This window comes from Opisthocomus hoazin, chromosome 1 (genome assembly GCF_030867145.1).
Source record: "Opisthocomus hoazin isolate bOpiHoa1 chromosome 1, bOpiHoa1.hap1, whole genome shotgun sequence".
Classification (NCBI taxonomy): Eukaryota; Metazoa; Chordata; class Aves; order Opisthocomiformes; family Opisthocomidae; genus Opisthocomus; species Opisthocomus hoazin.
Genome location: NC_134414.1, coordinates 105,980,054 through 106,194,825, shown reverse-complemented (window position 1 = coordinate 106,194,825; position 214,772 = coordinate 105,980,054). Strand labels below are relative to the sequence as shown.

At 41.5% G+C, this 214,772-nt stretch overlaps 1 protein-coding gene across 2 annotated transcripts; it reads right to left on the bottom strand.

Moving 5' to 3' along the window:
- Positions 1 to 26,684: 26,684 nt before the first annotated feature.
- Positions 26,685 to 196,691, bottom strand: KCNJ6 (potassium inwardly rectifying channel subfamily J member 6). Of its 2 annotated transcripts, XM_075431990.1 has the most exons (4): positions 196,381 to 196,468; positions 146,241 to 146,289; positions 73,579 to 74,499; positions 26,685 to 32,550 (listed from the first exon to the last, which is right to left on the bottom strand). In XM_075431990.1, the coding sequence occupies exons 2-4, from the start codon at positions 146,263 to 146,265 to the stop codon at positions 32,225 to 32,227; spliced, it is 1,272 nt and encodes a 423-aa protein (XP_075288105.1). In that variant the 5' UTR covers positions 146,266 to 146,289; positions 196,381 to 196,468; the 3' UTR covers positions 26,685 to 32,224. The 2 variants fall into 2 exon arrangements, with proteins under 2 accessions (XP_075288105.1, XP_075288112.1); XM_075431997.1 differs by lacking the exon at positions 146,241 to 146,289 and having other exon boundaries at positions 196,381 to 196,691.
- Positions 196,692 to 214,772: the final 18,081 nt, after the last annotated feature.

The following is a 214,772-nucleotide window of genomic DNA, read 5'->3' as shown; positions in this document are numbered from 1 at the left end:
TCTTTGCTTCCTTTTCTCACTTCAGTGCTTTTCAGTATTCTTCCCCCTTCCCCACTTTGTTTCAAATGTTTTTCAGTTCTATTTCACCCCCGGTTTTCTGGTCATCGGTTTTCTCAGCCCCTCCCTGCTTTGACTTCCCCTCAAGCTTTCCAGATCTTTTTTCATCTTTCCCATTCTTTTGGTGCTTTCCCTCTCTTCTGTCTGTTGAACTTCTTTTGCCTGTTTTAACTTCTTTTCCGTTCCTTTCTCATCTTGTCTTCTACGTGCTTTTCAAGTAACTTCATTTCCACCCCACTTCTGCTCTGTTCCCTGTTTTTCACTGCTTGGAGCTCTTTTCTTTGCTTTTTTTCTGATCTGCTGTCTGGTGTCATCCGTGTCCTGTTTGTGTGTCCATCCCACGCTCCCCTGCCTTCTGTTTACATTTGTTTAATTGCTTTTCACTGTTTTGACTTCTTTTGACTGCTTTTTGTCTCGTCTCTTTTTCCGTCCACTTCTCTTGTTTTCCCTATTTATTCCTGCTTTTACATCCTTTCCCATTTTTTTCTCTTTTTTGACTTGTTTTCACTGTTTTGTGGTCTTCTCTGGCCTTTTGCCTGCTTTTCAGGTCTTGTCTTTTCCTTGCTTGTCACTGCTTTGACTTTTGCCTGCATCTCTTCTCATCTTTTCCTCAGTTCTCCCTTCTTGCCTTTTCCCTGCCTTCCTCTCCTTGTCTTGTCCCTGCTTTTCAGGGATTTTCTTTTTTTTTTTTTTTCTGCTCAGCCCCCCCTTTCTCTTCACTGTTTTGATTCATTTTTTTACTGCATTTCCCTGCTTTGACCTCCTTCGCCCTGCTTTTCAGTGGCTTTCCCTCGTTTTCCGTGCTTTTCATTAGCTTGACTTTTTTCCTCTGCTTTTCCTTTGTCTTCTTGAATTTCTGTCCGTATCTTTTCCTTCCTTTTCATGCTTTTATTCCCGCCCTCTCCCTGCTTTTCAGTACTTGCAGATGTTTCCTTGCTTTTTTATCGTCTTTTACATTCTTTCCCCTTCCATCCCCCCCGCCTGCTTTCCACTGCATTGACTGACTTTTCACTGATTTTCCGGTCTTTTCCCCCTCCTCTTCACCCTGGTTATTGCTTCTCGATCTTTTCCTGCTTTTTTTGCCTTTACTTCTTTTCCCTCTCTCTCCTTTCCAATGAGTGACACTGTTTTGACTTATTGTCACTGTCTGAGAGGTCTTTTCCTCCCCCCATCTTTGTTTCCCTACTTCTTTTCCCTTCCTCTTCCTGCTAGTCACTGCTTTGACTTCTATTCCCTGGTCTTCTGGTCTTTTATCCCCCCCTTGCTCCTTTTTCCTGCTTTTCATTGCTTTGACCCTTTTCCCAGCTAGTTACCTTTTTCCCCAGAATTTCACTGTTTTACTTTTTCGCTTTCTCCCTGCTTTACACTGATTTGACTACTCCTGCATTTCAAGTTTTTCCTGCTTTTCCTCTTCTCTTCTTTCCCTGCTTGTCAGTGCTTTGACAGTTTTTCACTGCTTTTCGTGCTTGGACGACTTATGGCTGCATTTCAGGTCTTTTCTTGCTTCCACCCTGCCACCCCCCAGCTTTTGCCTTCCTGTTCCCCACTGTTCGCTGCTGTGACTTATTTTCCCTGCTAGTAACGACTTTGGTTTCTTTTCACTGTTTTTCAAGTCTTCCCTGTCCCGTTCTTTTCCCTGTTTATCACTGCTTTGACTTCCTTTCACTGTTTTTCTGGTCTTCCCGCTGCTTTTTTCCTTCTTTTCCCTGCTTTCCACTGCTTTTTCATTTGTTTTTTAATTTTTTTTCTTCCTTTCCCCTATTTTCCCTTCTTTCCATTGCTTTTCAGCCTCTTCCCTGCTTTGACTTTTTTCAACGGCTTGACTGGTCTTTTCCATTCTTTTCATTACTTGTTCCTGCTTTGACTTCTTTCCACTGCTTTTCAGGCCGTTGCCTTCTTTTTTTTCTTTATTTTTTCCTTCCTGCTTCTCCATTTGTTTCACTTCTTTGACATTTTTGCTGCTTTTTAGATACCTTTCCCCCTGCTTTCCTTGCTTCACTTCCCTCCTTGCCCCTTCCCTGTTTTTCACTGCTCTTCCCTGCTTTTGGCTGCCTTTGGCTACTTTTTCCTGCTTTCACTTGATGCACTCCTTTTTGCTGCTTTTTAGGTGGGTTTTGTTTTGTTTCCTTTCCCCCCTCCTTTCTCTGCTTTTCCCGTTCCTGCTTTTCAATGCTTTGACTTCTTTAGGCTGCTTTTCTGGCCTCTGGTTTTCCCTGCTTGTCGCTGCTTTGACTGCTGATCCTTGTTTTTCATGTCTTGTGAGTCATGTCTTTTCATGTCTTTTTACATCTTTTATCTCCCGCCCTGCTTTTCCCTGTTTTTCTTCTTTTCTTCTTCCCCTGTTTCCCATCCCACTTCCTCCTTGTCTTTCCTCATTTCCCTCTTCCTCCTCTTTCTGCTTCCCCTTTCCCTCCCTGCTTTTCAGTTTTTTCCCTGCTTTGACTTCAAGTTGCTAATTCTCACATCTTGTCTTTCCCTGATGATTTGCTATTCCATGCTTCTTCCTGTTCTCGCCTGCTTTTCATTGCTTTGACCTCTTTCTGCTGCTCTTTGACTGCTTTCACCCCCTGTTTTCCTTTCCTGCTTTTCCCTTCTGCTTGCCGCTTCTCCCAGCCTTTTTGCTGCTTTCCTCACCTTTTCAATGCTTGTCCAAGATATGCACTGCTTGGATTTCTTTTCATTCCCTTTCAGGTCTCTTCCTTTTCCTCCCTTCCACTACTTTTCTGTCCTTTCATTTCTCTTTCTTTCTTTTTGCCTCCTTCCCCCTTTTCACATCTCTCCTCTGCTCATCAGCATTCCCATCAATCTCTCTAATTGGTTTCAGTACATGGAAAAGTATGTGGGCAAAAATCAACTGCTGATAATCATGAAAACATTTACTTATGTCACTTTGATACCTCAACCTTATTGCTATGTTTTTCTCTTCAGTTAAATCCATTCCAATCATTTGACTGTAGTAAGGAGCTGATCCTGCCAAGAGTCAGAACTACTACTACAGTACTAGTCTGCTGATACCATGTAGTAGTAATGTTTATATTTGCAGACTTGGAGACGGAGGCACAGGGTAGAAAAAGTCAGAGATAACAACTGAACCATCTCATCCTCTAATAAAGCAATTGGCTAAGATTTGGGAGATGTGGGGTTCTAATCTTGCCTGTCCACAGGGGTTCAGAGAAATACTCCCATACCACTATAGGAGTATCACTTCTTTCACGGGACTTCAGAATAGAAGATGATGTGAAAGAAAAGGAAAAAGAGGCACTGAGCACCTCGCCTCTTATAATTACCTTATTTAGCATTAGGATTTCAAGATTCATTTGGACAGGCGGAGAATCCAAAAGGAAGAGAAGTGTGTAGCGTTATGGCTGTGAAGCATTTCCTAGAAAAGGAGAGGGATTAGGATTAAGACCATTTGTACAGAAGAGTGATGTGGAATGGATGTCAGGTATGTTCTGTTAAGCTGAAAATGACAGAAAGGTAGCACAAGGGTAGGGACGGCAAAGAGATAAGAACTGAAGATGGGAGTTAATGCGGGGGTCTACATTATTGTGAAGGGAGGGAAGATGTCCAGGTGTTCTCCGTAGTAGCACTTCGTGCTTGTAAGTGTCTAGGTCACAGGCAAAATGGTGCAGATGGCTGGAGACAGCTCTGCAGAATTTGTGTGCATCCCGCAGGTTCATCTCTGGGGGGACTATGGACACATGCCATTTTACATTGGTGGGGGTTTGTTTCATGAAGGCATACTAGCAACTTTCATTTTCGCGGCTTTTTCTGTAAATGCAGTAAGTATGCAAGTTATTAGTTAAAGAATAAAGTAATACAATGATAATAAAATCACCTTTCAGAAGCACTAAAAAATTAATCTCATGCTATTTGGCTATCATCACAATACCCTCATGAACTATCTGATTACTAGCTTTCTGTAGGGACCATGTTATGACAGTATTTGAGCATCACCTGTTATTTACAATACACCTAATGTCTTGTTTGCAAATTTATGATTTCTTTGGTGGAAAGGAAGGAGAAAGACATTAACCTAAGGCTTCTAGGTATATTTACAAAAAATTGTGAAAACTAGTAGCAGTGAAACAGCCAGAATATACATTTGCTTCTACATTTTTAAAAATTTATTTTTATAAGAAATCAAAGGAACAGTTTAAACATGATACAGACCTGAAATGATACTGGTTACTGTTTGAAAGCGAACACTTGAATATAAACCATACAGTTAAAGGAAGAAGAATAAGAGAGATGGAATAAGGAAAACTGAAGGTAGTACAAGGAAGTAAAGAAGCAATCTGAAATGATAAAAATTATAGCATGTTTTTTAAAAATAGAGAACGCTATTGAGAGAGGAATAAGTCACGCACAGCACCACAAGAAAATGAAAATGTGAGACAGAATGCAGCAGAAAAGAAGGCAAAGGTGTTCAAAGGAGAGTAATTATACATGAAGGAACATTAATGGTAAAGTACAAGGGAGAATGACTTTGAGACTTGTTTCCACCTTAATTCCTGAGAGTCATTGATTATTTATTTATGTATTAATTTAGACTTTTAAAAATGGACAAAGAATAGAGGGAAAAGGGTAGAAAAATTTTGACTTTATTCAATCTGTCATTGCTCTCATTGTCTTTTTTGTCACCTGAAGACAGGCAAAAGGAGCGACAGAGGCTTGTCAATAAGGCTGATGTATTTAAGATAGAAGATTTTCAACCTGTGGATGCCTGGAAACTAAATTACTCACAAGTTGGTAAAGTTAACCGTGGGAAGCATGTCTGTTGTCAGCAGGTTGAAATTTGCTTAATCTAGGCTGCAGAAAGTACTGAGAACTGGAGAAAAGCGTGATAGGAGATACTAACAACAAAAACCTAAATTCCGGACCTGGTCACCATGATTTCTGGAATGTGAGATGGAAACATGAGATGAATTTGAGAACTTCAGCATTAAATCTTGAAATAAAATAATTTGTTGATTAATTAGAAGTGAGCACTGCTAAGTGATGGTTGAGTTATTACACTAGCTTTCTACCCTTAAAGTTCAGATTTATAACCTGCATTACCAGTAAATTATGCTGGATGGTCCTGTCATATTTCCGGTTAACATTTATCTTCGTCACAACACTATCCTGCATTTTTTTTTCTTATAGGGTATCTACCAACGAAGTATAAAGACCCTGAGAAAATCCATTATTTAGGTAGATTTTTAAGATTATTTTAAAGGTGGTTTTCATGTATGTATTATGAATTGAGAGTGCAACACAGTATTTGTTCAAACTGTGGTTTATGATATGTGTCTGACTAGTACTCTCTGCCTTCCAGCGTCCTCCCTTGGTACCAGTCTTTCAATGACAAGTGCACCTTCATGAAAAACATATAGCACATATAAAAGAGGTACAGAGATCCTGTAGAGTTTTATGGCACATAACCAGTGTAGAGAAGTCACCACAACTTACTTATCCTTGAAGGCCTGAGGCAGCCTATGAATTAGTGAGATTTAAAGCAGAGTCAGTCCTCCCCCTCCCCACGCCTTTCCTCTCTACCCGTGCGATGCAGCAGAGAATTCCGGTCTTTGTCTCTGCTTGAAGTGCTTGAAGACTTCAGTCCTGCCACTGCAACAATGTCTCATCCCTGAGGAGTAGGAGATATTTTCCATGAGAAGATGAGTATTCATACAAGTTGTGCAAATAGTTGAGCATATGTCCTTAAATCTTGCTTTCCAGGAGCACATTTGAAATGAAGTTGGATTGCTTGGATGTTGAAGAAGAGCAGACTGAAACAGTTCATCTGAAACAAATTTTCTGCTCTGATCTAACAAGTCATTGTTGAAAAGGTTCTTTGGCATTTACACAGTTCTAATTATTCTGATATTTTGTTACGTGCTGTATCTCTCATCAAGGGCTTTTGGCATCTATGGTGAATCCATTTTGTTTTATCTCTCTCCTCTTTCTGTGCCCCCAGGTGGACATATCTAGTCCTTGTCTTTCTGAAAAGGAATCTGCCTGTTCACTACTTCTTCCTGTTGATGTTTTTAATAAAAAGTTTTAGCAGTTTTTCTTTGTAATGGTGAAAGGCTTGTCGTGCCAAGGTTCTTAATCTAGCCGCTTTATATCACATGGAAAACAGCTGTAAAACCAAAGTATCCAGTAATGAAATCATCCAGTTTTGAAGATTAACCTCTGGAAACCATACTACTCTCATCCAAGTACCAGTTGCATGGGCCATGGCTGTAGCGAGTTTAATATTGACCTCCTCTTTCCAGGCAGATCTTGCTTGTGGTTTTGACCTGTAGAAGGTGAAGAAGCCTTCGGTTTGCTCAAATCTCTGCCAATTTGACGTCAATTTCTCTTGATAAAAGAACTGATGTAGTGATTTTTATGCCTTGCTCTTCATTGCCTCTTTCACAAAGTACAGCACAGACAGTTTAATTTCAGTAAGGGTTTCTCCTGGTTCAAACGTCAAAGTGTTTCCTGTTCAAATGTTCAAAAGTTTTTTTGGCTCTAGACTTTTTGGCTTTAGGGGTGTTTTAAAAACCTATGCTCAAAGAAAATGTTTTTCTCGTAGCAGAAAACATAGGGATTTTAGTCATTCTAAGTGGAAATTATTTGAGTGGTTTAGTTGGTAAATGTGGTATTTATTGATAATTTGAATAAATGACTGACAGTAGCAACTCAGGATACAGGTAATTTATGTAGCCTTATCTATAATTATCCATCTTGCCATAAAATGAAATAATCTTTACAACATCTTGTTTTCTGTTTTGTTTAGTCGCTTTTTCTCTGATCAAGTATTACAATTAAATTCAGAAAGATATTAAAATGTTTGTGAAAACAGAAGTCGCTGACTTAGAAGAACATGACTAAGAATGATGTGGTTTTTAGCACATATTGATAATACAACTGCAACCTGTAACTGTGTTCACAATATACCTCTCAACACTTGAAGAGGTTTTTATTTAAACAAGCTTGCTTTTTTTTTCTGATAGCTGTTCTAGTATTCTCATATATGCCATCTAGAGGTTGCTTTGGTGCAACAGTCTAGAATACTTTGAAGAGGTAATGGAATAATTTCCATTAGCAGAAGTAGTAATTTGATTCTTACCTTTGAGCTGCACAATGAAAAATATGGTTGTGAAGCAAGAAAATACATATATTTTTTGCTTTAACTATGATGCAAAACTTACGCCCTCATGTACCTGCTTGTAATCACAAGGATTAAGACTCATAGAATCATAGAATGGTTTGGGTTGGAAGGGACCTTATAGATCATCTAGTGCCAACCCCCCTGTCATGGGCAGGGACACCTTCCACCAGACAAGGCTGCTCAAAGCCCCATCCAGCCTGGCCTTGAACACTGCCAGCGAGGGGGCAGCCACAGCTTCTCTGGGCAACCTGTGCCAGGGCCTCACCGCCCTCATAGGAAGGAATTTCTTTCTTAGATCTAATCTAAATCTTCCCTTTTTTTGGTTTAAAGCGCCTCTCCAGCTTGCTTATAGGCCCTCTTCGTTTACTGGAAGGGTGCTATAAGGTCTTTCTGGAGCCTTCTCCTTTTTAGGCTGAGCAGACCCAGCTCTCATAGCCTGTCCTCATAGGAGAGGTGCTCCATCCCTCTGATAATTTTTGTGGTCCTCCTCTGAACCCGCTCCAACAGGTCCATGTCTTTCCTGTGCTGAGGGCTCCAGAGCTGGACACAGGACTCCAGGTGGAGTCTCACCAGAGAAGAGCAGAATCACTTCCCTTGACCTGCTGACCACACTGCGTTTGATGCAGTCCAGGATATAGTTGGCTTTCTGGGCTGCTCATGCACACTGCTGGGTCATGTTGAACTTCTTGTCAACCAGCACCCCCAAGTCCTTCTCCTCAGGGCTGCTCTCAATTCATTCTCTGCCCAGCCTGTATCTGTGCTTGGGATTGCCCCGACCCATGTGCAGGACCTTGCACTTGGCCTTGCTGAACTTCATGAGGTTCACATGGGCCCACCTCTCAATCAAGATCCCTCTGGGTGGCATCCCTTCACTCCAGTGTGTTGACTGCACCACTCAGCTCGGTGTCGTCAGCAAACTTGCTGAGGGTGCACTCAATCCCAATGTCTATGTTGCTGACAAAGATGTTAAACAGCACCGGTCCCAATACTGACCCCTGAGGAACACCACTCATCACTGGTCTACACTTGGACATCGAGCTATTGACTGCAACTCTTTGAGTGGAAACATCCAGCCAATTCCTTATCCACTGAGTGGTCCATCCATCAAATCCATGTCTCTCCAATTTAGAGACAAGGATGTCATGTGGGACAGTGTCAGATGCTTTGCTCAAGTCCAGGCAGATGACATCCAGTTGCTCTTCACTTATCCACCAACGCAGTAATCTTGTTGTAGAAGGCCATCAGATTTGCCAGGAATGATTTGGCCTTAGTGAAGCCATGCTGGCTGTCACACATCACCTCCTTATTTTCCATATGCCTTAGCATAGTTTCCAGGAGGATTTGCTCCGTGATCTTGCTGGGCACAGAGGTGAGACTGACTGGCCTGTAGTTCCCTGGGTCTTTGTTTTTACCCTTTTTAAAAATGGAAGTTGTTTCCCCTTTTCCAGTCACTGGGAACTTCACTGAACTGCTATGGTTTCTCAAATATTGTGGATAGTGGTTTAGTAACTTCATCCATCCCTTCCCTCAGGATCCACAGGTGCATGTGATCAGGTTCCATGGACGTGTGCACCTTCAGGGTCCTAAGATGCCCTTGAGCCCAATCTTCTCCTACAGTGGGTGGTTCTTCATTCTCCCAGTCCCTACCTTTGCCTTCTGTGGCTTGGGTGATGTAGCTGGAGCACTTGCCGGTGAAGACTGAGCAAAAAAGTCATTGAGTGCCTCAACGTTCTCCATATCCCAGGTAACCAGGTCTCCCATTTCCTTCCAGAAAGGATGGTAAGAAAGAGAAGAAACACAAATACGATTAACTGTATCGTGATCACCCTTAGAAGAACTATGCTCTACTTGGATCATATTTCTACATTGACATCTTCTTTCTCATTATTATAACCTTAGAAGGCTTTCTGCACTGTCTGCCCACTGCTTTGTTCGCTTTCCACAAAGGATTCCTCTTCTCAAGATTTTCTAGTTCTGGCAGAAGACAAGAAATGGGGGGCCAGAATGTATTTATTTACCAGAGTGCTCCACTTTCATTTTCAAGGAGGAGTCATCACAGAACCCAAGTTCTGAGGAGCTTAAAAGGAAAGGAGGAGCAGAGGAAAGAAGGAAAAAATCAAGCAGTTATTAAATAATTTATATTTATGTTTATTCATCTACCTGCCTACTGTGATACTGTATTTGTGCCACAAAATCTGTGTCCAAGATGATTAAGTCATTATGGTAAAAATTGGGAAGAACTGGCTGATGCACCTGCAGATGGTCATTGCAGAAGGGGAAGAGGTAGGTCAGGTAGATACTAGTAGTCCTTAGGTTAATTTAGGGAGCTCTCCAAACCAGCCAACACCTCTGAGAATCTCTGCAGTCCCCTGGACTGTAATTTTACCCGTTTTATTGCCAAGAGGTCCCTCCTCATACCATTCATCTTGTGAAAGGTTTGCAGAAAACTTTCACGTGGTTCCTGTATGGATGGTCTGCTGTTGGGAAACCCTTCTGCCCAGAAACAGAGCACTCGGCAACTTTAAATCTGGTGTGAAAGGGCCATCTCGAGGTGAGGCTGTTTTGAGACTCCCTGTTGGGTTTCTTACAGCACTAAGTATTCCTTTGGCAGATTAGTAAACAGGTTTCTTCAGCTTATGGAAATAGATTTTACAGTGTGAGGGTGAGCAGTATGTGAAAACCTAAGAGTTCCAGTGAAACTCTGCTAGTGAGTCCTGTAGCAGTTGTTATACCATGGTATAACATGGTACCTCCACAGGATATGCCAGATGTTGGTCACTCCTGGACCAGAACTGGGCAAAGGGGAGATTTCTTCCAGAGCAAACCTTGGACCTGTGCTCACACTGCTAATGCAATCATGTTTAAATGGAGATGCTGGGCAGTAAACTGCGACCAAGGTGTAGGCACACGTTCCCTTCTGCCACGCCTGCTTTGGAAGCCTTATAACAGACAGCTGCAAAAAAGGTGCCGCTGGTGTGAGATTCTCCAGGGATTATCCATCAAAGCTAATAGGTCTGGATGGGAGCAGCATTTGCAGAGGAGCTTTAGTTTGCATTTTTTTCCCCGCCAATTTTTTAGTAAGCTGTTTAGAAATATGTTAGGAATGACTGTAAATGGAGAAACAGCTTTTAAGCTAGTGTTTCTGGCTTTACAACTGTGAAGTCCAGAACAGCTCACTGTGTTGCTATCTGTGACCATATTTAGATGGCAGTCTCATGGAAGGAGTAATAAAACAGTTTCTCTCCTGCTGTAGGGTACATGTGACAGTTGGAGCCATTCAGTATCTTTGTAAAGCTATTTATCTTGAAGAGTAAAAAGTCCTCTATGAGTTTTAAAATCTTTGTTACAAGCAAGAAATGAATTTGCATTTCTTACAGTGGTCTTTCTTATGGATGACACCACCAACAACTTTGCTTTTTGACAAGATCATTGCCAGCAGCTACAATAAAATAAGAATCCTGGAATAAGTGTTGCATCTTACAAGTGATACAAAATACTTCCAACCAATCAGTCTTCAGAAAAATTGGATTATCATTGCTTTCTTTTTAAGTTTATTCATAATTTCCAAGCATCAGTACAACCACTGAGCTGTCTTTTAAGACTTTTAAAAAGAGGGGCAGAGGACAGGATGAGAAATATGAGAGCAAAAGCGACAAGTGTGTAATTCATCAGTGTTTCAAGTTAGAGAAATGGACAAGAATGTAATCCAAAATATCACTTACTACCATTTCTGTTGAGGTAACATTTTATTTTGCTAAGTAAAGAAAAATTCATGGTGGCGATTTTCCTGTAAAGTACATAATTTTTCTGTTTTTCTGTTACAATAGTCACAAGCAGATCTGGCTAGTACACAGGGGAGTCTGGCTGGGAAGTCTCCTTGCCTTGCTCAGCTTATGTTTTGCTGGTTGTTCCTTTTCTGAATGTTTCTGTAAAAGAAACTCAGGCCTCCAGGTTGGAGTTTGGGAGAAGGCGTGTATTAAAACTATACGCCTTGTGAGTTGGTAGCAGAAGCTGCCCAAGTAGCCTGTAAAGCGTCAGCGCGTCAGGTTACGACACGTGTCAGCAGCCTGCTGTGCACAGCAGATCTGCTGCACTTGTACAGCTCAATGTGCTTTCGTGTGCTGTGCTGTTATTTCTGCATGCACAGTAAAGCTGGGGGCATCCAGAATGCCTCACACCGGCAAAGAGTGACTTCAGCAGACGGACAGTGCTGCCCGCACGGTGTGTTACCGCAGCTGTGCGCTGGCTTCCCTGTCCATACACTACTCATTGCATGTGCCTGCCATTTCTGTAAGGCTTCTAGAAAGTCTGTAGATTACTTTAAGAAGTGGTTGTCTGTCACTCAAAGCTGTAGCCTTGAAACATAAGCAAAGGCACGAGTAATTTCTGAAAGGTAATATCTAGATTGATAACAATATCACCTCATTTCGTCACAGTCAGAAATAAAAATAACTATTAATAGTGTACATACTAATCTTTTGTCATGAAACTTTGAAGATTACTGTACTAAGAATCTTGTTTCTAAGGAAACTGCAATGAGAAAACAAGTTTTGACATCTATCCCAAACCCCTTTCCTTAGTTCCTCCTTGTTCTGAGGAAGGAGGGAACATCCTCTTCTGTGGGTGAGTGACTGCTTATGCTGCCCAGAGTTCATCCCTCTACTTGGCCCTGTCTGTCTATTTTCTGCTCTGAAAACAAAAATTTTCAAGAGTATGAACAAGTAGCTCATGACCTCTGTAGCTGGCTGTAATTTGTAAAAGGACAACTAATAGAGTAAGTATTGGAGGACCAAGAGGACCCAGTGTCGTTGCCCTGAGGGAGGAATGGTTACGCAGTCAGGCAGCATCCTAAGGTCTAAGGCATTGGGCCTACGTTACAGGAAATGTTCCAAGCCTCTGTTTCCCCTGTGAAGTGGAGGTAGTGGCACTTTCCTGTCTGACAGGGTGTTACATGAAAGCAGATCTGGTAAAGATGTCTTAGCTAGAGAAGAAACTAATTCTGCTGCTGGGTGATTGGGAGTGGAGAGATTCTGGTTCTCCATGTGTTGTCAATTTTACGAACGCAAGCACATTTCAGGTCCATTTCTGAGCACTGTAAATGCTCTGTTAATAATTTTTAGTTGTCTTTCAGATATTTCCCTGTTTTCTGTTGAGTTTTCTCTTTATAACCTTTTGTTTTACAGGTGTGAAAAAGACGGAGAGAACTTTGTTCCTGGATTACAGATATGGAACTTCCCTGAGCTAAAGGCCAGTGTTGCCCAAGGAAACGCTTGGGACACACAATCCACTGTGATCCAAAGTAGAGCTGTCTACAGTTGTCTAATCTAGGAAGTGCTGAAGTCCAGGCTTTTCTCATTTTTCTATGATTTTTCTCGGTTTAAGTATATTTATGTCCAAGGCAAAAAGAATTTGGTATGTCCTTAGCATGGATGACTGCTCTTGTGATTACTGACTTGAACCCAACAGATTTCCATTGCAGTGTAGGTAGGTTTTGAGCCTCTTGCTCAAAAACATTCTCTGTTCCTGCCTTCAGGTAAGAAGTTGTACCTTCTCTGTGACCTGGTGCAAATGCTTGTTGAAGATTAAGCTAAGCCTCCATAAACTCCTTTTGTATGTGGCCCAATCAGTGTGTACCATGGAAAAGGAAAGGACGATAATGCTATAAATTCTTTTACCAGATATTTGCTTAATTGCTGTGTAAATTCAGACCAGAAAACCCGAGCATTTTTTTGTTCGGGCCAGCTTGCTTCAAGAGCTATCAAAAGCTTGACATGTCCTCTTGACTTCCTTAGTAAAGGTGCAGTTGGTTGTGGAAAGAAACCTGAGTGTGGTACAAGTTAATAAACCCCAACACCCAAAGTGATTTTGAGGAGTTAAACAGCAAATCAAATTGTAATGTCTGATAATAAAACAAATAATAGAAGCATTCTGAACTTCAACTAATAGAAAATCGAGCCGTAATCACCTTATTCTTTATTAAACTGAAAAGCAAGCAAACATTACTCTTGGCAGAGAAGTGTGGCTCTTCCACTCTGCTCCACTGTCTGGAAAGCAAAGGGAACAGGATGATTCCTGCCCTGTTTGTCTAGCTCTGGCTGTGTACAGAGGACTTGAAGCCGGCTGCATAAATGGTTCCTGCTCTTGAGGAGGTGCTCCATGGGAGCCTGGGGGCAGTGAGGGACAGGAGGACTCTGTTTTAAAGGGTAGAAGTTACACATTGCAAATGAAAGAAGTAACAGTATTTGAAGTGACAAGCAAAAGGTCCTATATCCTTACTAGACATTAGGAAAGAGGGTGAGGAACACAATGGCAAATCCTGTAAATGACACGGGCTGGTAAACTTGGGCAAAGTTCATGAAAGCTGTGAGAAATTTGAGAGGTACCTCACCAAGCTGGGGAATTCATGGAGTGGCATGCTGCCTGTAGTTGGATATCTGCAGCTCAGTGAAAATGTCCAGGGGGAAGGACTTGGAGAGGAGCGAGAAGAAAGGATGAAGGGAATGGAAAAGCTGCCATGCAGGGAGACTGAAAAGACTCAGTTAGTTTTTTTCATGAGAAAGGACAAAAAGTATGTAGAGGAACTTAGAAATATACCCTGGTGTAGCATAGCAAAGCCTTCTCCTCACCTTTTAATTTGTGAGGTGAAATATTGTGAAATTGTTTTGCTTGAAAAAATGAAACTGGATTGAGGTTGAAAGTGACAAAGTCAAAGCTTTTCGATGCTTGGGTCTGTTAAGCTGATGTGACTCATTTCTGTTACTCTCACTAGAGCTAAGGACTGAAAAGAAAGCATTGGAGACTGTATGGATAACGCTTAAGCAAAAAGAAGAACAGACACTGAAGAGAACAAGCACCCTCAACCTGAGGGGGCATCAATCAGTTCTAATTATTGAAAGTTAGGAGAAAACTCCCTTGCTACTTCTTGGTACAAAAAGCTGCCCATGCTGCTTTCTACTGTAGCTACTCCCTTTGAAACTTGGGTGCTTGCTGTAGTTGGGGAGAAGATACTGAAGATTTTTTCTATGACCATGTAAGGGCTTTATCAAAGCCTGCCTGTCCTGCAACCTTCTCCTTCATCACCGAATCCCCATTCAGCTTCAGCTGTATTACATAAAAAGCTCCTTGTCCCTTTTCTTGAACGCAGGCCAAACTCACACAGCTGTGAGTTCAAGAAGGCATGTTTTAAAATCCGACAAGAGAGAGAAGGATTTAGGAGGGGTAATAGGAGAACCAGGAAAATATAGATCTAAGCATGCACATTTCTACCGACTTGTTTTTCCTCTAGTTTGGAAAGAAAACCCTACCTAACTCTTTGTTCTTGTCTGAAACAGATTTCAGTCCAACTCGGTAGAAGGGCGTACTTGAAAAACCTTAAGAAATATTTGAATTAAAGTGGGTTCTTAACACTTCTGACGTGGTTTGTTCATGTCTAATTATAGCTACTGCTCTGTGTGTGTGTTTGATTTTTGCAGCACGGCTGAAGTAGCTGTTTCGCTTGGCAGCGTGTGTGCTGGCCTGCCACCCCTTCTTCATTCACTGAATTCTGACACTATGTTTAGAAGCAGCAGCCATCCAAATTATAATGGGCCTCATACTTCGCATTTAGACTGCAGAAGTTAAAGCCAATTAAAACAAGTGCCTCAGCATTTGATTCTTTTTTTTTTTTTTCCTGACTTCATTTTAAGATGTTCTCTTACGGGAATTTTTTAATGAAATCCATTTTGGTATGGTACACTGAAGATGCATTTAATAAACAGGCCTATTTTTTTTAATCCAGTACACTTCTTGTCCATTTGATGTGATTTCCCCTCAAGTATTAATTTAGAAGGAGAGAATCTTTCTTAAACATGGGTTTGTAGAGGAGGGAACGAAATGTCTTTGGACACATGCCCTCTTCATTCTCCCAGTAACAGTGGCTGGAGCAGTACCTGCCTCTGGGCACGAGAGGGGAGAGCAAATTTGTGTGTGTGCAGCCCCCTTCCCATCTGCACTGAAGTGATGTTGACCCCTGGTTATTCTTTGTGCGTGTGTGGTGAGGGTTAAGGCACTAAGCTGATTCTTGAAAATTAAGCTTTGCACCCAGCTCTGTGTCAGATTTTCAGTGTTGCTTTAGACAAGCTACTTCACTTCTGTCTCTGACTTACGCACCCTGCAAAAACCTGTAATAGCGGAGCTTTTTACAAAAGGTTGTTTCAGTCTTGCATCTTTTGGGTTATGATTTCTTCATCAAGTTTGAGTACTTTATCTTGTGGGCTGAAAGTGACATATAGCAAAGAAGGCAAACTGTTAGACTTCTCCTGAATGGGTATCTCTGTTCATTCACTCTGGAAATGGAGGAAAAGCACTACGTAGTTTGTGAAAAATCTGAAGTAAAGAGACAAAGCAAAAGCTTACAATACTCTGTTGGCTGAAAACACAAGAAAACCAGAGAAAATATGCTTGAGTCCAGCAGTTCTGGGCTTTGTCTAGGTATGCTGTGAGCAAAAAAACCGCACAAGGCTGAATTCTTCAAATTGGGAAAACTAAAAAGATATTCTGAGATTTATTAAGGAGTTTAAAAAGCCATTTGCTACAAAGTAGTGAAGGTGGAATTTGTGCTGTATTTCTGGGAGCAGAAAGACAAAAGTGCCAACTCAGCCTATGATGCTTCAGGAGAACATAGTTCAAGAAAGGAAAGACATACGCGGTGCGATTAGATAAAGTGCAGAGGCTGCAACTGTCCACACAGAAATAACTGAAAGTGAATTTGAGGTAAGAGATATGAAGGATGAACAGCTATTAATAATAATGAGACACTGAAAAAATCCCACGGCCGTCCATAGAAGAAATCTGAGAATGTAATGCTGTTAGAAGGATTTGTAAAAATAGTAAGATATGTTTGCAGGGAATGCTTCTCAGTCATGTCAGTGGAGTAATGGAATATAAAATGCAAGTTTCTAGAGCTGGCACATCGGAGGTCCATGAGCAAGTCAGATTTCTGGAGCTAACCAAAATCCACGCCAGAGGAAAAACCTTACAGAAATAGCTGAACTGGTGTATCGGATGACCACAGCGAGACTACATCTGATACAGCATGGAAAGCAGAAACACTTGTACACATCAGTCAAGAGTGGAACGTGACAGGAAGAAAGTGGAGTGGATAAAGCTCAAAGAAAGTAAAGAACTCAAGCTAGTAAAAAAAAAAAAGAAGAAGAAGAAAGAAATAAAACTGCTTTGAAATTCGTCTACTCTTCTCATGTAATTATGATTTTCAATGGGCAGGAAACATTTTTTTCCAGTCATTGAGTCCGAACAAGAATATGCAGGAAAAAAAAATCGTACAAGCTCAGCAGAAAAGATACTGTGCCGTCTGGCTTGAGTGATAACGGTATTTCTTTCTTTCCATGAAGTACAACTGGAGGAAGAGCTGTCTGGCTGATAGCTCCCTCTTTTCTTTGCAGTGGAAGTTTAACAAATCTGCATGCATTTGAGCGTCTCTGAACTGATTTGCAGTTTATAGGAGAAACATTTACCAAAATTAAGATCTTTCCTTTCTTTTTCAGTATTAATATAAAAAAGCACAGGGTGTCATTATGGTAAATTGTTACCCAGCGATAGCCTGGCCATTTGGCATAGAGTACCAGGCCTCCCTGCACGTCCCTTGGACCTGCAGCTTCCAAGTAACCTAAGTCTTAAGAGATTTAAAGGAAAGCATCAATTTTCATGGATCACGACAAGACCAAGGCAAAATAAAAAAATCTCCCTATGAAATGGATTATTTCACGTGAATACTCCTTCTGTTTGCTTCTGTACAATGAGAACCAGGAGAGCCTTACCAAACCAGCAAGATTTTTTTTCCAGTTCCAAATGAAGCAAACTCTCCTAGAAAGACTTCAGCCAGCTCTGCAGATGGCTACAGGTCATTGCACAAGTCCATCGCTCCCTTGGAGGGAGATGTGTGTCCGCTCACTGATCTCTGGGATGGCAGGCAGCTACCCGCAGGCAGCAGGCTGAGCGCGTCTCTGGAGTCAGGCTGGTAACTTGCACGCCCTGGTTATTATCGTTCAGGGAGGAGTAAATATAACAGCTTTGCGGCCTACTGTGTTAAATGGAGTTCTGTGATGTGTCATTTACAAAACCAAATGGTTTTAAGATGATATCGCAGTGTGCTGAGTAGCTCTTATAACTTTCATAGACTCTAATTTGGGAAAGGTATTTGTGCACACCCGTGACCTGAAGCGCACAGCTCCGTTCCTGTGCTTAAAGACAAAATTTCCTACATTGGTGCCACAATACCTTCCATTCTCTTGGAAGAAATCACAGAATTAAAATGAAAATCGTGATGAAAATGTGACTGTCTTGCTCTTCTTGCAGCACATTTTAGCAAAACACAGGCAGTGTTATTGCTGCGTTAAGCTAATAAAATAAACTTGTTGTCTGGAGGGTGCAGACTTGTGGTTAGTTTGTATAACAGCAACTGTTTTCTTGGGTTTGTGCAACGCAACTATCTCTGAAGAGTTAGCTCATTTTTTTACTATCCTTGGTCCTTTTACAAAAGTTATCTAATGTGATGTAAAATTTGGCATGAAGGGAGTAATAATCTATTGACATCATATAAAACTGTATCTGAGTATACTCAGTTCTCTAATACCAACAGGGGACTGAATCACGGATAATGCTGTTTCTCCTCTTTGTTTCCATAACAAAATAAAACCATAGAAACTAATTTTCAGTTATTTACCGACTTAAGAAGAAAATGTGTATTAGAAGTCAGGTGTGGGAGTTGGTATGTATTTTAATGATTCACATTCTCAGGACTGGCTTTTTAACTTCTCCACTCATTTTGGTGCATTGAATTTGCTTAAATTCTCACCTACTATTCATGATTTTTATAAAAAATAGTTTGAATCCATTCATTCACTCTAAATATTCAGTTCTGGGGGGATATGATGATGTCAAGTAGTTTGAATTCCGCTCCCCTGTCATAGGAAAAACAAATGAACCAAGTATTTGCAAAAAGGTGCAAAACAGCTAGAACTTTGAGGAACAGAAGAAACAGCTTATGGAAAGATAGAAGGACCTTTGCTTTTTGTTCTCTTTTTCCCCTTTCCTCCCTCTGTCTCTGATCTTTCAGACATGTTTTTATTCTGTCTTCCCCTTTTTCTTTCTAGCTACAGGGTTTTTCTGACATTTTATCACAGCATGAGTGCTCTTGCCCATCCTCCTCCTTCTGTTCATCTCTCGATTTGCTGATTGTGCTGTTTGTTGTCACTGGAGTCTTTCCGCACTGTCCGTCGTCCCACCCTCACCCGTGGGGAGAAGCACCCTTGTGGGGTGGTGGGGAGGTTGCTCTGCAAGCAAATGGCGGATAGGTGCTCCATCCGCCTCCAGCCATCAAGTTGGAGGCACGTTGTGGCCTTTGAAACACACTGTCACCTTGAATTCTCCCTCCCACTGGCTTTCTTCTGTGGGATATCCTAGAGATCAGCTCTCTAGAGTTGCTTCTTCAGCATTTCTGCAAAGGTGTCCCTCAACCCCTCCAGAACTTGCTGTGGGAGTTCATCAGGTCTCTTGGACCCCTTCTCTCTATCCATCTCCATTTCTGTCCCGTTCCATCCTTTGATGAAGAATCAGCAGCCACTTGTGTGGAAAACTATGTAACCTACCTCTCTGCTCCAGTGCTGCCTTGTCTGTCCCTAGGTTTGACTGTGCTATAACTCAGGTTTATGGCCCAAAAATTTAAATCAAATTTATATTTAAATGTAAATTTCTGTATTATAAATTTAAGTGTAAATTATCAAAAGTCTTCTCATCCTCCTTGTGTTTCTTTTTTGCATTTGAGAATAACTCTCCTTAAATAGTAACACAAGTTTTGTGTATAGCTTTAATTTTCCTCTTTGTAGCTTCTGTTCTTTTTGTGACAGTTACAAAAACCGTAATACTGGTTAGTCTACAAGTTCATTGGTATTGAAGCCTTACCCAACTTAACGACAATGCTGCGTCACTTCCTTTTCTCTTCATATTTATCTGTTTGTTGTCGCTAGTTTTATAACTGGGACTTGTCTACCCAGGAAGTTAATCTGAATTATCTAATGGTGTAATTTGAAGTGGATGAATTAGATTGCACTGTATCAGTTTATGGCACTTATTCAAAATTTACATAGCTTTTATTTAATTCACTTTATTCCATTCTCCCAATAATGATCAAATAAGATTGAGTTAATTCTTATGGGCTTTTCAGAAAAAGCAAATTATAAAGAACCTGAGTGATGAGAAGCGGAGAGTTGCCTTGGGATGTGGTGCAATGGGTGGCCAGAATTTGGTGTAGCGAAATGACTGATGAGGCAAGGGACAGGGTGTGCAATAGAAAGCTGAGAAGTCACTGAGAATACTGAATTCTGGTATATTAAAATTTGCTTAATTATAAAGAAGTATCTGTTGATCAGAATTCAGATTATAGTATGGTATATGATAAGCTAGTGTTGGAACATTTAAACAAAGTATAAAGGAAAATATACTTTGATATAATGTGAGAAGGTGCCACATGAAACTGAAAGAGTTGAAAACTGTTGAAAAGCAGTTTTAAATTGCCTTAGAGACCCAGACCATTACCTACCAAACCCCATTATTTAAAATTCTGTATTTGCAGCGTGTTAGCGGTTTTTCCCATATAAATCGAAGCAGAACTCTGCAAAAATATGGGCTGTAGAAAATATCTTCATCCTATTGTCTTATAATCCAATGACACATTGTTAAATTTCGAGTATCCTGGTAGCAATGATGAAGCTCTTACTAGGACAGTGCGCAGAAGCTGATCTTTCACAACCAGTTTAGGAGCATAAGACCTATTGAAAAGTACCTTATCATCTTCAACTTTATGCCTTTTAAGATAACTGGTAATTTTTGTACCTTTTTAAACCCTGTAGTTTGTAATGCTAGATAATTGAAAAAGCACCTTTTAGAGGTTGTATTTAATCTCCTAGAAGGCTGTTTAAGTGTTAGAGGGAGAGTGACACTTTTTTTTTTCTCCATTTATCCTTCCCTTGCTTTTTTTCTTTCAGCAAATTATCAGTGTTTATGTAAAACGGTGCAACCCCCCGATGGCATTTATAGCAGAGATGTGGTCTGGAAACGCAACACACAAACCTCATCAGTTTTGACCACATGTAGATTCCTGACAGAGGATTTCTGTGACTGAGTATCCTCCATTTTCAGGCTAATGTTGGTGTATATTCCTCTAGTGCCATATAAGCAGGGACTGAGCTAAGCCTACCTGTGTTGCACCAGCTTTGAACTGGCTGGCTCAAGTCCCACCAAGGTACCCCCAGGAACAGCCCTGCGGAGACCTCTGCGGTCCTGCAGCCTGTGTTTAAGCCGCTAGCATTTGCGGGCCAGATGAAAGTGAGTTTGCATGCAAGCTGGACATGTTTACTCAGATAGCATTCTGCTAAGTTTCCCGTAAAATAGTTGGCAAATCAACCAAGAGCAAAATGCGACGTACGGACGAGGAAAGTAGCTTGGCTTTGGCTGAGGTGGGTAGAACGCAAGGCAATGACAGCGTCCAGACATGGCTCACCTCCAGACCTAGAGGCTGCAGCGAGGTCCTTCTTCACCAGCACCTGCTGCAGCATCCATCGTTTCTCAAAATATGGAGCCCTGTAGGTAACCACCTGCAGGTGAGCGCAGGAAAACCACAGATGCGAAAAAGGGAGCCTGAAGTCTGGGCGATGAACCAAGGAAAGCAGATCTTCATTCTCAGCTCTCAACTACAGCCAACCCTCTGTTAGCAGCAAAGTGGTATTTCAGTGAGTTAAACAAAAGCAAGTTAAATCAAGATAGCATCTGAAGCTGTTTATTGTTCCAGAGGAAAGATTTTATTTATTTATTAATATCCCTTTTTTTAAAGCGGGTAAACAATCTTCCTAGAGCAGTAGTTTAATCACAGAATCATAGAAAGTTTTGGGTCAGAAGGGGCCCCTAGAGGTCATCTAGTCCAACCCCCCTGCAGCGAGCAGGGACACCACTAACTAGATCAGGTTGCTCAGAGCCCTGTTCAACCTGGTCTTGAATGTTTCCAGGGATGGGGCCTCCACTACCTCTCTGGGCAACCCGTTCCAGTGTTTCACAACCCTCATTGTAAAGAATTTCTTCCTTATATCCAGCCTAAACCTACCCTGTTTTAGTTTAAAACCATTACCCCTTGTCCCGTCACTGTTGTCTCTACTAAAAAGATTGTCCCCATCTTTCCTATAGGCTCCCTTTAAGTACTGAAAGGCTGCAATCAGGTCTCCCCGGAGCCTTCTCTTCTCCAGGCTGAACAGCCCCATCTCTCTCAGCCTGTCCTCATAGGAGAGGTGCCTCAGCCCTCGGATCATTTTTGTAGCCCTGTTTCATATATGTTTTATTAAAAAAAATTATTTAGTTGTCTAAATACATTATTTTCTTGTGCTTTCTTAATAAATATGCTTTCATCATTACCCATTCATAGGTGTATTGAAATTGTTTTTAGGGAAAGTCAGAAGCATGCAAATGTAGGTTAATAGCCAAACTACTACTTTTGCATAGCTACATCATACCTTCTCTTATGTGATAGAACAATGATATAGACACTGCTATAACAGCAAGTAGGTAACTGCACTTTCCACAGATTTTTGCTGATTCTTCCTTATTTACTAAGATGATTTGTGCGTGTGCAGTTTTACTAATTTATTCATAAACTTCTATGTAAGTATTTTAGGGTAGGTGCAATTTCCTAATTTGCTAATTTAATGGTGTTAACATCCAACTTCTGAGATTTATGCAGAAATGCAGGCAAAATGTATTTGATATTTGAATAAAAATAAAGGAGACTGTGCCTTGAAGTGATTTAGAAAAAAAGGTCTGTACCTGCATACTTTGCTTATCGGTAAAAAGCTACCTAATGTTACAAACATGTCTCAAAATGAAGAGGTGTGGGAAAGGTTTCACTTTTAACTGAATAAAATTTCCACCAACACCATAAAACTGAAGTTCTGATGACAGTATTATTTCTTACTCTAAGAGGAGTGATATAGCAGACTTCAGGCTTTGAAAGAATTGGAATTTTTGACTATGGGTAAAGTGGTTTCTAAATTGAAATCAATGTCTTCACTCACATTTATCTAAAGTAGTAGCTTTAATTTCTGTTTGTCCATTTGCTGGATTAACTGGAAGAAATGATAGTAGTAATTGCCTTTCAGGCTCTAATTCTAGCCATAGGTGATATTAAAATGCAGTGTCACTTACAGGAAACTTCAAAATACTGTTGCAGACCTTTATAATGCTGTAATTTGGTGGTTTGATCAGCAGTTAAATTACTTTCCATTTTGATATTAAGAATTAACTTTCATAGTTCATTTTTGTAAAGTAACCATACTAAACAACAGAAAAGAGATTTTAGGTGGTTTTGTGTCTCAAGTGGACATTGTTCCATATCATGAAGATTTTTGAGCACATCATTTTGAAGATGTTTGTCCTTACTGAACCTACGTGAGATTCATTCTGTGCCACACAGAAAGCGTGGAGAGGAAGGCGACGTCGAGGGCTTGTTGCCAGCCGGCTGCCTGCGGCACAGATTACTGAAGAGCCCACGAGTCGAGAGGAAAATGAAGGCTCTACCCAGGACTTCCAAGAGAAGTGCGGATTATTTGCTACTGCCTACTTGAATTGTCAAGGAAAAGGCCCGATAACAACTTCTGATTCATGATTGCTGAAGGTACTCTAAAGTCACAGCGTTCGCCATCAGACAGGTGCTCGTTCCTTAGGAAAAACAGGCTCCTCTCCTTGCAGCGTTTATCAAAAGCAACATCAAGAATACAGTTGTCAGGCTGAGGTGGTAAAAAAATCCCCAAACCAAACACCACCACCCCCCCAACAAACAAAATCCGAAGTATACAAGTTAATGAGATATTTGGAGAAGTGGGAGCAAGCCCTTTATTCCCTCTTTTCCCCTTTTCCTCCTTTCGCCCCTTTTGTCCTTTTGCCCCTTTTTCTCTCTTTTTCTCATTTTCCTCCCTTTTTCACCTTTTTTCTCCTCTTGTTTCTGGGTTGTTTTTCTTTTTCCTTCCCCTTCCCCTTCTCTCCCAATTTTTTTTTCTCCTTTTTTTTTCCCTTTTTTTCCCCTTTTTTGTCCCACAGTGGAGTTTTTCCATCGTGGGACAGCCACAATACAGAAAAAAAAAGCAGTCAGTGCTTCTTCAGTGTTTCAGATGTGACTTGGAGGGGCCGTTGCTGGAACACACTGGCATTTCCATCCCTGTGCTTGTGTAACCCTTCCCTTTCTCCTGCTGCTCACAGGCTGTCAGCTATGATCATTTTCTAATCATTCATTTCTTAGGTGGCTATCCACTCAACCCAGGTAGACCGGGATAGAGTATTGCCTTTCAGCCTTTAGAGGCACAGCTCCAGTTTCAGGCAGTGACTAGAAAAAGTCTTTGTATCTCACTGTGAATTTTATGGTAGATCTGCTCAGAATTTTTCAACTTAACCCCATTGTTTTTTTCTTTTTCCCGGATAGCTGTTCAGAGATTGCAACCAATTGACCTATAATTTGTAACCTGATGGGCAGACACTGCCAGGGGAGGAAGGAAATCTGGCTTGAGCTTCTGCAACTTCATATTTAAGATGATCTAAGTTTAAAAATTTGTGTCTGAGTCAGTTACAGCAGGAAGTTGAGCCTACACTTCCCAGATCCCAGGTGGGTCTTTGACCTTTCAGTCCAAACCCTTCACAAGTCCATTTTTGTGAAAATGTACAGAATGTCATATTGGGAATAGTTTAATTTCAGCTGTAATCAGAGTCATGGCAATGACAGATTCACATTGTAAGGGTGAGCTTGATGGCAGATTTCTTCACTGCTAGATATCTCCAGCAGTGTATTTTATTTAAAAAAATACCAAAAACACCTCATCATTTTTACAGTAGGTAAACAGACATTAATTCAATGGTGTGAATTTGTTCATTATCTGCAAAGAAGAGCAAAAAAGGGGTTTTCAACCTTTTTCAAGAAAGTCTCTAGCTGAAATAAATATTTTGTTCTAATATCAGAATGTTTGATAACTTTATTTTGGAAATGTGAGGGGAAAACTGTGAATGAAATATTCCCTTCTGATTTGTAAAGTGATGTATTTTAATTTTTGTGTTTTTTTTCTCTGAAGCAGTTCACTGTATTGATCTTGTTCTAATTATCAGTACTAATGCACAGATTACTCAATAATTAATAATTAAAGCTCCCCCCCCCAATTTATTTCTTTACAAAACTAGCATTATGTTTTAAAGGTCATATTTTTACGGCCATGCATATTTTTAGCAAATCAATCAGAGAGTCGACACAAAGAGAGAACAAGCATTGTCATAAAAAAGCAAAAGGAAATTGGTATTTAAGTTTATGAAATGAAGACACATTTTTCTCTGCCATTTTTCAGGAAAATTTCTGTGTAGTTTTTCTTTTTCTGTTTCAGTTCTGCTGTTTCTTCTCTGGGAAATGAGGCTAAACAGCAGCTTAAGTCCTTTTACATGTATTTGTAGACATATTAGGTGATCTTGTTGTGATTTTTCTTCAAGTCCATTTTGAATTTGTGCCTCTCAAGGATAAAAGATTTTCTATAATCAGTACTGTAGGTACTAACTAGCACAGAGCTAATTTCTTCCTTGCCATGTAGATGGTGGCAAAAGACCCTAAAGATGGAGTCTTGAAGAGGCACAATGGTTTTGTGCATTGGGCATTTTCCCATTTTCTTTTGAATTCACTAAGTTCGAAAAGAGTGCTCTCTCTTGTTGGTATTACTTTAATGCATTTCACAGGGGGGAGAAAGGTGCTGAATGGGGTTGAAGTGATGATTTCTCTCCCTTGACTCTTCTTATTATACAGATTTCATTTTGATGATTCGGCTAGCCAACTTCTTTAAGGAAAAGTTTGGGTCATGCTTTATTTATTAATAGTCATTTTGTGGATGTAAAAGAAATTATACTTGCATATAAAAAGTGAGAAATGGCTTTGAACTCTTGATTCCAGTGGCCCTGCCCTTTGGCCAAGATTTTGGGTTTTATCTGTAGACTTTGCGCTTATTTGTATTCCTTCTTTTCCCTTTCCAGGGATCTTTTGTATTTGCTACGAACCATTTTACCTTTTGATTGGAAAGTCTGTCATCTCGTTTCCCATACATTAAGTATTGAGCTTATTAGAAATGAGGATTACTGGTTTGCCTGCTAAGTGATGGCTTCCGTGTTTTTCTGCAGAAGCTACAGCACAAGTGCAAGCTGTGCAGCTTCCTCTTCTCCCCCCCCGCTGCCGTGCCTTAACCCGATTTCAATAAAATGCCTTTAAGAGAGTTAAGTCATTCTTTGCTCATGTTTGGTAATGTCTTTAACACATTTGACAGTGCCTTTAGGGATCCCTAGGGTGCCTAAAAATGTGTGCCTAAAGCCTGCTGTGACGTGTGTGGGTTCTTTAGGACTTTGGCATGTATTTGATGCAGATGGCATTTCAGTGAGGTGAAGACCTCTCCTGACTCCGTCGTCTCCCAGGGAGCCTGAAAGCAGGAGCAAAAGGCAGCACCAAGTTCTTACGTGTCTATCCGAGCAGATGGTCTCTCTTCACAAAAATGCCTCCTAATTCCTACTGATCTTGGTACGAGCTGGTAAGTGTTCAGCATTTCTGAAAATCACAAGCAGAGATTTAGGAGGTTAGCTCTAGCATCCCATCCATCTAAACCAAAAATGTTGCCATGAAAATGAAAATGAGCTCGATTCTCTCATCTCAGCAGAAGGCTGCGTACGTGCTGTGCGCGTGAAGTGGATCGAACACAGTATGTTGCGTTGCCATCCTTTCTGAACTAGAATGGTGCCATCTCAAGCGCCACATCACACATCATTTAGCACGGGTATTTCAGTGAGGAATTTGGGTCCTCCTGGTCGCGATGATGGGGAAGAAACCAGGGAGGGTGTCTGCGAGGATTCGTGCTTGTGTGCCAGGTATCCTCCTTTCCTGAGCTGGAAGAAGTCCACAGGACTCCTGTCCAACAGACTGTGAAAAGCATGTGGAGGAAAGTGTGGTGGGGTAACGGTTCTCCACCAGTTCTTCCAGTTTAAACCTTTCAGAATAATTAATGTACGTGGCTGCCTGTAATCATTTTGGGGAAAACAGCTCTATGGCTTGGAAGAGTGGCTGGCAGACTTCAAAGCAAGATGGTAGCAGGATGGTGTCCGTAGCTTCCATAGGGCTGCCCATAAGCTGCAGCTGTGAATTTGGAGCTGCCGCCCTTGATTTAAAAAAAGTAGAAAGAAAGTGAGGAGGGCTCTCCCCAGTCCTGCCGTCTGAGAAAAAAACTCAAAGCAGCTGGTATTATTAGAAACTCAAGTTTTTATTCTGTGTGGTTGACACACAAGTTAGGCAGGATGAGGGAAGAACTGTCGTTTATACTTGTGAATTTGCTTAGAATAGAAAACAGATTTCACACTTGGGATGAAATAAGGAGATACTTGGGTCTTTTCAGAACACTGTCTTTGGATAGCATGGCTGTGTGCTATCTGTGTGAAACTATTAGAGCATCAGTATATAGACAATAAATGGGAGAACAGCAAGTGGTAAAATAAGTGCGCCATTACACTGAAGTTGCCACTAGATTATAATTTCTGGAAATCCACAGGATCTGCAAAACGGAAATCAGTAGAAGTAATCTTGAACAAAATGCACAAAATGAAGCATGCCCTGGAATGTCTAACACCAGCCCTCCCTCCAAAAATCCAAATCCTGGAAGATTAAAATTCATTCTGGAAACATAAAAGAGCATAACTTAATATGAATAATAAATAACAGCTTTCAGCTCTTGTCTTTAAGGGTTATTTATGGCACAAACCCCAGATTTATGCTTGCTTTCCAAGCACGTGTTTCCAAACAGCATGTTTATGAGTTGAAGGTACAACAGCGGAAGAGAAGCCAACCTTTGTTCTTGTTTTATCAGGTCTGATTTGTAGCCTAAAAAGTGTCAGAGTGAGGTAACATGGCTGTTAAGGAAGTTGATATTCTGAAATGAAAGATATTTTGATGGACAGAGACTATCATCATAGTAACAAGTCTGTGTTTCGCAGTCAGAAGCTCTGGTGGTAGCTGCTAAGAAATGTCCTACAGACCTCCCATTGCCTTATAGACAAATCCCTGTTTCAGCGTTGAGCCTCCAATTCACATCCACATTAAACAGCTGGAGGAAGTGGTATAAACTCACGACTTGCTTAAATTCAAATCTGCAACAGACAGGGGTCCCAGATACCCCTTCCTTGTTTCTGGACATAACGTGGTGCATCCTCTCAGGGCTGTGTGCCACTGTACCCCTCTGACAGCGAAGCTGGAGTGAGACAAAATGACTTCCCTCCACGTCCACCTCCACGTCCACCTCCTGGTGAGGCTGGACTGGTGTGTGGTGTTCAGAGCACACCAAACCGAGGCCCTGGGGGGATTTGCCCTGCTAGGAGATGCAGTAGCTGGTTGTGTTCAGAAACGCAGGCAAAGGCCGTGGTGCTGCACCTCTGCAGATAGCAGCTGGCTGCTGGCTGTGCTGGCTCAGGAGATGAGAAACCTGAGCACCGTGACTTCCCCAGTCTGAGGTCTACCATTTAGCTGGGGAGCACCCTGATCAATAGGAGAGGGGCTGTTATGGACCCAGGGAACGAGGATTTTTTCCATTCTTCTGTTAAAAACACAAGGATTTAAAGTTTCTTTGGGTTAGCAGGAGAATTCAAGAGCCATTCAGCCCCTGGCACAGGGGCTGGGGCTCTGCTGATGCTGTTATGGCAGGGTTAGCTCCTTGGGAGAAGTGTGATGTGGCTTTGAACCTCCTGGGCTGAAGAGAGCACTGAATCCAGGTCTCCCCTCTCCTAAGCAGGCCAGTAGCATGCAGCTGAGTGAAACGGGAAATTCTGCCCTGTGGCTGAGAAGAGAAAAGGCTTTGAGAGACCCGAGTTTCCTCTTTAGCTCCAGCAGAGGAACATGGGCAACCCCAGATCTGGGCACCTCTGTGCACCCAGGTTAAACCCAAAGCCTGTCTCGAAGTTAACTTCAAACCATCCGCCACACATTTCCCTCCCGCATTTGCCAGCACCTTGTCCCACCTGGTTTTTCAGCTGCCTGCTGGGGAGCCTTCCCGGGCACGCCACCTCTTTCCTCCGCCTTGCAAGGGGTGCGCGGAGCCCTGGCTCAGTGCAATCCCCGCTACGTGCACGCTTGCAGCGAGGGCCTTTGTAGAAGCAGATGTTCAACTTTGATCACAGAAGTTAAATTTGTTGGGATGGCACACATCAAAGCCGATGACCATGCTTTTGTGGGGTAAAGATCTAGATCATAACAGCTGCATACTGTTAAGAAAATGTTTGCTTTCTTTGATGCATATTTTGAAATAATTGCTGAAATTTATTTTAATGCTAGTAAGATGCTATATATTGCTAAATAATAAGCCAGAGCTTTGACTATTTGCTGAAGGTCAAATTCTCACCCAGTATAAATTTGTGTTGCTCTATTAAATGCAGTATGTCTGTGCCTGTTATCAACACCTGAAATACCTGGTTTGGAAACTTGGGCAGGGGAGAAACAATTAATGTTAAAGAAAAATAAAGAAACAAAAAAGAAGAGAGATGGAGCCAGAGAGGACAGTGCAACACTGTGCATGAAGTCTGTACAAAGCGCCTCTGTGGCATTTCTGTTCATTGGAAGAAGGAATTGAGAGCTGCAATATTACCAAGAGCTTACGTTTATCTCTGTAAATTGTTTTGCTCCTGCAAATCACCAGATACTCTGAGAAAAAGATAACAAAATGTATTCGTGGCATATATAAAGATGTAATGGGTGTTGATTAGTTAAGTAGCCAGTTATATGAAAATGTTGCATTATTCATGTTCCTTAAATGTGATTTGCCAGAAATATTCCCATGGGATACTGATATTTCATAGTATATTGTTTAGGATTAGGAGATGAAGTTCCCAGGTGAAGTTACTTGCTGTTAATGAAAACACCACTCAGTATATACGGCTTGAAAATCCATTGTTAATTAACAGCATTCAATTCTTAGTTGTCTTTTTACCAGTTCAGTTGAAATCATTGACACAAAATACATTGTTAAACTGCTTAATCAATCATTGTAGAAAAATAGAGGTGTTTGATAGGGACATTCTAGTACAAAGTTTACGTGAAGCTTCCCTGTTGAAAGCTTTGGAGGCTTCTATTTTTTTTTTAAGCTTATGTTACAAAAATGAGATTTCATAAACTTTACAGTCCGTACTACATTAATACCAAAGCCATAAAATACAAGGGGGGAGAGAGAAAGAGACGAACACACGCACCTTAAGCCTTAAGTGCCCTATTCACAAAAATATAGCTTACACATGCGCATGCCCCAGTGGCAGAGAGTCTATTTTTTTGTGCTAAAGGACACAAAAAAGGTTTAATTAGGGCCCTGAGCTGCTGTTCTAATCAACGCAAACTTTTGTTAAACTGCAGCAATGAATTAGAGAGTGGCCCAGTACATGACAAGAGCAAAAAGCAGGTTTATCCTCAGAGGAATGGTTTGCTTTCAGCTCGTGCACCTTTCGCTAGGACGGGCACACACGGGTGGCTCGTCGCTACGGACGCTGCGTTCCCCCGGCTCCCCTGCTGTAAAGCTTCTGTCTTCCAGCCGAGCTGTGGAGCCACCCTTGCTTAAAAACGCTCCGTGCCTTTGGCGGGTAGCCTTACGGGTGGGCTGTGGTGGGTGAGCTGGAGCACTCGGCAGCTGCGGATGCCGGGGCAGAAGAAAGAGCTTTGAAAGGTCTGTAGCAAAGCGAGTGTTATTTCGCGAAGGGTAAGCGTAAGTAACCTTTACCGAGTTGGCAGAATCAGCCACCCCGGGTGGAGGGAACAAAAATCCATATTCTGCACCTTTTGTTTACATCATGCTGCTTGGTGAAAGCCTTCCAGGGAAAATGTTCGGAGCTGAAACAAAGAACTCTTTCCGTCCAGCCTGATCTGCCAGTCCCCGATGTGCAACCCTCTCCCCGCACCCTGCTCTGCCCACCTCAGCGTGACGCACAGCTGGAGGACCTGCAGAAACCTCACCGATCAGCCACACGCTGTGAAAATCAGCGAGGGGCAGTTGTTTCAGAAAAAATGACTTGAAAATAGTTGTGAAATTAGTGTGAAAGCTATATCACAGTGCAAAACTTCCACCTGCCCACTAAATTTCTCCTGAGGTTATTTTTTTTGCCTTCTATTTGAACGTAAATGTTTCTGTACAAAAATGCTGCAGATTCTCTTCAGTGTATTCTTCCTTTCTGGAGTAGGCAGGTATAAAAAAAAAAACAAAATTAAGGCTGCAGCTTCTTCTCCTTCACTGGCAGAAATGCTGTTCATGATGCGCCTGACCAAAAGCCCACCGAAAGCAGTGCAGTCCCTTTCCAGCAGGGAGTATTTTGTGCACGCTGGGCCTGGCTGAGTGGTCCTTAGGACTGGGCAACGCCGCACCATATGAGCAGCCCCTGATGGAGCCGTGTCCGTGAAACTGCGACCATGCCCGTAGGCTCCCCTACCTGCGTGAATGTTGCAGCGTTGGCTATGCAAATCGTCACTGCCCAGCTAATTTTAAAGTTGTCACGTCAGAATGTACAGGATTTGCACTGATTTGCAACAGCCAAGGAACTAAGCTAAGGTGAAGAAAGTCATTCGGGTACCGCTTTCCTGAGCACGGGTGGCAGGAACCGTGTGTTGGGCTGAGAAACCCCGCTGAAGCGTACGGCCAGGGAAACCGCACCACCCGTGACCTTGCCGCATCGGCCAAGCGCTGGCACTGTCAACAAAATGAATTTAATTGATTACAGCTTCAGGTGAAACTCGGCTGTTTCTTTCCCATCTGAGTAGCTAAAATCTGCTCGCTAAGGTGCAACATTCGGTTCTCAATGGCTTGTGCTGTTTGTGTAGCAGACTACTCCACTGAAATCCCATGGTTTGGGTGGGGAGAAGGGAGAAGTTTCCCTAGATATTGCACATAAAGGATAATACCTCCACATGAAACATGCTCGTTATATGAAGAGTATACAGGAAATTCTGGTTTGCCATGAGTTTGCCACAGCCTAAATTTTAGGTTGAACTGCCGAAAAAATAACCAGGAACGGTTTGCCTTGTTTGTAAACATTGTCACAGTATATCAGTAATTATGTTACAATTTCTCTACCCTGCCCTCTCCCAGACTTATGGCTTTTTAGAGTCGGTGAAACAATCTGTTTGGCAAACAGTGAGGTACTCTAAATAGCTGCCAGTCTGGTACACTGAAGAAAATGTCATGCACTAGAAGAGCCATAGCTATAGGGGAAAAAAATCAGTATTACAATCCAAATATTAGAAGAGAAATGCCTACTCGATGGGTAGTTGGTTTTTGCATCCCAGTGTTTCTAGAACTCTGTTTCTAAACCTACATTAATTACACATCTATGTACATTATTTAGAAGTTCTTTACTACAGTACTTTCGTACATGCGGTGTTTATTACTAAATGTAAAGAGAAAGAATTACATAAGGCATATGTACAGTATCATATTGGGTTGCAGATTCCTCTGCTCACCTTTATCTTAAAGCTGCAAGGCCCATTTCAGTATGTGAAACCGTTCTGAAATACATAAAAAGCAAGGCCCAGTACTTTGATGAGCATTAATTAGTCCTTCCTTTCAAATCCCTTATATATATTCCCATTGCTATTGTTCTTTTTTGTTGTTGATGTGAATAAACCTGGAGGTCTGAACTCAGAGAGATGCTGAGGAAGCCAGCAGTCGTTACCAGGGTGGGGATTGAGATTCCACCATCAATAATGGGTATTGCAGCTTTAACCATGCCTTTACTTAGTCTGTGAATCTCTTGTGTTTAAATTGGGCAGGTAGATATTTTGCATGTGAAGTATTTATTTTTCCGGAATTAAGAACAACAAGGAAGGGAAATAAAAGCTTGTTGGAGAAAGAAAAGGGGAGCAAAGAGGGAAAAGGTAAAGGAGGTGATGTGGCCCTTATGCCTCCAGTGGTTCTACACTTTGGACTCATTCTCCAAGTTGGCCACATCACCGTTTCTTTCGTTTTGGTCTTCTTGATTCTTTTCTTCTTCTTCAGTTTCCAGCTCAGCATGCTGGTCCAGCTTGCTGGAAACAGACCATGTCAGGGGCAGTTCTGCTCGACTGGCCATCTCTGCCAGTTCTTTGGCACTGTAAACTGGTGTGTTGGTCTCATATGTTTCATGAAAACTGTTGTAGTCAACTTCATAAAATCCATCCTCCAGAGTGAGGACAGGGGTGAAACGGTAACCCCACAGGATCTCACTCGTAATGTATGAACTTCGAGCTTGGCAGGTCATTCCTGTAACAGAGAAGGAAGAAGTGCTGTAATAAGGACCCACTGCTTTCCTGAATCCTTAATTAGTTATTCATATAGGCAGAGAAGTGCTTGTAAAAAGACCTATGCCAGAAAAGAAAGAGGTTTGACATCGTATGAGGTTGAGCTTAGAAAGCAATTTTACCTGCAACCTATTTGATGCCCTTCCCTTCTGTGTGTGTATGTAACAACAAGTGGCGAGTCTGTGAACAAAAATCAACATTTTTTTTTTTAAATGCAGTTATTCCTGTATTTCATCATTAAGCAACTCACCCGCTGACACGTCTCAGATGCTTTATTGAGAGCGTACGTGACTTGCGTCGCGTCATCCTTTGGTTCCATGGCGTGTAACGAACCTGCGCTGCCACGTCCAGCAGTTGCCCAGGCTAACTGCGGCACTTATGCAAAAGCTTTTCTCTCCTGGAGCTAACCCCTGAGCCTGTGATCCAAGGGTTGACTTCGTTCCTCTAAAATCTTGAAGCTGCCTTTTAGTTATGCTGCTGTGAGGTTTGAGCTGGTGGCCAATGCTCAAACATCAGCACAGCTCCTGAAGGACATTTTGATAGTGTGTGGTGTTGAATTGGGATAACTGAGACTAACTTCTTTGTTACCTTCCCTTCATAGCTCTGCTGAACCTCACTCTGGGAGCTGCTATAGGGCAAAAAAAATCTGTCAGATACAGTGTTTTCTTAAGAGGCATGGAGAGAGGCGGCTGTTCCAAGCTCAAAGTGTAGTCCAGAGTGTCCTCTGGGTGAAGAAACACTTGGCCATTATAGGGACCTGTGACTTACAGAACCTGCCCCAAGTCAAACAGACAACACAAGGAAACACTACAATAAAATATTAATGCTCAGTAGTGGAAGGGAAAACCCAGCTGACCAGCAAAAGGGCCAGGAGAAGTGAATTTAAGAGGCAAACTATGCTGCCAACAAAATGGGATTACACGGAGAGAATGTGATGGTTTTCCTTTAATTATTTTCACTTTATTAACTATGTATTACTAAGCAAAGGCCAGCTAAACAGTATATGTCAAATACTTAGTAAATAATGATACATAATGCCTGGACAAGAATGCCAGGCATCAGTTGTTTAAAAGGTAATCAGAAGTGATTAAAATTGTTTAATTTTGGGGACGCATGTGGCAGTCTGCAGAAATGCACATCAGTTCTCTGCGATGCTGGCATCATATAAAGTCACATGAAGAGTCTCAGGAAGAACAAACATTGGTAGTTTAATGCCTCTGATCTTTTTCAGGGCTGCGCAAACTGCTCCAGATAATTCTGGCCTCATTCTCTCGAGCATCATCTCCAAGCTCAGATAACTCACTTCCGACGGGTGAAAATTGCTGTTTCTCGGTACTCCATCTTTTTCACTGATAACATTATGTTTAGAAAGACATTTACCAGCTGCTACCGCACTGTGGTACTTCAGCGCTTCTCTGTCGTTTCCCTCTGCTTTCTGCAGTGCCTCAGACCCTGCGGAGCGGTGACTGTCAGGGAAAGCTTTAGCGTGAGAGCTGCTGCACGGTTCCTACCTGCTTCAGCCATGCAGAAATGGGACCGTACTTCTACTGTGCTTACTGATCTTAATTTCTCTTTCCCTTCGACTGACAGAAATACTCAAGCCTTTGCTTTACTTAGTTTTGCAGGACAAGACATGTTTGCATTTCAGTTCTCAAGTAATGCACAAATGGAAATAGATCTCAGATTTTTTCTGTTAATTTCAGAGGTGGGAAGAGCTGAAGCACGTGAAACCATACAACAAAAACATCTTTTGTGAGATTTCCTGTGTGATTTTTAGTCGAAGGGAGACCTTCTTTCCCACAAAATGGCAGAGGGAGAGGAACTTGGCAGCTTGCAAGGCACAATACATACGAGAAACGCACAGCTTGTGCAGCACCTTCCCCAAAGGGTCATTTGTTTTTTTGCAGTGCTCTTCTGGGCTGAGCCAGAAGCGTGAGTGCAGTATTTGATGGGATCTCCCTGCCCCAGGAGGGAGTCATCGGCAGGCTGGGGACAAGGAGGGCCGTCAGCAACCAGTGCTGGTCGCGATGTCTCTCCTGCTGTCTCGGGCACCCCTCTGGGCTGGTCTCCTACCAGCTCCTTTGCTGCTCCTTGGTGGCACGCTGAGACCAGTGACCCCTGGATGGGCTTCCCCAGAGGAGTCAGCCATTCCTAAGACTCCTGTGTTTCTAGTCCCTTTCTCTGCTGCTGAAATTTAACTTCGAAGTGAGGGGGAAATTTAGAGTTTTCATTGCAAGGACAATGAGACTAAACAAAACCCCCCCCCCACTGAAGTCCCTTTGAAAGAGTATTACCTTCTTGCGCTTAGACCAAGTACTTAGTGATCCTGCTGCTTTGGTTGGAAAAACGCATCTGACTGGTGGGAAAGAGGGGGGAAATTTTCTGCAGAAGTCAAGAAGATTAATTGAATTACGTTAGAGTTACAGGTCATTAAAAACAAACTCTCATCTGAAATGTTGACCTGTTTCAGTTTTGAAGTTAGTGTCCCATTCAACTATGATTTAATACCTGTTTCTTTTCCACAGCTAGACAAAACATTTTCACAGCTAGAAGGAAAAGTTAGACTTTTTCAAGCAAGTCAGTTGAAATCAAGAGAAAGACTTTATCTAGTGAGGGATGTGTGTTTGAGAGAGACCTTATTATGCTCTCTAAATGTTTGAGAAAGCACATACAGAAAAATTTTGTAAGTGCATCACAAGGATTCCAGATTAAAATGTGCCACAGTTGTGGAGACCCTTGAAGTGATTGCCAGTGCGTCTGTGTGGCTTTGGAAGCAGGACAGAGAGATTTCTGCAGTTCTGCTCGGTGCCACTTCACCAGCCTCTGCCTGTGCTGGCTCAGAGGTCCTTCAGCTCCACAGTCAGCAGAGCTTCTGGACTGTCTTTTCTGCATTTAAGCCCTTATCATATATTACGGACTAATTTAGACAAATTTCATTACTCTCCATGGTTTTAATTGTCCTGTGAAAGGAAATGTGGCTTTTATTATTTGCTATAAGTTCTGAACATGCTCTTGGTTGACAGGGGAGGCTGCATCTTAAGTGAGGGTGTTCTAGGCTTTAGGTTTCCAAGTATTGTGTGATTTGTTCAGTAATTGTGAGGTTTATATGTAGTCATAGATCTGTTGCACAGTGGCTTTAGCAATGATTGTGGTTTGACATTTTGACTAGTGTCTCGTTTTAATTGGATCCCTTCAGGGTAGATGAGAGCTGCGGAGCCTTTGGAGCTACTTAGCTCAGCATTAATTGGACTTTTTCAGAATAAGCCGGGAAATTAAAAGACCCAAATAATTCATTCTAAATTAATTAAAGCTATAACTGGAAGAAATGGTCTATTTGAGAAGGAGCGCCAGAGCCCAATGAAAACCTTGAGGCTGGGCTCTCAGGCCCTGCTGTGCCGGGCATGGAGAGAAGCCGGGGCAGCGGGTGGTGATGGAGGAGTGCTCCTGCCAGGCTGGGCAGCTGCCTGCCCCTGCCCGTCTCGTCCCATCCCAGCGCGGCAGCTCCGCAGCTCCCACACCATCAGTCCCCGCTGCCTGGCACTGGGGACGGCCGTGGCAGGAGTAGGTTGCCCTGCAGTGGGCTTGTGCTTGTGCCTGTTCACTGTGCCACATAGTGTATTTTAAATACACCGTGAGCTGTGAGGCCTCTGATGGTTGCCCTTAACTGCTGTCTCTCTCCCTTAAACTCGAAGCATTTTTAATGAGCTATAATGAGCCTCTGTATATGTTACAGCTTTGTGTTAGGTCTTAATGACAGTGTTTTGGTCTGTTTGTTTTATGTTTGCACAGGCTAGGGAATCATGACTGAGTGTTGTGCAAATACTTGATTCCTGGGCAAGTTATCTAAGTAGCAAAATAATTGCCATCTTACTTCATTGTGGTTTCTTTTATTATGTTTAATGTGCAGTTAGAGCTTTGTGGAATGTAACCAGCATCACGAGAGTTGCCACTTCTCTGTGAAAGACACTCACCACGGTGGATACCATTCCTACTGCTCCCCTGTCCCTGTTCTGGGGCAGAGCTATGTAAGGCAAGTTGAAAGCTGATATTTGGTCCCTGTTATATCAGGGGAAGCAAACTAAATTATGAGGTTGGGTGAGGGAGACTTTTATTTAGGCAGTCAAGCTAATGCAGCAACATTTTTATTGTTTTGCTTTCAAATGGGAACAAAAAAAGTCCTGCTGACAGTGCTGGGATTAGGTCCATGTATCTGAAATCAGCAATTAGTTACTACTTTGGATAGTCTTGTTACCACACAACCAGTGCAATTAAAACTTTAATTTATCCTCTAAATGCTTATTATTCCTGTTCAGCCTGTGAGGAGCTGAGCCACACAGAGAGCCAGCCTGCTAAGCCACTTTCTGTCTGCACTGAATTTGGCACACAGCTGGGCTCCTGCCTCAAGGTGCCTGTGCTGGGGTGGGGATGCTGTAGAGGGCTTGATCACGTCCATGACATTGTGTCCTGTTTGCTTCAACCAGAAGTTGGGACCATGCTCTGGTTCCTGATAACTTGTGGGCTGTTCCTCTCCAGAGCACAGGCTGCAGTGGCTCCCTCTGCCTGCCTGGGAGCCTGGAAACTATTTCAGTGTGCCCCATCAGCAATATTCCTTGCAGCTAGAATGAAAGGTTTTATCAAGCTTAATGTCTGCACCATACAGTCTTAGAAAATGACAGAATAATTCCCCTAAGCTGTTGCTGGTATGCGAGTGAGGTTCCAACCCCACCTTTGACTGATTAGAATTAATAACAAAGTTGATGCCACCTCCAGATTCATTACTCTTGAAAAGTCACCCGGTGCAGTTATTTTGAGGTTGCTGTTTGTTCAGGCTGTCGACTGCTATTTAGGCTTATGCTTTGCACTGTCTTACAGTGCTGCAAGGGTTTGGTGTGGTGACCCAGAGTGACTTGATGCATTTCCTCACAGCACACTTAAAAGTTTTCATGGTAGCTTACACAATAATGTGTTATGTCATGCACTTTTACCGTATATTATTTCACTTTGTGATGGGATCCATCAAAAATAAAATGTTATGAATAAGTTGGGGGAAGAGGGTACTTCAGCATCATGGAATCAAATACAAGTTTGTGCCAAAATACAGTGATTTTCAGCTCTAGGTCAGCCTACTGCAGATTACACATAGCAACAGCCTCATTCAGCTTTTATTTTACATGAGGCCATCTTTATTACAATTTCGATTTTCAAATTCCCCTCCTGTGATAAAAGAAGGACATGAAATGAAGGGGGCAAGAATTATGGCCTGCTACTGACTGCATCTTTTTGGCTGACAGCCACAATGTCAAGCTGATTTCGAGGTTCAGCGATTTCCTGCTGGCACTTAGCAGAAGGAGGCAGACTTTCTGCTGCACAAAATTGAATGGGATATCCCATTGGAATGATCCATTTTCTATCATTGTGTGGGATGTTTGCTTCACATTTCAGCCCGGAGTAAGACCTCAGCAGCAGAGGACTCAAGTGTGCGCAGGAAACAGTGGTGTCCCGATTTCTGGGGTTAGTGGAGTTTCACTCATGTACAGGAGCGCAGAATTTGGTCTGGGGTCTCCAGCTGGGAGCCGAGACTTCCATGTGCATCTGTGATACTCCTATTATCTTGCTTTCACCCTGTCTTTAGTCATAACGTCCTCTGCTGAGATATCACTGTAAGGGTTTTGATCTACTTTGTCAAAATGTTTATTTGTACCATAAGAACCTTTTAAAAACAAAACCAAACATGTAAGAAATTCTGTGCCCCTTGAGATGAATTCCTACAGCCACTGTGCCAGTGCTCATGATGAAACTATGTCGCTGTGGGCATTATGAAGAAGGGGGAGATGCTGACCCGTAGCATTAGAGCTGACTTTTGCAACTTGCCTTGGGCAAGGGTGAGAAGATGGGAGAATTTTACTTAAACACTGTGATAATGGCACTAATATTGAGGTAATTAGATGAATGTGCACCTAGTGTCTGAAACTCCAGTATGGTGCTCAAAAAAGCTGCAGTGACTTTCTAGGTTTGTATCTGAGCATTGTTCCTGTGTTTGTTAACTATCAGCAAGCAGCGCGCTACAAGGCAGAGAGATGGTCTCTGCTGTGATGACTTTTTGGTCTCCAATCTATCTGATGCAAGACTTGCCAGTCTGCTATTTTTAGATGTAAAGGAGAATGGGAAAGCAATGTGTGCTACTAAAAACAAGCAAAAGACTAGGAGTCAAGAACTCCTGATTGATACCTTGGATATTGTGTGGGCTTTGGAAAATTACCTAGATTGCTGGGTCTGTTTTATTGGTGTGCCACAAGGGACATGCTGAGATTCAAAGGCAGTAGATATACTTGCAGTATATTCTCTTCCTCATCTAGACTTTCACTGTCAAATTTGTGCTAAACAATTCTCCCCGGTGTGAAAATTATTGCCTTGAAAAGGAACAGAGATTTAGAATAAAATTTCCATAGTGTCACCAAGTTATTGTCAGAAATATTCCATATTAGTTAATTTGTTCTCTTTCATCAAGCTCAAAACAAAGAAAAAAAGAGAAAAGTCATCTTGTACCCTGAATTTACCACTTTTTGTAAAGCTCAATGCATCAGTTGTCTTTGCTGGAAAATATTGCAAATACCATGCTGTGGTAAGACATTTTCCCCCTCCTTTTTGTATTCGTGTACATCTGACAAGAAATCAGCATATTTTTCAGTTTTGAGTAAAAAAATATTAAATATACATAACCTCTCATTCAGAGCTAGCAATGGGAAATGCCATGGGGTTCTGATAACTCGATTCAGAACGCACCTGGAAACTGGATGCTTATCTCATCCTGAGCAATGTCTAAAGCTCCTGAAAGGAGCAAAAACTGGGAGGGTGCTGGTAAACATTTTGATGTATCTGTGTTTCAGCACGCCTGGGAATCTGTGCACGACATCCACGTGTTGTGGATTGTGAACGGGGTGTGTGTCTTCTCCAAGTCCCAGCTACATCGTGGTGTGGCCACTCCTGGCTCTGGTGCAGCAACTGGAGAGAGGAGTGTGTGTGTGGGTTGGAGAGGAAAGGAAGCAATACAGATGTTTTTTTCTTATAAGAACATAAGGAATTAATTTTCATTGGTGTTTTTTTTTGTTTGTTTTCTTTTTCCTTTTTTAATGTTAAGACTGGTGCTTTTTTTTCTGTAAAAGATTCGAGTAATTTGGTATTTCTATTTTCATATTTCTTATTTGATCAGACCAAGAAGCTGATCACTATATTTGAAATTTTGTAGCTTGGATTTAATGCCATCTGCAAATTCTGATCAGACGTCTTTGTGGTAGCTGCTGTCTTCATCTCACAGTTGATGACGGGACCAGAGACAACCTCCACATCAGAAAATGCAAGTTGCCGTGGAGTGGGCTGGAGCGGCTGGCCTGACCACCACCAACGATAATAAAACCACATGTCCCGTGGGAGAAGGCATAGATTATTAGGTCACGTTTGCAAAAGAGGTGAATATACATAAGGAACTGAGCTGATGAGAAGCCATAATCTCAAGTCAGTGGGACTTTCTGACACTCCAAAATCTAATTCTTTCTAAACAAAATGAAAACTGACAAGTATAAAAAAATGGAATTGATACTAAGTGAAATTCTAAACAAAGTCTAACTCAGATCAGTCAAAATATTCTATTTTCATTCTGACTCCTTCAAATGTGAGATATTTTATCATGAAGCATCTAAATTACAATAAGATGGCCATGTTTTAGTCTTTTCCAAAATATCAAAAAATTGCACATTTTTTCCCACCAGTAGGAGATTTCAATGTCAGTGAAACTATATTTTCCAATGGAAAAATGCTAACTTAGAAATGTTTGGTTTACTTGGTTAATATTTCTCCTATCAGGAATTAAATATGCTTCGTTGAGTATATTGTGCCTAATTTCTTGCTTTCTAACTGCATGTAACTTAGTCTGAGAAGCGCTACATGATAAGGCAGAAAAGCTTGTCTGATTCAACCTCAAATGTGCTGCCACTTCAAGCTAGCAGTACCATATACGTTCTCAACAAACAGCTTCTCAAAGAGATGGTACAATTACTATTCAGCCAACATTTAACCTTCATTTAGCCTTCTTTTCAGGCCATGCCCAGCAGATCAAGCTGCCTGATGTGTATGAATTTTAATCATTTTTTCAGCTGTGCTTTTTTAAAAGGATAATGATTACATTTTTCTGTAGACTAAATCTGTGGATATTTAATATATCAAATAACACAGTGTATGGCCAAAGAGAGAAGTTTGTTCCAGAATTGGCACTCGGAGTCCTTGGAAACGGGAGACTCCATTTGGTGGAGCTGGAACATGAAGTACCGGGATTTTGTACCGTGCTCTGTGTTTGACTGTTGGGACGCATTTATAGATTCAGTGGTTTCTCAGACGTCGAATCAGCACCACGCAAGTGCTTTATTTCTCCTAGCAGATACGCTCGGAGGACGATATCAGGGCATTTTGTTTTAAAGAAGCTGCAGTACATGGTTGTGTCTTCGGTGGCTCTGCTTTCAAAATGCGGAGTGCTGAGTAAGAAGAAGACCTGTCCTGACATTTTAAAAACACATTGCTTTTAATCTGAAGGCTTCCTCCTGAATTCTGCCCCGCAGATGGGACACTCTCCTCCGGCGCGGTGCGCGGGCAGCCTGCTCCACAGTTCCCTGACAACCAGCCGGGAGCGGGCAGCAAAGGCACCGGGCTCCAGCTGAGCTGCCTGCTGCTGCCTCGCTGGGGAAGGGTCTTGGCAGTGTTTTTCACTGAGCAGCACAACATGACTGCCCAAGGTGGAGGTATGGCAAGGAGCAGAGAGATTCCTAGGTGACAGGGGGTGTGGAGGAGACCCCTAGCAGCACGTTGAAGCTAATAGTCCCATGTATGGTCTTGCCACGTGGCTTCCATAACAGAGACGATGACCAGCCGGCAAGAATCAGAGCCTTTGCATGAGTTCCTCTTGGCTTCCTATTTCTTTTCCACAGTCATAAGCAACATCTTCATTTCTTATTCCAGAGAACCTCAGGAAATACATAATTCACACAAGCATTCCAGTTTGGTTATCTTGGCATTTGAAAGCACTTTGGGCTCAGCCTTTTTTATGGTCTCTCTCCAGTCACTAGATGCACTGCTGCTGGGAAAATCCATCTCATAAAAGCAGCAGGAGAGGAGAGGATGAGGGACACCCAGCTGCACACCAGTGTGCATCGATGCTGTGCCATGGCTGGCTGCCTGCAGCATGACCTCAGGCTGAGAGAACCTAAAGGGAGTCCCATTTTCTCCACGGGTTCCGAGTCCCCTGCCCTTTCCCTCACCTTTTATGAAGGAGTGGAGGGCCACAGGAAAATCTGGTTTTGGATAAAATAAGTGTCAGGAAGGAGCTGCCTGAGCTGCTGCATTACTCATCCTGGGGAAGAAAGCAGTAGAACAGCTCCAGTTCTTCTCTGTTCTGCATAAACCTGAAGGCTAAATGAGATTAATACCTCAGAAGCAGGTTCCTCTCTCTCCACTCCTTGCTGGGGAGGTAGAAAGTAGGAATGGGGTAAATATAAATCCCAGATAGGAAATGAAGAAAAGAAAAATTCATCCTCTAACACTTCTAAAGGTCACAGTTTGATAAAACCCTGTGTCTTTTTGAAAACTCCGGCTTTGATGTGCAGTTTGGCTGGGAACTGCTTCTTCTCCAAAATTTTCAGGCTAAAATTGCAAGCTGCAATAGCTCAGACTCACTCACAGCCAGGCTCCCAGGGCAATGCCATGGATGGCACCAGTAGAGCTGGATGCTCTGCAGGTTGCCTGCTTAACTGCTGAGAATGTAGACCCTAAATGCATTTGGCCTTGGAAAGGGGTAGAAGCGTTGTTTAAGTGAGAGCTCTTCCAAGATGGCCGGTCTTTTGTGGAAAAATATAGCTGACTGCTACATTGGCTCTATGCTACATAACACATAGCACATGCAGCCCGCTTGAGGAGCGTGTATTTAGCACATAGTAGTAACTGGGACTGCGACTAGAACAAGGCAAGTCTGGGCATTGCTGAAATCCCACATTAGCATTAATGGCAAGGGATGGCTGGGAGAAAAACCCCTTTAGGCGGAACGATGCTTGCTGTGGAAGAAGCATTTTCTGCAGCAACTTATAGCTGCTGCACACTTGTGCTGTCGTGATTGTGAGATAAACATTTAATTAAAATGTATGTGTGATCTGTTTCACCTCTTGCTGTGCAGACTTCTTAAACACATAATTTGAGTCTGCATGTTTGGATGGCTTTTGTTTCTCTTCTTAAAATGCTACTTACAAAGAGAACGGAACATCCAAGGTTTGCTCTATCCTGAACTTTACCGACTTAGAGCTTTTTATAAAAATGTCACATTTTACTGTGGAAATGTTTGTGAACCCAGGATTAAAGACAAAACACTGTGAACACACAGCTTGGCATGCTGTAAAGTTCAGGAAATAAGGAAGATCACTAGCTTTTCGACAACAAAATCTGTGAATCACCCACAAAGTATTTTGGTGGTTGTTTCTAGGTTTGTGGCTAATGGCATTGCTGAAACCTCATTTAGCTGTTGTGAAATTGGAGGAGGAGATGAAAGACAGTTCAAGATAAAGCATTTTTTTCTGCCAGGCAGATGTTGGTAAGAAATGATGTTTGGAAATGCAGCACAAATAAAGAGAAATTATGTTATACCCAAAATCACTTGGATTTTTGGTAAGTAAGAAAACATTTCAGTGGGGTTGCCTGTGCAGTTTCATAACTGTGCGTCCTTTTAGGTGGGCTGGAAAAGAAGCTAAACGTGGGTAGGTGGTACTTGCTTTTAGAGGAGACAACGTGAAGAAATCAATTTTTCTAAAGATATCTTAGTTTCAGAGATGATATTTTTGATTTATATTTCACCCTAAAGAGTCCCAAGAGGACTGGTGTAGAGGTGCTCTGTGGTTTTCAGACAGAAGCTCTAAATCCTGACATCATCGCTGAAACCGTCATAGCTACAGTTTGAGAAGGCCACCTATTATCACAAGTCAGCCTGCAAAAAGCAGCTGGGCATGGGGATGTGTGTGAGCTGGATCGGTCCATCTCCATAGCACTGGCTACTAACAGCACAGTCGCTTTAACCAAGCAAACACGCAAGCAGCCCTTTCTCTGGGTGTTTTGGATGAAGCTCAGCTCCTTGAAAGTGTTGTCCTTTGGTGAGGGTGGTTGGACCTGTGCTTAATTCAGCCACCAGCTCCTCCTCTCTTCTCTCTGGTAACTTAAGCAAGGACCTGCCTCTAGCCCCCTGCTTATTCCTGTGGCCTGTTGGCAGTGTAGCCCTTGGGTGCTGCAGACCTTTTTCTCAGATGTTTTTAAGCTCGTCCCTGGTTTTACAAGTCTTCAAGTGTAAGAGCTGAAGGGGCTTAATGGTGTGGTCCTGTATGAAGGACCCCCACACTCTCAGTGGCCCAGAGATAGTGTACCTGCTCTAGGAGGAGGAGGAAGAACACCGGGACTAATTTTGCTAGTATTTCAAATTATGGGTTTGGATAGTAGACCTTATACCCCTTCATTTTCTTAATGGGAGAGAGTTTAGGCACCACATATTTGTTCACGCTAGTATTTAGTGTAACTGGTCAACCCCTTTGTAAAAATCTTTTTAAGGGAATCTCTTAAACACAGTAAGCTTAAAAATTCATCTGCCATAATAGTAATCTTTAGTTAAAATTTAAATTAGGTTTATTGATTAAGCTATTATTATCTTTATCATAAAAAAAGAATCAGCCAGTCGCAGACTTCACGCAGCTCTGATTTTTGATGAACTTTTCAGGCCTTCTAGCAGTTATGCAAATAAAATCATCTGCACTGTTAAAATCCTCCCACTGAATAGTCAGTGGGTTTTGATTTATTTTTCTTTTTTTTTTTCAGTTCACAGGATGGGACTTAATAAGTTGATGCTTTCAGGTTAATAATATTGGCTATCTGTCAACTTCAGCAGCATATTTTTAAAATGCAGGACTGAGCAAAAACCGTCTGCCTCAGGGAATAAGATGCAAAATCTTTCACTTCTGAAGCACTATTTAATATTCAAGTTATGTCAAAATTTGTATCCATACTTTAGCTGCTTGGCATCATATCTGATAATAGGTGCTATTAATATACCTGCTAGTAGATCAATGACCATTTTAGAAAAATTGGTATTTCACTTGGTTTTAATTGAGTTTGGTTTTATTTGAGGTGGTGAGGAAAAAGCTGATTCTGATCTTTAATTACTGCCTAGCATTTGGCAATGAGTCCGCTAAAGAACAGCAGCAGTAGAGTTGGGATTTTAGTAAAGCTTCAGTACTACTCTCCTGATATTTCTATTCTGGGAAAAAATAGGAACAACACATTTCAAGCTCGAGGCTTTTCAATCTAGCACTTTCCTCAATGCCTGAATTCATTTCGAAGGAAAAAAAAAAGGCAAAAAACCCAGAAAAAAAAGTTGTTTTGCTCTGTTCCTTCTTCATGTGTTGTAAATATTTAAACTAACTGTTTCTGTGAGAACCATAGGCAAATCAGTCCATGAGAATATGTGTCTGATTTTGCCTCAAATATTTCCAACTGGTGATGGAGCAGAGAAATTCTGAGTTTCTTTGACACGTGCATCTCATTTATGGAAGCAATGAAGAGTCCTTAGGACTTTTTAGCACCCCTAAATTCTCCTTAGTTAAACAACATTTATCTCAGCTGGTGAGAAAAATTAAGTGCTTTAGTAAGGAAAAAATAACGAGCTTGAGAAGAGGTGGTCGGGTATGTCGTAAACTGCCTGAGGAAGCAAGGAAAAGAGGGTTCTCACAGTCAAAATTGCACAGTTCCCAGAGGAGAGGTGCTAAGATAGTGCAGAGGAGCCCTCAAACAAAATGCTTGGGCTTTTGAAGCAAGAAACACCGTGTAGAAAAGCCTGAATAATGTCGTCTGTTCTTCCTGAGGAACTGCTGTTCGACACCGAGGGTGGGCTTGGTGTTCAGCAGGCAGGCGAAGCTTTTTCTCCTGGAGCAATGACCACCAAGCACCTGTTTGGCCAAGGAGTGTTTGTCTCGGGGTGCTGTGGTGCTGGGTGGGTACGCAGGGCATGAGCTGTTCCAGCTCTCCCTGGCCGTGGGCACTTGGGTGCTTTCAGCTTTGCCGCCGTGGGTTGTTTCATTCCTCTGTATCAGTCATGAGGTGGCACTCTTCTACCAGAGGAGATAGATAGCTTGCAAAGATTTTTGAAGTGTGCGTATACCTCAGCTAAGAAAAAATAAGCAATGCCGGAGAAACGTTGCTGAGAGATCATTGCAAAAGTTACTTTCAGAATGTGGACACCTCCAGCATGCTGTGTGTCTGTGGCAGGAAGGTAGTACTTGAAGGAGATACCTTGCTGAACTCTTTGAGCTAGAGGTTAGTAGCTTGATTTTCTTCTGATTCCCATCCAGATCTGAGACATTTCTGTACACCAGCTGCAGACTATATTCTTCTTCATAACAAGCACAATTACACAGTCTCTTTCTTGCAGCTTTTATTACTGCTGCCAGACCACTGCTAATTTGGAGCACTTTGTTGACACATGCTTTGTACAATGAGCACTTGGCTAAAACTGGACATCCTTCACTCTGATGATATCCTGCCTCTCAGAGAATAAACTCGACCAGGCTCCCAGTTTCAGAGGTAAATGGGGGGGAAATAAACCCAGGCATTGCTGGTGAAAGAGATTTGTCTCTAACATTGCATACAGGTTTTTTAACACAAGGTTTTAAAAAATGTATGCCATAGCAAATGGCAAGCACAGTGCCAGATTCTAGTCTCAGTCTGCAGCAGTTCAAACCAGGAGCATCTTCTGTCAGGATATAGCTATTCTACACTGCAGACTTGACTCAGATCTCCACAGTTTTAGACCTCCATGGGATCCTTGCTAAGTCCCAAGCAATCTAGCAGATGTCTGCTTGTGAGGCAGCATCCTCTGGCTCCTGCCGTGTTCCTAAGGCACGCTTAACCTCCAGGATGGGAAAGAGAGATAAAACTTGGCATGGTCTATTTGAAAGCTTGCTGACACCGCCTCTCCTTCATGCTTGCAGTTAACCTGGCTTGGGTGGTAAGAGAGCTCAGGGAAGGCTTCAAAGCTAGCCATGCTTCCTTCAAACAGTGTGAATCACAGCGCCTGGGAGGGAAAATGCAAGAGTTTGGAGACAAGGCAGGCTGACAAAGGGGATGTGAGTTTGGGAGGAATTCAAGAAGTCATCGGAAGAATGCTAAATCCAGAAAGATCTGTGCCATGCAGAGAGCCCTGCTCTCCTACCACGACAAAAGGTTTCTCTGGCTGCTAAATCAAATACACCGCCACTGCCCTTGCTTTGTAATTACTCCAGACAGAGATTTTTTTTAACCAGAGAGGTAAAAGAAGCAAAAACTGCACAAGGCAAATTATTATCTGACTAAATCTGGGAAGTGCTCCTGGGACACGTGACAGATCAATAGGGCCACCTTTGCTTCTTCCCCCTTCTTCTCCTCTCAGCCCAGTTGAGGATCTGGGCCCTGATGTGAGTAAATGTTCATCAGCCCCCGAGGCTGAACTCCTGCCTGGCTAATCTGAGATCAGTGCGGGCAGAGCTGTCTTGCAGAATGAAGCCTATTTCCTTTTTAATCACATGTTTATAAGAGAACAGGGAGAAAAAATTGCAATCGCTTATTCCAAGCATGGATGTGAGTACTGGAAATGAATTGAAAAATGTAGCTGCACCCGAAAAAGCCCAGACCCTGACATTACACATTGCTTTGAGAAGCAGCTATGGAACTGGCAAACACTGCGTCCTATATGCATAGAGCATTAGCTGCTACTTATTTGCTACAACCCAGATTATTTGCTTCTTGTGTTTCCTATCATTTTTTAAATTACATTTTATTCTGATGTTGCTGGAAATGGAGGCCAACACAAATACAACAGTACAAGCGCAGAATGTATTATGCCAATAAGTTTGCGTCAGAATCCAGAAGCCCAGTGAGGAAAGAGCCACTGGGGCTCAGAAAGGATAGTACTAGTAATGTTTGGCTCTTATTTCCTGTCACCTTTTATCTGAAAGTCACAAAGGAAGAGAAATATTATTATTTTTGTTTTACCAATGGGAAAATTGAGGCAGAGAACAGTGACTTGCCCTGAGACCTCACAGAAGGTGTGTAGCAAAGAAATGCTACTGTGTTGAGCATACACACATTTTGATAGTCATTTGGGGGCGTGCTGGCTGTCTGCTGCCCTTTGATGTGAGCCAGGAGGATTTTTTGGCCTACAGAGCTGATGCGGTTTTCATGGAGACATAATGTTTTGGAACAACATTTTTTTTTCAGATCTTGTTATTTGAACACAAGGAAAGCTTCTGCTCATTACCAGGGCCTCAGCAGAGCTCAAAACCTTTCCTCAGACCATTTCTTTCCTTTGCTTGAAGCAGAGCAGGTATGGATGACAAAGGGGAGAACTTGCTTTGGGAACAGAAGGCAGATGAGATGGATCACGTCATGGAGCATGAACATGTTTTCCTGGAGTCACAGTTGTGCTTCCTCAGCCTTTTCCTCTTCTTTTAATCGCAAATGGAACATTTCTGCTATCAGAATAATAGAGATTTTGCCTGTGGGTGCTGTGATAAGATGAGGCTGTGGCACGTGCACATGCACGCACACACAGAGATACATAGAGATGTACAGAGATACCGAGGCCAGTGATTTTGCAGTTCTCCTACATGCAAAGTAGCAAATCCTTGGTGTGTGAACCTTGGAAATGCTCAGTCCCTTCAAACGCTTAATGAGATAGGTTGATTATCAGCAAATGAATATTACTTCTGTTGTATGAGGGGACGAGAAAAGAATTTAACTGGCAGCAGTGAGAAGACAATTAACAGATTTCAGAGAGGCACTGGGACAGTTAAGATGTTGTTACAAGGAAATAAGTGGGAAATGATAGATAGATCAGGTTGTTATAAGCATGTGGTGAAACTGAACAATGAATCACCACAAAATGCTGTGGTATGATGGGATTAGATCAGCCAACACAATGAGCGAAGCTCTGTTGCACCATCATGGCACAGAAATGTTTGGATTTTACATTTTGGGGAAAATTTAATGGCATTTCCTCCCTCTCCCCACACAAAAAAACATTTATAGTGCAGAAAGCTTCACTTGATTTCTAATTTGAGAAAATGCTATACCAAAACTCATAATTCTTTTTCTGCACAGTTTACCGGGGTAGTATTACAGATTTTGGCTGCAAGAAAGCCCTGTAATAAATGATAGCTCTTTCAGCTGGTTGGCAGTATACAGTCCAGCCATCAGTCTTGTAAATGTTCCCATAACCATTGAAAAGTTGAAATAATTTTGAACTGTGGCTTAACACATTATTAATCACAGAGCAAAGGGTTTGCTCTGATTTCACCAGGCATACTAATGTAAAAAAACCTATGATCCTCTCAGATGCCAGCACAGGGATAAAAGCACAGCTAATCGTATGCTGTGCTCACGCTTGAGTACAGGCTTCAAGCCCAGTATTTCAGGGAGCATTCCTCAGAGTTTGGTGAAGTATGAAGGCTTTCATTTAACAAATCCCTTTGTGAACTTGGCCAGGTTGTTAGTGTGTGTGTGTGTGTGTCTGTGAGTGAAGGAGAAGCTGATTTATATCCCGTTCACTTTCTTGAGTGATAATGAGAAAAAGAAATATGATATGGTCCCCTCACGAACTGACTGCTCTAGCTGTGATGTGTGCCTTCTGGGACAACTAGTGAACTCATTTCTACAGGCTTTCAACCAGCCAGCCAGTGGGTCCAAAGCCAATGACAAGGTGGTGGCCCAATCCCAGATTCACTAAAGTCAGAAGTGACTTCTTGCTGCTTTTCTTGGCTTTTGGAAGGGAGCAGTTTAAGTCTGGAGGAGAGTGTGTTGCAGAGGTCGCTATAAGAATGGGGTTGCTCTTTAGGAGCCCTTACCTTTGGGGAATTTCTGTGTTTCTTCGTGTGACTGCTGAATCACATGAATGTTTCTGAATCCAAATGTGATAATGCATATGGAGTGACAAAAAAAGAACTCATTCAAAAGGAAATCAGCCTAAGGTAATAAGGGTGTCATGACTTGGGTTATTAATATCTGAAAGGTATAATTCAGCTTCATGAACTCTGCAATGCCTAGAAACAATACCACATCAGCTTTCCACTGCATACAGCGCCACGTTCAAACCAGATCAGGCTGGCCTGCTGCTGTTTGGGTTATTGTTGTACCTTGAAATAAATTGCTGTGAAGAAATATCTCAAAAGAAGGAGCACAATCAGAGCCCTGACACTGCAAAACTCCTGAATAATGCTGTAGCTCGCGGCTCTGTTGCTAACAGGAGAAAGATGGAGATTAAGATGGCAGCTGCAGAAGAAAATTCACTTTGCAGCCTTTTTATACTGTCATATTTAAGAGAGAAATCTACAAGGATAACTGATGAGGTATGATGCTTTAGAGGAGGACAGTTTGGATTTGCAAGAGTCTTTGAATGTCTTGTTTTCTCACAAGCGCTGCTGTACCCCTTGAGAAGCTAATTTTAAAAGTTAATGGACTAGATCCATCAGTGTGTTAGTGCTGCATTGTACTGCTTCGGTGGTGCAAAAGAGCACTAAAGCAGTTTCCTTCTGTTGCTGGAGGTATTCCCCTGCCCCAGGGAACAGCCGGGCAATACAGATCAGCCAAAAGGGAGCTTCCATGAGCCCTGGTATGTCTGGAGCAAAGACTTCTGGGGAAGAAGTGGGATGAGAGGTGTAGCCATACACCCCGATTTTGAGTGACTACTGCTTTAGGGCTGTAGGTTGACAACAAAAATGATTTTACAGGCTGCTGATAGAGCAAATATTCGCAAGACTGGAAGACCATTGAAAGACCCAAAGTGGTGTTTTGCACTGCCACCGCTCGTCCACCCAAGCAGGAGATGTGGGTCCCTGCTACTTTTGACCACATACTTGGAAGAAGGCATGAAAAACGGTGAGGGATAAATGACTCCTTGCAACTCGTTTCCTCAGCTGTGCAGCCTGAACAGCCAATTCCCTTTTTTTGTGTGCTTTACGCCTACTGGCCACGTGGCTGTGGTTGGTGCACGCTGCGCTGAGTTAAGCACCAGTTGTTCTGGGATCTGAGGGGTATGCTGACCCAGCGGGGGACCGACACATCGACTGTGCAGTCCAAGGGGAGTCTAAACCAAAGGCTAGTGCTGTGGGTTGCACCATCTACCCAAATCCTGCAGTGCACTCACTTACTAGCTCCATGCTTATGTGATCTGAACCAGGGGTTTTGGAATGTTTTTGGAGACACCCGGAAAAACCACAGGGTGAAGCAGCAGTGGTGTCTGTTAAAATAGCACCAACTGTGACATTTGTCAGAAAGAAGGGGAGGCTGGCAGGGAGCAGTAACAACATTAGCTGGCCAGTTTTAATCTGCTGTTTTAAGTCACTTTGACTCCAGGCGAGGGAGAGACACTGAGAGAGGGACTGACTGGACAGAGAGCATCCCGAGCCCCACCCACTCTTTGCCTCATCCTGCTGATGAGTATGCAAGTCCATGGTAAACCAACATGAACAGGGCATCTAAAAAAGGAAACAGCAGTGAATAGTCAATCAGACTGGTCACTGTTACATTTTGCACCATCATGTAGCAATACTTTAAACTTCCTGAAGCTTAGTTCTGTTATCATTCAAGAGTTGAGACAGGCTTCCTGCTCTTCCAATTCACAGAATCACAGAATTGCAGAATGGTAGGTGTTGGAAGGGACCTCTGTGGGTCATCTAGTCCAACCCTCCTGCCGAAGCAGGGTCGCCTACAGCAGGCTGCACAGGACCTTGTCCAGGCGGGTCTTGAATATCTCCAGAGAAGGAGAATCCACAGCCTCCCTGGGAAGCCTGTTCCAGTGCTCCGTCACCCTCAGAGGAAAGAAGTTCTTCCTCATGTTCAGACGGAACTTCCTGTGCCTCAGTTTGTGCCCATTGCCCCTTGTCCTGTCAGTGGGCACCACTGAAAAGAGTCTGGCCCCATCCTCCTGACACCCACCCTTCAGATATTTGTAAGCATTTATTAGGTCCCCTCTCAGCCTTCTCTTCTTCAGGCTGAACAAGCCCAGCTCCCTCAGCCTCTCCTTGTAGGGAAGATGTTCCTGTCCCCTCACCATCCTTGTAGCCCTCCGCTGGACTCTCTCCAGTAGCTCTTCACCTTTCTTGAACTGGGGAGCCCAGAACTGGACACAGTACTCCAGATGAGGCCTCACCAGGGCAGTGTAGAGGGGAAGGAGAACCTCCCTCGTCCTGCTGACCACACTCTTCTTGATGCACCCCAGGATCCCATTGGCCTTCTTGGCAGCCAGGGCACACTGCTGGCTCATGGTTAACCTGTCGTCCACCAGCACCCCCAGGTCCCTCTCCGCAGAGCTGCTCTCCAGCAGGTCCACCCCAAGCCTGTATTTATGCATGGGGTTGTTCCTCCCCAGGTGCAGGACCCTGCATTTGCCTTTGTTGAACCTCATCGGGTTCTTCTCTGCCCAACTTTCCAGCCTATCCAGGTCACGCTGAATGGCAGCACAGCCTTCTGGTGTGTCTACCACTCCTCCCAGTTTGGTGTCATCAGCAAACTTGCTGAGGGTACATTCTAACTCTTCATCCAGGTCGTTGATGAAGAAGTTAAACAAGGCTGGGCCCAGTACTGACCCCTGAGGGACACCACTACTTACCAGCCTCCAACTAGACTCAGTGCCGCTGATGACAACCCTCTGAGTTCTGCCATTCAGCCAGTTCTCTATCCACTTCACCGACCACTCATCCAGCCCACACTTCCTCAGCTTCCCTAGGAGGATATCATGGGAGACTGTGTCGAAAGCCTTGCTGAAGTCGAGGCAGACAACATCCATGGCTCTCCCTTCGTCTACCCAGCCAGTCATGTCATCATAGAAAGCTATTAGATTGGTCAGGCATGATTTCCCCTTGGTGAATCCATGCTGACTACTCCTGATAACCTTCTTTTCTTCCACTTGCTCGATGATGGCCTCCAGGATAAGCTGCTCCATCACCTTTCCCGGGATGGAGGTGAGGCTGACCGGCCTGTAGTTCCGTGGGTCCTCCTTCTTGCCCTTTTTGAAGATTGGAGTGACATTGGCCTTTCTCCAGTCCTCGGGCACCTCTCCTGTCCTCCAGGACCTCTCAAAGATGATGGAGAGTGGCTCAGCAATGACATCCGCCAGCTCTCTCAGCATTCGTGGGTGCATTCCATCGGGGCCCATGGATTTGTGGACGTCCAGATTGCTTAAGCTATCCCTCACGCAGTCCTCCTCGACCAAGGGAAAGTCATCCTCTCTGTAGGCTTCTTCTCTTACCTCCGGGGCCTGGGATTCCTGAGGGCCAGTCTTAGCACTGAAGACTGAAGCAAAGAAGGCATTCAGTAGCTCTGCCTTCTCCGCATCCTCCGTCACCAGGACACCCGCCTCATCCAGCAGCGGCCCCACATTGTCCCTAGCCTTCCTTTTGCTGCTAATGTAGTTGAAGAAGCCCTTCTTGTTGTTTTTGACATCCCTTGCCAGCTTCAATTCCAGACTGGATGTTTTCCACACAAGTGCTTAGGGTTATTGTTGCTATTTTTCAGTTGAAGGAATGATTTAATTTCAATTAGTCTAAAACTAAAGGTGTGGACAGGTCTCAAGCACAGATGATGGTTCTCCTCCATTTCAGGTAAATGGACTGACTTTGGGCCTGTATAATTCTTTTTCATCTCCTGCCTGGGCAATGCAATGCAGTTTAGCAGGGCATAAACCTGTGGGTCCAATGCATGCTGAATGCCGAAGCAGTTCCAAAAACATATCTTACCTGTCATTTCATCTCTACAGCAAGAATAAAAACCTGTGCTTATTTTCAAGGTGCTCGCTACCTGAGATCAGAATAACTGTGGACTGTTTCCATATTGGATGGTCAAAATGGAAGTTTTCTGTTTTTACAGAGGCAAGAGGCTGAGGAGTGAACTCCCATGACCACTAAAACTCAATAGTTTTCACCTGAAGTGCCAGACAGGCATTTTTAACCTTGTCTTTTTAAACTAAACACAGAACAGCATGGATCAAAGATAGAAAACAACCAGCCGTCACATCTGACACACACTTCTGATGCATGGAGGCTATGGACCACTGCTGATACTTTCAGTTGTGCTGCATAAAGTCTTTAGGAACTGCAGCAGCATGGGTCTGCCTGAGACAAAAGGGACAAAAAGGAGTTCTCTGGGTAGACAGTAATGAGAACAACAGGGAACATTTCTTTCTGGGAGAAGTGTTGCTTAGAAAAGGAGTCTTCTTTCTTGGGGTGGTCAGGAAGGGCCAGCGGAAAAGGATACAACACTGAGAAATCTGAATGACAGAAGAGCAACTTGAGTGGTCAAGAGCATCGTTTCTTTTTCCCCAGGGTACATCAGCTGCTGGGGACAAGACGAAAGGGCAGGCCTGAGTTTTCATTTTCTGTTCCTGTTGTGCCGAGTGTGAGGAAGCAGAGGGTCAATAAGCTGGGCCACCCACGATCAGAGTGGGTAGCTCAGTGGGACAAACCCTCAGGGATCCCGATCATCTAAGCAGGTGGTATTGAGGGACGGTTCTTTGTTTTGCACTAGGCTTTGATGCTCTAGAGGGGAAAAAATCTCTAGGTTAACCCAAAGACTGTTGCTAACCCACTCCCAAGCTGCACTTCCCTGAGGGACTGCCATGCAGGACAAATGGCATCCAGGCTGAGCAAAAATGCTGTGTGATGGAAAAGTGAAGCTGTAGAGAAGTGGCTGGCATAGGCGCAGACATGCCCCTTCTGCCTTGTAGGTTAGTTCAGCTTCATGATTTGTCATGAAGAACTTGAGAAGGAGGTTTTGATTCCAGAAAATATTAGTCCTAAATCTCAGTGTTTTATGGCAACAAGGAGAGACATAACTCTCAGGATGTATCTGTAGGTTGTCACCACCAGAACACAGCCTAGAATGTGAATAACAATAGCTGGAGAAGTTTTGAATTGTGTACATCAGTGAGCTACAAGAGCAAAGCAAGTTTCACATGTGCAGGACAGATATGACATTTTCTGTGTCCTGAGTCATTCCGGTCCTGCTACCGGTAACAATCCTGCTACCTGTTGTATAATTCATCATTTTGGGGTGATCAACTTAGGCAAATCTGAGTTGAATGTAAACCTGACCTCTGTGTGTCAGATCTGTCTTAAGGGAGGTCAGTGGGGAAGATAAGAAAACTTTCTTTAGTTTTTCCTTTTGTCTATACTTTTCTCTTTCTCTCCTTGTCAGAGAATGACAGATGTCTGTATGTCAAACTGACACACCATCAGGTATAATCTTGAGCTGAATGAAGGCTGTAATTTGATTAAGGGGCTCTGACAGGTTTCAGAACAGTGGCAGTGTTTTAAGAATGGAGGTTTTTATTCACTAATAGGGTAGATGCTGCATAATACAGTTTTAATAAACCCTTCCTACTCTACCAGTTGGAACACTGCTCCGTGTACTCATCCCGCTGAATTCAGAGGGACTGAACAGAGCTGAAAGATCTTGTGAAAGGGCAGCTAATGAAGTGAATCTTGAGAGAGGTCGGATTTAGCAAATGAAGACCTGCAGTGATTGTACAGCTGCTGAGAGGTCTGTGTGGAAAAGAAGCTGAAACTCTCACAAAACATTGAATTGGTTTGAGGTTAATTTCTCAGCTCTCAGTTCAGATCAGTGTTACAGAATTAATAAACCACTGTCATTTGACAAAGTCCGTACTTACACAGCAGGGCTGGTGTAAAACTAGTTGAAACTCAGTAAAGTTGATTACAGTCCACGATGCTGTCAGCATGGATACAAAGCTTGAGCTGAAAAGCTGTAGGTCAGAACCAAAGAGATTTTTTTCATTTGTGCTTCCTCAGAAAGTATTACAAAATTTTTCTTCTTTGCCCCATGTGAGGGGCTTAGCAGCTGGGCGGGAATCAAGCATGTGGATTAGACCTAAGTGCTCTTAGCTCTAACAGATCAAGTGCACTTGGATTCTGGTTTGCAGATAGGTAGACAGGATGGCCTTATGGAAGCTCCGGGGGCGGGGGGTGGACGGGGGGGAAGCTGGTTTCATACAATGCCCATCGTCTATAATGTTTTGGCTAGAAGACTTTGGATGTAAGTAAGCTAGTTAAAATAAGTATTTTTCTGTTCATCCAGCACCGTGAAGGACACACAAGAGAACAGGCCTCCAATTTCTTTCTGATGGAGCCAGGGTTAGATTACTGGGCTCACTGTGGGACACCGGCTTCACTTCTTTGGAGAAAGCCAAAACATTGTAATAAACAAAGGTGTCTGCTGGGCCCAGAGAGAAGGAAGACACAATCCTCTGGTAGAAGGGAGGGAATCTCTTTTTCATTTCTGAGAGCCTACTTCAGTATTACCCACGCACTGTTCTTTGTATTGGAAACTTAATGACTTCACTTGAAAATCATGCCTTTTTGATGGCAGTGGAAATAACATGACTTTTAAACAAGTAGAGGAGACTGTCATTGAAGCTGAGCCAGTTATGTGGGAGTCAGATGATTAAGGTAGATATGATGTAGGAGGGAAGAAATACTATCATTTGGAAAAAAACATTGTAGTTTGAACAGGTTTAATGTTCTCTTCCAGGAAAGTGGGGTGGTTATTATTAAGTGCGTTACCAACATTAGATGCAGGACTTGATTCTCTGTTGATGTGCCTGCTTTGCCTGCTCTGTAATTGTTCGCATCCATGCAAATTGCCTACAAAATGAGTTGTTACTGAGTTGTACACTTGAAGTCTAGGGGAACTGTGTGCTCACTTTTTCAAATCTAGAAACAACAAGGCAGAGGGTGAGGTGAGAGGGAATTGCTCTCTCAGCCACGTCATGCCAGTGTCTGCCTGTCTGTAACGCAGCAGCCCAGGGATCTATTTTCTGATCCGGTCATAAGGTCTGTTTCATTCTTGTTGGCCCAACCTGAGTTCCATCTCAAGGCTGCGTGATGCTGTTCTCTTTTTTTGGGAGGGACAGTGCTGCTCCAGCACAGAGAACTTGTCCCTTCCAGGGATCTTGGGCTTGGAGTCACGTGGGTGTCTCAAACTGGCCTCTGAGGCTGCAACCCAGCGGCCTTAGAGAGGCTGTTGCGTTGGTGTGTGCAAACAGCAGCTTCATTTATGCCTTGGCTGAAGGGATGTGCTCAGCACCTCTCTGGCCAGCAGTGCCCAATGCTGGCAGCACAGCAGGCAGCCAGAGGGCAGGGGTGTCATCGCTGGGCGAGCGTGCTGCTGCGTGTGAGCTGCAGCCACCGGGTACCGGCTGGTGCTGAGTGGCCTGCCCCTTTTCTGAAGCAGGTTTGGCCTCTGAAGCTTCGGGCCCTCTGCTCCTCGCTTAGCTGACCACTGGAGGCATCTTGCTTTTGGAGCATGGCTTCTTCACTGGGGCAGTTTCTGGTTTCTCTCTGTGGGACCAGCCCAAAGCCAAATGAGGCCAAAAGACTTGGATCTGAGCAGGTTTATTTTCCCCCCATAACTTATTCCAATGTGAAAGCAAAGAGCATTGTACACGGCTGGGGAGTTCGAATTTAGAGCATGAAGTATTCATATTGCTCACACAGTACCTTTTTTTATTCCCTAATCAAACCGTCTTAATTTTAATTACCCTAACCTGAAAAAGGGGGAGTAAGTAGAAAACCTGCACTGAAAACCTAATAAATTCATCATCTGAGATAGATTTAGTAATATCTTATGGTCTGGATGCAATAAAATCTCAGTGTAATTATCATGCAAATGTAATAAGTCCTGGTGACATGTGGCCAGACCGAACTCGATGCAACAGAAGTCTTTCTGTTGATTTCAGTGAACTCAGGATATTCTCACACACTCTGGCAACTGCTTCATTTTACCTCAGCATTTCGATATAAACAAGTGCCCTCTGGGTAGCAGCCCATAGCAATACCTTCCAAAATGCTGTATTTTACTATCAAAATGGTTTCATGCTGTAAACCAAACTTTTCCACAAGCAAAGTTCCTTTTCTCATGTTTTACAAACCTGTACAACTTTCAAAATGGTAAAAAAATAAGATAAAACATAATCTCTGATCTAAATGCTTTATGCCAAGCTGTAGAAAGCAGCTATTTTCTTTCTTAGTGCAATTACCGATCTCCGAGTTTGCAGTGGAGAAACTAATTGACCCTGAACTATTGCCAGTATGACAACCAGCTGCTGTATAACTCAGCCTCTGAGCCAGCAAGATGTTCTGCATTAGCAAGTATACTTTGATTTGTATCAATTCCTCTACTTCTCTCTAGCCTTTCTTCTAATGCATGTAAACGCCACATCCACAAAAGGAGTCAGAGGACCCTGTTAACCATTTGTCACTTTGTCTAGGATTTGAGTGACCAGGTATATTTGGGTGGCCTCTGCCTAAATGCTTTCACTGCTGTTTATTCTAGTCTTATAAATTCAGTGTTTTTAAAAAAATCTGTGGTTAAAAATTCGTTGAGAAAAATAAGTTTCTGCCTTGGCAGGTTACAACCGTTCTCAGGGTCCCTTTAGGACCAGGCCTTCAGACTCACAATAATGAAAGTTCAAGACTTTACAGTCTGGAGAACAGAAGGGTACTACTCCAGTACAAATATTACTTTTACAAGATTTTTTAGATGGAGCTTACTGGAATTAAATGAGGTATATGGAAAATAAAATTGCTGTATATTATCACCAGCTGCTTGGAATGTCCTCTTTATATCAGCACGGCTTCATCATTCAGTTGTAGTGTGATGCTACAAGTCTCATGACAAAGACATTGTAACGCATATTATAAATGCAAGTATGGATTTATGGGCCAACTGGCATGTTTTTCTTTCACAGCACCAGTTGTACACTAATCTTCTGCCAGTACACCTGTTCCTGTTCAGTGCTATTTTCTTCTCCTTTTAAGGAACCTACAGGTATGTTACATATTTTGTCCATTTAAGTAAGTTATGTCCATCCTCAAATTAAATATTAAATTGCTTTAAAATCAATTTTCCTTGTCTTCTCAAGTCCTGCATAGCTGGAATAGTGAAAACCAGGCATGCTGTACTGTATTGTGCTGTTTTTGCCTGGAACATATCTGATTGAAGTGTAGTGCTCTCCCAGTGGCCAGTGATAGCCCTGTGCTGGCTTTGTTTGGGAAATGAGACTGAAGGGTGCTACTCAAGGGCAGGCGCCAGCTGCCTCAGGACTGCCTGGACCTCCATGGCATCCCACAGGTGTGATACCTCCTGCATCCCTGCAGGACAGTGCACATGTTTTTGGTGTCCTCACATCCTCCCAGATGCCTGGGGTGAAACGCAGTGTGCTGCCAAGGGTCCAGGCTGCGAGGAGGGCGAGAAGTGCCTGGCTGCCTGACATAGAAGGTGCCCATAAATATTGAGTAGCATCACTCAGTATCTGTTGAATAGACTGCTGAGAGGGAAACCAGACCTAGAAAGATTGCCTTGGAGAGGATGACAATTTGAGCCTCAGTTCTTCTATTGAGGCCACTGCATTCTGCCTTGCTCAGCTCCCCAGGCTCCCTCCCCTCAGGTCCCTAGCCATCAACCTTTGTGTGACAACAGTGTGGCAAGGAAACAGTCGTCCTGTGAGCTGGGTGTTTTGGCACCAAAGTGCTGAACAATCTCTCTCACATTTCCATCACGCACTCAAAACAGTGGGTCATATTCATCACAAAGATCATTGGATATTTATACATGTGGGTTTTAGATGTTACTTTTTGCTCTGTCTTCATTTTTCCAAACTTCGGGAGCTCTGAGGTAATCTTGGCATAAATAATTTCAGAGGTGACAGAAGAAGTGTCTTGTACCAGGAGCCAGTTTAGCTGAGCAGCACTCTCACATCCTTGGGGACAGACACCATGACTTCACTTAAATAGTTTGTTTATATTTTCGTTCAGCTGTTCTATATATATACACACACACACAAATATATATTTACCCATACTAATATATAAGATGTGGTATTGCCATAGTAAGTTAAAGACATCATTCCTAACCTATGCCTAAATGCGTCTTCAGTGCCATGAGCTGTTGCTCCACTTTGTTGCAATTCCTCATACCAGTCTTCTTCATTCACACAAATTCCCTTTCAGCTCGGTGGAAATCAACCTAAAATTTTTCACCTCTAGCTTGGCTGTTGATATTGCATCACTGGAGATTTACGTTACTGTTTTGGCCCCCAAAAGATGAATGTGTTCATTTTGTGTTCTGTCCACATGGGTTTCTACGTCACAGTGGAGCACTGCATAAAGCTGGAAATCAAAACTGATTTAAGAACGTGGGAGTGGGAGACTCACAGCACTAACCTATCGTGCCCTGGCTGTTCTGCAGTCCTCAGGTGGAAGATGCTGTATGAGCTGCTGGATAGAAATTACTATGATTATTTATTATGTTCTTTTTGTTGCTTTGTAGATGTCAGTAAAACTTGGCTGCTTGCTTTTCAGCATCACAGGTTGGGCTGTTGGGCTCTTCAGAAGACTGCTTTGTAATATTGACATTGTCTGCCTGTTGGGTCCTCCTATAAACAAGTGAGACTATAAAATAATGAGGAGGGGAGCATGGCAATGCTGGAACAGCAATGTCCAGACCTCATATTATAAACAGGGTTTCACACTCAAGAAACCTCCTTGCTTCTGAAAGGAGAAGGGCTTAAATTGGAAAACAATTTCCAGGAGAACTCCTGCAGATGTTTTATTTTTTTTGCTCTAAGTGCTCTTCTGGTCAGCTTGACGGGATACTTACATAGCATAATGAAAAGGGTTTTGAGTAAAATTTGATCTCTGTCTTGGCTGCCATAATGAGGATCAGCCTTGCGATCTGTGTGTCTTTACAAGAGTGTCTAGCTCTCTGCTCAGTTCTGTTATCTTATAAATTAAATTATTAGCACAGATTCGTAATAGACCTGCTACACCTGGTGAAGTTTTGGCTCTCGATTCGTTTCTTTGTAACATACTATGCAGTAAACCACTTATGACAGATGGAAAGCGTAGTAGGAGGCAGTGAACTGAGTACCTAAGAAAGAGAGATAGCGTAAGGTGTATTTTCAAGGACCAAGCATTTTCATACATAGCAGCATTTGTATTTGCCGTGAACAGTTTGCATGATGAAATATTCAAGATTTGTTGGGGCTGTCTCTGTGGAACGGCTTGTTCCATCCATACACAGAAGGAACAGTGGCTGCAGGGAACAGAACGACTGCAGGATTGCTGCAATACGGCGTGCCCCAGGGACAGATACTCTACACTGTTCCTCGCATAGGTATGGAGTCTCCTCAAATGTCGTGAAGTCCTCTTTTAATAGACAAAACTTCCAGTATAGGTACTTTATCTAGATTATAAACTTCTATCTGCTTCTAATCTTCCATTTGCCTTTTAATTAGAGTCTTAATTGCTCCTTCTCTGGGGCAATTAGGGAGCTGACAGGCATTGCACAGCTCAATTTATTCCTTCAGGGTCCTAATTCAAAGGCCACCAGAGACTGAGACCTACTCCATTGTGAGAGCTTTGGGTCAGGCTCAAAGTTGCGTATTAAACATTTGATACACATTGGTAGGGGGTGTTTCTGGACTGGATTTCTATCACTGATGGCTTTTGAACACTTGTACAGTATTTTATATCCCTTTGGAGGGTAAAGGAAGGCAGGTGCAGCAAGGTTAAGATTCATGTTTTGTGTCTTAAACCCTGGATCTTGACTAATTTAATAGGATTTTAAAACCCTGTTGTAGTTGTGTTCAAGCCCTGAGGGGACAGTCTTAAAGAGGAGTTAGAGCACAGTTAGAGAATAAGCTCTTCTGGAGCACAGACAGGGAACTTTCATTCAACTGTTTCTAATTCATCTGTGAGTTGCAAAATGAGTACTGGATCTATTTTGAAAGGTTCGTCTTTTGAAAGGACTTTGATATTTGCCTCATTATTCTTTGCTACAAAGAGAAAAAAAAAGCAATGTAATTGTAAAATCAGAAAGGGCGACAGACCAGTTGCTGTTTTTCAGGGGAAGAGTTGGAGGACGCCAGTTGTGAAGGGCAAGCTTGTGTTCATTCTGCACTAGCTGCTGTGGTGCCTCCCTTGAGCTGATGTCAACCCCTCTCTTGGTGTCAGCTCCTGCCCTGCCCCACACTGCAGATCGTGGTAGAAGTGTTGTGAGTGATCGCTTTGCTGCACAGCCGTATTTCTAATATTAATACTCTGGAAAAATGCTCTGGAAAGGCTTGAGTTGCTGTAATAAGGGTGCACGACATGAGGCCAGGTCAATCACTCCTAAAGCACCAAACTTGATTATCCAGGTGCTGGCAAACTGTGGGACAGTTGTGTTGCGAAGGCAGCTGCTGACCTCTGGCTTCCCAAAAGAGCCTGCCCTTGCCTCGTGGTAGGAGAAGAACATATTCCTCAGACTGCAAAACTAAACCTCCTCCACTTCACAGCTGTGTAGACGTGGCTGCTGCCTTTGAAGCACATTTTTGGCCAGACAAGAATCCTTGACTGACTCAAAACCTTTGACTTTGGACTCTTCTACACTTTTTCATGGCATCTGTCATGGCCCTATTGGCAGTTAGAAACTCATTGCTGGAAGTATTATCCAAAAAATTGCTCACTTGCTGTCTTCTCGCTGTAAAAAGAGGCTAATGGGAAAAGAATGAGGAAATTATGAAAATGGAATAGGGATATTCCCATCCTGGAGATCTAAGTGTAATAGATCAATACTTCTTACGCAAGGGTGAAAAAAATTAAACCTAATGGCTGGTTAAAAAAAGTGCCAGCACAATTTCATTGGACTAGCTGAGTTACAAATCTTTTTTGTTATGGTGGTGCCTGGCAACTCTGCCATAGTTAGACTGATTTTTTTCCTTTAGTGGTCTCTTCAGTTCACATTATCCTGCATCAGTCAGAAATGTGGAATAAAAGTTGTCAGCCCTGATGTGCCTTATGGTTTCCCCCAAAGACAAATCTTAAACATCTTGACTCAGTTGCTAGATACAAGGCTACCAGTTGTGGTGATGATAATGATGACAATGATGGTGATAATAACAATAATGATAGTTGAACAATAGCTTGTAGTTGGATTTTGTGTTGGTAGCTTGAATCACACAAATCTTGTCCAATGGAGAGAGAACCAGGCAATCACAGCAATGCTGGACACCCATCTCAACCTTCCTCACTGTCTAGAGGGGCAGAAAGATCCAAAAGAGGGTGACTGTGGCCAGCGGAATAGGACAAAAGCCAGGACAAGTAGGGAATGCTGTGAGCTAGTGCAATCCTGGATCACTTTTCAAAGACTAGTTGTCTGACAGAGGACAGCCTTACAAGTTTCAGATTTCCTCTTCCATCAGACCTCCTGGAGCAAAGCTCGGCTGCACAGGCTGCCTGCCTGCCCATGGCAACAAACTCATGCTCTTCACCCAGATGTGCCTCCCCTCTCTGAGGCACTTCTGTCTCCAATAGTTCAATAGTGGCTGCAGAATGGCTTTCACATTTTTAAAAAAAATCCTTTAATGGTGACAGGGGAGAACAAGGCAAGCTGCTAGCTGGGCTATTAATTTTTCAAAGCCATTCAGTTCTTCACAGCTATAAAATACTAGGAGGAGCTGGCTTTGAGTTTTATAATCACAGACTAATTTAGGCTGGAAGGGATCTATGGGGTCATCTGGCCCTACCCACTGTACAAAGCACAGCCAAACAACTTGAGTTGCTCAGGGTTTATGCAGTCAAGTTATGGATATCTCCAGGGATGGTGATTCCTCTATCCCCCTGGGCCCTGTTTCAGTGTCTTACCAGCTTTATGGTAAAAAAAAAACTTTTCCGAGTCTCTAATCAGAAATACCTGTGTTGCAACTTGCACATATTGCCTCTTGTCCTGTCACCCTGCCTCCATCTTCTCTGTAGTCTCCCTGTAGGTAGGTTCACATAGCAATAAGATCCCCCTGCACTGTCTCTTCTCGAGGCTGAACTGCCCCAGCTCCATCCTCCTCTCCTAGTGCGCGTCCTGTGTGCCAGCCCTGACCATCTTTGAGGCCCTGTTGGACTTGCTCCAGTAAGTCCATGTCCATCTTGTGCTGGGGAGCCTTGAACTGGACGCATCACACAGGAGGTGGCTTCACAAGGGGTAAACAGAGAGGAACAGCCACTTGCCTCGAGCTCCTGAGTGCACTTTTACTAGCACAGCCCAGGACACAGCCGGCTTTATTCCCCATAAGGAGTTACTTTGGTGTGTATCATTCACTTTTTAATGGCTTGTGCTAAGAGTTGTAGTTTAATGAATTGGTTAGGACTGTGTTTACAGAGACTTTTACTCATTTTACTCCAATGAATTCAGTGTAGGCAGTAGTGTTCATTGTACGTGTGAATCTAAGCCCATTCATCTTCTCAGGACGCCTGGTACTGAAGGGCAGAGGTAGGCAGTGGTGCTTAGCAGCTTTCTTCCTCATCTTGTCTTTTTCTTCTTTTGTTCTCACTCTCACTTTGGTGACAGCAGTGACATGCTGGCCTCTTCCAGCTCCATTTAGTAACAGCTACGACTTCAATGACAAATCCCTGGGGCTTTGGCTCTGCTGTTAGCCTTGGCCAGTGCCGTGAACTGTCCTGAAGCAGATGTCTTGGCTGCCCTGTCCCCTTCCCTTGCTATGGTGGTGGCCTTACTCACACTGACCTAACTGTATGCCATTGCTCTCCTCTAGTGCTTGTGGTGTGAGATTAAGACCTGATCAGGTCTGTCTGGGGAAGCTATTTGTACACTTCATGGCTTTGTAAAATTAAACTACTGGGAGGAGTCTGGGAACCTACAACCTGGCATCATTTGCAGGGCAGAAAATACCCTTGTGTGTGTGTTACCCTTCCCACTATTTATTTCTCAGAAGTTAGTGGAGCTGATCCAAATATTCCCTCTGAACTGTTTTTTTAAATAAAATTATGTCATTCCTCAGCAAACTCAAAGGGGTTTCTCATAATCCCTGAGAATTTGTTTTTGCTGTTCTCTTCCATTTTTGCTTTGTTTTCATGCTTTGAATGTTTCTTTAAATCAAGTTTCTTTAAATCAAGTTTCTTTATTGGCTAAGCTGTAAGCATATAATATCTCAAATTCAACAATCTTGTATTTATTAAAATCCTCTTTTTTAAACAAAAGTTTTGTTCCATTCCACAGTAATCCCAACAAATGAAAATTGTCCAAACCAGGAAGAACAGAAATCTTGCAAAACTTCGTGACTGATTTTTTTCTCTAATTCTCTTGGGAGTGGCAGGAATGAAGGTGAGAGAGTGAGCGAGGAAGAGCACAAGGCTGACATACGAGCTCTTAGTGCCTTTCACATTTGTTGTCACAGAGACTGCCTCATCGTTCCCAGAAGATCCTTTCTCTTTCCACCTCTTCTACCAACACAGCAGGCTTGAAGAAGTGAGGAGTAGAGTACAACCGGAAAAATGACATGTGGGTGGCTTGGCAATTATAAAGGTTGTTACAGGAGGAAAGGTTTTTTGCATCAAAATCAACTGTGTAATACTAAACTATAGATGTTCAGCGTCAATTACTGGGACATTAGCACCTAACATTAAATGGCTATTAAATTAATCTGACTTGTAAGCTGAGAGTGTGCCACATTGGATATGGCTATTTGGTAGCGTATTCTTGTGTAAAAGCTCTGGACTGCCCTCCTCACTTCACGAAAAGTGAGTTGTGGGTGGGAGTCCTGAGAAATGTATGACTGTGCCCCATAAGCAGTCCATGTGCGTACGCTGTGATCGGTGCCTACGCTGCTGCTGGGGCTCGGGCTCAGGCTCGCCAGCGTGGCGTTGGCTCGCTCCTCTTCAGTGACACAAGCGAGCAGCTCTCTGAACCCCCTTTGGCTATGTGAATAAACTAGAGCTTAGCTGCTTTGTAACGTCAGGGTGGTGAAAAACAGGCAGAGCACATCAACGAGTCCAAACCTGTGTTTGATTTTCCTTGCAATGCCATGGCGGAGCCCACTGAGACCCTGCCATTCTTTGTGATTTGTTTTTGCTGGTACCCCTTGATGACTTTTTTGTAGCGGCCTCAGGGAACCCAGAAGCTATGCCATAATAGAAGTTTTCAGTGCTGGTAGCAGCTTTCTAGGATAACAAACATATACTTGTAAGGTTTCTCTGTCTTTTTTACGTCCTTTATGTAGCCAGTGTGGTTAGCTGCTGTCCATAGCCTTGTTCTTTTTAATATGTCAAATGTTGCTTTTGAATTTCTGGTTTACTTAACCACTTTGCTTGCTCATTCTTGAATCTTTTGGGTCACTTTTGACTTTACAGTTACTGCTCTGTTCAGTTCTGTGAAAACTTTCTGCTGAAGGTGAGTAATCTATCTTCTTACATTCATTAAAAACCAATGTAAATATTTGTAACTTTAAAGAGGCCTTACTGTTATCAAGGAGTGTAATGTAACATGCTTATCCTTCATTACAATTCAGTGGGACAGAACAGGAGGAAACAATATTATAGAGCTGGAAGTAAATAAGCACCAAGGGGAGAAGTGAAAGGACCTTTTAGAAATATAAGTGAGAGCAGAGTTTGCCAAAAATATTTCCCACAGTTTTGAACTGCAGCCTAGTTAAATATGCTTCATATTTGGAGATCAAACACAGGTGAACAAGGTAATCAGCATGAAAGAATCAGTTCATTTTAGCAAAAGTTCCAGGGGTGAGACGCTGCCCTGACTGAAATCAGTGTGCGTCTGGGATTTCATCGCAGGTGCTCAGCAGCCTTCGTCTCCAGGTTAGTAACAACCTTGGATGACCAAAATTAAAAGTCCAAAAATAGAATTTATAGTTATATTTTTCCTTTTACAAATCAACTGTTTTAGTGCTGGGTCTTCATTTACAACATTCCAAAATCAAGTGAACAAACTGAGTGTACTCAGGTTAATAACCATTGTCTTTAAAAGTGCTCAGAAATGTGAAAGGCACTTCATTGTCCTGAAGCATTTCTCAGGAGGGCTCAGAAATCATGTCTCCACTTTGTAAGCAGGTGAAAAATGTTCAGTGAGCTAATTCTGCCTGGGGAATCCTTTGACCTGGATAACGCTGCTTGCCCTTTGCAGAGAATCATCCCTTTGGTTTTGCAAAAGTGGAGGTCTTTGTGATGGAGACTGTGTGGGCGCAGGGTACCTCAGCACTGCGCATTGCAGCTCAGCCTCTACTTTCTTGGTCCCTCCAGTAACACACAGTCATTGGTGTCAGAGCTGCGTCTGCAGACTCAAGGACTCCACAGTATCATCTTTGCAGATACCTTGCTGCCATTCTAAAGCTGATGGAAAACATAGTTGCTTGAAGCTATGTTGGAGACAGAGGTGTTTGTTAAGTGTCTGGCATCGCGGAGTTTTAGGGGGAGTCTGCCAGTGGTGGCTGGTGAGGTCTGGGCTGGTCAAGGAGGAGGGTGCCAACACAGATTCCCGCTGTGCCCCTCTGCTTGGGAAACAGCAGCAGGACCAGTGTTAAAGCACAGCTTTGTGATCCTGTCATTCCTCTGGCCATGGAGAGCATGACCTCTGCAAGGGATAATGTGTGTAGGTGCAAGAGTGAGAAGGAGTGGTGAGCAAACACAAGATTTTGGGCTTCTCTCTCTGCTTGCTGCTGTGCTAGGAAAGGAGCCACTCTGACAGTGGACATCTGCGGGAGTGTGCAAAGAACTGGAAACTGCCCTTTCTTGTTGCCCAGAGAGACCTAATATGGTTCGCAAGGACATGGTGTGAAAAATGAAGCCCTTCTGCAAGTTTGTTTTGTGTTCGGAACAGAATTATTTAATAATATCTAATTAGCCATAAGGAAGTCTTTTTTAATACAGAGGTGTCTGAAACCTGTTTTTTAGGGATCTTACTTTTTAACACAGGAATTGCTATCTGAATCTGAATATTATATATGAACATTTATGGTTGAGGGAGAAGCAGTAGTTGTGAAAAGCTGAGCAACTAATTGGTGAGAAAGGTATGAAAGCTGGACAATAGGCTATTATCAAATGCTCGGTAATGTGTTTGTATAGTACAGAACTATTCAGAGAATGAAGCTGTTAAACAAAATTTGTAACATCTTTTCCCTGCCTTCCCTGAAAGTGAGATAGACTCTCTCACCAAAACTTTGGTTGAAATACTCATGATCAACCTTTCTCTTTTCTCATTAAATTTACTCCGTGACTTCTTGCCATTTTGCATATTGCTTGGACTATTGTGAAATTGTAATTGCCTCATTTAAGCCTCAGAGTGTCCTTCAGCAAATAGACTAATCTTTTCTAGCTGTAGAGAAATCTTCCTGAAAGAAACATCACAATGAAATCCGAGTGATTTTCTTTTCCGACATTCAGAACTCCAACTCAGGACTGTAATCACTCATGCTAACATCCCTAATTTTCTGTGTGTCAGAATTAATAACAATGAAACATTTTATTAGAATTTACAAAATGAAAATGTGAGCAAGGAACATAAGTGGGAGGGATTGCTGAGAAACACCAGGGAAATCGGGATAAGTGAGAAGGTGAGCCTAGATATCTAAGTCTAGCACCTAGCATCAAGAGAAGTTAAAACTCAGAACAGAAAGAAAGAAAAACTAAAGACTGGAGAACCACTGTATTCTCACCATTCCTAAAATGACCATGATCCAGCTTAGAGAAGAAGCCATTTACTTTTAACCCTGTTTAAACTGCATTTCAGTCAATGTACGTTGATCACATCCCAGAGCACAACAATCAAATCTACTTTCACCAGTTGCCTTGCAGAAACACTTGGGTGCGGGAAATTCTGGTTCCTTTCTTCCTTTCATCTACATCCCCTTAAGAAGCAATTTGAAAGCATAAACATCTCTTCTTTGAAGAGCAATAAAAGATTCTAGTGAAAAACTGTAACCTGAGCAAGGCTTATTTGGAGAGAGAGCAAAGTCTGCTGAGATGTTTTGGAAGGTTGGAACTGCTAACATACATATCAAAGGGAGATATTTGTTAGGATTGGGCAAGGATAAGGGATAAATAAGGCAATTCATTTGGGAGAAATAAAAAAGACAACAAATCAGTCTGTCAAAGGGGCTGTAGCGAAGAGTGGGAACAGCTTTATACAGTGTCTGTCTAGTTGGTAACGTCATTTATGATATACATAACGATCTATGTGAACTTTTTATTGCTTTCCAAGCACATTTTCCACAGCTGGCAAGTGTGTTTGCTTATGTATCCCTAAATCATTCTGCAAATACTGCTCTCAAGCTGCCTGTGTGTCAGAATTATAAATGCACACTATTATAAGTTTAATTGTAAAATTATCCATAAGAGCATGAAGTTATCTGTCTAGCTTTGTTACTTATTTTTTGACAGTGATATATGTGTGGATAATTTTCTTTCCTTGGTACTGCTTCAATTTTTATTTTTTTTATTTTTAGGCAGAGCGAATTGCCAGAGTGCCATCTACTGCATCCTACTGGCCAGATACAACTACACCAAGTTTGAGGGTCTTGCTGGCTTCAGTTGGTTGAAGTACCTCATGCTCCTTTCCTGTCTTAGAAAATTCTGTTTTCTGTAAATTAATGCAAGTTTAGAGGAGGGATTTGAACCAGGCTGCGTATGATTCAGGAACTGCATTACCAATAAGGGTAAAGGCTGGTCAGGGTGCTCCTCTCTCTTTCTCTCCTTTTTTGTAGATCCCTCCCTCTGGGTTTCTCAGTTTCCTTCTCTGTCTCTGAGTTTGTCTAGCTATCGTAACATACCTCACTTTCTCACTTCACTTCCCCAAATTTAAATGACTTTCCTTTTCTTGGACTTGGTTTATTTCCTATATCAGAATTATACATTTGGAAGTCTTTCTTAATTTTTTAAAAAGACTAATTTTTTATCGTGATAAGACCTCTCTTAAAAATATATTTCACCAGGTGAAAAAGGCTTCAAAATTTCAAGCCTATTATTAGGAAAAGGCTATTAAATTATGATAAAAAATTCTTAACTGTAGGGTTTTATTTTAGTTAAAACAAATAAATGGGTTCTTCAGATCCAAGATTTTGTGCCCCCTGTTTAGGGGAGACAGGGTTCAGTATCTTTGAGCCTAAGATTTTTTGCTGGTCCAAGGAAAAAGATAATATTCTCAAATTCGATTAATATAAATGTGCATAGTCTAACAAATCTCCTAATTTGTCTCTAACAGATCTCTTAAGTGGTCCTCAGAAAATAATATGAAAGCAGTGATGGCACTTTAATATAAAGCAACTGTTTTGAATGGCAAATATCAAATACTGCTGAACTGAGATCAGCGTGTTAGTCATGTTCTTTCCCATTAATTCATTTGCATTTAATGTTACAGCTCTCCCATAAGGAGTGGAAGGATGCCAGATTCCTGCTTTTTAGTGCTATGTAAGTGTGGGACCAGAGCCTTTGCTGGTATGGGGCTATTCTGTCAATGCCACAGCTGCAGTCTGACACTAAAAGAAGCAAAAGTGCCTCAGAAATGGCTTCCTTATTAAAGATGGATGTTAGTTTAGTTTTTGCGGAGTTAGTATTGATTTTTGCATCACACTGGCACTCCTACCTCCTGTTAGCATGGTGGGAAGTGGAACAGGAACAGCAAAATGTGGAAATAACAGACATATCCTTCAGATATGGCAATGCTTGGTTGGACTTTTGCCCCCCGTTCCTGAAGGCTCACCAGTTGCTTCATGGCAGCCTAACGTAATTCATACAATTGGATTTTCTGGACACTTGAGGGATATGCATCAGTATCAGGAAATCCACAGGAGTAATCTTTGCACGAATGTTATCCTTGGAACCCAAAGGGATTTTTTTGAATGTCATTGTAAATAAATACAGAAAATTGCATATTGGAAGGATCCATAACAAACATTTTATAAAGCAGTTTTTGAGGTTTTGCTGGTGCTATATGAAGTAGGCAGCTTCACTTCACATCTTCTCGAAATTACCTTATTGAAGATTCTTCTCTCAAAGTAATCTTCATAGTAGAATGAATGTGAATAGTCAAGGTGTAGTGATACTTCCTAGGCTAATATTTGGTATCTGCCTTGGTAAAGACATACCTATTTCTTTTTGTATCTCAGCAAGATATGGTGATGCTTCTAAGGGGAATTAAGGGGTCCTTGATTTAATATTTCTGCTGAAATTTAGTTTGGTAAATTATTTAAATTTAATTTAATAAAATACATTATTCTTCATTTCCTGTCCTAACATGCAATCCAGAGTTCACATGACACTGTGTAAACAGTGGTGTTTCACTCCATATGTAGATGAGTTTTTGAAGCCCTTAAGGTGGAAACTATTATATGTGTATAAAATTATATCACCTGCTCAGTAAAACTTTAAACATAATAATGTCAATAATTAATACAAATAATAGCTAATGTTTATACTTCGTATTTTCCACTGTGTTACTTCTCATTAAAGGTATAAATGTTGTCAGAGTGGGCAAACTCTGAAAGTAAAGACAGAATTTTTTTCACTCGTCAAGCTTGAGAGTATCTTTTCTGATGAATAATGTAAGCTAATGATGTCAATCTGTTTTTGACCCATGAGCAACTATACTAAATGATGATATTGCTATAGCTGAGGTCACAGTTTCTTAGCTTCAGCTTTATTGTTTTTGTATCCCGTGACTTTGACTGATGTTGGCAGCTGTGATGGGTAGTGTGCTGGTTGCTCTCCAGGGTTGGAGATTGCTGCTATAAGCAAGTTCTTTTGCTGCTCTCACTATACATTGGGTGTAAGAAGGAAATGTGAATATACGATGGCCGAAATTTGCTTACAGTGTTTTCTAGGGTGCAACTGGAAAATATTTGTAAATTAAAGGAGAGAAAATGTCTAGTTTTGGTAGAAAGTTGGCCTGATTGCACCTTCAACAAAAATAATCCAATGCATGTGACCAAAGCACAGAACAAGTAGCTACTTCCACACAAACATGTTTTAGAAATTGTGCTGGTAATTATGACATTAATCTTTCTGATGTTGTAGTTAAGCAGCATTATTTGATGCCCTCCCCTCATATCTCACACAGCTAGACAGCCAACCTGAACAGAACAAAATGGAGCAGCTTAAAATGGTAAATGTAGCTACTTATCCGGCGCCAGGGTAACACCTTAATCCTGGATGGTTTCAGTGGGTTTTCAAATCACTGCATCCAGTTAATACAGACTCTTCTAGCATTTTAACTTAAACTTTGCCAGCTGGAGCAGTCTGAGAGGTAGTCCGCTATGGTGAAGGCTGATAATGGCGGAGTGGAAGCTGTAGTCAGTATCAGAGATGCAAAGAGAGCCCAGAAAGCCGCGCGAGTGTGCAGGGATGAAGATGAGGAAAGGGAGGCAGGGAGGGTTAAACAACCAAGAGTGATGAGGCTTGAGACAACAAAGCTACATTTGATGCACTGCAGAAGTATACCGTCTTTTGATCTCACAGGTATTATCAGTGATATATTTTTTATACTTCTACTACTTGACAATCATTTTTCTGGAAAACATGGTGTTCAATAACCCTGAAAATATCCACTGGTCTTTGGGATGTCAAGTTCATTTAGTTGCAATTCAGAAATTTCAAAATGGTTTCAGCTAACAAACAGCAATATCCTAATCATCTCACCTGAAGGTGATGCAGACGTTTGAAACCTCTGTGACTGCTGCACATATCAGAAACACTGAACATTTCATCTTGATTTCAGTACCACCTACTTCCTGGAAAATTTGGAAGCCTTGCATTTACCACTTCAAGTTCTCTGCCAAGTTCCTTTCAATTTTTTTTTTCTCCATTTTTGTCTCACACGTTTATTATACTGTGACAAATGCAGTTTTCTTCTGACACCACATAATAGATGTGTGAAACACACACATGTTCTAGTAAGAGACTGCTCTTTATTTCCTGGCTCCAGTTGCAAAACATGAGTCAGGGTTAGAAAGGCTGTACCTCTGTCAGAGATGGGTAATCTGCATCCTCAAACTTTCCTAGCTTTTGCTACAGTAGTGGGGAAAACAGGAAAATCTGGGTCTTCTATACCCATACTCAGTGTTTCTTCCTTCCCAAGGACATATTTTCTTCATTTTAAAACCACCATTCCCTTGTTTTAATTATATTTACTCCCTTCAGAGACTGAGGCTGTCATTAATGGTGAAAAAAAGTCCCTCCAGCTCCTAAAACAAGTATAGCAGCACTCTGACTGCAGGAGGTACAGCAGTTTTAGAGAAAGCATCCTCCTACTATCCTGGCTTTAATTCAAAGAAGAAGTATTACTAGTCCATTTGCTGTGAATTCCAAGCACTATTTTCTCCATGCCAAGCGATATCTGATGAATTGCTGTATAATTGTAGGCAATGACCGAACAGCTTCTTGACAAGACTGGTGACATAACATGCCTTATTTATATATACCAGTTTGAAGTGCTCTGTACACTTCTGCAATGTGTAGTGTGCCTCAGTGAAATACAAAATCAGACAGATCTTTTGTGAACTAAAGTGGAACAAGCCTCATGTTACAAGTTAAAACAAAAACAAGCAAACAAGCAAGCAAAAAGAGAAAACTGAACACATTATCACTTCCTACTGGATCCAAACAGGCTAGGAATTTCACATGTAAGGCGGTTATTCTGCGGTTACCCATGTGTGACTGGAAGCAGCAGGAACTCTGGTGCTTCTATGTTAACGATAAACAGAGTTTTGTATTGATTTTTTTTTTAAATCATTTTATCCCACAAGGTCCTAGTGGTTCAGTTGCTCCTGCAATAGAATGACAAATAACTGGGTGACATGCTGTGAAAAATTTAGAAAATGAGAAATGCTATCTCATTTTCCAAACAGAGCAGAAACAACACTAATTCCATTAGGCAAGATGGAACAGACAATTAAACTGGGCATGCTTGTAATTTTGAAGCTAACCAGATAGCCTTTTTCAAATGTAATGACTATTCAAGTGATTTCTTTAACGTGAAGCAAAACCACTGATTTTCCTTTCTAAAATTAAAGCATTTACCTTATACAAAGTATAAGAAATGTTACCTGTTGCCTCCACCATTCCTTCTAGGATTACAACAATTTCTAGCTCCTCTTTGGGCAACTGGGCTTTGGAAATCTCCCAGAAAGGACTCTGCTGGTTAATTTCATGGCTGATGATCAGTGGTGAAACCAAAAAGAGACGATCATCCCCTGTGTAATAACCTACGTTGATATCTGTCTGGTTGAGTGGTATAAATTCCCCCTCCTTTGTCTGTTTGGATTTGATCAACTTGGCTCGTATTGATGCCTCTACAATGTGTGAATTCCTAAGGTCTCCTACTCGGAACATCAGACACAGCTTTCCATCCCGCATGGAAATTACTGCATTTGTAGAAAAAACCAAGGTTTCTGCCCTCTTCTTGGGTTGGGATATTTTCACAAACATGCAGCCAACCATGAAAGCGTTGACGATAGAACCTAAAACAGACTGCACTAAAAGCAGTATAATTCCCTCGGGACACTTGTCCGTGATGACCCGGTAACCATACCCAATGGTGGTTTCTGTCTCGATTGAGAATAAAAAGGCTGAGACAAACCCATTGAGGTTGCTGACGCATGGGGTCCACGTGCTGTCCCCTATATGATCCATATCTCCTCGCATGTAGGCAATTAGCCACCAGATCATTCCAAAGAAGAGCCAGGTCACAGTGTAAACCATGACAAAAATCAATAGGTTGAACCTCCACTTGAGATCGACTAAGGTAGTGAAGATGTCAGTCAAGTAACGGTAAGTCTCTCTGACATTCCCGTGGTGGACGTTGCATTTCCCATCTTTCCTAACATACCTCTGGATTTTTCTCTTGGCACATTCTTTGTTTATATTTTTTGGTAGATCCTCTCTAGCTTGTTTGGGCAACTTTGGCTGATGAATAGTGACAGGGCTCTCTATGTCCTGCTCCATTGAGTCTTCTTCCAGTACGTTAGCTGCCATTAAAAACAAACAAACAAGAAAAAGGCAGGAGTTATTTTTCTTATTATTTCTCTAAGTCAACACACAACTTCTTCTGTATTACTGGCACCAAATTGCTGTTAATCAACAAAATTATCATCCTTGTTCTTTGCTCACCTGTTAGACGCACAAGACAAAAGTCAGATGATGTCAAGCATCCTCAGTTTATTGCTAAATAGAAATACTTTGAAGGAAAACTGTCTCACTTCCTATCTATCAGGTCATCCTAGCCACACCCATATTTAAATTCTCTCAGATATGTTCAAGCAGATCTTTCTCCCCCCCCCCCTTTACAGTTTAATAAATGAGGTTTTGTATACACCAAGAAAGATCTTCTGGGAGACAGCATATATACATGAGGAAATGGATTTGCTTGGGGTTTTTGGTTAACAAGATGAGCAGAGAAAATAAGCAATTGTTGAGCCATTTTTAAAATCAATTGCACTGGTATGGGAAAGTATTAAATAAGTATAAGGAGTTAAAAAAACCCCAATATTTTTTAGAAAGAACCAATCATACTCTTGCTGAAGGAAAGGCAGGCTTTAGTGTAACATATACGACGAGCTATTCAAGCACATTTCCATAGAAAACCAATGTCTTGCTGATACTGAGACAGGGAACTGTGTGTCCTTCTCCCAGTAAGATAAAACATACAGTACTTCAGAACATGATTTCATTTTAATGCAGTATGCCTATGGCCTTTAATTCAAGTGTGCCTTTTTCTCTAACTGTAAGGGCCTACACGGTGTTCCCCCATAAGTGTCTTACAAGAATTTAAAAACCAGAAATGACAGTAACTGCCTTCTTTTTTTTCTTCTCAGCCTTTTCAGATAAATAGCTTCATTATGTTTATGTACAAGTGCAAGAAAGAAGAGTTTATTGAGAAGGAGAGCGGTTTAATCAAATGGATTTTGCATGAAGCTGAGGACCTGGTGACATCTGTGGTAACTGTTGTCTTTTTACTGGAAATCTTTCTGCATTCAGGGCTTATTCCTGCAGGAATTTCAGCTCTTGAACTCTTCTCCATTCTGGCTAACTGCTACTATTCTGCTGCCAGGCTGTGAAGGGAAAAGGCTTCTGCTGGCTCTGCCTAGATGCTTGGCTCTGAATAAAGTAGCACTGGTATGAGGCTGTACCATTGGTTTGCAGAGATGCTCTGCCTGAACAGTCATGGCGTTGACCTGCGTGCAGTCAGTGCGCCCTGCAACAGCCACAGTTTGCATTAGTGTGTTGTGGTAACTGCTGTGCAGGCTCAGGTGTGGGCTGCCCAGTCCTGCTGTAGGTGGTGGCCTTCAAGCAGAGAACTGGGAGCAAGCAGCTTGGGTTGGGAAGCACTTCATTTCCCTGAGCTCTGCTTGCCTCTGAGTACCTCTTGCCTGGCTGGGAAATGGGGGCGTAAACCCATCAAAGCTCCTGCTTGACACAGCTGTCCTGTTAGTGACAGGACAGAAGTCCTGTCTCCGGTACCCCACAGGCTTGTGTGTCTCTGCATGGCACTGCTCTGGGCAGTAGACCCAACCCTTTCCATGTGGAGGAGCTGCCAGTGAAGCCCGGGCTCCTGTCCAGAGAGAGCTTCACACAAGGGTCTGATGTTGGAGGATCAGTATGGCTATAAGAGTGTTTCAGTCTCTCACTCTTGGAAATATGTGCTATACAGCAGATCGCTGTGGAGTCTCACATCTTCAAGATGTGCAGACTCATCCCTGTGGAGAAAGATCGCAGACCCTTGTAAAGTTTGACAGGTGACTGAAATACCCAGGGAAAAAAACCAATGGGTTGGACACCGTTCGTCTCTCCTTCTGGCCAGCTCCAGTGCCAGCCAAGCCTCTGTTCAGGCCCATAGCCTTTTCTGTGTTAAAAGAAAGGCTCAAAGGTCGGCAGTAGCATGGAAACCTGATAGCAGTTCTGTGTTTAAAGACTGTGCGTTCCATCCTGTGTCACTTTTTCAGTTTGCTGCTGTGTCTGAAGACAGCATGATTCAGGCTGATGGCAGCGGCAGCACTGGAAGTCGTGTCACCAGGCAGTCAGTTCTGAACGACTTGCTCCAGTTGGTGACAGTGTGCCTACTTGCATTATCATTAATGCTATCTAATGTATGATGAAATAAACACAATAAAAAGGCATTGCAGGAACTTTGTGAGGCAGACTTAAGCAAAAGCCAGAAAATTTGAAGTTAAGGCTTCGCACTTAATGCTTAACTCTCTGCTGTGCCTAAGGAGATTTCAGTCCACAGGAGACAGCACATCACTGCAGTAATAGACCCCTCAAATACCTATGAACAGCCTATGAAGGCTCTGGCTTTTCAGACTTCAATGCAATGTATGTTAGACTAGTAATGATGGTTTAACGTAGTTCATTATCTTTAAGGCATTATGGATATTGTGCTTTCCCCTCCCAGTTACAACCTGGCATGAACACAGAGACAGGATGCAGGTGTCCTCCTTTGCCTTTGAGAATATAACTTACTTCTGACCTTACTGTTCAAGTCAATCTGGTCCTAGGCCTCCCTGCCTGAGCATCTCTTACCAGAAATGGCACTAAAAACCATAACAGGGCTGGCAGGGGACACAGGTGCTGATTTCATTAGTGGCATCAGGAGAAATCTGAAGGGTTGTCCCCATCCAGGGAGGCCTACCAGTCCTGAGCTGCACCCCTCTAGCCTGCTTTGCATATGGTGTTTATTTCCTATAGAAGTACTTGCTAGCAATGAAGCGCCTTTTATTTACACGACAAATTTAATGATGCTTTCAAAAGGCTTTGTGTTGATTAAGCTCTTGTGCATCATAACCAGCCTTTCCTGTCTTTTAGAGTACATGAGCTGACCTGCAAAGAGAGGTAAGGGCTACATTTTCTCAAGTGGCTATAGGTTTTGTAGCAGGAGCAAGGAGCCGCTGTGCTCCCCTGCACGTGGTGGTGGCTGTCACTGTCATAGTAAGTGGGCTTTGGAGACCTGCCCCTTCCAATGTGGGAGAATTTTTCTTAAGCTTGAGAGGTTGCACCAGAACTGACTCCCATATAGAAATGTAAAAGGGCAGCTTTGGACAACCAAGCCCCGTGACTGCATTTATCCTCTCTCTCTCAGCATAGCATCTTGCTAACACTCTTGTGCACATTTTAATCTCCCTGGGGGCAGCTGGCCATTTTGTAAACTCTTCAGGGTCTTTCCAGTGCTGTCATTTCTCAAACCTCAGGAAGTCTGTGAGAGGAAAAATTAAGGTCAAGTTTTTGATCTTTTTCTCTTTATGCAAGGTGCCCTTTTATGCTTTCCCTCACCTAAATTCTCTGACTGTGAGATCCAACGAATACCTGCATGGGGTGGGGGGGGTTTCTCAATCAGAATCACAGCCCATCACCCTCTCCTGGTCTGAGTTCTTACTCCAGAGTGAACCCTGGGAGCAGCAATTCCTGAAATAAGTGATCCAAGGATTGTGCATCTGTGTGTTTCCATGGAAATGCTTGATGAAGAAGTTTTAAACACATGGCAGGATCCCTGTTCACCACTAAGGCTGAGGAACAGCCACATATTGTCAGCGCCTTTGCCACAAAACATTTCGACTAATTATATTTTTGCTTGTTATCAACCCAATTATCTTATGCTGTTTATTTCATTTAATTTTCATTTTGGTTATATAATGGCTGTCATGGTTCCAGGAACAGAGGAGTGAATAGCAGCTATCTCACTTGAGAGCTATTTTTACTCTCTCTTCTTTTCTTCGTGACAAAAATATATCCATATTATTAATCTGCACTGCAAAAAAAAAAAAAAAGTACTCCTTCTGCATGCTTCCACCTCTCCCAGTAAACATGTTTGTTTGAACACAACCGCCAGGTAGCAATATCAGGCCAATTTAGGCCAATTTTGAGTGTTGTGATCAAAGCATTTGTTTCAGTGAGTCTTTTAGGCAAATGCATACAAACATATGAGATATCAGTGACTTGTTTCATTTTCCAGCAAATGACAAGGAGTTCTCCTAAATCAGTCCCTGAACAGTTCACTTGTTTTTCATCATAGCAGTATGTAGCAGCTATGGCTATATTCATAAATTAAATGTGCCCAGGCCTATTCTTTAGCATGGGGGCTAAATGGAGTGGTAGAGCCCACACTTGTATTATTGAACTCCCATTGTTTTCAAAGCAGGGCAGTCTCCTACAATCTGCTTATTAGGAATAGTCTGTGTCCCATGCTAACACCTGAAATGTAGCCGGGGATTGTGTGTACTCAGTACTGCACTGGTCAAAACCATGCCGAGGGCTTCTCAAGGAATTTTACCATAAAAGGAATTATGTGCCAGTGCTCGGGAACATTTTTTCCAGTAAAGATGCAACCAGTGCTGGTGTCCTGGTTTTGTCTATTTCAGAACAGCATTGGAAAGGCACAATCCAGTGTTTCCAAGCACATATTTTTATTTAGGGTCTGTAGAATAACATAAATCCAGTGTCAACAGCAAACTATGAGCTGTACAGGAGATATTCTCACAGCCTTCATGGCATCCCTAAGGAATCATTTTATCATTAGTAATGTAGTTTTTGTACTTTGGTAGTCCTTCAGAGATCTTGTCATAGTATTGTACAAATACAAAACAAAAGGAGGTATGTAAAGAGCATATTCGTCTAATTTAAATACTCGTAGCCTATTTTGATCGCATACTGTGAGTTATAGGATGACCTGCAAAATAATTAGGAGTTTCAACTGAGAATATTACAAATTATAACTGACCTTTTTGTAACAGAAGCTGATACAGAGAGTTCAGTGAATGTTTCACTGTAATTTAGTACACTAATTTTATCTCTTGTAACATAGTTGTGAACAGTTTGTATGCAATTTATCAAAAATCCACTATTTTCAAAAAATCATTTATAATCTACAGATTGTTCTCATGGGCTTTATTGCACGTATACAGATGTTGAGCAGACATCATTTTGACTGTGATTTCTGTCTGCATGCAGGTCATTCCCCACTTTCCTAGTAGGATGAGGGCATCTTTGAAGTTAAGGTGCTGTTTGCATTAGTAAGGTCCACGCTTGCCTTTTCTGAAGATTTTTCAGTATTCACCTCTCATTTGATGTGATCACAGGCATCCCTGACACTGAACTCATCTGTGGAATATTTGACAGTACCAGGTGGCTATTTCCGGTCCCCGCTGCCTCTGCGAGGTTGTTAGGCTTTGACATCAGGAGAAGGTGGCGTAGCACTACACAGCACAAGACGTTTTCTGCGAGGTTCAATACTCTGCTCTAAGTCAGAGTCTTTCTGTTTCTTTTCTTGCCTGTGATGCAAGGAGCAGTCACAGTGAGGAAGCAGACAGGGAGTTTTGAAATGCTTTGCCTGATCTCTGGATGGTTTTAGTCAGCGTTTCAGAGCTTTATAAAATCTCAGATCTGATGAGCACTGAGGGCACAGGAACAGGTATTCGCAGAACAGAAGGGCATTTGCCTGTTTGATGAACTCAGCCTGTATCACTCTCAGTGAGACCAGGTAATCCGTGCTGTGAGATACTGTGTATTATCACTAGAGATGAGGAGAAAGTCTTGTTTACAGAAAAAAATGGATTTTTTTAAATGATCAGCTAACTATTGCAAGCATTCATTATCACAAAATGCAGATTTTCTTCTGAAAAAGAAAGGAATTAGGATCTGGTCCTGCGCTGTGGAAATCAATGCAAGATTGTCTATCCTCTTGTCTGGGAACATTGTCTAGCCCTCATTTTGAAATGCTCAAATGTTCAATAAACATTGACTTGGCAAATTTCTTCAAGAGCCAAATTACTTACTTGCACCCATAGAATCATAAATACAATTTCAGAGAAAACATGTGTGTGATTTAAGTTTATTTCAGCAGTAATTTTCACTGGAAAAAAAATGCAAATTGAAGTATATTTATGATTATAAAAGAGGCTGTAAGGATGATACCTTGTTTTATCACACTACCTGCTTCATCATTGCCTTTTAATCCAAGTTGATAAAAATAATGTTATACTATTTTCATTTCTTTTAAGCCTGTACATGTGCAAAAAATCAGCCTGAGTAATGCTTTGCCTCTATGCAGTACAAACATTTCCATTAATTTCTGATTCTTGGCCCTTTTATTCTGGAGGACGGAAAATGAAGCTGATACGTGAATTCAAAAACCCGTGACTCCGGTTTTGGTAGTCGTTTGACCTTGTAATTTTTGTCTTGGATTCTAACCAGTTCTTTACAGAATTTACCGCTAAAGGCTCCAGTATGCTGTTTTTACATCTGCTTGGTTAAATGTAGCTTCATTTGAAGCACAGGAAACCCAAATATCCTCGACTTTGTTACGTATATGGGGCAGTGTAAAAAGGCTGCACATTCTGAACCTGCAAAGATGTGTGGAGGCAGTTGACTATCAATGTCTTCTGACTTTCATCAGGCTGGGGACCCCAAATTAGATTATGAAACTTGTTTACCACCTGAAGTCTGAGTGCTTGGAGTCAGTGTTAATTCAGAGCCACCTCTAATACAAGTGCCTGACATTGAAAATTGATTTCTGGAATAAGGAGAGTTTGCTGTTACATATCTCTGCTCCTGTCTGATTAGTCTAGGTATGCATAGTTTTTACTAGACTTTCGGCTTCCAGAAAAGCTTCAGCTAGAGGTTCAGAGCAGATAAGGGTTCTCCTGAAAGCCTGTGAATCTACACAAATTGACCTATTTTTTTGATGTCAGCAGGCACACTGGCCATTGACCCCCTTATACATGTAGCGACAGGGACCAATGTCCAGAGTGCTTTCTGGGGGCCCAGTTCAGTTCAGTCTAGGTGCTATTCTTTTGAGCAGACTTAGCATATGTACGGGCTATTGCTGATATCACACATGTGCTCTGGCTTGTGCCATGTTCTTATTCATGATATTCCCCTAGATGATACAAGTAATCTCTGTCACAAGCTATATGTTCAATTACAAACTCCCTCTTATCCTTTATGGTAGATGGTCTATCACCGTTTTCTAGCGCTCACTACCACTTCACACTCAACCTCCCCACTTTTGTTCCCGTACTGTGACTAGAAAGGCAAAAGCAAAGATGTTTTCACCTTAAGCAGGTAGTAAATCTGGAAGTCTGAGAATGACAAACCTGTAGAGCTACAAAAGGGAGACAAATAGGTGTCCCATGCAATTTCAGAGAATCTTGAACAATAGAAACTAAGCTCAACATGATAGAAGGAGCAGTCGTTACTCGGGAAATCATGGCCTACCAGTGGAAGACTAGATAATGGAGGACTACCAGAAAGGCAGAATGAAGATTCCTGGCCATGAGAAGTGAGCAAGGCTGGCATTAAAGTCAGAGACTCTTGCATGCAGTTGCTCATAGCAACATATAAAGAAGTCAGAGAGGTACTCTATCTCTCAAAAATCAGACATCAGTCTCCTTTGGTACAGTGTTCTTGTCCTGTCCACAACCAATGCAGAAAAGAGCCTCCTGAGAAGCAGCATGTCTTCTGAGAAGGTGAGAAAGATAGAAAGGCATGCATTTTTTGCACTTGGCAAATACATACTGTTGTCACTGCTGCTGCAGGCAGTGGTGTGAGGTCAGAGGCAGAGACAGCCCAGGTGTCCCACCCTCAGTGATGCCACCTGGCAACATCAGGCCTTGACTCATGTTCAGTATTTCCATGTGGCAAAACTACTGACAACTGCTGTAGTAGGGATAATAGGGATCATTAATGATTCACAGTGCTGACAGGCCTTAATAGCTGCAAATACTAGCCACATGCTTTCTTTCTGATGCCTCTGTGTCAGATGTATGTCTCCTTGAGTTGCTGTAACGTGCCATTGTCTGTCATGCCTCCTGAGAGATTTCTTTCTGCAGTTACTCAGCTCCAGCTATTTCTGCCAGTTACTATCACATGTACTAATGCCAAAATTTTTGCTTGTCAGTTGCATTGTTTCTTCAGAGATTGACTAAGAATTCAACTTTTCATCTCTGTCGGGTGTACCAGGAACTGGAGGAAGCGTGAAATAAATATACTGACCTGAGTGTTATCAGTTTTAAACTGTTTGTGTTTACACTCTCTAATTGCTAGAAGTAAAAAGTAAATAATTTTAAAACCAGCTTAAAATCATAGAATATTTTGGGTCAGAAGGGACCTCTAAAGGTCTCTTGCCCAACCCCCTGCTCAACAGAGGACCAACTTCAAAGTTAGATTGTGTTACTCAGGGCCAAGGATGGGAGTTTCTACAGCCTCTCTGGGTCCTGTCCCAGTGCTGCACCTCACGCATTAGGGACTTCTTTTTTTCTTTATCTCCTATTGGAATTTCCCTCACTGCAGCTTGTGTCCATTGCTCCTTGTTTTTCACTGTGCACCTCTGAGAAGAGTATGACTTCATCTTCTCTGCAGCTTCTCTTTTGCATCTGAGCTGTTGATTTACAGCTCAGCCTTCCAGGGAAGTTGTGTGAGGGCTGGTTAAATCCTGGTTTCTCTACATGTTTTCCTTACTGATTACGTGAAAAAAGATTTTCCTCAAGTTTTGTGAGATGAGATGGGGAGAATCAGTTCCTTCTTCACATGATTTTTTCCCGTTAAAATTTTCCCATCTGAAATTTCTAGAAATAAAAATTAGCTGATTACCTTAACATTTTGTATAGATAATCCTGACTCATTTAATTCTGCACCTGTAATGTCACTGATACCTAGGGAGTGCTCCTGGTTGTTTCTGGAAGCCAAAGTGTAATTAGGAGCTCGGCTGGCCTGTCCAATGCTGATTATCTGTACTGCTAAATGTTAGCAAGCTAACTGCCTTGGCTTTGACCCATGCCAACTAGTGCTCTGAGAACAATATGTGGGAATGGTTTGGGAGACAGTATGTGCCAGGGACTGCTCCCATTAGACAGCATGGATGAGATTGCATCAGGTTTGGCTTTTTTCATTCTCATCTGCCAACAGTGTCCCAACAGGCTGTTCTCCCTCATACATCTCCACTAGCCCTCATGACACCTCTGCGTCAAGCAACATAACCTAGGTCTGCAACACAGACCTCGCTATTTCAGATAATATGAAGTGGAAAAAACCCACTGTCAATATACCTATTATGCCTTAAACTCAAGAGACATGAGGTCCACACAAGACTCAGGGCCCTGTGCTCTGCAGCATAGCATGGACATCCTGTACCACTTGCTCTCAAGGTTGCAGGACAATTCCTGGCTTGGCTTTATTTAGCATAGTAGATGTAGTCAGTTTGGTGATGGGCCTGGTGCCTGTTCCAGTATGTGAAAAGTTTAGAAATCAAGGCAGGCATCTATTGCCCTTGACAAAGCCTATCTGTGCAGTTAAGTCACTAGAGAGGAGAGAAATAGACCCTCACAGAAGAAGTAGATACCACCAGTTTTCCCACTTTCATGTTGACAGGAGAAGCCAGCCCTTTTCTCTCTTTGCTGTTTTCTATCCCTACTCTATTACTGTCCCTTTTTCCTCTCCTTCCTGAAGTAAGGGTCGCTTTACTTGAATATTCATCCTTGGGATAGTCAAATACAATTTTTGCCTGCATTGCTGAACAACCTTGAGACAGCTTTGTGCCAGAATATTCATACAGCTCCTTGGGCAGGTGTTGGAACCATCTTGACTGCTGCACAGACATACTCTGACAGCTTGCTTTGCTTTGATCAATGAACTATCATAAGTATAAGGCACAGGAAGAATGGAGAAGAATATTTTTGTCAGACAGGAAGGACTTGATTCAATCAATATGCTGTACCAGTCGACTGACGCCAGTAACTTATTCAATGAAGTAAGCCTGCAGACCAAGCAAAAGAACTTCCAGTACTTTGCTATAGAGGTGGGATTAACAGAATGAAGAAATGTCATGAACTTCCTTCCTTAAATTATATCCCCCCCCTTAGTTTACATTCAGCTATATCCCAAACATGCGTCCCCCAAGTCACACACATTGCCTAAGCATACTGGTTTTGCTTCTGCTATTACTGTTGTATGAAGTTACAGAAGGGGCTGGAAAGAATCGGAAAATTAAAACAGCTGAGAACTTTTTTTTTTTTTAATCTGGTAAACCATATTTCTTACTTGATAACTTCTTTGCAATCAAAGGAGGATTTCAGTGCCTTTTGCTTCTAGGCAATGTATTTCAGAAGAGCAAGGTGCTCCTCCCTTACAAAAATCAGTCAGGATTTAGGTTAAAATTTTGGCACACTTGAGAAGAAAAATTACCAAAATTTTTCTCATAGATGCTGGGGAAACAATATTTCTGTGATTCTTGCTGTCTCTCATAGTGTTGACTTGGTGAATGTACACAGTTTTCTGTTGGTTGAGGTGAGTGACCTTGTTCATTTGGCCTAACATATAAAGTCAATCTATCTCTTGCATCCAAACGTTGCCTCACAAATAACACTGTCTCAGAGACAAGGTAGTTACCTCGCTTACAATTACTTAGTTTATCTGAACAGCTGCCATGTTCTTTCCATCCTCCTCCTCTTCCATTTCTTACTGCAGTTGATACCAGGATTCTGGTTGTTTTCTTTAAGCTAAGTAATTAGGCCATCACTAGCTTCATCCCCTTTCCCTGCCAAAAGAAGTCACAGAGAAATACAAAGACCTAGTTTCTTGCTACTGGCTTCTTGTTTCTACTTTGTACAGTTTACAGAGTGCAAAGGAAAAAAAGTAACTGAGAAATAAAGCTGGAAGTGACATTTAGAAAGACATTTAAAAAAATAATTTTTTAAAAAAACTCCATAATTTCAGATGGGTCAATGTTTTATTTCAGGTTGTGGTATTTTGATAACCTGGAAATGGTAAATGCAGAATAGTACTTTAGCCATGTTTCCTAAGGAAATTAGCCTTATCTGTCACTCTGCCTGGCCTCCTCCCAATCCTTTTGGAAACTTTGGCTGATATTTAGGGTTTTAGATTTCTTTCAGATCTTCAGTTAAATTCTGAAAGGTAGGCATTTGCCAGTGTGTGGAGGTCTCAGAAATACTAAATTCCTACCAGTGTCATGAAAATGGACTGAGTTAACTACACTGTCAGATGCCAAGGAATCTATATAAGAGGGAGCTACAATAAATATTTCTTCTTCCTGAGTGCTGCTGCTCCTAAAGCTACAGTCAAATATTATTTCAAATAGCTGTTGCAGTCAATGTCCCTGTGAAGTATCTTCAAAAAAAATGCTCCTGCTTTGTGTGGAGCCTGAAGGGTTGCGTGCTTTTATTTTCAGGCAGCAAGAGTGCAGCCACAGGCTGGATCTGCCTGATGCTCATATTTGATAGAAGGACTTCCACATTCAGTGAGTTTTTTTTAGATCAGAGTTTGTGGCTTTGTCTACAAAGAAAGTGGAGTTCAAGAAAATAAAACTGGCTCAAGTCATGCTTTTTTTTTGAATAAATTGTTTAGTAGAATCAGAACAAAAGACTGAATGAACACATGTTCGGTTTTAATCCAGATTTTTTGTTCTTTGCTTAATTTGGATGAAAAACCTTATACCCTTTCTGCAATGAGCATCAGCTATACAGGATTTTATACCCGTCTACATAATAATTTGTTAGAAGATGTATTCAGGCAAGTATAATATCAGACCCAACATGACTGAAAATATAAGTCAAAACCACAAAAAAATGTTTCCATGTCAACAAACAGCAATTTTTTGTCTTGAAATGTTATTTCACTTAAGCTACCTAACAAAGTAAAAAGTTCTATAAACTTGTTTGAAAAAATGCAGCAAGGGATTTGCTGTGAAATTGCTATAATTGCTATAATTTCTATTATCCTTTTCTATAGGGAAATAGGTAGCAAAAAAGAATTGTAAGAGTTGAAACATTTTGTAAATTGGATTCAATTTGACCAACAGGATTTTCCAAAATATTTTACACAGAAGAAGACAATTAATTTCAAACTTTCAAAAATGTGGTGTTTTGTCTGTGAAATACTGAGGTCTAGAAACTTTTAGTTTCAGAATTCAACTTTTTATTCCTTTTTCACAGTAAAATTTTACTTAGTTTTATGAAACAAAGTTGTTTAAAAGGATTGAGTAACCTCAAAATGGAGGGATTATATGAAAGACTTTGTAATACCCATTTTGGGTGAGATAGGGGGTTTCTGTTTTTTTTTCTTACTTTGTTAATAAGTATATAAATGTCTTTTTGATTTGCTCTTAGTTTTTCCTATATTTTTCCCCAGTCTGACTGAAAATAACCCATCATTTACCAGGAATATTCCATGCACAAGTCACCAGATCACCAGTTTCCTCTCTAAAAATAAGCTGCTATGAGAGGTAACCAGAACCTTTATGAAAGACTTGACAATGCCAAGCTCTCATCCCAGCTGGCTAGATTGCAACATCCAGTTTCTGCAAATCTGTTATGGATTCTTGATGGCATTTGATTCTGGATGGCTGAATGTACAGTTTAATACAAAAATAAAACACTAATGTGGTTTTAAATTTTCTTTCTACAATATGTATGTGTCTTGCCAGAACAGGCTGAACTGGCATTATGTTTTTTAAATAATTGACGTTTTAAATGGTACATTAGCCTTCAGCTCGCAAAGCCCATCTATCTTTATTGGAGCCAGCAAACCTCAGCGTGAGCACAAATAATTCAAAGCTTTCATAGCCTTTAGATGCCTTGAGAGAAAAGACTAGTTTTGTTTTTCACAAATCTCCTGATTTGTGTGGGGAAAAGATCTACCTCTGAAACATGTGAGCTATCTTTCAGGGATTTGCTCATAGACATCAGAAATACAGATTACTGTTGTTTGAGCTACTATATGAAACCACAAAGGTGCTGGAATAAAATGTGAATTCTATGTCTTTTTTAGTCAGGTACATGTAGTCGGACTCACTTAAAGAAATAGTTGATAAAGGAGCTGACCTTTTAGAGAGAAAACGGCTCCTGTGCAGTAAACAGAAGTATTGAGCCCACAGAGGAGAGCTTTTGATGACTGAATAGGCTGCTAACAAGAATGCACTTCTTGTGCTTCCAAAGGCAAAATTAAATGGAAAACTGAGGTGGTAAAAATAGAGCTTGGCTGCTTCAGAACGGCTTTCTGTGCATGAAAGAAGAGTCCAACATTTGCAAACAAATTAGCTTGTGTATTGGGTAGATTTCTGGTTTTCTTCTGCTTAAAACTAACTCAAAGCCTGCTTGTGAGGCTGAGGCCAGCAGCAGAAGGGTAATGCTTTGTGAGGAATGATGCAGGATTCCAGCTGCCTTCCCTGGTGTCCAAGTTCCCCAGCAGCTCACCTACTGTGGGAGCCCACCTAGCTGGTCTCCAGGTTCTGACTAGTGGCTTTGTAGATGCCCAGACTTTCTCAATAGGGACAGCAGTTGCAAGAGAGGGCTTCCAGATCAGAGCATGTAAAGTGGCAGAAATGCACATGGATTCATATTTAATGAAATGAAAAAAGCTTTAAAGGGCCTTCCCTAGAGGTCTGGTTGTGCTATGCTGGTGCGCATGTTGATGTGGGAGCATCAGAGGACGTGGATGTGTGGGAAAGAAATGAAGATCCTGGGATGTCAGAGATGTGGGGGGATGGCAGGCAGGCAGAGTGAAATATCTGGACACTGGCATGGGTATATTTAAACAGGCAGAAATACAAAGCGCAGGCAGGCAGCTGATGGAAAGGGACGAAGGAGGTACTACAGTACCAGAGGTAAGGGACTGAATTTGTATTTGGGAGGGTCATGCACAAGACTTTGCAGTATTTGGATTTGTTTGTGTTAATGCATAGGATGAGATTCATTTGTAGTGTTACAGAGAGTGCCTTTGTCTCACTCGTTTCAATTCTGGTGGTGAAAGAGCCACTTTATGCTTGAGCTGTAGCTTCCTTCTCTTTGTCCAGGACAAATGGTGTTGGGACGAATCATGATGGGACAAGGAAAAACAGATGACTGTTCCTTTCAGTCACTTGCCTGAAATCTTACTTGACTCCTTGACTCTCATCTGGGATCTCAGCTAGCGCTGGATGCCTCAGGACTTGGACATACTAGATATGAGGACAGAGTACCTGCACAGCTCCCCTGGCATCCCATGGATGGCCAAGATGAATCTTATTATTCCTTATTTCCCACCTGAGACCTGGGGCCCAAGGACTGGTTCGCTTCCAAAATGGAAAAAAAAGATGATAGTCATAGCTCCATTTGTTCTCAGGGCCAGGAGCCACCTTCTAAACCCAGGTAACATCATAGAGTACTATGTGCGTGCCTGGTCCTTGGACCTCAGGAGGGCGCAGAAGAACTGCAAAAGGTAATGGAGATGGGCAGCCAAAGGCTTGGAGGAGTCTCAGCACCTGTGACTCAAAGAGATGGTAGGAAAAGCCTGGATTCTTCAGTCTAAAGAGGGTGGAGGATGAGAGGGATGACATTGAGATGGAGAACAGAGCATTCCACAGCACCATAGATCTCACATCACTAGCAGGAGATTGGTTTTAAAACAGTTGCAAGAAAATATTCCTTTAACAGCAGGTAGTGGCTTCAGAAGCTTGCTGCCCCTGGGAGGCTGTGGAGTTGGACAGTATCAGGAAGTTCGAAATTGGTTTGACAAGCCCGTAGACAAGAGGGCTTTGAATAGACAGTTAAAGGATGGAGCAGGGATGCTCTCTCCAGACGGGCTAGCGCAGAAGTTAGGGTTGCAGGACACTCAGGGGAAATGGACCGCCACTCTTACTTGCTCCCTCTGTCATGGCATTGTAGAGCACTTTTCTTCTTATCTTCACCCAGCTGTGTAATATACATGTTTCTCTTTCTGAAGCCATTGACATATCCTCTGAGGTTAATGTGGGAATTCATAAGAAATGGACACATACCAAGAAAGATATTTTATCTCTGTTCTGATAGGATAACTTTGTTGTTCATGTAAATACTGTGATCAGTTGACATCAGAGGTAATTTGGCCTTATTTCACTGCTATAAAATGATTTCTGAGTTCAAATATAGAGTCTCCGACTTTTTTTCCTAGCCTTGCTAGTTTCCAAGGAGATCTAACCATGTAGATTGTCTGCAAAGGTGGTAATTAACCAGCAATATGAACAAGATGGACACAAAGAACTTCTTGGCAAAAATAAAAATTTCAAATCAGTTCTTTTTCTTAATGGCTAGTATGCAGAAGCAATCTGATCAGTTCTTTTCAGACTTTGAACAGGCATCGTCATTTGCCTCCACAGTATGGTTTGGTAAACAGCTGCCTTTCAGATTGGTGGTTGAACAGAAAAATGAAAAATATCCTCAGACAAATTTGGACGGTATTTTTTTCAGAATATCTGGCAATTAAAAATAGGATCCAACAAATTATTCAACTTGCCTATAAATAATAGCAGTTTGGATTTATAAATCAGCATTCAGACAAATGGTAGAATCACAAGGCAGGGAGGAGCAAAGGCAGGTACCGTTCATAAAACAAGTTCATCTTTTTATGCGACACAAACTTGGTCATTACATAGAGTGAGGAGTCTTGGATTTGGTCTGAGTAAGGCAAAGGCAGGATTTGAACTCGGGCTGTCCTTTCTGCCTGATGCTTACCACAGATGTTGTGAGCGAGCAAGGGTGAAGGAGAGGTGAGAAGGGTTTTAATTCTTACTTACTCTCTTCGGAATGCCACCTGCGTTACTTTATTAATCTAACCCGCAAGTATAGTACTGTCTGTATATAATAGCTGTATTTCCTCCTTATGAAAAATTAAAAAAATAGTTGAAAAACATTTACCTAGTTTGACCCAAATGTACAGATTTTAAGCTAGAATACTCAAAGCACCATTGGTCCAGTAAATAAGCCATTTGCTATTAAAATTCCTCGTAGCCTATGTCTCAATGTAACTTTCAGGCACATCTAGGACGATGCCGAAAGAGAAGCTTCAGAAGTGAAGTCCTTTGCAATATCAATTGTGGAAGGGTCAGTGTGGCTGAGAGTTACCCAGACACAACTTCTGGGTAGAAAAGTGGAAATCTGCTGGTTTCCTCTGGCCTTGTTGTTTTGGGAAGTTTTATCATTATTTTTACAATTTTTATAAGGACTGGATTAAGATTTTGAGCTTGTCTCTGACTTTCACACCTCCGATATATCCCAATACAGACCTTATTTGTGTTGACAAATGCATATTTATTTCCATCTACACAGAATGTGTGGGAGTCATGTGTGAAACGAATAACAAGGACCTGAGATACATGGAATACAAAACAATGAATATGTGTTCAGGAAGAGTGGGGGAGACTCACATGAACCTCATTCTTATCTGTATACAAACACCATTTTTTTCCATCAGATACTGAGCGCTGAAATGATGACTAAACCCTTTATTTTGGGGCTATTACTCCTACTCCAGCTTGTGCAACTGGTATTTCATTCTGCATGGAGCTGCATCAGGGAAATTTTTTTATCTGATGCTTCCCCAGGCAGGCAACAGGGAGCAGGAGCAGAGCAAGCAGTTCCTTCTGCCTGATGTGTTTGGCTGCTGGAGGTAGCTCCGGACCTACTGTTTTCCTCTGAAGCCCGAAAGAGCAGTGAGTTTGTAAATCAGCAGTCCCGGAGGAACCTGCAGTGATCAGCAGCACCAAAGCAACGTGGAAAAACCACTGCTTTCTCCGGTCACAGCCTGCCTCTGCTCGTCACAGAGGTGGCGAGCAGGATTTACCTGCTCACATAGACAGCACTGGGAAGGGGGCCTGGATAAGGGTGTTACCATAATACAATGAGACATTCACTCTCTTGACACCTCTGCTAATGATGGTGTAATAAAGGTAATGGAGTAAGTGCTCCCTGTGGACTGTTATGTAATAGGAGGTAGCAGTCTCCTCACACTTCTCAGTTCTGTGTATGTACAGGGACCCTAAAAAGAGCTTTATTTATCTGAGGGTCCCAGACAAGCTTCTTTGAGGCTTGGTAAATGGGGGACGGAGAACAAAGAGACCTGCTGCTGCACAGTCATCTAAACCTTCCAGGGACTCAGTCGTCACCTCTAAAAAAAGAGAATCTCACTTACAGACCTTCAGAAAAAGCTGAAGGAAGAGCACTGGGTGTTACTTGTGGAGATACCAAAGAAACTGCAACCTCATTTATCATTTAATCTTCAATCTGAGCCCTGATCTGTATGAGGAACTGATGCCCTGAACCACCACAAGACTGCCTCCAGTGCACGACATGACAGGCACTACACCTTTGCCATGTTAATATATTTATTATCACTATCTTCTTACAACATATTGCAAACCACTAATAACAGCTGACTGTGATAAATGTCTATTAGTTGCAACTGATTTCAGCGTTTGTGGCTGACCTGAGCGTGGGCAATCAGAACACAATACTCTTCACATGTAAATTAAGTACAAGATCCTATTGCAGGGATGCTGTGGCTAAATGGGCAACATCTTGCTTTTAATCTGTGATCAATTTTAACAAGTTGTCTGACTTGCTTGCTTTCACCTTCCCTCTCTTGCAATTACCTTGATTGTTTGTTTTTATATTTAGCATTAGTACGCCTTGTCTCTAGTAAAGCCTCCCCGTCAAATCAATAAGGAACAGTGCTTCCTCACTCACTCTGCTCGTCCTGTCAGTACTGTTTTAAGTGTGCTAATGTTATTGGGTCCAGAAAAAAATTAATAATAGGAGCTAAAAAATGCAGTTGGGAGCACTGGTAAGTATGTTTGCAGGAGGCAGCAATATATTATGTTATCTCCACATTGGTGGGGGAAAAGCAGTGCTCAGTGCTGTTCACAAAATGCTCCCTTTCTTTGGCAGGCTGAACACATTTAATCTTCTGTGTTGTTATGCTAGGAACACTAATGCAAATAAAAGTGGCCTGGAATCTCCTCTTAGAGAAGTCATAACTTAGCCAGGAATTGCAGGGTGAAATTTCAGGGGCCGTACTATGGTAGGCATGAGATTTAGCAATTTTAAAGGACCTTTTTGACATTTTGATTAAAAAGACTCCCAGCATTTGTTCTCCTCCACCTCCTCATAAAGCTGTCACTGTTTTCAATCCTTCTGTTCCAATCTATTTGTACTTAAAATAAAATGAAAGTGTTTGCCTCTGGTCAAGTGACTTTGAGCTGGAGAACAAGCCTGTATCCATAGGAGGGAACACCTACACTGTTTTCCTACGTAAAGCCAGGACTAGAGGATAAAGTTGAGGACTGCCAGTTATGCAGCATGGGATCTCTGACCTGGCAAGGCACTTAAGGCTGGGCCCAGTATTGGCCTCGAATCCTGTTTTACTTGATTGAGTGCTCAGATTCTTGCAGATCCAAAAGCATAGGCTGAACCTGCCTCAGTCACTTTGTACTCCTGGCATCTGTGTGCTTTTGACCAAGTGGCTGTTCTGCAGTGAGCCTGGTGCTTTCACAGGGGGCTACGGAGAAGATGCACTGCTGTAACATGGTGGGTTCTGGCACTGACAACTGGCAGCCAGCAATTGTCAGAAAGAGATAGCCCGTTCTGAGCTCTAACACTCCTGGTTTGGGAGATTTTCTTTTCTTGCCTTCTACAAGATGTGTCTGCAGAGGAGGAAAAATTAAAAGCTGTGTCTGTAATGCAGTAAACTCTGGGACAGATTATTTCCTATGACCAAGGCTCTGCCAGGCTCCCTCCTGTGGGGGTATCTGGGTGCTGGTGAGGACTCCTGGTCTCTCTGTGCCTGCTAAGTTCAAGTGGTGCATGCACAGGGCAGAGAAGGTTGCCAGGGAAGGAGGTGTGGGAACCAGCTGCCCACAGGAGTAATGCATACAGGGAGTTTGCGTACTGAGGACTCAGAGTGACAGTTTTCCATTAGTATCTGGCTGCTGAAAAGGAAGATCTGATCATAATGCACAAGGGGAGAATGATAAGCAAGAAAAAAAAACTATCTTGGTGAAGGGATCTTGGATTTATTATTTATTCCCATTACTGACTCCCCTAAGACCATCACTGTGTCCTGATTCTCTAGGGTCTCAGCTTCCTATTGCAGTAGTGCTCCAGAAGGAACAGATTTGAGTAGTGTTTGTTCCTGTGTGAAAGGTTTTGCAGAATTGAACTGTTGGAGTGCATCTTCCAGCTTGGGATTTGTAGAATCCTGAACAATTTTTTAGAATTATATAGAAGTAACCTATTCACTGATTTCAATGGACATGCTGATATTTAGCTTTAATAAATCAACTTTGATGAGGACAATCGGACTTCCTGCCAGTTGCAAATTCTAAAGAAACTTCTTCCATGGAAAGGAGTATTAGGAGTATTGAAAGCATTTCATTTTTCCTCCATCACATGCCATGTCCCCTGAGATTCCTAGGAACACCTAAGCTTTTGGTGCAGAGGAGCATGGTCTCTCCTGAGGTGTCCTGGGAGATCTCCTGCCCCATGTGGTGTTTTAGGCTGTAAGGAAAATTTTCTCCTGACCCTTGCAAACATGAGTATGAAAGAAGTGACAAGGGATATTATTAGCATTTGCTTACACTTCATAGTTTCTGCTCTGTATGAAGTGGTGCATGTACGGTAACTCTGTGGAATGGAAAAGTGAGAAGTTCTGAAAGTGGAGAGAATCTGTTGTTAGAAATTAAGGGATTCAAAGAAAGGAAAACCATAAGTAAAATTTAATATATGTGGGAGATAATAGTAGTTGCAGTGGAATAAAACAACAAAGAAGACTTAGACAGGTTTTGTGTTGGGATTTGTTTTTTATTTCTTAACACTAGGCTTTTCATCCTCAGTAACTTTTCTGTCTAAAATACAAGAGGAATACAATTGATTTCCAAGTTGCACTGGGATGTCTCTGAATATAAAAGCCAATTTGGATGTTCTGTTTTCTTTTTCCCTTGTCATTTTTCTTTGCATTTTTATAGCTCCTTCTGACTTTTAGAGCTTTATAGCACAGGTTTTGGTTACAAAAATGGTGGAAATCAATACTGTCTTAATATCTTGTGTTCTCACTGTCTTTTTTTGAATTGTGGGCTATTCTCACGTGTTTTCAAAGGAGCTGTCAAGGTGCTAGTCTGGCTAATGTAAGCTATCAGTACAAGCACCCTGAACACTTCAAATTACTCAGTGTTAAACTCTCCTCACCAAATATGCTAAATAATCCAGCAACTATTGAGCATCATACTTGTGAGTAGAAAAGCAGAGATTTGAAAGAGTCTTAAATCTCTGGGTTGTAGACAGTGTTAGTCATGGAGGAAAAATGAGTAACACACAATGAGAAATCAGGGAAGCCACAGCAGAGATGTTGGTCTGCCTTTTAAAATACAGTTTACTACCCAGGCTCTGTCTAAACAATGTCTTTCAGCATTCAGTACCTAGTATTAAAGTAATTGTTCATGCCAAGGTAGTTGTTAAGACTATCAATATTACCTCTACTTTCTATTGTGGAATATGTCAGCCTGTTATAGCATTTCAGATGAGGCAGTTGGCGGCTGTATGTCGAGCATTAGCCTAGTGTGCACACGTGCTATAAATCCAGTTACCTCCTATCAGTTGTACTCTTCTAAGTAATTCTTTTTCAGAAAAAAAAATTATCCTTTACCTCATACAAGCTCCATCTCTTTTTTTCACCCTAAATAATATTTTTCAGACTGACCCTTCCCCCCCAAAAGCTCCAGTAGTAAGGATGCCCTTTGGACTGAAGTTAAACAGGACATAGTACTCAAGAGGATGTGCAGTGGTCCATTTCAGACTGGGGTGGGTAGCAGGGGAGAAGAAGAGGTCCGAATGAAAACTACCAGGAATTAACATGAAAATCTCACTGAAGAAATGGAAAGCTGAAACATGTTGATTTTTTTGGTGAGATTGCGTTCTGTAGTAAATGGTTCAAGGCAATGCACACCTTGTAATGTATTTTGCAGTTGTGAAGCCTATTGCACAGAAAAAGGAGATTTAGGAAAACTCAAATAACTATCTTCAAAGAAGTTGCTAAGAAGGGAAACATGTGGCTTATGACTTGCAGAGGGGAAGACTTCAGCTGCCTCATCTGTGGACAGAAGGCACATTCAAAACTGCACTTGGCCATGTACCTGCTATTCAGACGTTGTCTGGCAAGAGTGGCATTTGTCAAGAGCAGCATTTTTGGGGGCAAGAGAGGAAGTCTTGTGAACTGAAAATTTTTGTCCTAAACTGAAGGTTCACTCAAGAGCTACTGATTTTTCCTTTACATCTCTAATGTTTCCTCCTTCTCATAGCATTTTACATTTTTTGAGCTTTGTCTCAGGTGACCCTAAAGAAACTTAAACTTTCCTGTTGTGAAATTGAGAAGTTAAATGTGTTCACATTGCTACAGTTTTACTGTGAAATTTGTACTTCAGTTTCATATTACCACTTTTTCCAAAATTTTCCTTAAAGTTTTGTGTTTTCAAGCACATCCAGTGTTCTTCTGTTACAACTTCCAGCACTACCAGGTCTAGTTCATTGTGTATGTCTATAAACACATTCACTGCAGAAGACCAGAATATGAACTGCAATTTTGATGGCAATGGTAAGATTATTCTTGGGAATAAATGTATGTTTTTGTTGTTAAACCAAAACATCCTCCTGTCACTTTGTATTAATTTCTTTTATTGCTTGCATTGGAGAGAAGTACTTGGGAGAAAGAGGCAGCCCAATTATGGTTACTCTTGTCTGAGGAAAATGCAGAGCTTCCTCCACCTAGGAAACTGAGCTTTAGTGTGAATTTAATTATCACGCTCTGCTCCCAAGAGCATTCTGTCTGCAGAACAGCAAGAAAGGCCCTTTTCTTTCTTTCTTTCTTTTTTTTTTTTTTTGCACCAAGAGTCTTTATGCTTCCCTGGCTTGCACATTTGAAAATGAAGACTGCATCACTGAGAAGGACAGTCTGAAGGTTGTGTGCAGGTACTTATTTTTCAGGTACAGCATTTCTACATGGTCTCTGTGTTTTCCATTCTGCCCTTCCAAGAGCTGTCACATAAAGGCTTTCGTTAGAATGGGTTATATACACGGCGCACTGCCTTCTGCTTGTCTATTCTTGTGCTGCTCCGGCTGAGTGTCTCCTGTCCCCTCTAGTGGCTGGACAGTGAAAAAAGCCACCCTATCTGTGATCCATGTTTTCAAAGCTTCTTTTCTATTTTTTTGAGTAAACTTCTTAAGTTGGCTCTTTTCTTGGGCTCTTTGCCCATTTGTGGACTTCTTACAGCTGGTAAGGAAAACCCCAAGTGGAAAATGAATATGCAGCTAAGCAAGAGATGGTATGTTATATGGGGTGCTTTTTATTCAGCAAAGAGCTAAAGTTCCTCCAAAACTACATCAGGGAGAGAGAGCAGAAGATGCTTTCTGGAGCAGAATTTGAACATTTTTCTTTCATTTTCTACTCACAAACATCTAATAATTTCTTTGCACTCATGCTGGAAAGCATTTGATAAATACTTTTGGGACTTTCCTCCCTTTCCACTTTCCCTTGGTGAACTGGTCCTAGAGAGTTTTCTGCAAATATTCAATATGTTGCATTTGAAATCTGGGCTCAGTCCTCCAGGTGGGACTACTCACATAAATCCCATGACATTGTTGCCGTTCCCTGGTTGGATGTGTTGGTGAATATGTGCAAGCTATGAATCTGTCACTGGGGCCATCAGTGTGGCTGAGAGCCCTGAGCTCGTGTATTCACACAGTGTAGCGACAGTGCCCTGCTGCATGGGGACACCAGCCCGGTTCCTGAGCAAGCTGTTGGCATACCAGTGCAGTGCTCTTCCTGAACTCCCAACCCAGGGAGGCCACCTCCTGCTCATGGATGTCTTGCCTTACACCTGCGCCTTTCCAGCTCTGCGCCACGATGCGCCTGGGCATCGCCTGAGGGTGCATGGGATCACAGCTCTCCGATGGGGCTAACCTGCCTCTGCCCTTGGAGCTACCTGAAAGGTGGTCTGCTGGGATGAATATACCTATGCGAAAGATCCCAGTCAGAAGGAGAAAGGCAAAGAGGGATTTTTTGTTAAAAAGCTTTGTTTCTGAGTGTTGGCATTGTTCTGAGAGAGACCGCGTTACTGCAAGATGCTGATGCTACTGTGGAGTTAGCCTTACTGTGGTTGTGTTTGCCATTTTGTTATGAAGGGTGAGGTCTCATCCTCTAGGAAGGGATTTGAGAACACTCTCATGGCTGTGGTGAGCCAATACAGCTCACCCAAAACAGCTTTCCTGGCAGGGATATTCAAGCCACTTGATAATTAGTGAAGCCCTTTCTGAAAATTGTCTGCTGAGCCTTTTTATTTAAGGCATTTTTTCATTTGCTCTTAACACAATTTAGCCTCAGGATGCTGTTTAGAAAAAAAAAATTCTTACTAAAAAGATATGAGAAGCTAATGCTTACAGGCTATTAAAAGGAACAAGAAACCAGCCATTAACTGGTGTAACCAGTGATTCAGAAAAGCTTGCACAACGCACTTTCAAGTGGATTAATCAATGCTGAGTCATACTTTGCTGCATTTCTGTGCTTCCTAATCTTAAGAAGAGATAATGTGTTAAATAAATTAAATCAAAGATTTTTGTTTAGCTGTTGCTAGTTCTACAGGACCAAATGAAGGATGTAGTGCATTAGCTTTATGAATAATAGCACCTGTCTATGTTCCTTAGACCTGCATTCACCTGTGCACTTCTTGAGGACCTTGCCATCTACTTGCCCAAACTGTGGGTTGAATATTGCGGGTGAAATCTTAACGAGTCAGATCAAAGCTTAATTCAAACCATATTAGCCTTTGTTTGCAGAACTTTGTCAAAGCATCTTCACAATGGATTTTTTCCTACTATATAAATATCTTGAAACATAGAGGGACATAATTTAGAAAGAACAAAAAATTAGGTTGATGTGCTCTGTTACAGATTTCTAAAAAATTTTTAAAAATATTTTTTTCTGTTAATGATTTAGAAAATAATGAAGTTGAGTCTGTTCTGAATACTGGACAAACATGAATATAATTTTTCACTATGATTAATTTTCAAAGGAAAAGATCCATTGCATTTAGGTTTTTCTCCTCTTTGCATTTTGTTTTTTGAACCTTTAGGTAGCCTCTGCAATCACAACAGTGAAGAAACTCCAAATTTTTATTCAGATTCTCACATAATGCATGATTCCAGAAGGTGAAAAACACCCATAAGGTTCAAAGATCTGTAGGCAGTGCAGTGAAAATAAGTTTTCAGGAGTATTTTGGCTGCTTTCACTGTCAGCTCAGACTCCCAGTCTGGGTTGAGTCATAGAAACCTGAATATATCCCTGCCTGATGTCCCCATCTAGACTTTAAATTTCATTCATTCTGTAATATGCATTAGGTGGACGATTGCAAAAATTAGTAAAGGCACTTCATAAAGCTTTGTTTCTAAGCATAGTTGGCTTATATATGAAATAAGAAGTGCTTAATAGGTATCCAGTCACGGCCAAAATGCACCCTTAAATTTTAGTGTGAGCTCATTGTAAAAACATGGTTAAAGGACTTTGAAATTGCTAATCTACAAAAGCGAGATTAAATGCTTTTAATCACATCTTTGGCTTTGCTACCCAGTAGCCTACAAAATCCAGGAAACCATCTTTATGGTATGTTCTATCATGCATTGGAGCTTTGCAAGCAGGTGTAATTCACTTAGGACTGCTATCAACATAAACACTTAAAATAAACTAGTTGCTTTGAAAGCCATAAATTAACAGGCTTAACAAAGCTAGAAGCCACAGATTCCATGGAAACCAAAAGTACCTGAGCCAACAGAGATGTAAAGTCAAATGTGTGTTTCTTCATTTTGATTGTCCCTTGCAAGTAATTGCCTGAGCAACTGAGGTTATACCTGCTGTCTTTGGAAGCCTGTAAATTAGGTACAATTGAAAAGATTTAAGAAACAAAGCAAACCACCCCAAACAACCTCCAAGAGAGTGAGAATTAACAAAAAAATGTTTTAACACTGAAAGTGATTGAAGCTCTTGCTTCAGCTCTGTGTCTGTCCTCGCAACATGGAAATGGTTTCCTGATGATGACTACAGTATTAGTAGGGCTTGTAGCTGTTCATCTGCTACCTGCTGACACACGCATCGCTAAATGTGTTGCTTTTCCTGGTTGCAGGGGCACAGTCCTGCAATCCACCACTGCACATGGAATTTACTACAGTTGCAGTGGGAGCTACATGTCTTGCTCTAATTTGTCATGGGTTAAGGACTCTTCCACAGTGGGTCAGAGAAACTCTGAAAACCACCTGACCTTCCCAGAAAGTGCTTTCGTTTCAGATTTCCCAAAAGAAGTAGTCTAGATCTAGATGTATTAGATATATTGTATGAAATCTCAATGTGCAAGGCACTTGCTGGCTTTTGTGCACCTTTGCAAACCTAAACCTCAACCCACAGCTGTCTCAAGACTTGCAGGTAAAGCTGGCCAGGGAACAATTTGCTTTTCATGACAGCTTCTGCGGTTTTTGTGACAGCTTCTGAGGTTGTAAAGTTTTTCTTCTGCACTGAAGGAAAGCAAAATCCTTAAGAATGCTTTTTATGAAAATGATCTGTGGAAAACATCCCTTTTTGTCTTGGCAGGATCAGATTTTTCAACCTGTCTTCCTTTCTTCCATCCCTTTCACCTGATAGCCCAGTTCAAAGCCTTAGCACCACCTTCCCAGTGCCATCTTTCCTGAAACTGGAACCCACCTTCCTAGAGCACTTTGGCTTTCAAAGAAAAATGCTTTTCAAGAAAATTTTTTTGTCAGAACTATTCCAACAGGTTAAACTTCCTGGGGCGCCTGCTCCCTGCTCCCCTATCAAGCTATGTGTGGAAACAACATAAGATGGGCCATAGGACTTTCTTCTGACTCCCCTTATGCCCATGTACTTGGAGCGTGAAGCCACCATAGGAAATACAGGGTGGGATCAAGATTTTGTGCAAACTGTGTAGGAAGCGCTGAAGTTTTTACTTCTCTGGTGAGCTAGCCTGGACTCTGGGAGCGTAAGGGGGACTCTGGGAGGTGAGGAGGAGCAAGACACATGCTTGACTGAGAGAAGCTAGAAATGTTTCCACAGCTTCCCTGGTCCTGTACCTTTTCTATCTCTTGTTCAACCCAGCTGTTACTAACATCAAGCTGTTTTGTCTTTTCACATAGCATATTGTACCGTAGTTTTGAGAAATAGCCAAGGTCTATATGGGACAGAGCAGTGCTTGGAACATTGTCTTCCATCCAGGAACTGCCAGCTGTTGTGTCTTACATCAAGACTAAACTAACCACTGGGGAGCAAGGGACCTAGGGAAGATATTTTCTGGGACGAGCAGGCTAATCATTCAGAGAGTTGAGGTTTTCTGGGTTACCTCTGATATGAAAAGGCACTAATGTGACTATTAAGCACTGAGCAGCCTTTGATCTGTGAATATTCTTGGCCCAGTAAGAGCACGTCTGCTCCTCTTTGATCCACAGGGCAGGTTCTGGTCTGATGATCTGCTTTCCCCAGGGATGCGTGACTGGTGGCAATCTGTTGGATGGACACAAGATAGTTGCCTTAGCAAAGACTGGGAACTTCATAAAATCCCAGAAGTTTATTGACAACGGATGCATTTGTCAATTTAATTTGCTATCGAGGCTACCCAGACAACTGTGGCATGTGCAGCACATTAGGCATGATCTAAAGCAGAAAATTTATGCTGTTGGATGACATGCAAAGTACAGATAAGTCTCTTTTCTGTTCTGGCTGGGTCACCACCACTCCCCCTTTGTCACATCTGTGCTTTCAATCCATTCAGTCCAGGACCTGCTGGCACCTGTCACCTCATCCCTGATGACAACATTCAGATGGGTTGGCCTGTTCTCTCTTGGCAGATACCCAAATGGGTGTGATCCCACTGCACTGTGCTGCCTTATCCATCTCTCCTAGTCCTGTTCACCTTTAATCTCTCTAAAATAGCCTCTTTTCTTTGCTCCTGGGGAAAATCTAGCAGTTGTGCTAAAAAAGACATCCAAATTTGTTCTGTTTGGTCCTACCCTTCTGTGAAGAGGGGAAAAATTAGGGGTTGTTTATACCCTGAAATAAATCAGAAGTATTTACTGATTTTTATTGCTTGTACTGCAATGACTCAATGTATTAGGACAAAATGCTATTTAGAGTAATGAAAGGAATGGATACTTCAGTGACAGCATTGATTTTGATCTAACACAGACTAGTATCTAATGCTGGCACAATGCGAATCACAGCCAAATGAGATTTTCACTCACTGCAACAGAAAATTATTAAAAAGCAGTACCCAGTAAATGCATTAACATATGCTGATACGACTGTGATTCTGTCTACACTCCACAGAGCTCATGGAGAATGTGTTAAACTCTCCCCTCCCCCAGCTCCTTAAGCAGACATCTCCTACTTAGACAAGTGCAAGTAAATAACGACCAGAGCTCCTGTTTCTAACTTTTGTGTTAAATACTAATTCTGACTCTGACTCCAGCTGCCCAAGGCCAAAACTGGATATCTCTGTCACATTTAGCCTGGAGAAAAGAAGGCTCCAGGGACACCTTATTGTGGCCTTTCAATATATAAAGGGGGCTTATAGGAGAGATGGAGAGAGACTTTTTACCAAAGTCTGTAGTGACAGGACAAGGCATGGTGCTTTTAAACTGAAAGAGGATAGATTTAGACTGGACATGAGGAAGAAATTTTTTATGGTGAGGTTGTTGAGACACTGAAATAGGTTGCCCAGAGAAGTTGTGGATGCCCCGTCATTGGAAGTATTCAAGGTTAAGGTGGCTTTGAGCAATCTGATCTAGTGAGAGATGTGTCTGTCCATGGCACGAGGGGTTGGACTAGGTGATCTTTGAAGGTCCCTTCCAACCCAAACAATTCTATGATTTCTTTTCCTTTCCTTTGGGTGCTGCTTGGCAACCTGTTACTCAGACAAATCTTACCAGACATCCATGGTTAACGCAGTGTGTTTGCAAAACTAAATAAACATCCTCCACAGGTTCACAGGAAAGACTGACCTAAAGGTTATCTCAATTCACTCCAACACTTGTATATTCAATGCATCTGCTGCTGAGATACAAGGTAGTCAGGACTGTATTTTGTAATTCACAGAAGGAAATAAAAAGACATAATGTTAACAAGCAAAGCAGTAAACACATAACCAGTATAGACCTGACTCTTGACTTCCAGCCTCATACTCCAGGTATAAATCATAGAATCATAGAACAGTTTGGGTTGGAAGGGACCTTTAGAGGTCATCTGGTCCAACCCGACCACAATGAGCAGGGACATCTTCAACTAGATCAGGTTGCTCAGAGCCCCATCCAACCTGACCTTGAATGTTTCCAGGGATGGGGCATCTACCATCTCTCTGGGCAACCTGTTCCAGTGTTTCACTACCCTAATAATAAAAAATTTCTTCATTATATCTAGCTTAAATCTACCCTCTTTTAGTTTAAAGCCATTACCCCTTGTCCTATCACAACAGGCCCTACTAGAAAGTTTGTCCCTATATTTCTCATAAGCCCCCTTTAACTACTGAAAGGCTGCTGTAAGGTCTCCCCCGAGCCTTCTCTTCTCCAGGCTGAACAGCCCCAACTCATTCAGCCCTTCCTCATAGAAGAGGTGTTCCAGCCCTTGGATCATTTTTGTGGCCCTCCTCTGGACCTGCTCCAAAAGGTCCATGCCTTTCCTGTGCTGAGAGCTCCAGAGCTGGACTCAGGACTCCAGGTGGGGTCTCAGAGAGGCAGAATAACCTTCATTGACCTCCTGGCATGCTTCTTTTGATGCAGCCCAGAATGTGGTTGGCATTCTGGGCTGAGAGTGCAGATTGTTGTCTCATGTCCAGCTTTTCGTCCATCAGTACACCCAAGTACTCCTCGGCAGGGCTGCTCTTCATCCCTTTATCCACCAGTCTGTGTTGATATTGGGGGTTGCCTCGACCCAAGTACAGGGTGTTGTACTTGGCCTTGTTGAACCTCATGAGGTTCACAGGGGTCCACTTCTCAAGCTAATCCTGGTCCCTCTGGATAGCAAATAAGACTCCTAAATGAGACTCCTCTTCTGATCAAGACCATGCATACCAATGATGCAGTTGGTGAAAGAGATTTTCAAGTCCAGTTCTGGGCTTCCCTGTTCAAGAAAGACGAGGAGCTACTGGAGAGAGTTCAGTGGAGGGCTACGAAGACGATTAGGGGTCTGAAGCATCTCTCCTACGAGGAAAGGCTGAGGGAGCTGGACTTGTTTAGCCTGATGAAGAGAAGGCTGAGAGGGGATTTTATAAATGCTTATAAATATCTTAAGGGTGGGTGTCGAGAGGATGGTGCTAGAGCTTTTTAATGGTGTCCAGTGACAGGACAAGGGGCAACAGGCACAAACTGAAGTGCAAGAAGCTCTGTCTGAACATGAGGAAGAATTTAATTGCTTTGAGGGTGACAGAGCCCTGGAACAGGCTGCCCAGAGGGGTTGTGGAGTCTCCTTCTCTGGAGATATTCAAAACCCACCCGGACAAGCTCCTGTGCAGCCTGCTGTAGATGAACCTGCTTTGGCTGGTGGCTGGCTCTAAATAATCTCCAGAGGTCCCTTCCAACCCCAACCATTCTGTGCTTCTGTGATTCTGTGAAGTTTTGGCTTCTCTAATGAGAAGAGTCTAGAGCACAAGTCTTATGAGGAGTGACTGAGGGAACTGGGATTGTTTACTTTGGAGAAGAGGAGGCTGAGGGGAGACCTTATCGCTCTCTACGACTACTTGAAAGGAGGTTGTAGTGAGGTGGGTGTCAGCCTCATCTCCCAAGTAACTAGTGATAGGATGAGAGGAAATGATCTCAAGTTGCATCATGGGAGGTTTAGATTGGATATTAGGAAAGATTTCTTTACTGAACAATTGGTCAAGCATTGGAACAGGCTGCACAGAAAAGTGGTGGAGTCACCGTCCCTGAAGGTGTTCAAAAAATGTGTAGATATGGCATTTTAGAGCATGTTTTAGTAGGCATGGTGGTGTTGGGTTGATGTCTGGACTTCATGATCTTACAGGTCTTTTCCAACCTTAAGGATTCTATGATTCTATAAGTAGGTGTCATCTGGAACACCAGTGTTTTCTGGAATCTGGATACACATGTATATCACCAACGTGTGTTGGTGTTTTCTAGAGAACTGTTGGAGAAAGTAGAGTTGTTGAAACATGCAATGAATTTTAGGTACATTCACCTAAGGCTCAGAAATTTCCTGGATTCAGGCTATTAATGCAGATTTCAAATTTCTGGTGGACTCAAGTTCTGATCAAATCTATACAATCCCTGTAATCACATGTAACAGTCATTCAGGCTCTTAGTAACAGGCTTACAGAAACACAGAAGAAAAAAATCCCCCAAAGAAAGTAGGACAATAAAAGAAAACTATTCTGAGAGTCGGGAGAGTACAGAAATTAAGTAGATGCTTGCTTTCTTCCTGAAGCTCCAATCTTTGGGCTTCCTAAAGGAAATACAAATAAAAGAACACACCTCCTTCATTTGTAGCAAAACCAGCCTGCATCCTAATCTATTGGGTTTTCTGACAGACTCCTCAGCTTTTAAAAAAGTGTTTTCAGAAATACAAATGAACTTCTATCACACTATGTTGCAAGACAGATATTTTAAAGTTTTAGGTCTACAAGCTATTAGGTGCATTTTAGGAGAAACCTCTCTTGTGCACACTGGTAGTTCATTGCACAGCTGGAGTGCCTTTGGCATATGAAAGGGTTATAATGACTCTGCTGGAGATGTGCATTTCTTACATCTCTGTAACCACTGGCACAAAGCAGCTCTTAGCACTCTCCTGCTGCACGAGGATTTGCAAATTGCCAGGGGATGGGGAGCCCCAGATAGACAGCAGAGAGCGAGGAAAACTGATGTGAGGGGAGGCACCAAGCTCCTGCAGCTGGGAGCTCCCTTAGGAGAAACTGTGCTAAGGGTCTAGTTGCAGGCACTTTACTTCCACACGTAGACACTGCTGAGAGCAGAGATCCTGGTTTTTCTGTTTGATAAAGGAGGATAAAACAAGATTTCCCTGTAAAAGTGTATTTTGTGTGTCCTAAGGGCAACATGATAAGGAAATCACCTTGTCTTCAAATAAGCTGACAAAACAACTCAGTTCACAGTATGTACAAGGTTTCTAGCAAAAAAAAATGTGGAAGTCATTTGTAATTCTGCACCTGTCAGATGCTGTTACGAAACATACACTTTGTTTAATTGAGAAAGGATGTTGTATTGTTTGAAGAAGTAGCTTGATTTTGTTGAAAGTTGGTCTGTGTTTTGGAAAGGGACAAGAAGAACCTGCTTTTTATCACAAATGACCAGATCCTTATGATCCTCACCTCAGCAAAAGATATAATATCTGTATGCCAGAAGAAACTCCCTTGAAATCTTCCCAAGGATTGCTCAGGTGTTTTACATCTCAGTGGTGCCAAAACTGAAAAGAAAATTAACGTAAAATTCACACCTTCCATGATGATAGCCTCTAGGTATTAACCACTGCCATTATGATACTCAAGAGCACAACAGACCAAACGCACCTTGAATGCACTTTCTTTACTTTCAGCAAGGATGGTTACAAAGAGCATGCCTCCAGAGGTAAAAGTGACCCATTGCTAGGTACCTCCTTGGGCTGTTGTAAGAACGTTGCTTGCTTGGTGATATTAGGGGAGTTCTGAGTTGTGGTAAAAAGTGACTCTATTTCACCAGCTGTTCTGAGTCTTCCTGGTGAGGCGCTGACTTAGCCTCTTGTTGCTGCCTGATACCCTGATTTCTGTAACATACCTCTCATCCCTCTCTGCCTCGGGCTAGGGCTGCACCACAGTTTCCACAATGAAAGTCACCAGTCACAGACTGCATGCATTCGTGCACATATTTGATGTAAGATCACAGAATCACAGAATCACAGAATGGTAGGGGTTGGAAGGGACCTCTGTGGGTCATCTAGTCCAACCCTCCTGCCGAAGCAGGGTCACCTACAGCAAGCTGCACAGGACCTTGTCCAGGCGGGTCTTGAATATCTCCAGAGAAGGAGACTCCACAACCTCCCTGGGCAGCCTGTTCCAGTGCTCCGTCACCCTCAGAGGGAAGAAGTTCTTCCTCATGTTCAGAAAGATGGCTGCACTTAGCTTGTTTTCCACTGAACGCTACCTTCTTCTCCAGCTGTATGAACCTGGAAGTACCAGATAGATACCAGAAAAGTGCTTTCTAGGTAGCCATGTCAGCAGCTGCAAACCAGGACATTCAGTCCATGGAGCTACCAAGCACAGATACGCCTCTTATGGCTTTTACCTGTTTTACACAAGCAGAGAGAGGGCTGTGGGCTCTTGCAAAGAAGGTTGGCGTTCTGTGGTCTGCAGGGCCAGGGACAGCGCTTTGTGAGTGAGAGAGAGAGGGCTTCTCTGCCCCATCAGGGTTGCATTTTGTAGGGCTGGCATGCTGTGCTGCAGTGTGGCAGTGAGGAGTGATATCCCCCTCCGTAAGCCAGTGCTTGAATACCCTTTTGGGTTTGTTCTTTCTCCTTGTGCCAACTGCCTGACCTGGTAAGCAGGCTTCCCTTTGACACGAAGAACTTCTTGCTGACTAACACAACTCCACCCTTTGCTTGCTGGCTGCCTGCTTGCCTTTCCCCATGTCTTTTCCTATGAAAGATACATTCTTCTCTTCTTTTGTGCCCAGATCTGCATGCATATTCTTTGATTGCCAAAACTTTCCTGCATTCAATGGTTTGATCAGTTCCCAGATGTTTATTTGCATGTATATGAACATCCCAGCACTCCTCCCCCCACTTTTGTAAAATCATATAAATATTTGAAACAGAAAACCATGAATGTAATTTCCCCATTTTTGTTATTTTCAAGAAGTACTTCCAATATTGCAGTGGGGAGGGGGACACACGGGTGGGGTAGGGGGACAAAAAGCAGCGGAACCCACACTAAGATGTAGCCTTATTACTTGTGCACTAATAGAAAAGGACTGTACTACTGCTAACTTCAAAAGGAGTTTAATGTTACGTTCCTTCAGCATATGGAGGGTTTGTTTGATACCGACTTGATGAGGATTCTCTTGGGATCTATTCCACATCCTGCCCATTCCTTAGACAGATACTGTACATGATCCCCTTCCCTCCCCCTTGGAAATGGCTCATTGCCCTCTGTCTGAACTGCTTTACAAGGGTGGCTGTAGGGAGCAACTGGTAACGATGACAAAGCCTGCAGTGCATGCCAAGCAGTGGATGGTTCCTACAGGGGAAAATGCAGTCTGCAGACACCCTGCCTCCAAGTCTGACATCAGAGGCAGCTTTGCGCCTTATCTCCCAGCACTTACAAATGTGCTGTTAGGCATATCTTTTGCGTGAAGTGCTGGGTTTGAAAGCTGAGACAGGTGCAGGGAAGAATGAGATGCATGGGCAATTTAGGAGGTATGGTACACGTGGGTACAAAAACAAACAGTTCAGCAAAAGAGCTAGCTTTCTATTCTGGGCTTTTGTTGCTTTTTTGTGTCTCCTTCATTCTGAGACAGTACTCAGATATATTTCTTCTTTGTTCATAATACTGGCAACTTTCTTCTGGGCTTGCATAGAAATCAGAATCAGATACAGAAAGAAACTATGGGACTGGCAAGGCTGGGAGCCATAACAGAAACCTAAACAAGAAAACAGTGACTTATTTTTAACAGGGTGAGAAATTGTTCCTGAAGTTGCTCTCACATGGGAGGTAAGGTGACTCCACATTGCCTGTAGAAGGTAATTATATCTTCTGTCAGATCAACTCATATAACTGGGGTTGAAAACAAACAAGCGAACATGCTTTTAGGCAGAAGGGTTCTTTTTTAGTTTGGAAACGGAGTATAGGAGGAACGCATTAGCAAAGTAATAACCCCTCTACAGGGGTAACTGGATGAAATATTCTTGTAAGTGTTCACAGAACTTTTGGTCTCTTCTGACCTTAAAAGCTGTAGAGAAAGTAGTACCTTCCAGCATAGAAGTCTGTATTCCGTGCTGATGTGAAGTTATGGGTTTACTGAGAAGGGTAAGTACAGCAGAACTGTAGCATGATCTGCTGAGCACATGTGCTTTCAAGCTGGTTTTGTTGCACAAGAAGATCCCTTTCTCTTTTCCCCTTAACCCGACTGGGGCTGCCACCAGTCCCTAACTGTACCTAAATGATGCAGATCTGTAAAATTACTCAATTGTTTCCCTTTTCTGTAGCCAGTTTTTGTTTGTTTTGCTTTTTCCAGGATTGTTAAGGAGTTTCCTTTAATGGAAGGAGGTGGGTGTTTCTGAAGTTGTTTCATTTTACTTGGGTGGTGTGAGTCACATGAAGCCTTCTAGCTCTTTTCTTTGCTGCCTTTTTTACCAGTCCTCAGTTGTGTGCTTAAGCTGCTACAGTGTAAAAGCTAAAAGCCTGCACAGGTCTGTAAGATCCAAGAAACCAGTCTGTGAAAATCGTCTTACAGGGAAAGAGGAGGGAAACTTCTGGAGGCTCTTCATGTGTTGTGGCTCTTGCTTTCAGCAAAAGAGCTGCAGTTATTCAAGCCTTATGTTAGGTTTATTCCTTTACCATACGCTTGGTCAAGGAGGAGATGTCTACATTCTGATGTGGTTCTACCGTGTGTTTTTTCTCCTGTGAGTTGCTGGCTATATGATAACACATGGCATCCTCCTGACGCTTCACGTGACATACCTGATACGAAGATAATGCATTCTGGCTGAAGGACCAAGATGTGCAGAGCGGGGTCATGGCCAAACACACCCTGATTGAATTTGGAAGATGATTTCAGACTGTCCAGATTCCAGACAGTGCAGAAATACATGTCAGTGTAAGTGTATCTCCGCCTTTTTGATTTTCTTGACTACTGCTTGCTTGGATCTTGCCTAAGTATGGATACCACAGCTAATATGTCTAATCAGGTTGAATTGACAGGTCAAGGCCAACTGTATGAGTTTCAACAAGGCTAAGTGTCAGGTCCTGCACTTGGGTCACAACAACCCCATGCAATGCTACAGGCTTAGGGAAGAGTGGCTGGAAAGCTGCTCGGTGGAAAAAGACCTGGGGGTGGCGGTCGACAGTCAGCTGAATATGAGCCAGCAGTGTGTCCAGGTGGCCAAGGCGGCCAATGGCATCCTGGCTTGTATCAGGAATAGTTTGGCCAACAGGAGTAGGGAAGTGATTGTCCCCCTATTCTTGGCATTGGTGAGGCCACACCTCGAATACTGTGTTCAGTTTTGGGCCCCTTACTACAAGCAAGGCGTTGAGGTGCTGGAGCATGTCCAGAGAAGGGCAACGAAGTTAGCAAAGGGTCTAGAGAACAAGGGTTATGAGGAGCTGCTGAGTGAACTGGGGTTGTTTAGCATGAAGGAATGGAGGCTCAGGGGAGACCTTATAATTCTCTACAGCTACCTGAAAGGAGGTTGTAGCGAGGTGAGCATCAGTCTCTTTTCCCAAGTAACAAGTCATAGGATGAGAGGAAACAGCCTCAAGTTGTATTGGGGAGGTTTAGATTGGATATTAGGAAAAAAATTCTTCACTGTAAGGGTTATCAACTACTGAGAAGAGCCTGCCCAGGGAACTGGTTGAGTCACCATTACTGGAGATGTGTAAAAGATGTGTAGATGTGGTGCTTAGGGACATGATTTAGTGGTGGACTTGGTAATGCTAGGTTTGCGGTTGGACTCGATGATCTTAAAGGTCTTTGCCAACTTAAAGTGATTCCACAATTCCTCTGTGATTCCATGATTAGAGCTTAGTGTTGACAGCTTGTTTGTATGGTCAAAGGAGAGAGTTCAGCACCATCCAGGTATGATTTGGCCCATATGTTTGGGTGATCTTTCAATGTGCTGTCTCCTTTCTTTTGTCTAAGAAAGATGGCCATGCTTCTTCTAATGGAGCCCCTTCTGGTAGATACCTAAAGCTATGCATGACGAAAACAGGTCTAAGAGCTCTGGTTTTGGATTTACACTGCATGAGTAGAGTGATCTCCCTTCCTTCCACTCTCTTGCCTTGTTGAATTCAGCAGGGGTTGACACGGATGCAGGGGACAACATGAACAGAAAAACCTGCAGGGTCACAACCCAATTTATTCTTGATATGGGGAGGAAAAAGATATTAAGAGGGAATAGGCAAGAGGGTGCAAAAAATATATGGGTTTAGTGTAATGTAACCAATTATTTTAGAATACAATTGAGCCATTAATTGGAGCTGGGGGTTAAGAGAGAAAGGGATATTCTTTGGTAATATAAAGTAATTATCTATTGCCATTTCTCTTTTTGCTGCCATGCTTTTAAGCCTAGCTCAATTATCTATTATTGCACATAGTCTGTTACTAAGGTCAGCCTCCTCAACACAATGCAAATTTCTGTCAGTTTTCTTTTGTCTTACTGTGGCTCTGTAGCAAAGCCCATGAGGAAGTCAGTAATTCTGTCTGTTGAGCTGTGGGTAAATGGTCTGCAAGAAAGAGAATGTAAAGCCACATTGAATAGCAAGAATAAAACAAAACACTGAATATCTTTCAGTCAAGTGAGCACTACATATATTTGTGCACTGAATGAGACAGGACCATGGAAACAAGAGACAGTGGTGTTGGGTAATTAAATGTTCTTCCATAATGTAGGTGTTCAAGCGAGTGGGAATGTGAAGTTTTCCTGGACCTTCTGAATCAGCACATTTCTTAATTTCTTTTCTTGTCTCCCTGCCACATCCAGTAAAAAGCTTTGACTGAAGTTGATCCTCAGCATGGAAAATTTCAGCCCAAGCAGTTATTCTGATGGGAAGTAAAACAAGCTGAAAACATCACTGTAATAAGAACTATAAGGCAGCTTTAACAATAGGTGATACAGCTGGGAACTTCAGCTAGGTTAATTTGGACACATTTAGATCCATTGTGAAACTGAATAGATGCCCATAACTCCTTTTGTCTGCCTAGATGCTAGATTAGGGCTTAAGACAAGGAACCCCAATATTTGCTTGTCACTAGACAAGTAGCAATGTCACATTGATTGTAAGTGGAGAATTCTGAAGTAAGTGCTGTTCAGCGGGGTGATGAAGTTTGGGCTCAGTGCTCCTGCTCCACAGGAATTTCACCTAACTTATACTCTGACATTAATTAAAGCCCCAATGCTAATAACTAGCATCTCTTCTAGTATCTTCATAGATTTAAAAACTCAACTATTGCAAAGTATGACCAAATAGCCAGGTTAGAGTGGAAAATCGAAGTCCATGTCTGTTCTGTGTTCTGCGATTAACTGATCCCAAGCTTTTCTTCATGATCCATGAAGCTACCTTTTGGCAGGGAGTAGCCGAGAGTGGACTTTTGTAACCAGGACTTCTTGAAATGCAACGAGCTCTCCTTCAGTGAATAAAGGCACTGTCGGTACAGCTGACTTTCTTAACAAGATTTGCGGGGTTGTTCTATTATTCAGTTTATTCAGAGCAGGATTAATATCCTAACAACTGTTGCTCTAATCAATAATGAGTTCATTCTAGACAAATACGCAAAAAACAGAATTCAAATCTTCAAAGGTATAACTCACGAAGAATATTAAAATGTGTAGTGACACTGCATTTATTCTCAAGAAGTCTACCAAAAACAAAGCTAGCAGATTAATGGGTAGGTTTGCCATTAGCTTTGCATTTAATTCTATTTACTTGTATGTTAATTGCTTTTGTCTGATATGAATTATTTTGAAGGAAGAAAATGATTTTTTGATGTGCAAGGTGTGACTGATATGTAAATACAGCTAATATACAGGAAACACAAGAAGAAGAATGAAGAACTTCATGTGATGGGAGATTTAGTTAGAATAGAAGTTGCCATTAGATGTGAGCTTTCTTTTCTCCTGCAGGAATGGGAAATTAATATAACAAAGCTATTGTTACACATGCTGAATGCATTTAATATTTTTAATTAGGATGAATGGGCAGATGTTAGAAAATTCCTAATGGTGCTGCACACTGCTCCTTGTCATTTTCCCATCAAAATAACTCTGTTAGTGTGAGAGAATCACTGCAGATTTATTTGCCTTGCCGACTTGCTTTGCTCCTTTGGGCTTCCCTGAGCTCCTATTTTTCCTGTCATTTTGAGACATTAAGCACTATTTAATCAATGTGCTATAATGCCCCAGGCTTCATTAGTGTTGCTTGGCTCTCCTAATGGTTGCCCTTTTATAACGAAGCAGCTCAAATTATAGCACCTCAGCAAAATGTGCGAGGGATCTAGGCTGTTCCTGCGCTTCCAGGTTTCCCACAGTGCTGTCAGCCAGGGAGCGTGGTCTCATAACTGTGTGCTGGTGAGATCTTCGCATTCTCTTTGTTCGCTTTTGGGGTTGCCGACAGGCCAAATGAAACGTAGGTGGCAGAAAATGAAAATGAACGTGTGCTAATCTAAACTGCCAAGATGCAGGGTGATTTGCTTTTCTTAGAAAAAGTAACTCTTCCCTATTTAATAGAGGAAAAAAAAGGGAGAAAGGAGGCTGTATCCTCTTTTTTCAGGCAAGCTGCAACTCAGAGTATCAAGTGACTTTTTGCTACTAGGTTGTTTTAGGCCAGTTATTACCAAATACGGAGCGGTGTGCAGCTCTTGGTCTCCCTTTTAAATTCACCCTTCTCAAATGGAGTGTGAAACAAGTATCAGTTACTGCGCACAGAGTGAAGTGTATTGCATAGTGTCCTGCAGGGACTCTTCCCTTCTCAAGCTACCCTGCTGTGAAGTAAGAGAAGGGGCAGGGCAAGACCTTTTCCTCTCACTTAGCAGCTGCATATTGATGGAAACCCGTGGTAGTGCAAGAGGAAATGAAGCTGAGTCAAGCACCGATTTGCTTGCCTGCAGGTCTTGCTGGTACCTGGGTGGTAGACTTTCCAAAGAATTGGGAGGGATGAACAAAGAAAAACTGGAAAGCCTTGGGAAGAAGGTGGTGGGAAGAAGATTTGGACTGAAAAATACCGTGCTGTTATGGAAAAGGGATTTTGATACACTCCATTTTTGGTAAAATAATATTTGGAAGTTTTTATACATGTGTGAATGTTCCTGGTCAGGCATCCTATATGAATCTGAATTTTATGTTTTTGAAGTACTTTCATGGTTGTAGCAGAAGATAACCTTGTCAATCATTAAAAGTTAACACAGGACATGAGCAACATTCCAAGGAAGTCAATGAATCTTGCAAACTTTCAGGAGTATTGTAAAGGTTTTTGGTGAATTGTCCTTACAGGGCTTCATAGGGACCCAGCTGCATGGAAAAGAATATGCTCAGCAAGACTGTGCTGGGAAAGAGAGGGAGCATTGATGTTGCTCTGTGTCAAGTGTGACCTGATTTCCTTAGAAAGCTTCCTGATCTCTCTTCTGCCATATCGTGCCTGGCAGAAATGTTGCTCTGCTCACTTCATTATTCTACCACCAATAAGCAGTTGTCATTCATGGCTCCTATTCCTTTAATAAGATTTTGTTTTATGTTATTTTGACAGTTCATCATCATCTTGGTGGATTATATAGGAATTTGGATATTACTTTTGCTTGTTTCAGAGGACAGAAATATTATTGCAAGTGTTTTGTTTGTTCTCAGACTGGCTTGAGAAGTTTTCCTGTCAATGTGACTCACCAGTTTCTCCTCTGCAGTGACAACTGTTGAAATATATTTCTGGTTAACAACCAAAAGAAACACTTTTGTTAAAAATAATAATGAGAACAAAGCTTCTATGTGTTATGAAAACTCCTGCTAGTAGCACAAGAAACAGGGTCTGGTGTACCATGGTTTCCTGTGAAGATGTTTATTGTTTATATGCGTACCTAGGACACATTTGACTTACTTCCTCTGACGGTCAAGTGAAAGGAGCTGAAGATGTGATGTGCAGGTAGCTTGTCTAGCTCTGGATGGGCTGACTGGATGAACTTACTGGATGGTCACAAGAGATGATGCAGAAGGGGAAAATCTGTCCGGCCTAGCTTTAGCTTCACACTGGGAAAAAGTAATCTCTGCTCTTATGAAGGCTTTCACAGCCACCACAGAGCAATGCCAGAAATGTGCACTGTTGCACTCAATGCACCCACGTGGTCTATTTACCAATCAGTCAAGTCTCTGGAGCAGCTTAGATCACGTTGCAGCAGTCATTTTTCATGCTGCTCCGACGTACAAGATCATGACTGATATCTGCAGAACACAAAAAAATTTGCTTGATATTCCATGACACAAACAACAGCTTAGCTTTTGACCACTTGGAGGAGAATGAGGAGGGAGAAAGGAGGGAGCAAGGAGAGAATGTGAATAATTAAAGCCATTTGACTGATGCCTTCCTGTAGTTCCAAACTGCGAAGTCTGATATAGCTGTTTAATTTCAAAGGCAACTGAACCAAGTTTCCGATTTGTAGAGCAGAGCTTGGAACCAACATGACAACAGCATGGAAGAGCAAAATGACTGATTTTTCTCCCAGGTCAGCACTTAGCTCTCTCAGAGTTAAACATTTTCTGTGGATTATGCTTTTAAATCATTTGCAGCCTCAATTCACTGGTAATCCTGAAACAGAAGAAATGGAAGACTTTTCATTGCACTAAACATTTTAGACTCAGACCCCTGGGGGAAAAGAAGGGTTTCTTTCTGCAGGAAGCTGAAATCTGCATGAGACCTGTGCCTAGGCGGTGGCAGAGCACGTACCACTTTGGACTGATTTTGCATCCACACTCACAGTCTTGGGTCAGGATTTACTTCCTCTCCAGTAATGGGACTAGAGATGGCAAAGGAGGGAACAGTACTTTAAAAGCTCTTCTGTCCTTTACCTGGAGTCCAGACCCTGGGGTTTAACTCCTGGTCTGTACTATTCATGTCTGCTCTTCAGTAGTCCTGTTACTTGGAACATGTAAAGTACATGATGGATGTGAATAGTCACATGTGACTGGGTGAAGGTAAAATAAAACTAAAAAAAAGGCCCTGGGAACAGAAGTCAGTCGTCTTCCCTCTGCACCTCTGCCAGGCTGTAATATGTAATGCAAAATGGGGAAGCATCTGTCCAAAAGAACTGCTTTGAGGCAGTCCAACAGCTGGTTGGTTCCAGAGACTACAAATGTCCCTGTTCCCACAGCTCTGCTTTGGACAGCAGAGCAATAACTTGCCCAGAAGATTCTTTCACTGTGCTGGTAAGCCAGATAAATCTGTCTGGTGTCACTCAATTGACAGTCTTGTTTACCTTTTCAGTCAGCTTGCAAAATTGATTATATCCTCCTAACTTTAGCTCCTGTGTTTTCTTGTGCTCCCTTAAGAACTTGTGACGTGCTGAGCAAGCTGCCATGTTTTGGCACTGATATGACTAGTGCAAAGCATAGGCCAGCCATCTTCTCCAAGTTTAAGAATCCTCTTCTAGACTGTCTTAAACTTGGAGAATCTGGAAAAGGGTCCTTCTAGCCTGATAATATATGTTGTGAGGATGTATGGGATGGTCTTAACTTCCATTATTTAATAGTGCTCAGTGAAGGAAGGAGGCAGCCAATTAGACTCAGGGTAGCTCCAGCCTGACAGACTGGCTGATTGCACAGGATCAAGGCCATGGGATTTCCTAAAAGAGAGGTTTAACTTTGCTTGAACAAGAGTATCAGTTCCTAAACAGCTGATTAGCTCAGAAATCAGCACCTTTTTCTTTTGCCCAGCCCTTTGGTTTGCCTCATTGAACAAACCTTCCCTCAGGCTTGGACACTAGAGGAAATACTTTGCTGCAATTAATGTTCTGCTTACTTACCCAGCTATCACATGGACTTCAGGCTAAGCTCCTGTGCATAGAAATCAGACATTTAACCTTTGGCTCATTCAATGTGCCTCTTGCATGGAAGCAACAGCTTTAACATAAAGTGACTGGGTCACAGACATGGAGGAGGGGATTCTGTTCTGAAGTCACAGTGTAACAGAAATATGATAACTGCAAAATACACTTCTCTTCTTGTGTGTCAAAAGGGGAAGATAATTTAGGGAATCAATGTTGCCCCTCAGTTCTGTGTCTTCTCCCCTCACCCTGAAAACTCTGTGTCAAGCTGTGATGCAACCTCTGTTATTGAAATGGAATCTCTAGCTATATGAGTCAACCGCTATGTCCTGATTCAATGTATGTCACCCAAAGAATGTCACATTGCATTCTCCTCCTTGAAATAGTTAGAGTTATAAAGAAATTCTGATGTGTTTTCAGGTGAAAGAAGCCAATCTTAATGACTGATGAAGGATTCAGCCAGTAGGCTGCAAAACTCTTAAAAGCCATTTTAAAGGGCTCATCAGAAAAAGACTACTAGGAAAATAGTGTACATGGGACTTCTTTGGCTCATGGTGTTGGAGTTTTAGCAACTGGTATATCTCCCTCTGTATTATTTAGGTAAGCTCTCACCTCAAATTTTTCCTCATGAGTCTCTTCCTTTATGTGAAGGAGGATGTTGTCTATTAATCGGAACAGAAAAGCTTCTTATCTCACTATGGTATGAAGACCCAGCATACAGTATGCTGTGCATTGCATGTGCAAAACTTTATAAGCAACCAAAAGGCTTTTAACAGAAGTATGTTTCAGACATACATTCATTCAGTTTTTAAAGACTTTTCTCCTATTATATTACATGTGCAGTACCACTAGAAGATGACATATCGTGAAGATCCTGTGGACTGACTGCATTACACTCAACAGACTCTTTTTGCTCCACCACTACATTTCTTTCTCCTATAAGTTTCCTCCAAGAGTCAGCATTTCCCTCACAGGCTTCCTTTTCACACAGCCAGCCACATCGATGGTAGAGGCCAATGGCTCTATGTACTGGTTTTGATTGGGATAGAGTTAATTTTCTTCATAGCAGCTGGTATGGTGCTGTGTGTTGGATTTATAATCAAAACAGTGTTGATAACACAGGGATGTTATAGCTATTGCTGAGCAGTGCTTGCACAGCATCAAGGACTTTTCTGCTCCTCTCACCACCCTGCCAGTGTGTAGGCTGGGGGTGCATGAGAAGCTGGGAGCGGACACAGCCAGAATAACTGACCCCAACTGATGAAAGGGATATTCAAAGCCATGTGACATTGTACACAGCAATAAAAGCTGGGAGAAGATCAACAGAAAGGTCTAAACACATTTATCAGAACTGAAAGCCTGGATGGTGGGTTTCTAAGCACAAGAGGGCAAGCGCATGCAAGTAATTTGGTGGAGCACATAACTGCTGTTACTCCACCAATACAAACTATATTTTGAATACTTACCAGGGCTCTTAGAAGCAAACCTAATTTTAAAAGTTTTTGGAGGTAATTTTGTAAAGGAACTTAGTTGACCTTAAAAATATATTAGAAGTAACTACTTGATTTCTTTCTTTTACTATCTTCCCAATGCAGCTTCTTTTTCTGTCACAATAAATGAGTGACTGGACAACTGCAGCATGCAGGCATGCCTCTGAATTTCCTACCTAGGAAGGTGTAAACTACAGGGATTTTTTTGTTTGTTCACAGTTTTCAAAATTTGCTGGTTTTGATGTCAAGCTAAGATGATTTTAAAAAGCTTTTATTTTTACCTGTAAGGGTGACAGAGGTAAAAGTAAACCTACAACTAATCCCTACAATGTATGAGGACAGAAGCATACTCCCCTAACTCCTGGCTGGCTTGAGTGGATGACCTGCTTGGGACATTGTCTGAAACCTTGCTGTCTCTTGCACTTTTACTGCAGGCTTTCAAGAAGGAAGAATTTCTGCCAGATATTACAGGAAAGATATGACCAGTGTTTATTTTAGTAAATCCATGTTTTCCTTCACAAATAGTCACATGAAGCATGTTCATTTGTAAGAACAATGCATGCTGAGGTGAAGTTTATTGACTTGGGTTTGTAATGTGAATATGGAAACTTACAGTTGAAATGAATATATGTAGCCCTAGGCTGCATCATCTTGGATGCCAGTCTCCCCAGATTCTTTCTGTAGATAGTGGAGGGAGAGGGTCTCCTCCAGAGCTCCCTAGCTCTGAGTATCTAAAATGGGCACTTAAACTAATGCAGAAGCCTTGGAAGAGAAGCTTTCTGACACAGCACTGGAAGTTAGGTGGTTTCACTGGTTATTCTGACGCTTTGTAAAATGACCCCTGGGCTGTGTCAGGTAAAGGGAAACAACTTGAAAACTTCAAGCAGACGATAAAATTAAATTGCTTAGTAAGAAAAATGTGTGGATTCTCCAACCAGTCAGTGTTTGATGGTGCTACAGTAAAGTTTCCTGTTAGTCTGTATTTTACAGAGGCAGGAAAACGGGAAGAATCAATTCTTGTAAAGGAATGATGGGCCTAAGGGACTACACATTCAATTCTCATTTGCTGGCTCCTGTATTGTATTGGGTAAGAGTTAGATCATTTCATGAAGAAATTCCTGATGATTGATCTCCAGTCTGAGCTCCTGGGTTTTCAGTGTCGTAAAAAAGTATAAGAAGCTTTCAGAACAAGCTATAGCCTGCAAGACCATAAGGAATGTAAGTGGAAGGAGGAAGAATGTATGTACAAGCATGCATTAGCTCTAAAATGCAAATTAATAAAAGTGCCTTCTTGATGACACAGTCCAAATGACATTTAATGAAAGATGGTGTATTTTGATGTTGCAGGCATGGAAAGGATTTCAGTGATAGTTATGAAAACGAGACACCAAAAACCCCTGCAAATTACTGATCTGCATATGAGTATCATATGCCACTACAATAGATGAAGATAATGTACCTCCCAAAAGGAATAATTGTATGTTGGAAGGTGAACAAAGGAAGAAAGAAAACTAATGATTATATGACAGAGTTGTTCGGGTTTTTTTATAGCCACCAGCCAAAGAGCTGAAACTGTCACAAAAATGTCACACAACAAACACCCTCATAAAATGTGGTGGTTGCATTTTGTTTCTAAGGGCCTTTTCTGAATGGCTGAATCATTCTCAGTGTTTCAGTAATAACCATCAGGTAAGACTCCCAGGGATCTGAGGTCCTCTTAGTATCTCTTGTTGGGGAAATCTGGGAGTCCCAGGCTCTTTCTGGCTATTCTTTTGGAGGGAGCAAGTTTCAGGCATTTGGCTTTTGTTTCTAGCTCTGTGCTAACCAGCTGGAGAGACTTCATGCATATCTGTCCATGTATATCTGTACTTGTACCTATTGTTCATGTGCATATATGTATTAGTTTTTCCTAGTAAAAACAGGTACAAGATGCTGTTAATTTAACAGCTTGGAATACCGAAATAAAATAAACCAGCATGTATTAACATTACTACTAATGATAAGCAAGATCATATGCTGTATTTTCTGTCCACTTTATTGGAATCAGCAGGTTCTTTGGTATATTTGGTACTATAGTTTACAGTTCAGTTCTATCTGCATTTCACGGCCACGAATTCCACTGCTGGAACTGGTCTGCCAAACACTATAAGGTTCTTCAAGTTCGGTTTGAATCTCTTCTTGTCTACTATACCTTCGTGCTGGTGTGGTCCTTCAAGAGACTGGTATCTGTGTGAGTGACACATTTCACCCAGCTGCCAAGCACACAGTGCTATCTAGAAGAAAAAACCCTCTGCTTTCCTTCAGAAATATTTCTTGCTATGAGTTGGCAGTAGTAGACAATCGTGGGCTCGTAAAATACTGTGTTGTCCTTCTAGCACTGTACAGTAAGGGTGGTTAGGCTTTTTGTGTGCGCATGCCTGAGGGAGAACGAGAGAAATTCTGGATCCCCCCGACATGTCATCTACTTGTCAGAGTGACTGCCAGCTGACATGGAGCTGTATTGTCTGTGTCCTGAGACAGCGCTATTTCTGAGTTGCCTTCAAAATAGTTACTCTTTGCAAAGGAATTCACCGCACACTAAAAAATCCTCCCTGTACCCAAGCAGTCTTCAAGAATTCAATGAAAAGAATCACTCCAGGGCATTTCTGACTGAAGGCAGTAAGAGCAGCTGCTCTGTATTTGCTGCTCACTGATTAGTTAATGGCAGTTTGGCACTTCCCTGAGGGCCTTTGCTAGCACAAATACGGAATTCTGCATCTCTGGCATGAAGGGATCTGCCAGGCCTGTAAGGTGCCTTGGACTCTCTCTCTCCCTGTCAGGAAGCCGGTTAGTACGTTTCGTGCTGGAGGACTGTGATTCCTCTTTGCCTTTACCCTTCCGCTTGAGATCTGCTTCTGTTGCAAATATGCATGCAAGTCTACTTGCTCGGAATATTTGTTTGAACTGAGCACGCACACAAACAAGGTGACAGTTGGTATGCATGCACTAATCATGAAAAGTAAAATTAAGCTCCTAAACTGTGTTTACTGGATTTTTGCATTCCAAGCTTAGAGGTCAAATGGACACCAGCGTGCTTGCAATTCAGTGGAAAGGTGACCACACACAGACTCCAAATGGTATGTGAATTATAGCACCTGGTGAACCAGATTTTGTAAAAGCAAAGTAGTTTTGCTTGTCTACCTGAAAAAAACATCTTTGCCACTGGGTAATACATGAGGAGAAGGTACCATTTTCATAGACATAATTCAGTTCTACCAGCTCCCTATTTCTGCTCCATCCTTCCAAATGAGATGAAACATAGCTGTTGATGAAGGTAACACATAGCAGCACCTTTCTTACTTGTAAACTGAATAACAGGATTAGGCTCAAGTGATTAATACTGTATTGGTTTCCTGTGCAGAGTGTGTGTATGAGACTAGATTTCATATCAGGCTATCTGGCAAATTTACATTATTTGGGGAGTTAGAAATGAGCACTCGAAGTGGCCTAGGTATTGCTGTTAACAACCCTAGTTACATTTATATTGCGAAGTGTCCCAGAAGAAGACTGTACTTGGGCCCAAGCCACAGAACCCAGAAAATCTGCTACCCACATTTCCATATACATCCTTTGGGACCTCTAGCAAGTCTTATTAGCAGATTTTCTTTTTCTTCTGACACATACGCATTGAAACTGGGGGTTTTGGATTTTGTTGCCCTCTTCAAGCACACAGATTTCTGCTGCAGTGCACTACAGCTCAGCTCAGACTTTTTGAAAGCATAAGCCTATGTTTGCACCTCGGGGAGCAACACTGCCTCACTTTGCAGTCCTGTGGAAAGGTAAAGCTAATGCTTCTGAGGAGCTCAAATAATGTGTCTTTGCCTTTAAATAACAAAACAACAAAAAATTAAATTATCATTGCCAAACATTCCTAGTAAATTGGCTATTTTCTTTTTGCCCTCAAACAGCTAAAGATGTATTATTAAACCTAAGCAAATACAAATGCTAAGTAATATGAAGAGCTTGACTCAGACCCAGAGTTGAAGCTGGAAATAATTCTGTCCCTAACCCACTCTGTAGTGCCCTGTGGTAAATTCAGTTGTAATGTCAGAAGTCTAATAGACTGCTTACTTCCTCCTTGGATAGCAGAACAATCTAGCCAGAGCACATTTTCACTGCAACATGCACTGAGCTTCTCATTGTGCTCCTAGCTGGCATTTAAAAGAGCATTTACAAATGTAATTATTATTACCTGATAATTGCAAGACATTTCCCTGCTGTATAAATGATAAACAGAACTGCAAATCTGGATTGCTTATGGAACACCCAAATTGATTATTTTACCCTTGTACAACTAAGAAAAGCTTGAGGTGTTATCAGAAGCTTTGAACCATATGCTCTCTAGTCTTTTGTTTCTGTATTTATGTCTTTTTTTGGCTTTAGTCACTGACTTCTTGGCTTGGGGAACTTTCACATGTAGTAATACCTAGAAACCATACACACAATACATTGATGTAGAGTTGGATTGATTTTCAGATACCTGGAAGGCATTAAATTTGGTTATTAAATTTGGTCCTGAAATATTTGTAAATATTGTTCTTGAAAATGTATATCTAATACAACTTGTGTGTAGTACAGTTCTGTAAACACAAATTAGTGTTGTTACCCCTCCTTATTACCTGTGTAAATGGAGTCATTGGAAGATATTGGGAGGCACTGGCAATGAGATTACTGAAATGTTGCAGAACAAAACAGATATCAAATTCAGACTCCCTGTGCTGTGTTGTAATTTTTTTTCAGCATTGATAACAAAGATGAAAATAACATATATACCCTGGACTGCTGCGGTGCTGAATGGATTGACCTCTCCAATGTTAGACAGCAGCTGGTATATAAAATGTTGCTATTGCTGGTCAATATCTGGGACTGCTTTGACAGTCATTGCTGTCCATAGTCATGCTGCCCATGCTTTCATTTTCTGCTACTAATTGGTGAAACAGCCTTGTGATCAGCTGGAGGATCAGTTAATTCAACAAGTATGTTAGATGCTTTTGACTCATTCTTGAAGCAGATATGAACTTCTCCTGTGTTAGCTGTCTGTCTTCTTACTGCAGTCCTGATTATGATTTTTCAGTTGATAGGAACGAAATAGCTTTCTCAGATCTGTAACTTCAGTGCAAAAATCGGCAGAAAATCTGGAATGTCTGCAAGAAGTGAGTTAATAGTCAATAGACAATAGAAGAAATAAAGCTCCCATACTTCACTGCTATCTTGTCTCTTGCTTTCAGTTGCATAAGTGGTTTTAGCTGCTCTGATCCTGTGCTCCAGGGCAGGGACTGTATTTTCAGTTTCTGTAGAGTATACAGAATGTCATGGTTCTTATCAGACAGATTTACAAACAAGTTATATCGCTTCTTGTGATTCTGCCAAAGCTCTGAACTTCTCAGAATGGTGAATTTACTTAAGACACTGTACTTCAAAATGTATATATGTTCCTTGAGCCACATTTGAGTTGACTTTCCTAAGACTTGTGGTGCAACTGTGAGGGTATCTCTAACCCTGGTCTAGTGCAGTGTTAAGTCAGGCAGACGGTCCCAGGAAAGGGACCCAAAGGATCTGGAACAGGCACTTAGGGCCCCAATGGGTTAGTGAAGAGAACGATGTACCTTCACAGGAGGATCCACAAAACCCCACGGGCTGAGCTGCCTGTACTACCACTGAAAGGGAAAGGAGCTGATACTGCTTAGCCCAGACTAACCACTTGTGTAATTATTCAGTTCCTTAACTGATGATGGGGTATGACTGAGCCTGAAGTGTTGTGGAGACTGCTGATTATTTGCCTTAAAACACCATGCTGTGAACTGCAGTGACTGGAGAGCTGCCTGCCAGGTAGCTCAGAGCTCTGGGCAGAGCCCCTGAGGATGACCTCCATAAAAACCTCTGGGAGCCTCCTTAGTTTTCCCAAGACAAGCCTTTACCACCCTCTGCTAGATCTGTCAATTTATCGGGCAGATTTTGTGCCCGGTGTGAACTTCCAGGCTGTCACTTTTTTACTGTGAGCCAGGTCTAAACCAGCTGGTTTAAAACCAGCGGGGAATGCTTGCACCAGTTATGGCCACAGCAGAGACTGCACTGCAGATATATCCTGAGGCTCCAGTTCAGCAACAAAGTGCAATGGTCCACCCACACCATTTAAGCTTGTTGCATGATTAGAACCTTAGAGTCTATACTGGTATACTGGAAACAGTAATGCCTAATTAGGTAAAAATTGTATTGATGCTTTCTTGGCTACTTTCTGATAAAGAGAAATGTGATCTTACAGGACCTTTAATTCTCCAGACAGGAGGCTCTTCTATTCAGGACAACTACGTTTCAGATGGAAGTAATGTAATTATATGAACAAACAGAGAAAGGGTAAATATGGGTAAAGAAGGATGAGGATAAATGTATAGCCTTAGTAGGATGGTGTGCTCCTTCACATGGGCACCATCTGTCTCGCTTCACCCCATGCACTGCTACAACAACTGGTGATGTATTTCTAAGGGCAGAGTCGGGTTTCAATTATTATTTGCAGAATCATAGAACAGCCCAGGTTGGAAGGAACCTCAAAAGATTGTCTGATCTAAACTTTTGTTGGGAAGGGAGCCTGATGAGATTATCTAGCACCTATCCAACCACATCTGGAAAATCTACAGCAATAGGGACTCTCCCACATCCCTGGGGAGGTTGTTCTACTGAATGATTCTTCTTACCATATAAAATTTCTTTCGTGTATTGAAATGATCCTGAGATTTTCAGTTCTGCTTTTGTTTTCTACAACCCAATGCAACAAGATGTTCAAGAGTCTATTGCAGCAGGAACACTGACATTTGTCAGTTTGGCTAGGAGGTCTATTAATTATACAACTCTGTATTAGACTGTTTTATTAGGAATGTATCAATTAGTTTAAACTAGGTAACTACTGACAGAGTTTAAAGCAACAACAAAATTATGACTGATGAAATATAATTAAGCATCTCATAAACAGGTGAATTTATGCTATGAGCTTTAGTTTATTAGAGCTTAGACATGAAAGCTGGAACAGAAAAATCCAGCCTGCAATTGGCTATTTTAGCCTAGGGGAAAATACAAATGCATTTTCAAAGCAAAACATCAGGCTACCCAAGGCCATTACAATTGTAATGTGAAATGCTATGGTACTCAGTTCATGCATGTTGTTTGTTTGCACAAACATCGTGATATATTTCAATTTGCTTTATTCTTGTTTATATAACAGATTGTTAAATACATTCCCTTTTATCTTTTCTTGGTGCTTCCTACTCACTCTGTGTAGTATGTGCAAGTACTGTTCAACCATACGACTTGCCTTGAACTTGCTTGGTTTATAGGCTGGGTTGAAGCAGCCTCTGGACAAGGTCAATAGGCAAAAAAGCTCATGTGCATCAACCTTTATTGCACCCACAAAGCATCACTGCTCCAAATAGTTGCCAATATTGTAGATGGCACTGTGTTAGAGGCACAGTGATTTTCCCTTGCAGGGGAAATTTTGGCTTTCTAGTCCTATACATACAACATGTATCTCTGCTGAGGGATACTGGATCCAGGGGAACCATTCAAATGAGAATATGCTCTGATGTTTAAAATTTCTTTATACTTAATTTTATTTTCTGTCTGTTAATTCATTCATAGATTATAGCTCTGACCTTGGATTACAAAGTGTCATAGATTCTGACACATTGCACTGACTTCAGCATCATGACTGCCACTGCTGGCACCAGAAACCTGCTCATACTTTCATAGCAGTGAGTTCCAAAACCAAGCTCCCTGTGGGAAGAGTGGGACCAAAGAGACTTTTGATAGACCTGTAGTTCGTTATTTATAGGCCTTGCAACAACTACTGAAGAACCTCTGATTTAAGAAGCACCTTTTATCTGTTGTGTAACTTCAGCTGAAGTGAATGCTTATTTTTAAGTTTTGTCTGGGGTTTATTTTCAGGCAGGTTTTTTTGGAAGAGCTCTAGGTTTTTGCTTACTATTGACGTCAACAGTGCTGTCACTAGAATCTTCTGTTTTCTTTGGAAAACCTATATCCCTGTGATGGGGGAATAGTGTATTCTCCTTGCCTTTCACCTCCAGTCTTGTCAGTGGCATGGTAGGGAGGTCTCAGCAAGTGAACCAAGGACAAGACATGGGAAAGCAGTGGCTCTCCACAGAGGCTGAGATATTCATGCCAGGTTCTGAGTGGTGGTGAGAGATGTGACCACCTCCTGTGTGGAAAGCACTGAAAGAGGAAAAAGGTGATGATTCAGTTTGTATGTTCCCAGCTGAGGGCAAAATGCATCATAAGCCAACTGTAATTTCTGCACTTGTCCTTAGAAAATATTGTGGGCATGTAATATAACTCTGTGGGCTTCCTTGGTGTAGAAGCTGGTGAGGGAACACAGACAGATGGAAAGCTATCAGAGGGGATTTGTTTTTCCTTAGGAATCTCAGTTGTTACAGCATTGGTGCCATACTTCCCAGCTACCCTGTGATATGAGTAATGATACCCTGGGAGTAGAACGAGGCAGGGAAGCGTGATGGGAAGGAAGGCACTTGTTCACCTTGTTTGTCTCCATAAAGTGTTGTGATGGACTTTTTAGGCTGAGCGAAGAATATGTGCACATAATTTCCTATGAATGCACACTGAGAAAAGATGGAGCTCCTTGGTGGTTCTCACATTTAGAGCTGTTGGCTCTGAGAACCACAAACTCTGCTTGCTGCCACGCTGCTTATGTTCTGCTTGGTTGCACTACTGGGAAATAATAACAGCCTGTAAATGGTGAAATGAATCTTGCAGGTGAGCTTGCCAGTGGACCTGCATAGACGAGAAGCTGGAAAAATCAACTACTCCTTACCACATATCTGAGCGAACCAGGACCTGCAGGACCAGGAGGGATATGGAAGCATGACGATGAGGTGCATTGGCAAGCTTGTCAGGGGAAGCTTGCAAGGCATCTTTTTCAACTGCTCTTGGCTTCATCCATTGCATTTGCATTTGCACAAGCACTAAATCAGAACAGAAGTTTAAAATCTCCCAGACAGCAAAGATTTGAAGTACTGCCTATACAACTTTGCTGAAATATGCATGAAACAATTTTCATCTAATACATTATTAATTTTGGTATTGCCACATCTCCAGCAACCTCAGATATATGGAGCAATGAAAGTGAATATTTAGAAAATTTGTATTCTGTCTATGTGTGTGTACCTGCCTGTGTACACACCTACGAGTGTGTCACATGAATGTGACTCTAGTTTTCGTAAGCACTGCTTAAGATTCAGTCTTCATGCATATTGGAGATAAAAAAAGATTTGTATCAGTTTTTCCTTTTAACTGTTTAGTTCCTGTTTGGTGACCTTTTGTTCCTAATTCATTAAGGGAAAGGAAATGAATGCTTTCGCTAGCTATTTATAGGAAGAGGTTTTAAAATAATATTTAAGAGGGATTTTTCATAGAGCATTATATTTGTATCATAAAGCTGCAATAAATAATTACACACTATACAGAGTAACAATTTCTACTTGTCATGTTTTTACAGTCTTCATAATAGTTATCACTTTCAAAAATTTGAATGATAACTTTCCTGTACTGTCTTCCATCAAATCTAGTTAGCATGTGTCTTAAAATGACATTTCATTAAAGTGTTGCCAGTGTAGCTGCAAAGCTTTCTGTCATTTGCTGGACTGTATTGCTTATATAATAAACCTAGTAGCAAATAATAATCTTCAGTGATATACATTTCTGGTCTTTGGATGCATTTAGTGAGGTGAATATAAAATAATGTGAAGCAATGATTACAGAAAGAAAGAACAAGAAGTTACCCTATCAGTCTTCTACACTACTATAGACAAAATGACTGCTGCAGTAAAATAATACTGTGTTAACTTTGTCACTTTATTCTCAAGATGGTGCTAAAGGACTGTAATCCATTTAAATACTTTCAGTTTTGGGGGGAAAACTACAAAGAAATATTTTGCTTTGTATGAATTGATACTATGGAAGAACTAATGGATTCTTTTTTATTTTAAAACCTGTATACGTGTGTGTTCTTGGAGTGACTCCAGATCTACTGGCTTTGTTAAATAGACTTTCCTTACATTGAAATTCATCTTCCAAACAGGTAGCTTTCTTAGTCCATCGTGTGACTGTATTTCAAGATCATTTTAAGACAAAATTCTTATTGCTCTCTTCATAATATATAGGGAAGTCTGCTCCATTAATTCAAGTCCGAGATAAAAACCTGTCAATATGCTGGATTTTTTGGTGGAAACACAGTACAAAGTCATAATCTTGGAATGGTTGTTGGATTTTACCGCAGACACTGTGGGAATTAGCAGCACTGAGACCTTGCAGTGCTAAAGGCAGGGGCTTTCTGCTGCACCCTCCTTGGGAGAACCCATGTAGAGGGCGAATCCTCAGCTCTGCTTGAAACTGGTTTAGGTGATGTGAGGAAATTTATGTCTGCTTCTCTCCACGAAACAGTAAACCAGTTTACTGCTGCTAGGTTTTTTGTATGTGAATACAAAATGCTTGATAAATCACATCTGTTCTCTGTACGGGATTATCTCAGGTGTTGTGCTAGTGTTTGCTGTCATACATCATTGTAGCTGGTGTTGTTTACCTTGGTGTGAGGACTGAGTGATGTATTATCTGTCTTGTAGGCAGTGAGAGATGAAAAATTAAAGTGCTTCTCCACTGTATCTGTGAGAACATATTTCCAGTGATTCTCTCAGATGACTTTTCATATGATGTGCAAAGACAAATACATTGCAAGCTCACCTTTCTTTGATGTTAACTCTCCAACAGGCATTTTAATAACAGCCACTTGCCATGTAGATTTATTTCAGTTTATGAAGACTATTTTCCTTATTCATATAGGACTACTGGACAGAAGCAGCCAAGAAATTATGCCAAAAAATGAAAGAGGAGAATCTGGATTTTCTCTGATTGTAGAGCAGTGAAGGTCTGCCATCATAGAAGGTACAGAGGGCTCTGACAGCCTTCTCCACCCCTATAGCAGGTGCATTTTCTGCCTATGGTTTATGCCATAAAAAAGGCAGCATTCCTCCAAATCCATCCGTGGTTTATAGCACTGAGTACATTGCTCCAGCACCTCACTTATTTTAAAACAGAGGCTGAACAGTCTGATGAGAAATAGATACAGTCTGGTCACGACTACCATGCTTTCTCTGCCAGAAGCAACCACTGGGCCAAGAAGGAATTGCATTCTTCAGGGGTCTGGCATTAGAAGTTGCTTATCAGCAAGGGCTCTTCATAGATGAAAGCTAGGCCTTGTGTTTCATGGGATGGGGCAGAGCAGACAGCAGAATCAGACCATGGGTTCAGCAGCATCTCTGCCCATCAAAGCCACTGGCACTGTATTTCAGAGCAAACTGTGCTTCTTTCCTCTTGAGTATCCTGTTTGCGCAGCACAATTATTGGTGTGCGGGTTACAACACACCTACTGCTATTTCAGTGTACCAGTGCTTGGTTCAAGCAGGATGAGAACTATATTCTGCCACTTGAGCAGTTATTTCTGTGCCAAGGGATGGAGTAAGGAGTCTGCTGCACTAATGTGAGATCTATATTTTAATCTGCTGCTGATGGAACCTGTATCCCATCATTGCATGATGACAGGTAGCTTCCTCTTCCTTTTAGAAAGAAGAGCTGGTATGCAAAAATAACTATTAAAAGATCTTTTTAAAGCCACAACATTAGCAAAATTAGGACAGGAGTACTTATAATGAGGTGTCTAATTGTGTTTTGCATTTTCTGTGGGAAATCTCCATCTGCATGAGTGATGTGTAGTGTGTGAATCAGGGACATGCAGTGAAAAAGGTGGCTGGTTGTTCATCTGATTTGTCTTTCACTCATAAAATTCACAGGCATATAACTAATGACCTTGTAATTAGAAGGCTGTTTAGTTCTTGGTCGCTAACTGTCATTTAGCTGTCCCTTTTGAAAGCTTACAGAAATGCTTAATTAAAGATGTGGTTGGCTGTCATTAGGACACAAACTCTTCACTTCCTGGGTGCTTATCTGAGACCAGGAGATTCTGTTATTAGTCTTGGTTACCGAGCCGTCGCACCTGACATTGCAGAGGCTTAGCACCTTTGGCAGAAGGCCAGCTGGGATGCAAACGGACTGGGGCTCAGGACATTGTTAGTCGTAGCCATCGTCTCTGGTTCCTCCAGTGGCCTGTGGCACAGAAGTCTGACTTCCCATGCCAGTTTCTGTCTGCAAGGTGGAGCCAGAAATAACTTCCTTTATTGTCTGTAAAGTACTTGGACACCGTGTCGAAAGTCCCACAGGACAACCCAGGAGGAAATACAGGAGCAAGTGCTGTGACCTGGGCATGTTAGTACTGGCACTAGCAAGCTTGAGGGTGCTCTGAAACCATGGTTGCTTCAAGACTACAGGGTGATAGGCACAGAATATGTACAAACACAACTGCTATTCCCCTGCTCCTCTCATATGTCACTGTCATTTACAGATCAGCTGTACAAAACTTCTCTTTTATGTTACTGGCTGTGTAAGGTTTAAAGCCAAAACAAATCTTCATCCAAGAAGTCAGTCCAATCACCACCTCCTCCAGCCTCAATAATCTAATCAAAGATTGTGTAAGATACATATACATTTATACATACACAAATCTGCATATATGCCTGTGTATATATCTATTCAAGATATTTAAGGAATATTTTGTGCACTTGAAAGTTAATTTATTTTTAATGAAAAGAAAGTCAGGTCTTTAAGCCCTAGTACGTAAAGTATTACCTCTAGTTGTGTGGGAAGAGAGTTGAGGAGGATATTAAAGCCTGAAATTACTGAGCTGTTTGTAGAACTAGATAGTGAATGTGGGCAATAATCTGTTGTTTAAAAAGCAAAATCCCCAAGGATTTTGAGTCCATGTGTTCAGTGTGCATGCATGGCATGTCTATTTAACAGATCAATATTTCACAGACCAAGAACAATTTACATGACAGACTGTAAATTATAATGACTCCAAAACCAGCCAGTATAAATGGATTCTAAGCAGCGTGAATCAATAACAGACGCTTCTGTAATAGCTTCCCCACTGCTGGTGGAAGGCAAAAGATAAAACACCGCATCTGTTCTTCTGTTGCCATCTTGGGAATGCCTGATACTGTGCATCCCATCCAGATCCTTGTTATGGTCAATTTTCTTTATTATTTCCACTGAAAATCTTGGCAGGGTAACCTACAGCCTTATGTGGAAACTTAAGGTCCTCACTACTTGTGCTTAATCAGGTCAGACTTCTTGTACATATAGGTGTACACTTGGCATTTATTTAAGCAGTGTCCCATTGGCTTCATAGCCAGGTGTCTGGAATGGGACAGTATGGTTTTGTGGGACACATGGTTTTGTCCCTAGTGGTATGTCTCAGCAACATTATGATGGTTAGGTAGATAATACTTCTGAAATGCTAAGTGTTGATCATGGAGAGACACACTGTGGCTAAGGATTTCCAAAAGGACACCTCAGACAATGCTAATTCTCTGTTTCTGTCACACCTGTAAAGCATTCGCTTGAGCTACTCCTCTGAAACTGCTCCTGCTCAGGTTTCTAATAGCCTCTTTAATTTGTTTGTTCTAGTAAAAGAGTTCATCAATCCCTGCTATGCTTTTGTAGATCTGTAATAAATACTCTGTACTCTTCTCTTCTCTGACTCTCTCAGATTCTTTGCTCCTTCTTCTTGGATCTCTGCCATTTTTGAGCTCCTTTAATTTTCTTTCTTTTTTTATAGACTCTCATCCATTCCTGTTGATTCTACTATGCCTGCTTCCATGACATGCTGCATTTTTTTCATTTATTATGTGAGGGTTATTGGTAGGGGAAAAACCTTCCCCTCAGGACAAAAAACTGAAACCAACAAAAAAGCCGGAGGCAACTCCTCTTTCCCCAGCAATCTCTGATTCAACAACTGTGTTTATATACATCTGCTGGTGATAGGAGTGAAAGCTGACCTCTGTCTCTGCTGGCATTGCTTGCTTAGCCCCACTCGCATCAGCCCGAACCCCTCTGCCCCGATATTCTCTCTACTACTGATCCCTGTTCATTGTCCGCCACCCCTCTGCCCGGTGGTTTGGAACCATGAGTTATGTGAGAACTTTTTTCAAGTAGTTACACTTTCAAAGAGGTGTGTTTTTTATGAGGTTATACAGATGAAAATAGAATATTAAGATTCTTTCCTTTCTCTTTCTCCGTCCCAACTTTCCTATTGAACTGTAATTAATTCTCTGATTTCTAGTTTAATTTTCTTAACGTTTATCTGACAGCTGAATGTTAATATATCTAAGAAAGGATTTCTTACTCTCCTTCCCCCTTTCAAAAAACCTCTCTTGTCATCATTCCCAGTTCTAGTTATTGGTGTGAACAGAGGACTCTGTAATTTCTGTCTCCACAGCATTTAATCATTTCAGTATCATCTTTAATTCCCTTGTTTTTCCTTCACTTCACTGCTTGGTAAAGTTTTTTTATAATGATCTTGTATGTCTTTTCTATTTAATCACACCACTAAAACTGCTGTAATACGCACTCTGTACAGTATACATAGGCTGAAACTGTCTGTAAAGCTGCTGCTAAGATTTCCTCTTGCTCCTCTCTGCACACATATACTCTCACATCCCCCTCCACTATTCACTATTCACTAGTTATGATTATGTTCCCAGTCTTTTCTGCCTCTATGCTAGCACTTTTTCTTTCTGTTATAAAATTGAAGCTTTTTCTGCCCTTCAGAAAGCACGAGAAATCAGATCCTTGTTGCAGACCTGCTCTTCTTTCCTCTGTCTATTCACCCTGCATCCTTTGAAAGTGCATTTCCTCAGGATGTCCCATAGCCATGAAATTGCCAGTCAGTCGTGGTCACCAAAGTAAATATTCCTTGTTGTGGTCTTCTTGCTTGAAGCGTGAACTCTCCTGTGCGAGAACTGTATTAATGATTTGCCACAGATTGCCTCTTGTACAGGTCAGTGTATGTATCTGATACTCCAAAAATTAAAAACTATAATGGATGACTGGCATGAAAAGGAGGAAGAAACAGTGGGTAAGGGTACTGCAAGTGAATTGGCACCGAGGACAGTTAGAGCTGCCTCATCAGTCTTATGGGAATAGTGTCTTTCTAACCTCAGGGCAGATGCTATAGATTGCTTGGTGCATTTCTGCATATAAAAGGGATAGGAGTGGAAAAGAGGAAGAAACAAAACAGTCTTTTTTTTCCTCTGCAGTAATCCATAGATGCTTGGCTGAGATGGGCTAATATTAAAATGAAAGCACATTGTCACACTCTTCCCACACCTCTGAGCAACAGACTGAACTATACATAAGAGACAGTACTCCCTAACATCTGATTGAAGCACATTTGCTTTCACTGTGCCAAGAGGAGGATGGAAATGGTATCAACACCTTGCTTTAAAAATGCTGTGAGCAAAGATTTTTGTTAAAAAAAAAAGAACAGAAGAAGGCAGCTTATATTTGGAACTCAATTTGTAATTTACACCGACAATTTCAGTGGTAAGCAATTCCATTGGCTGTTTGTGTTTTTTGTTTTTTTTTTTAATTTTGGTGGTTATTAGCTGTTAGTTCTCCCTGAAGCTGTAAACCACCTCAAGCATAGTTAACCAACAGCAGCTGTAGCTTTCTCTTAGGCAACACTACCTGTTCTCCTTTGCTGGCCCCACTGCCCCTAGTAACAGGAGATATTATAGAAGTATCATATAAGCACTTTTCCTTCCTTCCTTCCTTCCTTCCTTCCTTCCTTCCTTCCTTCCTTCCTTCCTTCCTTCCTTCCTTCCTTCCTTCCTTCCTTCCTTCCTTCCTTCCTTCCTTCCTTCCTTCCTTCCTCTCTCCATCCCTCTCCAGCCCTCTCCCTTTCTCTCTTTCCCTCTTTCAGCAGCCCCCCTCACTCCTCATCAATATGTGTTCTATTGTGATTCCTTCAGACTTACAAATGTCAGTCCTTCCCCCAGCCTGCCCCCACCAGATTCTGCTGTTTCAGTTCTCCAACATCTCTTTCTATATATAGCCAATTTGTCTAACTGACTAGAAAAAAAAAACCCTTTACTTTCTGTAGGGAATACCAGCAAAGCAGCAAATATTGCCATGGCAACAAGCCTCTCAATCCATCAGACTCCTGCAGTATCTAATACATAATCTGTAAGGTGGAGACTAGTGTTGAAAAACGAACATGACATATTATCACTTCAGGATTTAATATCCCTTCCCCATGACCTTAATTAGCTCACCTTATTTTGGGCAATTATTATATTTCTGATAGAAACTTCTGTTTTATTTTGCTTTACAGAGGAAGCTAAAGTGTGATCTGCCTTCATTAAAATGCAGCTTTTGACTTTTTCCCCACAAACATGCCACAAAATGGGAGTTTCTATAGTAACACACAATGCAGACTTAATTTGAAATTATAATCTCTTGATAAAGATAAGATCCCCCCAGCCCCCTTTCTCAATGTATTTTCTTTTTGAAAAAAAAAAAAAGGTCTTGTCACAGTGATGTACTTCTGTTCCAAAGAAAGTTTGAAAAGAGTTTCTTTAAATTAAAAACCATCATGTAACACCACTGCTGAGGTTAAAAATACACATTCTCAACACTCATTTTCCTTTTACATTATAAATTTTGTATAATTTTGTTGCTTTTTTGCCTCCTTTTATTTTTAAATTATTAAATTATTTTGCTATGACTGTTTAATGCCATGGAAAAAGGATAACTGCATTTAAACCAACAACACTTGCAATGGTTACTGGAAAGGCGTTTATTGAGTTTAATGACAGGTCTTGGATTTTTACCCTAGTTTTCTAAGACAAATACTATTATGGAGTCTGTTTATTGCTCATTCAATGTGACAACTTAAAGAAACCTAATCCAGTGATCAATTTCAACAGCATTTAAGACCATTTCCAGGCTGTCTGCTGTTGAGTGGGAAGATGTAGATCTGCAAGATATTTTGTCAAGGATTTGGAAGTGGGAGGGATGGAGAAGAGAAGGGTTTGATTACAGTAGTGGTGTCCAAAATAGGAGCATGCAGGAGTGAAAGGTTCATATGGACAACTGGACTTTCCTAGTGAGGCAGAGGGAGTCAACCAGCTGCTCCTAAACACTGGGGTGTTTGGGGATGGAACTGACACCTGCTGGAAGTGGCCTACATGTAAATGGTTTGACACACAAATTCTCATTAAATCACTTCTACAGTATGAAGCCTAAATCCCACTGTAAATCTCTCCCATCAACAATATTTCTCCAGGGCTTCAAATCAGGTTCCTCATGGCTAGGAGGTTTACCGTTTGGACTTCTCCATTCAAGCTGTGAAAGTGGTCACAGAGACCACTGTCTCCTCCTTGTGGCTCTACATAACAGAGGGAGGTTCTCAGTTGTGGCCTGACTTTTCTTCATGGGCATTTGCACAAAGCTCTACAGATATTTTTGAACAGCGAACAGAGTTGTGCCAATAGCCTGACTCTGGCTTTGCTGCCAGTCCTCCTATTTGCCAACAGGTTTCTGCGTGGTCATTTCAGATCTACCCCAAAAGAGAACAAAGGGTGAACTGTGCTGATTTGAAGAAATGTACTTTAAAATTGGACCGTTTCAAGCTGCTTTGAAACACAGTCGTTTTAAATGTTGCCCTCACGCCTGCAAAGCATATTTTTTTCCTAGCAGCCTTTGGGAGTTCTGTAAATGTCAGTCAACAGCGTGCTGATGCCCAGAGCAGAATCTCTTGCAAAAGCGGCACAGAATGAACCGAGAAAACACTGGGTTTTAAAAACCTACCACATGCTCAAGACATGGCAACACAATGATATTGCAGACCTTCACACTGATAGTTTTTCCATTGTGTGGACTGTTCTACCTGGCTAGCAGTCAGTGGAGTGCTACCTTAATGCAGGGGTCTACCTGTTCAAAGTTATTGACATAAAGAAACCATTTAAATGAGTTCATGACTCTCCTTCCTTCCTTTTCATGTTAACATCATGGGCACCTCACAAAATCAGGGAGGCAGAAAAACAGTAGGAATTTTTCTGTTCACTTTAATGGGTTTTGTATCATGCTCTTCATGAATTCATTTTTAAGCATTACAGTCTAGCACGTGTGATTGAATGGATACTAAAAATATGCAGCATTCACCCACAAATTAGTACAACAGAATGAGTTACTTGTGCCTTAAATAGTAATACTCCCCTAAATAATAATGTTATCACCAAAAAGACATTCAACTGCATGCAAGAGCAATATGCCATAGAAAATAAACTGACTTAGCAGGAGGTGTGTAGATAGTTCTTTTCTGCCTTATTAAAAAAAGAAAAAAAGATAATACTGTGTGCGCCAATACACCATCCTGTGTTTCAGTAGGTTTCAGAGGAAATTATTCTTTGCCTATCATTAAAATAACTGTTCAAACAATACTAGAAACCGAGCAGAACAAGATATTTAAACTGCCTCCCAAATCTGTCAAGTGAAAGTATAGGTTTTCTAAATTCGACCAAAAAGTGCCACTTTAAGGACAAGTAATCACGCTACTTGTTGCCCTTTTGATTTGCAGCTAGGTTAGTAAATGCTTCATGACGCATGACATGACTCCATTGTGTAAGTTCCTAGGAGCAACAGAGGAAACCTGTGATATAGAGATAGCAGGCTCAGTCTGACAATGATAAATATATTAGATGATGACAATCATTCTGTGAATTTAATTCTTGTGAATGAATGAAAACGGTAATTTAAAGTGTCATGATTTGGAAGGATAATCATCTCTGTATCAGTCATTCACAATCAGTTGTAGCGGAACAGAGCCTGATACTGTTACATGCATTAAATTGTGAGATGCGTGAAGAAATTTGGAGTTAGACAGGAGCATCAGATAAAACAACCAATTAAATTTCACCCAAGGACTGAGCCCAATCACTTACATACCACTAAATTTCGACTGAATTTATGGAGATGAAGCAGAAAGTATGTGTTTATACAAGCCAATTATGTTGTGGGTTTTGTCTCCAGCCTCTTTGGTTACACTGCTCTCTGTCCCTGCACTAGCTGAGTGAGGAAGGACCCAGCTGGGAAAGGGCTCAGTGAAAGCCCTTGTAACAGTACTCAGTGACTCTACTCAGCTTCAGAAGTATCTTGGGTTTTCTGTGTCTTTGTAAGCTGCTACCTTGAGTTTGGGAATAGGATCTTTAAGGTCTCAGCGCCAAACTAGAATAGTTTTGTATCCGTGCTTAGAGCTCTTACTGCTGCTCAGGTGGACGTAGGTGGCCCATACTGACACTGGATTAAATGGATCTCTCGCCTTAAAATGACAGGAAGACAGGGAAAGCTATAAATGCTGAGTGATACTAATGCGAAATTGGTGGTGGTAATAGGTGGTGTTAACAGGTGATGAAGAGGGAGATAGAATGCAATCTCTCAAGCAGACTGATGTGAAGTTCTTCTGTGGATTGTTCCACAGAATAACTTTTCTCCTAGTCTTTACTGGTAAGTGAATCATCTCCTTCTAACCTTCCTCCTAGTGGATTGTTTCCTTCTAACTCATTGTATTTAAATGTCTGAATCACCAAACTGCATGTTTGCAGACCACCAGCCCATCTTTACTAGGATTCTTTTAAACTCTTAATCTACTCTACAGTACTTTGTGGCAAAATGTTTTGGAGGCTACATTCTATATGAAAAGTATTTCCTCAGATATGATGGCATTAAGGTTTTCTGATACCTGTCTTTTGCCATCTCCTCTCCACAAGTTGGTGCTGTCAGGACCTGCTGCAGGCAGGAGAAATGCATTTATCTGAGGTACTGTTGCATCAGTTGGGCTGAAATCACCTGTGTCAGTCCTGAGGAAACATAGGATTTTATTTTGGATGAATATTGATTTTGATGCGTTAACTTAGCTCAACGATATTCAGCTATAGCATCTTGCCTTTTTTTTTTTTTTTTAAATGATGTAAGTCATTAAGCCAAATAAGAACGAAAGTGAAGCTTGCACTCCAACTCCAGTATCAAATGGAAGAGTTCCAGATGAAAAGGGATATGTCAATGCAAGATCTAGGCTTCTCAAAGTAACTTTGCTGCTGCTACTTCTGTGTTGAGAGTGAAAGAAACACCACATGTCTTAAGCACTCCTTTTTAACTGCCAGTTAGTTGAAGAGCTGCATGCCTACTTTTGCTGCTACCAGTGTTCTTTTCTTTTGTGCTAGCGTTTCTGTCTTCTGTTGGTTTTTTTTTATATAGGTATGTGGATTAAGAAATGTGCTTATGAAGTATGATGATGACCAAGTAGAGGGAGTTCAGCAAAGAACAACCAGGACTGAAGGCCCTAAATGCTGAAGTGGACTGTAAAATCTAAATCCGAGTTCAATTACGAGGTGATTGGAGAGGGGTTCTGCAAGCTGACAAATATTTAAAGAGGGGAGAGAGGGGAATTATTTACAGCAGGGATGATTATAGGAAGATGGAGCTATCTTTCATATATGGCAGAATTTCATCCAGCTCAAAGTGCTAACAGTGAGGATCAGCAGATGCACACAGCTGTGTCCTCCCTTTCCCTCAGAGAGATATGCCTGTGCAACAGGCCTGGGCTGAGACAGCGAAGGAAGCAACACTGCAGTCTGGGATAGACTGATGCTGGGGTGCAGAACAGCCCCACTGCACAATCACTGCTATCCCTGCATCTGAAAACAGTGCTGCATCGGCTCAAAGGAGGACTCTTCTACGGGTGTCTACCTTGTTGGTTTATATTTTAACAGTTCTCTTACTGTTGGTAATGACTCTTTCTGGAGTCTTTTTGGTTTTCTCCTCCATGTAGTTCAAGATGTTTTGTGGTAAAAGAAACAGTGGTAAATAAAGTTAGAAGCACTTGAGCTACGAGTGCAGGTAGTGGTTCAGAAATAATACACTTTCAATTATTGTGTTCTGTGCACAGGAGAAAGTTTGACCTGTAGGCATTATTTTGCCTGTAACATGGTTAATATGGTCCCTGTTATCCCCTGTCCAATGCTTGAAGAGCAATGGAGGCAGGTGAAAGATACAGGGAGAATATAGTCTAGCTTTAGGGATTAATTTAATACCCGATTATAAGGCTTTTAAAAGACATCTGTCAAAAATACCATGATAAGACTTTTCTCTCATTGTTTATATTGAATAATGCAACTGAGCCCTTTTTCCAATGAAGTGGAGTATTTCTCTTTCTCTTCAAATAGTTTATCCTGCCATGCTCTATAATATTTTCCATCCATTGATTCTGGACTTCTTTACCACTCATTTTCAAAGTCTAAGGATTTCAAAATCCAATGCATTTATGGTACTACCTGTTTAACAGCTGTTCCTGTACATCTCAGATACCTTTTTTTAATGGATTGTTTTTCCCTTAACTGTTGACCAGCATTCTTTGCTATTCATCACGCCATGCTTATTCCCTAGAACTAAAAGCCACTATGGTCTCTTATCTGCTTGATAACTCAATAAGCCTGATCCAGCTCAGACAGTTTTCTACAGCTTTCAGAAACATTGATCCTGTTTTTCGCCATTTAATTCAACTCATCTGCTCTCTGTGAAGACAACTGATTAGACTTCTCTAATGACTTCTTTATCCTGAGTGAATATGAACTTCCTGCTCTTTACATAAACAGTGTGGGCTTTTATTTCAGCATTGCACACTGCTCACTTCTTCAACTGAAGTCCATTGTGGGTTAGCACCTCTGGAAGATTTAAGTGTTAAACAAATACAAAAAAAGCTCTGCATTAGAAAAACATTAAAATTGTGAGGTGAAGCCCCAAATAGCTGGAAATAGACAGAGTGCAATGCCAGCTGGCCCAGATGTGAACATACTCATATTATTCAGGATATGAGAGAAAATGTCTCAAACAAGACTTTAGCCACCTAACTGACATTTGTGGCAACTCAGTCCCATATGAGGTTCTCAAAAACTGGTACTTAAAATCTGAAGTGACTTCTGCTTTCAATATTAAATTTCTGCACATGCTATAACTAATTCTGGTCATGCCCAGAAACACTGGTCCTGTATTTCCCCTCTAAAGACCGTCTCATATCTAAATACATCTCATACCAAATCTCATATGGATTTACAGTTTTGTCCTACTGCTGATCAGAAGATGTTAATGCAATATGACTGTGAATTGGGTTCTGTTTTATCTAGTAGTTTCATGTCTAGAACACTTAGATTTAGTATAGAAGATGAGTGTTTTCTCTGGGAAGTCTGTGGCTGAAAAACCCAGTTTTGCTGTGCCATGGACCATAGCAATGCAAAGGAAAGGTACGGGGCATTTTACAATAGTGTCAGACTGACTGTAGCTTCGGTTTTAGAAATGGGTTATCCTGAGCTAATAAAAGGAAGGGAAGTATTGAAACACACACCTACCATGAAAAATGGCAACATCAATAGAAGAAATGTTATTAAAGGTGTAAGTAACAGGAAGACTGTTTCAGTGAGAAGCAGCACAATGTAGCCTGTATGTAATCACTGTTCCTAACTAGAAAACCAGAAAATTTTACTTTATTCATAATTCAGCACTTGGTTATCTCTTCTGTGATATTTTGAGATTAATTTTCACAAATGTTTTAGCTTAGCAATGTAATATTAGCAGTACTATAAAAATTTAATAATTTTTTGAAAAATATAAGCTTCTAGAATCATAGGACTATACATAAGTCTTGGTTTTCATTTGGGAAAAAACATTTCTGTCCCTCACACTTGCAGAGAGAAATTAAAGACAAGACCCTTACAAGCTCAGAGAATGCAAAGCAGATACACTTCACATCATTGTATACTGAGTACTGGAAATACTGGAAATACTGTCAGTCAGCTTCCTGATTAAGACAAGTTTCTTTTGTTTCTTTTTTCATATATAAGTTCACAGTTCTTCTAAGCCCCTGCTAGTGCAGCACTGAAACAACAGAACTTCTTGCTTTCTTGCATAATGAACTCCCGTTTGAGAATCTCATTCTCTCAGAACTTGACCTTTACCATGAAGAACAGACTGTATTTTCATTTAATGATAATAGCATTGTTCTTTCTGTTCTTTTCATTATATGCATCAGCTAATTTCTGCTGAAATACTAACAACTACAACAACAACAATAATATTAATAAAATAATACACATTCTGGCTACTTATAATTTAAATTTGACCAAAAAATTAAGGAGTTAATTTTGAAATAAATCTTATCAATCTATATATACGGTATCAAATCCACAGTAATTACATGTTCCATTCAATAAAACATTTGCCTCTATGGCTTAATATTTACTACAAAACTGCTCTTCCAGAAATAATTATTACAATAGAACTCTTTTCTTACTGAAAAGTAAGAGATGATGTAAATACATATTGTGGGAAAACCAGTCTTTCTATTCTACTCTTGGCATGCCTTCAAAAAAAATCAAACCATAAAGGGATAACTGGGTATCTTGAAAATAAATGACTCTAACTTTCTCAAGCATGGACACATGTCTTGCTTGAACGAGTTTTCTGAATGCTTTGGTGTTTTTGCACTTGAATTTTGCATTATAAGAATCTGCTCTTTCCAACAATTGATGGTACTTGATACCAGTGGAAAACGTCGAACTGGATATTTGTACCTAGAAATGCTTTGTGAGACTGAAGAATCAGTATTCTAGACCAATGAGATGGATTCATGCTTTAGGATCAGTTCTTTGAAGTCCTGATTCTGTGCATGCACAACTGGTATTGTGTTCACACAAGATAGCATTTGTGCATGTACCACAATCTGTGATGTGATAGTAAAAAGATTATGTTTCTGAACGAAAGACAAAGATAAAAGGTGTAGTACTGGGCAAAAAAGGTTGAAGTAGAAAGGTCACAATGTCCTACAGCAAGAGAGAGTGTATTGGATATGTATTTACTGTAATGTACCATACATTTTTCTTGCATGTCATAAACCAACAATTCAAATAATCAGAACTGCTGAAAAAAATCCAGACTACCCTGGCACATGTAAATCTAAAAATGCTGTGACTTTTAAGTAACTCAAAGCAGAAACATTTTTCTTTTTATAAACCCTCTCTAAAAGTATAAGACAGCAATAGAGACACTTGAAATTCAGACATTGGAGGCAAGAAAAAGAAAACTTTTGGGAAAAGCATTCCGTGACAAATCAGATCTCTCCTAGGATTTGTCTGCTCCTGGAAAGTCTTTCAGGTTAGCTTGATTTTTTATTTTTTTTTTTACACACCCTGAGTAAAATTCATGGTATTCATAGTTCAGAAGGTTTTATCTAGAGTCATCTAAGGTCTCAGTATTCATTATTTCACTGTCTTTGGAAGTAAAATTACAGACATTTGGAGCACATGTTTTTGTAACAGATGAAGGAACATCCTTATTTTAAACCAACTCTTCTGCCCCTGGCTGTCCTCATGCAGGTATATCATGTGGCTTAACTGGGTAGCAGAACAAACATGACTGTTTACTGATGTACCCCTGCTGCCAGACAACATCTTAATTGGATGTCACTTCCCTGTTTAAGTGCTTTAAGGCAGTCAACCATGCCCATTTGCAATTCTAGCCCATGGCAAGTTCATACTGCTCATGTCACACATTGATTATGCTGCAGCCATCATATGTCACACTAGATCTATGCTTCTGAGTAATTTGGAGCTGAGGCCTTGGAGTTCCTCAATACCTTAGGGAGAAGAGTTTGTACAAACTTGTTTGTATACATGTGACCTGGAAACCTCAGAGTTCAGTCAGGATGAACGGGGAGGAACACATTGATACTCTCACTTGGTCTTCAGCAGAAGGCACATCTCTGGCAGGGCTTTTAGGAATATCAGGACCCAAGGAGAGCTTTGCAGGTTCTATATCCAAGTCTGAGAGCCACCATGTTGCAAAAGAAGCAGTGAACTAGCCCATGGCATAAGGTAGACATCCCACAGATGCCAATTAGGGGTTGTAATGTAGACAGCTTGCTCTCACCCAAGACAACTCAGGAACATGCTGCACACCTTGACTAGCTGGATAGCAGGAGAAGAAACAGATGGAACTAGAGAGGAAATTCCTTTTGATATCATAACACTGGACACTAAAAGGACTTTTCCAAGGTACTGTCAAAGCATCACCATATTTGGCTACTCACTGTATGTCTTGTGACAATTCTTTTTCCCCAAAGTATTCAAAATGGTGATAATTCCTGAGGACTAAATAGTTCTGTATGGGAAGTTTCCCATAATATCTAATTTTCCATATTGGCCAAATACATCAGGCTGAACATCTGATACCTTCCTGTACTGCTTAATATTTGCTCTCCTGCCTTACTTGCTGTGATTTAGCTATTCACAGGCAAGATGGTGGCATAATTTGGGTTAAAAAAGACCACCAGTGCATGGGAAGTGTGAGAAAAACAGGGATGCAAGAAAACAAAAACCACAGGGCAAATAATTTGGTTCCTGGTTTCATGTGTATGCTCAGCTTTTAAGTATTTTGAGATTATATGGGGTAAATTGCCCAACTCGGGCTATAAAGAAATTTCAAAATGCATGTGGATTTTAAGGCATTATAAAGGAATTCTTGGACAGCTCCCTGGAGCTCAATGTAATTATGGTGGCTTTGTATTAATTCTGTGCAAATGTTGTAAAATAATAACGGGGCAAAGAGTGGTCCTATTTGTTATGCGTTTCTGCTTCTGTATCAGCTCTAAGGGACTATCTCAAAAAATTTAGCGTGACATTTCTTCATTTCTTTCTAGTTTGCTCTTTACCTGTTGTATTAAAATAATTTTTTTTTTTTTTAACTTTCAAGGCAGACAGTTCTCTCAACACACACAAGTACACAGCTCTGTCATGATACCTCATATCTTTCCATCATCATAAAGGTCCTATAGAAACAGGACAGAAAGTATTAGAACATTTTTTCCTTGCCAATCTTCCCTACAATCTGACAGATCCTCTGAGAATGGAAATGCAAGACATGACAAAAATACAGGCTGTTATCCGTGCTGGTGAAGGTAACAGACTTGGAGCAACTATTGCATCAGTGTTCTCTCAGTCTTCCTCTTAGCGTGCAGTGTGAAGTGAATCTCAGATACAGGGATTTCCTTACTGCAGAGACATCCAGAGAATCTTTATGGAGAAGAAGGGGCAGAGAGCAGTGCTTGGTAACTTTGTCATAAAGCATTTTGATGGAGAGAAAAAGACAGAGCAGTAGATGGAAGGTGATTGGAACTGTGCAAAGATGTGAACAGAAGAAAGAGACAAGAAACACAGCTCTTGGGTAAGACTGAAAGGCAAATAATTTTGTTATATTGGTACCATGATCAAACTATTTCTTGAGGCATTTGAAATCCTTAAGGCCTCGGAGGCCTTTCTTTGTGTTCTCAGTTCCAAGAAAAAGGCCCTACAGTTCAAATCATAGGCCCACCCTATGCCAACTTGTTGCTTCCCCATTCCATATATTTCCTTTTAATCTGCACTAGATTTAAAATGAGCACTGTGGTATGTTCACTAAGAATTTTCTTTCCAGCTTGCAACACAGTTTATGATTTATTAAAAATATTTTAAAATGTTATGAAATCATCTGAAAATTTCATAAAAGGTTTGCATGAAGTATGGATAAATCCTCAGGCAAAGCATCAGTAAATTCTTTTAAGAAGCTTTCTATCTTAAAGAAGCCAAATGAAAGCAATTTGCAAGACAAACACAAATCCTAAAGGAACTGCACAGTGCATATTTCGCTCATGTTCCTGATCAGTTATGTGTTTTACATGGGCTGCTTCTCTGACTCTTCAGACCTTTTGGAAAGTCTGCTTGGTTTCCCCTAGCACTTGTTGGTGAAATTCCTTCACCTTGTTTCAGAAAGGTTGTGCAAAGCCCAGCAAGTACCTAACGCATAGGGCAGATATACTACTTCTTTGCTTCCACCTTTGATAACAAGTTCTTCCATTCTTCCATCCATCTCCCACCCGTCCATCAAGACAGAATTATACAGCTATCCAGTATTCAGTAACACCAGAGAAGTGATGGGGATGCAGGATGTTTCTAAGAATTACGTTGTACGTCCACAGAGATTAATGCAGCAGAAGTACCATTCCTTATAGCAGAGTTTCTCTAGGGCCTGGTATCATTGTCCTTTTGGGCCTTGCTAAACTATAATGTTGATCTTTCCACTGTTACCACTGTTTCTCCATTTGCTGCACCATGGAGAAATACTTTTTTCTACTTATGAATACTGCAGAAATTATAGGAATGTGGATCCTGTTGGTAGCTCAAAACATTGAAAATCTCATCTATGAATGTCCCCTAGCAACTTGAATTTTGTCAGGTCTTACAAGATGCAGATAGTGGGGGAGAAGAAGAAGCAGACAGAACAGCATTCAGGTAACAATGCACACCTCCATGGCAAGAACTCCATCAAGTGCTTTCATGAGAGCTTCACTACTCATCAGCAGGTTTCCCTGTATCTTATGCCTTGCCTGTAGTCTGCTACTTCTTAAGAATGCTCTCCCTATGGGGAGAGGAGCTCCCAGGTGGACTTCTGCATCCTGCATTTGTGCACAAAGCTTTAGGAATAGTGCCTTTGCTACATGGATGTTCTGCTGCCTCTATTGCGCCTCCCAGGTCTGCAGCACCTTTTTGTGGGATAGGTTGTTTCTGACACCGAGATAATTTTCTACAGCTAGTAGTGGTGACTCTGCCCTGCAATGGCATATGTAAGGAGATACAGAGAGCTATGTCAAAGGAAGTGAAGTGAACTGGGAAGGCAAAAAGGCAGGGAAGTGCTGCCCTAGGAACAGTCCTTTATGCAAACAGAAAAAAAACCCACCTAGAAAACACTTTATAATGTAAATGTGTCTTATGCACATCTCTTTCTCTGTCTTTCTATGGTCTCTGGTTAAGCAGAGTGAAAGATTTCTCCCTTTTAAAGTCAATTTATATAACCTTGCATAGGCTGTGAAGCTAGATAAGTTTAGGAAAAGAGACAGCAGTTTGCCAGGATTTTGTACCAAATTGTCTCCAATTTTTGTCCAGAAACAGATCATCCAATCTGAGTCTTTCTTCTACAAATGTTTATAGGCACTACTCCATTATCTAGATCCCATATTATGGAAGAAGTACAAACTACCTCTTGTTGGTTGCATATTTAAGGCAACACACACCTCTCAGAAACCAGTGAAATCAATGCAAAGCTTTGCACATATATCTCCGGGCATAACTCCAGTTGAATGAATCTGGCACAGGCAACAATCCTGAATAATTGCACTGGATTTAGTGTGACCTTTTGTAAATTTGAGAAGGAATGTGTGCATTAACCTGAATCAAGTAAATTAGGCACTCATTAAGTCCACAAGTAGTTACATTCTATTGAAGTAAAACTCAGGCTTATGAAGTCAAACACATTGTAGCTGCTTTGCTGGATTTATGTCCAAATACAGGTGATTTAAACAGTGTATGAAGAAAAAAGAAGTCCCTGTTTCGAGGATTCCTTTTTTTTTTAGGAGTGGAATGATTTGTGATGAAATTAGGAGTGAAGACAGCGCTGAATGAGATCCCTGAATGCAAGCACTGTTTTCCGGTTTTGTGTTGTTATGTAAGGGAGGGGAACAGATGGAAAAAGAAAGTGTTTGAACTTCCTATTTGTACTCACTCATCGACTCTGTCAATTTGGCCATCTCTCTTTCTCTTTTGGGCTTCTCCTGGGGGAACAGACAAAATAAAAAACAAACATATATATATATATATAAAAATATATATAAAAATATAAATACACTTGAGGGCAAGTGGCAATGTGATGAAAGGACATTAATCCTTTATATATTTCTATTTTATTTAGGGATTTAACTTTACTCCTAAATAGCTTGCACCTCTGGGGGCTTTTTTCTTGTCGTCTCTGGACTGTGTTAACATTTTTATTTTTTCTGTGTGTGTGTATATGTGTATGTAGTTAGAGTAACTGAAGTTATTCAATCGAAGTGATAACGGAGGAGGAAATCCCCCTGTTTTGTGCTCTGCACTAAAATTTGCATGTATGCTAGGACTTCCTGACAGAAGATATGAAAATGACCATCCCATAGCACAGATACACTGAAGGAAAGAAAGCACTTATTTAGAAATAAATAACTTCCGTATGGAAGTTGGAGCTAGTTGCATGGTACTGGGTCTGACACTGAGATGAACTATCTGAAGTATTGTTTCATTTCTCCCTGTGATACATGAAGGACTACCAATCAAACCTGCTTGTCTATGTCTTTTGTTTTTGGCATTATTTCTTCATGTAATTTTGTTTTGCAATTTCAGACACTTGTTGTAGCTGTTGTAACTAAGCCTGTTTTGACAGCAGTCTTGGTCACTGAAGGCCCTTGGATTTGGTGAAATTCTCCTTAACAGGGTCCAATGCCCTGAATGATGCCTCAGCCAGAGCAATGAATTCTGAGTCCCATCTCCTGATTTCAGAGCCAGAGTTTGGGCTAAATCAAAACATTCAGCCCTTCAAAGGCCTTTAAACTCTAACTAACTGGTTTTGAGAAGACGTGATGGGGCTACTCTCACCTTTACAGGGGCATAGTCTTACATAGTCTACATACATAGTTTTCCAATGCTACTTGGCTATCACATGAGCAGAACCTGCTGCAGAGGTGTCAGGCTGTCACAAGAGCCACCCCTTCTGCTTTATTTAAAAGAGTGGGATCATCTCATGACTAGAGAGGAGGTGAGGTCTATCCATCTCCATCTTATCCCAGTACTGGCTTCTAGCGTGTGCAAAAAATCTAAAAGAAACGTTTTTCTATACCAAATATGCTATTGCACTTCAGAATGCTATATTTCTGCTAACAACAGCTCGTATTTCATAATAATAGGAAATATTGGAATGCATGAAATGAGTAGATACTGCTTCAGAATTATATGCATATCCCTTAGAACATTTCATATTAAGAGAAAGGTTTAAGGTTATGTCCTGAATCTGTGGTGAGGTTAATGCCCTAAGCCATGCTAATAATGTAGCATTCAGCATCAGATTCATGCACTACTATGAAATAAAACAAGGAGGAAGAATGAAATAGCACGAGTGCCAGTTTAAAAAAAAAAAAGGGTCATGTATGGCAATTTCTTGAATGGTATTAATAGTCAGCACTGCGAAAATCATCAATAATTTTTGTCCATGTTGCTTTATGATGTGACCTTAAAACACCGCCTTCCACTAGCGAACTTATAGTTTATCAGGAACGAACAGTTGGGGAAAATCAATGTTGAGCCCTGAAGATGGAAGGTTAGATTTATTAGACTAATAACAGCCTGTGATTTTAAATATTAATACTTTGCTCTTGCATATTATTAAATACTTTTTACTAATGATGAGGTCTATCATAAGGACGTAGGAGACTAGAATGTCATTTCCTTTTAAAGTGAAAGTATTAATAAGGAGAAGGTTATAAGTTTTTGAGCCTCTGAGTTCTGCTAATGATCAAATATTTGTTTTGAAGAAACTGGTAAAGGCAAGCACTAACAGAATGTTATTTTTTCTCCAGTAATGTCTAGAGACCTCTGACAGATAAGCACAGAAACATTTACGTGTAAAGAGACTGTGTATCTTCACTGCAGCAGTTTGGGTATAGCATGTTAAAGAAGAATGATAAGGTTCTTGGACTTACAATACCGTCACCTGTGTGAATTTCCCTATTAGAGAGCCAACATGAAATGGCAGACAAGATTAATCTAATTGATGCATTTGAAAATATCAAAATAATTTGGTTTGCTTTTCCTATGAGAAATGACCAGGACTACTGAAGTTCTGATCTTCCTTCTTGAGAAGATAAAGGTACTCTTGTATGAATGTAGTTTCTCAATAGGGCAGTATATGAATGTAGTTTTCCAATAGCTCTAAGTGCCAACACAGAAAGTGTGGCCTGCACTTCATTCTTCCACTTCTCAGCCAAAGAAAATCAGGCATCTTTGTATAAAGCTCTCCTTGCCTGACTTCCCATGCTGCACAGTCTGCCATAGGTTCTGTCAGAGGGCACACAGGAGATGTCAATAGTGTCAACAAGGCAGTGCAGACTTAACATTTTCAGTGTCATGCATGAACAGAGAGTGAAGATTGCATCAGATTCCAGATGGGAATCAAAACAGGGAGTACCTAGGTCACTTGTCCTACGAGGAAAAAATACTGGGCAAGAGAGTGCATGATCTTCTTGTAATTTTCCTAATGGAAGGACCATGGGCACCTGCTGTAACTTTGTCTTCAGTGGCGGTTAGCTTCAGTTGGCACAAATTCATGCGATCTTTATCTTTGGTTTGTTTGTTTACTGCACAGCTGAAACTTCTCCTGTACTGAAACTTCTCCTGTACTTTTGCCACTTTGTGAGTGCAGAGGTGCACCTACATGCTAGGAATCTATTGAATTAATCTAGAACTTTGGCTAAAATTTCTAATAGTATTTTGTCAGTCCTGTAAAAGCTGAGCTATAGATCAAAACTCAAATACATAATATCCATTACACTTACTTTTTGTGAAGCTTTGTTACTTTTGAAAGTAATTCGGTAGAAAATCTCTAGTAATTTCATTGATATATCCTTTAAGGTAATAGTTATTCAATCACTAAATGCAAATTCAATGAGAAAGAAGCACAGAAGAACCTTTTTGAAATTTTAGCTTAGAGTAATCTATCTTGGGATATCTTAAATTACTTTTCAACTACATGGAAATGGTGTTATGTTTGAAACACTATTAAATGGGAATAATAGAATTTCATTTTAGATAGTTTCTTTCATACTCATGACATCCTCAAATGCTTTACAGTAATGAATTAGATACAGGTTGTTAGGCAATGGTGTGTAGGCAAATGCAGCACTCATTATGTTATTCATTTTACCAATAGCCTACATTCAGCTCTCAAAAGCATTGCTTATTCTAGGTGAAGAGCGATTGCTGGAAGGAGTTGGAGCTCTTCCTTTAGAAAAATGCCATATGAACTTCCAATTCTATTTGGACATATATCCAACAAAGGCAACAAAATAGCTTAATAGCCCATCTTTAGGACCTCTAACAATGAGATGTGCTATGTTACTGCATTATTTTACTATTACTAAAATTCAAGCTTCATGTAAGTTCTGCTTATATTTATGTGAGTTGCTTTTCATGCCTCCTGACCCAAAGCTAAAATATAGTGTAAAACTTGTTGATTTTTGTTATTCTTTCTTGCCCATTCCAAGAAAGGTTCTTGGTCTCAACCACCTGTTTTGTCATGTCTCCTAGAATTAACTCTTGGGGTGGGGACTGTAACGACTGTATTTGTGCAGGAACCGGCACAGTGTGATCTCAAGCAAATTGGCTTCATTCTCAGCTTTAAAGGTGAGAATATTAACAAGTAATCTGCGTTCCCTTGCAGTGGTCTCAGCATTTGAATGGCTAAGAACACTCCTAAGAGGACTATCCTCTGCTTGGCACCAGAGACGATTTCAATTTGCATCAGTTGGAATGAGCTTAAAATACAGTTTTTGAATAGATTGAGTGAGCAGAGTTCACTGAGGGTGTACCTTAGCTGGGTTCACTAGAATTATCAAGCAGTAGGGGTGAGTATGCTCATTAATGTGTTCAGATGTCATAAAGCACTCTCAGTAGCTCTGAGATGCCTTACATGGAGGAAATTTGCATTAAGAGCAGGAGAAACTGAATTTATTTCTCTGGGTTCTAGAATATAATTTTTACATTTCTCATAGTTTTTAGTTAACTTACTCATCATTCACACTTGGTCTGTGAAATATGTATGGAAAAATTTCTGTTTTTTTCCAGGCAGAAAGTCAAGCAGCAATTCTAGAGAACCTTGTCAGCTCCCCTCAGACACAAGATAAAAATCTCACAAAGTCGTGTATTAAATCTATTACATATACTTTGTCATTCTCTAACTAGGAGGAACAAACACTCACGTATTAAACACTGGGGATGGCATGTGGTGGTTCTGAGGGTAGGAAATCTTTCTAGAAACAGAAGCAGCATAAATAAATGTTACTGACCGCTGCTGAGTGTGTATAAACATTTCTTAATGTACTTGCACCTACCAGAACACAAATAAATAAAAAATTGTCTGAACAAGATAAAGAGAAAAAATTATCTGAGAGTTTGCAGGAGAGAGAATATTCATATCTATGAAAAGAAAAAAAAGAAAAGGAGAGAGAGAAAGACTTTATCTTTTTGGCATTTTAAGTAAGATCTAAGATGTAATAAGTCTCAGGTTTTCAGTTTTTCTAAAATAACCTAAAGAACATATTTAAAATATTAAAATTTATTGCAGAGAACACAAATCTAAAGAAATATTACAAAATCCTACTTTTGGCAGCAAACCTCAGAACTACAGGCATTTAAATATCCTTAATTTCTTGTGGCAATGTTGCCAGAAGATGCAGATTATTTTATTAACAAGTCTGTTTTACATTTTTATGCTGTTAAATACTTCTTGTTTCTGCTGTCAACAGTGGAAGAGTCACTTAAGCATTAATATGAATTGGCCATTAAGGAACCAACGGGAGCATTACACAGTTATAGCTTAATAAAGACATATTTTGGGTATCTAAAGGACCAAAGGCGGGAGTTAAGTAATGTTGTGGTATTATTACATGATTAAAGCCAGGTATATTTTCTTAGTTTCTTTGCTCTAGAGGGTGAAGTATATCAGCTTAATTTTCATCTTGCATTACAAAGACCCTACAGAATGTCTGAAGATTTATTTGATTCCCTCAGATCCCAATAAAAATGCGTCTTCTAAAATAATGAGCTGGGTTAACTAAACACTAGGAGAGCTTCCACTTCTGTACTTTGACAGCCAATGAACTATTTGTACTGCTCGCTTTTGAGAAGCTCAGCTTGGGTGTTCTAACAACTTATGGATGAAGGTAATTGCAATTGAGTATTTAAGTCTTTAAGTCTACAACATTTCTAGCCCACATTGTGAAACCAAGCAAGTGTAAGTATAAGCTGAAAACCAAGAAGAAAATCCTGACAACAAAGTGATGTAGTGATGCTGTAGTAAAAAGGTTGGAAAGATTTTTACTTAGGGCTCTTAAAACTGCACTGGACAAACCAGTGTAAACTACATCTCAGCAACCAGTCTTCAAGACAGAGTGGATAATCTTACATATGCTTTGTCATCTAAATCTCCAGACTGCAGGTAGGGTGGCCGTGTACAATTAATACATGGTGAAAAGCTCTATAATCAGTGGAAATATTCTTACCAATTTAAAGACCTTTTGATCATACTCACAAGAAACTGCTATTTTCCTTTTTAGGGTATAATTCGTGAATACATTCTGAATCGTACTAGAATAAATGTAAGTTATCTTGAGATAACAGCAGCTATCCTATTTTAAAAAGTTGGTAGAACCCCAAAAGAGGAGATTCACTATAGAAAAAGACTTAAAAATGCTTATACAGTCTTTTCAGTTGTTAATAATGTGTAAGATTAGTTTTTCATGAACTCATTGCTGCTGTGCCCCCCAAAGGGAAACTCTCAACTGGTTGGTTGTATTCTTATAGCGTTAAATTCCAGATTTCAGTAAGAAGCACCAAAAGAATGTTTATAGACTTGGGATTTCACATGAGAAATTATAGGTAGAAGCATGTCTGAACTAATCTAGAAACCATTATTTCAACTATTTACGAGAATAATGATCTAGTAAAGTATGTTTTGTTTATTACTTGCCTTGATGCATTGTAAAAAGTAGCTCATAACTGAATAGAACAGATCAAACATTTCAAAACTGAATCTATTTCCTCAGGAACTTTGTGAGACTTAAATAGTGAACATACAACTAGGGGAACTGACATTTTTCTTTTTTTTGTGCTATGATCATGTTCATTCAATGAAGGTTCTTAAACAAGAACTGTCTTCAGTGTCACATTTGGCTCTGACTGAATAATACCAAAGTATCTCACACAGTTTCTGATTTTAGCAGCCTGTAATTGTTAAATCTATTTTTAAAAAGTCTTCAAAAGCAGATGCGCTGAAAAAGAACCAGTAACATGTCAGATGATGCTAAAATGCTAATAATGAAAATACCTCCCTGTCCAACTGAAAAATACCTGAAAATACCTCCCATTTACTATTCGCTAAGAGAAAAATGAACTTTTGGTTGCTTATGCTGTTATTCAGGCTAGCTTACACAGATCTTTTTCAGCTGAACTGCAAATGCACTAAAGAAGAGAAATGCTAGTCTAAACCAGCCTTTCTGAATTTAAGAACTGAAGCTTCATTCTCAAGTTGGTGTCTTCCACAGAGAAAAACCAGGAAATGAGACTGTAGTACTTTCCGTATGATTACTTTATTATCAGTGACCTTTCCACCTCAGGGTGAAACTCCTCCTTTCTTCAAATGCACAAAGTCACAACTCTGGTCTTCGGTCTGCCAGCTTTTCAGAGCTAATGAAGATAATAATAGGAGCTGCAACAGAAACAGTCAAAATTTGGACCTTCAGACATATGGATTGGGGTTCATGTCACCTAAGTTCAGTTGACTAAAAATTTGGATGTACAGGCTAAGCAAGTTATTTACACTTCCAGTAGCATCAACAGAAGGAAACCAGGACCTTCAGAAGCATGTCAGCCTACCCTAATAAGGGTGTCTTAAGTAGATGAATTGCTGCTGGAAGTGCTCAACTTGTTAGAAATACAGCTGATGTGACTAAATCAGTCTATTTACTTACTTGTTATATGGCTGAAGACAGAGGGTATGAAGTCCCTTTGCTGTGAAATTGCTGTGGTATTGATTATCTTTCCTCTCTGCTAAAGGTTTGCTCCTACCCTTCAGCTCCCCTTCTCCTCATGCCCACGTGCTGTTTCTTCTTGTTCTCTCTTGTCTTATCCGGCCCATCACCTTTCCTAAAACGCTCTCTCCCTTCCTTTTTCTCTCCATCTAACTTTATAACTAACCTTACTTCTCCCTCTCTTCACACTCTCCCACACTTCCAAAAAGAACGTTTGTGAAAGTAGCACGCTGTTTGTTGCTATCACATTGCACATGCCTCCCTCTCTACCCCTCAAACCCACACGTACTATCTATCTTGTCTAAATAGACCACATACCTTTGAGGCAGGGACTGTCTACTGCTTCAACTGCACAGGCTCAATCATAGCATCACACCAAGTCTTTTGATGCTGTGGTGATATTCTTATTTTAATGATATGTACAACATATTATATTATATGTGACCATAAATGACACACAAGTGTAAAAAGTTTATTAATAAAAATGCAAACGAGGGTGAAAATCACTGTACCATCACTCCTGCCATTCTTCTGGTACTTAGATCAAACTGACAAAGGGTTCTGACTGCTCTAGGAGACTTTGTCTCATTGTCGGCTGAGGCTAGAGATAGCATTCATGTTTATTACTTCAGACTAAAACCAAAGGATGTTTTCTGTAAGGGAATGCTGGCTCGGCACAGTGCAATGTTGCCTAGAGATCCCCAAGCAGCCTCTAAAAGAACAATAACTGTCAACAAGTAAATTAGTCTGCAAGAGTCTTGCACTGATGTAACTGTGCCGCTAGTACTTCAGTTAGCATTTTACCTAGACATGTCTTGTGTTGTGTCATGTAGACATCTGTATTGTGTCTTGGGGATTTGAATCCATTTTAACTAGAATATCCAGACAAACTCTGTGTGAATCACACTAAAGATTTACAAGTCAGACACGGGAAATCTATGTGTTCCTCTATAGCACAGCTGATTGCACTTTATACACAGTGAACTTTGTACACAGTGCCATATGATGGAGAGGTTTCAAAATGTACTAGCCTGAGTTCTCTCTAAGTTTAACTAGCCCAAAATAATACATATATATGATGCTAGTGATAAAAGGTCAGCTCATGGATCTAGCCATTTCTGTTGCTTTTAATCTGTTAATAGTAATAAAATACTAATAGCTATTAGCTTCTAAAGGGAAAAATATGTGCTCTGTTAGAGATGGGATGGGATGAAACATTTTATTCCATTACAAAGATATCAAACTGTAATGATATTACCACTATCAGATATATCTTCTAGGCTCCTCCACTGTACCTTGGTGTCTCTAAGAAGCCTGTCCGTTGCTTTCCTATGTGATTGCTCTTTCCTGAGCACTCTAAACTCCTGCATAGTACACCCTTTCCTCACTACTGCTTGAAAGGAGTCCCCGCTCCTTCCACGTTACACAGCTCTGTCTTTTCCTCCACCATTTTTGACTCTTTTAACCACCCTTCCCTCTTGTCTGAGATGCTTCCATGCATCCAACTAGAAGCAGCAGTACGGTAGACAACAACTTCTGGAGCTGCCTATGGGCAGCCTAAAGGCTCCCGGTGAGGATGAACACCTTGTACAACAATATAGAGAGAGCAGAGGGAAGGAGTATGCTCAGGTCCAGCCTGGGTATGAAAGAGCGAGGTGCTTCCCTTGCCCCAGAGCTGCGCTAACACAGTCAGCTCAGACTCACAAGAGCATCAGCTTTATTGCACATCAAACACAAATTGATTATCAGCTAAGAATCCTTCTTGGTTTCTGTCACTTTGAGTGCATTTACCTGTAAACTTAGGACAAGTCTTCTCAGTACACTGGTCACAGTGCAGAGACCTCCTGTCTGCTGCTGACGTGAGCTAATAGAGCTGCATGCCCGTGGAGGGGCTAGTCTGGGAAGCTGCGTCATCGTAACACTGCTGGTGGAGCTCATCAGCTTGGCCCTGGAATGCACTGGCATGACTGTAGTGTCTCCACTTTAAGAGGCAGGACAGCTTCTGATAAGTTCGATATAGCTGCACAGTCCTGCACTGGATGGTATAGAAGTCATAAGTCTCTAAGTTTGTTCTGTGAATATTCTGGTTATATTATTCTGATTCAGGGTTTTTTGGGTGTCACTCTTTATTTACTTGTGGTTAACAATGGTTACATTTTTAACAAAAAAAACATTACAGTTATCTGTTTAATTTCATTATCTCCCACATTTTAAAATTATGAGGAATTTTGTTATTACTCAGAATTACAGACATATTTCCTAAAGAGCTGTTTTGTGAAATTTTAATCAAGAATAAATGCAGTCAGAAGAAGCATTTAAATATTATTTTCTCCAGCTTTAAAAACATCCCTATTTCCTATTTTAATGGTGTCTTTTCTCCTCCCCAAATTCAAGATTATGCCCTACTTTCATTCAGTTATGTGCAAACCTGGTTATTAAAAAGATAAGCACATGAGAGTTCCCATACTGCCTTATTAACATAAGCATTCTACCACTGTTCAAAATAGATGAGACAGATACATAAAAATCTTCTGAGTTTTGTAGCTTGACTTGATTTTGATGTCTGCTGTATAATAATTAAATGCTTAACACTTCAGAAAACTCTAGGTAATTTCAGGCTAAATTAATCTTCATTCACAGAAAATGGGAACAAGATTTAGGTGAGATGTTTTGTTGTTTCTTAATATCTTTTAGTTTATATTAATTTTGTTTGTTGTTTTTAGAAAAATAAAGCTCTACTTCTAGTCATTTGTACTACAACAGATCAGTTCCAGGCTTCCTTAACCATCCAATGGAACAGCTCGTTCTGCTTTGCAAAGCCTTGATGTGCAACTTTATGGGCTCTTTTTCATCTCCTTCTGTTTTTCTGTTTCTTTCCAGAGGAACTGCAGCTGCAGAAGCCTGGAGAATACAATGCAACATGGGCATATATGCCCCGATTGTGAAATTAGGTACAGGCAGAGCTGTTACACACCCTTATGAAGCTCTGCTGGATATGGTTAGACCACAGGTAGGCTCAGTCTAGGCAGAGGTGTCTCAGTGCAGGGTCAGGGCTTAAGGCTCTGACTTCCTTCGAGGCTCTTCTGTTGTATTTGAAAAGCTCCATATTGAAGTGAGTACCTTGGTTTGCATTCTACTGGAGAGAAATCAATTATCCTTTTCTTTTTCTGAGTACACAGTAGTACCAAGATATCTTCATGTTTCTGTCCACCCTCTGAAATTAACCCTGATGATGCAATTCCCCAGCTCAAAATGATTTTCACTTTGTTAAATGGATTGCTGTGTAATTACTAATTTGATGCAAGCTGGTGTGAATCATGGCTACAAAGGGTTTCATATCAAGCAAGTCAAAAGAACATGATGTTTACCTTAGTGATTATAATAACAACTGGAAAACTTAAAACAGGCACTCCAAACACTTACATGAGGGGAAAATAACTTGTTAGGGCTTTACACGTGTAATTGTTTCTGCAACTGGTCACATAAATGAGGTTTATGGAACATCACCAGAACGACCGAGAACTTCCCAGGTTACAGGTGTTGGTCTTTTTTGCAGATGGACCCACAGTGTATTGGACCCCAGAATGGCATTTCAGTGTTACAGCCTTGGGGTCCAGCCCCTTGTGAATGGCTGCATCCAATACTTTTGAGGATCCGATTAAATCACCCCAGCCTTTTCCATAAAATTTCACACTTGCTTATAATCTATCGTTGTGAAAAATACAATTTACCTTCAACTTTTCTAGAAACTTTATAATTCAGTTTTAATATACTATGTAAATTTGTGTTTCTGCTACTGAAGGAAGTTGTGGATGTGTGTAATTCCCAGGACTTACCTGCTTTTTTTTTTCTTAATGTGAAATGATAGAAACCAAAACATTTTCCCTCTCACACTTCTCTGCCTTTCTCATTTTTATGAAATCCATTCTTTTAAAGTATGGTGTTGCTTTTCATTGTATTGACAGTCACTGCTACTTTGTGACTTTGTCATAACTCTTATTTGGCAGTTTTTGCACTGAAATTATGATGAATGTCCAAATTTTCCAAACTACCAAAAGTTTTCTGATCCATTAAAGGTGTGGGTGATGAATACCTTTGGAAATTAGGCCCCAAGTATTTTAATAGAGTCATTATCCCTGGATGTTTTCACAACAACTAGACCCTTTCAGTGATTCAGATCCAAAGGGAAAATCACATCCCAAATTACAATAAATGTGGGTACATGCAATTATCACCACAGAAGGCACTTCATTTTCCATGCTCATTTAGTCATGTTTTTCTCAGCTGAGCCTGCCAACATGGGTACTAATTAATGTTTTTTCTAATGTGGACACCTGCCCATTAGAAGCTAACAATTCTTCATACAGAGAAAAAGCTGTCAGATGGTAATTAGCTTTTGTTTTGTGCTGCTCAGGTCTCTGAAGGAGAAGTTTTTCTTACATTATCAGATAGGCCTGAGACCTGTAGCACCTTTGGATAATTTTAAATTTTCTACTTAGGAGGGGTTTTTTTGGGTGGTTTGGGTTGGTTTGGTTTTTTTTTGGTTGTTTATTGGTTCTATTTGTCCTTATCCACAAGGTCACATAATTTCTCAAATCACTTCTTTTGTAATCTTAGGGGAATTTTAGATTCAAGGAAAAAGAAATTATTACCATGTTAATAAACTAGTCCAGAAAATTACTTTGGCATATCCAAACACATAATTAACAGTAGTCAAGAACTAATGGGTTTACCACATCACAGCTCCACATCCAGAAAATGCATACATGGTATTTAACCCCATCTCTTTAGAATTAACTTATACTTCCTTATTTGAAAAGAGAAACACCTCACTGTAATTCTTTCGTGAATAAAAGCTGTCTTACTACTTTGAGATTCCTGGGCTGTACTCTTCAGCACAACTTTTCTTATTATGATTTAAAATCCTTTCTTCATTCTGCCTAGCACTATACGGTACACAATACTACAGAAGTTATGCACAGTATCTCCATTAGTGAAAGTCATGCTAGAACTCTGAGCTAGATCAGAGAAATCAACAAGTGCCACAAACCATCTACCTATTCCCCACCCTGTCTTACCTCTGGACTCTTTCTTGGTAGATGCACAGCCAAATATGGCACTCTCTGTGTTTTGGGTGTATATTTTTCTGAAATGCATCATGATTTAAACTTCAGTTTCTTGTTATTCTCTGAATCTGAAGGTCTCTGATTTACAGAATATGTTCTATTTGAAATATACAGATTTTCATTCACCACTCTTTTCCTTCTTGCTGCTGCTCCTGATTTCAGTGATATAGCTAAAATCTTGAGCTTCTTCTTCAGGGCCTATTCTACCAAGCATAGCCACATTGAGTGGCACTTTACTCCTCAAGAGATTAGCAGGGCTGCTTTCTGTGGGAAGAATCATCAGAATTTGGCTTTCTGTATTTAGCCCTAAGGAAATCACCCATCTTCAGCAGAATCAGCTCGTGCTGCTTGAGTAGGGGAGAGGGGGACAACGAGGGGATAATGCCAGATAGGGGAGAGGAAATACAGTGTGGGGGGAGAAATGCTTGAAGGAGCTCTAAGGCATGGAAAGGCTGGAGAAACCCACATGAATTCTACAAAGAGAGGAGGGTTGCACAGTATGGCACAGCCCCATTTTGGAGATCAGAGAGAGAGAAAGATTGTGTCGGCATGGCAGGGTCTCCCAGCCGAGCCAGTCAGCCTGCTGAGAAGCAGAGTTTTTTATCTCAGACATAGTGCTGTGCTAACATGGCTGTACTGTGTTTGGGTCTTGAACAACTATTCATGTGAGATGTGCTGTGTGAGGGGTACCAGCCTATTCACATCTAGCTCAGGAGACTGGATGCTGTTTGACGGGTTAGTGCACGGTGTTTGAGCAAAAGATGAAAGAACTGAGCTTTTGGAGTTTAGCTTTAGACCTTGAAGGTCCAAGATGCTTCCACTTGTTTGATGGAAGGGTGTGAGAACAGCTTAATAGGGAAGCAAGCTGAATAAAATTACTCCAGAAATGAGACAATGTTCAGTTTCAAATAGATTCAGTGGACATGTGCACCCAAGTAATTTCTTTTTCTTTTTTTTTTTTTTCCCCCAACCATAACAATGGCAGTTAGTTGGATGAATCACTGGTCTTTTCTGGCAAGGCTGAAGGAAAATTTAAACTGGTGAGTTCTTCTTTGCACTGTAATGGAGACAGTACAGCAAAGATTAGTATTTGATGTGACTGAAAAAAATGTTAATTTCTTCTATTTGGAGACATTGATGTTAAGACCTTTTTCTATGCCAATTTCTATGGGTATTTTTTTCTTTTCAATTGAGCCATTTTAAAATAAAATATATTTATAAATGACCCCAGGGCTATCATTCTTTTTTATTCTGATTTCCTATTGAAACAAGTTTGTTGTGGCTGCGGTGCCTTTTTCTTCTAGCAACATTTCAACAGTTTTGAGATCAGTTTCAACCACATCTATCAGAGTGGTTAGAAGTTTCAATCACATTAATTCATTGGAATTTTTCTGAAAATTGTCAGCTGTGAAGGAGCCATTGCTTGGACTGAACTTATTCCTAGGCAGTGGAGAATTCACATGGGACAGTTCCACAAGAATTTGTGGCTTCTGCTTCTCAAAGAATTACCCAGAGATGATGCAGAATATGGACTTTTAGTGGCTCAAATGGTGACTGTTCTGTGATTCCTTAAGCTTAAGTGTCATCCCTGAAGGTCTTGGTAAGCCACAACAGTCAACGTGTTTACTCCCAGGGCACAATTTCAGCTCTAGAGTAGTAGTTGTCTTTGGCGTATTTGGTTAAGTTACCTGTTTCTAGATATGGGATAAAAATTTTAATAAGGGAACAATTTATATTTAAATCCATTGCACAGAGTCTTGCTTGCACAACTTTCTATTGCTGTGCAGCTCTTCGTGTTTCTGATTTTGCTACAGTCCTCTGTCTTTTAAGAAGAGTATAAAGTTATGTCCTCCTTACTCTGGATGTGATAGGACTTGAAGAATAATGCACTGTGTAGCTCTTCTGACTAGAAAGGATTGTAATTCTTTTTTTAATGGATGTCTCTTGGATGTTACGTCACCATTGAAAAATGTTTGATTTTTCATTTTATCCATACCCAAGTAAAGTTGTTCAGTAGTCGAATGAGAGCACCAGTTTAATGTAAGATACACATTAATTAATCCCTTTTACAAATTAATTTACTGCTGTTTTCTCCCTTCTACTGCAATAGTTCAAGTTCCCTTGTTCCAGTACTTCCTGACATGACCTGCTGCTGACTATATAAAGTATAGTATTTTTGGCTAAGCTGAAAATTACTGGTAGTCTAGAATCTTTGACAAAGTCTATTCATCTGCTTGCCAGCCTTCATCATGAATTAAGGTAGTAATACTGTGAAACCTCTCCAGTCAGGAAAGCAATTGCACACCTGTTTAAGCAGATGGTTAAATGCCACCGAAATTGTTTTGTGGTGGCACAATCGAGAAGGACATGAGGACTTGTATTGATAGAATACTTCCATTATGGATAGATATTCATGAAATGACAAGTCTCCATTAAGTTATTAAGAGCAGGTGCAGATGGATGAAAGAATGGATAAGGAGAGGTGGGGAAACAGATACCTTAGTGTTTTTCACCCACAGTGTGCCTGTCAGTACAGAAAGACCAGTCCAGTTGATTCTGGATAAGAATTAGTAAAGGGTGAATTATTTTTTTACATCACAGTTTGGACTTTTTCTGCTCACTGGGGCAGCTCATAACAGATTGTGTGATGGCAGTCATATCGGTGGTGTTTGAATATATAATAGGAATAGGATCCAGCAGCATGTGTATACATGGTGCAGAACAAAATGTTCTGTAAACCTTGACAGAAAAGTGCGTCCTTGCCAGAAATACATACCCTTGAAAGACATAGAAAGCTGTTAATATGTGTACAGTCTATCAGGAGTGGAAACTGAAAGCGGGAGGTGAGACAGGGGAGATTTTTTGTGGCCTCTGTTGCCTTTTATCACCTTCTTCAAATAGACTGTAACCCATGAAGATACCAAAACTCCTTTTAGGAGTACCCCAGATTGAATTGCTGAGATCCTTGCAGAGAATTTATTCATCAGTCTGCCAGTCTTTATGAATTATTTAACTCCTTCGAGGCTGCTCATAAGGGTGTTACTTTGCTTTAACCTTGCGGGCTGCACTGATCAGAAAAGGCACCTTCTATTACCTTCTGTTTGTGGTGTTTTTTCCCTGTTCTTTCACACCCTGCTAGCCTGGGAAGTGGTGTGTTGAATTATAAAAATCATTGATCTGTCAGGAGCACACATGGAGACTGGAGGAAATTTCATCTAGGCAGATGCTGACAGTGAGAAATGAGTGGGAGTAGATGTCCAGCCACTTCTGAAAGCACTTTGTGGGACACATCTATGTATTTTGACCATCTAAACACCTTAAAAGACCTCGTCCTCATTTTTTTTTTTCTAGAAAACAGTAAAGACACATAGATTAAACTACTCCAAATGACCATGTATAAGTACTGTGCAAGAGTTGTTATTGCTACTTGTTAGTACTAGAATTACTAATTCTTCAAAACGGGAGCTGTAATCTATGCTGCAAGTACCACCAACTGTGTACTGGCAGTGTTGAAAAAGGGTTTTGAAATGTTGTTTGAGAAGTTTTTAGGATATTGCTGCACTGTATGTGTTACATATTTTATTCTAACAGCTATATTTACATGACAATCTCTTTACTGCTATGAAAGTAACTTCTGGACTTGTAGTAAGAGGTATCATCTCTGTGACAACTTCATGTGTCCCAAGTGAAACGAAGTATCATATTGTAGAGCTGTGTTCTTGTTAGAGTGGATGAGTCTGTTACAGGATATCCTGATATGACAGCTATGTCAACAAATTGTTGTGTCTTTAAGGGGTGTAAAAATAGCCAATACAAATGACGATACAGTCTCAACAAATGTTTGCTGTTACCCTTTGGTGTGTATTAGCAAAATAGTATTCTGAATTCCTGTGTTTGTCATTCCTTATCAGTTGCCCAACGGCATGTTCTGTATTTTTCTTGCTTGTTGAAAAATCATTATATTAAAATATTGATTTTTTTCAAGTTGGACAAATTAAAATTTAATAGTAGCATATGTCAGCAATACTTCCTACTAAGCAAAGATTTCAGAAGTAAAATGGACCTTTGAAACATCTATTTTACTTTTGCTCAGAAGTAATCTTTTTAGGCTTTGAGTCAAATATCTGAACTGCCTAGAACAGAAACCAATGTATACAACTTATCCATGAGTGCCCTAAGATATTCAATTATGTCTAAAAAATAAATGGACTGACTTGGATTAGGGACAAATCATTCAATTTGGATAAAATAGGGACCTTCCCTTTTCCAAATCTTTGATTTTTTATGAGGCTTAGTCAAAGACAATTACACTGAAACTTGTCTTCTATCCCAAAAAACTTACATCAGTTTTCTAATCAGAAAAAGGGAAAATAACGGCATAAAAGATACTATTTCTTTTCTCTTTTTGGATGCAGTCAGAAGCATAGTGCTAGAACTCATCTAGACAAGTTTGTTGTTTTGATTTTTTTTTAAACAAATAAGATTGCACAAGCATCTGAAGAGAATCTAAAAAACTACCTGTGTGCAGTTTTCCTGTCTGACTTAGGGAGAACTCTTTTGTAAATGAACCTGGTTTTTAAGAACTCTTGGTGCTTAATGAACATTTTTTGAAAAGTTCTTCTGTCTTTGAAGGGAATAGTTTTCATGTCACTGTGAACAATTGCTCTGTGTCTTTCTGTGGAACCAACAGTAAAAATGCAGCTCTTTTAATCTTTTCTTGCTAGCATCTCTTCTCTTCCTTCGTTGCTATGGTTCTCTTTTTACTTGCCCACGGAAACTAAGCTCAGGAGAGAGGTTTGCATCGACCATGTTGAGCTTGAATGGATCTACCTAAATACAGAGCAGGGGTTTGCTTGTGGTGTCTAAAGCCACTGTCTGCAGCACAGGTCTAATGTAAAGATTCTTGTCATGTGCTTCTTCACAATGAAAGCCATATATATGTATGTGTATATCTATGAATGTATTTGTCTATCAGTTGGTCAGCCTACCTACCTACCTATTTATCATCTGTGTGACATGAACACCTGCTTAATAATATCAAGACCTAGACTGCATTGTCACTTTGTGCAGAGCAATGGAAGGATTGATTCGTTCATTACTAGATAAGATTGGATTTCCATTGGTGATAGCAAGGTAATGGTAATGGTGACGTCATGTTTCAGAGTACTTTATGTGCAGTCTTTTTAAGCCTACGAGTGTACATCATTTTGCCAAATGAGATACTAATTTTTCTTTGGGCAACATTATGATGCATCACCTCAGAACAGAGGTCGCTTCTTGTCTGCAAAGAGGAAAGTCTCTTCCTTTTTTTTCTGGAGATCCTTACTGGTTTTTTTTAAAAAATTTTTATTCTTTATGACTTTTCTTGATTTTGCATCTTTTTTTCCTCGTGTTTACTTCTTTCTTTTTCAAGAAAAAAGATTATCAGAATTAGTTATGAGTATGCCATTCATTAAAAACAAAATATACATAAAATAGTACCTAAGGAGTTAATCTGAATAAATTTAAGGCAATGCTATGAGCTAACCTGGAGGTGAAACCCACAAAATCAATGACAATCTGAAGTCACTTATTTCCTCTACCTAGAACCCATACTGTAAAGATCATTATTATTGGACATATCTGTTTTCCTGTCAGGGTCAGTTTAGTCTTCTGCACATACTGTATGTTTATAAGGCAGGTTTTGGATTCAGCCATACCATTCATTAAACAATTGATAGACTAAAGAATGGAAAAAATAAGGATATGGTTTGACCCCTGGGTCTGTTTTTTCTTTTTTCTTGGTCATTGCGAAGGCTGATTTTTTTCCCAGCTTGCTTAATGTGCGCTCTTGTATGTTTGCTTGTATTTTTGTTTTTTGACTGTAACTGAGGATATGCTTTTATTTTGGTTAGAAGCAGAGAACAGATTATTACATCTGACTTGCCTGGCATGTGGAGTTCCAGCATTTCAGATATTTAAAATATATGCCATTGCACCAGAGTCTACTAATTAAACTTCCTTCTTCTAGTAGGCTGAAGAGGGTGTTAAAAGTTGGCTTAGTCCATATCTTTAAACTAGCTTGTGCAAGAACAGATCTGACTTGGTAAGTTATTTTGACAAATTCTTGTGCTCTGCCTACTAATCCCATTTTTGTGGGAAAAGAGGATGAATTTTACAGCTTATAATTACTGTAGTAATGGAAAGAAGATACATTTTTCCAGCCTGGATAGCTTCTCATGTGGCAGTTTTCTTGTTGATTGCAGAATTAGGACCAGAATGAACTGCATTCTGTGTTTTCTGCTTATGAATGAGTTACGTGGGTTTTTTTTAATGTTACATTTACTTTTTTTAATGTTGCACTACATTTCTTCTCTAAATCTAATCTACTGACTCAGAATACAAGGGAGTAAACAGGTGTTGCATGGGTACGCTTTTATTTATTCATGTTTTGGGATAGGGAAAAGGTGTGGCTACTCTGAAGCAGTGCATGCAGGAAGGCTCCCAGACAGTTTGAACTTGCACTTTGAACAAGATGTAAGTAAGAGGAATAACACACCATAGAGCACTGGAAGTTAAAGGTTTGATTCTCTACGCTCCTATGTGGACTTCAAATAGCCTTTCAAACTAGGTGTTTATTTTTCCTATGATACTGGTGTGTCAGCTTTTGTAGTCACCTGTGTCAGAGCCTTTAGAGAGTGACCTCAGAAACACGTATATGAAGAACGTGCTGTAGGTCAGTCCAGACTAGGAAATTGAGGAGAACATTAGTTCACTAAGAACTAAGCTTAAGTATATATAAACGGCCAAAGAATCGAAAAGAAGCATTTGTGGAATCTAAGGACTAATATAAAACAATAACAGATTTTCCATTCTCTACAAACAGTTTAGCACCAAACCAGTTAGAAGTCTGAGTTAAAAGAAATTACAAAAGAAGTGCCCTTCCCTTATAGAGTCATCTTACAAAACAACAAGTAAGTGCTACCTGAATAGTGTGGCAGAAAGATCACTGTCATTGGTGAGTGCAGGAGTGGCTTTGTACACAGCAAAAGTAGACGATTGTGAATTTCAAAATCACTGTTGTCCAGCAACTTGGTCTAGCCAGAGTTCTGGAAATTCGTGCTGCTGAGTTGAGATGGGTATGTCTGAGGATATGGGGGCAAATTCACAGAATCACAGAATCACAGAATGGTAGAGGCTGGAAGGCATCTCAGGAGGTCATCTGGTTCAACACACTGCTCAAACAGGACCACCCAGAGCTGGTTGCCCAGGACCATGTCCAGGTAGCTTTTGAATATCTCCAAGGATGGAACCGTCCACAACCTCCAAGGGCAACCTGTGCCAGTTCTCAGTCACCCTCACAATAAAAAAGCATTTCCTGATATTCAGAAAAAGCATTCTGTATTTCAGGTTGTGCTCTGTCACTGGGCAATACTGAAAAGAGCCTGGCTCCATCCTCTTGGCATCCTGTCTTCAGGTATTTATGTATATTGATAAGATGCTCCCCTGAGCCATCTCTTCTCCAGGCTCAACAGACCCAGCTGTCTCAGCCTTTCCTCACAGAGGAGATGCTCCAGTCCCTTAATCATCTTTGTGGCCCTTCACCGGACTCACTCCTGTATGTCCACGTCTCTCCTGTACTGAGGAGCCCAGAACTGGACACCATACTCTGGGTGTGGTCTCACCACAGCTGAGTAGAGACAACTTGCAGAAGTACTAATTTCTTCCCTTTCATCCACCCAGCGGCAGGAGCAGCAGCAAGCTTGGCTAGCAACAGCTTTCCCCAAGGTCTCTCTCTACCAGCTTTGTCCATTTACCCTTCTCATACCAAGAGTATCTTTGCTCAAGCTCTCCAGTTTCAAGAGCATTGACCCTGCAATGCTCCTGAGAAGCTTTGAGCCACCTCTGGTGTGGCACAGCATAATGCAGCCTGCCCCGACTGAAAGCAGACATTGGCTTGTCATGGTTTTAATGCAGTCGTATTTACACTCCACGCACTCTGAGGTGATCCAAGGCCCATTGAAATCAGTGGGAGGCTTTCGCTTGGCTTCAATGGGCCCTTGATCAGGCACTTAATTAGTTATACTTCCATTATTGCTCAGCAGGAGTCTGAAGGCTCAACCTTGTACATTCCTGTTGTGTTTTTTTTTTTTTTTGAGAACACTCCTGTTTTTGAAACACGATGTGACAAGCCTCCCTAAGGTACAGTAAAAAGGGTTTTGGGTTTTTTCCCCCTTTGTGGTTACACAGAAATCTATAGCTCCTTTTGTTTTTCTTGTTTCTTCCCTCCCACAGTAAGCACACAAATTACCTGCTTCTCCAGCCATTCTGCTTTCAGTTACAGTGACCTTACTAGAAAGCACTGGTAATGAGAGAGACTTCAGGATCCTGGCTTCAGCTAAGAGCAGTTTAATATATAAAAGCATGTGAGTGATATAGGTTCTGTCATCGCACTTTGAAAAGTTACATTGAGATTTATAAGCCTAAAATTTCTAGTGCAAATCTGTGGGTGTTTGGAGTGCAACTCAGGCTAGAAAAGTTCTAGCAGAGTACAATCTGCATCACTGCAATCCCACACAACTCTGCAAAGCTAGCTCCAGGAGTAAGGATTATTTTTGAAAAATGTTTGGAAAGGCAGAAGTGAAGACACCCTAAACTGCACTGAAATAAAATAAACATTAATAATTTCAGATATGCACATCATAATATAGGGGCTGATGGGCTTTTTTCTTTTTTTTTTTTCTTCTTCTCATCTGTTTCACTCCCAAAGGGTCAGATTGTGTTTGCTTGGACTAGATTGGTCTCTGTGGGGAACTTACTGCGTGGTGTGCTGGCTATCCTGCACTAATGCACTGTGTGGACATGCTCGGGACAGCATTCACCTTACCTTGCTTTAGCCATTCGCAAGTTAAGCATTTACTTTTGCAGGTCACCCAGTCTGTCACTACAGGCAATTGGGAAGAAAAGGCACTGCTTTGCTCTCTCCTGAAGATGGCATGGGGAATTGTCCTCTCAAGGTATCTGTCTCCTTGGACTGATTGGAAAGAGTGCCCAGACAAGGGGCTGAACCTAGAGGTTTAACTTCTTGGTAAGACAAGTCTTCCTGTCTTTCACTGGGTGCAGTAAACATTCTCCATGAGCTCAAAGCACACAGTCATCTCAGTTCTGTTTGACACTGGCATGTTCACACTGAAGGTATGGTTCAGTGTGGGCTAGTGTATCGCAGGCTGGCCGGGGTAAACATAAGGACAAAACTACAGATAACAGACACCTTTGTCAATAAAACGTAAACTTGTCATCTCCATGCCTGGAAAGCTCCCAATCTGTCTATAGCGTTATCAATACTGAAAGGCTTAGGTGCAATGACTAGGAGTATAATTTACCCAGAAGTAAAATCACCTCAGATACCAAATACATATGTATTGTGGTATTTGAGGCATAACACGTGAAAGCAGAGAAAAATCCATCTGGCCCACCATTTATGGGCACTGCATTTTCACTGTCACTTTTAAAAAAGTTACGTTAACACCCACCTCCAGGCTAAGTCTTTGCGTATGCAGCTCTGTTCTAAAAACATTCCCTTTCTCTGCTGGAGAACCTGCTCCTGTTTTCCCCATCTCTCCAGCTATTCTTTCATGTTGCTCGTGCAGAACAAGACAATGAAAAAGGCTGCATAATATGTGTGTGTATGTCTTTGGGGAAGGTGAAGAGAGGCAGCTGCTGCCTTTGTAGAATGCAGAAGTTCTTTAAAAAGAATTTTTATGACACTTTCGGAATATGTGACCACTACTTGAAATTAAAACCTAAAGTAAAACTTACGCAAAAAGGTATCTTCTGATGATTGTATACAATTTACCTAACAGACGTACTGAAGTATTTTTTATGTGTGACATGTAATACATTTTCAAAGCTCAGACTTAATCTGGCACTTCATCTACCACCTCCATGTCAGTTGCTTTCACTCTGATTGCATATCGTTTACTTTCCATAAATAATACACTGCTCTTTTCTACCTGACAAAGGACAGTAGTTCTTAAGAAAGGACTTTCTTGCTTCTCCTTATTTGATAACATCACTGAGGAATCCTAGATGGAAAGCGATAACTTTTCCTATTGTGTTAAGCCTTAACAGTGTGCAGGGAATTCTACTACAGCAAATCTATGTAAAATTGTTGTACCTGAAAAAAAGACATCTACCTGTACTGTTAGGTTGTAAGCTGCAGTTTGAGCTCTGCTATTTGTTTCTTATTACAATGTATGAGCAGGCATAGGAGACTCAAGGACAGAAAACAGGCTAGAATTGTTTCCCCCAATCCACACTAAATTTTCCATATTGTCAACGGATATTAGAAAATTTCCCTGATCTTTGAGGGATATGGTTCTTTGCGCTGCAAATATACCAAGTCAGACACTAGCTGTTGAATAAGATAAGAAGTCATAGAAGTTGAGCTATGATAACTGGCAGAGCTAATCAGGTCATACTTTAACATCTGAGCAGAAAATGAAGAATCTTAATTGCAAACACGTGCTGGGGCTTGGCATCTTCTACATTTCCATTGTAATGCACATTCGATGGCAGCAGTGCACAACAAAAGTTCAACATCCTACAAGAACAGAACACATTGTCTTTCTAAGAGCAGAAAAAGATCTTAGTCTTCAACTGGACTTATTAAATTTTCTTTAACTCAGTTTAAATTTCTGAAAAATCAAAGATTTTGCAATATTTGTGCCTTAGAGATGCATTGCTTGCTTTTTAATTGAGGGGGTAGGAAGATGTTCTGTTTAGGAGAACATGGTGGCGGCACTCTCTTTTCTCAAATTTAGTGTAATTGCTCCAAGGAGTGAGAAATCAATCAGGGCAGTAAAATTCTGAATCTTGCAGTCTGCTGTACTGGAGGAATCCTGTGAGACTGCATCACTAAGGTTATTTTTCCTCTGTTTTAGCTCCATATCTCATGTTATTGGTTTGTCTTCTAGATGCACGCTGGTGATGGACTCGTTCATCTTTATGAAGCATGCATGTTAGAAATGTATCATGATTGTTGCCATGACCAGACAAATGTGTGCTAATTTCCTTTTGAAAAATGCTAGGTGGATGACCTGTTCTGCCGCCAGTATCTGAACTGCTATTTCCAGGACCTGCTTGAGCATCTTTGCATATCTCTGTGCTATGCTATGACCTCATCACACAGGCAGATCATACACATACCCAGCAATTGTCACAAGAAAGGTGACTGTTGCCAATTCATTTACAGTCAAGCTATTGAATTAGCTATCCCTTTGAATTTATACACACTAGTCCATGAATGTACAAACATAGCCCTGTGTTTGCTCATGCACACGAGCATGTGGACACAAACACACATACTGTCTGCACATCATTTAATTTGCCTTTTAATGTTACTGCACGTATTTTCATTTTTATTCCTGCCAGTGATCTCAATGGACTCCTTTCTTCCTTCCTTGTTGATTCCTGAATCCTCTTCATGGCAGAAGAATATAAAAGACAATATATGGAGAAAGAACTTGAGGAAAATCCTTCTCTCCAGACAACAATGTACATTTCTGATGCACGCTGTACTTTTTACTCATGAATGTGGTACCTCCAGTGGGCTTGCAAGGGATGCTATGCTGACAGAACCCATGGAGAATATGAGTGATTCACAGTGAAAATTGGTGAGGAAAATTTGCTATTTGGAGTGAAACAAAGTCCTCCACAGACTTCTTACTACACAACCTTTAATACAGAAAAACAGTTAATAACAGTTGCTTGTAGATTTGCAGTGTTGAAGCAGAGGCACGGAACTGCATATATAATGGAGCTGGGAAGGTTTCATCATTTTCAGACCTGACAAAAATAGTGGATATTTAAATATTTCATCTTGGCTTATTATGAGCTGACATTTCTCTCTACTTAGTAATAACTGAATGTATTGTGGCCTAAAAAGATTTCAGTGCAGCATACCGGAAGGTGGGTACAGTCAGCTAGGAAACACTGGAGGGAATGGAGATTGTTACAAAGGGCACATGCCTGGATATGGACTAATAGGTCATATAGGTTGGAAGAAGTCATAACACGTTTTTCTTTTAAACCTGTAGTTTACACTGAGCTCAAGTCAGTTTGTCCTGGAAGTCACTGCCATATTTTGTCTTTATGGAATTTTTTGACACTTTAATTCCAATTCTGTAATTAATCACAGTTCAGTTAGTACTGTAGATATTTCTGATGCAGTGGAAGAAGGTGTGTTTAATGAGAAACAACAGAGAGAAGTCAAAGCCAGGCAAATACAAGCAAAAAGAGAGGTACAAAAGTTCAGTAATGTTTGTATAATAACCTGTGTGTCCAGCTGCCAGGTATGATGTGGATTCCCCATTTCTTGAGTTCTCATGACAAGGCCTGGACATAGCCTGGAAAAATATGCTATTGACAAAGAGAAGCTATGAGGCTAGGGTTATATGGTACAGTCTGCTGTACCAGAGAGAGCAAATGAACTAATGTTGACCCCTACTCTTAAAGATAACAGAAAAAGGTATCTGTGAGTAATGTGCTTCCCTTGGTTTACAGGCTCTGTCTTTGAGTAGAATTTTAGCTAAAGGCTTAACGGACCTGGGAATAAAGCACTGGCTGCTATTAATGCATGGAGTTTGGCTGCACACATTCACTGGAAACCAGAGACTTGTATCATCCAATGTCCTAGGGACTTTGGTCCTCTCTGCCAACTGTTCAGCGTCTTTCTACAGATCCACTTTCAACCCAGAAGGGACAGGGAATCTAAAAAAATTACTTAAGTTGCTTTTGAATCACCTTCTTTTAATGAGAGTGTTCTAAAATGTATAACTGCAGGAATGCTTAACACAATGACAGCTCTCTCTTTATTAGATAGAAGTCCCTTCTGTGTCCCTGGGTGACACACTCTGTTGTTTTCTCAACTAGTTAATCACCTCTTTTGTTAAGTAAAGATATATTTTAATGTTTGTACCCATTGAATGTCAAGTTCTTTGGTTTGGTATTGAATTATCTATTGGAATGGTCTCTAGCTTCTGGGGGCTTGAAATAATGTAGTTACTCATTTTAATTTTGGGTTAAATTTAGATTCAAGTCAGGTGAAATCACGCAGGAATCTAAAAATATATCCTGCAGACTTTTGTCTATGATTCCCAAAAAGAGACACAAACAGCATATACAGATATATTATAAATCTAGTATAGTTTTTCTATATTTGTTAAAAGAATATTCAGTTTTGGTATCTGTGTTCTGTAGCTATTCTCCATCTTACATATGTCCAGTGAAATCTGAAAAACAATTAGTTACGGCATATCCTCATATCAGGACCATTTTACTTCAAGTTCATTCCATAAAGCACAATGTTGCCTAAAATCCTTAGGAGTAGTACAGGCAGATATTTTGCAAATGATTCATGAGGCTATGATTCAATTAATTGAATGCATTCCCCCAAACAGTTTTTTAAGAACTGTTTTACCACACCATTCTTCCTTTAAAAAATCTACTTCTTCCAAATGTAGAAGGTTGTGTCTGCTGGCGAGATCCAGCATGCAGAACAAAGGCTAAAAGCCAGGAACTCCTTAATTGTAGCAGCAACTTGCTCTGTCCCTTTAGTAACAGATCTCTTCCTTTTCAAGAGGGTGCACCAAATTAAACATTCAGTGGAATTTTCCATGCAGCCACATTTCCCTTAGATAGTATATTCGCCAAGCCTGCAAAAGCTAAAGAAATTCTAGGTGGCAGTTGTGGAATTCTTTTCAGCTACTTTTTCCTTCCAAATGATGATGCTCTTTCTGCTTGTTCTGTAGTCAGTGGAGGCAAAGACAAGCAGACAACAAGCAGGCAATTCCAGAGACCATTTTATCAGGATTTGAGACAGGAAACTTTATTTTCTCTTTGTTCACTGACTGCAGAGGGAGCAGTCCAACTTTAAATGGCTAAGTTTCTGACAGCTAGCATGACAGAAATGGTTGATTGTTATTAAGATATACTGGAAATTATGACAATTTTTGACCATTGCATTATGCATTCTTGATGAAATAGTAGCACAGAGCAGTCGTGTTCTCTTTTCCAAAGTCAAAGAGGAATAGCTGACATAATACAAATCAAGATGCTGCTCTGTCCTCCAAGGCTCTTTCTACACAAGTAAGTAAAAAATGTGCATGAACGTTGTGGCCACTCGAACTCAGTTGTCTGTAATTCTGAACTGTTAGAGTGCCCATGAGCAGAGTTTTGGCCTAGGCCAGCTGGCAGTCTCCCAATTTCAAGTATCCTTTGGGAGTTCGTATAGGCCAAAGTCCATTCATGACAAGTGATTTGGACATAACTACATGTTTTGGAGACTGGGAAGCCTTGGTGCTAGTGTCTCCATGTCAGAGGACAGCCTCAGGCATCAGTTTATGATCACGGTGGCTTGCTTAGCTGTGCTCCCCTTATTATCTTTATAAGACTTCTAGCATTACTAAAGCCTTTCCGCTGGGCTTTATCACAGCAGCTCTATATGTCCTATAGGCACTAGGGGACTTGGTGGTGTTTAGATTTCAAGTCACATAAAATTGCTTTTAATGTATTACAGGTATCCTATTGGTTCTGGCAAGCTAGCACTATTACATCCACGTAGTTGGAAACTGAGTTCATTTAAGATTCTTTTAAACTTCTCATTCACTGAGCTTTTTATTTGATGGGGGAAAATAAATGTCTACAGTACTGGTTACATAAGGGGTCATTTATTTGAAAAATATCAATTTATTACTCAACTTCACAGAAAAACACTCTGAAGAGGTAACGTCTGAATAATTGTGGTCTTTCTTGCTACAAACGTTATGCTAAAAACCATTAAAATGCTCAAAGATTGTTGAAACACTGTTCCATTTACCTTTTCCCCTTCTCCCTTGAATCATAATTCTCACTTCTAGTTACCAAGTATAGCTCTGATTTTACTGCTGGAACACCCACCCATAGGATTTTACATTATATAGCACAGTCTAGTATTTTATTGTGTGATCTTACAACTTAGCGGGTAGACTGCTGAAGTGATAAGCTGCAGATTGTTTACTTTTGGACTCTTTCTTTCTTTCCTAATGATGATTAACTAAAAGAGAAGGAAAAGTTACGTTTTATGTCTAACCAGGTGTATAGTATTTCTGCTTCTTCATATTTTATCAGTGACACGTTCCTAATGTTGTACACTTCACCAACAGGTAGATCATTTTTATGTTTTGTTTTTTTTTCATCTTTTTTTATGCAGAAGATATCACATTTTCTCCTAGCAAAAGAACTGCAATCTGTAAGATATATTTTTTCTTATTCCACCTATCAATCCTGGAACTAATAGTACTCATTCTTCAAATGATTATTTTGCCAATGACTGCCATTTTTACTTTAAAAACATCTATCTAATGTCAGAAGTATTCAACATTTTAAGTAGAATTATGTACTTCTGTTAGACATCCAGGTGAAACATATTTCTGATCTGTTTATCCTGCTTTACTGATGCAGCTTGAGTACAGAAAGACACTAAGCAGTTAAACTGCAAAGACAACCCTGAAAATGTCCTTTCTTCTGCAATAGAAGTTTAACAGGTGTCATAGATATAGTGGATTTTACATCTATTTTTCATCAAAGCTCATCATGTAATAAGAATACATACTAGACTCTGACAGGATTGGGGAATACCATATTTCAACAGGGGGAGTGCAAGAGAAGACTGCCAAAACACGGATTACAAAGCAACAAAATCTTAGGCTCAAAGGTTATTCAGAATGGTATTGTGTAAGTAAAGGAAGCAGCTCTGCTGCCCAGCTGCTCCAGAGACGCCAACAGTTGTTTTGATCTTGCCAGGGGGCTAGATGCCAGTGACAAAAGTTAACATAGCGGAACATCTGTTTTTTGTGATTGCCACTCAGAAATGAGAAAGGAACATTCAGCTGCTTCAATATGCATGACTGAAAAGAACATAGAGTTTTTTAGTGTCCTCTGAGCAACCTGGTCTAGTGGAAGATGTCTCTGCTCATGGCAGGGGGGTTGGAACTAGATGATCTTTAAGGTCTCTTCCAACCCAAACCATTCTATGATTCTAAGATTTTGTGCACTGTTGCTTTTCCAGCCTGTTCTCCTGTGCAGCCCACATGTTGTATGGACTTCAAGACAATGACATTTTAGGACTGGCATCAGGGCTCCTTCCCAGTCACAGCTGTTCACGGGGTCCTGAGTCCAAGGTGACTCAGTCGGTGTTCTGGAGCCTTTCTTGGTACAGGCCTCCTCTCACCTCCTCCTCCACCAAATGTCTCTGTGAGGCAGCCAAGCATGCTTAATCCTTTCTCAGCATCCGTTCACAGCGCAAGATGCTTCTGGCAGACACAACCAGTCTGTTGTAATTTACAGGCAATGTGATAAAACAGCTGTCTTACATTTCCAATGTGCTGAACACCTTGAAGAAACATTTGCCTAAAAGCAACATAAACCAACTTTGAAGCCATTTAAAGCAAAGGCTGTGTGATAACAAAGCATAAGAAAGAATGTAAAAAGTCATCAGGCATGATCAAACCTAGCTGTTAGATTCTTGCTCTCAGGAGTGGGATGTACAGCTTATCTTGTGCTTATCTCCCCAGAGTAAGAGAGAATCAGATGTTTCAGGATGGAACATGAAAGATCTAGCATTTCTGGGAAAGGTATATTGCCCTCTGGTTGTGTCCAGTCCTTTGTTTTTGTAGCCAATTATTCTTGGTTTTGGGGAATAGACTGTGTTGCTATTGCATTAGAATCTGGTCTTTCAGACCTTTTCTTCACTTTGTCAAGAACATTTTTAATGCTAATCTTGTCCTCTAAAATACTTGTAGATTTTATAAGAGCAGTTAATTCCATCATTCAGAGTATCAATGAATTGTAAGACAGGACTGGACACACTACAGACCCAACTTGACACATCCTTCCATACTGGCATTGAATCACTGATAACTCTTCCCTGGCACAATTTTACAACTGGTTTTGTAACCATAACTAGGTAACTTCTTCTAGATCAAGTTTCATGGCTTTCTTATTAGAATACTATGGCAGATGGTGTGCTATCTTAATAAAAACAAAATATTTGACCTTTTCAGCTTCTTTCTTAGCCTGTGTTGATCTATTGTGGAATGAAATTAGACTGGCTTGATGAGATGTTCTGTTGATAAAACCATTTTGGCAGATCTCAGCATATATTTTCTGGTGCCTAAAGCTGTTTTTATTTTTTAAAGAGCGTAAGTTAAGGTGAGTGGTCCATAATTCAGCAGTTTCTCTTCCTTTTTCTGCCAAACATCCTTTTTGTTAAAGACAGGCACCACACTTGCTCTTTCCAATCTGCTAGCATTTCCCTTATTCTCTGTGAATTCTCAGGTAGCTTTGATGTTGTCTGAGACAATCCTTTAATGTATTCTTCAGGTTTAATTGATTTTAAAACATCTATCTTTATGTACACTGTAGCCTGTACCTTCACAGTTATAGGGTAAGATATTCCTTCTTGGTTTAAACAGTACATGTCTCTTGCTCACCACAGGCACTTCCAGTGAAAGCTGATGCAAAAACTACATAAAATACTCTTTATTCTACTGAGTATCATCTGTAGCTTTCCTTCCTGTTGAGAAGCAGGCCAAGACTCTCCCAGTGCTTCCTCTTACTACTAACCTACTTACAGATTGATTTCTTGCTCTCACTGATGCCTCTTGCAAGCTGAATTTCTTTTTGTTTCTTGGCTTCCAGAATTAGCCCTTATTTCCATCAGCAGTTATCTTCAATGCTATGACGTAGTCTGTGTATGCTTTCTTTTTGTAAGGTCAGTGTGAAATTTACAAGTTATCTCAGCTGATATCTTACTACATTTCTTATACTTTATCTGTATTCCTTTGTGTGTGTGCATGTGTGTGTGTGTGTGTGCGCGCGCAAACCTATGTGGGTGTGTGCCCTTTCTCTGAAGGACAGCTTTCCTCAACTGCTGTAGCTTTCTACAAAAATCCCCCAAATCTCTATGATCAACACCTTCTGCAATCTGGGTGATTCTTCTAATTACAAACAAAAGAACTAATCTACGGATCCTTCTAGTTCAGTAACTTCTTTTAAATCCTCAGTGTATTAGCACCCTGTTCCTTTCCTCTTCTATCATTACTGGACATTTGCATCTAGTCCCTACCTACACATAATAAGACTGGATAGGCACTGAACAAACCTGCTGTGTCAGCCACAGCTTCAAGCCTCTGTTGCATGAGTTAACTTGTTATCTTGATCATCTAGTGTCTGTCCTAACTCAAGAAAGACAGGAAATACAAGGGAAAGAATAGGACTTGTTCAATGGATTGACCCACTCATTCACTTCACCCCTTTTATGACCATTCCATGAATGACTCTATGCATGTCTTCAATTTTAGGTCTGTCCTGGGTTTGGCCAGGACAGGGTTAATTTTCACTGGACTCCAGGAAGGGGCACAGCCTGGGGGTGGGGGCTGACCCCACCTGGCCAAACAGAGCCCGGTATTCCATACCATGTGCCGTCACGCTGGGTTCCGGTGGGGGGGGGGGGGGGGGCGGCGCAGCAGGGACTCACTCGCAGCTTGGGGGGACGCGGCGCCGGTCCTGTTCGGGAGAGCGGCTGTCTGGGTCGTGCGGTTTGTTGTTGTGTTTTCTCCTTATTTGTACCATTGTTGTTCCTGTTTCCCTCTGTTTGCTCTTCTGTTAAATTGCCCTTATCCCGACCCAACAGTTTCTGCCTCTTTCTTTCCATTCTCCTCCGCACGCCGGCGGGGGGAGGGACAGCTGCGTGGCGCTTTTGTTGCCGGTGGCAGCCGAAACCAGAACAAGGTCCCTGTCAAAGTCACTGGTGCTTACACATACCTAGAATCATAGAATCATTTAGTCTAGAAAAGACCCTTAAGATCATTGAGTCCAATCGTTAGCGTACCACTGCCAGTTCCACCACTAAAGCATGTCCCTAAGCGCCACATCCACACATCTTCTAAACACTTCCAGGGACAATGACTCAATGACTTGCCTGGGCAGCCTGTTCCAATGTTTGATAACCCTTCTGGTGAATAAATTTTTCCTGAAAGTTTCTGTCATCCTTCCCTTCCATGTCAGTTAAAATCCTCCTCCAGGAGGAAGTTTTTAAGCAGAAGTGGTCTTCCTTTGTCTTTGTCAGGAGGTGGCACTCTTCTTGTCACTAGCTCATGGAACACAGTTCTGTGGTCAAAGAATCCACACTCCATCCCAGTTGCACCATCTGAGCAGGGGAGCCTGAACCCTAGTTCTTATCCCTGCTTGAGCTTGGCTCTTCACTGAAAGAACTGGCCAAGACCGTTGCTTGTGATGCTTATGTTCCCTATGCTTCTCTAAGTCCTCTGCTCCAGTTCTCTGAGCTTCCTAATTAGTTTTGATTTGTTCATTCAAGGTAGTGTCAGTGTCTGGACTAAGAAGTGTCATTAGTGGCACAGGTAAGCCTGAGTAACTCTTCAGTTAGACAGTTCAGACTCAGGCTGCTTGGCAGTAACACATCTTTTGAATTATTGAGGAGTTCTCTTGTAATAGATTTGGAATAGGTTTTTTTCTGCCTACCAGGACAATATGTCTGTTCCTGATGTCAGCAGATGATTGTTCAGGAGCTGGAAACTGTCAGTCTCCAAAGATGGATGCAGCAGACTTTGTCCCTCCTCTTCCTCCTGTTCTGTTACTGGCATTGTTGTAAAACCTATACAATCATATACTGTCTCCATCTTTGGAGGTTACCTGTTTCAAAATGTTTATGATCATTGTTTTGTCTGATGGCCCAGTCTCACAGCTTTCCTTCATCAGTCATATGAAATTCTATTAAGTGGCATGTCCAGTTCTGAATCTCTTTTCCCTCTTGACCTTATAGAAAGGGAAATACAGCCCTTGCAAAAGCAGTCCAAGGCTTGGGATGAAGCATTGACCTCATCTGTTGCTGTCCTTAGTGATGCAGATTGACAAACATTTAAGAGACAAGATATTTCTTGTGGAATTGCCTGTGTTCGTTATTCTCTGTTATCTACATTGTGATACTTATTAACACCTTCTATTTAAAACTCCATCCTGAAACTTCTATTTAATAGCTCTGGAGAGGTGCTGGGCTAGTGGTTTACCAATCTGTTAGGTTAGAATAATTATTCTGCTTTGTTGTAAGGGAGGCACTGAATTCTGTGATGAATTAACGGTGGGACATTTTGTTCTACAGAATTGCTAGCTTGGAATCTCAAAGTTGTACAGCGGTGTTAGCATGAGGGTATGCCTGTGTCTGAAGAAATCCTGCCTCTTGATAGGACTAATTCTCCAGGGAGCAGCACCACACTAAACTTTTGGAACTGAAAATAGCTCAGCCACCGTTCAGTCTCTGCACTGCATTTTGTGTCATGCTGTGTATGCCCAGAACAGAGCTTCAGGCCTTATGTGCATCTTGAATAGCTGGATTTTAGTAAGTCATCAGTAGTGCTGCTCACAATACTTGGCCTTTGTGTTTTCTTTTAATCTCTGTTCAGGCACATTGGGAGAAATTCACACCCTTGCTGAAGGAAAGACTTAAACTTCTTCACTGAAATTTTATCAAGTTTACAAAAGTAGTGTGTTCTCTTGGCTCTGCTGTTAAAACATCATTATCTACTCTCTCCATCCCACCACTCTTCTCCTTTTCATTGTGGTTTTACTATCTTTTATCAACAGCAGACCTGATTCTCCAGCGCATCATGCCTTGTATGTGCAAATGTTGCACACACAAATGTTGCACCTTCGGGAATTAGTCTGATTGAGATGGAGGTTTTACTTTACCTCACACTAATGCCAATGTGCTGTTTCAGAGACCTGCTCTAGTGTTTCTGCATCCTGTTCACACTCTTGCAACGTGGCTGTCAAATCTTGCCATCCTGATATTCACAGGTAAATGTTTGACTCTCCAGAGTTCAAGGCAGGGGAGAATTGCAGTTAAGACACTTGAACACTGTTACTTTGTAATGGGAACTGGTCAAGTAAGAGTTTGTACCTTTCTCCAAATAGATAGCTAAATGTGGTTGTGCTATGTTGAGCTTGGCTCTTAAACTGGGTTTGCATCCAGCTTTTGCACATGGCTTCTTATATAATACTGTAGCAGCATGGAAAGACAAGAATTACTTGATGAGGAAAGTAACAGTGGAGTGAAGCACTGAATTTCATTATAAAGGTGAACAACTTCAGTTTGTGCCAGCTAAGAGAATGAAGTTCTTTAACAGGGATTATTTGGATTAGAGGATAATTGTACCAGGCAAAATGTCCGTCTCTCTGTGTATGTAATAAACTGCTGTAACCTGTGGATTTAATTCAATGACCTGACAAAAAGTGTGCATAATTGCATACTTAGTACTAGATTCCTGTGGCCCTGGTTTGGTGCAAATAGTTGACCACTTGCAATAATTGACCATGGCATTTTTGTGATATTCAGAAATCCCCAAGTGGGTGTAGCTGTATGATCATCAGTAGCATGTGGAGATCATGATGGAAGCTTTTGGAATCTGTTGTTCTCCATTCGTGGCACTAGGCTGAATGCACTAAGAGCTAGCTGTATAGCGTAGTGTAGCTATACCATCTGTGTTAGCAAAGAACCTGACCGAGACTGGGAAAACACTCTATTTCATCTGTGGGTCAGCTTCCCATACCTGTGCCCACCCATGCTGAGGAACTAGTTCTGTAGGGATACAATTTCTGCCTGGTATATGATTGCTGTATTCAGCAATTCTCTGAGTTTCTGTCCTCTGGTATACGATCCGTTCCATACAACATCAATGACAACGCATGGCATGCAAATCAGAAGTTACTTTAGCCTGCATCTGTTTTCATCATATCTTCTTTTTATGGCACTGTCAATAATGTAGAGCTGTAAGATGCTGCATGCTGTACCTACTGTAGCAATGCTAAGCTTGAAATGTTCTTCTTCCTGTGGAAGTTGCTAGAGGCAGGAGAGCTTCACTTTGAGAAACTACTTAAAAGTTCAAAGTGCTAGTAATTAGGAGAAACCATTATTTGACTTTAAACTGAATGTGTGTCATCTGAAGACTCATAATTTTTGATGAGTCTAAGAAAGAATAAACAGAGTCCTGAAACATTGCTCTCCCAGTCATTGTCCTGATACCGCTGCTTTTCTTTCCTAAGCTGAAACTCTGCTTTGCAATTTTTTAGTAAGGACTGTGTTTTTTGATCTTGACCCATTGCCTGTATCAGGGGTACAGGTTCATAAGGGCTATAATTGCTTCTTGATTATTAAATGGAGTACTCTGTTTGCCTGTGGTTAGTGCTCTGAAATGCTCCTTAGCACTTCTTAGCACTTCACCCTTGCATGCTCTTGGGAACAAAATATGTCATTCCAATAGGAGACAGAATATATCATTCCAATGGAGAAATGAAAACCATTTCATTATAGGTGAGGGCATGTACTAGAGTTTACTCCCTGCTAATCTGGGCAAATTAGAATTTTCCTACTCCTCACAACAGGACAGCTGGTCCACTTTTGAATATACCTTTATACTCCTGAGCTTTGCCATTAACATACATTGCAGGAGACCTGCATGGTTAAACAAGGAGCTTCTAGCGGAGATCAGGCAGAAGAGAAAGGTCCATGGAATGTGGAAAGAGGGGCAGGCCACTTGGGAAGAGTACAGAAACGTGGTGAGAGCAGGCAGGGCTGCGACGAGGAAGGCCAAGGCTCACCTGGAATTGAAGCTGGCAAGGGATGTCAAAAACAACAAGAAGGGCTTCTTCAACTACATCAGCAGCAAAAGGAAGGCTAGGGACAACGTGGGGCCGCTGCTGAATGAGGCGGGTGTCCTGGTGACAGAGGATGCGGAGAAGGCAGAGCTACTGAATGCCTTTTTTGCTTCAGTCTTCAGTGCTAAGACTGGCCCTCAGGAATCCCAGGCCCCGGAGGTAAGAGAAGAAGCCTACAGAGAGGATGACTTTCCCTTGGTCGAGGAGGACTGCGTGAGGGATAGCTTAAGCAATCTGGACGTCCACAAATCCATGGGCCCCGATGGAATGCACCCACGAATGCTGAGAGAGCTGGCGGATGTCATTGCTGAGCCACTCTCCATCATCTTTGAGAGGTCCTGGAGGACAGGAGAGGTGCCCGAGGACTGGAGAAAGGCCAATGTCACTCCAATCTTCAAAAAGGGCAAGAAGGAGGACCCACGGAACTACAGGCCGGTCAGCCTCACCTCCATCCCGGGAAAGGTGATGGAGCAGCTTATCCTGGAGGCCATCATCGAGCAAGTGGAAGAAAAGAAGGTTATCAGGAGTAGTCAGCATGGATTCACCAAGGGGAAATCATGCCTGACCAATCTAATAGCTTTCTATGATGACATGACTGGCTGGGTAGACGAAGGGAGAGCCATGGATGTTGTCTGCCTCGACTTCAGCAAGGCTTTCGACACAGTCTCCCATGATATCCTCCTAGGGAAGCTGAGGAAGTGTGGGCTGGATGAGTGGTCGGTGAAGTGGATAGAGAACTGGCTGAATGGCAGAACTCAGAGGGTTGTCATCAGCGGCACTGAGTCTAGTTGGAGGCTGGTAAGTAGTGGTGTCCCTCAGGGGTCAGTACTGGGCCCAGCCTTGTTTAACTTCTTCATCAACGACCTGGATGAAGAGTTAGAATGTACCCTCAGCAAGTTTGCTGATGACACCAAACTGGGAGGAGTGGTAGACACACCAGAAGGCTGTGCTGCCATTCAGCGTGACCTGGATAGGCTGGAAAGTTGGGCAGAGAAGAACCCGATGAGGTTCAACAAAGGCAAATGCAGGGTCCTGCACCTGGGGAGGAACAACCCCATGCATAAATACAGGCTTGGGGTGGACCTGCTGGAGAGCAGCTCTGCGGAGAGGGACCTGGGGGTGCTGGTGGACGACAGGTTAACCATGAGCCAGCAGTGTGCCCTGGCTGCCAAGAAGGCCAATGGGATCCTGGGGTGCATCAAGAAGAGTGTGGTCAGCAGGACGAGGGAGGTTCTCCTTCCCCTCTACACTGCCCTGGTGAGGCCTCATCTGGAGTACTGTGTCCAGTTCTGGGCTCCCCAGTTCAAGAAAGGTGAAGAGCTACTGGAGAGAGTCCAGCGGAGGGCTACAAGGATGGTGAGGGGACAGGAACATCTTCCCTACAAGGAGAGGCTGAGGGAGCTGGGCTTGTTCAGCCTGAAGAAGAGAAGGCTGAGAGGGGACCTAATAAATGCTTACAAATATCTGAAGGGTGGGTGTCAGGAGGATGGGGCCAGACTCTTTTCAGTGGTGCCCACTGACAGGACAAGGGGCAATGGGCACAAACTGAGGCACAGGAAGTTCCGTCTGAACATGAGGAAGAACTTCTTTCCTCTGAGGGTGACGGAGCACTGGAACAGGCTTCCCAGGGAGGCTGTGGATTCTCCTTCTCTGGAGATATTCAAGACCCGCCTGGACAAGGTCCTGTGCAGCCTGCTGTAGGCGACCCTGCTTCGGCAGGAGGGTTGGACTAGATGACCCACAGAGGTCCCTTCCAACACCTACCATTCTGCAATTCTGTGATTCTGTGATTCTGTGATTCTGTGAAAACACCTTCAGGAGGGTCGTGGGAAGTCCCTCCAAGTGTGGAGGGCAACCATGACACATTTTCAGAGGCCCAGTGGGGATAAAGGGCTTTGTTCAACAGCCCTGATGAACTGAATGAAGAAAAAATGCATTGTGCTACAGATACAAGGAGCAGGAGAAGAAGCAAGGGAAAAAAAAGGTAAAGGAAAGACAAGCCAGTTGAGGGGGAGTAAATAAGGAGCATTTAGTTTACTTCAGTAGCTGAAACAGCTCTGGTGGCCTTGGGTGTAGTCTAGAGACACTTGTATTCATGAAGCTGAGAAAGAAGCTGGAGAAAACAGTTTGATCGAAAGCAAAGCAGAGCAGGAGCATATTTGTTTCAGAATTCCTTGAAATGCTCTTGCTGTGCTTTTATTAGTGGACTGAAATGGCAGTAGTTTAATTCAAGTCACTGCTGTAGCAGTGTAAGTCAATCAGAAATGTGACTGTCAGAAAAAAAACCCTGATTATGTGATAGTTAATGCAGTTAATCCAATTTTTCAATTATTATCCCACAAGGTTATGTCTATGAGGAAAATATCACTATGTGAAAGTTCTTCCATGAAGATTGATATAGGTGACCAGATTTAGTTAAGGATTTAAATTTATTCTCACTGAAATGAGTAGGAAAGCTCTCACTTCAAAAGCAGCAGGTACCCTTTACTTACGACGAGCATCAAAAATATACAGTTAATAATATCAGAAGGAAACAAGCTCATGGTAAGGACTCTGAAGTAACCGAACCAAAACTCCTATACACCTAAGTATAACCATTTATGCCCAGATAGGCCTATGGACTTCAGTAATGCAGAGCTACTCGTACAACAAACATTTGCTAAACGCATGATTAAACATTTTTAACATTTACCATTTTTTTCTGCAAATGAGTTAAAAGTTTCTCCAAATTATGTAGCTTTCTATTCCAGTACGCACTTACACAGAAAGAATATAGCTGAAGTATTTAGTAAGTGTAGGAATTTTATAAAAGTAACATTTTATAAAGGAAAATTCCAAATCTATTTCTGGGCTGGGATGCTGTACACCTACGTTCTGCAGGAGAGAGCTTTACAAATGAAATATAAACAATCTAGAAATATGACACAAATTTGGAAAAGATTGCCAAGTAATCACCCAATGATAGACTATTCACACAGAAAATCAAGTTATACCCTAAGAATCAGCCAAGTTAGCAGCAAGACACAAGGGTACTCAAGGTGGAAGGAATTATGAAATTTAAAAAGAGAATAATGAACATGAGAATATTAAACATCAAAATACATAAGGAGTTCCCCTATGACTGTAAACAGGAAAATTATACACCTGCTTTTTAAGAAAGACAAGAAGGTGGATTTAGGGAACTACAGGTCTTTCTTCAGTCCTTGGGAAAACTATGGAGGATATTCTCAAAAAAGTTATTTCCAGACACTTGAAAGATAAGAACATGATCAGGAACAGTCAGCTTGGATTTATCACTTGGCTAAGCATGCTTGGCCAATCTGACAGCCTTCTACGATGAAATAGCTGGGTGAGGGGAGAGTAGCAAGTCTTTAGCATGACTTTCTACACTATCCCATAGCTTCTGCTAGCCAAACAAGGACAAATTGACTGGATGGATAGCCTATAAGGGGAGGTAGAATATTGGCTAGACCTTTGAACCTGACAGGTCTACAAGTCTAACAGTTCATGGTGTTGCTTGGGGGTTGATACCTGTTGGGGCCAGCTCCAGTGCCTTCATCAGTCACACGGAAAACAGGACTGAAGGCATCTCTGCCAGCCTCTAGATGACACTAAACTGGTAGGAGCAGTTGATGCACAGGGAGAGTAGGGATGTTACTCAGAGGGATCTAGACAAGCAAGAGGAATGGGCTATCAAGAACCTCATGCAGTTGAACAAGGACAAATGCAAAGTCTGGCACCTGGGGAAGAGCAAGCCATGCATCAATATGGGCTGGCAAGAAACTCCCTAGGTAGCAAAACTGCAGGGTAGGACCCGTAGGTTCTGCAGACAGCAAGTTGCACATAGAACAGCTGTGTACCCTTACAGAAATGAAGGCTGAATGTATACTGGGGTGCATTAATAACAAATTAACAAGCAGGCTGAGGGAAGGGATTATTCCTTTCTGCTTGGCACTGATGAGGTTTGGCTAGAGACATCCAGAGGTCTCTTCTAATCTATTTTTTCTATAATTCTGTGAAATGATTTCATAATTCTTATATTCATTACTGTTCATTAGATTTTATTCTGAGTTCATTAGAGGTTCATGGCAGGGGTCAAGTTAGAGTAATAACTATACATACACTGAACAAGAGACTTATCACATGGACCAAAATCTGGAAGTTGGTAGGACAGACAAGATTAGGTCCTTGATTATTGGCACAGAGAAACTGTTCACAGGCAATACAATGGTAAAGCATTTTATTTTTCAGATACTTGTATAAACACTTCTATTTGGAGAGAGACACTTTATAAAAATGTCTTTTAACTTTTAGTTCTAACAGTTCTAATTTTGACCTCTCTACTTATCATTAATACATGTTTATCTAGCTGCATCAGAACTACGCTGTTCTCCTCCTCTTTGCCTCCCACGTCAGTGTGTAGGATTAAGTAGAAATGCTAATTCTAGGTTATTGAGTATGGCTTTGCTAATTACAGTTATAACTGGAGAGTGAGATTTGAAGTTTAGCTTTGGGGTCTGGGTGGGGTTTTTTTAATTGTTTATTTGGTGTAGGGCTTTTTTTGGTTTGTTTGCTTTGTGGGTTTGGTTTTTTTTTCTCTCTTGATGGCTCATCTTTACTAATGACGCTCAACTGACTGTGAAAACAACCCACAAAATCCAATCTTTACACTGTGACTGTGCTGAACCCTGGATTATATGCTTTGGTCCAGCCTCACCCAACTTTACATTTCACTGAAATAAAAAGCTCACCTGAAGCCAGAGATCAAATTGTAAAAAGTTAAAGTTCTTCCTCTGTGTAATTTGCAAAAGGTGAAACTTGGTGTTTCTCCCTCTTCTGCTCGTAAGGAGGGTGCCTGAGGCCTTGTATTCAAGGACAAAATGAAGATTTATTGTCATTTTGGTTGCCAATGTTTGCTCTCACCTATCCCCACTGTACAGCCCAGCTCCTTAGCTTGTCTTTGTCTTGAATGATATGGGGTAGCCCTGCCTACACACTTCATAGTTACAACATCACTTCGCATATTAATGGACCTACTGTTCAAGAAAAGAATTTTTCATTAAGCTCAATCTAATCTTAGCTTACTACTCAAAAGGTCCTCTTCACACAGGATTGAATCCAGCATGATTATGAGCCATGATATCTCTTTCAGGCATAATATAGTTTCCCCTCTCTCAGTTTCTAGTTCATCATAGTGACCTGTATAAACAGCTGATCTAAATATTTTTTGCTTTGCTTTTAAACTGATGGAATGATTAGACTTATTACAGTAAATTGACATGGGTTTGATCCTGCGCTACTGGTTTATAGAAAGCTTAATTAAGGCAAAGTAGTAATAGCATAAACCTGACTTGATTCTGAATTTTTAAAAAGAATTAGGATATTTCATTGGTTAGTGTGAGGAAATATAACAGATTACTTTTTTTTATGCCTCCGATTTGACCATTTCAGCTGTGCTCACCTCGACCGCTGTTGACTGACTTTCCATGCAGGTTGCAAAAGCCATTAATGTTAAAATAATGTGCTTTGAAATATATTTCCATATTTACTTCCATATCCATGCTTTGGACCTAAAGCAAACTGATATTAATTGAAGGTCAAACAGAAATACTCAGACTACAACTCCTCGTAAAAGTTTGGGTTGATACACTGCCATGTCTGTTGAAAATGTGCTGTTTAGTCCCGTGGAGCTGCAAAACTCCCATAGGAGTACCATGTGCTTGCACTATGGCAAAATGTGAGAAACTACATCTTAAAGTCATCATAAAGGAAAAGGATTTGGAATATTTGTAGACATTTCTAGAATATGTTAGTTGATAATTTTCCCTCTATCTGCCTGCTGCACACTTACAATTACATAGCACAAATAAGAACAAAGTTTAGGCTGGATTATATGAAGATTTCTGATGACAGTTTTAAGTATTAAAGTCATTCTGAGATGTACTAAGGAAGCTGCATGTCAGACCTCTCTCTCCTATATACTAGACTATTTAAAATAAATTTACATTTAAGGTCTGATATGAAACCCGTTGAAGTTAATGGAAAGACTTTAATACGCTTTGACTAAAATGCATGTACAAGATCACATATTTTCTGTGATTCTATTTCTGTAACAGCTTGGCAGGATTTATTATTCCTATACATTTCCAGCAAGGCTTCTTCCAGTTTCTTTTGTTATTACTATTTCCCCTCATAATCTTTTGCATCTTTTCTCTCCAGCACCTCTAAGGGCCTACTTGATTTTCCTACCAGCCAGCAGCTTAATTCTCTTCTAAGATGTGGGTTGTGTGTGACTCCCCAAACCCACCAGTCTGGCTTCTGAATGCAGCTGTAATTAAAAGCAAAACAACAAACAAACCAAGAGTTCTGCTCTTTGTAAACAGTCCAGGCCAGAACTTCTTCCTAATTTTCTCTGTCTGTCTTTCTTTTTTTGTTTAATTCTTTGACTTTGTACAGTATTTCAATTTAAATTCTGGTTGGAGACAAATTGGCTTCGTATCTGCTATTGTTGCCTCTTAGTTCATGAAAGAGCAAAGCTATTTCCTGCAGCAAACACTGCTGGAATGCAGTGTGACAATAATAGACGTTTGCTGTTTATACACAATGGGTACTATTTATTTTCTGGACAGATATTTAGAATACCTGTTTAATTATTTTTTCTATATCCAGAAGGCAAAGGCTTTGGTAGTTGTACGTTGATGTATTAGCTGCTGTAGCTTCTTGTGGAATGCATTTCTGAACCGTGTGATCTAATAAGAAACGGATTCGAACTAAAAACAAAAATTTACTAGTTGCAAGAGGTAGAGAGAAGGGAAATAGTGATCAGCAACATTCGGATGTCACAAATTGGCCTACATTTCAGTGAGCCATCCCAGAACTGTGGAATGGACTGTTCTCAATATTTGAGTGTTTATTATTTAGTTCTCAGGTTTTTTTTCCTTTACTTTTTTTGTATGTCTTTTTCCCTTCTCCTTTGAGCCCTTCTCCTTCCCACCTCTTCCAAATTTTGAACTTCTTAAATTTTTACATAGCTTTGAAATCTCTGACTAGCGATGAAGAACTCAGACCCAGAATTTGGCACTGGGAGGAAGCAGAACTCTGTGGTCATCTCTTAAAAGTTTAAGTCCAGTTGTAGAGAAAAATTAATAGCAATGAATGTCTGGAGAACAGTTACATGAGAGCTGTGTTCTCACATACTGCATAGCACTCACAAATGCACAGTTGATGCTCACCAACAGCTACCACGAAATCATATTGCAAATATCCTACATACAATTACACTGACCATCACTAGAATATTGCAGATAATGTTGGAATATTTTCTTAGTAACTACTATCTTCTGTTTGCTTGTTTCTCTTTCTGATTTTAATGGTAACTTTGATTAATTTCTGGAAAGTAGATTAACATTACTTTGTTTGTAATCCTGAAAGACTCCTGATGCACTTTATGCTTCAAAGTAATTATGCCTAATAGATGGAATACAGCAGCTTCATAAAGATTGTTCATATCCCTGCCGGATGCTTGGTTGAGGTAAACATGTATATAGGTTATTTAACATAATTAACTACCTGAAGTATTAGAATTCTTATACAGTAATTCACAACAGCCATGGATTGCAAGATTACTGGAGAGACATTGCATTTCGTGAGACAGCCCCAGTGTGATGTACACACCACACTGGGTAGCGTTAGTAGGCTGTGATCCAGTAACCTCCTTTCTCCTCCTCCCCTGTAAAAAAGATGCTGGGTGAAGATTTGATAATCCCTAGTTCCCATTCAATAAAGAATTAAATGAGGCATTTTATTTATTTCCCATCTAACTGATATGCTTTCCTGCATTTGTATCAGAGAAAGCCAGAAGCACACTGAGGAGAACACAGTGCTAGGGCTGTACCAAGGCTGGCACAGTTTCCTTTACTTCCCTTCCAGCTCAACCTCCTTTCCTCTTTGCATTGACAGAGAGGCCATGATTCAACGCCCATTGAAACTGATGGCAATCTTGATATCCTTAAAAAGCCACTGTTTTTAATTGCTAAAAAAGATTTCCAGCTGTTGGTTTGAACTTTGATAGTCTAAGGCCACCTCTGAGACCAGGAAGCACTGAGTTACTTCATACTGCAGCTGGAGAGTGTCGGAAACAGCGGAAGAAAACAGTAAGCCCAACTGCTACATAATCTTGATATTTTTATAAGCCATACAGGAAGACAGTGATGTAGGACCATACAAATGAAGAAGTTCAGTGGGTGCAGTTCTGTATGGGAGCTCTGAAGATAGGGATTCATCTCCCACACCTTCTGCATCTATAGATTGCCACATTGATTTAATTACTTGAGATGCATCCCATAAAACTTGAGGCACCAAACATCTCTAGAGGTCTAGTGAGATCTTTGGTGGACTAAAGTTGCTCTGCTCAGCTCTTTTCACTGATGCTATAGGGAGCCCAGGGAGCCTATACTTCCAAAGCAGGCATTGCCTGTTGAAGCTTTTTATGCGAAAATCTGGACCCATGGAAATCAATCAGGAATTACCTCTCTCTGTCCAGACAGCTATTGAGCTGAAAAAAGAAGGTTCCTAATTACAATCATTCAGCATAAATGCTGCTTTTCAGGAAGGTGAAACTGATCTGACAAGCTGATAGAAACTGTAGACTGTGTGTGTCAACAAGAGAGGTGGGGAGAGAAAGCGGGAAGGTAGGAAATATCATTATTTTCTCATTCTTTAAATTAATACTTTGAGGAATGATTTGGCAATTGCTCACTTTCTAATGAACCCCTGCTCTTGACTATAATAAATAGTAAATTATATGATAATTTCTCCTTTGCTTTCAGTGACAAAGTTGTCTATATTAAGAAGACAAAATGAGATTATTTTTTTAAAATGTGAAGCAAAAAGCAGAGGATTTCCTGCAATGCTGCAAAGTGCTCTGAGCTGGTGAGCCTAATGCAGGGATGCTTATGATAAAGCACTGCAGAACACAGTTGATTAGAGCATTGAATTAACTACGCTTTTGTGCTTGTTCTCTCTCATCATCTTGTTCGTTCTTTCAGCCTCCTATTTCACCCTTTCAATCTGCACATTATTGTTTTCTTGCCCAGAAGTTTTTCTGAGAAATCAGCACAAATGCCAGCACTTAACTTTCATCAGAAAACAAGCCCCAGCGTTCTGCCTCAGTGAGTCCTGACCAATCCTGTGCATGGTGTCTTCTTCAGGTCAGGCTCCAACAGTCTATGTAGATTAAATGAATGTGGAATAATACAGAGCAGCTGTATGAACCTATGATCTTTAGTGTTTATTTGCCTACGAAACACTGTCACTGCTGAAACTGTAGCAATCAGACCTAGGACTTCTTTTTCTAAAGGCGTGGTTGAACTTAAAGACCCAACACAGTCAGGTCAAAAGGCATAAAGTGGAATTAAAGTCGAGATTAAGGTTGTTTCTGCAGGCCTGTGATGTGTTGTAGAACCATACCCAAGCTTGTGCTAAAGCACCTCTACCCACTCATGCTGTCTCCAACCACTGCCTTTAGCCACGGGGCACACGTGGATCAGGTGACACTGTCCCAAGGCCAAACGACAAAGATCACATTTACATTTGTGCCAGTATCCTGAAGTCTCTGTGTTAGAATGAAATGGATACTTCCTCTTGTTGGGAGGCTTTTCTGAAGACTCAGATGTCCACATACATGTCAAAGTCTGAAGCTGAGCTCTCTCAAAATGAACCACTCACTATGCGCATGACAGAAAGGGTAGGTAGGTCATTAGCAGTAAGGATTAATAGCAGGCTCTCTGACTTAAATATTTCAATGAGTCTTCATTGCCTGCACTAACACAAACAGAGTTATTAACACAAATGCTTTAAAAAACTTAAATCTCTGTGGAATCATAATTTACTCCTGTGAATTGCAAGCTATGCGTGAAAATGTTATAGTTTTCTGACTGCAAGGCTGGTTCTGCCCTTGGATATACTACACTATTTTCCTACCGAAGTGAGATAGGAAAGTAAATGCTTCTTGGAAGTAAATAACATCAAACTGAAGAATAGGGTAAACTGTGAATATACACTTCCAGCCATATACTTGCACTGATTTTGAGGTAAGGCAAGCCTGATAGAAAGAATCTTTTATTTTCTAATACTAAGGCGATATTTACTATCATAATAGGGCAATGTGTCTTCTGAGGGTGTTTCTGATTTTATTGTTGGCTAAACCTACAGTAAGAGTACGACTCCTGTTCTTATAGATGCTTATATTATGCTGTACCTCAAACCCAGATACCATTAATATTTGACCTGAAGCTGTAACTGGCAAATAGGAGCAGGGAATCAATGCCCTTTCACCTTTTAGCTATTCTTTAGTTTAAGTCTCTATTCACTAATACTCCAGAGCAAACTTCTGTCAGTGGCTCTGCTCATTTATGTCAGCTTCTTCTGCAACCTCTGGCATGAACTGGGGCTTCTGCAGTCAGGACTGCATATAGTTCTTGCACTCACGCAGATTTTCACCGATTTTACTGGGCACTGTGTGAGGGTCCATTTGCATGAACTGCTGGTAGAAATTGCTTATCTTTTAAGAACTTTAAAATTTATTTCTTTTTTGTCCTGTATCTGGAGACAGGATGTTCTGCTGGCCATATGTAAAAGCTTGTGAATAGACTGCATGTTAGTAGCTAGCAAAATACATTTTAATGAGTTTTTAAAATATAAACAAAATGTGTTTCCTTAGTTGTCAAATTCCCTTGGCTCTGTATGATATTCTGCTAGGCAGACCATGGGTGATGAGTTAAATGAGGATGGTGCTCTGTGCCGCCTTATGGACATGATTCATACCTGCAGCATAGCATCTCTGCAGCTGCCATACTAATGTCTATGACTGAAAAATTCCAGTCTCTGCACGTGACTTTTGACCACAGAGGTTTTCCTTCTCCAACCCGTGCATGGACAGGACTGCTCTCATTCACATCCTGCAGCATGCTGCGTTGAGGTGGCCTGGTGTGGGCTGTCCTTTTGACAAAGACTCCACAACATCGTCATGAAGCTCCATCAGAAGGTTTCAAGCTTCCATGACAGCTGGCTTCCTTGGGCATAATTAAAAATGGCAGCAGCATGTGAAAAAGTGGAGTAAGTTACCTGCTACTCTTCAATACTTTTATTCCAGTTATTCCTAGCATACATATAATAACTTTGTATTTCCAATTTCAATACCATTCTAGTAAAGCATCTGATGCACAGTTTCATGGGAAAAAAACAAAAAAATCTTCCAGGAAGTCACCGTCAAGTGGGAGTGAGATTAAAGCTCTCTTCTTGGGCTTACTGTTAGGTACATTTAGCATTCGTTATTTGAGAAGCATCAGTCTCTTTCTGCATGATCAATATTTCAATATTGATACTTAATATAGTAGGAATATTGTTTTCTAGTATCAGACTGCCTCTAACAGTAAAAATAGTGCATCCACGTAAATGTAACAAACACATTAACCTAAATCATATCTCTTTTTAAAAACTGCCAGTGTTTAAATATCCCAACTAAAAAGCAAGATTCTGTAGCAAGCAGATGATGAAAACACTGAACAGAGCTCCCAAGCTCTTAACAACAGTGAAAACAGAAAAAATAATAAAATAGAAATGCGTTCTCCACAACGCTTCAACCACTATTGCTTAAGACACGGTTTAATTTGTTTGGGAGGATGCTAAGATGAATTATTTTATTTCTTACTTTTATACAAGTGTATAAACAAGTCCTGAATAAAAATGTTTCTGTATGTGAAAGTAGCATGAGAAGATCATGACAAACCCAGTAACCTTACACCAACAGTGTCCAGAGTTCCTGATATTTTATAGGGAAAGAGTGAACAAGATAGACCTTATATCTGTGAAATGTTTAAATAATTCCCTTGTGACTGATATTTTATCAAAATAGGAATTAATTCTATTTCTCTCGCATAGTTTGAAGGAGAGATCTTGTCTTCCTTCCAAAATACCATGTTTCAATAAAACGAATATAAAACAAGGCTACAAATACATGCTTATGAAAGGCAAGTAACTGTTTTCTGCAGTGAAATTCTGTATGTTTGGAAGCTCACATTGAATGTGGTGTAAATGCACTGGCAGAAATTCCACAAAGAATTCTGTTTTTACTAAACTGATTAAGGTTGTGGATGTGGGATTTTCTGTTGATTTTGCTATAATTATTTTTTTTCAATGCTGCTTATACAGCAAAACCGTTTTGTAATTATCTGATAAAATTATTCTGACACTGCAGGAGTATTGCCTTATGTAACAAAATCAATAGCTTGAAGTGTTATAAATGATCTTGTAACTGCCCTGAAGAGTTGTATTCTATTAATTCTCCTCATTTTCCTGCAGGAAAGTAATGAGTTCCCAAGCCCACACTTACAGTTCAATCCTGTATTTCTATACACCCTATGAGACAGGTCTGAAAATGTGAGGCCCATCGTTAAGAAATTCAGATCTCCATTTCCATAAAGGCTTAACTCATTAGTTCATTTGGCTTGTCAAGAAGTGTAGTTAGGGCAAAATGTGGATCTACAGTTAAAAAGACTTCAACTTGTGATTCTTAAAGATGATTTTGCTTGGAGTCCCTTCATAAGTACAAAGCCCAACTGACTGCCATGCTTGAATAGGACTCACCTATGTGGTTGTCTCTGCTACGCTTGGAATTTTTTGAAACAATTTATAACAAAGAAGGAATTCCGTAGCTGATGTGATTTGTCAGCTTGCTTGTAGTTAAAGCATAACCTGAAGAAGCCGGGGATTTGGATTCAAAACCAATAATTCTACATGTATCTATAGTTTACTGCCTATCAGGACTGAGGCAAGATTAAATAAGTCTTGTTTGCTTAATGAAAAAAGAACATCCTGACACAGTGAACAGCACAAAAGTGACTAATCCATCTCTGTCTTCCCCAGTGAATATTATTCATTATGCTATTTGCTTTTCTAGAATATTTTTTTCTTAGTCTGAAGGAATAATTGCATATGCAGCTACTAGCATGAGATATGTATAGGAAAACTGAGCCAATAATTTACAATCCATCAATGCAATAAATATTTCTTGGCTTTTGGTGAATTATCACTAACCTGAATGCTTTCCCTGCCTCCCCCCCCACTTTGTATATTTCTTTAAACTGGTCACCAAACGTCTGACGAGAACAGTCCTTCATCAGGAGGTGTTTTTCTGAGTAGTTGATCGTGTCTGTCTGACTGGCACAAACTCCACCCGTGTAATTGTGCACCTCAGCAGTGGAATAGCTCCCTAAGCTAAGAAGGCAATTTCTTCAAGTGCAGTTTCTCCAAGTGCAATTTCTCAACAAGTTTTCTTAAGGAAAACAAGCTATTTTTCACAATTTTTGTGGGACTCATTTTATGGATGTCGTGCATGTGAACAGTCCTGCTGGGGAACCAGTTAGCCATAACAAGTTACTGAAAACCACTGCAAAAGAGTCACAAGAAGCAACGTCGAGCAAGTTCGTGCAAAAGAAGCCGTTTGTCAACGTGTTTGCTCTCAGCTCCTACGTGCATTTGGCTCAGGAAAGTTTAGTGGCCCGAGGAGAGGCTTCCTCTGGCTCCCGGCAGCCGGCGGGGAGCTGCACGGCGCTCGGGGCTGGCTCCGGCAGACAAGGGCAGCCGTTTCTGGAGCGGGGACACCGGCGGGGGGGTCCCGCTCCAAAGCCCCCGGCCAGCCGGCCGGCTCCCCGCCCGCCGCCGCCCGCCGCGCTGCCCCGCCCTCCCCGGCCCCGGCGCTGACCAGGGTGCTGACGCCGCCGCTCCCGCCGCTGTCCGCGGTTCTGAAGCGGGCCCGCAGCCGACGGCAAAGCGCCCACCCCGCCCGGCGGGCCCCCCACCGCAGCGCCCCGTAGCTGGAGGTGCGCGGAGCGGCCAGGGAGCGGAGGAGAGGGCTGCTGGGGGGCACGGCTGGCACAGCAATAAGCAGCGGTGCGGAGCTCGCCCCGAAGCAGCTTCACCTTCCCTCCCGACGCGGCCGGAGGGAGGCTCCGGGCACGGCGGTTCGAGGGCACCGGGCTCTCCGCAACCGCGGCTCGCTAAGTCGTATGTGGCGGCCCCTTCCCCACCACGGTCCCCCGGTCCTTCGCCGCCCCCTGTTACCACGAGAGGAAAGTTTTGTCTGTGGTATCTTTCTCCCCGCCTTTTGGACCGGACCTTTCGGGGCCGGGAAGGGGCGGCGGCCGGGGGAGGGGAAGGGGGGAGTTATCTCCTACTTATTTATTTATTTAGCTCTTTCCTCCCTCAGGTCGCCATGGTGATACAGAGCTCGCTCTCCCTCCGATCAAGAGGAGACGGGCACCCCTTCGGGAGCAGCACCCCCTCCTCTCCTCTCCTCCGGTCGAGGCTCTTACCCACCTGCCCCTTCCAGCGGGGCTGGGGCCGCACAGCCCCCTCACCCTGGCTCCGGCTCCCCTCAGCCTCGCCCCGGCTGCCCTCCGCGCCGCCCGCCTCAGCCCAGCGCGACCCCAGCTCCCCGCATCGCAGCCGCCCCCCGCTGCCCTCACAGAGGAGGAGTGAGACGGGAGCAGCCAAAACAGCATTACCCCCCCCCCTCCCCCGCCCGCCCCCCGCCTCCCCGCTTTGAAGTTCCTCCCGTCTTCGACGCTGCCGCTGGAGCGCAGCTGGGGAGGGGGCGGCCGGGCGGGACGTCGTCCCTGGTCGCCCCCCGCCCGCTTGTGCCCGCTGTCGAGCCCCGAGGCGAGGGGAGGCCGGCGCAGCCCCCGCCCCGTCGCGGCTGCAGCGCTCTGCGCTCTGCCCGGGGGCGTGGGGCCGCGGCTCCCACGCGGGAAGTTCCCGCGACGGCAGCTGCACACGGGGCCCCGCGGGGACGGCCCGGGCCCCCGCCGTGTCCCCCTTGGAGGCGGCTCCCCCGCCGCCACCTCGCCGCTTGCCCAGCGGAAAGCGGCCGAGGCTGCTGGCCCCCCGGTTACATAAGGAACGCACCCAGTACCTCCCGTCACTGCCGCCAGGGCTGCCGGGGGGCTTGAGGAAGGGCGTCTTGGGGGGTGGGGGGGAGGGCGTCAGTGGGGTGGCTGGAGAACCGCGGCGGCAACGAGCCCTAAGGGCATGGGCACCAAAACGCAAGACCCGAGCCGGTACCTTCCCCGCGTCCCTTCGGGTAACCCCCCCTCCGCCTTACCTCTCACTCCATGCCGGCTCCCCGCGGGACCGGGACGGGGCAGGGCGGCTCTGCACCGGCTCCGGCTCCGGCTCCGATCCGGCGGGTGCGCGCGGGTGTGAACGCCGCTGGCCGTCACGCGGCCCCGAGGATGCTGTCGGGCGTCTCCATTCCCCGCGCCGCTCGCCCACTTCCCGCCGCCGCGCAGACGGGAGCGCCGGGGCAGCGGCACCCGCCGCCTGCGGGGCTCCGCTCCGCTCCGGGCCGCTTCGCGCCGCTTGCAGCGAGAGCGGGAGGAAGGGGGGGGGCGGGGGGGAGGGCGACTGGACGGCCGCGTCTGCGTGTGTGCGGGTACGGGGGAGGCGGTGCGGAGCGCGCCGGGCGGGAGGGGGAGGTGCGGCCCCGCGGAGGCAGCCGCGGGCGGGCCCAGGGGCTGCGGCCGGCGCCGGGGGGCTGCGCTAGCCCGGCCGGCGGCGGCGGCGGGAGCGCGGCTGCCGGCAGCGCCCCCTGCGGGCGGCGCGGGGCGGCGGGGGCGGCCCTGCCCGCCGCCTGCACCGCCCCCCCGCGCCCAGCCGGCTGCCGCGGGGGAGGCCGAGGCGGGGCCCGGCGGCGGCGAGGGGGGAGTCGCCCCCGCCGGAGGGCTCCGTCGCCTCCCGTGGGGTTTGGGAGGGGACGAGGCCCCGGGTCTTGCCCCTCTCCGGAGTGCGGGCACCGGCTCCGGCGGCCTCTCGCCCCGCCGCGTGCCTCGGGACCGTCCCGCCTTCCCCGGGCGCGCCTTGCCGGCGGGGCGTCCCAAGGCCTCGAGTTCGCATCCCGCAGCGCCTCCCTGGTGCGTAACGAGGGCTGGCCGCGCACTGCCAACGAGCCTCCGCCTCCCCCGGGGCACCGAACCGCGCCGACCCGCCCTCCTGGCTGGGCGAGGCTGCGGGCGGCGGCGTGACTGGCACCGCTCTCCCATCCCCAGGTTTGGTTGGAACTTGCCAACAGACACCGCGTTGCCGGGAAGCAAGGGCAGCCGCCGGACGAACACCCTCAGACGCAGACAGACATCTGACTTCAGCCTCCTTTTCTTAGAAAGCCTAGCTGAAAAGTAGAGCCAAGAGGACATTTGCCAGATGTCGTCCCAATCATTTTTCTTGCAGGACGCATCCTTTTGAGACTACGCTACCTCGCACTCACCTTTGGTGTCTACTTTGTGTCAAATTCCCCGTATTCCAAACCAATACGCCTATTCACTGGGAAGCAGAATGGGGCTGTGGCTCTTCAGGTAGCATAAATAACAACAATCTGCACTTTCGCAAGTCATATCAGCTTCCCTGTTGCTTTTTTTTGTTTGTTTCTTTGATTGGCTTTGTTTGTGGGGTTTTTTTCCCCCTGAGATTAGCTGCAAGCCAGCTCCACAGCTCATCTGTCCTCTGCCAATGATGTTATTTTTTTCTCCTTCTGAGACAAGAGTAGTATTTTAAACCAGCACCACTTTAGCGTGTAATATCTCCTTATTTGCATTTCCGTTCTCACCTCAGTCTTTCTCTTCACACCTTCCTACATTTCCTAACGTACTTTCTGGGAATCTTCTTTTTCTCTGTCTAATCTCATGTGAGTCCATGCGTTTGTGCTGTGGATGTATTATATCATGCCAGTATAAAAAATGGCTGTGTTCTAGTTTTTTAAGCTTTTTCGTAAAAGGGAGCTTCACTGAAAAGAGAAATATGAGGCCCCTTTTTCCTTGGAGATTTGCACTACTATTCATTTCTTCTTGCAAACTACTCTTTTCTAAATCTTTTCCTTTGCGCTGGGAGAATATCTGCTGGAACAGTATCTGTCCTCCAAACTGAAGTTGCCTTTCTAGAGCCTGCTCCACTTGTTACTCATTTTTCATGCTTTCATTTGCCAACACAGCAGAAAAAGTGGGCATATTCAAAATGGAGAAAGGGTTTCTGTGGAACAAGGATATATATGAGCTTACCCTTCCTGACTTCATGATCCTGACACGATGCGGTGTGTGATAGGGCCTTTTATCTCTATTAGTTGTTAAATATTTCAGGAGGAGCAGCATATGGATGGTTACATTGAGCTTGGAACCATAATAGCATAGTTAAATAGCACAAACCCTTGTGCTTTCCAAATGATGCTTTTTCTCTTGGGGCACACAAACTAAAATGGCGCTTGAACAGGTGCACAAATAATTATTTTATACTTAGCCTGCTGTCCCGCTTCAATCTATTTGTCTCAGTTGCTGTTTTCTCTAAGCCAGCTGAATGAATCTCACTGCAGAACCTCTCAGGGTCTAGTAATACTTATGCTGGCACACACAGCAAAGATGCCTGCTACTTTCTTAAGGTCCCAGGCAAATGCCTGACTGGTACATTCCGAGATTTCTTTTCCCTTTGCATTTCAGCTGAAGGCCAAAGCGGTACTTGAACTGGCAGTCTCTAAATCCGTATTGCTTGTTCGGGGTGATTTCAGTTAATGGGCTTTGACTCAGAGATCCCTCCCACCTCGCTTTGAACGGATAGTCCCAGAAACAACTTGACTTCATCAGGCTCGTTCTTTGCCTGAGGGAAGAGTTTATGTCAGGAGCTGAAGTTTATATCAGCTTGAGGGTTTTGGGATTGATTTTGGAGAGTATATTTTTTAAACCAGAGGGGAAGCAGAGGCAAGAGATGAGAAGGGTAAGAAGTGGAGGGGGTTGGTACTTCCTACTTTAGATGCCTGACCTTAGCAATTTACATTAGGAGTATGCTCTGCTTAGGCCATTGAAGAAAGAGAGGAGTCTGCAGAGGGCTACTCAGTGCACCTAAAATAAGCATCAGTTCTGAATTGCCTGCTGGGGGGCTTTTGCTCCCTTGCCTTCTGTTAATTGTATAGGGATTGTGTAGAGGTTATGGAGAGATTATATGGAGACTGACTGCCTAATCTGGGATTTGACACGTGATTATCCCCCTCCAGTTTTCATTTTGCCAGTGTAATGTGGCATTTACACATGGAGAAATCACTTGCCAGCATCTCTCTAGGAGTGATTTTGATGTATGCTTGCCAACTGGAGATACTTGTATTTCAGTAAACTACAGCTCACAGTACAAAATGTGAATGCACGTGTTATTCCCACGACCTTATCCTGCTCACTCATGACAGTAGCTTCGCATTAGCATTGTTTAATTCACATCTGTAAGTGTGTGCAATGCCATCAGCTTGCAACCTGCACTGTAGTTTCCGATACGCTGAATCGCCTATGTCAGTCCTGCACGTATGTGTTTTCCTTGCTGTGTGCATTCTGCAAGCACAATCCCACGCACGACAAACAGCATTGCATGTTGGAGGTCTGATGAAATTGAGCCAGAGCTATGAGTTCTTACCTTCAGGTCCTGAAAAGTTTACTTTTCTTGGTATATGTCCCTCTTTTCCTCTGGAAGGGGTGAGCAGATGAATCAAAAATGTGTCTGCAGAATTTTGACCAGAGAATGGTGTTTCATACATAAACTCTGAGTTTCAACTGTTTTAAAGAGTCTGTGGTTTTTAATCTGTCTCATTAAAGGATTGCTGTTTAGCTGTAAGACAAAGTTTGTCCAACATTCTTCTCAAAATTATGGCACTTAACAGTAGATACCAAAATCACTTCTGAATTGATCAAAAAGCATCTGTTTTTATGCCTAAGAGGTACACCTCAACAGTCATAAGGCTACCTGATCCTGAACCATGGCTCTAAGACACGATCACAAACCAAAAGCCCATGAAGATCAGGCCTGAGGGATTTCTGATGCATGAAGAGAACAAATCATCTGGCAGCTTCGGAGAAGCCTACTTGACTAGAGCTTCTTTTGCTCCTCCTCTTGTTATTACACTTTTTCTCACTGGCCTAGAAAGTTTAAGTCTAGATATTGCTTGAGACCATATGGCGACACTGGGAGCTTTTTTGCACAACAGTAAGAAAAGCTATGGTTAGAAATGTCTGCTTAAAGATCAGCTAAAACAGTTTTGGTTCACACAAACTGATAGTATTCACAAAGGGTCAAAATTTGCTAATCTAACAGTAATTTTAAATCCTCAGCAGGTTTTATGGCTTGTTGCAGTTGGGGAAATTTTGCAGAGCAAGCCATTGAAAACTGAAGGGGAGATAAGGAGAGACTAGTGGGTGGAAGCTGTCTGATTTTGTTTTCTGGCAGGAAGAATACCAGAGGGAATTCTCCTTCCCAGCCCACCACCCCCATTTTTTCCTTATTTACACATCAATGTATGATTTTTTGGTGTCTAACATTTCCATAATGCAATCTGGTAAACCTAGCACAGCTGTTTTGAAAACCTGCCTGATATTTAAGATGGCTTTTCTGTGCAAAGTCTCCTATTTCACTTGCTAGCCTTCCCATTTCTGGATGTCAAGATAGCGAATGGCTATACATATGGAGTTAGGTGTCACAGTTGCTGAGATTTATTATGGAGAGGTTTGCAATAACCTTCTCCTCTTTGCCCTTTGTCTATCTTCTGTATTCTACAGGGTAAAGCCCATCTTTCCTGATATTTTTGGATAGTACCTGACACAACAAAGCAACTTCCCTGTCTGTGATGAAGCACTTTTCTAACAGGGGAACAAAACAAAACAAATAAGCCAACCTAAAGATATTGATCTTCATGGAGCATTGTAAAAGTTGCTTATGTAAAGCTGTTTTGCAACCATCGCAGAGATGGAAAGGCAAGCTTGGAATTTTGCTGCATGCAGAAGCAAAATCTCCCATGTTTCGCACAGTATCCTGTTTGATGTGCAAGCTGTCTTCTCTGGTAATGTAGCTTCATGCTTGGATAACAAATATCTTTCTGAGTGTTCTTTCTTTGTATACTGCCGGACACATACCAATCATATGAAGATTTTCTTTTCCCCCACAAGCAAATTTAACTAATCAGGTCTTGTTTAATTTTAATCCCCTCCTACTCCTTTTATGAGTAATTATTTCAACTCTTTAAATCTCAAGTGAATCCCTTCATCTCTCTTGTTTGGCTGCGATTTCTCCATCAATCATGAATTTAAACTTTCAACCGGTAAATTTCTGTTATGGGGAGCAGGATAAATATTGCATTTGTAGTCTTCCTTGTATAAAATGTAGAGCAGTCCATCACTGTTTTCTGTCACTGTGTCTAGTCTTTCCTCTCTGTTTCCTCTGTCTCATGCTTCTACTTCAGCCTCCCATTTCCTGAAATTTGGTTCATAAAGACTTCCCAGCTCTGTTATGCTGATCAGGTTTAGGACTAGAGGTCTAAAAGCAACGTGCAGGGTCATCGGATCCTGTCTGTGCTGTGCTGTACAGTTCCTTCCTTCCAGTGATTTGTGTTTACTGTAAAACCAAACTGTTTTATTTTTCTTCCTGATACAACTCCTCAAGTGTTACTCTGATGGTCAGAAATTCGCTTTGACATTGTAGTTTAAAATTATGCTTCTCTAGTTGAAATCTTCTTGTTTAGGTAGTGAATTTTCCACTAATTTAAATCCATGCTTACCTCCTTCCCTCCCTTCCTTTCATGTGATCTAACGTATTTATAGCAAATAACTTAATCGTCTCTTAGATTTTATTTTCCTAGGTTGAACTAGACCAATTCTTGCTATTTTTCCTTTGTACCATGGAGCTCTCCATTCTCCTTATCAGCCTGTTGGTCCTCCTCTCTACAATATTGGTTTAAATCCATCTTACTGGTGCAGGAGGAACCAGAATTGTGACAGTATTGCCGCAAAAGGCTCATCAGTGTTGTTTACATAAGAAACAATATTCCACTCTCCCTACAGGAAGCATCCTAGCAGATGGGCTGCAGGATCACATTTACTTCCTTACAGTTACACTGCACTCATGGTTGTTTTATCCTCTGACTGAGGAGGATACAGTCAATTCCTTCTCTTGTCAGTGCAATCTTGTTTGTAACTGAGGACAGGAATTTCTGTTTAATTCATGACTTCATACTTTGCACTATTAAATCCTATCCCATCCCTATTACTCTGGTTTTCAAGGTCATCTAAGTCACTGTGATGCTCCCAGTCTTCCTGTTTTACAGACACTAGTGCCTCAATTTCACATTTCACTGGTATTTTCTTACTTTGCAATATATAATAGTTTTGGCGGTGCACCTCCTCCTCTTCTTAATTCTTGCCCAAGTAGGAGAAAGTAAATAACTGACTTCAAAAGTCAAAAGCTAAGTCTCATTTTCAAAGTCTAAAGAAGGATATTAAAAGTGATGGTGGCTCCTTCCTGCTGCAAAATCAGTGTAATTTTGTGGTACTGGCTCTGATTCTGCAGTTGTTTCGTGGCAGGGCTGTCTGGTTGTGTTCACAAGGCACTCCTCTGCCATGGGCCTCTCCGTAGGTGCAATAATTAATTATTACAGACTCAAATAGCAAATTGGAGTTAGATGAGAACAGGTTGCACATTGCGGGAAAAGATGGCTGAAGGTAAAGGAAGGTCTGTGTTTGACTGTGGTTAAAAGACAATGTTCAACACCCTGTCATTGCGACAGGAAAGCTGGCTTTTTGCTTGGGGTTAATGCTGCCCATGTTGTGAAGGGTATTGAAACTGAAAGGGCAAAAAGGCTTAGTGAATATGATCAGTTTTAAAAGCAGAGAGGAAAACTCATTTTTCCAACATGATGATTATAAACAGCCCAATTAAGTAAACAAAGAAGTAGTTGAAAAAAACGGTACTGACAGACATCAGATAATAAAATTAATTATAAACAGCAGCCAAAACGCAGCAAGTATGAACTAATCAAAATACTTAATTAGGCTTTGCAGTAGCTACTTTCTCCCTACCACTTTTTAGTACAATTTTATCTGGGGGTTGGTGTCTTTGGTAAGGCTCCAAAGTGTGTAATAACTAGTTTAAAAGCCTTAGGCTCCTACAAAATAATAATATTTTGAAACATAGTACATTTCAGGCTGACTCAGCATGGCAAACAAGGAGCCCCTTGCCCTAAATGGAGAGATTTGAAAGCTGATATTGCCTTTATCTGTTCTGTACCTCTTGTGATGTTAAAGGAGCTTGAGGTACTTACCAATATGTTAATTCTTGGCCAGACAGCTGCCATTTGTGTCATTGCAGGTATCTTCTCCAAAGACCACAGGTAAACTGATACTGAATTCAAGGATGTAAGAGATTTGTATCAATAAAGCAAATCTGTGTAGAGTAAACAAACTAAAGAAGCTGGAGGCATTTTAGAAAAAAGGCCCCATAGATTGTAGTGACCTGTTGTCAGAATTTGTGGTAGGAAAAAAAGGAAAAAAAGAAAAAAGGAAAAAAGAAAGCAAATCTTCTTTCTTTGGATTTAGACATGCAAGAAACAGCTGCCCTAGTTTTTTTGACTCCTGCCCTAGGTTTAAGGTAGAACACAGTGGTGAGTTGAAGTACTACAGGCCGATCATACCAGTGACAAATAGATTCCGTAACATTGAATGACATCCACAGAGGACAATTCTGCTAGGGGCTTTTAAGTAAGATGGGTTACATCCACCCATCATTTACAGACAATTCCCAAGGAGGCTAAACTCTGTAGTCAAAGTGTGCACATCCCTCTTACACAAGCATAGGCACCAAGTCTGGTGAAGCGAACAGAAGTCCTATGTCTGGCTACAGAAGTCTACCAATTCTAAAAGGGGTTTTATTTAAACTACATAGTCACTTTAAAGCAAGAACACAAATACAGATGGATTTCTGTTTAATTTAAAAAATTTGTCAAGTTAGGCTAATGTAAAAGGAACTTGTTGTTTCTTGCCAATCATAAACCATTGCTGCATAGCTCAGTGCTAGCAATTGTAAACCCTGACAGTTTGATTACAAGCTGAGACCATTCTTCCTGCAGTTATGACTACATTTTGATTTGAGTTTTAAATTTGGAGTTTACACAGAAAGGAAATGGATTAACCTCTCATTATTTTTGGTCCAACTCTGTGAGATCAGAGACACACCAGCTGTGGTGTTGAAACCTCTCTTCTCTCTTGCCTCATGACAAATTAAATGTAATGGAAATACACATGGCACTGCTACTGTGTGTTTCATGAGGCAGCTCACAGTTTGTGCATAATGCATTAAAACAGGAAGAGACAACTGGGTGATCGTCCCTTCTGAAGTCCAGCTAAAAGAACTGGTCCCAACCATATGCTGCTGAAAAACTGGATGTGAACCAGTTACTCATAGTAGCAGGCCAGATTGTGAGGTCCTTCCCACTTTCAGCTCTTCCATATGTTGCAAACTCATAGTGAAAGTTTCAGATACACTCCTGGGATTCCTCGCCCGGCACATCTTCTGAGGAGTTTGCCCTAAATCTGACATACAAGGACACACATTCCTGTACCCATCCCCTCGTGGTCTGGGATGGGGGAGGCATGTAGGAGCAGGCTTGATATTTCATTTCTAGGCAAGATTTGGATTAGTACTGAAGCTTATGATGTTCAGCAGTGTGACTATCATAACCTAACAAATCTACAAAACAATATCTGTGCACTAAGAGGCCTTTAAAACAGCACAGGGGTGGGTTTGTGTAAAGGTGCTAGATCTCTGCTTTCTTGCTCACTGGACCTCCAACACTCACCACTGAGATCTAGAGGATCAAAGACTGCAAAGAAACACACAGTGGCAGCCCATGTTATTGACCAAGGACAGAGTGCAATATCCAGTTTTTCAGTTGCCTATCTAGTGTTCTTATTGTGTGGTCGACGGTTTTCACGGTCAATGAATAGAAGGTGACAATACTGTTGACAAATTAAGGGTGTTCCTAAATCATCTGTGCTTTCAAATAGTTTTTAAAGAACACAAGCTCAGTTATCATAAAATAGTTTAAGCTCTAAGCTCTCCTACAAATCAGAAACTTTGCTTTTCCCAGTACTCTGTGCATTGTACCAGCACTTGTATCTACAAAAAGTAGATACAGCCAAAACTGTTACCCCTTCTGTCATCTAATGAGTGAGATATTTTATATACTTGCTTTGCACTAGTATCTTTGGCCATTGGGTTGATGTTCATTTAAATTTTAGGTGCACAATGAAATAGGCTTTTTCTGTGAACAGTGGAAAGGACAGCCATTCTGTTCTTCTTGTCTTAGACATTTCCTAGTGTGATGGAAGATATTTGGGCTTTTAAATTTTTTTTTCCCCAGTGGTCTGGTGTTCCTCTAAGAAGAGTGGATGAGGAGAAACCCTTTAAAGAAGGGAAGACTGGCCCTTCTCAGGGGAAGCTGCGGAGCCTTCTCAGAGGAGCAGGTGCCAAAAATCACTGAGCAGAGGAAGCAGAAGTAGGGAGAAGTTCCCATCATAGTGCTTGGGGCTTGCTGTTCCAGGAGAGCTTAAGGAACTGCTGGTGGGATCAGGAAGGACACATGCCATGGGATGAGAGACAGCAGGAAGGGCAGTGCAGAAGCAGCAGATAAGCCAGTGTCTGCCACCACTCCCTGGGCTGGTTCATGAGAGGAGCAGAGGGTAAGAGAAGTGACTCAATCTTTTTTATTTCTGTTTCATCTTTTCTTGTCATGTAACAGCTTTTGCCATTTGGAATTCCATCACCTGAATTCATATTCAACTGCATTGTTGCCTTTTAAAGTTGAAAAACATCTCAGCCTTTTTGTGGTTTGACATGATGAAAAGGTACAGGCACATAAACCTCAGCTACCTGGACAGCTTCAGATCTGGTAGCAATAATGATGAGGTGAGTCATCCCCTACAGATACTTCCCTCTCTGAGGGCTCTCTGGGGGATTTTACAACCAGTGCAGGTTAGGCACCTGCACCAGAACAGCTGGAATTAGCCGAAATTAATCCTGTCCTGGGATACAGTGAACTGCGAAGACTAAAAGATGACTGAGTGGCATGGCTTCTTGAGAAGCGGGAGAAGAGGTGTGGGGGCAAACCTGGAAAAAGGGATCCATTTCCACTCAGTCAGAGGGAGATCACCAGGGAGTTGTGTGGATGCATGAGGAAAACTGAGAATACTCTATGCAGGGATGGCAGTGGGCTAGGAAAAATCATAAGGCAAAGCAGGAGGGGTTTCTGTTCAGGACAATAAAAAATTATTACAGGGGATGTCTGTTCTAAAGCAATACTTTGTCTATTCAGACATAAATGACAAAGAGAAATGTGAAGGTCTAAATTCAGAGCTTGTATTAAAAAAAACCGCTATTGGTTCTTTTTAATTGTTTTGTACCTAGATACAACTTAATGTGAAACTTGGCAGATGTTAAGAAAAACAGTATTTTGGTTATTTGGAGCAGATCTCCAATGGAGTTACTAGTTATATTTCCATGTATGCCAAAGGATCTGTAGTCATTAGCATCAATGGAGGATCTGCTTTTGCCAGAAAGTGCTTAGGCAAAAAAACCCAGACAGCTGAATTTCATAAAATTCACAGATCTAGTTCCATGAAGATGTCAGAGTAAGCAAATGGGTGAGTTAGGAATGATTATAGCAGAAAATTTACATTCTTATTTTTTGCTTGAAAAACAACAAAACCTACGTACATCTTGCTCCTGGGAAAGTCAGAAATTACAGATAGAAAATACAAAATGCTGCATTAGAAATCATGCATTAGCAGCCAGTTTGCTTTTGTATGGTATCTACAGTCAAAACTTACTAGCCAATGTTATGAGACTTATTTCCAACTGGGAAGGCCACTTAAAGCTCAGTAACTAATGTGATTTAATAAAACACAGAATAATGCACTCCTGCTTTCATTTTCCCAAATGAATATTAATCTCAGAAAACAACAAAAAAGCATGTAATCACTCAAGCATTCTATTTTACAAATAAGTTATATTGAAACCAAAACACGTACTGGGTTTAGGAGATTCTTATTTGGCTTGTACAGGCAGTTTCAAAGTAAGCAAGCATCTTGGGAACATTTCCATAAGCTTTGATGATACTGTGGGCAGTCTTTGCTGCAGTCTCTGCAAGTCAGTTAATAAGTAATCCTGGTTCTCTGTGAAAATGCAAACCACACACACGCACACACACAAATATATAGAGATCCTGGCTTTATTAATGTCAATAGTAATTTTGCCCTTGCTTTCCATGGGGTTAAGATTTCACCCAGGAGGTTTATAGCCTCCAGCGCTTTACACTCCTAAGTGGTGACAAGGGCTTATAATTTAATTTCTGTTAAAGTAATAATGTCTGTGTTATGGAAAAGCAACTCCCTTTCCCCTAGCACACCTTTTTATTACACAACAAGCTCATAAATAGGAACCTAAAGAACTGCAGATCCAAAAGCTCTCCAAAACACAAGAGGTCTGTGCATGTCTCCCGAAGCGTGTGCAGCCTGTGCCGTTGAGGCTGACGACGGTACGGCAGCATCCTGGAGGTACACCACCGGCGTGTGAAGAGCGGCGGGCAGGCAGCCAGGCAAGCCGCCAGCCTCCCACACATCGCTGCAGCATGCCTGCTGTACGATGTATGCTTTCAGCAATCTGCCAGGATGCTTTTAACTTCTAGCTTTCTGCTTCGCCTTTGATTCATTGACTTTCTGCGGACGGCAGAAGATGTCTGGATGAGAGCAGGCAGGGTTATTTTATGTACAAAGAAATCCCGTGCCTTGGATGGCTCTGGTGGAAATGGTCGGGTTAGTGGGGCCAGACCTGCGACTGCATGCGGAGTAAGAAGTCACCGGGGCGGGGGCACGGTGACAGGTTGGCTGATGGGCAGCCCAGACTGGGTAGGGGATGGATCCCTGCTGCTTTATCTAGGCCAGCCACAGAGCTGACCTGGTTTTGTAAACGGATAGATGTTATAACAAAACAAAAATTCAGGCAGGGGCCTGACACAAGTCCTTATAAAGGAGAAGACATGATGTTTTTGATGAGTCTTCTCATTTTAATTCTGGCATGAACTGAGTTAAAACAAACAAAAAAAAGTGGGTGTGGAAATATTGCAGCATCAGTAGTAGGCAGTGTGAAATTGCCCTCTTTCTGTAAAATGTAAACAGTAGGCATCCAAGTTTGCCAGTTCTATTTTGTATTACACAGCAAGGGGAAGGTTGTGGTGTTTTTTCTTTAATCAAGTCCTTCCCCAGGATTTAACGTAAGGTAATACATAATATATAACGTTAGCAAGGGAAAAAATAGCTGAAGGGGATAAGAAATGAGCTGGAAATATTTTTGCTTTTAACTTGCTGATTCAAACCCAGTCCATGTTGGTAGCAATCAAAAGTTGCTACCATCTGTCGTTTGGCGGCCTTTGTGGGTGAGCTGTATCGCTGTGGGCCTGTGGACAGGTGTTTCCATAATGACACCGTGGCTACGCTTGGCAGTCGCTGGTAACCTTGCTGGTAGCCTCCGGAGAGAAGCCAAAGACTGCAATGAACTTAGACACAGAAATATTTTCTCATTCCCCCATGCTGTGCCTAATTAGATCTGTGGGCTGTTTTCAGTGCTATGACCCGTGTGGGGAAGCTCCTGTTGTACGCAGCTTTGTCAGCCCGTTTCCACTCCGGGCTTCTGTCCTGCTGCCCAGGAAGCAGCACCGCAGAAAGGACTTTGCCTCTGGGTATCCATGGGCCTATTCCCTGAGTACACATTCATGTAAAAATCTGGGAAGTACTCCTTGAGTGGCATCCAGAGGCTGCCAGCGTAGCGGGTTATTTTTCCTTTGGTATCCTCTTCTCACTGCTTTTGCTGCCTAACTTCACTCCTGCCCCTGCCGCTGTTGGCTGTTCTCTCTCTGATGATAATTTACAAGTCTTCTTGGCTTTGTTCTTCTTCCTGGCATCCTTACTCTTCAGGGGGAAGTCTGTAAGAAGGTCTTCTAAAAAAGAAGTAAGATAGCTATAAGTTTGCAACCCTTTGGTAGTCCTGTCAGATGGTGGGCAGAGGCCTGAAGCAGTCAGGGCTTCTCTAGCACTCTGCTGTTTAAGCTGCCAGTAATTTGGTGGATTCTTCCCGATTTGACAGGGTCTAAATTTCTTCCCATCTACTGTAGATCAACCAGCACTGAAAAGCAAAGAGTTCATTTTCAAGCAAAAAAGGAACTATCACTTGTGTGGCTTCTGCGCTCAACTCTGTCTATCAAAATGCTTTAAAAATTCCTCATGGAGTGCAATGCACTGCATCGAGTTAACTATCTGGATTTCTGGTTGAATAGCAAAAGTACAACTTCTGTAATATGGAGTATGAAGGCCCTTTCACTAGAAATGCTCTTTAATCCACACTATTTTAATCCACTCCATTCCAAGGAGTAGAATTTCCGTCTTGCTGCTTGGGATCAAACGGAAAGCCAGTTGGTGCTGATAGAAAGAGGCTCATTGGCTGACTAGGTCTGGAGCAGGTCCTTTGAGAGAAGTAATGTCTTTGAGAGGCATTTTTGCACTCATCTGCTTCAACAGCATGTCTTGTGTCTTTGAACGTCTTGTTTTACTCATTCGTAAGCTTTTTTGAGGAGATGGTATTTGTTCTGTGTAAAAACTTTGGCTGAAAAGAGACGTATTTGTACACAGTAGATGTTAGAGTTTCAATGTCTCCTGTCACCACTCTTCTGTGGGTGGGCTAATAGACTGCAATACTCATTCTCTGGTGGACCACAGTTTTTCACTGAGCCCCTGTTGTGCATCCTGGGCCTGTGGCACAGCTTGGGAGTTTTCAGTAGCCCAGGTCACAGTCCAGGCTAGCGGCACAGGAATATCAGAACAACTGGATTTTCATGACATAATTTTCAACCGGTTTTTCCTTTACTGGAAAAATGAAAACTTCTGTGGTATACAGCTTTTGAAAAAAACAGATTCTTATCTGTTTGCAGCAGATAATGTTAAAGAAATTGAGCTTCACCAACCCCAAATTTCCTGGCGAAAACCCATATTGATTGAAACATGTTCAGGTAGTCTTAGTTTACCTCCAACTGACTAGGAAAATTAACTTGGTCTGTGAACAGGCAAACTGTGCAGTTTGAGTTCAATTTTAATTCTGCATAATGAGTTTGTAAAAGATCCTGTGGTTGTGTCGGAAACATTTCTGATTAGATGCCCCTCTGCAGTCCTGACTCTGCAGGGAGGTATGTGCAAATTGGCTAGATTATAAATCCCCAGTCCTGACGTCTTTGGTCCACTGACTGAAGGTTAGTGATTGATACCAGTTAGGGAATGTTTGGATACAATTGCATCACATGCTCTGTGGTGTCATTTGTATCACACAAGACAACTTCATTTGCACTCAACAGGAAAAAAGGACTGATTATCTATTTATGGAGTTTATTTTTAAACCCGTATTTATTGATAGAAACATATTAGCTCTCCTAATTACCTGGGGATTAAAATCTATGTCACCTGTTACAAGAGAACATCTCACTTGCCTGGGGAGATCAGCAGAACTTTGCAGTTCTCACTTTTCTCTGGCTCTTTTTCACGAACTGTCAGAATTTCCCTTCACCCCCTACACAGACACCTCTTTTATGGCTTATATTGATTCGTTTTACTGGTTGGCTATATTTAACTCTCTTTGAAAAAGTGTTTCTTCACTGGGGTTGAGAAGAGTTAAATATTAAAGATTTATGACCCTGCTCATTTTCTTATCGGTTTCTTGGAACATTTGTGTAGTATTTTATCATCTCTGAAGTGCTCTCTTGCTTGTTTTTGGGGGATGCTACTCAGGCCACTAGGTCTTGACTGTACATAAGGGTTTTTTTCCCCCTAAAACATTCCTTCCTGGACAGATGTGATGCACCTTGCAGTAAAATGGGTTCAGAAGTTCATCTGTGCTTTATATCTCCATTCATGGTAAAGAAGGAAGGAGCTGCTTAACATAGGGAATTCACAACAATATGGTACTATGGTACTATATGGTTTATGTACATAAACTGAATAACATGATTTATCAAAAGTCAGTATGCATAAAAATACAATTGCAGCATGCACTTGCATACTGATGTGTACATACATAAAATTCATACCTCCTGTTAATATAAGTAGTTAGATTGTCTATGAAATTTTATAGGTTTGAAACCAGCTTTAAGTTCTCCCAACTCTGATTGACTGCCGTTGTAGTTTGCAGCATTGTTTTTAATTCAGTGGAAGACATTTTGTCTCCAGTATGGATTTCGACTTTTGTACCCTGGAAGAGCTGACTGCTTTCCATTTCAGACTTACTGCTGGGACTTGAGGTGTCTGAATAATGTTAAAAATGAAGCAATGACTTGGAAGATGGAGGGAGGAAGACAGCCTGAACTTGTGCAGCTTCTGTGCTTGTGACGCTATGTCCACTCTGTGAGTGAATGACAGTAGCTTACTCAGCGCAACCAGCTCCCCATTTTGTCAAGTAGTACCATTTTCTGGCAACCAGTCATTAAAATTAGCAGTGCTCTAATGACATGCTGAGCTGCTGGGGACGTGGAGGCAGAAGACATGCAAATATTGAGGGAATCTTAAGTAATCATTTCTCAGAGTGCCTGTTCATTTCGAAATCAAACTCTTACACTGTATAGTGAAATACTGTTCCTTGTCAGCCAGGCTCTTTCCCTGAAGGCTGACAGAGGCACCCTCCCCCTCCCATTGTGGCTTTCCATCTCTATTAGTTATAAATCAGGATACTTTGTTCTGGGACTCCAGCTCTGCCACTCATTTGATACATGACCATGGGGAAATCGTATCTTTTGCACAGGCATTGCTCAGTCAGAAAAAAGTCTTTGTACACAGCGCTGCAGGCTAAAGCGTGGCTTTCGGCTCAGATGGCCGATGAACCCCCTCAGACCCAGCTTTGACAGGCAGGTAGTCTACACAGGTTCAAGCTGTCGACAAATCCCATCTGCTCTGCCAGCAGGTGATCCTAGCAGCCACGCCGGAGGGACACCAACCCTCCTATTTGTCTGGTGTTGGGCTTGTATGTGACAAAGTTGGGAGAGCAGATGGGATGTACTGCAGATAGCTGTCTTAAGGAAAGCAGAGTGGAGCTCGTTTGCTCTGCAGCTGCGCTGCCCTAGCGCTGGGCAGAGCTGGAGTTTGCCTCTCAGGCTTCCTAACTGGTTTGCACTTAACTTGTCCCTGGATACATTTCTAAGTGAAAATAGTTCCTTTGCGGTTTATCAATTTGTCTTTCAGCTTAGCCCTAAAGCCCCTTTTGAGAAACCACAGAGATGGAGCCCTGCTGCTTTATGAAAATGCATCTTAACCAGTTGTATGAACAACTCCCACTTACAAAACGGGCAACACAAAGAAAACTGCTTCTGTGTGTGCTTATAGCATAATGTATATTTTCTATGCATATTTTAAGTGAAGTATTTGAAAATATGTAACCTGTAAAACTTCATCATTTCTATCATATTTTCAGGTGCGAAAGGTTAAAGAAAAACATATTATTGTTTTTACCTTCACTGGACAGGTTTGCAAACAATCACATATGTTTAAGGGATTTTTGTGCCAGCTGTAGTTATACCAAAAGATACAATATTTCATAAATAAACTGTCAGTAATTCAGCATCTTTATTTAGAAGTGCTAAACAAGAGACTTCTCCCTGCCTAGTGGAACACACATGGAGAGAAAAATGTATGCAATCTAACCCATGGAGTAATTTCAGTTCTCAGGTTTAGTTGCGAATGAAGTCATCTGTTCTTAGTGACTCCTAATGCCTTTAGAAGAAGACCTGTATGAATATCTCAGGATATAACTATGTCCTGACTATGGCTAATACTGATTAAGCAGCAGCAGCCGCAATGAGTCACCTGGAGGCTGGACTTTAGTTCACTCTGTGATTGTACATCTTCTGAATATGACTTGGAGAAAACAAGACAAAATGATGCATTTGTTTTTTACAAACCTGTATGTAAATACAGGTGTATAATACGCGGTGGTATCTGTAGACTATGTATCACACATCACACAGCTGATACGAGTACTTAAAAGGTATTTGCAGAATCTATGCCCCATACTGTTATGTATAACTTCATAGAACTGGCTGCTTGGTATATAATTTAAAAAATATTTCAAAAAAATAGTTTTAAAGAAATTGAATAACGAATGTAAGCAAAATAAACTATTAACTCTACTCCGCACTGAGCGTGATATTTTCACAACTTGAATTATGGAAGAATTTATGTTCAGCTTGCTTTTTCTATTGATTACTATTTGCATATAACATGAGAGCTACTCATGAGTCAATTGCTCACAGAGTTGCATTTAATATAAACAGAGCTCTAGCAATAGAGTTGGCACCAACCGCCACAACATTTTACCTTTTCATTCCATCTCATCAGCCTTGAATTCTTCTTACATGCATAAGGCTTTATAGAAATCTCCAAGTCCCTCTTGTGATGAAAAGCCTCTGCGTTCTACATTGTGGAAAGATGAAATGCTGCAATGGGGATTGTTATGTTAGAAAAGAGATTTTCTCACTGTCAGTGTTGTCAAAATTCTTGTGAATTACTTTCACTGTAACTAGACTAGCTTCAGCCCGGATTTAAAGCTGCATCTATAACCATTGCACTCTATCTGAATGGAGTCCTCTTGAAATGCAAGATGTGAGAATGGTGATGCTTTTTCTCTTAAGGTGGCAAACCAGTGAAAGAAAGAACATTCATTCAAAAAGCAATTTCTTGTGTATTATGAACTCTGCTCATACAAAATACTTCTCGTTCTTTGTAATACAGAATCATTTTCTGTTTTAATGGCTGCTGAAGTTGCAAGTTGAGTTGTTATGTGATCACTCTGGACAGGATGGTAGAGTAACAAGTTTCTGTACTCTTTCAGCAGGGGTTGGAGCAGTGGATGGAAGAGATGCAAGAACGTGTTTGGTTACGAGCATTATTCAAAATCAGAATATGTGACAAGAAAAAGTAGAGAGTACACAGATGGAAAGTGACTGGTTAAATAGTTATATATGACACATATTAAAGATTTTTTCACTTGGGAATTCAGTATTTGGGTTTGATTTAGTTTGTGTAATTATCCCAGATACTTCTGAGATCATATATCTCTTTGGTTCCACAGAATTAGAAATACCAGCTGTGATTTTGTGCTCATTTGCACATGCACAACCCACACAGTGTTGTTCCTAGTGATAACAGCCTAATGGTGGTTTTTAAAAACTATTGGTGAGACAAGTCAACATCTTTTATGGGTGTCATTTTTCCAAGATTAACAGCCAAATAGTCCAGTCCTTTGCTGGACTTAAGGAGTTAAGGGAAATATGGGTCTGCATACTACTAAAAATCTTAATTCCCATGAACACCCCAGCTTCAGTGGTGAATGCCATTTGTAGTTAAGATTAAACTGATTTCACTGAAGGTGGTTGTACGAATAATAACTTAGGGATAAAAAGCCATAGACATTGTTGCTAATATTTTCTTTTACTGAAAAAATGGATCTTAAAGATCAGAAAACAACATAGGAAAACCCCATAAATTTGCTGTCTGTGTTGTTACGGGGGGGGCAATATTTGACATAGTTCATTGACTTAAAAACTAGCATCTCTGCCTTGATTTCTGT

Excerpts from the sequence above, each read along its gene's own strand:
- KCNJ6 (XM_075431990.1), bottom strand. The coding sequence starts at position 146,265 with ATGGCCAAATTGACAGAGTCGATGA. Across the intron at positions 74,500-146,240 it reads CAAATTGACAGAGTCGATGA|CTAACGTACTGGAAGAAGAC; the intron begins GTGAGTACAAAT and ends TTTTAATGGCAG. Across the intron at positions 32,551-73,578 it reads AGGAATGGTGGAGGCAACAG|GAATGACCTGCCAAGCTCGA; the intron begins GTAACATTTCTT and ends TCTCTGTTACAG.